This window comes from Pseudochaenichthys georgianus, chromosome 1 (assembly GCF_902827115.2).
Source record: "Pseudochaenichthys georgianus chromosome 1, fPseGeo1.2, whole genome shotgun sequence".
Lineage (NCBI taxonomy): Eukaryota > Metazoa > Chordata > Actinopteri > Perciformes > Channichthyidae > Pseudochaenichthys > Pseudochaenichthys georgianus.
In genome coordinates, this window is record NC_047503.1 from 17,234,321 (window position 1) to 17,519,778 (window position 285,458).

Here is a 285,458-nt window from a genome sequence, read left to right on the forward strand (position 1 = left end):
GTCTCTACTCAGGGCCATCCAATCTCTGTACTCCCAAAGCGAGAGCTGTGTCCGGGTCCTCGGCAGTAAGTCGGACCCATTTCCGGTGAGGGTTGGCCTCCGCCAGGGCTGCGCTTTGTCACCAATCCTGTTTGTAATATACAGGGATCGTATTTCGAGGCGTAGTCATGGGGGGAGGGGGTCTGCAGTTCGGTGGACTAAGGATTGCACCACTGCTTTTTGCAGATGATGTGGTTCTGATGGCTTCATCGGTCTGTGACCTTCAGCACTCACTGGATCGGTTCGCAACCGAGTGTGAAGCGGCTGGGATGAGGATCAGCACCTCCAAATCTGAGGCCATGGTTCTCAGCAGGAAACCGATGGACTGTTCACTCCAAGTAGGGAATGAGTCCTTACCCCAAGTGAAGGAGTTCAAGTATCTCGGGGTCTTATTCTCGAGTGAGGGAACAATGGAGCGTGAGATGGGCCGGAGCAGCGGGAGCGGTACTGCAGTCGCTTTACCGCACCGTTGTGACGAAAAGGGAGCTGAGCCAGAAGGCAAAGCTCTCTGTCTACCGGGCCATTTTCATTCCTACCCTCACCTATGGTCATGAAGGATGGGTCATGACCGAAAGAACAAGATCGCGGATACAAGCGGCCGAGATGGGTTTCCTCCGCCGGGTGGCTGGTGTCTCCCTTAGGGATAAGGTGAGAAGTTCGGTCATCAGGGAGGGACTCGGAGTTGAGCCGCTCCTCCTTTGCCTCGAAAGGAGCCAGTTGAGGTGGTTCGGGCACCTAGTAAGGATGCCACCTGGGCGCCTCCATAGGGAGGTGTTCCAGGCACGTCCAGCTGGGAAGAGACCAAGGGGTAGACCTAGGACCAGGTGGAGGGATTATATCTCTTCGCTGGCCTGGGAGCGCCTTGGGATCCCCCAGTCAGAGCTGGTTGATGTGGGGAAAAGAAAGTTTGGGGCTCTCTGCGGGAACTGCTACCCCCGTGACCCGACCAAGGATAAGCGGGAGAAGATGGATGGATGGATGGTTATCGTTTTCACAAGGTTCAATAGAACCATGTGATCTGTTTATTGACACATTATGATCTTTTCTCTTTTGTCTTTATTGGTGCAAAATTCAGCAGGTAGTCTAACAAAAGATACCCCCAGATCGCCGCAATTCTTGCTTCTCCTTAGTTGCTCCCAGGGTTCATTTATTAAATGTATTGTACACAAAGCCCTACATGAAGGTTGTACCTCTTCATCTTTTTAATGACCTACATCAGATCTGCTGAATCTGTTTCAATTAGGGAATAAGAAGATGTGATGAGATGAATTTGATGAACCGGTACAAGTGGACTGAGATGTGTGTCACAGTCACAGAGGCACTGTCTGTATTGGTTTGAGTTTGTAAGTAAGGGAAGGGTGTTCAAAGGGCCAATTAAATCACAAAATAAATCATAAAGCCTGTGACCTAAGATTTTCATCGTCATAACTACACTGTAGCTATGTACGTATGACTAATAGAAGCCTTGAATTTGAGCCTAACCCTAACCCTTGATATTTAAGCATGCTTTAATGTTCAGAAAGGTTTTTCCGACCAGAACCCAGTCTGCTTATATTGGTCAGCTGGCCGGCTCTGTTGTGATCAGTCAACCGCTTAAAGATGTAGATGTAGAAAACCAGAAATTGGATTGGAAGAGCAGATCAATAATTTTCAGATTCCTCCCTGTACCCATGGAGACCACACCTTTGATCCAACAGTACAGACATCATGATGAACGCAGCCTCTGACCCCCGTTCACAGCTAATTGTAAACAACCAGCATGCAACCATAATTTTACATTTAGTCAAACACACACACACACACACACACACACACTAAACGACGCTGTGTGTTTTTGTTTGTTTGAGAGTGAGAGGAGTGCATTTCCTCCACTTGTCTCACACACACAGACGTACACTCTGTCTCCCTGGTACAGATGAATTACTTCCAACTGTCCCCTGCAGGCTTTGATGTCAAATAAGTGACACTAAGAGAGGCTCATAATGGAGTGTGTGTCACAGTTTTCATTTCATTTCATTTCAAGCCTTTATTTATACAGATAAAATCCCATTGAGATCATTGATCTCTTTTCCAAGGGAGACCTGCTCAAGTAGTTCCACATGAAACATAAAAGCATAAACAGAACAACAAAAGGACATCCTACAGCATCATTTACAAAATTATCCACATAAACAGGTACCAATAGCTTCCGATTGAGTAGCATCCAACCGAGCTTTAAAAACATTTAGTGGCACCAGATTGTTCAGTTTCCATTTAATTTGCAGACTATTCCAATACAGAGGAGCTGCACATCTAAAAGCTGTCTTCCCTAAGACAGTCCTAGCAGTTGGCACATTTAATAAAACCACAGCATTCGATCTCAGGCAGTAGCCACTTACAATTCTCCGTGAGATCAGGGAGCAGATATAAGATGGAAGTTTCCCTAACATGGCTTTGTATATAAAAATGTACCAGTGACTGAGCCTCCGTACAGTTAGTGAAAGCAAACCAGCCCTTGCATACAGGGTACAGTGATGGGTTAATGCTTTACAGTTTGTCACAAATCTCAGTGCACTGTGATACGCAGCATCTAACTTGACCAGGCAATTGGCAGGTGCATTCATATACACCAGATCCCCAGAGTCCAGCACAGGTCAAAGGTCACAGAGCCTTTTCCTGGCCTCAAGCGAGAAACAGGACTTGTTCCTGTAGAAGAACCCTAGCCTAACCCTCAGTTTTTTTAGCAGGTTATTGACATGAAGTTTAAAAGTCAGACAATCATCAAGCCAGATACCAAGGTATTTGTAACAGGCAACAACTTCAAGTGTTGTTCCTTGCGTAGTTACAATATCTAAAACAGGCTCTGGTGTCTTTTTTGCTTTTGAAAAGAGCATTACCTTGGTTTTATCCACATTTAAAAGAAGCTTTAATTCAGAGAGCTGAGTCTGAATAGTGTTAAAAACAGCCTGTAATTTAACAACAGCCTCCTTAATGGTGGGACCTGCACAATACATCACAGTATCATCCGCATAAAAATGTAAAGTAGCTTCATCCACATTATCACCTACGCTGTTAATATATATGGAGAATAAAAGTGGTCCTAAAACAGAACCTTGTGGTACACCATGAGAAATGTTTAACCACTCAGAAGACAGTCCATCAAAATGAACACATTGGGACCTTTCAGAGAGGTAGTTCACAAACCACCCCACTGCATTGCTGGATATGCCTATACTGGCTAGCCTCTGCTTTAAAATGTGATGATCAACGGTGTCAAACGCTTTGGAAAGGTCAATAAACAGAGCTGCACAACTCTGCTTATTATCTAAAATACTAGTAATGTCATTTACCACTTTCATTGTGGCAGTGATGGTGCTGTGTTTCTTTCTGAAGCCTGACTGATGATTAGACAGGATGTCATTTGACCACAACATTCTCCAATTCTCCTTTAAAACTCAACTTTGACCTATATAAACACCCTTGAAAAATGTAAAGTCGCTCTTTTGTTTATTAAACCGACAAAGATATTTCAAGGTTGTAATGAAGGGCTGAGGTCAGCACACGGGACCTCTTGGTGCTGCAGTAGCGCCCCCTAGTGGCAGCTGTAGCAGGTCAAGAGCACAGCTGCCTTGTTGAGAAGAGAGATGAAGATGTGAGCACTGCTTCACAGGATGCTGGAGCCCCTCCAGCTGACATTAGGAGAGGGTCACAGCAGGGCCATAGCCAAGGACCCTTACCAAATCAAACTTTATTTATATCACTTGTGATATAAATCACAAAATAAATCATAAAGCCTGTGACCTAAGATTTTCATCGTCATAATTACACTGTAGCTAAGTACGTATGACTAATAAAAGCCTTGCACTTGAACCTTTTCAAACATTCCTTTACTGGAACAACCTGACATGCTTATTCTTGAACACTGCTACAGTTTATGTAAAAGAACAAGACAAGAGAAATGTCTTAAATACATCCGACCTTTTTTATTTTGAACCATCTCATCACAGAATTCCCATAAATCAATGTGAGAGTAACACTGTCATATCAAAATACCAAAGGCACATGGAAAGAAAAGCCACTTCAGAAATAATAAACTAGAAAGTATTTCATACAAAAATTATAAATATCATGATCATTTAAATTAAAATAGTTTCACCAACCCCTGGAGTGTCACAGACTTGTCTTAAAAATATTTAAGGATATACACATGGTAATAAATACATTAATAATACATTAAATGATATTAAATTGATAAGATACACAGTATAAAAACGTTCACACGGTAATGAGGCAACACAAAATCACCCCAAATAGCTGAGCAAGGAGGCCTCACAGTAGTGATTATTAATTTGTTATTCACTCAGCTGCCAGTTCATTAGCTTCACTAAACCTGTTGATTCTGATTCCCTGAATTTAACCAACATCATGACTGCTTTTAAATCTTCTACAATTATTTTCTTACACATTAAAAGTGCTGTTAGCAATTTTATTGATGAGTAAGCGCAGCATCCTGATTATGGCTGGAGGAGGCAGTTTAGATCAGCTCCTCCATGGTGATGAGAGACATGGTCACCGTCCTCTGTGAGTGGGGCAGCTGCACCCCCACTGGCTGCCTCTGAGCAGGAAAGTGCTGTCACACACTGCTTCTTTGCAGGTGCAGACGCTGTGTAAAAGAAAAACACTGATCAGTCTTCTTAAACTTTAAACACTTTGAAAACAAGTTCTTAACCCTGCATTAAACAGCACTTTAGTAAGTACAGTCAATCCAAAGAGTTTTCTGGGATTTATTTTGTAACATAACACAATTCAGTCTTTAGTCAAACCCTCGCGCCAGAATATTGTGTACTCGTGTAAATGTCCAATTCAGAAGTGCATATTTAATTCAACTAGATAAATGATTAAATCTGTGTATGTGTAGTTTGTAAAATCAAAGTGATTTAGGAATCAGTGATCTAATCTAGTCACATGGTGTGGTACCATGTCATCTTGTTTTTATCACATGAAAACACCGTCTTACCTTTCTCACTGGAGCAAGCATGTCTTCTCTTCTTGATCTTTCGGCCCTACACACAACAAAATAAATAAAAATGAAGTATTTGCAGTGTTTCATAAGCTCTTGTTATTGATAGAAACATGTTGGAGGTGTGTACTTACATAATTGTCCCTATTGGACCAGTGAGGATTCTGCTGGGCGTGGAGCCGTTTCTCCTCTTGTGACTGACTGAAGTACTTTTCCTTGTCCTCCTTAGTCATTGCCTTCCACTGTGGACACATGAAAACACACTGTTAGGACACACTAACACACACACACACACACACACTGACACTTCTTCAGATAGTGTACAGGCACAAACACAAGCATAAAAACATCAGCACACACAAAGCGCTACATTTTTGGTGATGAGACAACAAATGAAAGTCTCTGTAAAAATGTGTGAGTTACAGTTAAAAGACTTTTGACAAGCTGGCGGCCTGTTAAAAATATTTATATTTATCCGACTTAAAAATACGGACCAAACACACTTACCCTCTGGCCCAGGATTTCATTCTCAGCCGCTGTGCCTCGCCTCTCGGGGGCAACCTCCGCCTTCACGAGGTCTCGGTGCTCCTTCATGTACAGCATGAAGGCATTCAGGGGCTTCCGGACGTACGGGCGGTTGGTGTCCTGCTGTTTGTTATGCCATCTCTTTCTACGGGAAAAAAAAGAAAGAAATGTTAGTATAAATATAGAACATATGGATACTGTGTTGTTACATTAAACCCCTTTAAAATACATGTATTATAATAATGTTGATGTAGGCATTTCCTAGATAAATGACTCCTTAAATAAAACAGATAGAGGATTCTGGTTTGATAATGAGTATGGCTCATGTATGGCTACAGATTACAACAGTTTCTCCCTGTACACAAACTCGCTCGGATCTGTCATTAGCCCGCATGGTTTTTCATACCACTGCTACGCTGACGACACCCAATTAATTCTGTCCTTTCCCCGCTCAGAGACCCAGGTCGTCGCACGCATCTCTGCTTGTCTAGCTGACATCTCTCAGTGGATGTCCGCTCATCACCTCAAGCTCAACCTTGACAAGACTGAACTGCGTTTCCTTCATCACCAAGTCTGAAAAGATTGTCCCACTCTTGACCTGACTATCAACATCGGCACCTCTGTTGTTTCCCCGACTCAGACTGCAAGGAATCTGGGTGTGATCCTAGATAACAACCTGTCCTTCACTGCAAACATCGCTGCTCCAACCCGCTGCTGCAGATACACGCTTTACAACATCAGGAGGATACGTCCCCAGCTGACCCAGAAAGCGACGCAGGTTCTGGTCCAGGCTCTCGTCATCTCACGCCTAGACTACTGCAACTCCCTCCTGGCTGGTCTACTTGCATGTGCCATCCGACCTCTGCAGCTCATCCAGAATGCAGCGGCTCGTCTGGTCTTCAACCTTCCTACATTTTCCCACACCACGCCGCTCCTCCGCTCCCTTCATTGGCTTCCGGTAAGAAGAATTCACTTCAAGACACTGGTACTTGCGTACCATGCTGCAAATGGATCTGGCCCTTCCTACATCCAGGACATGGTTAAACTGTACACCCCAGCGCGTGCTCTACGCTCTGCATCAGCCAAACGACTCGCTGCACCCTCGCTGCGAGGGGGACCCAAGTTCCCATCAGCAAAAACACGTGGGTTTGCTATCCTGGCTCCAAAATGGTGGAATGAGCTCCCCATTGACATCAGGACAGCAGAAAGCTTACACACCTTCCGGCGCAGACTGAAAACTCATCTCTTTCGACTCCACTTCGAGCGATAGAATGACTAACAAAGAACTGCTAACAGAGCACTTATATACTAATAAAGGACTGGCTTATCTAAAGCCAGTTGAGTATCACTTGAAATGTTTGGCTCTATGAAACCTGATGTACTTATATGATTCTGTTTTCTTCAAGGTTGTGTCTTCCTGGTCGAATGTACTTAAGTCGCTTTGGATAAAAGCGTCAGCTAAATGCAATGTAATGTTTAAAAAGAGAGTAAACTTACTTTGAGTTGTAGCTCAGTGAAGGAGCAGCAGGGACGGGAAACTGGAAGTAGGGAGGAGGGACCTCTGTATATAGCACCTGGTACAACTCCTGTCCATTACTACACAAATAAAGGAGGATGGACACACACATTAGATAGAAAGAGTGTGTGATGATACAAGCAGACTGTCATTGGCACTGTTGTTAGTATTATTGTGTGTGTTACTTACATCATCCCGACATAGCACAAGTGCTGGCCTTCAGGGAGGTTCACCATCGGCACATCAATGATCTGGGGTCACACACACACGAGAAATATGAGACAAGCTGCAATGGTGTTGTCAGTCCACTGAGTGGAAGGATTTCCCCTTCAAACACTTATATCAGAATAGTTTCATATCCAGTCACTCCACTATGACATATTCATTCTCCTTCATTTTGTAGTTTTACTGATCTAATTAATCTTTGATTCAAATGAAGTTTTAATTGGAAGAAAATGTATTTGTGTTTGTCCTGTCCAGCTGTTACTGTTTCAGCATTTCCTTCTCCTACATCCATGCTACTAAATGTGCTGTGTGCTGAAACCAAACAGTGAATATGTTCAGAGTGTGTTACAGGGTCTTACTTGCTGTGGAGCAGCAGCAGGTTCTCTGACAGCCGTCAGGACCTGAGCATTGTTAGCAGGCCACATATACTGAATGTTCTGTGGAGACAGAGAGGGAGGTTAAGCAGCCATAATACTTTCTCTATTTTAGTCTGTATTGACAAAGCTGCAACTAAAATTAAAGATTTGTATTATCTATTTATCTGCCTGTCTATTAATCTGCCAGTCTGAATAGATCTGACAGTGATACATATTCTAATGGACCTTTCTGACTAATTTGAATTTTTCCAATTTCATTTAAAGCGTGGTAAGCAGGGTCTTACCAGCTGTGGAGGAGCAGGGGCAGGAGGAGGCAGGGGGTTGAGGGCCTCGCCAACACAGGCTTGCAGTGCCTCGAGGAGAGTAGAGAAGAACTCATCTGGACTCATCCCTGCTACTAGTTCCTGTAGCTTGGTCAAATGTTCCATGATGGAGACACTGTCAAAGAAACACGTTATATTATACTAACTCTTTTAGGGTATTAGTGTCTGTTTTCTTCACCACATTTGTGTTACAGTTTGAGTTACTTTGCAGATATGGATTTCTACAACAAAAGCTCTGTAACTATTTATGTTGCAGATTCAAATTCGACACACACAACTTAAACAGTTGAATTTGAAAAGGAAGTGAGTAATATTAACTATAATATGACCAGCTCCAACATTTATATGCTGCTGTCAACTTTATGCACCAGTATCAAATATCATGACTGGGACAACATGCTGCACTGTGAGTACTTCTACTTTGTGTACTTTTGGCAAGTTTTACTGATAAACCTTCTACATTTAAAAGTACTTTTCCGATTTATTTTCAACTTTAACTACTTTCAAATTGATCTACACTGTTGTGTAAACAGCAAACAGGCTTTAGATAAATATTTAGCTAACGCTAGCCGTGTGAATGTAAGCTAATCATCACAGCTAGCATTCACTTTGGGGGTATTTATCTGTTATTAAATGTACAATTACTTCAGTTTATATTACTTAAAATATAGTAGCTTAAATACTTACCTATTAGCTACTGCTTGTACTGTTTTGAGGTTGTGTGTTTTTACTTTGGGTTGTTCGTGCTGTTCTCTGTGAGAGTCTGAAGGGTAATGAAGTGTTTCTGCTCTCAGTCCTGCTTACTTCGGACGTTCTAGATCTCTTCTCTGTTATGTTCGTTCCAACATTCGGTTCTATGTAATGTTCCATGTTCCATGGTAAATGATTCTCGTCGATAACCTGTTCCTATAGATCGCTGGTACAGCGGTGCAATGTAACGAAGTACATTTACTCAAGTACTACTCTCCCCTCAAATACAGTCAGAACAACAGTGTATAAATGCATGCAATATCATTTGTTGACTCTACTTTAGTCACCAGGACTACAATAAATGTGTAAGTATATATCACATATTAGATTAAAGCTCAACAAGCATTTAATAATGATAATAATGTAACATGTTGTAATATTTACAAACGTTAATTGATCATTTAGAATTTAGAACAATTCCTACTGCACATATGATTGCTATTTCATGAAGTATTACATAAAATAAATAGTGCTTTTTCATGCATAAAGTCATAGCCTACATAAAATATTGATAATTAATGAATAATTTGATTTCTCTCTTATGCAGTGGTAGGATGTTGCTTTACTCAAGTTCTGACTTTTACTTAGAGTATTCCCTGTTATGCTAATGTATTCCTCACAGCTTTATTTACATTTCAGATTCAGTTTTAATGCCAATGTGACATTATTTTGATGCAGCTATGTGTGTGCATTTTGACGTAAATGAGTGTAACGTGCTGTTGAACAGAGAGGCTCACACCTGCAGGTGGAGACAGAGACCTATGGACACACAGGATGAGAGCACAGCGCAAAGCACACTGACACTCATGTTTATAGTAAAATAGTCAGATAGATTAAGAAGAAAATACAATGTTTTTTCGGAGGCAGCAGATTAAAATGGGCGATTGGAATCGAAAGTGTAAAAATATATAAAATAAGTGTCACGTGATCCATTAAAATGTGGGGGAAAAGATTACTGACAAAATGAGAAATGTCACAGAGCCTTTCAACACTTCTAACAACATTTCTTAGTATGCTTTATATTGTCTAAGGACACTATGGTCCTCTCTTGGCTTTTGCACTTAATACAAATCTTGGATTAGATGCCCAGTTTTGCAGTTCTCTCTTACATTCTCTATTTCCCAGGCCCTTTCATTACCATTTTACAGCCATTAATCCATCAAATGCCCTCTGATATTCCTTTCTTGCCCCATCACCTGACTGCCCCACCCTTCCACACGCCTGTCGCACCCCCCACTTTAATTGCAATGTAGCTTTCGGTCTGTTACCTATTTGCCTGGCCTACCTCCTAATTTGGACTCCTTCATTAACTCCTATTTTCCTTTTTGCCAGCACCCAACCGGTATTCGTACTTGGCAATAAATCACTGATCTTATCCTGTAAGCCTGCTTAGTTTGCAGTGGGTCCTTTTTTTGTTGCCACTCTCCCTCACCTTTGTGTCACCTTTTTCATAGGGCAATCAAGGTGATTTGGCTCATATATTTCATATTGGAGGCATGTTAACATGCCTCCAATATGAAATATATGCCACAGATTTTTGTGTCCCCTTGTTGTTTTTTAAATGGGTCAATGCCCTACATTTAGTGGATTTTTTTAAGTTTTCATGAGAAGGAATATCGGACTTAGATTTATCAGGTGACTGGAATCTTGAGATGTGGATGAGGCTAGATAGTCCCAAAGAGTTAAGTCATAATAAAATAAACAATCACAAAATTAAAAATAACATTATCATGGTACATTTTCTACTATATTCAAAGTGTTCTTTTTTTAAGTTTTTGTTTCTTTAGGGAAATATTTCCATTTAAATAAGTTACGGGCATATTTTATTTCATAATAATATTTTTATTTTTAGTTTGTACACATGTTTATATATACAGGATTATTATCTTCTAGCAACACTCTGTAAAACTAAGTGGTGATGTAAAGAGGAATAAGTGTGGTGAGAAAACTATATACCAAAACATCTTTTAACACAGTTTTGTTCAGATCCAACATCTCTCTGGTGATGTCGCCTCTACGCTCCCAGCTTCGTAGTTTAATTCAAGTGTCCCCTGACTTCCTCATATGTTGACCTGTGCACTCAGCTATGGCACCTCATTCCACAGGATCTTATATGTGTCTGCATGCCCCGACTCCACGCCCAACCACATGTACACAATCCCTGCGGCACATGTGTGGTGATGGCCCAACCCCGAATAACTTCCACTCTGACCGGCCGGCAGCACCCCTCCTCACAGCTCAGAGAGGGACAGTGAGGAAGGGGAAAGTGTGGGAGTAAGAGTGTGGGACAGAGAGAGAACGAAAGAGGATGAGCGTTGACATCGAAGAGAGTTCATGGTGTCTATTTGACTCGTGTGGCCACGTGGACTCAGTATGTGAATGTTGGACAGAGACGGATACAAACATATCTGGATAGTTGATCGAAGAAGATTCAGTGTCAGGACCGGACCATTTCAGCTGAAGGGTTGGGCTGTACCATGTGGCAGGACTTTACCGACAATTGCTTGATAAACATCGTGGACTTACAGGACCTACAAAAGAGAGATCAACATGGGTGTACTGTACACCGTGTGAGCTCTTACTGAAGATGTCAAAGAGAGATTTCCCTGGTGTTTGTCTTATGTCTGTGAAACGTTGTGATTCATCAACACAGAAATAGAGTATCACCAAGTCTGTAAACACAGCAGAGAAAGTGGATTTTACAGGGGTGGTGACAGAATGAATTATACATGAATGAAACATTTCCTGAACATCTGGATATCTTTTCATGATTTGTTCTCAATTTGATCTCTTGATGTCACAATCACATCTTTTTCACAAGGACGCTTTTATTGCTTTTGTGGGACTGTTTTGGCCTTCTGCGTTAAGTTGAATCTTTGACCTGTTAAATACTTTAAACCCCACATCATCCTCTGCTGTGCTGCTACTGGACATCCAGAATCTCTTTGAAGACCTTCCTTGAAGAACTCACTAGAATATTTACCCATAAATGGAGTCACAGGCTGGTGCATACCTCAACAAGAGCGCCCTCTGCTCACCTCTGGGTGCTGCCCGCCTCTGTCAGTTAGCCATGGGCTGTGCTGTGATTGCCATGGTTACACACAGTGCAGGTTACAGCGGTTCACACGGCGTGTTTTGCATGGCGGCCTGGTGCTTCTGCTTCGCCATGACGATCGTGGTGTTTTTCCTGGACGCCACTCGCCTCTACAGCTGCCTGCCCATATCCTGGGACAACCTCACAGTCACATGTGCTGCCTTCGCGACCCTCATGTAAGTCACATGTTCAGGTATAACTCTGATGTTGAGTAATGTTGGTGATGTTCAGACCTAACTTGCCTCATGGCTCTTCTTCCACATATTTGTGCACAGCCGAAGAGTGATGTGTGCTTAAACACCTCCATTGTTACAAACTGTATGTTGATCCACCAACCCTCAATTCAAATTGAATTTAAGCATCCTTCTGGTAATTGTTTTGGTTTTACAAACTGCAACATTACTACTTACGGGTACTTTACACATTTTGTGACTGGTATCATTTGCCCTAGTTTCTAGCAGCTGCAGGTAGGTCTGACTAACTGAACCAGTACATTACCTGAACAGCTTACAGGTGACCACCATCGTCTAATGCTAATGTACCTCTGCTAAGCGGGAAAATAAAACACATGTTGCTTACAATATCAACTTGTTAAGGTGATACTATGATATCGATGTGTTATCAGCTTCTTTTTGCTGCCCCCCAGTGACCAACAAATCTTTGCTGGACAGATTTAATAAATATCACACTTTAATGTCTGCTAACTGTCTTTGGCAAGTCCTTTTATTTGTTTCAGGTCTATTTCACCACCACTTTAACACCTCAGATTCTATATTTCCTCTGGTTTGAAGACATCATATCTACAGTTATCTTTTCTGTCTCCTTCAGGTTTGTGGACAGCCTCTGTTGTGTACCCGCTCTTCTCGTCCGATCCGAGTGCCCCTACGCCGGATGTGATGTCCGAAATTTCCGCATCGCTGTCACTGTGTGCTCCATCCTGGGTGCTCTGGCCTACGGGGCTGAAGTGGCCTTGTGCCGTGCCAGGCCGGGCCAGGCTGTGGTGGGCTACATGGCCACCGCCTCTGGCCTCCTGAAAGTGGTTCAGGGCTTTGTGGCCTGCATCATCTTTGGAGCTCTGGCCAACGGGAGTGAATATTCCCGTTATGCGGCCACAATCTTCTGCGTGGTCGTCTACGCTTTCTGCTTTGCTCTGACTGCTCTTGTGGTCGTCATGACGGTGTGCGGGCGCACCAAGGCTGTGCGCTGCTTGCCCTTTGACCGCTTCGTGGTGGTGTGCACCCTCCTAGAAGTTCTCCTCTACCTGAGTGCGTCAGTGGTGTGGCCGGTGTTTTGCTTTTGACCCAAATATGGCTCTCCATGGAGACCATCGTCATGCCCTCAGGGGAAGTGTCCGTGGGACAGCAAACTCGTGGTGGCAGTTTTCTCCTTCGTCAACTTTGGACTATATGTGGCGGACCTGGTCTACTCCCAAACAATCCGATACACTGCCTCACGTGTGCGCACTAACCCACGATTGTAGCCTTTTATTTATATTGGCAGGTTTTAAGTTATTCATCGGGTGTACTATTTATGATTGTGTTTGTGCTTTTTTTAATATTTAAAGACACAGATAATATAAAGGGGTGCCGCACATAGTCTAACCTCGAGGCCCTTAGACGGCCCAAAGTGGATGTGAAAGCACTGTGGTATGTGAACAAGGAATTTCACCACCTGCGTCCCCTCTGACACACCCCACTGAGATGGCACCCCGTCTTTCTATCTCACCCTTTCTGCCCTCTCAGCCAGCCTCACCAAGCAGCCAGGGCCCACTGGGTATGATCCTAACAAATCCTCCAGAACCAAGACAATGCTGCTCTTCTTGTGTGGGCACAACCACACTGACACACACAAAATGACATGCTGCTTATATTGCTGCTCAAATAAGACCTACAGGAAAAAGTAAATCCACCTTTGGCATCTTTGGCATGCCTTGCAATTTGCAAACCCCTCACCCAGTGACCTCAGGACTTTACCCATGCCGCCAGAAATAAACATGAGCTGTCTGACTCTGCACTCGTGTTGAAGCAATGAGACAGCATTTATACAATGCTGCTGTCTTTTAAACCTCTCTGTATTTGATTAATGCTCCTTCAGTCTATAATAATAAAAAAGGTAGAGCATCCAGTCTGCTGCTAAGATGTGTGCCACATTTGAAAACAAACAACGTTCAAATTGCACAATTGGAACATGGTCAGTGTGACGAGGAATGTTGCACATTATCATGTCCTTCAACAGCGGGACAAATGTAACAAAACCACGTTTTCATTCAGTTTACTTCCTAGATAGTTATTTTAAAGTGTATTGAGTCACTATGGTGCATACAGAATGTTTACCTCTTCTGCTTAGTTCAGCATGAAACTGTGTCATCACCTTTTTGATTTTAAAATGATCAGGGTCTACTGTTTGCATACAGTGAAAGACAATTCAGTAAGGATTTAGTTTATAACATATCAATCAATCAATCAATGTGTATTTATATAGCCCAATATCACAAATGTTACATTTGTCTCAGTGGTCCTTCACAGTGTGTACAGAATATCAGTATGACAATACGACACCCTCTGTCCTTAGACCCTCACATCGTACAAGGGCTCGCGATCCAGGACAACAGGACCGCAGGATCATCCATGACTCCGGATCCCGGCGTATATAGACAACCAAAAGAAAGAAATCTGGGGAAGCTGGGTTAATCGGAACATGAGAGTACACAGGTATAGACAGAGAGAAGGAAGAAGTAAGATGTCCCCCGACAACTAAGCCTATATCAGCAAAACTAGGGGCTGAATCTAATCAGCCCTAACTATAAGCTTATCAAAAAGGAAGGTCTTAAGCGCACTCTTATAAACACGGATAGGGTGTCATATCTTGTTTGAGTGTGTCCTTTGCTCTAATGGGAGTGCATACCCAACAGATATTATCACGCACTCTTTGACCAGCATTAATGTGCTGGACAGTGGGAATATATACCAGCTTGTCCTTGCACTCATAGGGTTAGAGGAGGAGAAACAGAGGTGCTTTCTGGTTGAAACTTTTCTCTGTCAGCACTTTCATAGTCTTGTATTAAACAGAAGAAGACATCTCCCTGCCGCAACTCAGCCTCACCAGTTCTCCCTTGTTCCTTGTCCTACTCTTGTTCACTTGATTAAGATTTTAGTTTTACTCTCTGCTCTCCCCCTCCTCTCTCACACATCATACCAGTCCCCTCCTCCTCTCTGCTTTGGTCACCTCACTGAATCTCATCTCTCTAATCCAGGATCACTGTATTCCCTGTCACATCTGTGAGTGCTATAGACGTATTATATTAAGTCCTTGGGAAGCCATGGTGCTTGAAGCAAGACTGCGTTAGTGCTCAGCAACAAATCCAACACCAGTTGGCTGCTCTTGAATCTAAATCTGCTTAAACCATAGGAAACGTCATTGTGTGTCTAAGGGATTTCGCTCTATTGCTAATTTTGTTAAATTAATAAGTAAAAACAAGCTAATAGCAGGAGCATTCAGAAGGAGCAGATGGGCAGTGGATTATGGGTTTGTATCACTTTTGATACACACCCCATCACTAAAATCGTGAGTTGGTTTGTCGCCTTTTCATCCTCTGATAAATCCTGCAGAATGACTTTTATGGACAGGCCCTTTGGAGGCAGCAGTCGCTCCAGTAGAATATGGCAGAGCTCGGAGAACGATGCCACTGAAAGTGACGGACAGTGTTGCTGCACAGCAATCTGTAGCTCCATTAAGGCCTGCATACACCCTGCCCCTCTGCAGAGCCATATTTAGCAGCTGTTCCATGTTTGACATTCATTACTTTTCACTCCCTGCGGGCCTCTGCTTTAAACACACACACTCACACACACACACACACACACACACCACACACACACACACACACACACACACACACACACATACAGTGTAGGAACTTTTCTGACGGACATGAGCTTTGACAAGTGTCCATCACAACCGCCCCTTCCTGTTTCTCCAGCCGGGGGGACGTGGGGGGACAGGGGACTTCTGGCTCGCTGACGTGACTAATCCCTGATGGCGCATGTTGCTGATGTCAACCCCCCCTCCTGTGTATAGCTCTCGGCTCTTTATTTGCCAAATATTGTCTGTGGAACTTTGTTGGCTAAATATTTGGTCCCATAACACTTGAGTCCATGCCAGTTTAGCAAAAGGAGTTTAGCAAAGGAGAAAGGATGCTAATTCTGGAGGGGCTCCAAGAATGTAAAATGAAATCTAGCAATGTAACAGTACCACAACTAAAATAAATTATGGTGACAGCCTGTTTAAGAGAAGTGTAACCACTGAAAAAGCTTGTGCTACATCATCCACTATTGTAGCTTAGATTAAATGTGGATCCTCAAACAAATAAATATCTCAAAATCTTTCACGAAATTAAGCAATATTTATGGAATATGCTAAAGTTACTGTATATAATCATTCTCTGTGATCCTGTGATACAATGATATGGAATATGTAATCTTTACATTTATGGGCATCTTCACTGTCTTAGTGTAGTCTTTCTGACTGGTTTATGTTTTGGTTAAAATATGGATGGGAAAAACTAACTGCATTTATGAAACTGTTTAAATATTTGGCATATTTTATTGTTTTACTTCATATTCATTTCCATCAGAAGTTCAGAGACTCCCAGCCTAGCAACATTTCATTATGACTCACCTGGTGAACTGAAGAAAAATATTCCATCATCAAATATACTCACTTGACCTTCTGGCCATGGTCTGATTTATTCAACCTTCTGCTTAACTCAACACGTTTATGAACAAAGAAAACCTGTGCTATCTAATTTTGTGATTTCATTCTCACTTTATGCCAAATATCGGCTGAACTGAGAATATGAAAACAGAAGAAGACACAGCTTCCATTATCGACATACTCTTTTGGGATTTTCACTCTGATGTGTCCGTGAGATTTCGCGATGAGCTGTGGGAAATCCTTTATTAGATTTGTTTTTTTACAAAAAAATGAAAGCTGACTGGAAGCCTTAACTTCGCTGCTGTCATTTATTTTCTATTCATTTTTATTCATTCCTGTCTCTGATTCATTCTTGTCACTCATTCTTTTCTCAGATTGCAGGACGCAAGACATACGCACACTTGGGAGAGATTTTCTGTCGGCGTGTGATATTAAATATGCACATCCTCTCTCACTCGACAGAGCTCCTTCTTTCTCTCTCGTTGGTTTTTATGTCCTCACACACACAATCACAAATCTGCATACACACCTCTGGGCCCTAATCACTGCAAGCAACAAATTGTTGTGAACGCTTCACATAGATCCGCTTGTCACCGTGTGCTGAAAAGAAAACTGTTTTGTGCTCTGTGGTATTTTTAATAAATCTCTTGGGGCGTTTGTCAAAACAAGAACGACCGAATGAGTGTTGTCATGCCTCAGCACACATGCCGAGGCTGAGTGATAGATAGTACAGAGGCAGGCAGTGGTAAATTGACTTTGTGTGTGTGTGTGTGTGTGTGTGTGTGTGTGTGTGTGTGTGTGTGTGGTGTGTGTGTGTGTGTGTGTGGTGTGTGTGTGTGGTGTGTGTGTGTGTGTGGTGTGTGTGTGTGTGTGTGGTGTGTGTGTGTGTGTGTGTGTGTGTGTGTGTGTGGTGTGTGGTGTTGTGTGTGTGTGTGTGTGTGTGTGTGTGTGTGTGTGTGACTGAGAGGCAGAGTTTTAGGGATTCATCACTGAAATGTTCAGCTTGTTTGAGATTAGATTTTGTTGGCAATTATTCAACAAGGCAATTCAACAAGGTGAAGGGGACACTTTGTGGTACTCCCAAACACACTGCTCCATATGTAATTCTAACAAAAGAAGGGAATTTATGTTATTCCTTACATTTTAATTTTATTCTGAGAAAGAAGACACACACAAGGCGAGGCATGGTTTGATTCAAAACCTATTCTTCTGAGACATTTAGAAACATTTAAAAAGGGGAAAAATAAATGTAAACATTGCTGAAAACAGTGACATCATCCCATCTCTGTTTTACTGACTGACCGGTCGCTGATATTTCTACATGTCTTCTTTAAGTGACATTCCAGTACTCCTTGCGAGTTGTGACCATCAAACTGCACTTCATGTGTGAAATCAGAAATGTGTTGTTGGTGTTAGGATATTAACCGGAAGAGAATAAACTGAGGAAATGATATCACTCTGCCAGCTGACTGTAGAGGAAGAGTATCCTAACAGCTGGTACTGGTGGAGGGCCGTGAATTCTGCTTTAAATATAGACGGGGGCATATGCAATCCCTCAGTCTGCATTCCTGTCAAACGACACTGTGAGAAAATGAAATGGAACGAGATCCCTCAGAGGAGACGTACAGCACCTCTTGTGAAGTTTAAATTTAGTCTGGCATGGAATGGTATGGAATGGGAAACAGGGGGAGAAAGACACAGGCAAACAGACAGGAGGGGCAGGCCTATTGAAATGTGCACAGGGGAGATTTAAGCATCAAACTGACAGTTACAGGCCAAGTTCATGTTTTATTTTGAGAATATGCATTGGTGAACCTCCGAGGGATAACTGGATTCGGATGCCGTGGCTCATTAGCGAACTCGCCATCCACTTCAGCTTTATTTCACATTCTGCCAAATCCAAAGGGAGAGGAAGAAGCACTGGTCTCCTGTTAGAATAACAACCTTCATTCAAATGCAGGTCCCTCAAATATCACACAAGCCTCTTCTGTTACCCTGAAGAGAGTCTGTGAGTCATCTTCAAATCTCAGTGCATCTCCATTCAAAATAATTAACCCTCAACATCAGCTGTGGACCTTTATGCACACATACAGTATTTAGGAGAAACTCATAGAAACATTTAAATTGGGTTCAGGCAGAACACTATAAAAACTAAGATATCTTTTGTCAGGCCATTAGAGCTGGTAATGTTTAGTTATTAATGAGTCTGAATATCAATATGTTGATACCTGTATTAGTCCCAAAGTAGAAATGTACATTGTTACATTTCAATACAGAGGCAACTTGGCAAAAATATTAGATAGATAAGAGGGATACAATACAATACAGCTTTATTTATAAAGCACTTAAACATCTCCAAACCAAAGTGCTGTACAGTCAAATAAACAAACAAAACATACAAAAAATCCACACAGGATGCATAAAATATTAGAGATAGAAATTACACAAAATTACAATTTACAAAAGTACCCCATCCAGGTATCCTTACAGGTGCAAAGCCAAAGAGGCTCCCGTGTAAATGTGCAAATATCTACAGTAATAGTTTACAAAAATATAAAGTCTCACATGTAGAAGTAGTGTAATGGTTTGAGTGAGTAATTCAATCAAAAATACAAAACATTCTCTCTGGGGTTGCAGCTTTTGTTGGCTCATATACACTGAAGACAGTTTTCGAATTGCACAACATGACATTTAAATGTTTCTTCTATTAGCTCTGAAAAAATTGGGGTTACATTATTATTTCCATTTGAAGTAGGCTAGTGTTAGTACTGGGGCTTTTTGCCAATACAAATATAACATACTGTGTACACATTTTCCCGGGAGCATCACTGTCCAAAAAACTGATGCAACTGGGCGTTACGGACTACAAACCCCGCCCAAATGCCAGATCTAAGTTATCATTGGCCAGGAGGTCAGCGTGTCTCTGTCTTGATTGGCTAGTCTCGCTGTTCGTTGTTAGCACATTTTGGAACAGGGTAAAAGAGGAAGCCACGTTGACACAGAAAGTTTGTATTTGTTTTGTTTTCTATCGTCGGCACATAACCGTCCCGTCGTTGACTCACACTTGTCAACACAGAGCCGCAGCCGGAACATTAGGTAAAGATAAATATGTCCCTCTTAAATTAATGTGTGTTATTTGTCGTTCATTTCAGCTGTGATAACTAGCTTACCTAGCCGGCATGCTAGCCTGTCGTAAGCTAGCTACGAAGTGCTATCATCCTTCATCTGCATAAACAAAAGAGCTAATGTTATCATCAACGGCTTGTTTACGAATATAAGACTGTTACAGGTTAAATGTATATATTATATTTAAATGCAGAGGGAATCAAATAATCAGAAAGCTGTGATTATGTTGCTATAATATGGTATACTTTGTTCTTGTTTGTTTTATTTGGAGGGTTTGGTTTGGGGTATTTATATCCTGTAAGCATTTTTAAATTATCTTTAAATGGCTGACAAAAAATACATATCAAATACACAGCTGTAAATCCAGTACATGAGCCCTTTATCTCAGTGGCATTCCCATGGGTGCTGCCAGGGTGTCAGTTAGAGGGGTTTCATCATTCCCTGTCTCGACCAGCTCCAGGATTTCCCCTCAGGATTGCATCATCAATAGTTAAGACAAGAATGTCTCTTTTGCTTTCAATGATAAAAAAAACTGGATTCACAATTAGTCAAAAGTAGAGATTTGAAAAATCATATTACCATTTTTGGTGGGGATGGTCAATGTTTATTGAAATGCATAGCAGTCAGCTCAGCTTTCTGTTTTGACAGGTCAAAGGCCCACATCATCTGACAGGATGAGCGTTGGGTTCATTGGAGCGGGCCAGCTGGTTCACGCACTGGTGAAAGGATTCTCAGCTGCAGGTGAGGCCACTTTCCTTAATGTGTAATATTTGCCTGTATTAACTGAATCTTAATTCACTTAGTCAAATCCTACACCCATGTAAACTAATTCTGGCTTGAATAAAGTTACAGTCACAACAACACTATACACCAGGGGTGTCCACACTTTTTTCACAAGGGCCACATACATTACCTTATAAGTTAAGTTATTAGCTAGCAAAATCAATCAAAAGTAGGTCAATTATGCTTGATACTTGAATCTGCTTTAAGAAAAAAATAAACGGCATACATCCCAGCTCTCCAGAGAGTTTCATTTAATTTGTTAGCAGCTCATCCCTTACAACAGGAGCCCCAGATTGATTATCATAATAGGAAATAGGAAGGGTATATTTCAAGTTTGTTATGTATATAAGTTATTGGGCTTTTTTCTTATCAACTTAGATTTACTAGAACATATTTTCAAATGTAGTTGTCTTTATTATTGTAAATTGGGCTTATTAACACATGAACACTACTGTGTAATATATGTTTACAGATATATTTAATAGGTACAATACAAGAAAAGCTCAAGTTTCATTTGTGGGACGTATTTAATTATACTTTTTGAATTTGCTGAGGGCCGATTAAAAATGTCCCACGTACCGCATTTGACCCCCGGCCGTAGTTTGGACACCCCTGCTATACACACATTCTTTGGATTGCCACTTATTTTTAGTTGTATTTTTTCTTCTGTACCATATGAAATGTAAGGGTTTATCTTAAATGTGTTATTTCCCATCTCACTGTACATCCTCAACGCTTACTTCCTCCTGTCTCCATCCTAAGGTGTGATTGCCACTCATAGGATCACTGCCAGCTCCCCAGACTTAGAGCTGCCCACTGTATCGGGGCTAAGGGTGAGAATACATCTCTCCTTAGTTGTATGTGTGTGGGGTGTCTGAAAATGGAATGGAAATATTTGTTCGAGTGTGCTTTTGTGGACATTTTGTTTCCCTCATACTTCTTATAACCCTCTCTGATTACCATCACTGTCTTATTTTTCTTCTTCATCTGCAGAAAATGGGGGTGAATATGACAACTAGCAACAAAGAGGCCGTCAGTAAGAGTGATGTGCTCTTCCTGGCTGTGAAACCCCACATCATCCCCTTCGTTCTCGATGAGATTGGGCCAGACATCGAGGACCGTCATCTCATAGTGTCGTGTGCAGCAGGCGTCACCATCAGCTCCATAGAGAAGGTCAGTCGGCATCTATCACCATCATTCCTGCTCTGTAAAAAATCTGCTGTTTGTGTGTTTTAGAAGTTTCACTAGATGACTTAGTAGTGTGCTCTTTGTTGTATTGTTTTATCATTGTTGTTTATTATTGTGTTATCTTATAATTTGTTTTCCCTCTCTCAATCTCCAATTAGGTTCAATCAAGCTGTTCTGGCATGCTTCCAAACATCTGAAAGAAAGTTGTTTTACTTCCTGACTCTTCCACACACCTATCATTTGTTTCCTTTCGTTTAATTTCACAGAAGCTGCTGCAGTACCGTGCCGCTCCTAAAGTCATGAGGTGTATGACCAACACCCCAGTGGTGGTGAGGGAGGGAGCTACAGTGTATGCCACTGGGACTCATGCAGAGGTAAAAACGAGGGGATTATATCAGTTAAAGATCTTGAATCTCCAGATAAAGATGTTACAATGTGTGTGTACAAAACGCAGCAAACTCTTACTGATATGTGCTGGGTCCAGGCTCAAGGGCGTATGGCACTCTCAACTCTTTCCAGGACATGCCGAGGCCCTGCCTGCCAGTAGCTTTGCCGATATCTGTGTTGATAGGTAATAGATTGAGAGCGGTGAATCAGCTTAGAAACAGGAAGCGCTCAAAAGTTTTGTGCGAGTTTATCTAATTTAGCAGTGATTCCATGTCAGCCACAGCTTGCCACACAATCTGACTGATAGTGTATCTAACAAACTTAAACTAGCTTTATTAAATGTCAGGTCTTTGGCAGGAAAAACATTTTTAATCAATGATTTTATCACTGAGCACAATCTCAATTTTATGTTTTTAACGGAAACTTGGATTGAACAAAATAACAGTGCAGCTGTTCTTATCGAATCAACCCCTCCCAACTTTAGTTTTTATGAGTCAGGAAAGAATGCATAAGAAAGGGGGGAGTTGCTATTCTGTTCAATGATTTCCTTCAATGCAGGAAGACATCTTATGGGATCTTTGCTTCTTTTGAATATGTGGCCCTTCAGCTGAAATGCTCCTCTCGAGCTCTGTTCCTAAATATCTAGAGACCACCCAAATACCGTGCAAGCTTTTTTGATGACTTTACTGAACTGCTGTCTATAGTGTGTATTGACTTTGACCGTCTAGTCATTGTTGGTGATTTTAACATCCATGTTGACAACCCCCAGGACAGAGGGGCTAAAGAACTGTTTTGTGTTCTTGATAACTATGGACTGACTCAGCATGTGACGGAGCCCACGCACAATAAGGGGCACACTCTGGACTTAATTATCTCAAAGGGTCTGAATATCTCTCAGGTTGTGGTGACTGATGTTGCACTCTCTGATCATTCCTGTGTTTTCTTTGAGAGCTCTATTTCTGTTCAAAAACACGTAACCACAAAGCGATATTTAACTGAAAATACTAGGGAAATGTTTACTCAGAATTTTTCTTCCACACATGCCCCTCCTCACAGTAAATGAGCTAGTAGATCATTTTAATTCAAAAAATTCAAAATACTATAAATGCCATTGCTCCAACTAAGGTAAAGGAAGTGACTGGCAAGAAAATATCTCTATGGAGAAAGGCCATGACCGTGAAAACAGAAAAAAGAGTGTCGAAAAGCTGAACGTAGGTGGCGAAAAACAAACCTCCAATTCATTTTGAAATCTATAAAGAGAGATTTGGCTTTTATTATTTGGAATTGAAAATTGCACGACAGTCTTTCTTCTCTGACATCATTGCCAACAACAAAAACAACGCACCTGCCTTGTTTGCTACCGTTGACAGACTAACAAACCCCCCAGTGTCGGTAGCCTCTGAATTTCTATCCTGCAATGATTTTGCCTCCTTCTTCACTGACAAAATTCAGAAAATTAGACAAGCAGTCAGTGCCTCTGCATCAAGTACAGCAAATGTTTTGTCCCTGTGTCCACTTAAAATAAATTCAAACACCATGACACAATTCCATCAGATCAATGATTAAAACCTAGAGGATATTATACAACTTCTGAAAGTTTGTATTTTGTTGGTCGAACGCACTTATTGTAAGTCGCTTTGGATAAAAGCGTCAGCTAAATGCAATGTAATGTAATGAAATCTTCCTCCTGCTGCCTTGATATTATTCCAACAGGATTTTTCAAAAATGTTTTTCATTGCATGGCCTCAGATCTACTTCATATAGTAAACACATCTCTTCACTCAGGGGTTTTTCCACAGGCCCTGAACACTGTAGTCATTAAACCGCTCTTAAAAAAGAATAATCTAGATTCTAGATGCTTCAGTAATGAACAATTACAGGCCCATATCAAACCTCCCATTTCTAGGTAAAATCATTGAAAAAGTTGTTTTTCAACAGTTGAGTAATTTCTTGCATTTAAATAACTGTTTCGATGTGTTCCAGTCAGGCTTTCGTCAATTACATCCATTCAAACACAGACAGTGGCAGAACTTCAGTGTTAGTATTATTAGATCTCAGTGCTGCGTTTGACACTGTTGACCACAACATATTACTAGACCGACTGGAAAACCGGGTGGGACTTTCGGCAACAGTTCTAAATTGGTTTGAATCCTACTTAAAGGACAGAAACAACTTTTGTTTCTATAGGTAAATACACATCTGAGTTGACAAATATGACATGTGGGGTTCCTCAAGGCTCCATCTTGGGGCCTCTTCTCTTTAACATCTACATGCTACCACTGGCTCAGATAATGAAAAACAACAAAATAAGTTACCATAGCTATGCGGATGACACACAAATCTACATAACCATTTCACCAGGAGACTATGCTCCAATTCTAACACTGAGTGAGTGCATTGAACAAATCAATGACTGGATGTGTCAGAACTTTCTCCAATTAAACAAAAATAAAACTGAGGTAATGGTTTTTGGAGCCAAGGCAGAACGTATAAAAGTTAGCGCTGAGCTTCAGTCTGCAATGTTCAAAACAACAGAGTCAGAAATCTAGGTGTAGTCATGGACTCTGTCCTGAGTTTCAACAGTCACATTAAAACAGTTACTACATCAGCTTACTATCACCTAAAGAACATATCTAGGATTAAAAGACTAATGTCACAGGAGGATTTCGAAAAACTTGTCCTTGCTTTTATCTTCAGTAGACTGGACTACTGTAATGGTGTCTTCACAGGTCTCACTAAAAAATCTATTCGAAAGCTTCAGCTGATTCAGAACGCTGCTGCTCGAGTCCTCACTAACACTAAGAAAGTGGATCACATCACTCCTGTTCTGAAGTCTTTACACTGGCTTCCTGTGTGTCAAAGAATAGATTTAAAAAATACTGCTGCTGGTTTATAAAGCTTTGAATGGTTTAGGCCCAAAATACATTTCTGACCTACTGCTAAATTATGAACCATCAAGAACTCTCAGGTCTTCAGGGACTGGTCAGCTATCTGTCCCCAGAGTCAGAACTAAACATGGAAAAGCAGCGTTTAGTTATCATGCAAACTCCCAGAAACCTGCAGGTCCGCCTCAACTCTTACTACTTTTAAATCCAGGCTGAAGACTTTTCTTTTTGCCGCTGCTTTTAATTGATATATTCACATCTTAAACTGCACTGTACATTTTATTATCTTTGCTTTTTAATGCCATTTTCTTAATGTCTTTCATTTTTGTAAAGCACTTTGAATTGCCTTGTGTTGAAATGTGCTATGTAAATAAACTTACCTTGCCTTACAAGATGCACAGAAAGGTAGAACTACACCTACAAAATCATTACCATCATGTTGTCCGCCTTCTTTCAGCTGGAGGATGGCAAGTTACTGGAGCAGCTGATGTCGAGTGTTGGATTCTGCACGGAGGTGGAGGAAGACCTCATTGACGCTGTCACCGGGCTCAGTGGCAGTGGACCAGCCTACGTAAGTAACCTCAGAGCTGTATGTTTGTCACAAAGGGATGTTTCAAATTAATAAAACATATTTATATAACCCAATATCTGTCTCTACAACATACAATATCCTTGGTTTTATGGCCCTTGTAGCTTCAAAGAAAAGTGTATGTGAGGTGTGATGCATACACCTATAATCTTAGTAAAAGAAAATCACTGGGTGAGCTAATATGTAGGAAATAACAACAACAGTCAAAACAATCCTGGGTATTAAATCCTCTGTTGTTTAGTGGTCTCTTTTTTTTTCTACATGTTTTGATGCTTGAGATCTACACAGAGGAAAAGGCAGTGGTCCCAATACATGATTTTTTTTTTTACAAGAAAGGTTTTTTTTAGGAAATAAATATGCTACCCCAGCTGTGATAATTCCTTGTCTGGCCAAATGTGTGTTTTTATTGTTCCTGCTTTATAAAACTGTCACATCTAATGCCTACTAAGCAGGCAAAGGTGTGTAAGTGTTGAGAAAGTAAGGAATGATTGTGTGTGTGGGGTTTATCTCCTGTCTGCATAGAGCTTGTCCTTTTTAAAATCTTGGCTCAAAAGTGTTGAGCACAATTTGTCCAATCCTAGCTGTGAAGACAAAGTAAGATTAGAATGAAATGGTTAAAGGCTTGAAGCTAAATAAGAAACAAAGACTAAATTGTTGATTATTCTGACATTTTTATTTAGTCTGTTCAAAGATGTAAAGGACTTGCTGCTTGAAAGGAAAACAAACCTAAATGTTTGTGTGTGTCAACAGGCGTTCACTGCACTGGATGCTCTTGCAGATGGAGGCGTGAAGATGGGTCTGCCAAGAAGACTGGCTGTCAGACTGGGAGCTCAGGCCCTATTGGTCAGTTGGGTTTAGTTGTCTCTTTAGCTGTGCCTATTCCCATTGTCAAGTCTCCCTGATCTACTGGCCGTCTGCATATTTGGAGGCATAATACATGGAAGGATTCAGTGGCTGCTTTATTTAACACAACAAAAACTTCTAGTGTCTTACAATTGCTGATTTAGTTCACTAACAATGCAGTGAAACTCAACTGAAATTATTAAACCATGTATATGGACTGAAAAATATAGATCACATTTTTTGCAGGTGATTTGTTATTGCTGCTTTTTTCACAATGATTAATTAAAACGATATTGCTTAAACTCTTTAAAGGCAGCCCTATTTTGATCACATTTCTCCATTTGTCAAACTATATGACTTGAAATATTCACCTCACCAGCTGTCATTGTTGTCGTGGCAGCAGCTGCAGACTTTCTTCACCGACTCAGTGTGTTCAGCTTCCTTCTGCATTTTTATGAGCAATGTTCTTTGTGTTGCCTCTTTTTCAGCACAAAGCTTTCAGATGTTATTATTTGTTGTAGTCAGTTAATACTCTTGGTCTGGGTGTCTCCTCTGGTTTGCACGTTTGCCTGCAGGAAACACTCAGCTGTAGTTGCAGTCATGCTCGCCTAGTGTTAGCCAAGAAGCTGCCTGGAAAATCTTTTCACAAAAAAACCCCTTGTCTGTACATCAGATTAGATTTCATTTCTCGGATGAACTTTATTAACAATTGATTCTACATTACAATGCAAATGTGCACCACTCGCAGTATAATGATGACATAAGCACTTCTGTTGCTGAGGCTGCACCATGTATCAGCACCCAATGGCTTTGAAGAAGTAAACAATACAGTGTCCTTCAGATAACTCCTCAACTCCTTCCACTTTATTAAATGATTTGCCGTGTTCCTGTTTCTCCTCAGGGAGCAGCTAAGATGCTGCTGGACTCGGAGCAGCACCCCGGCCAGCTGAAGGACAACGTGTGCTCACCAGGGGGCGCCACCATCCACGCCCTGCACGTCATGGAGAGCGGCGGCTTCCGCAGCCTCCTGATCAACGCTGTGGAGGCGTCATGCATCAGGACGCGGTGAGAAAGTCGCACCTGCACATCCCATATCTACACTATCAGCAAGGTTTCACAGCTATTACAGTTCTCAAGATGCTGCGGATTACTTCTGTTACTTATTAATCTGCTTTGTTATTTTTTTCATTTATTTTTCTATAAAATGTCAGAATTATCCATTGTTGAATCCTAGAGTGAAAGTTATTCTGGTAACCAAAATATTAGAAGCTCGAAAACCAGCTTTGAGAATTGGCTGGATAAATGCTGCATTAATGATGAACTTTCTTGCAACTCAATGATCAATCCAAGACACTTTTGGCACAAAAATGCTTTCTTTTCGTGATCAACTTCAAGGAAATGGTTCGCTGCTACAAAGGATTGATGTAGGGATGATTAAGGGGCCACTTAGATGCGTTATAATTGTGCGCACGCAATGCAAACAATCAACTAAGCAGGTGCAACAATTGCGCTGCATATGAGAGGTTCAGTTTTATTTGTTAAAATATTTGTACTTCAGTCTTTACATTTCTAATAGTGTGCACTTAGGCGCATTTTCTTTTATTTATAATTGAGACTTGTTTGAACTTCAGGATTGCATAGCAACCTAATGGGCTACTATTTTTTAATTGAGTAAGACAAATATTGATTTCAAGAAACGGAAATGCATAGCATATGTGCTGAGAAGGCATAATATGATGTCCACTACAGGATAGACTTTACTCTCTGCATTAAGGGGAAAAACAATATGTGCGTATATCAACACATTGAATATTATTCAAAATCTAATATCATGCATTCGTAAAACGATTCTTTCTGACAAAAAACATTTAAATATTTTGGGCATTCAATTGCCTCTTGACCCTGTTGGTATGGAAAGTAACCCCACTGGGGTTCCTAACTCCAACATTGAGATGATGATGGCATATAACTTAAATGTCTGTCTCCACTGTAACACACACACACACACACACACACACACACACACACACACACACACACACACACACACACACACACACACACACACACACACACACACAGAGACCTCTATCTAAACGCTAGATCATCCCTTCCCCTCACAGGGAGCTGCAGTACCTGGCCGACCAGGAGCAAATCTCCTCAGCAGCCATAAAGAAAACCACCCTGGACAAGGTGCTGCAGCAGCCCGGAGTCACGATCAGCGGAGCGGCTAACGGCAGAACGGGGCTCAACCTGTTCAACAACCGCGGCCCCAACGTCAAGAAGAATAACTGAGAACACAGAGGCAGGCTCACACTCACATCTCACAGGTTTATACACACATTGCCACTCAGGCAGGTGGACTGGTCACACACATCCAAATTACTTTACAAAAATGGCAAAATATTTATACATGCTTGAGTTACATAAAGACTGAAGACCTGTTACACTACAAACAAGCGCAGGGGCATTCTGGGTGTGTTGCAGGGTTGATGTCTACACAGGCACACTCATCCAAATGCACACCGAAGAGCAAAAGTGGATTTACAATCTGCTGTCGGTATGTGTTTAACGGTAATGACCCAGTGGGCCATCATGGGATGCTGCTGCACAGATGGTTGCTGGGATACCATCAAGCTCTTAATGTTTGTCTTTAATGTCCTTTTAAACAGAGATGAAGCCACAATGTCAATCATTCTGTTCCCTTTTTTTTTATACCAACAACAGTATTATGTTGTTAACAAAGACTGAGTATGGATTTTCTCTTTTGCTTGTTTTGATTTTCATATACAAAAACTACAGACTTGACTGATAAAATAACTTCCCTGTTACAACAACCTTTCTAGCACATTAGGAACTTGGTGCCTTGGACCCTGGGACCCATAACATATGTTTCTCTTGCATATAAAGGTCATTCCAAGCTTTAAATCTTCTCTGATGTCCTCATCTTTCTCAAATCCCTTTGTTTCCTGTTTGTTATGGAAATGGTGGGTCTGAACCCCAACGTGAACTGTTATCTTGAACCTCCTGATGTTTTATGATATAAAGCCACTTTTTACATGTTCTCTTGTAAAGGGAAAGTCCTAAAAGAAATGCATCTACACAAAGAATCAAGAGTATAATGAAGATGTATTCATATAGATGTAGTCCATCCTAATTTTGTTTTTCGATCCCCATTATTTGACACCTTATGTATTTTTCTTTGTTTGGCATATCAACCAGAAAGTTGGTGTCGATATTAAAGAAGCAGAATTGAATATTTGTCTTCCAAAGTTAGTTTGTTCTGTATTTATTATCAGTCTGTTTTGACTCTATACTCTGACTCGACTCAGTTGTGTGGCTCCTATTTTCTCATTTGTTTTCCCCATCTTATTGTCTGTTTGTTTTAGTTTGGAGGTTTCCCTCAGCCCAGACTCATCTGTGAGTCATTAAGATCCACCCTGGCCTGCAGATGGCGCCAAATGACCCAATTGTACTTGTCTACAAAGATCAGGTTACCTACTTTACTTAGCTGCTGGTGGAGAACGACTTAAAATGGACCCAGGACCAACATCAAATATAACCACACCACCTCACTTATCGGTAAATGGCATTGGCTGTACTGCGCAGTTACACCCACTCCTCTTCCAAAACTCTCCAACAAGCGTATTGTCTCTCCTCCATGCGTCACTGCCTCCTGAGGCTGTTCCCAATCAGCTTCCTCTACATGCTGTAAAAAACAAAGGGTCAAATGTTGTTGTTTTTTCTTACTGGCCTGTAGATGCATTGTGATTGTGAACACAGTCCAATTTTAGAAGCTTGTGAGCAGGACATTTGACCAGTGAGTGGGATCATGGATTACTCTGCAGTTCTTCTCTTTTATTGGCGTTCACATAATTGCTATTTAACAAGTCCATGGGGGGCTGTTGTTGGTGGAAGAATAATTTTTATAAAAGTATTTAAAATTAAACCATTACAAAAACGTCGTACTTAAAAGGGACCTAATTTGATTTCGGGTGTCGGGGGAGTGTTTTGGAGGAAAAATCCCTAAGTAACACATTGACCCTGGGACCCACAGCATTTGAAAATGTACGTGCTTGAGTTAGAATTTCAACTTGTTTATTTACAGTTTTGTAGTTTCGCCCAGTGGTTCTGAATCTAGGAGTCGGACCGCTCCGAAGGGTCACTATATAAATCGGAGAGGTGTAGATTGAACAGTAGAGTAGACCAGTTTTAATGTAAATGTTTTGCACTTCAAAGGGTTTATTCTAGAAGTTTAAGCAGCTTTAGCAGTTCCACTAAAGAAGAATCCTAACTAAAATGTCACAAGTCAGAAACATTTGGAACCACTGTTTATAATCTTAATCAGAAAAAGATTATTAAAGTGCTTAAGTACAGTCCATGAATAAATGTGACTCTCCACCAATGGATGCTGTGACCTTAGAAACGTAATATCATGAGTTTGAATTGGTGTGACAGTAGAGGACTGAAGTGTAGTTACATGTGGGTATGTTGTGAGATATCAGTTGCTGCAGCCGACTTGGAAGTCTGTGAAGACTCCCGTTCAGATATGTTGGCTCTTTCCTTCACTCCGGGCTGCTACATTTAGGATTAACAGATGCCACTTTGTGTCTGAAGGAGATAGGCCTGTTGGTCTATTCAGGCAGCACACAGGTGCATAATGGCGGAGTTAAAATGATGGAAGAAAAGTGGAGGCTTGTGGAGAGCCTTGTCCTCCATTATAATTGAACAATTTGTAGCTGTTGTAGGATTACGTTTATTTTCCTTTTAACTACACACACCAGTGTCCTTTGATTAAATTGCGCCCCGCATGCGCTTACCGCACTCGGGATGTTTATTTGTGCGTGCAAAGGTTTTTCCTCCGCCACTGAAGTGTCTCGGTAATCCCCCTTTTATTGTGAAAGGTTATTCCCCGCCTGCTCCTGCCTCTGTCCGTTAAGATTAGCCATTCCTGGAGAGACTTCCATTTGCCTCTCATTATTAGACTTCTGTTACCTTCTGTCGGTCCGGCAGCTTTGAACAACTCTCCCCCGCCTTAGGTGAAGAGGATGTGCTCCGTGGCAATCATCCCGACACCGGCAGAGGGTCTAAAATGGCAGTTCAATGGCAGATAATCCTGAGTGGAAAGCGTGGACTGTATGTGTGTGTCTGTATGTGTGTGTGCTCCAACCCACCATGGGGTTTCTATCCACAGGTAGACCAGATGCTACCTGTCATCTCCATTCAGTCAATGTACTCGCTGACCTTTGCAGTAACATGGTTGTTTGGATATCGCATCGAGGCCAGGGGGAGCACAAGATGAGTGAAAAGATGGAAGGAATGTTTTTTCTTTTTTTTTCTCCTCCATCTCCATTAATCCCCTCAAAAACTAAGAGACAGGCTAAGAAAGAGATGTTAGTATGCACTTCGTGTTCAGCATTTCTCTGTTTCAACTTTTTGTGTGTGTGTGTGTGTGTGTGTGTGTGTGTGTGTGTGTGTGTGTGTGTGTGTGTGTGTGTGTGTGTGTGTGTGTGTGTGTGTGTGTGTGTGTGTGTGTGTGTGTGTGTGTGTGTGTGTGTGTGTGTGTGTGTGTGTGTGTGTGTGTGTGTTGTGTGTGTGTGTGTGTGTGTGTGTGTGTGTGTGTGTGTGTGTGTGTGTGTGTGTGTGTGTGTGTGTGTGTGTGTGTGTGTGTGTGACCCAAGCACAGATAAGATTTCCGGGCTGATAAAGTATCAGCCTTGTGCAGCTGTCAGGTGAAACGGTCACAGAAAGAGGAAGCTCTGAACGTTGCCACACGGTGGGTGAATGTGCAGTATGGGCTTCCCCTCATGCCAACATGCAGTGTGGGCGACATCACAGAGGACACACAGTACGGTCCTAATGCTTATCCAGGAGTCAGACATGCACTGTGGAGTGAGTGGGTCAATATTGTACCTCTCATATTCAGATCTTTTACTCAGGTGAATGCATCAATATAAGTAGCTTTACTTGTAATAATATCTTATTGATAACCTATTTTAAAATAATATTGGATTATTATCACTGTCTATTTACATAAAAGAAAGCATTTTATTGTTGCATCTAGTCAGTGATCCACTTTTCACATATTCGTTGGGCATGTCATGTTTTATAAAAATGTATATATATTATTACTTTGATGCTGTTGAGTAAAATTACAATAAGTACAACCATAATTTAGTGCCCAACATACTCAAAAGTACTTCAAAAATGTACATATTACTTTCCACCAATGCCTCTGTGTTTGTGACAGTTTGACACATCAAGAGTCTTTCAGTGGATGAGGCTTCTGTGACGGACTATTGAAAATGCTCATTATGCAGAATGATTGATGCATTCATTTGTAAGCAGGTAAATGTGTGGTTAACTCTCACGGCGTTATTTACTTTAATTGGGTAGCCTAATCCATAATAATACATTTGTCATAATATTTGTAGTTACAATCTGAACCTTGGACTGGGGCTCTTTTCAATTAAAACTGCTAATCCTGGAATCTCCAAATTCCAAGCTCACTCTAATATGATTACATTTGGGCTAAATATAGGCATTTGGGGAGAAAACCCCCCCCCCCCCACCAAATGCGAGTTGTATTTGAAAATGTAGCGTCAGTTTTATCATCCTGGCGGAGATTTACTCTGCAAAGTCAGAGTGGAGATACCAGTCATTGAATATGTAATACAGGCCGTTTTTCATAAACTCAGATGCATTATCCAGAAATAGGCTGCTGATATTGGTTGAGTGCTTTCTTGTCTTGCATTGAAAGTCATTAGTTCCTCAGAAATGGAAATGGATTATTGATAAACTGATTTACATCAGTCCTAATAGTGTTGCTTTTAAATTGCACTGTAAATGAAGTATGATCACTTCTATAGATGTTTTCAGTTTGCTTCTGAACCAAAGAGAGATCAGAAACGTGGGTTTGTTTACATCATGGCCTCAACAGAAATGGTAAACATCCATTGTACATTTTTTGTGAAGGGTAAAATATGTGTTCTCTTTACTTAACTCATAATTTTTGTAACTCCATGTACTTTTTTAAAAAGAAGTATGCAGAGTGATGTGAATCTCCATGCCAGTTAGATGTTGTCTTTAACTAGTGGCCTGTCATCGGCTAAAAAACATGTAAATATGATATATTTCTCAATACTATATTTCTGTGTTGATAATATGCCTCGATGTATTCAGTTGTGGCATTTCATCCGATTTGATAGCTTTTTTTATTTATAAAAATGTCCGGTAAAAATTAGCTGTATCTTTAACTCTTGTTTTATTTGTAACTCAAACAATTGAAAAAGTCTCAACACCTTTTTAATTTAAAAAAGTGACACAATTGGTTTTCTTTTTGATTCCATGACTCTGTACTATTGGAGCCACTTAGTAGGCTACTTCAAATGTTAGCTCTAAGTTTAGAAATATGCACAGAGGTGGGGCTGTCGTGTCACTCTTTCCACACTAACAACAGTCCATCACACAGTAGTAGTGTCTCATGTCTCTTAAATATGCGGGTTGCGTAGATCCTTCATGAATGAAACCATGTGATCCAAACATCATTTGACGTCTGGCGCCTCCGACCTAGACTAAAACAAACGAGGAAGGAGTGGATATATGTAGACCTGCGAGAAGGCGTGAGCGGAAAAAACATTTCTCCAACTGTCTCTCTCCACACCGGGTCGACGAGCCATCGGCGAACCCCAACCCTCGAAGGTGCGGTGGGCGAAAGGCGCCAGTTTGACTTCTGGTGAGTCAGCTTTGTCGAAAATGAAATTCCTTAAAAAGTGCTGAATATAGCGGTGTTGTTTTGCTGAGTGTGCACGGCCGCCCAGCTGCCGTATGGTGTTCGCTGCGCTTGTGTTGCCGCTCGTCCCGGTGTTCGCCGCTGCCGCTTCACTCGGCCGATCTCACAGCAGCTGCTGTTTAAGGGCAGCAGCGGTCTGGTCGTGCTGAATCATCACGACCCAGGCGTCACCCAGACCCGCACATGCTGTTCCGAGACCGGGTCGGGTCGAGTGAACAGCCCCCGCGACACCACCGACCGGCGATATCACAATAACACAGACAAAGGGTGTAAGCCGCGTGCGGCTGTCAAGCTTAAACAGGAGCCATGTGTCGGAATTAGAGCTCCTGCGGGGAGTTTGAGAGCAGCTCGGCTTTTTCTGTGCCGATGGTTAGTCTGGGGATTCCCTTGTTTTGTGTCTACTAAATGCCAAACATATTTAGAAAGGTGAACAAATATAGAGCTAGGGGAAAACATCTTAATGTAGTGTTACAATTTAAGCAGTGTGTGAACCCTCGAAGATTAGCTTGTGCGACTGTCCTCTCTTCGGGGTGCTGAAGCGGCAGCGGCGGACACAAGCTGGAGCCTCCCGCTGCTGTCGCTTCACACGCGGACACGTCTGTTTCTTCTTTGCAGGTAAGATGTAAGATGTGCAGTCATTTTAAATGTAAGTGTGCTAGGTTATAGTTTGTTTTGCGAGCGGTTTTGCGGACTCTCGCGGTTACGTTTTGGTTGACTCTTTGCTTTGCTAAGTTGGCGACAGAAGTGAAATGTGTAAGACAACAATAGACACCCGGCTGCTGCCATCGTATTTATAGCTGTCAGTCGTCCGGAGGTTAGCTACACGGTGTAGCCGCTAGTGAGAGCGCTGCTCCAGAGACTGTTTTGACATTTGCTTTGTGTCAGACGCTGGTCTACACGACAGGCCTGCTGCTCATGTCTCCATTAACATCATATTTTACACGTTTACGTGTCTTGTGCTGTCGGTCTGTCTCCTGGCGTGACCGGTTATACACCGACTGAGCTCGCGACAGAGATGCTGACTCATCACAACGTTGATTTCTCAACGTTTGAGCGAGCTGAGCGGAGGCATGAGGGAGCCATGGCAACATGGCACCGGCGGCAGGCGCGCGGGGCGGACAAAAGGTCTGGCGCGAGGGAAGGAAGCGCTCGGTTTATATTGGGGGGTTGGCTGTGAAATAATAGGCCCGGTCATGGAGGATGTTGACGTGTTAATGGGATAATTACAGCCTGAGTGGGCTGCGGAATATTTGTTTAAAATGTGCTAAATGTGTTGTTTTTCAGTGTGGTTTGGTTATTGAGTGGGTTCAAACACATTTACAGTCAAAGTGGATATAAGGCAAATAGAGATAATTTGCAGATAAACAATCAATCAATGTTTATTTATATAGCCCAATATCACAAATGTTACATTTGTCTCAGTGGACTTTACAGTTTGTACAACACGATGTAAATGCTTTATTAACCAGATTTTACTTTTGATATTTCAAACATTTCTTCAGTCAAACAAAGATACTTTCCGTCCTTGCAGTGAACTCCCTTATATTTTAAAGGAAATTATACAAATCTAAAATTAGTGTTGTGTATATATACACAAAATACATTTGGACAAAAACAAATGCCAGCTTGAAGGCAATCGTGAGTTAATGTTGTACATTGACTGCACATACTGTGGCTAAAAAAGAAAGCACCTCATTGAACTCTAATGCCCTGCAACAGAATATCCTGTGATTGATCTCTTGAAGATGAGCCATTATCTGCTGCCTCGTAGCAACCGATGAGCATTGCAACTCTTAAACACTGAAGAGTAATCGGGAAGCTCTGTGGGCCAAGAAAAACAGAAACTTCACCCCTAATGACTCCATTTCAGCAGCTTTAGTTTGAGTCAGCACTCTGTGGAGTGTATCAAAAGTATGTAGTAAGCAAGTTGGCAAGTACTGTAATAGAGGGTCATAATGATGAAACAGTTGTATCAGTATTGAAGAGAAGAGCAACCCCCCCCCCTTCTCACACACACACACACATTTTTCCCCTTTTCCTTTTTTTCATTTCACACACACACGCACGCACGCACGCACACACACACACACACACACACACACACAAAACCAAGGGGCTAAACTTTTGTTATACTTGGTATCAGTATTTAATCAGTGCTTGAAGTGCATTTCTCTGTCAAGTACTTTCCCCATCCTTCCCTGGTGTTCACGGTAATTGAACGCTGACCAATGCTTATGTGTGCAACTTTGCTGATGGTGGCGGAGCGGCATGGCGCGCAGAGCAAGTGGGGATGAAGGGAGAGGGAGGAAGAATGAGAGATGGGATTTGCGGAGAGATTGAGAACAAGGACCTTTTTGTCTTCAAGGCATTCCCCTGAAAATGCTGAGGCGAAGCAAATGCGCTCTCGCTTAACATGGCGTTTTCACTTGTTACTTACCACAGCTCGTTTCTTTGCCTTGCCATGTGTGTGTGAGAGAGAGAGCAGGAGGTTTAACATTAGTCAAACACACACACACACACACACACACCACTAAACGACGCTGTGTGTTTTTGTTTGTTTGAGAGTGAGAGGAGTGCATTTCCTCCACTTGTCTCACACACACAGACGTACACTCTGTCTCCCTGGTACAGATGAATTACTTCCAACTGTCCCCTGCAGGCTTTGATGTCAAATAAGTGACACTAAGAGAGGCTCATAATGGAGTGTGTGTCACAGTTTTCATTTCATTTCATTTCAAGCCTTTATTTATACAGATAAAATCCCATTGAGATCATTGATCTCTTTTCAAGGGAGACCTGCTCAAGTAGTTCCACATGAAACATAAAAGCATAAACAGAACAACAAAGGACATCCTACAGCATCATTTACAAAATTATCCAATAACCAGGGTACCAATAGCTTTCCGATTGAGTCGCATCCAACCGAGCTTTAAAAACATTTAGTGGCACCAGATTGTTCAGTTTCCATTTAATTTGCAGACTATTCCAAGACAGAGGAGCTGCACATCTAAAAGCTGTCTTCCCTAAGACAGTCCTAGCAGTTGGCCACATTTAATAAAACCACAGCATTCGATCTCAGGCAGTAGCCACTTACAATTCTCCGTGAGATCAGGGAGCAGATATAAGATGGAAGTTTCCCTAACATGGCTTTGTATATAAAAATGTACCAGTGACTGAGCCTCCGTACAGTTGGTGAAAGCAAACCAGCCCTTGCATACAGGGTACAGTGATGGGTTAATGCTTTACAGTTTGTCACAAATCTCAGTGCACTGTGATACGCAGCATCTAACTTGACCAGGCAATTGGCAGGTGCATTCATATACACCAGATCCCCAGAGTCCAGCACAGGTCAAAGGTCACAGAGCCTTTTCCTGGCCTCAAGCGAGAAACAGGACTTGTTCCTGTAGAAGAACCCTAGCCTAACCCTCAGTTTTTTTAGCAGGTTATTGACATGAAGTTTAAAAGTCAGACAATCATCAAGCCAGATACCAAGGTATTTGTAACAGGCAACAACTTCAAGTGTTGTTCCTTGCGTAGTTACAATATCTAAAACAGGCTCTGGTGTCTTTTTGCTTTTGAAAAGAGCATTACCTTGGTTTTATCCACATTTAAAAGAAGCTTTAATTCAGAGAGCTGAGTCTGAATAGTGTTAAAAACAGCCTGTAATTTAAAACAGCCTCCTTAATGGTGGGACCTGCACAATACATCACAGTATCATCCGCATAAAAATGTAAAGTAGCTTCATCCACATTATCACCTACGCTGTTAATATATATGGAGAATAAAAGTGGTCCTAAAACAGAACCTTGTGGTACACCATGAGAAATGTTTAACCACTCAGAAGACAGTCCATCAAAATGAACACATTGGGACCTTTCAGAGAGGTAGTTCACAAACCACCCCACTGCATTGCTGGATATGCCTATACTGGCTAGCCTCTGCTTTAAAATGTGATGATCAACGGTGTCAAACGCTTTGGAAAGGTCAATAAACAGAGCTGCACAACTCTGCTTATTATCTAAAATACTAGTAATGTCATTTACCACTTTCATTGTGGCAGTGATGGTGCTGTTTTCTTTCTGAAGCCTGACTGATGATTAGACAGGATGTCATTTGACCACAACATTCTCCAATTCTCCTTTAAAACTCAACTTTGACCTATATAAACACCCTTGAAAAATGTAAAGTCGCTCTTTTGTTTATTAAACCGACAAAGATATTTCAAGGTTGTAATGAAGGGCTGAGGTCAGCACACGGGACCTCTTGGTGCTGCAGTAGCGCCCCCTAGTGGCAGCTGTAGCAGGTCAAGAGCACAGCTGCCTTGTTGAGAAGAGAGATGAAGATGTGAGCACTGCTTCACAGGATGCTGGAGCCCCTCCAGCTGACATTAGGAGAGGGTCACAGCAGGGCCATAGCCAAGGACCCTTACCAAATCAAACTTTATTTATATCACTTGTGATATAAATCACAAAATAAATCATAAAGCCTGTGACCTAAGATTTTCATCGTCATAATTACACTGTAGCTAAGTACGTATGACTAATAAAAGCCTTGCACTTGAACCTTTTCAAACATTCCTTTACTGGAACAACCTGACATGCTTATTCTTGAACACTGCTACAGTTTATGTAAAAGAACAAGACAAGAGAAATGTCTTAAATACATCCGACCTTTTTTATTTTGAACCATCTCATCACAGAATTCCCATAAATCAATGTGAGAGTAACACTGTCATATCAAAATACCAAAGGCACATGGAAAGAAAAGCCACTTCAGAAATAATAAACTAGAAAGTATTTCATACAAAAATTATAAATATCATGATCATTTAAATTAAAATAGTTTCACCAACCCCTGGAGTGTCACAGACTGTCTTAAAAATATTTAAGGATATACACATGGTAATAAATACATTAATAATACATTAAATGATATTAAATTGATAAGATACACAGTATAAAAACGTTCACACGGTAATGAGGCAACACAAAATCACCCCAAATAGCTGAGCAAGGAGGCCTCACAGTAGTGATTATTAATTTGTTATTCACTCAGCTGCCAGTTCATTAGCTTCACTAAACCTGTTGATTCTGATTCCCTGAATTTAACCAACATCATGACTGCTTTTAAATCTTCTACAATTATTTTCTTACACATTAAAAGTGCTGTTAGCAATTTTATTGATGAGTAAGCGCAGCATCCTGATTATGGCTGGAGGAGGCAGTTTAGATCAGCTCCTCCATGGTGATGAGAGACATGGTCACCGTCCTCTGTGAGTGGGGCAGCTGCACCCCCACTGGCTGCCTCTGAGCAGGAAAGTGCTGTCACACACTGCTTCTTTGCAGGTGCAGACGCTGTGTAAAGAAAAACACTGATCAGTCTTCTTAAACTTTAAACACTTTGAAAACAAGTTCTTAACCCTGCATTAAACAGCACTTTAGTAAGTACAGTCAATCCAAAGAGTTTTCTGGGATTTATTTTGTAACATAACACAATTCAGTCTTTAGTCAAACCCTCGCGCCAGAATATTGTGTACTCGTGTAAATGTCCAATTCAGAAGTGCATATTTAATTCAACTAGATAAATGATTAAATCTGTGTATGTGTAGTTTGTAAAATCAAAGTGATTTAGGAATCAGTGATCTAATCTAGTCACATGGTGTGGTACCATGTCATCTTGTTTTTATCACATGAAAACACCGTCTTACCTTTCTCACTGGAGCAAGCATGTCTTCTCTTCTTGATCTTTCGGCCCTACACACAACAAAATAAATAAAAATGAAGTATTTGCAGTGTTTCATAAGCTCTTGTTATTGATAGAAACATGTTGGAGGTGTGTACTTACATAATTGTCCCTATTGGACCAGTGAGGATTCTGCTGGGCGTGGAGCCGTTTCTCTCTCTTGTGACTGACTGAAGTACTTTTCCTTGTCCTCCTTAGTCATTGCCTTCCACTGTGGACACATGAAAACACACTGTTAGGACACACTAACACACACACACACACACACACTGACACTTCTTCAGATAGTGTACAGGCACAAACACAAGCATAAAAACATCAGCACACACAAAGCGCTACATTTTGGTGATGAGACAACAAATGAAAGTCTCTGTAAAAATGTGTGAGTTACAGTTAAAAGACTTTTGACAAGCTGGCGGCCTGTTAAAAATATTTTATTTATCCGACTTAAAAATACGGACCAAACACACTTACCCTCTGGCCCAGGATTTCATTCTCACAGCCGCTGTGCCTCGCCTCTCGGGGGCAACCTCCGCCTTCACGAGGTCTCGGTGCTCCTTCATGTACAGCATGAAGGCATTCAGGGGCTTCCGGACGTACGGGCGGTTGGTGTCCTGCTGTTTGTTATGCCATCTCTTTCTACGGGAAAAAAAAGAAAGAAATGTTAGTATAAATATAGAACATATGGATACTGTGTTGTTACATTAAACCCCTTTAAAATACATGTATTATAATAATGTTGATGTAGGCATTTCCTAGATAAATGACTCCTTAAATAAAACAGATAGAGGATTCTGGTTTGATAATGAGTATGGCTCATGTATGGCTACAGATTACAACAGTTTCTCCCTGTACACAAACTCGCTCGGATCTGTCATTAGCCCGCATGGTTTTTCATACCACTGCTACGCTGACGACACCCAATTAATTCTGTCCTTTCCCCGCTCAGAGACCCAGGTCGTCGCACGCATCTCTGCTTGTCTAGCTGACATCTCTCAGTGGATGTCCGCTCATCACCTCAAGCTCAACCTTGACAAGACTGAACTGCGTTTCCTTCATCACCAAGTCTGAAAAGATTGTCCCACTCTTGACCTGACTATCAACATCGGCACCTCTGTTGTTTCCCCGACTCAGACTGCAAGGAATCTGGGTGTGATCCTAGATAACAACCTGTCCTTCACTGCAAACATCGCTGCTCCAACCCGCTGCTGCAGATACACGCTTTACAACATCAGGAGGATACGTCCCCAGCTGACCCAGAAAGCGACGCAGGTTCTGGTCCAGGCTCTCGTCATCTCACGCCTAGACTACTGCAACTCCCTCCTGGCTGGTCTACTTGCATGTGCCATCCGACCTCTGCAGCTCATCCAGAATGCAGCGGCTCGTCTGGTCTTCAACCTTCCTACATTTTCCCACACCACGCCGCTCCTCCGCTCCCTTCATTGGCTTCCGGTAAGAAGAATTCACTTCAAGACACTGGTACTTGCGTACCATGCTGCAAATGGATCTGGCCCTTCCTACATCCAGGACATGGTTAAACTGTACACCCCAGCGCGTGCTCTACGCTCTGCATCAGCCAAACGACTCGCTGCACCCTCGCTGCGAGGGGACCCAAGTTCCCATCAGCAAAAACACGTGGGTTTGCTATCCTGGCTCCAAAATGGTGGAATGAGCTCCCCATTGACATCAGGACAGCAGAAAGCTTACACACCTTCCGGCGCAGACTGAAAACTCATCTCTTTCGACTCCACTTCGAGCGATAGAATGACTAACAAAGAACTGCTAACAGAGCACTTATATACTAATAAAGGACTGGCTTATCTAAAGCCAGTTGAGTATCACTTGAAATGTTTGGCTCTATGAAACCTGATGTACTTATATGATTCTGTTTTCTTCAAGGTTGTGTCTTCCTGGTCGAATGTACTTAAGTCGCTTTGGATAAAAGCGTCAGCTAAATGCAATGTAATGTTTAAAAAGAGAGTAAACTTACTTTGAGTTGTAGCTCAGTGAAGGAGCAGCAGGGACGGGAAACTGGAAGTAGGGAGGAGGGACCTCTGTATATAGCACCTGGTACAACTCCTGTCCATTACTACACAAATAAAGGAGGATGGACACACACATTAGATAGAAAGAGTGTGTGATTACAAGCAGACTGTCATTGGCACTGTTGTTAGTATTATTGTGTGTGTTACTTACATCATCCCGACATAGCACAAGTGCTGGCCTTCAGGGAGGTTCACCATCGGCACATCAATGATCTGGGGTCACACACACACGAGAAATATGAGACAAGCTGCAATGGTGTTGTCAGTCCACTGAGTGGAAGGATTTCCCCTTCAAACACTTATATCAGAATAGTTTCATATCCAGTCACTCCACTATGACATATTCATTCTCCTTCATTTTGTAGTTTTACTGATCTAATTAATCTTTGATTCAAATGAAGTTTTAATTGGAAGAAAATGTATTTGTGTTTGTCCTGTCCAGCTGTTACTGTTTCAGCATTTCCTTCTCCTACATCCATGCTACTAAATGTGCTGTGTGCTGAAACCAAACAGTGAATATGTTCAGAGTGTGTTACAGGGTCTTACTTGCTGTGGAGCAGCAGCAGGTTCTCTGACAGCCGTCAGGACCTGAGCATTGTTAGCAGGCCACATATACTGAATGTTCTGTGGAGACAGAGAGGGAGGTTAAGCAGCCATAATACTTTCTCTATTTTAGTCTGTATTGACAAAGCTGCAACTAAAATTAAAGATTTGTATTATCTATTTATCTGCCTGTCTATTAATCTGCCAGTCTGAATAGATCTGACAGTGATACATATTCTAATGGACCTTTCTGACTAATTTGAATTTTTCCAATTTCATTTAAAGCGTGGTAAGCAGGGTCTTACCAGCTGTGGAGGAGCAGGGGCAGGAGGAGGCAGGGGGTTGAGGGCCTCGCCAACACAGGCTTGCAGTGCCTCGAGGAGAGTAGAGAAGAACTCATCTGGACTCATCCCTGCTACTAGTTCCTGTAGCTTGGTCAAATGTTCCATGATGGAGACACTGTCAAAGAAACACGTTATATTATACTAACTCTTTTAGGGTATTAGTGTCTGTTTTCTTCACCACATTTGTGTTACAGTTTGAGTTACTTTGCAGATATGGATTTCTACAACAAAAGCTCTGTAACTATTTATGTTGCAGATTCAAATTCGACACACACAACTTAAACAGTTGAATTTGAAAAGGAAGTGAGTAATATTAACTATAATATGACCAGCTCCAACATTTATATGCTGCTGTCAACTTTATGCACCAGTATCAAATATCATGACTGGGACAACATGCTGCACTGTGAGTACTTCTACTTTGTGTACTTTTGGCAAGTTTTACTGATAAACCTTCTACATTTAAAAGTACTTTTCCGATTTATTTTCAACTTTAACTACTTTCAAATTGATCTACACTGTTGTGTAAACAGCAAACAGGCTTTAGATAAATATTTAGCTAACGCTAGCCGTGTGAATGTAAGCTAATCATCACAGCTAGCATTCACTTTGGGGGTATTTATCTGTTATTAAATGTACAATTACTTCAGTTTATATTACTTAAAATATAGTAGCTTAAATACTTACCTATTAGCTACTGCTTGTACTGTTTTGAGGTTGTGTGTTTTTACTTTGGGTTGTTCGTGCTGTTCTCTGTGAGAGTCTGAAGGGTAATGAAGTGTTTCTGCTCTCAGTCCTGCTTACTTCGGACGTTCTAGATCTCTTCTCTGTTATGTTCGTTCCAACATTCGGTTCTATGTAATGTTCCATGTTCCATGGTAAATGATTCTCGTCGATAACCTGTTCCTATAGATCGCTGGTACAGCGGTGCAATGTAACGAAGTACATTTACTCAAGTACTACTCTCCCCTCAAATACAGTCAGAACAACAGTGTATAAATGCATGCAATATCATTTGTTGACTCTACTTTAGTCACCAGGACTACAATAAATGTGTAAGTATATATCACATATTAGATTAAAGCTCAACAAGCATTTAATAATGATAATATGTAACATGTTGTAATATTTACAAACGTTAATTGATCATTTAGAATTTAGAACAATTCCTACTGCACATATGATTGCTATTTCATGAAGTATTACATAAAATAAATAGTGCTTTTTCATGCATAAAGTCATAGCCTACATAAAATATTGATAATTAATGAATAATTTGATTTCTCTCTTATGCAGTGGTAGGATGTTGCTTTACTCAAGTTCTGACTTTTACTTAGAGTATTCCCTGTTATGCTAATGTATTCCTCACAGCTTTATTTACATTTCAGATTCAGTTTTAATGCCAATGTGACATTATTTTGATGCAGCTATGTGTGTGCATTTTGACGTAAATGAGTGTAACGTGCTGTTGAACAGAGAGGCTCACACCTGCAGGTGGAGACAGAGACCTATGGACACACAGGATGAGAGCACAGCGCAAAGCACACTGACACTCATGTTTATAGTAAAATAGTCAGATAGATTAAGAAGAAAATACAATGTTTTTTCGGAGGCAGCAGATTAAAATGGGCGATTGGAATCGAAAGTGTAAAAAATATATAAAATAAGTGTCACGTGATCCATTAAAATGTGGGGAAAAGATTACTGACAAAATGAGAAATGTCACAGAGCCTTTCAACACTTCTAACAACATTTCTTAGTATGCTTTATATTGTCTAAGGACACTATGGTCCTCTCTTGGCTTTTGCACTTAATACAAATCTTGGATTAGATGCCCAGTTTTGCAGTTCTCTCTTACATTCTCTATTTCCCAGGCCCTTTCATTACCATTTTACAGCCATTAATCCATCAAATGCCCTCTGATATTCCTTTCTTGCCCCATCACCTGACTGCCCCACCCTTCCACACGCCTGTCGCACCCCCCACTTTAATTGCAATGTAGCTTTCGGTCTGTTACCTATTTGCCTGGCCTACCTCCTAATTTGGACTCCTTCATTAACTCCTATTTTCCTTTTTGCCAGCACCCAACCGGTATTCGTACTTGGCAATAAATCACTGATCTTATCCTGTAAGCCTGCTTAGTTTGCAGTGGGTCCTTTTTTTGTTGCCACTCTCCCTCACCTTTGTGTCACCTTTTTCATAGGGCAATCAAGGTGATTTGGCTCATATATTTCATATTGGAGGCATTAACATGCCTCCAATATGAAATATATGCCACAGATTTTTGTGTCCCCTTGTTGTTTTTTAAATGGGTCAATGCCCTACATTTAGTGGATTTTTTTAAGTTTTCATGAGAAGGAATATCGGACTTAGATTTATCAGGTGACTGGAATCTTGAGATGTGGATGAGGCTAGATAGTCCCAAAGAGTTAAGTCATAATAAAATAAACAATCACAAAATTAAAAATAACATTATCATGGTACATTTTCTACTATATTCAAAGTGTTCTTTTTTTAAGTTTTTGTTTCTTTAGGGAAATATTTCCATTTAAATAAGTTACGGGCATATTTTATTTCATAATAATTTTTTATTTTTAGTTTGTACACATGTTTATATACAGGATTATTATCTTCTAGCAACACTCTGTAAAACTAAGTGGTGATGTAAAGAGGAATAAGTGTGGTGAGAAAACTATATACCAAAACATCTTTTAACACAGTTTTGTTCAGATCCAACATCTCTCTGGTGATGTCGCCTCTACGCTCCCAGCTTCGTAGTTTAATTCAAGTGTCCCCTGACTTCCTCATATGTTGACCTGTGCACTCAGCTATGGCACCTCATTCCACAGGATCTTATATGTGTCTGCATGCCCCGACTCCACGCCCAACCACATGTACACAATCCCTGCGGCACATGTGTGGTGATGGCCCAACCCCGAATAACTTCCACTCTGACCGGCCGGCAGCACCCCTCCTCACAGCTCAGAGAGGGACAGTGAGGAAGGGGAAAGTGTGGGAGTAAGAGTGTGGGACAGAGAGAGAACGAAAGAGGATGAGCGTTGACATTCGAAGAGAGTTCATGGTGTCTATTTGACTCGTGTGGCCACGTGGACTCAGTATGTGAATGTTGGACAGAGACGGATACAAACATATCTGGATAGTTGATCGAAGAAGATTCAGTGTCAGGACCGGACCATTTCAGCTGAAGGGTTGGGCTGTACCATGTGGCAGGACTTTACCGACAATTGCTTGATAAACATCGTGGACTTACAGGACCTACAAAAGAGAGATCAACATGGGTGTACTGTACACCGTGTGAGCTCTTACTGAAGATGTCAAAGAGAGATTTCCCTGGTGTTTGTCTTATGTCTGTGAAACGTTGTGATTCATCAACACAGAAATAGAGTATCACCAAGTCTGTAAACACAGCAGAGAAAGTGGATTTTACAGGGGTGGTGACAGAATGAATTATACATGAATGAAACATTTCCTGAACATCTGGATATCTTTTCATGATTTGTTCTCAATTTGATCTCTTGATGTCACAATCACATCTTTTTCACAAGGACGCTTTTTATTGCTTTTGTGGGACTGTTTTGGCCTTCTGAGTTAAGTTGAATCTTTGACCTGTTAAATACTTTAAACCCCACATCATCCTCTGCTGTGCTGCTACTGGACATCCAGAATCTCTTTGAAGACCTTCCTTGAAGAACTCACTAGAATATTTACCCATAAATGGAGTCACAGGCTGGTGCATACCTCAACAAGAGCGCCCTCTGCTCACCTCTGGGTGCTGCCCGCCTCTGTCAGTTAGCCATGGGCTGTGCTGTGATTGCCATGGTTACACACAGTGCAGGTTACAGCGGTTCACACGGCGTGTTTTGCATGGCGGCCTGGTGCTTCTGCTTCGCCATGACGATCGTGGTGTTTTTCCTGGACGCCACTCGCCTCTACAGCTGCCTGCCCATATCCTGGGACAACCTCACAGTCACATGTGCTGCCTTCGCGACCCTCATGTAAGTCACATGTTCAGGTATAACTCTGATGTTGGAGTAATGTTGGTGATGTTCAGACCTAACTTGCCTCATGGCTCTTCTTCCACATATTTTGTGCACAGCCGAAGAGTGATGTGTGCTTAAACACCTCCATTGTTACAAACTGTATGTTGATCCACCAACCCTCAATTCAAATTGAATTTAAGCATCCTTCTGGTAATTGTTTTGGTTTTACAAACTGCAACATTACTACTTACGGTACTTTACACATTTTGTGACTGGTATCATTTGCCCTAGTTTCTAGCAGCTGCAGGTAGGTCTGACTAACTGAACCAGTACATTACCTGAACAGCTTACAGGTGACCACCATCGTCTAATGCTAATGTACCTCTGCTAAGCGGGAAAATAAAACACATGTTGCTTACAATATCAACTTGTTAAGGTGATACTATGATATCGATGTGTTATCAGCTTCTTTTGCTGCCCCCCAGTGACCAACAAATCTTTGCTGGACAGATTTAATAAATATCACACTTTAATGTCTGCTAACTGTCTTTGGCAGTCCTTTTATTTGTTTCATGGTCTATTTCACCAACTTTAACACCTCAGATTCTATATTTCCTCTGGTTTGAAGACATCATATCTACAGTTATCTTTTCTGTCTCCTTCAGGTTTGTGACAGCCTCTGTTGTGTACCCGCTCTTCTTCGTCCGATCCGAGTGCCCCTACGCCGGATGTGATGTCCGAAATTTCCGCATCGCTGTCACTGTGTGCTCCATCCTGGGTGCTCTGGCCTACGGGGCTGAAGTGGCCTTGTGCCGTGCCAGGCCGGGCCAGGCTGTGGTGGGCTACATGGCCACCGCCTCTGGCCTCCTGAAAGTGGTTCAGGGCTTTGTGGCCTGCATCATCTTTGGAGCTCTGGCCAACGGGAGTGAATATTCCCGTTATGCGGCCACAATCTTCTGCGTGGTCGTCTACGCTTTCTGCTTTGCTCTGACTGCTCTTGTGGTCGTCATGACGGTGTGCGGGCGCACCAAGGCTGTGCGCTGCTTGCCCTTTGACCGCTTCGTGGTGGTGTGCACCCTCCTAGAAGTTCTCCTCTACCTGAGTGCGTCAGTGGTGTGGCCGGTGTTTTGCTTTGACCCAAAATATGGCTCTCCATGGAGACCATCGTCATGCCCTCAGGGGAAGTGTCCGTGGGACAGCAAACTCGTGGTGGCAGTTTTCTCCTTCGTCAACTTTGGACTATATGTGGCGGACCTGGTCTACTCCCAAACAATCCGATACACTGCCTCACGTGTGCGCACTAACCCACGATTGTAGCCTTTTTATTTATATTGGCAGGTTTAAGTTATTCATCGGGTGTACTATTTATGATTGTGTTTGTGCTTTTTTTTAATATTTAAAGACACAGATAATATAAAGGGGTGCCGCACATAGTCTAACACTGAGGCCCTTAGACGGCCCAAAGTGGATGTGAAAGCACTGTGGTATGTGAACAAGGAATTTCACCACTGCGTCCCCTCTGACACACCCCACTGAGATGGCACCCCGTCTTTCTATCTCACCCTTTCTGCCCTCTCAGCCAGCCTCACCCAAGCAGCCAGGGCCCACTGGTATATCCTAACAAATCCTCCAGAACCAAGACAATGCTGCTCTTCTTGTGTGGGCACAACACACTGACACACACAAAATGACATGCTGCTTATATTGCTGCTCAAATAAGACCTACAGGAAAAAGTAAATCCACCTTTGGCATCTTTGGCATGCCTGCAATTTGCAAACCCCTCACCAGTGACCTCAGGACTTTACCCATGCCGCCAGAAATAAACATGAGCTGTCTGACTCTGCACTCGTGTTGAAGCAATGAGACAGCATTTATACAATGCTGCTGTCTTTTAAACCTCTCTGTATTTGATCTAATGCTTCCTTCAGTCTATAATAATAAAAAAAGGTAGAGCATCCAGTCTGCTGCTAAGATGTGTGCCACATTTGAAAACAAACAACGTTCAAAATTGCACAATTGGAACATGGTCAGTGTGACCGAGGAATGTTTGCACATTATCATGTCCTTCAACAGCGGGACAAATGTAACAAAACCACGTTTTCATTTCAGTTTACTTCCTAGATAGTTATTTTAAAGTGTATTGAGTCACTACTGGTGCATACAGAATGTTTACCTCTTCTGCTTAGTTCAGCATGAAACTGTGTCATCACCTTTTTGATTTTAAAATGATCAGGGTCTACTGTTTGCATACAGTGAAAGACAATTCATTAAGGATTTAGTTTATAACATATCAATCAATCAATCAATGTTTATTTATATAGCCCAATATCACAAATGTTACATTTGTCTCAGTGGTCTTCACAGTGTGTACAGAATATCAGTATGACAATACGACACCCTCTGTCCTTAGACCCTCACATCGTACAAGGGCTCGCGATCCAGGACACAGGACCGCAGGATCATCCATGACTCCGGATCCCGGCGTATATAGACACCAAAAGAAAGAAATCTGGGGAAGCTGGGTTAATCGGAACATGAGAGTACACAGGTATAGACAGAGAGAAGGAAGAAGTAAGATGTCCCCCGACAAACTAAGCCTATATCAGCAAAACTAGGGGCTGAATCTAATCAGCCCTAACTATAAGCTTTATCAAAAAGGAAGGTCTTAAGCGCACTCTTAAAAACGGATAGGGTGTCATATCTTGTTTGAGTGTGTCCTTTGCTCTAATGGGAGTGCATTACCCAACAGATATTCATCACACGCACTCTTTGACCAGCATTAATGTGCTGGACAGTGGGAATATATACCAGCTTGTCCTTGCACTCATAGGGTTAGAGGAGGAGAAACAGAGGTCTTTCTGGTTGAAACTTTTCTCTGTCAGCACTTTCATAGTCTTGTATTAAACAGAAGAAGACATCTCCCTGCCGCAACTCAGCCTCACCAGTTTCTCCTTGTTCCTTGTCCTACTCTGTTTCACTTGATTAAGATTTTAGTTTTACTCTCTGCTCTCCCCCTCCTCTCTCACACATCATACCAGTCCCCTCCTCCTCTCTGCTTTGGTCACCTCACTGAATCTCATCTCTCTAATCCAGGATCACTGTATTCCCCTGTCACATCTGTGAGTGCTATAGACGTATTATATTAAGTCCTTGGGAAGCCATGGTGCTTGAAGCAAGACTGCGTTAGTGCTCAGCAACAAATCCAACACCAGTTGGCTGCTCTTGAATCTAAATCTGGCTTAAACCATAGGAAACGTCATTGTGTGTCTAAGGGATTTCGCTCTATTGCTAATTTTGTAAATTAATAAGTAAAAACAAGCTAATAGCAGGAGCATTCAGAAGGAGCAGATGGGCAGTGGATTATGGGTTTGTATCACTTTTGATACACACCCCATCACTAAAATCGTGAGTTGGTTTGTCGCCTTTTCATCCTCTGATAAATCCTGCAGAATGACTTTTATGGACAGGCCCTTTGGAGGCAGCAGTCGCTCCAGTAGAATATGGCAGAGCTCGGAGAACGATGCCACTGAAAGTGACGGACAGTGTTGCTGCACAGCAATCTGTAGCTCCATTAAGGCCTGCATACACCCTGCCCCTCTGCAGAGCCATATTTAGCAGCTGTTCCATGTTTGACATTCATTACTTTTCACTCCCTGCGGGCCTCTGCTTTAAACACACACACTCACACACACACACACACACACACACACACACACACACACACACACACACACACACACACATACAGTGTAGGAACTTTTCTGACGGACATGAGCTTTGACAAGTGTCCATCACAACCGCCCCTTCCTGTTTCTCCAGCCGGGGGGACGTGGGGGGACAGGGGACTTCTGGCTCGCTGACGTGACTAATCCCTGATGGCGCATGTTGCTGATGTCAACCCCCCCTCCTGTGTATAGCTCTCGGCTCTTTATTTGCCAAATATTGTCTGTGGAACTTTGTTGGCTAAATATTTGGTCCCATAACACTTGAGTCCATGCCAGTTTAGCAAAAGGAGTTTAGCAAAGGAGAAAGGATGCTAATTCTGGAGGGGCTCCAAGAATGTAAAATGAAATCTAGCAATGTAACAGTACCACAACTAAAATAAATTATGGTGACAGCCTGTTTAAGAGAAGTGTAACCACTGAAAAAGCTTGTGCTACATCATCCACTATTGTAGCTTAGATTAAATGTGGATCCTCAAACAAATAAATATCTCAAAATCTTTCACGAAATTAAGCAATATTTATGGAATATGCTAAAGTTACTGTATATAATCATTCTCTGTGATCCTGTGATACAATGATATGGAATATGTAATCTTTACATTTATGGGCATCTTCACTGTCTTAGTGTAGTCTTTCTGACTGGTTTATGTTTTGGTTAAAATATGGATGGGAAAAACTAACTGCATTTATGAAACTGTTTAAATATTTGGCATATTTTATTGTTTTACTTCATATTCATTTCCATCAGAAGTTCAGAGACTCCCAGCCTAGCAACATTTCATTATGACTCACCTGGTGAACTGAAGAAAAATATTCCATCATCAAATATACTCACTTGACCTTCTGGCCATGGTCTGATTTATTCAACCTTCTGCTTAACTCAACACGTTTATGAACAAAGAAAACCTGTGCTATCTAATTTTGTGATTTCATTCTCACTTTATGCCAAATATCGGCTGAACTGAGAATATGAAAACAGAAGAAGACACAGCTTCCATTATCGACATACTCTTTTGGGATTTTCACTCTGATGTGTCCGTGAGATTTCGCGATGAGCTGTGGGAAATCCTTTATTAGATTTGTTTTTTTACAAAAAAATGAAAGCTGACTGGAAGCCTTAACTTCGCTGCTGTCATTTATTTTCTATTCATTTTTATTCATTCCTGTCTCTGATTCATTCTTGTCACTCATTCTTTTCTCAGATTGCAGGACGCAAGACATACGCACACTTGGGAGAGATTTTCTGTCGGCGTGTGATATTAAATATGCACATCCTCTCTCACTCGACAGAGCTCCTTCTTTCTCTCTCGTTGGTTTTTATGTCCTCACACACACAATCACAAATCTGCATACACACCTCTGGGCCCTAATCACTGCAAGCAACAAATTGTTGTGAACGCTTCACATAGATCCGCTTGTCACCGTGTGCTGAAAAGAAAACTGTTTTGTGCTCTGTGGTATTTTTAATAAATCTCTTGGGGCGTTTGTCAAAACAAGAACGACCGAATGAGTGTTGTCATGCCTCAGCACACATGCCGAGGCTGAGTGATAGATAGTACAGAGGCAGGCAGTGGTAAATTGACTTTGTGTGTGTGTGTGTGTGTGTGTGTGTGTGTGTGTGTGTGTGTGTGTGGTGTGTGTGTGTGTGTGTGTGGTGTGTGTGTGTGGTGTGTGTGTGTGTGTGGTGTGTGTGTGTGTGTGTGGTGTGTGTGTGTGTGTGTGTGTGTGTGTGTGTGTGGTGTGTGGTGTTGTGTGTGTGTGTGTGGTGTGTGTGTGTGTGTGTGTGTGACTGAGAGGCAGAGTTTTAGGGATTCATCACTGAAATGTTCAGCTTGTTTGAGATTAGATTTTGTTGGCAATTATTCAACAAGGCAATTCAACAAGGTGAAGGGGACACTTTGTGGTACTCCCAAAACACACTGCTCCATATGTAATTCTAACAAAAGAAGGGAATTTATGTTATTCCTTACATTTTAATTTTATTCTGAGAAAGAAGACACACACAAGGCGAGGCATGGTTTGATTCAAAACCTATTCTTCTGAGACATTTAGAAACATTTAAAAAGGGGAAAAATAAATGTAAACATTGCTGAAAACAGTGACATCATCCCATCTCTGTTTTACTGACTGACCGGTCGCTGATATTTCTACATGTCTTCTTTAAGTGACATTCCAGTACTCCTTGCGAGTTGTGACCATCAAACTGCACTTCATGTGTGAAATCAGAAATGTGTTGTTGGTGTTAGGATATTAACCGGAAGAGAATAAACTGAGGAAATGATATCACTCTGCCAGCTGACTGTAGAGGAAGAGTATCCTAACAGCTGGTACTGGTGGAGGGCCGTGAATTCTGCTTTAAATATAGACGGGGGCATATGCAATCCCTCAGTCTGCATTCCTGTCAAACGACACTGTGAGAAAATGAAATGGAACGAGATCCCTCAGAGGAGACGTACAGCACCTCTTGTGAAGTTTAAATTTAGTCTGGCATGGAATGGTATGGAATGGGAAACAGGGGGAGAAAGACACAGGCAAACAGACAGGAGGGGCAGGCCTATTGAAATGTGCACAGGGGAGATTTAAGCATCAAACTGACAGTTACAGGCCAAGTTCATGTTTTATTTTGAGAATATGCATTGGTGAACCTCCGAGGGATAACTGGATTCGGATGCCGTGGCTCATTAGCGAACTCGCCATCCACTTCAGCTTTATTTCACATTCTGCCAAATCCAAAGGGAGAGGAAGAAGCACTGGTCTCCTGTTAGAATAACAAACCTTCATTCAAATGCAGGTCCCTCAAATATCACAAGCCTCTTCTGTTACCCTGAAGAGAGTCTGTGAGTCATCTTCAAATCTCAGTGCATCTCCATTCAAAAATAATTAACCCTCAACATCAGCTGTAGGACCTTTATGCACACATACAGTATTTTAGGAGAAACTCATAGAAACATTTAAATTGGGTTCAGGCAGAACACTATAAAAACTAAGATATCTTTTGTCAGGCCATTAGAGCTGTTAATGTTTAGTTATTAATGAGTCTGAATATCAATATGTTGATACCTGTATTAGTCCAAAGTAGAAATGTACATTGTTACATTTCAAATACAGAGGCAACTTGGCAAAAATATTAGATAGATAAGAGGGATACAATACAATACAGCTTTATTTATAAAGCACTTAAACATCTCCAAACCAAAGTGCTGTACAGTCAAATAAACAAACAAAACATACAAAAAATCACACAGGATGCATAAAATATTAGAGATAGAAATTACACAAATTACAATTTACAAAAGTACCCATCCAGGTATCCTTACAGGTGCAAAGCCAAAGAGGCTCCCGTGTAAAATGTGCAAATATCTACAGTAATAGTTTACAAAAATATAAAGTCTCACATGTAGAAGTAGTGTAATGGTTTGAGTGAGTAATTCAATCAAAAATACAAAACATTCTCTCTGGGGTTGCAGCTTTTGTTGGCTCATATACACTGAAGACAGTTTTCGAATTGCACAACATGACATTTAAATGTTTCTCTATTAGCTCTGAAAAAATTGGGGTTTACATTATTATTTCCATTTGAAGTAGGCTAGTGTTAGTACTGGGCTTTTTGCCAATACAAATATAACATACTGTGTACACATTTTCCCGGGAGCATCACTGTCCAAAAAACTGATGCAACTGGGCGTTACGGACTACAAACCCCGCCCAAATGCCAGATCTAAGTTATCATTGGCCAGGAGGTCAGCGTGTCTCTGTCTTGATTGGCTAGTCTCGCTGTTCGTTGTTAGCACATTTTGGAACAGGGTAAAGAGGAAGCCACGTTGACACAGAAAGTTGTATTTGTTTTGTTTTCTATCGTCGGCACATAACCGTCCCGTCGTTGACTCACACTTGTCAACACAGAGCCGCAGCCGGAACATTTAGGTAAAGATAAATATGTCCCTCTTAAATTAATGTGTGTTATTTGTCGTTCATTTCAGCTGTGATAACTAGCTTACCTAGCCGGCATGCTAGCCTGTCGTAAGCTAGCTACGAAGTGCTATCATCCTTCATCTGCATAAACAAAAGAGCTAATGTTATCATCAACGGCTTGTTTACGAATATAAGACTGTTACAGGTTAAATGTATATATTATATTTAAATGCAGAAGGGAATCAAATAATCAGAAAGCTGTGATTATGTTGCTATAATATGGTATACTTTTGTTCTTGTTTGTTTTATTTGGAGGGTTTGGTTTGGGGTATTTATATCCTGTAAGCATTTTTTAAATTATCTTTAAATGGCTGACAAAAAATACATATCAAATACACAGCTGTAAATCAGTACATGAGCCCTTATCTCAGTGGCATTCCCATGGGTGCTGCCAGGGTGTCAGTAGAGGGGTTTCATCATTCCCTGTCTCGACCAGCTCCAGGATTTCCCCTCAGATTGCATCATCACTAGTTAAGACAAGAATGTCTCTTTGCTTTCAATGATAAAAAAAACTGGATTCACAATTAGTCAAAAGTAGAGATTTGAAAATCATATTACCATTTTGGTGGGGATTGGTCAATGTTTATTGAAATGCATAGCAGTCAGCATCAGCTTTCTGTTTTGACAGGTCAAAGGCCCACATCATCTGACAGGATGAGCGTTGGGTTCATTGGAGCGGGCCAGCTGGTTCACGCACTGGTGAAAGGATTCTCAGCTGCAGGTGAGGCCACTTTCCTTAATGTGTAATATTTGCCTGTATTAACTGAATCTTAATTCACTTAGTCAAATCCTACACCCATGTAAACTAATTCTGGCTTGAATAAAGTTACAGTCACAACAACACTATACACCAGGGGTGTCCACACTTTTTTCACAAGGGCCACATACATTACCTTATAAGTTAAGTTATTAGCTAGCAAAATCAATCAAAAGTAGGTCAATTATGCTTGATACTTGAATCTGCTTTAAGAAAAAAATAAACGGCATACATCCCAGCTCTCCAGAGAGTTTCATTTAATTTGTTAGCAGCTCATCCCTTACAACAGGAGCCCCAGATTGATTATCATAATAGGAAATAGGAAGGGTATATTTCAAGTTTGTTATGTATATAAGTTATTGGGCTTTTTTCTTATCAACTTAGATTTACTAGAACATATTTTCAAATGTAGTTGTCTTTATTTATTGTAAATTGGGCTTATTAACACATGAACACTACTGTGTAATATATGTTTACAGATATATTTAATAGGTACAATACAAGAAAAGCTCAAGTTTCATTTGTGGGACGTATTTAATTATACTTTTTGAATTTGCTGAGGGCCGATTAAAAATGTCCCACGTACCGCATTTGACCCCCGGCCGTAGTTTGGACACCCCTGCTATACACACATTCTTTGGATTGCCACTTATTTTTAGTTGTATTTTTCTTCTGTACCATATGAAATGTAAGGGTTTATCTTAAATGTGTTATTTCCCATCTCACTGTACATCCTCAACGCTTACTTCCTCCTGTCTCCATCCTAAGGTGTGATTGCCACTCATAGGATCACTGCCAGCTCCCCAGACTTAGAGCTGCCCACTGTATCGGGGCTAAGGGTGAGAATACATCTCTCCTTAGTTGTATGTGTGTGGGGTGTCTGAAAATGGAAATGGAAATATTTGTTCGAGTGTGCTTTTGTGGACATTTTGTTTCCCCTCATACTTCTTATAACCCTCTCTGATTACCATCACTGTCTTATTTTTCTTCTTCATCTGCAGAAAATGGGGGTGAATATGACAACTAGCAACAAAGAGGCCGTCAGTAAGAGTGATGTGCTCTTCCTGGCTGTGAAACCCCACATCATCCCCTTCGTTCTCGATGAGATTGGGCCAGACATCGAGGACCGTCATCTCATAGTGTCGTGTGCAGCAGGCGTCACCATCAGCTCCATAGAGAAGGTCAGTCGGCATCTATCACCATCATTCCTGCTCTGTAAAAAATCTGCTGTTTGTGTGTTTTAGAAGTTTCACTAGATGACTTAGTAGTGTGCTCTTTGTTGTATTGTTTTATCATTGTTGTTTATTATTGTGTTATCTTATAATTTGTTTTCCCTCTCTCAATCTCCAATTAGGTTCAATCAAGCTGTTCTGGCATGCTTCCAAACATCTGAAAGAAAGTTGTTTTACTTCCTGACTCTTCCACACACCTATCATTTGTTTCCTTTCGTTTAATTTCACAGAAGCTGCTGCAGTACCGTGCCGCTCCTAAAGTCATGAGGTGTATGACCAACACCCCAGTGGTGGTGAGGGAGGGAGCTACAGTGTATGCCACTGGGACTCATGCAGAGGTAAAAACGAGGGATTATATCAGTTAAAGATCTTGAATCTCCAGATAAAGATGTTACAATGTGTGTGTACAAAACGCAGCAAACTCTTACTGATATGTGCTGGGTCCAGGCTCAAGGGCGTATGGCACTCTCAACTCTTTCCAGGACATGCCGAGGCCCTGCCTGCCAGTAGCTTTGCCGATATCTGTGTTGATAGGTAATAGATTGAGAGCGGTGAATCAGCTTAGAAACAGGAAGCGCTCAAAAGTTTGTGCGAGTTTATCTAATTTAGCAGTGATTCCATGTCAGCCACAGCTTGCCACAACAAATCTGACTGATAGTGTATCTAACAAACTTAAACTAGCTTTATTAAATGTCAGGTCTTTGGCAGGAAAAACATTTTTAATCAATGATTTTATCACTGAGCACAATCTCAATTTTATGTTTTTAACGGAAACTTGGATTGAACAAAATAACAGTGCAGCTGTTCTTATCGAATCAACCCCTCCCAACTTTAGTTTTTATGAGTCAGGAAAGAATGCATAAGAAAGGGGGAGTTGCTATTCTGTTCAATGATTTCCTTCAATGCAGGAAGACATCTTATGGGATCTTTGCTTCTTTTGAATATGTGGCCCTTCAGCTGAAATGCTCCTCTCGAGCTCTGTTCCTAAATATCTAGAGACCACCCAAATACCGTGCAAGCTTTTTTGATGACTTTACTGAACTGCTGTCTATAGTGTGTATTGACTTTGACCGTCTAGTCATTGTTGGTGATTTTAACATCCATGTTGACAACCCCCAGGACAGAGGGGCTAAAGAACTGTTTTGTGTTCTTGATAACTATGGACTGACTCAGCATGTGACGGAGCCCACGCACAATAAGGGGCACACTCTGGACTTAATTATCTCAAAGGGTCTGAATATCTCTCAGGTTGTGGTGACTGATGTTGCACTCTCTGATCATTCCTGTGTTTTCTTTGAGAGCTCTATTTCTGTTCAAAAACACGTAACCACAAAGCGATATTTAACTGAAAATACTAGGGAAATGTTTACTCAGAATTTTTCTTCCACACATGCCCCTCCTCACAGTAAATGAGCTAGTAGATCATTTTAATTCAAAAATTCAAAATACTATAAATGCCATTGCTCCAACTAAGGTAAAGGAAGTGACTGGCAAGAAAATATCTCTATGGAGAAAGGCCATGACCGTGAAAACAGAAAAAAGAGTGTCGAAAAGCTGAACGTAGGTGGCGAAAAACAAACCTCCAATTCATTTTGAAATCTATAAAGAGAGATTTGGCTTTTATTATTTGGAATTGAAAATTGCACGACAGTCTTTCTTCTCTGACATCATTGCCAACAACAAAAACAACGCACCTGCCTTGTTTGCTACCGTTGACAGACTAACAAACCCCCCAGTGTCGGTAGCCTCTGAATTTCTATCCTGCAATGATTTGCCTCCTTCTTCACTGACAAAATTCAGAAAATTAGACAAGCAGTCAGTGCCTCTGCATCAAGTACAGCAAATGTTTTGTCCCTGTGTCCACTTAAAATAAATTCAAACACCATGACACAATTCCATCAGATCAATGATTAAAACCTAGAGGATATTATACAACTTCTGAAAGTTTGTATTTTGTTGGTCGAACGCACTTATTGTAAGTCGCTTTGGATAAAAGCGTCAGCTAAATGCAATGTAATGTAATGAAATCTTCCTCCTGCTGCCTTGATATTATTCCAACAGGATTTTTCAAAAATGTTTTTCATTGCATGGCCTCAGATCTACTTCATATAGTAAACACATCTCTTCACTCAGGGGTTTTTCCACAGGCCCTGAACACTGTAGTCATTAAACCGCTCTTAAAAAAGAATAATCTAGATTCTAGATGCTTCAGTAATGAACAATTACAGGCCCATATCAAACCTCCCATTTCTAGGTAAAATCATTGAAAAAGTTGTTTTTCAACAGTTGAGTAATTTCTTGCATTTAAATAACTGTTTCGATGTGTTCCAGTCAGGCTTTCGTCAATTACATCCATTCAAACACAGACAGTGGCAGAACTTCAGTGTTAGTATTATTAGATCTCAGTGCTGCGTTTGACACTGTTGACCACAACATATTACTAGACCGACTGGAAAACCGGGTGGGACTTTCGGCAACAGTTCTAAATTGGTTTGAATCCTACTTAAAGGACAGAAACAACTTTTGTTTCTATAGGTAAATACACATCTGAGTTGACAAATATGACATGTGGGGTTCCTCAAGGCTCCATCTTGGGGCCTCTTCTCTTTAACATCTACATGCTACCACTGGCTCAGATAATGAAAAACAACAAAATAAGTTACCATAGCTATGCGGATGACACACAAATCTACATAACCATTTCACCAGGAGACTATGCTCCAATTCTAACACTGAGTGAGTGCATTGAACAAATCAATGACTGGATGTGTCAGAACTTTCTCCAATTAAACAAAAATAAAACTGAGGTAATGGTTTTTGGAGCCAAGGCAGAACGTATAAAAGTTAGCGCTGAGCTTCAGTCTGCAATGTTCAAAACAACAGAGTCAGAAATCTAGGTGTAGTCATGGACTCTGTCCTGAGTTTCAACAGTCACATTAAAACAGTTACTACATCAGCTTACTATCACCTAAAGAACATATCTAGGATTAAAAGACTAATGTCACAGGAGGATTTCGAAAAACTTGTCCTTGCTTTTATCTTCAGTAGACTGGACTACTGTAATGGTGTCTTCACAGGTCTCACTAAAAAATCTATTCGAAAGCTTCAGCTGATTCAGAACGCTGCTGCTCGAGTCCTCACTAACACTAAGAAAGTGGATCACATCACTCCTGTTCTGAAGTCTTTACACTGGCTTCCTGTGTGTCAAAGAATAGATTTAAAAAATACTGCTGCTGGTTTATAAAGCTTTGAATGGTTTAGGCCCAAAATACATTTCTGACCTACTGCTAAATTATGAACCATCAAGAACTCTCAGGTCTTCAGGGACTGGTCAGCTATCTGTCCCCAGAGTCAGAACTAAACATGGAAAAGCAGCGTTTAGTTATCATGCAAACTCCCAGAAACCTGCAGGTCCGCCTCAACTCTTACTACTTTTAAATCCAGGCTGAAGACTTTTCTTTTTGCCGCTGCTTTTAATTGATATATTCACATCTTAAACTGCACTGTACATTTTATTATCTTTGCTTTTTAATGCCATTTTCTTAATGTCTTTCATTTTTGTAAAGCACTTTGAATTGCCTTGTGTTGAAATGTGCTATGTAAATAAACTTACCTTGCCTTACAAGATGCACAGAAAGGTAGAACTACACCTACAAAATCATTACCATCATGTTGTCCGCCTTCTTTCAGCTGGAGGATGGCAAGTTACTGGAGCAGCTGATGTCGAGTGTTGGATTCTGCACGGAGGTGGAGGAAGACCTCATTGACGCTGTCACCGGGCTCAGTGGCAGTGGACCAGCCTACGTAAGTAACCTCAGAGCTGTATGTTTGTCACAAAGGGATGTTTCAAATTAATAAAACATATTTATATAACCCAATATCTGTCTCTACAACATACAATATCCTTGGTTTTATGGCCCTTGTAGCTTCAAAGAAAAGTGTATGTGAGGTGTGATGCATACACCTATAATCTTAGTAAAAGAAAATCACTGGGTGAGCTAATATGTAGGAAATAACAACAACAGTCAAAACAATCCTGGGTATTAAATCCTCTGTTGTTTAGTGGTCTCTTTTTTTTTCTACATGTTTTGATGCTTGAGATCTACACAGAGGAAAAGGCAGTGGTCCCAATACATGATTTTTTTTTTTACAAGAAAGGTTTTTTTAGGAAATAAATATGCTACCCCAGCTGTGATAATTCCTTGTCTGGCCAAATGTGTGTTTTTATTGTTCCTGCTTTATAAAACTGTCACATCTAATGCCTACTAAGCAGGCAAAGGTGTGTAAGTGTTGAGAAAGTAAGGAATGATTGTGTGTGTGGGGTTTATCTCCTGTCTGCATAGAGCTTGTCCTTTTTAAAATCTTGGCTCAAAAGTGTTGAGCACAATTTGTCCAATCCTAGCTGTGAAGACAAAGTAAGATTAGAATGAAATGGTTAAAGGCTTGAAGCTAAATAAGAAACAAAGACTAAATTGTTGATTATTCTGACATTTTTATTTAGTCTGTTCAAAGATGTAAAGGACTTGCTGCTTGAAAGGAAAACAAACCTAAATGTTTGTGTGTGTCAACAGGCGTTCACTGCACTGGATGCTCTTGCAGATGGAGGCGTGAAGATGGGTCTGCCAAGAAGACTGGCTGTCAGACTGGGAGCTCAGGCCCTATTGGTCAGTTGGGTTTAGTTGTCTCTTTAGCTGTGCCTATTCCCATTGTCAAGTCTCCCTGATCTACTGGCCGTCTGCATATTTGGAGGCATAATACATGGAAGGATTCAGTGGCTGCTTTATTTAACACAACAAAAACTTCTAGTGTCTTACAATTGCTGATTTAGTTCACTAACAATGCAGTGAAACTCAACTGAAATTATTAAACCATGTATATGGACTGAAAAATATAGATCACATTTTTTGCAGGTGATTTGTTATTGCTGCTTTTTTCACAATGATTAATTAAAACGATATTGCTTAAACTCTTTAAAGGCAGCCCTATTTTGATCACATTTCTCCATTTGTCAAACTATATGACTTGAAATATTCACCTCACCAGCTGTCATTGTTGTCGTGGCAGCAGCTGCAGACTTTCTTCACCGACTCAGTGTGTTCAGCTTCCTTCTGCATTTTTATGAGCAATGTTCTTTGTGTTGCCTCTTTTTCAGCACAAAGCTTTCAGATGTTATTATTTGTTGTAGTCAGTTAATACTCTTGGTCTGGGTGTCTCCTCTGGTTTGCACGTTTGCCTGCAGGAAACACTCAGCTGTAGTTGCAGTCATGCTCGCCTAGTGTTAGCCAAGAAGCTGCCTGGAAAATCTTTTCACAAAAAAACCCCTTGTCTGTACATCAGATTAGATTTCATTTCTCGGATGAACTTTATTAACAATTGATTCTACATTACAATGCAAATGTGCACCACTCGCAGTATAATGATGACATAAGCACTTCTGTTGCTGAGGCTGCACCATGTATCAGCACCCAATGGCTTTGAAGAAGTAAACAATACAGTGTCCTTCAGATAACTCCTCAACTCCTTCCACTTTATTAAATGATTTGCCGTGTTCCTGTTTCTCCTCAGGGAGCAGCTAAGATGCTGCTGGACTCGGAGCAGCACCCCGGCCAGCTGAAGGACAACGTGTGCTCACCAGGGGGCGCCACCATCCACGCCCTGCACGTCATGGAGAGCGGCGGCTTCCGCAGCCTCCTGATCAACGCTGTGGAGGCGTCATGCATCAGGACGCGGTGAGAAAGTCGCACCTGCACATCCCATATCATACACTATCAGCAAGGTTTCACAGCTATTACAGTTCTCAAGATGCTGCGGATTACTTCTGTTACTTATTAATCTGCTTTGTTATTTTTTTCATTTATTTTCTATAAAATGTCAGAATTATCCATTGTTGAATCCTAGAGTGAAAGTTATTCTGGTAACCAAAATATTAGAAGCTCGAAAACCAGCTTTGAGATTGGCTGGATAAATGCTGCATTAATGATGAACTTCTTGCAACTCAATGATCAATCCAAGACACTTTTGGCACAAAAATGCTTTCTTTTCGTGATCAACTTCAAGGAAATGGTTCGCTGCTACAAAGGATTGATGTAGGGATGATTAAGGGGCCACTTAGAATGCGTTATAATTGTGCGCACGCAATGCAAACAATCAACTAAGCAGGTGCAACAATTGCGCTGCATATGAGAGGTTCAGTTTATTTGTTAAAATATTTGTACTTCAGTCTTTACATTTCTAATAGTGTGCACTTAGGCGCATTTTCTTTTATTTATAATTGAGACTTGTTTGAACTTCAGGATTGCATAGCAACCTAATGGGCTACTATTTTTTATTGAGTAAGACAAATATTGATTTCAAGAAACGGAAATGCATAGCATATGTGCTGAGAAGGCATAATATGATGTCCACTACAGGATAGACTTTACTCTCTGCATTAAGGGGAAAAACAATATGTGCGTATATCAACACATTGAATATTATTCAAAATCTAATATCATGCATTCGTAAAACGATTCTTTCTGACAAAAAACATTTAAATATTTTGGGCATTCAATTGCCTCTTGACCCTGTTGGTATGGAAAGTAACCCCACTGGGGTTCCTAACTCCAACATTGAGATGATGATGGCATATAACTTAAATGTCTGTCCTCCACTGTAACACACACACACACACACACACCACACACAACACACACACACCACACACCACACACACACACACACACACCACACACACACACACAGAGACCTCTATCTAAACGCTAGATCATCCCTTCCCCTCACAAGGGAGCTGCAGTACCTGGCCGACCAGGAGCAAATCTCCTCAGCAGCCATAAAGAAAACCACCCTGGACAAGGTGCTGCAGCAGCCCGGAGTCACGATCAGCGGAGCGGCTAACGGCAGAACGGGGCTCAACCTGTTCAACAACCGCGGCCCCAACGTCAAGAAGAATAACTGAGAACACAGAGGCAGGCTCACACTCACATCTCACAGGTTTATACACACATTGCCACTCAGGCAGGTGGACTGGTCACACACATCCAAATTACTTTACAAAAATGGCAAAATATTTATACATGCTTGAGTTACATAAAGACTGAAGACCTGTTACACTACAAACAGCGCAGGGGCATTCTGGGTGTGTTGCAGGGTTGATGTCTACACAGGCACACTCATCCAAATGCACACCGAAGAGCAAAAGTGGATTTACAATCTGCTGTCGGTATGTGTTTAACGGTAATGACCCAGTGGGCCATCATGGGATGCTGCTGCACAGATGGTTGCTGGGATACCATCAAGCTCTTAATGTTTGTCTTTAATGTCCTTTTAAACAGAGATGAAGCCACAATGTCAATCATTCTGTTCCCTTTTTTTTATACCAACAACAGTATTATGTTGTTAACAAAGACTGAGTATGGATTTTCTCTTTTGCTTGTTTTGATTTTCATATACAAAACTACAGACTTGACTGATAAAATAACTTCCCTGTTACAACAACCTTTCTAGCACATTAGGAACTTGGTGCCTTGGACCCTGGGACCCATAACATATGTTTCTCTTGCATATAAAGGTCATTCCAAGCTTTAAATCTTCTCTGATGTCCTCATCTTTCTCAAATCCCTTTGTTTCCTGTTTGTTATGGAAATGGTGGGTCTGAACCCCAACGTGAACTGTTATCTTGAACCTCCTGATGTTTTATGATATAAAGCCACTTTTTACATGTTCTCTTGTAAAGGGAAAGTCCTAAAAGAAATGCATCTACACAAAGAATCAAGAGTATAATGAAGATGTATTCATATAGATGTAGTCCATCCTAATTTTGTTTTTCGATCCCCATTATTTGACACCTTATGTATTTTTCTTTGTTTGGCATATCAACCAGAAAGTTGGTGTCGATATTAAAGAAGCAGAATTGAATATTTGTCTTCCAAAGTTAGTTTGTTCTGTATTTATTATCAGTCTGTTTTGACTCTATACTCTGACTCGACTCAGTTGTGTGGCTCCTATTTTCTCATTTGTTTTCCCCATCTTATTGTCTGTTTGTTTTAGTTTGGAGGTTTCCCTCAGCCCAGACTCATCTGTGAGTCATTAAGATCCACCCTGGCCTGCAGATGGCGCCAAATGACCCAATTGTACTTGTCTACAAAGATCAGGTTACCTACTTTACTTAGCTGCTGGTGGAGAACGACTTAAAATGGACCCAGGACCAACATCAAATATAACCACACCACCTCACTTATCGGTAAATGGCATTGGCTGTACTGCGCAGTTACACCCACTCCTCTTCCAAAACTCTCCAACAAGCGTATTGTCTCTCCTCCATGCGTCACTGCCTCCTGAGGCTGTTCCCAATCAGCTTCCTCTACATGCTGTAAAAAACAAAGGGTCAAATGTTGTTGTTTTTTCTTACTGGCCTGTAGATGCATTGTGATTGTGAACACAGTCCAATTTTAGAAGCTTGTGAGCAGGACATTTGACCAGTGAGTGGGATCATGGATTACTCTGCAGTTCTTCTCTTTTATTGGCGTTCACATAATTGCTATTTAACAAGTCCATGGGGGGCTGTTGTTGGTGGAAGAATAATTTTTATAAAAGTATTTAAAATTAAACCATTACAAAAACGTCGTACTTAAAAGGGACCTAATTTGATTTCGGGTGTCGGGGGAGTGTTTTGGAGGAAAAATCCCTAAGTAACACATTGACCCTGGGACCCACAGCATTTGAAAAATGTACGTGCTTGAGTTAGAATTTCAACTTGTTTATTTACAGTTTTGTAGTTTCGCCCAGTGGTTCTGAATCTAGGAGTCGGACCGCTCCGAAGGGTCACTATATAAATCGGAGAGGTGTAGATTGAACAGTAGAGTAGACCAGTTTTAATGTAAATGTTTTGCACTTCAAAGGGTTTATTCTAGAAGTTTAAGCAGCTTTAGCAGTTCCACTAAAGAAGAATCCTAACTAAAATGTCACAAGTCAGAAACATTTGGAACCACTGTTTATAATCTTAATCAGAAAAAGATTATTAAAGTGCTTAAGTACAGTCCATGAATAAATGTGACTCTCCACCAATGGATGCTGTGACCTTAGAAACGTAATATCATGAGTTTGAATTGGTGTGACAGTAGAGGACTGAAGTGTAGTTACATGTGGGTATGTTGTGAGATATCAGTTGCTGCAGCCGACTTGGAAGTCTGTGAAGACTCCCGTTCAGATATGTTGGCTCTTTCCTTCACTCCGGGCTGCTACATTTAGGATTAACAGATGCCACTTTGTGTCTGAAGGAGATAGGCCTGTTGGTCTATTCAGGCAGCACACAGGTGCATAATGGCGGAGTTAAAATGATGGAAGAAAAGTGGAGGCTTGTGGAGAGCCTTGTCCTCCATTATAATTGAACAATTTGTAGCTGTTGTAGGATTACGTTTATTTTCCTTTTAACTACACACACCAGTGTCCTTTGATTAAATTGCGCCCCGCATGCGCTTACCGCACTCGGGATGTTATTTGTGCGTGCAAAGGTTTTTCCTCCGCCACTGAAGTGTCTCGGTAATCCCCCTTTTATTGTGAAAGGTTATTCCCCGCCTGCTCCTGCCTCTGTCCGTTAAGATTAGCCATTCCTGGAGAGACTTCCATTTGCCTCTCATTATTAGACTTCTGTTACCTTCTGTCGGTCCGGCAGCTTTGAACAACTCTCCCCCGCCTTAGGTGAAGAGGATGTGCTCCGTGGCAATCATCCCGACACCGGCAGAGGGTCTAAAATGGCAGTTCAATGGCAGATAATCCTGAGTGGAAAGCGTGGACTGTATGTGTGTGTCTGTATGTGTGTGTGCTCCAACCCACCATGGGGTTTCTATCCACAGGTAGACCAGATGCTACCTGTCATCTCCATTCAGTCAATGTACTCGCTGACCTTTGCAGTAACATGGTTGTTTGGATATCGCATCGAGGCCAGGGGGAGCACAAGATGAGTGAAAAGATGGAAGGAATGTTTTTTCTTTTTTTTCTCCTCCATCTCCATTAATCCCCTCAAAAACTAAGAGACAGGCTAAGAAAGAGATGTTAGTATGCACTTCGTGTTCAGCATTTCTCTGTTTCACCTTTTTGTGTGTGTGTGTGTGTGTGTGTGTGTGTGTGTGTGTGTGTGTGTGTGTGTGTGTGTGTGTGTGTGTGTGTGTGTGTGTGTGTGTGTGTGTGTGTGTGTGTGTGTGTGTGTGTGTGTGTGTGTGTGTGTGTGTGTGTGTGTGTGTGTGTGTGTGTGTGTGTGTGTGTGTGTGTGTGTGTGTGTGTGTGTGTGTGTGTGTGTGTGTGTGTGTGTGTGTGTGTGTGTGACCCAAGCACAGATAAGATTTCCGGGCTGATAAAGTATCAGCCTTGTGCAGCTGTCAGGTGAAACGGTCACAGAAAGAGGAAGCTCTGAACGTTGCCACACGGTGGGTGAATGTGCAGTATGGGCTTCCCCTCATGCCAACATGCAGTGTGGGCGACATCACAGAGGACACACAGTACGGTCCTAATGCTTATCCAGGAGTCAGACATGCACTGTGGAGTGAGTGGGTCAATATTGTACCTCTCATATTCAGATCTTTTACTCAGGTGAATGCATCAATATAAGTAGCTTTACTTGTAATAATATCTTATTGATAACCTATTTTAAAATAATATTGGATTATTATCACTGTCTATTTACATAAAAGAAAGCATTTTATTGTTGCATCTAGTCAGTGATCCACTTTTCACATATTCGTTGGGCATGTCATGTTTTATAAAAATGTATATATATTATTACTTTGATGCTGTTGAGTAAAATTACAATAAGTACAACCATAATTTAGTGCCCAACATACTCAAAAGTACTTCAAAAATGTACATATTACTTTCCACCAATGCCTCTGTGTTTGTGACAGTTTGACACATCAAGAGTCTTTCAGTGGATGAGGCTTCTGTGACGGACTATTGAAAATGCTCATTATGCAGAATGATTGATGCATTCATTTGTAAGCAGGTAAATGTGTGGTTAACTCTCACGGCGTTATTTACTTTAATTGGGTAGCCTAATCCATAATAATACATTTGTCATAATATTTGTAGTTACAATCTGAACCTTGGACTGGGGCTCTTTTCAATTAAAACTGCTAATCCTGGAATCTCCAAATTCCAAGCTCACTCTAATATGATTACATTTGGGCTAAATATAGGCATTTGGGGAGAAAACCCCCCCCCCCCACCAAATGCGAGTTGTATTTGAAAATGTAGCGTCAGTTTTATCATCCTGGCGGAGATTTACTCTGCAAAGTCAGAGTGGAGATACCAGTCATTGAATATGTAATACAGGCCGTTTTTCATAAACTCAGATGCATTATCCAGAAATAGGCTGCTGATATTGGTTGAGTGCTTTCTTGTCTTGCATTGAAAGTCATTAGTTCCTCAGAAATGGAAATGGATTATTGATAAACTGATTTACATCAGTCCTAATAGTGTTGCTTTTAAATTGCACTGTAAATGAAGTATGATCACTTCTATAGATGTTTTCAGTTTGCTTCTGAACCAAAGAGAGATCAGAAACGTGGGTTTGTTTACATCATGGCCTCAACAGAAATGGTAAACATCCATTGTACATTTTTTGTGAAGGTAAAATATGTGTTCTCTTTACTTAACTCATAATTTTTGTAACTCCATGTACTTTTTTAAAAAGAAGTATGCAGAGTGATGTGAATCTCCATGCCAGTTAGATGTTGTCTTTAACTAGTGGCCTGTCATCGGCTAAAAAACATGTAAATATGATATATTTCTCAATACTATATTTCTGTGTTGATAATATGCCTCGATGTATTTCAGTTGTGGCATTTCATCCGATTTGATAGCTTTTTTTATTTATAAAAATGTCCGGTAAAAATTAGCTGTATCTTTAACTCTTGTTTTATTTGTAACTCAAACAATTGAAAAAGTCTCAACACCTTTTTAATTTAAAAAAGTGACACAATTGGTTTTCTTTTTGATTCCATGACTCTGTACTATTGGAGCCACTTAGTAGGCTACTTCAAATGTTAGCTCTAAGTTTAGAAATATGCACAGAGGTGGGGCTGTCGTGTCACTCTTTCCACACTAACAACAGTCCATCACACAGTAGTAGTGTCTCATGTCTCTTTAAATATGCGGGTTGCGTAGATCCTTCATGAATGAAACCATGTGATCCAAACATCATTTGACGTCTGGCGCCTCCGACCTAGACTAAAACAAACGAGGAAGGAGTGGATATATGTAGACCTGCGAGAAGGCGTGAGCGGAAAAAACATTTCTCCAACTGTCTCTCTCCACACCGGGTCGACGAGCCATCGGCGAACCCCAACCCTCGAAGGTGCGGTGGGCGAAAGGCGCCAGTTTGACTTCTGGTGAGTCAGCTTTGTCGAAAATGAAATTCCTTAAAAAGTGCTGAATATAGCGGTGTTGTTTTGCTGAGTGTGCACGGCCGCCCAGCTGCCGTATGGTGTTCGCTGCGCTTGTGTTGCCGCTCGTCCCGGTGTTCGCCGCTGCCGCTTCACTCGGCCGATCTCACAGCAGCTGCTGTTTAAAGGGCAGCAGCGGTCTGGTCGTGCTGAATCATCACGACCCAGGCGTCACCCAGACCCGCACATGCTGTTCCGAGACCGGGTCGGGTCGAGTGAACAGCCCCCGCGACACCACCGACCGGCGATATCACAATAACACAGACAAAGGGTGTAAGCCGCGTGCGGCTGTCAAGCTTAAACAGGAGCCATGTGTCGGAATTAGAGCTCCTGCGGGGAGTTTGAGAGCAGCTCGGCTTTTTCTGTGCCGATGGTTAGTCTGGGGATTCCCTTGTTTTGTGTCTACTAAATGCCAAACATATTTAGAAAGGTGAACAAATATAGAGCTAGGGGAAAACATCTTAATGTAGTGTTACAATTTAAGCAGTGTGTGAACCCTCGAAGATTAGCTTGTGCGACTGTCCTCTCTTCGGGGTGCTGAAGCGGCAGCGGCGGACACAAGCTGGAGCCTCCCGCTGCTGTCGCTTCACACGCGGACACGTCTGTTTCTTCTTTGCAGGTAAGATGTAAGATGTGCAGTCATTTTAAATGTAAGTGTGCTAGGTTATAGTTTGTTTTGCGAGCGGTTTTGCGGACTCTCGCGGTTACGTTTTGGTTGACTCTTTGCTTTGCTAAGTTGGCGACAGAAGTGAAATGTGTAAGACAACAATAGACACCCGGCTGCTGCCATCGTATTTATAGCTGTCAGTCGTCCGGAGGTTAGCTACACGGTGTAGCCGCTAGTGAGAGCGCTGCTCCAGAGACTGTTTTGACATTTGCTTTGTGTCAGACGCTGGTCTACACGACAGGCCTGCTGCTCATGTCTCCATTAACATCATATTTTACACGTTTACGTGTCTTGTGCTGTCGGTCTGTCTCCTGGCGTGACCGGTTATACACCGACTGAGCTCGCGACAGAGATGCTGACTCATCACAACGTTGATTTCTCAACGTTTGAGCGAGCTGAGCGGAGGCATGAGGGAGCCATGGCAACATGGCACCGGCGGCAGGCGCGCGGGCGGACAAAGGTCTGGCGCGAGGGAAGGAAGCGCTCGGTTTATATTGGGGGGTTGGCTGTGAAATAAATAGGCCCGGTCATGGAGGATGTTGACGTGTTAATGGGATAATTACAGCCTGAGTGGGCTGCGGAATATTTGTTTAAAATGTGCTAAATGTGTTGTTTTTCAGTGTGGTTTGGTTATTGAGTGGGTTCAAACACATTTACAGTCAAAGTGGATATAAGGCAAATAGAGATAATTTGCAGATAAACAATCAATCAATGTTTATTTATATAGCCCAATATCACAAATGTTACATTTGTCTCAGTGGACTTTACAGTTTGTACAACACGATGTAAATGCTTTATTAACCAGATTTTACTTTTGATATTTCAAACATTTCTTCAGTCAAACAAAGATACTTTCCGTCCTTGCAGTGAACTCCCTTATATTTTAAAGGAAATTATACAAATCTAAAATTAGTGTTGTGTATATATACACAAAATACATTTGGACAAAAACAAATGCCAGCTTGAAGGCAATCGTGAGTTAATGTTGTACATTGACTGCACATACTGTGGCTAAAAAAAGAAAGCACCTCATTGAACTCTAATGCCCTGCAACAGAATATCCTGTGATTGATCTCTTGAAGATGAGCCATTATCTGCTGCCTCGTAGCAACCGATGAGCATTGCAACTCTTAAACACTGAAGAGTAATCGGGAAGCTCTGTGGGCCAAGAAAAACAGAAACTTCACCCCTAATGACTCCATTTCAGCAGCTTTAGTTTGAGTCAGCACTCTGTGGAGTGTATCAAAAGTATGTAGTAAGCAAGTTGGCAAGTACTGTAATAGAGGGTCATAATGATGAAACAGTTGTATCAGTATTGAAGAGAAGAGCAACCCCCCCCCCTTCTCACACACACACACACATTTTTCCCCTTTTCCTTTTTTTCATTTCACACACACAAACGCACGCACGCACGCACACACACACACACACACACACACACACACAAAACCAAGGGGCTAAACTTTTGTTATACTTGGTATCAGTATTTAATCAGTGCTTGAAGTGCATTTCTCTGTCAAGTACTTTCCCCATCCTTCCCTGGTGTTCACGGTAATTGAACGCTGACCAATGCTTATGTGTGCAACTTTGCTGATGGTGGCGGAGCGGCATGGCGCGCAGAGCAAGTGGGGATGAAGGGAGAGGGAGGAAGAATGAGAGATGGGATTTGCGGAGAGATTGAGAACAAGGACCTTTTTGTCTTCAAGGCATTCCCCTGAAAATGCTGAGGCGAAGCAAATGCGCTCTCGCTTAACAGATGGCGTTTTCACTTGTTACTTACCACAGCTCGTTTCTTTGCCTTGCCATGTGTGTGTGAGAGAGAGAGCAGGAGGTTTAACACACCTATACGACGCTGATGTCTAGTTGCTTAAGGGGCCGTGTGTGCACCAAGGTTAACAACAGTGTGTGTTTGAGAGAGCTGCATTTGCAAGATGTAGAACGAAGATGTATGAGAAGTGATCCTATCAGTTGGCTCTTACAACACTTTGCACTTGATTCCTTTTCATCCTTTTCAACAAAGTCTGACTTGAAGCCTCTCTCTTCAGGAGGAAGTCCTATAAGTAATGAGTGCAACATCTCGGTTTCACCAGTGTGTGTGTGAGTCCTTATAAAGTGTGCAGGGTTCAAGTTGATGTAACACTGTGTAAAACCTCCTCTAGGTGTGTGAGGAAGGAAGGATGGGACAGCAGCGTCTGATCATTGTATCCCACTGAGAGGAAGTGATGCACGTGTGCAGAGAGCTGAAACAGTTAGTTGGTTAATCAATAAGATAAATAATAGGCAGACATTGTAAATCCATTTTTATTTCTTTTAGCAAAACATGCTTGAATGTCATTTATTTAAACGTGAATATGTGCTTACTCTCTTATTATAGTGAACTGAATATGTTTTACGTTTAAATAAGCTCATGTTTTATTTTGTAATGTTTTAGACATTTTATAGGACAATCAATTCTTCCCCTCTTCTTTAAAGCTTATTTGGGCATTCATAGTAAAGCAGTATGCCAAAGACATGGGTTGGAATAATACCTTATTGTCTGTTTTGTTTGATCTTTTGCTCATCATTATTTGAATGAATCTGACGATTTCTTTTGATTACTTGATTAATGGTTTGCCCAAAAAAATGAAAATCATCGAAGGCAGTCACTGAAAAGTCTTGTTTTGTTTAACCACAAATCCCCCTAAAGTCTAAGTATTTGGTTTACAATCATATATAACAAAAAAACAGCAAATATTCTCATTTGAGAAACTGGAAACAGAGATGACTGACCAATATGAATTGATGAATTGTCTCAGCTCTAGTTTTAGAAGGAGTTTAAAAGGAATGAACACTTGCAAACATGCAGTAAAGCACCCTGACCTTAGTGTAAATGTTACCCTTGAGTGAAGCTAATAATGTTAACCTTGTTATGTAGCTGAGCAACGCCTTGTACCTACTGATGCATTCACCAAAACAAGATTTTATTCGATAGCTTGCTTTAAATAAAATTCAAATCTGCAAACTGTGCGTGCGTGCGTGCGTGCGTGTGTGTGATCTACTGGGATCCACTTCAGAAAAAGTCTTGTTATGTTTGCACGTGTCCGAGAGTGGGAGAGAAGCAAAGAGAGAGATAAGTGAACGCGGGAACACAAGACAGAGTGGGTGAGGGAGGGGGAGAGAGGGAGGGAGGCAGAGAGTAAAGGAAGCAGTGAGGCAGATCAATAGTCGAGTGTTTTTTCTCCACAGTAATGATGAAATATGGTGTAAGCAGATCTGGTGCATAATCATTGCTGTGCTCCACTGTTTTTCCTGCTTCTGTGTGAGTGTGTCCTTGTGTTGTTTTGACTGTGTGTGTGTTTACACTCACTCTCACTCCACAAGTGTCTCCACTCCTTATTTACGTTACCGTACTGAGAGCCGAAAAATGAAACCCAGATAAACCCTATTGCCACACACACACACACACACACACACACACACACACACACACACACACACACACACACACACACACACACACACACACACACACACACACACACACACACACACACACACACACACACACACAGACACTTCTTCAGATAGTGTACAGGCACAAACACAAGCATAAAAACATCAGCACACACAAAGCGCTACATTTTTGGTGATGAGACAACAAATGAAAGTCTCTGTAAAAATGTGTGAGTTACAGTTAGAAGACTTTTGACAAGCTGGCGGCCTGTTAAAAATATTTATATTTATCCGACTTAAAAATACGGACCAAACACACTTACCCTCTGGCCCAGGATTTCATTCTCAGCCGCTGTGCCTCGCCTCTCGGGGGCAACCTCCGCCTTCACGAGGTCTCGGTGCTCCTTCATGTACAGCATGAAGGCATTCAGGGGCTTCCGGACGTACGGGCGGTTGGTGTCCTGCTGTTTGTTATGCCATCTCTTTCTACGGGAAAAAAAAGAAAGAAATGTTAGTATAAATATAGAACATATGGGTACTGTGTTGTTACAATAAACCCCTTTAAAATACATGTATTATAATAATGTTTGACACACACACACACACACACACACACACACACACACACACACACACACACACACACACACACACACACACACACACACACACACACGTTAAAGGGATCAGGAAATGGAAACGCGTTTACATTCAGATGAAGTGTCTCAAATGACTGATCCATTCCTCTGTCCTAGAATGAGTTGAAACACTAATATTACAAAGCCGCTTTTCAGAGTCAGGTGCTCGCGGTAGCCCTCTCAGGACCTTCGGGCTTATTTTGGAGCTTTCTGAGCAGGCTCCTGTTAAACACTCATTCCCACACACACACACACACACACACACACACACACACACACACACACACACACACACACACACACACACACACACACACACACACACACACACACACACACACACACACACACACTGAGCAATGATTCTGTTTTGCATGCAGTGTTGAGATATATTGAGAATGAAGTCGTGGAGATGTAACAGGAATACCCCTACTAGTGGTTGTCTACCAGTTGCATCATCTCTATGCGCCAAATTGCCGCATTTTTTTAACTGCAGTGTGACGATCGTAGAATTGTGCTATGATTTCTGAACCTTTTTACATAACACAACACACAGAGTGGATTGAAGCCAAACAGCAAAGAGAGGGAAGAAAGGGGGGTGTGTGTGAACTTTTAACCATTAAACTTAACCTTTAATATTTCTTGTGTTGACACCTGAAAATGTGTTTAGGAGCCTTTTTGATCTGCCTTGCATGACCCTTTGACCTTTGTAGATAAGGCTGACATCTGGGGAATTCAATCAAATGAAATGCCAAACATATTTACTTCACTATCACTGAAAAAACTTGGAAAGGTTCAAATGTAAGACCAATTCATGATCGTCCGATTCTCTGACAAGATAGAGGGGATGTCAAATGTGCTTTGGATGTATTTCTGTATCGACTAACTCTTCAGTTTATTAGCTTATCCTGTTAGCTCTAGAGCTGACAAAGCTGAAAGACGAAACCGGTAGAAGACCTCCTCCTGACTGCCACTGTGTTTTGTTTTGTCGTTTTTGTTGTTTTTTCTTAGTCTGTTGTCTACCTGCCCCAGTCTATCTACCCCCCCCCCCCCCCCCCTCATATTGTAAAGCGTCTTTGGGTACTATAAAAGCGCTATATAAATCCAATTTATTATTATTAAGACGAGTTTGATTTCTGGTGTTCTTCGTACTGGAAACCGTGCAATATATTATCAAGTAAGATTACAAATAGTAATACATTTGGATACTATGCATACCCAAAAAACCTTCACGTTTCTTGGAGAAGATGAGGAAAAAAGTACAACTTTAGATTTGTAGCATTTCTTTTTTTATCCTATGCTTCTTTCTTCATCGTAAGTGAAATGACATGTTCTGCATACTGTGGTTTGACAGTATGGAGCATTAGGCTTTATGTATGATCTTCTCATGTGTGCTACAAGGAGATGTGTCATACTTGGAATGGCAACAGTCGGAGGTGCATGTACCCACATACTACAGTGAGTGTATTTCGGTGAGCATGATGCCTGTCATACCATCTTGAAGTGGAAGCAAACGTGAGACCTTAGAATGGTCCCAAGGAATGTCCCAGTGCAAAAGGCCACGGCTCTCCATGACGCCCCGGGAGCTCCGTACACATGTCCTCTTGTTTGTTCTGCTCTTAAATCGTTGTTTCTGATCATATTTCCTCGTGATGCTCGCTGTGTACTGAAACCTTCCCTTACTCTCGAGTCAGTATTGCTGACTTGTACAACCCCGTACAGCGCCTGGGGGAAGTAACATATGGTTTAACTCGGTGCTGTCTCCCTGTTATCCACACACGGAAAGAGAGAACCAACTTAACCAAGCTTTCCCTACTCTTACAAAAAAAAGCCCTTGTGAAAAAAAGGAGCTAGAGAGCTCAATCGCCTGACAGTGCAGTTTTTTTTGCTTGTGTTGGGAAATGTGTCATCACACTCCTTACACTCCGACTTACTACCTGGAATGGGAAAAACGTGTCGACGCTAGGACTTTTTCTCGCCTTTAATAACACACTTGCACCAACACCGTCTCGCGCGTACGTTACCACCGTGCGCACGCACACACACACACACACACACACACACACACACACACACACACGCACACAATACCCTTTTTGAACTCTCAGAAGGTGTGGAAGTGATCGCTCTTCCCTCTGCATGTATTACAATATGCATATCCTTGTGTGTTCTCCCTTGCTCCCCTCTGTCTGTGTTATCATGCTTATTTCACGCTCTGCATACCTCCTCCCAGTTAATTGCCTCCGGCTCCTTTCTCCACACACCCCGGCTCAAACTGGGGTGCCTTTTATCCCCCCCTCTCTCCATGGCCCTGTATACCTCTGCTGAGAGCCTGCCCCCATATGCACAGGTTGCCATTATCGCTGATCTGATTCCTGATTCTCAATTAGCCTGCACGCAGTGCTCGTGGTTAATTATTCACCCACTCCCCCAACACCCTCGGCCCTCCCTAGATCAATGATCTTTTTGAATACAGAGCCAAGGTGGGCCGGAGCCAGGAGTGTTGTGGTGCACTGAGCTTTTCATTCAGGGTCCCTACACTTGGCTCTCTTTGTGTCTTTCCACCAGGTCCTCTCGCGGCCGCCGTCCTTTGTGCTCCACATTATTGCTCTGAGAGTTGCCTGAGGGAGGGGGCGCCGGTAAGGCTGTTGTTGGGGTTATTCAATAAAGACAGACTTGCCACTGCAAGCGACGTGTGACTACAGTCTATTCTTGATCATTGTCTGTGTGCTCCCTTGTTTATGCTTATGTACACACACACACACACACACACACACACACACACACACACACACACACACACACACACACACACAGCTCCTCACGCTGTTCTGAAGAGAGACGAGTGGTTGCTCTACGTCTTGTGCACTTTTAATCTCTTTGTGAAGCCCCCTTGATCTCTGTGTTCACCTCCTGCCACGCTATTACTCTTGTTTACCTCCTGCCTCTAGGACTTGATTTGTCAAGAGGTGTGTGTGTGTGTGTGTGTGTGTGTGTGTGTGTGTGTGTGTGTGTGTGTGTGTGTGTGTGTGTGTGTGTGTGTGTGTGTGTGTGTGTGTGTGTGTGTGTGTGTGTGTGTGTGTGTGTGTGTGTGTGTGTGTGTGTGTGTGTGTGTGTGTGTGTGTGTGTGTGTGTGTGTGTGTGTGTGTGTGTGTGTGTGTGTGTGCAGTAGTTTCATTGCCCTGGATCAGCCTCAAAACCTTTCTAATTGGAGGTGTTAGTCATGGTCGTTGCTGAGTTCAGGGTTTTTTCACCGACCCCAATCCCCCCCCATCCAATCCTCCCTCCCCTCTCTCTAACTCTCTCTCTCTCTTTCTCTCTCTCCCTACACCCCCCCCCCCCCCCACTTCTGTACCCAACAGCTAAGCTCTTACAAATGTGTTGAGGATGCATTTTCACCCAAACACTTTCCCACCCCCTCTTCTTCCTCCTTCTCTGCCCCCCCCCTCCCCATCATGTTCCTCCTCATTGGCGTTACTCCCTCTATCCCCTCCGCTGTCCCCCCCTCCTCCTTCTCATCCTCCTTATCCTCCTCCTCACTTGCCTCTCTCTTTTCCTTCTCTTCTTTCTCCCTTGTCATTTGCACCCCCCACCCCGTCCTCATACTCAGCATTTTTCTGGGCTGTGGGTGTGATGTCTCCGCTGTAACGCTAATCAGCTCTGGAGGACGTCAGCATTCTTTTCAGTCCTTCGCCCCCTCCTTCCACCAGCACCCCCCCTCCTCCTCCTTTCTTACCTAGTCTTCACCTTGCTATCCCACCAACTCCTCACCTTCTCCCCCCCCCGCTTTCTCCTCCTCTAGCTTTTATATTACTCGTCTCCATCACTTCTTATCTCTTCTTCCATCCCGGGCCCCATGTCCCATCCTTTTTGTGTGTGTGTGTGTGTGTGTGTGTGTGTGTGTGTGTGTGTGTGTGTGTGTTGTCTCTCCACTGTAACTGTAAGCAGCTCTGCTCTCGAGTTGTCAGCGTTCTGTGGGTTGCTCCATAAAAATACAGCCTGCCACAGCAAAAAAGCTGTGTGTTGTAGCAACAGTGGCTGTGGCATTGACCACACCGCAGCGACCACCCCGCAAGCATTATGGGAAGGACACCTCTGGCACTTTGTGTGTGTGTGTGTGTGTGTGTGTGTGTGTGTGTGTGTGTGTGTGTGTGTGTGTGTGTGTGTGTGTGTGTGTGTGTGTGTGTGTGTGTGTGTGTGTGTGTGTGTGTGTGTGTGTGTGTGTGTGTGTGTGTGTGTGTGTGTGTGTGTGTGTGTGTGTGTGTGTGTGTGTGTGTGTGTGTGTGTGTGTGTGTGTGTGTGTGTGTGTGTGTGTGTGTGTGTGTGTGTGTGTGTGTGTGTGTGTGTGTGTGTGTGTGTGTGTGTGTGTGTGTGAGAGCGAGAGAGAGAGAGAGAGTGTACGCCCAAGATGAATGGCAATGCCTTTGCTCAGCAGATGATCCTTAACCTGGATGACTTACACATGGCCTCAGCTCTCTGACAACACACATGCGCGCACACACACACACACACACACACACACACACACACACACACACACACACACACACACACACACACACACACACACACACACACACACACACACGCATACACACAGAAACACACACACAGTTTACTGCTGTTGTGTAGGTCAGGTTTGTTGTCTAACCTTGATGACATATCCCGAACAGATGCCATTTGTCTTAATCTTGTCCAATAGTAAACTTAATACATTAAAAGAAAAGCAACGTAAACAAGGAACTTGACCTTTCCTCTAGAGACCACAAGGACATACATTAATCAATGACGAGAGTAATCATTAGTTGTTGTCATAGCACACAAACCATTCTTTCTTACCTCAGTCAGTAAATCAGTGTACCTGACTTGACTCAATCAAACGTCTCTTTTCATTTCGTTCAACCTGAATTTGTTCTCTGATTTACTTTACAAATGTAGAAGCCACAACAAATGAGTGACGATTATTCAAAGTGACCTTAAAGTCAAATGATTATTAAGGATCTGTATTGGTATTACAATGACCTTTTGTGCACCTGCAGTTATTCCATTTGCTAGTTGCTTTTATCTAAGACATTTTAATTATGTTTTGTCAAGTGTGGAGTAAAACCATTCATCCACAGCAAGCTCAATTCCACACGTATCGAGCCTTCTTTCGCACTTTAAACAGAACCACACATTTGCACTTTGTGTACTTGTAGGCAAGCATTTTACGTGTGAGTTTTATTTTTGCCCCACTGGCATGGCGGCGGGGGATTGTGCGTGTGTGTGTGTGTGTGTGTGTGTTCTTGCTGGCATGCTTTTTGTTTGCATGTAGAATGGGTTATGGGGGTTGGGGCACAGGGGAAATAAACCAGTGCCTGGCAGGGAAACAGCCTTCTCTGTTCCCCCCCACCCTCCCACTCTCTGTTCCTCCCCCACCCCCAGCAGCCACCCTCAGTTTTCGCGTCTTTGATCCATCTATTGTGCGATGATACACCTCCAGCTGTGGAAGGCTGCATCCCAACAAAACGCAACGCTACAGCGCTACACGAGGATGAAAGACATTTGGTTATTGAAGAAGAAGAAGAAGAATCTCCATGAATTGTCTGACCTTTACTTATGAAGGAGTGCTTGAAGTCTGATTCTTTGAATAATGCTTTAGCAAAAGTCCATGTAGGGAAAAGTGTAGCATTTGATTATTATTCGGTTTTTCCCTGACAGATTTCTGACTTGACGTGCTGTGTGCATGATGATTACTTGTATATGTGTATGTTTTTTTTCTGTGATGTACAGCTATTTATAACTGTAGGATCTGTGGCAGCCTCGCACAAACACTAACAGACAGGCAGGCAGACAGGTGCATTGTGGGGGAGGTTCAGTGGCATGTCAGTGCATTGCCTTGTGACAGAAAAGAATAAGAATGAAAGAGCAATAGACACGTTGTTGTCGTATGTCATCACTTCTCTTAATGAGGAGAGTTTTCAATTTTTTTGAAGGACTGAAGAAATATAACACATTTCCAATTCTTACTTTTTTAAAGAGACCCTGATGTGTAAATGATTACAGATTGTCTTTAATCAGCAAATAGCTTCAACTAAAACTCTGATTCAGCAGTATAGGTGTGGAGGTTTGGCTTGAAAGCAGGTGTTTCTGTGCATCAGTCGGCCAATCACATTCAAGCACAGCCTTTATGTGACCACCCTCCTGCCCTGTAGGCTTTCCTCAGCCTGCAGCTATACTTTGGGCAAAACCCTAAGCTTTTTAGAAAAGGACTTGGAAGGTTTTAAATGATGTAAAATCTGAGAGGTAAAGGGGGAATAAAGAAATGTGTGCGGCAGGATAGGAGAGAGAGAGAGAGAGAGAGAGAGGAGGAAAGGGGTGAGAGAGTGAGATCAGGAATCTGCTGATTCATCATGACTCATGATGATCGCTCAGCAGCAGCAACAATAGCCGCCCTTTATCGAACACACACACACACACACACACACACACACACACACACACACACACACACACACACACACACACACACACACACACACACACACACACACACACACACACACACACACACAGGTCTGAGAGATGAGAGCCGGTCAACGTGCCACACAAAGCATCGCATTGAGAGCTTGTGGAGATGCTCATCTGTGGAGCTGTGCGCACTGAGGACTGATCTCATCTGTTCACTTCCAGGCTCCCTCTTTGTTGACGTCTGAGTCACACTGTGTTCTCTACATCCTTTTGTCTCTTGTTTCCCCTTTGGTACCAACGCGTAAACATCAGTTAATCTGGTTTACCTACATTTGTATCAAGTAATTGTAGGTCTATACCTGCTTTACACATTCTCTATTGTCTACACTACAGTCACTATGGTGTGTGTGCGTGCGTGTGCGTGTGTGTGTGTCTGTCTGTGTGTCTCTGTGCGTGTTAGGGCTCTAACTGTTGGTTTTCCCCTGAGATCCTTCCCACCAATGTCACCACTTCCTATTCATTTTTTACGCTCATTCCTACTGGCCTAAATCCAACCAATAAGAGTTCAGCAACACAAAGGTGGTGGGCACTGTTGGTGTAACCACCAGGAACAGGAAGTCAGGGAAATTCTAAGAAAGGTTTGTGTGTCACTTTCACTCTCACAATGTGACAAGCATGCATGAAACGCAACATGCTCTCACAACAGGGCTCCAACAGTACATATCAAACTGGCGTATCTCCACTGGTCCTGGTGGGTATTGACTCACACTTGGTTTAATCTTATTCATCTCAAGGAACCATATGTTTCTTTTTTAATGCTATTACTCTGTTACCTGGCAACACGCAGAACTTGAACTGCTTTTTGGGTGTTTCTATGCTAATGCTTCGTACTCTCTTTTGTCTCCGTAGGTGTGTTCAGAAGAGCAAGGCACTTGTGGCATGACGACGACTAACAAAGGAAATAAAGCCTTGAAGGTAAAAGGGCCGCATATGTTTTACGCTTAATCCTCTATGTTTGAGATGTGGTTCTGTTTCACGACCCTTTTTTCGTCCTGCTTGCTCCAGGTGAAGCGTGAGCCGGGGGAGAATGGCACCACCCTCACGGACGACGAGCTGGTGACCATGTCAGTGCGGGAACTGAACCAGCACCTCAGAGGGCTCACCAAGGATGAGATCGTGCAACTGAAACAACGGCGGCGCACCCTGAAGAACCGGGGCTACGCCGCCAGCTGCCGGGTGAAGAGGGTCACCCAGAAGGAGGAGCTGGAGAAGCAGAAGAGCGTGCTGCAGCAGGAGGTGGACAAACTGGCCAATGAGAACGCTTCCATGCGCGCGGAGCTGGACGCTCTGAGGTCTAAGTACGAGGCGTTGCAGACCTTCGCCAGGACTGTGGCACGGAGCCCCTCTGTGGGGGTCGGTGTGAGGGGGGGAGGAGGAGGCATGGCGTCGTCAGTCATTGGCCCGTTCATACCGGGGAAGATGGCAACAGCCACCAGCGTGATCACAATAGTAAAGTCAAAAACAGATGCACGGTCTTGAGGGAGGGAAAGATAGATGAGGGGGCGTAGTCATTCTTCTTCTCTGCCACCCACCTGTCCTCCACCTGCACTGACGTCAAACAGCTGGGCGCTCTCCATCACATCGCCTCAGCACCATCACCTGTCTCAGATCAGTGCAGCTGGAGGAAAGGGTGGAAGCAGTGGAAGATTGTTGAGACTCTAAAGATGCAAGTCCTTGGTCGGCGCATGATCATTTAGCACAGGACAGATACACAGGGTTCCCACGGTCACTGGAAACCTGGAAAAGTCCAAGAATTTGAGATTAGGTTTACACCAGGCCACGGGGGAAACATTTAAGAATGTCAATGCCCAAAATACTACAAACCAAGATGTAGAACATTTGAATTCGCTACACTAGGCATGTCGTGATAACTACTTTATTTAAAATGTTCTTTAATATTCAAACATTGGAATTGGAAAGTGAACAACACTTAAATATCCTTAATAAATAAAAGAATGATTCAAATAGACTCTCAGGCTGTGTGTTGCACAATGCCGAAGTCCTTTTACGGGCGGGAAAAAACATTGGCTAACATGTGGTTTACATTTGAATCTTAACAAAGTCAAATCTAGGTCAGCAAAACAATCATGTCCTTATATTGTTGGGTAATGTAATATCGTGACAGGCCTATGCCACCCAAACAAAGATATTCAAACACACAACATTTGTATTGGAGCCACAAAGATGGTGCTTATGTATTTCTCAAAAAATCTTGGGACCCTGAGTTCCAACAGAATACGCAAGATTCCCCGTGACCTGCTGATTTCAGTCCCATCATGCTCCACCCTAGCCAAGAACTTTTTAAGAGAAGTACTAGAGAAAATATATATTACACAATGGTGGTAACTGTATTTCTACTGTTTTGTACCGTGTTGTCATTCACATGAGGTCCAAAGTGTATTCTCTGTGCGTCAATTGTTATATCAGGAATTCTGTGAAATTCTGTTGCGCGTGTTTGGTATTGCTATATTTAGTTAGCTGTATTTTTTTCCACGATCTCTTCACTTTCTATGTACAGCTCTCTTTCTCTTACCTATTGTTTCTCTGTCCTTCCATTTCTCAATTCCAACTGGTTTCCATTCTTACACACAGTACTTCCTGGATCCAACAGAAAGAAGGGCGATAAGGCAATTGATATTTACCAAAAAACACAACATACTATAGAGGAAAGGAGATAAGGTTACTGACCTTAACTCAGTTTATAGGAATCTTCAGGGAAATGGTCTTTTGAACACCAGGGCTGAATCAAGATAAAGTTGTCTTCTGTCTCTCAAAAGTATGTTGAAAAAAATTGGAAGGGCAAGTGCCTTTGGTCTCCTGATGATATGCATCAACTCAAAGGCAAGAGGAATTCTGGGAGGACGGTGGAGATTCAATGCAGTTGTTTGTTTATATACCTGTGCTTAATGTGAAACACTGACCAATCAGGAATCAGGTTGTGGCAGCATTTAACTGTGCGTTGTTGTATGAGCTGTGTAGTAGCAAGATTATAAAAATCAATTACACCCATTTATGTGACTCGGCAGTTCATAAACTTAAATATAAATATATATTTCAGCATCTAATACTTACCCCGCATCACCATGGATTCTTGAACAAATCTTTGGGTTTTTTCGGAAACCCCCACCATTAATGGAGAATCAAAAATCGTATAAACATTTGGGTGATTTTAAGTCAATTGGGGCCACATTTTAGAACAGCAAAGCCAATATATCTGTGCTAAAACTTTACTATTCTATACACTTTGGACTTGCTCAAGAGTGAGACTATTAAGTGTTTTAAATCTTAAAATGTTTGGTAAATTCATGTATTTGGAAATTATGGGCACACAACTGGATAAATGAGACTTATATTACACTTTACAAGTTGTGTTAGTTTTTAAACATATTTTTACATATCATGTTGCTGTTTTAAAAACGCAGCCACTATTATTTGGAAATTAAATTGGACTTTCTCCCATTTTTGGATTCTTTTATCACTGTGGGGGTATGCTAATTTTGTTCAAGAGCTCAAGGTAATACAGGACGAGTCATCACTTTGTTGGTGAAGTATTCCTTCAAAAAGAAAAGAACAAGAAGTATTGGCAAAACCGCGCCATTTTCTTTTACAGAACAAGCTTTTTGGAAAGTTGTTATGAGTAAAAACCGGTTTTATGCTAATAATATGGTTTGCGTGTTTATGAATTTGATTGGCTACTGACTCAAACATCTAGGTTATTTCACCTACAGCAACATTCTTGCCTCTAATCAAAGCGGTTAATGTTGCTTTCTCTCGCTTTGAACCACAAAGTCTTCTCACTGACTGCAGTCAGCCAGCAATGCTTATTCTCTGAATTAAAGGTCACACAAATGGGATGTCATGTCACAGTTTTACCATAAAAGTAGTCTTACGTGGTGTTCTATACTCCAAGAATCTGTGTCTATGTACGGTAGAGTCTGGAATTTTATAAAGACAATTATCTTTGCATTGTTTGTAACGACCTGTAAAAAAAAAAAAAAAAAAAAAAAAATAGGTGTAACAAAATCTGTTTGATATACAGTATCTCTCTATTTTGCAATTGTACCAAAAGTGGCTTAACTACTGAATAGCTTTGTTTCTTCTCTTGTGACTAGGCACGTGTGTGTAACCGTGAACTAGCGTGTGGTGTGCTGTGTAGGTATGTGACGAGGTAACTATAACTATTTCATGGATATGACTTTGATCCTTGTTTGATTTCAGGCCAAAGCGGGGGATGACACTGTAGGTCACTTTCTCTAATCAGAAGATCTTTGTCCTCCCTCAGCTCCTGCACCGCAGACGTGTTACACCATGTTTATCTGCTCTTAATCTGCACTCATCATTTGTACATGTAGCACATATTTCTGAACAGGATGTCTGCGGCTTTATTTTGGTCCTTGCAGCGTTAAAAGCTAGTTATTGACCGATGAGATGAGGAAGTGTTATGGTGAACCTCACAGGCTTCATGATATATCGTGTATTCAGGTCATCCGGTAAAGTAATAGCGATGTAAAACTCAACAATGGGCCTGTGCTGCACCACCCCCTGCTCCATCAATAGGTTATTTTTGTAATGTGTGATGAGAAAACATCTTGTTTTGCGGTGTACATTTGACATAGTTCTGTATATATATTGTTCCTGTTTTGTTTTGATCTGTAAGTGTCAGGGAAGTGAAATTTGTTAACGTATTTGGTGTTTTATGAAGTGAAAAAGTATTCTGCTGTTTAATGGTTTGTCTGTCAAAGAGTTAGGTTTACTTCACAAAGTCCAATTGCCTCAACTGGATTTTTTTTCCTTTAAACTAATGGAAACCTGATATAAATAATTTACCGAAATATAGAAGCAATTGACATGATATAACGAGAGACTATACATGCAGCCTTTGTCCTGAACCGGTCCTTTTCCACTGTGAAGAAAACGTGGTTAACCAGCCTACTGCTGTGCAGTTATTAAGATGAGTGTCTGAATCGACGGTAATATCAAATCAAACAGGTGAACAAAGGCATTGGTAGGGAAATGTGTTTAAAACATATTATTTATCTTTCATCTTTACACTGTATGTTAAGCTAACCGTGACATTTGAGGACTACAAATGTCAAAATAAAAATGTCTCAGTCATTTTATTGAAATGTCTTATCACAGGAATATCCTCCATGGTATTCAGCCACAAGCAAGTATAGGTATCACACCCAGCATATTTATGTATGTGCTCTTTATTTGTAATTTATTTTTGAATGTGTCCTGTTTTGTGTACTCGGAATAACATTATTATATTTCCCTGATGGAGTTTTTTTCCTATGTAATTTCACTTTTTATTTGCTTTTTTAAATTGTAATGAATTTGTTCTGGCTCATCCTGTGTTGTGTGTGTGAGGTCATAGTGGTATCCATTAGAGGGGGAAACCACTAAGGGTGTATCGTGTCAAGTTGAAACAGAATGATGAAACGTCCTGATGCCTGTGAAAGCCTACGTAACACCCACTATGATATGAATGCTCCTGTTGTTTTTAAACGATGCATACTGTGTAAGCAAAGATCTGTTCACATGGTGGCTGCTGTTTAATAGACATGAAACATCATCAAGAAAAAGACCTCCTGCTCCCAGGAGGAGTGACACATTGGTAGCTGTTGAGTGGAGTTGTCTCTTTTATAAAAGCAGGTGTGATGTGACATGTTAAATAGCTGTGGTTATCAATCCATTTGTGGTTGTGAATGCCAGCACCAGTTTGTCTCTCTTTTATGTGTTGTGGCTTACATTGCTTTTTTCACCATGTCACTTAACAATCAACTGTGAAAACATTGAAATCATCATATAGGTTTGATCAACTTCCATTTGAGAAGAAGGAGAAATCTAAAAGAACTCAAGAAAAACATGACTTTTGTCTTCCGGACTTTGTTGTATTCCTACAGTCAGGGTGAAATATTTCTCCCGAATGTTCACTCAGCAGAAACGATCTGATGACAAATAGGCCGATTATCAGACAGAGCATCTTGGTGGCTTTTCATAACCGAGTTTATGGGCTTGTTAGGCAACGCTGACCTTATTTCGCTCTGCCTGTACAGGGGTCATACCCTCTGTCTGAAGAGACCTTTCATTACAAATCCAAGCTCCTAAACTTGCTTCCATAAATATTTGACAGAGGCAGAAAGGAGTGGTGGAGACACATCGGATAAAACCCCACTCCATTTATCCCAGCCCTCTTTACAAAGTGTCAGCGAGTTAACTTAGCAGCACTTCTACAAAACCTCAGATTCTTCTAGAAGACGTAAATCATTAACTTCTTATCTCCCTGCCTGGATGAACAGTATGTAGTCAATCAGTTGTTTTCCTGTCTACTGATTCACGCCACAGGACCTTAAAAGCCCTTTCACCCTCCTCCAATGCCGATCGATGAGAGTAAATGAACCAAGGATTCCTTTGATGATTTGTTTGGTGTTGTCATCAATAATAATGTTGGTTTTGTACTTCCTTCTGCTGCTCTCTCTTACTCTCTGCCCTTATCAGTTGCAAAGCCTCTAGCCTACAATACTTACTCAGAGTTTCACATCACATTCACTTATTTCTATGTTTTGCTTGTCATTGTAACAGTCTCTCTATTTTTACTACTTTAATGTTTTTTCCCCCCATTAAACCATGTGATCATTTGGACAGGTTATTCATGGAGATATGTTTGTGTTTCTAAAAGTATATTATGGTCAGTTTAAAGCTATAGAAAAGTAGTGACTGTGTGAATATGGCATAGCCTGTTCAGAAAAAGCACTTGTAATAGGAAATTCTGTGTTTTGTAATATTTCTGTAAGGGGTGTAATAAATTGTTCTACGACAGTACTTTATACGGGAAAATACTTTAAATGTGACAGTCTTTGTAAGTATTTATCTTCAACTAAATTATTGTACTTCTTTTTTTGTTGCAATTTGTAGATATGTGAGGTGATGATGACAAGGTATTGGTAATCATGAAATTAAATGTTTCATCATCGGTCTGGTGCATCTTTTAATTTATTGATGTATATACTGTATGTTTGTTGATAAACAGCTTACTTTATTTTGTATATGACCAATAAACATGTTTTGAAATGGAACAGCTGTTGTGTACCATATATACATTGGAAATTATTCAGCAAGTTAATTAAGGCTAATTAAGGAAAAGGGAAAGACTTTTACATTTTTTAATCAATCACAATTATTTAACATTTTCCTCATTCCAAATAACGACATTTATTACATAAATAATTATAAATGTACCATTGACAGCCAAAAGTAAAATAATACTGGAAATATATAATTTATTTAGATATAATATCCCTGATATGCCCTGATACTTTCACATTTTGATTGCTTTAAATTTTTTATTTATATTACATCTAGCACATAATTTAGAGAAAAATACAATTGACAAATACAGATTCTCAATATAAAACATAAAACCGACACATTTCTGCTGTGTCAACTTAAAATGTGGTTCAAATAATGGTTTAAAATATAAAGAAAATATGGAATCTATAGTCTATACTCAACCTATGATTTGTAATTTTTAAATTCAATTGTTGGGGTGCCAATAGACCACAACTCCACAACTTAACTACAAATGATTTGGTGTTGTATATTTTATATCTCAGTGCTATAAGCCACACATTTGTGTCTGTAGGTGGCGGTACCGAGTTATGTCTGCCCCTTCTTCTCCAACAGGTCCGGATCCTGTGAAAACACGGAGCGATGTGGCTTTTTGGACTTTATCAATACAAACTTAGCTTCAGTATCGTTGAAATCGAATATTTAATTTGTTTAGTTAATATAATAGGAGTCTTTTTTGATTAAAGTTGTGTGTTGTGTTGTAAATTGCTTTATTCGTTGATTAATGTGCTGTATACCTCCCTGTCCACACTGTGAATCCACTCCGTGTTTCCATGGCGCCGCGGCGGTTTCCAACTGTCAGTTTGTTGCTGCGCGAGGAGAGGCGGGGAAAAATGTAAACACACACATCCATCCTCATAGAGAGTTTGTGTTTGGTAACTCTTTAGACTTTGTTTCTCTTTTGTCAAATGTAACACTGTAGTGCTGCTCTTCTGTAGCTTCTCTTCACTCTATTTATAATAGATATTACTGAAATACTACTCTACCGGCATTTTGGTATTGAACGCTAACCAAACAGCAGCTAACTCGTTAGCCAGCTAGCTAACTAGGGTTACAGCTCAGCAGCTACTATAAAGTATTAATGTATTAGCGTAAGTTAACTGTTTCTACCTACCGTTTACTGATGCAATTTGATGGAGGACTACGACCAGTTTGTTCAGCATTGTTCCTCCCATCTGAGGAAGAGTGAGGAGGAAGACAACAAACCTCCACCTGCCTCCTCTCTCATCCGCTTCTATGGACGACCCATCCTTCCTCCCCTGGTACGAGTTTAGCTTTATTTCTGCTAAAATCCACATGATTCGGGGTTATAATCGCAGCTAACATGGCACAGTCGCACTAAAAACACGGTTGAAGACTGTGTGACTGTATGTAGCATACCTTATATTTATTGTTACTAACTCACTGATTTTAAGGAACAATGGTGTAATTCAATATCCTTTACTATTTACTGAAAATCGGGCAGGTTGTTCCAGCTTGTCAGATGTCAGGTTTGCTGCTTTGCCATGTTCTATATAATTGTTAAGTTGGTATATCTTTATCTGGGTTTTCAAATATTGATTGGACAACAAAGCTATGTTCAGTTGTCACCTCATACAAAGCACTGGGAATTTGTGATGGACAGTTTTCATTGTTATTGTTTTATAGACCAAACAAGTTGTATGAGGTGTTGTTTCACATACATGACGCCTCATGTCTGCTTTCTGATGATAACAGCTCTCAGGGGGGCAGAGAGAGGAGATGCAGCGACACAGAGATGCAGCGCAGAAAGCTACTGTCCACAGGAAGATGAAAGATGATTTAAGAATGGCCTACGTGCAAACTATCCTCCACAGTGTTCAGGTAATATAAGTCCTTACTTTTCAGCTATCCTCATCCGCAAACTTCCTATATTTGTGTTTTGTCTAAACATATTATACAATACTTTCCTTTCCATGTTTTACAGCTCAGGAAAACACCAACACTGCAGGAGTTGCTTCAAGAGTCGGAGATAAAACAAAAATCTTCACATTCCGGCAACACCACCGTTGGATCGGGGTTGCAGAGTAATTTATTCATAGGAACAAAGGAAAGCCTTTCACCCTCACTGCTGTCTGGAGAGAAAGACAAGGATGGTGTTTATTTTCCTCCCTTGACATCAACTACATATAGTGCCTATTTTGCCTCTGATGTGACAACTCAGGAAAGTTACCAGAAAGAATGCCTTATTAAACAACACAACAGCCAACCGGTTTCACAGCCAGGCCAACAGTCAGCGTCGTCCGGTTACGTGACCTTTGAGAATCTTGAGAACAGCTCCAATGTCTCTGAAAGGATTGATGACGAGAGAGAGAGCTTTGGCTCATTCGAGGGAGCTTATCGTAATAACATGGGTGGCCTTTTCCTCCAAAACACCTCAAACACAATCACTAAGATGCCAGATATTATCAGCCACCCTCCCATTGATGGAGAGGAATTAGAGAGGAGTGGACTAGAATCAGCAATTTGTAGTCATTTTACATTAATGAAAGACATGAGTTGCACCTCGCTCCAGGAGGATTCAATCATATGTGACCATTTACAAGATGGGACATCTAAAAGCAGTCATCAAGACAGCACAGAGTGTGGGGATAACTTTTCCTTTTCTTCAGTTATTGGACTTGACAATGATCAGAATTTGGACAGAATTGAGGGCACAGTCTCTTCATCAGAAAACAGTGGCATTTCAGACAATCTGGAGTTATCTCAGATATTAGGCACTCATCTCAATCCACCGACAGAGCAAGACATTCAGCACAACGGCATCAAATCCGAACCAGCAGGACACCATGGAGACGAAGCAAATCCAACTGAGGAGCCTTATCGCATGAGCCTCCAGGCATTGCTGAAGAAATCTCAGGAGTACCGGCGGAGCCAGCGAATGCTTAGGAACCAAGCCAAAAACACTAAAATGCAGGAGAGGACCCAAGAACAGACGCAAGCAAGGGAGGAGGAGCAGAGCCTCTCTGATAAGGAGAATGACGAATTTCCTTATAAGGCGACTGTGGCCGATGAGGGAAAGAAAATGAAGGAGAGGAGAGGCACTGTTATCCCGTCTGCGGACACGCCAGCACAGAAATCCTGGGGAAATGATACAGCGTTTGAGAGTGAGTTTTTTGAGGAAAAGCCAAGCTTTAATCTGGAAAGCACACATTTAAAAGGAGATGGACATACTAATGAAATTATAAGTGTTGCGAAGGAAACGGAAATCAAAAACAACAAGCTGAATATTTCACAAGATGTCATAGCAGAGCCTAACCAAATCAGTCCCGCCCCCCAGCAACAGCCCACGTCGACAGAAACCTCGTCCAATCAGGAAGTCAGTTACTTGACAACCTGTCCCAAAGCTTTTTATAATGGGTTGGGGAAATATAACACTATTCCAGCCCCTAATTTCTGTATGAGTCCTGTTAAAAGCAAAAGCATTATCCAAGATGGAGAAGCTCTCAAAGGGGCGGACACCTCAGAGAGGAACGTTTTAGTCGATTCTGGTTTGAATGAAAGCCACAAGGTTCAAGACCTGGGAGCTAAAAACAGTCCCACATTAGTTCCATTCACTGTGAACATCACGGATGAAGGTGGTGTCACAAACGTTTCAGCCAAGAGCTCACAGCACATAGATCAGCTCGAGTACGACCTGTCCAGTCTGAAAGTACTGATCTCAGATCTGGCGTCCACACTGTCAGAAAACTTGGAAAGCCCTGGCCTAACTGACAGCAACACGCAAAACGAGTTCAGTTTTAACAAAATAAAGCATGATGAAGAGGTGGAGCAAGACCAAAGACTCGGAGAACAGCCGCTATCATTAGACAATTTAAATCACGTGATTGAAGATACTGGATCTGAGCCATGCGTCAGTGACACTAATGAGGTTCTGGCAAAAGAAGCTGTTAATGTTGGCGAACTCAGGCTATCCAAAACCTTAGCTACAGAGAGAAGAAAGGACAAAGAAACATGTCAGGAAGCACTTAAAAACAGTCATGGACAGCACGGTGGCAGCAGAAAGCCCACAGCTAAATGCCTCCTCTCTGTAACGCAGCGGATGCGCATCCCCGACGTCTTCAGAAATGTTCCGTCCGCAACGACGTCTTCACGTAACGTCTCCGTGCTTTCGGATTCCAGTAACCTACCGGCGGAGAGAAAGAACGAGGCGACTGCAGAAGGTTACAATTCCCACTCACCCTCTCTCAACCAGTCGTATGACGTAGACGCACCGTCTTGCTTGTGGCTCCACGAATGGTCAGGGTCCGACAAAAATTATCTCTTTCAGGAGAAAAGTCTGGCCCCAGATAGTGGAGGAGAAGGTCAGGGCTTAGGATCCAAGGTCAAACGGAGGCTGCTCATGCAAATGACAGAAGAGACAAGGGAGAGGAGTGCAAAGGCCAGCAGGGGGGCCGACTCTGTGATCAGACCGAACATCAGCAGTCCCCGAGGTGAGACTGGTTGGACTGTTATTGCATGTGTTGGGGTTTAGTTGTATAGGAAAAATAAAACAGTGTTACATACAAGACTCCATAACGAGACATAATAATAAGAACAGCATTAAGGCTACAAATTATATCCATTTCATTTTTAGCCATTTAGCAATTCATCTTTTTTCTTTTTTTTTGGTCTATTAAATGTAAGAAAAAAGGTCCATCCCAGTTTATCGAAGTCCAAGGTGCTTTTTAGTCACTCCAAAACCCAGAGATATTATTTTAAATATGACACTAAATGGAGGAAAGTGGAAAAAAACTTCATATTTCAAAGGCTAAAAACCAAAAAATTACTTGAAACATTATTCGATTATCAAAATAGTTGGCGATAATATTTCCGAATGTATGGCTCAAGCTGTGGAATTTTTTAAGTTAATATTGTTTTAATCCACATTATATAATTCAGGTAAAGTATACAGTACAGCCCTCTTGTATAGGACCTTTTTTTTTTTTTAATATGTCACAAAAACATAGATTAATGAATACAAATGGAATCAGATCGGAACCCAGCATACTCCTGTCACTCAACGTTTGGCTTTGTCAACATTTATTTACACATATTGTGACCCACATTTGACAGATGTGCTGCCTCCAGCTGCAGTGCGGTCATTCGAAGGTCGTGGCCATCAGGAAGCGGAGCAGGAGCAGCTGAAACAGGCCCACGCTGCTCAGGTCCGAGCGCTGCAGCAGGAGCACCGCAGACAGCAGGAAGAACTGATGCAGGTCAGAGATGAACCATTGATAGAATTAGGGGACTGCTGTTCATACATGCTGAGCAATGGGATGTCCATAAATGAATGTGCGACATCATTCATTGTAAAGTTCCCCAACAAAAACACAATTTGCTTCCGTTTGCTAAATGTAAGGTGCTCAGCCGTTAGAGGAATGTAATAACCAAGTTTATAGCGGTGAAGGCTGTGCAGGGAGAGATGACAGGAAATGAAAAATAAAGAGAAGCAACAAAGGTCCCCAGCTGAAGTTGAATTGAAAACGTTGCGTTTTCAGGGATTAAAACGCTGGCGTCATAATCCCTAAACTAAAGGGGAGCCCCATGGTATTAATTGACAACATTCTCAAATATAGAATATTTCAAGCTGTTTTCTTTTCAAATGTCTCTCTACTTGTCCTGCAAGTGTGTCCTCTAGTGAGCCTCAAAGGGAACAGACAGGAAAAAACAACACCTTTATTCTCCAATATAGTAGTTATAGTCATATTGATATTTCCTCCATCCCATTGGCCCGCTTCTTGCACTCCATTGCATCACCTATTGCTGTACAGATACAGCGCTACGTAATTCCCGTAAAGGCAGCCATAATTCACTTGAATGGTTTCCGACTCCACCCAAAGTCACCTATCAAAGGAGAATAGGCTCTGAGAGCATCTAACCAATTCACTAAGCTGTGATATAACATTGACCCTAAATGTTCTTTGGAAACTAGACGCAGCCCTTTGAAAGGCTCTGGCACCGGTCCACATGTGGGCACACACACACACACACACACACACACACACACACACACACACACACACACACACACACACACACACACACACACACACACACACACACACACACGCACGGTCGGCCTACCTGTTAGAGGGTGCTTGTGCAGCAGAGCGGGGTCGTGGGCAGACTACAGACATCTGCTCATTACAAGAGACCTTCAGACTCTCCCCAGTAAAAACACACAGGGATTCTACCATAAATGTTTCATTACATCCCTAAGAGGCAAGCTGGCATAGTCGCCAGTGTGTGCGCACATGCAAGTACTTCAAGGACGCCTGCTGTTCTCTGGCTGCCAGTTCTTGTTTCTTCAGCTTGTGTCTGTATTTGTTCTTGGCCCAGTGTCCTTGCTCTATTAATCACTGTCTCTTGTTTAATGTATGTCTCCTTAACAACAATATAATTAACATAGGCTGTTTAATGAAAAAAATGCATATTCTTTTGCCTCCCCTCTTTCCTTCCGTCATTTGTGATGGGATGAGAGAGCGAGCTGGCTTGACTGGGAGGGAGGAGGGGATCGAGGGAATTGACACAGAAAGGGAAAGGATCATTTGTTTAATTCATGAGCGTCTGTGTGTAAGTGCCAGCTCGTCCCGTCGAGTGCCCCCACTAATGGTCCCTTCCCCTTCTCTTCTTTTCTTTTCCCACTTTCCTCGCTACCCTCTTTGTTTTGTCTCAAACCTCCTTCAACGTCGTTCTCTGGCTTTATTAATTTCCTCCATCTCTCCAGTCTCATCATCCTCTTCATCCTCCTCCTCCCCTGCCCCCTCTCTCATCTCATCCCTCTTGCCTCTGTGCCCCATCTCCCCCCTTCTGTCTCTTTCTCTCCACCCTCAATTAATTTCTTCCTCCTGCCTCATTTGCTTTCCTTTCCAATTCAATATTTCTCAACTTTGCGTGCGTGTCTGCACACACACACTCTTATGACACACACACACTCATGTCTCTGTGTCTGTCTCTCAGGCATTGGCAGAGCGCTACCGTCTCCTCCAGAGCGTGTCCTTCCCTTGCTCCATGTCAAGCTCACGTCCCGGGGACACGGCGACCTTTTCTCTCCTCTCTCAGGTAACACCGCCACATTTGTTGACTGTCAGTGAAGCGAAGCGCTTGCTCCCGCTTATCCTTCTACCCACAATATTTTGTATTCATCACCAGTTAGCCGACTCGCTCAGTGGAACCAAATAGTCCCCCCTCCTTATCACTATCCCCTCTCATCTGTTACCGCTCTCATATGTATTCAAGTTTCACTATAGTTGTTCAACAAACATCTTCAGAATCAACAAGTGAGTGGGACATTATTATTCTGCTTATTATCCAGCTTATTATTCCCTATTACAATCATGAGCTGCGAGTCCACTTACATTGATGCGCTAAACAGATGTCAAGCAAAAGACCTTGAGAATCTGCGCGGGAAATTAATTGGTTGTCATTGATGGAATTAGCATTCTCCTCTCGCCCCCTCTGGTCCTCATTATTCACCCCCCTCATCACTCAGTTCTCTCCTCTTCCTCAGCCCGGCTGCAGCCTGCTGTCGGAGCGCTGCCGCCCCCTGCTGGCAGCCGCTGTGAAAGGTTTCCTAACTCGCAGGATGCTGAGGACGAAGAGGGTGGCGCAGCTGGGGCGCACCGTCAGGGTGAGCAGAGACACGTCTGTCTCATAGAATGAAACTTGTTTAGTTCCCTTTTATACTACTACTACATTATATCTCAGAAGTGAACATTGTACGTTCTACTCTCATACTTTTATCTTACAGCTTTAGTTGCACTTCTAAATGTTGAATGTTTGTGCTAAATAAACTATTTAAAAAGCCTCCTGGATTCGCTGGGAAATGCATCATCACAGCTGTTTTTCTGAAACAATCACAAAATGTTTACCTTTTATTGATACATGGTTATCGAAGGACAGAGAAACATCCCGATGATGATGATGATGATGATGATGATGATGATGATGATGATGATGATGATGATGATGATGGAATAAGATGCATTGCTGTAGATTAAACCAACATTATATAAAGGAGTTGTAATTTGGCACAGCCTTAAAAATGTAGAGCTGTAAAATGAAATATACTCATTACTGCAGCAGTAAATTACTTGTTGAAGAACATCATATATAAAAGTAAAACATTACTGCTCAGTATATTTTGTTATATTTGAATAAGTATATTTTCTGATTCATATTTAAAGAATAATTTGAATATAGAACTGTGACATGAAGTGGGGTATTGATCTAAATACTTATTTTGTGTGTGTGTGTGTGTGTGTTTGTTCATCCAGGACACACACCAGTTCCTGCAGGCCCTCCAGCAGCCGAGCCCGAGCAGCAGACAGGACGTTTTATTGCAGGAGAGAGTCACTCTGCAGGTATCAAAGCTCACACGTGTTGTAAACATCTGTTAACCTTTCCTCCTCTTCTCTGCTACACTGCCAACTGAGCTGTTCTCCCCCCCATTAGCAGTTTACCACAACAGATACCATGATGACACGCATTCATTCAGGCCGCCGTCTGCTCTGTGATTGTTTCCCCCTCCAGCTGCGCGCCGCACGTTACGAGGTCCACGACATATTCTTCAGCCTGTCAGCCGGGGAGAGGATGCAGCTGATTGGCTGGGACAGAGAGCTGGCCAGAGAGAGGGAGCTCAGGCGGCAGGTAACACTTTCTCAATGTGTGAGCTGAACCAATCATGTGTTGGTTAGGGATGGGTATCGTTAAGGTTTTAACGGTACTACTACTTGTATCGATACCGCTTATCGGTCTTTTAACGGTACTCTTATCGGTTCTTTTGGAGAAAAAAATAAGGTAAACTAACTAAACGAATTGTGAACAAAACTAACATTGCTTTTTATTTAAAGGTCCCATGTCATGCTTTTCCGGTTATTGCCCGTCCCCTTGTGTGTTATGAAGGTTTTTATGCATGTAAACGGTCTGCAGAGTCAAAACCCTCAAAGTACACCATGTAGCGAGTAAAACTCTAACACAGAAAATACCTCCCCAAAACGCCTCGTTGGAGATACGTCACTGTCCATTTGATTCTTCCGGGGACATCATGATGTCATGTCGTCCCCGGAACGAAATGGACCAATCCGTGGAGCCGTTACGTTACGTCCGCGGAGCCGTTACGTTAAGCCCCCGCTGATTGGTCCAAATTGACCAATCCACGGACTTCCTCACACACTCAGTGCATGCAGCTCTGCTGATCTCTCCTCCCTGGCTGCAGGCTGATAACAGACAGTTGGGATCGTGTCAAAATTCCCTCTGCAGACCCATTCTCACATCATTTATCAACCTTTTTCTTACTCAATATCAAGCCACACTTATTGTTTTTACTTCGACTGTGACTTTGTGTGTGCTCAGGGTGAGTTTGGCTGTGTATCGCTAAACAAGGAAATCACATCTCCACGGAGTTTAGCGCGATTCACAACGTCCTGACTGGTCCCGACCAATCGGAGCACACTGGGCTCACAGGGAGGGGGGGGCAAGAGCTGCAACGAGCCGTTTAGTGGAGAGAGTGAATACTGCTGAATACACATACTTTACAGAGATGCTGTATGAGAAACCAATGTGAGTTTGGACAATTGCACAGTATAAATCTATTCTAGTAGACCTCAACAATGGAATCATGATCAGTGGAAATGGCCATGACATGGGACCTTTAAATTAAATACATAATATTTCACATCAGAAGAAACAACAATGTTTTAACAAATCGTATTAAATAATCTGATGACAGAACTGTAAACAGAATAGCTGACACTTTAACAAAATAAAGAACTCAGTTACCTCTAATCATTAACCTATGTTTTTATAACTGAGTTAACTCCGTGTGTTGTTGCTAGCATACATAACACCTGACGTGGAAACGTTACGCGTGGATGGGGCTACAGAGCTGCTAGAAAGACAATCGAACCCGGTGCATTCCTCCGTCTGGATGTGGAGCACTTTTGCTAAATGTTTAGACAAATTGCTCGTGTTGCCATCCTTACATGCTAAACTCTCTTGGTAACGAGCATTGTCCACATCGACACGGGTAAAGTTTAACCACAACTCGGAGCACGTTCTCTCTGTCTGTGTGTGTGTGTGTGTGTGTGTGTGTGTGTGTGTGTGTGTGTGTGTGTGTGTGTGTGTGTGTGTGTGTGTGTGTGTGTGTGTGTGTGTGTGTGTGTGTGTGTGTGTGTGTGTGTGTGTGTGTGGTGTGTGTGTGTGTGTGTGTGTGTGTGTGTGTGTGTGTGTGTGTGTGTGTGTGTGTGTGTGTGTGTGTGTGTAAACCGCCCCGCCCCCTCACACACAGACGGGGGGGAGAGATCTCTCGTCTGGATTGGAAAGATCGAAAATACAAAAAAGACGCATTTTGTAGTCTTTTTGCATATTAGAAATGGAGTTGGCGACACTAAGACTGCGATATAATGTTTGTGTAGCAATAATACATATGACATATTTTTGACATGTCTCCAGTACCGATAAAAAGACCGATAACGTTGGAGCTTAACGGTACCACGGTCTTTAATAATTCAGCCCCGGGGCCCGTTTAATACCGGTACCCATCCCTAGTGTTGGTTTCTCAATAAAGATAGCTGAAGCAATCACAAACAATGCCAAAGAAAGACACTAGCGTAGCAGATTGTCAACGTCAAAACCTAAAGAGGAGGCTCTATTATGCTTTTTGGGTTTTCCCGTTCCTGTAGTTTCTTATATAGGTTGGTTGTGCATGTAAATGGTCTGCAAAGGCTAACATCCCCGTGTTCCCTCCAGAGGGAGTTTCTCTGACATTTCTCTGAAAAGGAGCATCATGGCTCTTCAATGCTACAGAGAAATATCAGTATTGAATTACAGCTGCTCTGACCCAGGTCTCACATTTCACAATGTCTTATAATGACAAAAACAATAGAGATGCACCGATTGATCCACTTTTGTTATCATGGATTATTCAAATGAAATGGTATGTTCATAATAAAACAATGACCCCTAAATAACCCTTCTCCAAAACGGCACAAAGTTAGTTTTATTTGTAAAAGAAAAGACGTATTTTACTTGCACATCTACTTACTTGTCATATCTAAACTATTGGTTGCATGACGCTGTCCCATCACCCATCTCTAAATAACAGTGTTGCTTTTTATGTTGTTGAACTAATTTATTAAAGTAGGAAAAGAAGTCTCAAATATTCAATCTACTCTTTTCTATTCACACATTTGAGTATTGTAACATGCCTACTGAGTGGTGTGGAGACTCATCTGTTGTGTGTGTGTGTGTGTGTGTGTGTGTGTGTGTGTGTGTGTGTGTGTGTGTGTGTGTGTGTGTGTGTGTGTGTGTGTGTGTGTGTGTGTGTGTGTGTGTGTGTGTGTGTGTGTGTGTGTGTGTGTGTGTGTGTGTGTGTGTGTGTGTGTGTGTGTGTGTGTGTGTGTGTGTGTGTGTGTGTGTGTGTGTGTGTGTGTGTGTGTGTGTGTGTGTGTGTGTGTGTGTGTGTTGTTTAGAGTGGCCATCCCAGAGGAAGGAGTTCTCTCTCCATTGCAACACAGAAATCACTGGAGAGGAAGAGAGGAATGATGTGAGTTTCTGTTTTCTTTAGATCTCTGTTTATCTCACATTTGTTTGTGTGTGTGTGTGTGTGTGTGTGTGTGTGTACATTTATAAGGACACATGTACAGACAGTTATTTATAATACAGTCACACGGGATAAAGGAACCTTTGTGCATCAGGCAACTCTGAACATTAGTTGCTGCATCTGATTAAAACAAGTCAACCTACTGAAAGCCTTCAACATCTAGACTTTAGTGGATTTGTTTATGCAATACTCAAGTTTCAAAGTTCCCAGTAATGTTGCAGTCAGCTGAAGTAGCACTTCTCAACTTAAACATTTGTAATGAATTGAAGTTTTTGCACTTCAGGCTTTTTTTTAACAAGCAGAGGCATCTCTTTTTCCTGCAGGATCCACAAAAAGGCAGCAGAAAGGCACAAGGGAGTGGTGACGACGAGTGGACACAGTAGTGGGCTCTCTGCTGAGCAGCCGCCGGAGACCAGGCGAGGACAGTTCAGAGCCAACCCTCAGAGGGTCCCCAAAAGCACTCGCTCCTCCAGACCCCGGTGACACCTCTTAATTGGCCCCAGTGTGGACTCCTAATAAGGCCTCTATCGATTACATAAATATTGTAAATCTAACAATTTGAGAGGTGTCAAAGCGATGCCTGTTGCTGACGAATATATTACTGCTTTTTCTTATGTGTGATGTGACATTTCATCCACTTCAAAACCAGGGTATAATACAGTGCTGACAGCCTTCTACTACAAAATAGTCTGACTTCAGTTTGGGTTAAACATCAGCTGCTCTGTCAGTAACACAAACTCTTCATCAGGTCTGCTCCCAGTTCTTCTCTCCAATATAAGTGTACTAAAGCTGCACATGTAAGTGGGACAAGTGTTGAGTTGGCAAAAATTTGTGTGCCTAGTTTACCAAAAACAGACAATCTCCCCATATCAAACCCCTTTGCATCATCCTTTTGTATCCTTAGAGACCTGTTGGACCTGTTTTATATGTTATTTATTTGTAATTGTTTAGTAATAAATGTTTCTTACCACTAAAACATTGCTCTGAAGTTTGTGTTTATTGAAAAGGCTTGCATAAGCACCAATCTAAATAAATGTTCAGTGAGTTTTTCTCCTCTTACTACTTCTTTGGTAACATGGTACTAATGTTTTTTATATATAACATGTCCCCAAATACCAAATATACTGTAGTATAAACTGTCAATGCTGCAAAGTCATACCTCCACTGTATGATTCTATCCCACATTGAATACTGTTTGACAAACTGGTCGTTTGCTTGTGCCACAAACCTTGAACCGATAGAACAGCTGTACAAGAGAGCTATCAAGGGGTTTGACAGAAAGCCTTAGTCATACCACCACTGTACCATCCTTGACACAATTTCTTAAGTCTTGACAATTGTAAGTCTTTTAGAAATATGTGTTTTTTTATAAATGTTTACATGACCCCCCTCCCTTAGGGGAATTCATCCACAGAAAACACACTGGACGCTGCACTAGGTCAGAAACCAGAGGAGACTGAGGTCCACCGTAGACGGACCAATTTTGGACAAAATGTACTTTCCATTAAAGGCAGCTCTTTGTGGAATAGCCTCCCAACTGAGATACGGGATTGTCCCACTCTCGATAGTTATAAAGGTCAACTTAAAGAATGGTTGAGACACAAACGGACCGCTTAATGCACTTTAACACAGGGGTATCTCCTCTTGCACTTTATGTAGCTCTTTTATCTTATCTTGCACTTTATATATCGTAGCTGCTTCATTGTACTGCCATGTGGTAAATGCTTATATGCTGCCCATACTCTTTCTGCATATCATGTATTTATATGTATTTTGCCATGTATATAAATGTCATGTTCATAAATGTCGTATGTGATGGGACTACCGATGGAAATTAGCTCAAAGCTAAAAAAATCCGGCTCATTTATATTTGAAAGCATTATTTTGTTTAAAGTGTTCATCAATATGCTCTGTCCCGGTTCAAATAAACGATTAAATAAAATAAAATAAGAACATTGCTATATCACAGAAATGTAGCACAATCAAGCACTTAGTATCTACAAACTCAACACAAATTAAATATCAAAATGATGCACACGTACTTTATGTAGTGTAAGAAAGACTCACCCCGCCCCCAACAACATAAGTCCTGATTGTGGACTAAATGGGGTGTTTAATTTGATTTACAAAATGTTATGTATTCTGTAAGATTACTGGCCAAATAATACCCTGTACCATATTTTAAGACTTAAAAACACTTAGAACAAATGTGGAATTTTTGCTTTTCAAAAATAGTGCTTGGGCCATAGACTGTAAAGGCTTGGGTTTACCCCCAACACAGCCCCCGGGCAGCAGAGGGCGCTGCTGGCAGTTTGCCCCCTCTAAACGGACAACATCCGGCCAGCTGGTATGTGGTCGCTGTGCGCTGTGTTTTGAATAGACAGCTCAGCTGATTTAAAACGGGATGGAAGAGGAGGCAGACACCGGTGTTCCCTCGCGGGTCGAGAGGAAGGCTTTGCAAAAGGCAAAAATACTTCAAAGAGAAACTGAAAGGAAGATTTTCAGACTGGTAAGAATATTTAGAGCCTTTTCCTGCAGCAGGCTGTACCGAACTAAAGATGGCTAAAGCAGCGTTTATTATCTCTGTGCATGCAGTTGGTGTGAGTCTGACCAGGTTTCTCTGTCTTTCTGTGGCCTGAAGGTGGGAAAAGTCCTGAAGAAACCTGAGAGTGAGCGGTCCGAGGAGGAGGCTGCTGTGTTACTGCTACACAGAGGAACTGTAGAGGAGCTCTGCAAGAGACAAGTCCGCAGAAATGTGCTGAAGAGGAAACAGGAGGAGGTGAGACTGTCAGGCCCAGCAAGTGTTAGCTTTCAAGCTAACTGGCTAGGTGATATGTTACCTGTAGCTAATGGGTTATAATCAGTGAAGGAACCAAGACTGGTTTACCTTGACACAATGGGTTTCCCAGGTCTAGTTCATAAAAAAAGAAAACTGTGGGTCCCCAGGTTTTCCCCACAAAACCAAAATGATTAACGAACCCATTTATTTACACAATGATAAAGGATAACAAAGGGTTCCCTCGAATGAAAATTATATACAGGGCCCACCTTTTCAATGCATATCAATCCTGTTTTAGGACTAATAGGAGTCTTGGGAAGTTGCATCTTGCAAATAAATAATGTCATTTTTGATTCCATATGTATTTGGGTTTGGTATGAGCAAAGACAATAAAGGGCACATGTCTTTATCAAAATATCTGAGCGAGTTTGCGCGAAAGAATGCTTGATTTAACAGATGTTTGTGTTTGTTATCCTAAAATATCTTGTTTTACTGTACTGCAGGTGTTTGATGAGGCTGATGAGCTGAGGAGTAAAGTGAGACGGCTCGCTGCGGCAGTGAAGCAAGCAAAGCACCTGGTGGTATACACTGGAGCCGGCATCAGTACGGTATGCTAATCTCAGCGTCTTTTATTTGACTTTACCCTTTTGAAACTTATCCGGTACTGACAATGTATTTTATTTCAGGCAGCTTCGATCCCAGACTACAGGGGCCCTAATGGAGTGTGGACAATGCTGCAGAAAGGACGGTCAATCAGGTGGGGCAAAAAAGTATTTAGTCAGCCACCAATTGTGCAAGTTCTCCCACTTAAAAAGATGAGAGAGGCCTGTAATTTTCATCCTAGGTATACCTCAACTACGAGAGACAGAATGAGAAAAAAAAATCCAGAAAATCACAGTCTGATTTTTTTTTTAAGAATTTCTTTGCAAATTATGGTGGAAAATAAGTATTTGGTCAATAACAAAAGTTCATCTCAATACTTTGTTATATACCCTTTGTTGGCAATGACAGAGGTCAAATGTTTTCTGTAAGTCTTCACAAGGTTTTCACACACTGTTGCTGGTATTTTGGCCCATTCCTCCATGCAGATCTCCTCTGGAGCAGGTTTTTTCTTTTGAGGTGAATTGGACTGATTTTATTGTTTTTTGTTTCTCTTACAGTTCGTCTGACCTGAGTAAAGCTGAGCCGACCTTCACACACATGTGCGTTAGGATGCTACATAAGGAAAAGCTGGTATGTTAGACTCAGATAAACAACTTATTTCACGAATCATTTTGTTATGCATGCTTGGTATTTACACAGTTTTCTTTAGTTACAGCATGTTGTTTCTCAAAACTGTGACGGGCTTCACTTGCGTAGCGGGCTACCCAGACATGCCCTGTCTGAGCTTCATGGAAACATGTTTATTGAGGTGAGACCCACTCATTGTGAGTATTCCTTTTTTTAGACACACACACACACACACACACACACACACACACACACACACACACACACACACACACACACACACACAGCCTCTTATTATTCTTTCTAATCAGTTCTAAATGCAACATTCACACCGCCTGAAAATATATGGTCCAGATATTTTTGAACAGAATTTGCAGCGCTGCCTCCAAAAGCTAACAAAACTTAAAAAGACCAAGCATTATAAAGTCTAATGGGGCGGTTTTGGAGCAGTGGGCTAGAGTGTTGATCATCAGATCAAGGGGCGTTGAGGAAAACCAGTTTGAAACCTGCCGTTGTGTCCTAATTTGCTCCTGTGGGTATTGTCCACAGTAATAACTGTTTCATGTCTGTAATTGTAAAGCGCTTTGAGTGCCTTGAAAAGCGGTTTAATAAAAATGTAATTTATTATCATTATGAATCAATTTCTGATTCTCTGTTGGACCTAGGTGTGTACATCCTGTAGCCCGGTCAAGGAGTATGTGCGTTTATTTGACGTGACGGAGCGAACATCGCTGCACCGCCACATGACAGGCCGCAGGTGCAGCCACTGTGGAAGTGAACTCAGGGACACCATAGTGCATTTTGGGGAGCGAGGAACCCTGGAGCAGCCTCTCAACTGGAAGGGAGCAGCAGAGGCTGCAGAGACGGCCGATGTTATCCTCTGCTTAGGCACCAGTCTGAAGGTAAGGTTCAATAAACAAGTTTGCATTTGGTGATCTGAAAAGGTTGTTTCGTTGCTATTTCTTAGTCTTGTTTTAATCCGGTTATTATTAACATCATGGAAGTGCATTCACTTGTAGCATCCTTCATTCTGTGGCACCCTGTTTCTTGCTCTTCAAGGTGCTGAAGAAATACGCTTGTCTGTGGTGCATGAACAAACCAGCAAGTAAAAGGCCAAAACTATACATTGTCAACCTCCAGGTACAATATAGTTTTTACATTTCAGGTCATAAGGATGTAAATTAACGTTTGGCTTCTCTGATACTGATTATGTGGCTCTGCTTTTTGACCCAGTGGACACCAAAAGATGATCTGGCTGCACTGAAAATTAATGGCAAGTGTGATGAAGTCATGAGGCTCCTGATGGAGGAACTGCACATCCAGGTGCCAGGGTACGACAGGTAAGGATCTTCAAAGGGTTTGACTAATTTGAAATGCATTATTCAGGCTTTACCATACTTACATTTTTGAATATTTCCACTATACACAGAAATAGAAAGATAAGTCCAACTTTTTAACCCAAACTTGGTTTTTCTCATGTTGTCTCATCAGGGCGAAGGACCCCGTCTTCAGTCTAGCTGTACCTCTGCGGCAGGAAGAGGTGGACAGCCATACTCGTGAGGTCATCGCTCGTCTTGATGTGCAGGAGGACTGCGTACCTGACTCTGGAGAGCAGGCAGAAGAAGCCACAGCTGTTCAGGGCGGCTGGTTCGGTCGAGGCTATGGCAAGGGAAGGAGGAAGAAGAAGAAGAAAAAAGATGCATGATCAAGCAGACTTTAAAGAAGCATACGATGTAGTGAAGTATGCCAAGTGATCAATCCCAAAGAGGGATTACGTTTCATACCCATACTGAGGAGAAGTTGGTCTAGTTCGGTCCTTTTTGCTGAGTTGGTTTCTAGCCACAGGCGATGTGTGTGTGCGTCAAGGGAAACTTAAGATTGAGTATTTGCCATTCGAAAATGGCACTTTGCACCATACATTTATTATTTTATACCAAATACAGAGTAAAAGTAGCTTGAGTTTATGCAACATAATGTAGATTTGGTATTTTGGCCATTTGGAGTGCAATGCAACAAGTGTGACAGTTGTGAGATTTTAATGAAAATATAAAAAAGGTCCAAAGAGAGTTTTGAAACCACTACTGCAGCATTAGGAATTATGTGTACGCGTATTTAACAAACACTTTAATGACAATGTTTTCACATCCTTTGAAGCCAACTGCTGTAGGGCTGAACGATTAATTGATTTTAAATCGAAATTACGATTTTAAATTATGCAATTATCAAATTGCAAAGCCTGCGATTTTTTTTATTTAAAAAAAGAAAAGAAGTTGTTCTTCTTGTGTGTCAGTCATCCACACCAATCAGAAGTGCTGTGCTCCACATGTACCAGTCATTGTTAACCAATCAGAAGTGGCCCATGATAGTGAAATACGTTTCCAAATGGCTTCCAATGGAGCTTTCCTAGATGGTTTGGTGAAACAAAGCATCTGAGTCGGGTTAGTAATGCTCCATCACATGTTTTACAGGGTGAATCTTAAACTGAAGCTTGACTTTAAAGCAACCCAACGGAAGTTTAGTTCTTTCACTCGTAGCTCGGGGTGCTAGAGACGAGAGCACGTTGATGCGACGTTCCTAGCCGGAGATATGGCCGCATTTTACAATAAACTTCCGTTGGGGTCGCTTAAAAACAAATATCGCGAATCGCAATATCTGTCGCAATTCGATTACTTCCCTAAACTGATGGCGAATTATCCTCATAACATGTTTTTTGTGCAGTATCATTCATCAACCTTACTGTAATGTGTTTACCAAGTTGTTTGGTTTGAGCACAAGCTAGACGTAAATCATGAGTAAAGGTACCTTTCAGTGTTTATAAGTGGAAAATGCCAATACAACATCAGTAGCGTTCAAATGGCCAATTATTGATTGCGGTGCTGCAACAGCTTTTACTGAGAAGAGATTTATCAGGTTTTCTACATGTATCACTTGAGTAACATATATTTTTTCTAGTATTTTTCAGATGTTTAAAGTGTGCATTGTTGAATTTACTTTTTGTAATGAGTTTGTTTTCTATTGTTTTAAAGGTATTTTTGTTAACTTAAACTATTTCCTGTTCTAACAGTCACCTCTCATTCTGCTGTCATTCATCCTCAGGTTTGCAGCTACTACTGCACCTGGTTGAAGATGTAGAAATTGCCTATGTTTACATTTTGATGCAGACAAAATGTTAGATTTTTGTTAAATGTATACCTTTGATTACCTGTTAGTTTGTATCATGTCAAGTTTTTGTTTACTTGAGTCATTGTAAACATCCAAATATTTATCTCTATTAATTTGTCTCAGGGAGATCCAGTAGTAATTATGTCATCCTGTACAGTTTAGTGTCAGAGGTTATTAAAGATTGGCCTTAACACAATTGATAATGATTGATTAATTAATATCTACACTTGGTCTTTAGATCTGACTTGGCAGTACTGTAGCTTAACCTTGACCTTTATTATCTTATTTGTGCAAGTTGATGATTTTGCCTGTTTGTTTTTTGTATTAACTTTTGTTTAACTTATTTAATAAAACATTTTCTGTTTATCCCTTAAATGGAAAACACTAACCTAACTCTTATCTAAATCTATTCAGCATAATACACTGTCAAATGAAAATATTATGCCTTTGTGTTAAGGATGACTGACTGTAATGAGTAAGTGGTGGAAGAAGTATGAAACAGATGAAGAAGCAGGACCCCCTCTCTTTATAATACTCTATCACCAATGAAATTATGTGTTCAAGATTCCCCAGCTCGCAACAGAAATGATTTAACCAACACTTTTTTGAGTATTATCAGCAAAATGCACTGGAAAGTCCTCTTGCAGAGCAATTGACTTGAGTCCTTTTTTATTATTAACAGGTCAACATGTCTTAACACAATTGTGTGTTTTGTTTGTAGGGTGTGGATTTGAAAAGATAACCATAACTCGTTTTCCTTTCGGAGCAAATGAAAGCAACACTTGTGGAAAAGTGCAGTGGCTGAGTACTTAGTCACATTCCTCTGCTGGTAGCACTTTGTTTATAGGTTGTAGCTGATCACGTGATAGGAGGGATTATGCAATCCGCACCTCAGCGCGAGTGGCTCCGTCCGACGTGACGTCCCGATGATGTCGTGTTGGAGGCGTTGGCCGGTGTCAATGTGTGCTCAGCCTCCGCAGAAGAAGAACACCGTCCTCTGAAAGAATCCTTCAGAGTAACCGGAGTGAACTACTTTGAAGCTTAACCTTTCTTTAGTTTGTATTCGTACTACCACTACGTTATTTGAAGTTATCAAAATGATAAAGAACGGGCACCACGCCGCGGAGGAGCAGCGGGAGGAGGACTCAGTTTGCCGTACACCGGGTGGCTCTGCGTGCAGCCCGGAGAAAAGGAAGCGCGTCGTCCGGTTATGGTGTGACGGCTGGTGAGTCCCGGTGCCCGCCGCTGACATCCTGTCGGTGCTGCTTTATTTAACCCTGTCCCGCAATTTGTAGTCCTATACGCAGTTATTTTGCAACACAGTGGTGGGTTGGCAGGCTAATGCTAGCTAGCTAACGATACATACATTAGCAGAAGTTTACCTAGTTCATCATTCATACATATCTAACTAATCATAGCAAATGTTACTTTATCTTGTATTTTTTCATTAAAACGTATACTTTGTATCTTTAATAGCAGCACAACCTAAAACTAATAAATCAGGCATCACATGTTTTGCTACATGTTAATATACCAGCTGTTAGCATCTGCTAGCAGTTCCTATGGCACCGTTATGGGCGAGGTCCTCTTAGTCCACTGCCTCATAGTAAGGCTGAGGTTATTCTGAAATGTGTGAAACTAAACCCAGACAAAATGGACACTAAAGGTTATTTAAAGGTTAGAAATGACCTAAAGTTAAAAACCTATGGCGTGTTATGTTGCATACTAGTCTTAAACCCACCACAATGACTTGCTGCTGACCCAGAGAAAATGTATATATAAAGCAGTCATACCCTCTCGTCTCATATTCTGCATGAAATCCTGCTGTTTACACATCCAAGGTTGCCTAAAAAAGAGTCTTGGCAGGGATGAATGTTTGATGCCTTTTGATGCTGGGTAATAACCTAAAAATAGGTCCAGAATGGAGATGACTCAAGGGTGTTTATGTTGTCTTCCGAGTAGGTTGGTTGTGACACTCAAATAATGAGTCGGACATCAATATCTGGTTATTGTCATTGTCATTGTCATTGCTTAAATCAGGAGTGTGCACGCACTTCTAAAATAAAGAGGAGAGCTTCTGCACCTAAAGTAAACAGACCATGAAAGGAACACAGTGCAGGAGTCCACTTATGAATACACCTAGCTGTTATAGTTTAATATAGGTGTAATAGACTTGTGGACCTTAGAGCCCTGCAGTGAGTAAATGATGTATTGTTATTTTAAACTCTCGCTCACCAACCATGATCCTCACGTGATGAAACTGCAGCCAAGGAGACAACGGAATCCAAATGCGCAACACATAAATCCTCTCCTGGACTCACTCCCTGCTCATAGAAGTGGCCTATAACACGGCCTATCTCATGTGGAGGTTATAAATAACTAGCATAGTGAACATGTTGTTCAGTGTGACGCAAAAGTGCCATGTTGTTATGGTAGATAGGGGTTCCCTCTTCCTGGGGGATTCAAAGGGCTTGTGTTTAGGCAATTCATTTTGCAGCAGTTTAGTTTAATTGTCAATAAAACAAATTATATAAACACCCAGCAGAGCGTAATAGTTATTGGTTTCAGGACAACCACAGAAACATACTGTCAAAAGAGCACCTGCTAAATATTAAATGATAAAAATACTTTAACTGCGCCAAGAGGATCAGTCTAATAACAACTGCTTTCACTTACAGTATTGACAAAAAGGTGGGTCAAGAATACATTGTAGGTTATTGTTTTGATAACTATCACCATGTTACAAATATGCAGTATGTGGACATTGTTGTTGGTCTTACTCACTCTAGTTACATTTGACAGATTACTTTTTTTTGGGCAGCTATAAAACACATTCGGCCCATTAATCACAGAGTACACCTGGAAAAGTAGGCTTCACCTTTATTTATTCACTTTGTCTCTCACTAAAACCCTCACTCACAGATGTTGAAAACAGCAAGCCGTGTTCTGCATATACATCCCTCTAAAGTCTATCTACAGCGAGGAGATAGTGTCTAAGATCCTGACTAGGTGAGGTGCGGGAAGTAAGGGGATTATCCTTAAGTGTGTTCAGACTAGCAGCTTGTGCTAATAATATTATAGAGGAGAGGTCTACCCACAGGAGTTTGTTATTGAACTTGGCAGTATTGTGAAATAAGTGTTTTGAAAATATAGGAATGTCAAGCTGCAGGGTGCTCAACTGAACCACATGTTCATCAAAACCTAAAGAAACATTAAAAGAGCTGAGCAACGCTTCCGGTGAGCAAGGCGAGTGAGATGGCTGCTTAATATTTAGCTCTCGATAGCGATTGGAAATCAACCCCCTTAACTCGCCTAGTAATATACAAATCGATGTAATTGTATTGGAATGAGAGGGGGAAAGAGAACTAGAAGTCAAAAGAAAGGTGACAAACTAGAAAGACAGAATTCACCGGAGATGGAAGACGTTCAAAGCTCTGTTAGCTCACAACAGGACTCGGCAGACACCATGCGCTCAGTGCTCCAGGAAATATGCGATTTCAGGGCTGAGCATAAAGTGGACTTAAACAAACGTAAATAAGAAATCAAGGGAGACATGAAATCTGAACTCAAAGATATGAAGCAGGACATTTACCAAAAACTTTCTGCGAACTCTGCGCTAACCCAGGCCCACGAAACTAGGCTGAAAGAAGCGGAGAAACGAATTGATGAGGCGGAGACAGTAAACATGGCTATGTAACAGAGAGCCATGCAGGGGAAACTGGTGGATTTGGAAGGTCGATCCAGGAGAAATAATATGCGCATTTATGGAGTACCTGAAGAGAAGGAAGGTAACTCCATGTCTGACTTTGTGGATCAACTTTTTAAAACTGAACTCGCTTTACCGGACACCAACCTACGGATACAACGCGCTCATAGAGCTGTGGCTCGCAAACCGGAAAGGAATGCACAGCCAAGGTCCATAGTGGTGAACTTTCTGGAGTTTACCACCAAAGAAAGGGTACTGAAAAAGGCCTGGGAAAAGAAGATACTGATGGAAGGGCGACGTCTATCGTTCGATCGCGACTATGCAACGGAGGTCGTCCTGAAGCGCAAGGCGTACGTGGGAATAAAGAGGGTCCTTAAAGAGAAAAATATACTTTTCCAGACACCTCTCGACAGGATACGTATTCACTGGGACTCGGGAACATGCACATACGACAGTGCGCAAGATGCAGCGCAGGAGCTGAGGAGGAGAGGTTTCTCCGTGGAGATACCAGACCGCAACGCTTCAGAGCTGTACCCGGAGATGGAGCGTCCCCACCAGACCAAGACATGGCAACGCGTCGGAGAGAGTAGTGCAGGTGGGGGCGAGACCGCGAGCAGAGTAAGGAAGAGGCTACAGGAATATGAGCGGATCCCTCCCGAGACTAACTGATTCATATTATTTATATATATATATATATATATATATATATATATATATATATTCACTGTACAGTGTTTCCCACAGAATTTGATTCAATTAGTGGGGGCGCCCCCCCCCCCCGGCAAGAAAAGCCAAAGGCCCCTTAACCTATTCGGGTGGTCCACGCATCCACCCCCCCCTCAAATAAGATAAAACATGCGAGTTCATGGCTACTGTAGACAACGTTGTTGTTGCTCTGTGTTGCGTTGTGAATGAGTGAAACACACCGGAGTTGAGGGTCTGTGGGGTTTACTCTCCCAAAAATATAATTTACAATTTAGGCATTTAGCAGACTCCTTATTCCAAAGCGACTTACAATGACCAATTACAGGGACATTCTCCCTGGAGTAACCGAGGGCTAACTGCCTTACTCAAGGGCACACTAGTAGTGGTGTTCCAGGCAGGATTTGAACTCGCAACCTTCCGATCATCAGCCCACCTCACTATCCATTAGAGTTAGACCACCAAAAAAAAAAAGAAGAAAAAAAAAAGGATAATAATATATATATATATTTTTATGAGATCCATTTGTGGTGGACGATATTTAATTGTGGCGGCACACCACAAATAAATCAATGTATGGGAAACACTGCTGTATATATTTGCCACGACTTCATTTGGATTATATAAGTGCTATCGAAGGCCGTTGGACTACTAGGATGCGTGAGATTGCGTGTTTCACCACTAGTGAGGGGCCCTCCAGGAGGAGGCTCTCCCCTCTTCCTGCCAACGGGGACTTAAGCTGGCGAGGAATCACCCTACCTTGGAAGTTTACGTTTTCCTTTTTACGTTCTACGTTCACTACACATAGGCCAGATGTTCAGGTCTGTGTATTTTTCAGTTGTCTGGAGTTTTGTGAATGCAAAGAATTGGGCAATTTAAATACCGTACAATAATATAAAATTGATGTCACTTAATGTAAATAGAATGAATGAAGGAGCAAGGTCCTGGCTAAATTGAAAAAATAAAAGGCCCAAGTACTATTTTTACAAGAAACTCATCTGCCTCAACAGGAACATGAAAAACTAAAACGCTTTGGTTTTAAAAATACATTCTATAGTTCTTACAAACCTAGCCAGAAGAGGGGAGTGGCCATCCTTATTTCAAATGCAGTTCAATTTGAACTCCATAAAGAAGTTAGGGACAAACGTATGTATTAGTGAAAGGAAAACTTGAAAATGCAGTGGTGACATTGGTTAATGTATATGCCCCCCCAGAGAGTAACACATTTATTTTTTTAAATCTGTTTGACCTCATTGCATTAGAGACTGAGGGTATTTTGATATGTGGAGGCAAGGGTGTAACTTTTGGTTTGATAAGTGGGGGGGACACAAAACAGGGGGTCCTCCACAATTAAACATTTTCTCAATTGAATTCCATTTCCTGCCTTTCTACAAATATACTAGGGACTATATGTTAACAAATCCAAGAACAATGTGTAGTGTATATAATGAGTGTGCACACTTATCTAGTATCCTATCCATGTGAACCTGTTTTATTTGTGATGACCTCACATCCTCTAGGGGGGTCCGGGGGCATGCACCCCCGGGCAGATTTGTTTCTTTAAATTGAAGTTGAATGCATCAATCTGGTGCACTTTGAGGGCAACATTAAGAGATGTATGAATACAGTTCTCAACACCCATATGAAACGGAACTGTATATATTTCAATAATCAAAAAACCATTAGAATATGCTCACAACCAATAACACATCATTGATAAACTCCTCTCCTATCTTTATCTTACCTAGTCTGCATTCTTTCTTTTTATTTATGCATATTTGACTAATCACTCCCCATTCAAACTGTTTTTTATTTTTTACTGACCTATAGTACACATTGGAAGGATTTCTTAACTTATTTTATATACAACTAATATTACATGGATGGAAATATTTGTTTAAACTTTACATAGATGACCAAACCGTTTGAGACCCACTGAGATAACTTAGACTAACGTTTACAATCGAATTGCTCAGAGTCCTTTACCTCCCTGAGCTGACGTTATCTCAGCCTCTCAGTCCGACAGGAGAGGACTCTCCCTCTCCTTATTGTTGAAACAGTTTATAATCTCCGTTAGCTCCGAGCTAGCACCAGATGCTAACAACAACCCCCGTCTCTCTCTCTCTCTCTCTCTCTCTCTATCTCTCTCTCTCTTTCTCTCTTTCTCTCTCTTTGCTTGTAACAAAGTAACATATTTACCAACACATGTTCTACGCTAGGGATCGACCGATATGGCTTTTTCAAGGCCGATACCGATACCGATTATTAGTAATCAAGGAGACCGATAACCGATATTTGGAACCGATATACATTTGCAGTAAAATCAGAAAATCTATAGTGTCAAAATGTAGAATAACACAAACTCCAACACAACTCAACACAACTTCTTTGAAATGCATTTAAGCACATATTATGTTTAATGAACTTTTAAACATCTTACAACTGGTTTCCTCTCTGTGCCCTTTTCTTTAGTGCAGTCATCTGCAATGAGTTAGAGAGAGACAAGAAGTGGGGCTGCAGGCTGACATGCTTAACTAACAATAATGCTTAATTTATTATATCTGTCTATCTAGCATAAAATCCCAATAAACTGCTAGCAACTGCAAAACACTAGTGCTAGCTAATGTTTTACAAACTATTACAAGTGAGGCTATTACAGTAGACCTAACGTTAGACTAGTAGCCTCACTTCTAATATTTTGCTAAACATTTGCTAAATACATGTTGATTAGCTAATGAGCTTCACAGATCAACCTGAAAAACTGCGAGGCTCCACTCGCAGCCCCCCCTCCGCACCACAGTTACTCCGCTGCGAGACGCTGCACGCACCCCAACTCTGACTGACTTCCCGCGTCCCTGTGTAACTGGGAAGCTGATAGAATTGGATCAATAGATCGTGCTGTTTTTGCAACTTCAGCATAGGGGATTGGGATGTTTATTGAATTTCGGCTTTCAACTGATTTACCTTCGAAACACATGTATGGCTCTGCCGCTCAGCGATGCTGCTTGCCTCTGTCTGTGTCTGCGTTCTTCGCACATGCCTGTAATCTGAGAAGGTCCCGCCTCTATGGCTGGCTCCCGCCCGGAAAATCTTCAGTGTTGATTGACACTTCAGTAATAGCCTATCAGATAGCGCTATGGGCGGGACATTGCTCGTGTACAGAGAGTGGTGACTGCAGACAGAGAAACTGCCGCATCAGAGCCAAAGTGTTATCGGCAATTTTATTAAAAAAAAGGCCGATACCGATAATCGGTCAAATGAGGAATATCGGCCCCGATAATCGGCCTGGCCGATAATCGGTCGACCCCTACGCGGCCACTACATACTTACATTTAAATGTGTGTTCCCTAACAAAAAATTGTTAGGGAAACAATGCTTATATAAAGAGGTACAGTACAGCGCTGCACCATCAGTGTCTGATTTATTAAAACAACAACCTTGTAACTGAGAAACACTTAAATGCTACATTTCAAATGTTTACAATCCATCACTAAATTCATGGCAAACCAATTTTAACATCATGCAATAACACTAAGACGACATTAGTTGCATTGAACTGATCTTTTTAATAAGTTGTAGTTAGAATGTAGTGAGAAACATGGGCTTGAGCTTCACTGAGGATCTTTGTCATTCTGACAGGGAGGCAAACTGCAGTTATTACACTTCGCGTTTTGAAATATGTGTAACTCTGTTAATATAAAACCCACACTGCTTAAACTTCGTTACTTTTCCTAAAATTTGTATATTTATTTATTTTGGGTCGTGGGGAATGAAGAGAAAAAGATATATGAGCATTTTATGAGCATGGGATTTTGACCCCTCATATAAGCATATGCATAATGCTATACTTTGCGGCCACACGCCGTTGCCAAGCAACGCTTATATGGACCAGCACCAGAGGCGTTCCCATACACACAGGCGTTGGAGCTGTTCTTCATGAAATCCCAGAAGGATGAAGTGCTCTGACAAACAGTGCCATCTTTGCGCAAAATGATTATACAGGAATGAAAAGTCAATAAATAAACATGTTGTTAAAACCTTTTTTTTATTTTTATTTTTTATCTCGCACCCCCCCCCCGCCCGCTGCCACCACCCGCCCAAGTATATTTCAGATCTGTGGGAAACACTGTTATTGTTTACGTCCTTTGATAAGCAGGCAGTCATATCATTAACTAGAACTAGCTAGATCTGATAGATTTTGACATAAACGTGAGTGAAGTATAACCGGACGCGAGAGAGAGATCAGATATCAGATCAGCTACTGGGGGGTATACTGCGAAGCAGGATTTTCGCTTAGCCGGCTAAATTCAGGGAAAACTCCGGCTTTCCGGTCATCCGAAGCTGGTTTTCTTTTTAGCAGGCTAGATCTCCATGGTAATATATGCTAAGCAGCTAACCTGGTCGGGACCAGGTTATGTTGCAGGCTAAGAGCTCAACTCAGTGAAAGCACTGCCTGCTGACCAATCAGAGCTCAGTGTGCGGAGTTTAAAGCGATCAAGTCATATTACAGGAGAAAGGAAATACAGAAAAGCTGCCGTTGCAGGAAAGACGGCCGGCAAAAATCACCGACTGTGTGAACGTGAACATTAATAGAATATCACCTCCATCTTCAGAGCAATCTGACTATTATAACATTAGCGTTAAGAAAGCTTACTTAAATATCGGCCACAACATAAGTAACCGGATCAGAGTACATTAAGTACAGTCCGCGGCATATCACTTCATAATGTATCATATATCTCCTTATCTGAGTCAGCTGAGCCGTATCTGGCCGTGCAACACTCACAGTGTCACATACTGTATGCAGAAGTATTATTTTAAGCAACACATTAAGTTGACGAAACACTCGAGACAAATGTAATTAAAGTCAGATCGTGTCTTAGACGGGGCAGTGATATCATAAACCTGTTAATGTACGCATTCAAACACTTTTTCTTTTTCCAGCTGTATTCACCTTGCAGGTGCAGCTATGTGGCTTTGATCCTGGATAAAGTGTTTAAGTCATGGATGTTTAAAGTTTAACTTCTTAATTTTTGACTAGTATTAACGTTCACTTTTCATTCAGGAAGTATGACGCTGCGCTGTCAGTACGCTTCTCCATGTTTGTGATTGGTCGAATGCTCCAAATACCACCCCTTTCATGTGAACGCGCACCTAACTAGATAGGACACGGCTGGCTTGAGCGATCCACTTGATAACCAGCGTCGTAGTACAGTTTAGCGAGAGCGCGTATGTTTTGGATTAGGCCAACCGGCTAACTCAAACATATCCAGGTTAGGTTGAACCAGCTTCGTAGTATAGGCCCCTGCTGAAGGAGAACACGCAGCTCTGCATGATCACAGCTCCGCCGCTGTGACGGACCGTTGAGCAGAGCAAAATACACTAAGAGTTAGACCTAACACACTTAGCTATTTCATCTACTCTGGAACAAGCTAAACTAGTTATCCATCCATCCATCCATCTTCTCCCGCTTATCCGTGGTCGGGTCGCGGGGGTAGCAGTTCCAGCAGAGAGCCCCAAACTTTCTTTTCCCTGGCGACATCAACCAGCTCTGACTGGGGGATCCCAAGGCGCTCCCAGGCCAGCGAAGAGATATAATCCCTCCACCTGGTCCTAGGTCTACCCCTTGGTCTCTTCCCAGCTGGACGTGCCTGGAACACCTCCCTAGGGAGGCGCCCAGGTGGCATCCTAACTAGGTGCCCGAACCACCTCAACTGGCTTCTTTCGACGCGAAGGAGGAGCGGCTCAACTCCAAGTCCCTCCCTGATGACCGAACTTCTCACCTTATCTCTAAGGGAGACACCAGCCACCCGGCGGAGGAAACCCATCTCGGCCGCTTGTATCCGCGATCTCGTTCTTTCGGTCATGACCCATCCTTCATGACCATAGGTGAGGGTAGGAACGAAAATGGCCCGGTAGACAGAGAGCTTTGCCTTCCGGCTCAGCTCCCTTTTCGTCACAACGGTGCGGTAAAGCGACTGCAATACCGCTCCCGCTGCTCCGATTCTCCGGCCCATCTCACGCTCCATTGATCCCTCACTCGAGAACAAGACCCCGAGATACTTGAACTCCTTCACTTGGGGTAAGGACTCATTCCCTACTTGGAGTGGACAGTCCATCGGTTTCCTGCTGAGAACCATGGCCTCAGATTTGGAGGTGCTGATCCTCATCCCAGCCGCTTCACACTCGGTTGCGAACCGATCCAGTGAGTGCTGAAGGTCACAGACCGATGAAGCCATCAGAACCACATCATCTGCAAAAAGCAGTGGTGCAATCCTTAGTCCACCGAACTGCAGACCCCCCCCCCCACGACTACGCCTCGAAATCCGATCCATGTATATTACAAACAGGATTGGTGACAAAGCGCAGCCCTGGCGGAGGCCAACCCTCACCGGAAATGGGTCCGACTTACTGCCGAGGACCCGGACACAGCTCTCGCTTTGGGAGTACAGAGATTGGATGGCCCTGAGTAGAGACCCCCTCACCCCATACTCCCGCAGCACCTCCCACAGTAACTCCCTGGGAACCCGGTCATACGCCTTCTCCAAGTCTACAAAACACATGTAGACCGGATAAGCGTACTCCCAGGCCCCCTCCAGGATCCTTGCGAGAGTAAAAAGCTGATCCGTCGTTCCACGACCAGGACGGAATCCGCATTGTTCCTCCTCAATCTGAGGTTCGACAATCGGCCTGACCCTCCTTTCGAGTACCTTGGAGTAAACTTTCCCGGGGAGGCTGAGTAGTGTGATGCCTCTGTAATTGGCACACACCCTCTGATCCCCCTTTTTGAAAAGGGGGACCACCACCCCGGTCTGCCACTCCTTCGGTACCGTTTCCGACTTCCACGCAACGTTGATGAGACGTGTCAACCATGACAGTCCCTCAACACCCAGAGCCTTCAGCATTTCCGGGTGGATCTCATCCACCCCCGGGGCTTTGCCACTGTGGAGTTGTTTGACGACCTCAGTGACCTCCCCCCGGGAGATTGGCGTTGATCCCCCGTCATACTCCAGCTCTGCCTCTAACATAGAGGGCGGAGTTGTCGGGTTCAGGAGTTCCTCAAAGTGTTCCTTCCAACGTCCCAACACTCCATCAGTTGAGGTCAACAACGTCCCATCCTTACTGTACACAGCTTGGATGGTTCCCTGCTTCCCCCTCCTGAGGTGTCGGACAGTTTTCCAGAACAACTTTGGTGCCGCCCGAAAGTCCTTCTCCATGTCTTCTCCGAACTTCTCCCACACCCGCTGCTTTGCCTCGGCCACGGATGAGGCTGCTGCCCTTCGGGCCTGTCGGTACCTTGCAACTGCTTCGGGAGTCCCCCGGGATAACAAATCCCTGAAGGCCTCCTTCTTCAGTCGGACGGCTTCCCTGACCACCGGTGTCCACCAGGAGGTTCGAGGGTTACCGCCCCTTGAGGCACCTAAGACCTTGAGACCACAGCTCCCCACCGCGGCTTCGGCAATAGAGGCTTTGAACACCGACCACTCTGGTTCAATGTCCCCAACCTCCACAGGAATGCCCGAAAAGCTCCGCCGGAGGTGTGAGTTGAAGGCCTCCTGAACTTGGGCCTCCTCCAGACGTTCCCAGTTCACCCGAACTACACGTTTGGGCTTACCAGGTCTATCCAGAGGCTTCCCCCGCCACTCGACCCAACTCACCACCAGATGGTGATCAGTTGACAACTCCGCCCCTCTCTTTACCCGAGTGTCCAAAACATACGGCCTCAGGTCCGATGATACGATAACGAAATCGATCATGGACCTTCTGCCTAGGGTGCTCTGGTACCACGTACACTTATGAGCATCCTTATGTTCGAACATGGTGTTTGTTATGGCCAATCCATGACTAGCACAGAAGTCCAGTAACAAACCACCACTCCGGTTCAGATCAGGGGGGCCGTTCCTCCCAATCACGCCCCTCCAAGTGTCTCCATCATTGTCCACATGTGCGTTGAAGTCTCCCAGCAAGACTAAGGAGTCCCCTTCAGGAGCCCCATACAGGACTCTTTCCAGGGTCTCCAAGAAGGCCGAATACTCTGAACTGCTGTTGGGTGCATAAGCACACACAACAGTCAGAGTTTTCCCCCCCATAACCCGCAGGCGTAGGGAGGCGACCCTCTCGTCCACTGGGGTAAACTCCAACAACGAAGCACCTAACCGGGGACTTGTGAGTATTTATTTAAATTGAGAGATTCCTGTCCGTGACTCACAGAATCTGCTGCTGCCCACAGCTGTTTTATAGAAGGAAAACATCCTTCACTTTATGAAATCTCTGTGGCACCAGTGGCCTGTACTACGAAGCAGGATTTGCTATTTACACTATTCATTCATGAAGTATGACGCTGCGCTGTCAGCATGCGTCTCCATGTTTGTGATTGGTCAAATGTTGGTAACCAACACGTGAACGCACTCTCAGCCGGACAGAGAAACCCTGGTTGATTTGTTGAGTTAATAACCAACTTCGTAGGACCGCTTAGCGACATCGCGTTTGTTAGGGTTAGTTAAGCCAGGTAAATCAAACATATCCAGGGTCTGTTGAACTGGCTTCGTCGTACAGGGCACTAGAGGCAATAACGTGTAATTCAGCAGAATCTGAAGAGCAGCACCAGCTGCAAAGAGCGGTGCCTTTTACTGTTTACTTCACTGCGTTGCCCTTCATTAGAACCGCTGGATAGAGATCGAGGCTGCTACGTTTAACCACACACACCTCTACACACATCGAACTACCAGAGTATTCCCCCTCGTTTTATGAAGGATATGTCCTGAAGGATGTGTGTGTGTGTGTGTGTGTGTGTGTGTGTGTGTGTGTGTGTGTGTGTGTGTGTGTGTGTGTGTGTGTGTGTGTGTGTGTGTGTGTGTGTGTGTGTGTGTGTGTGTGTGTGTGTGTGTGTGTGTGTGTGTGTGTGTGTGTGTGTGTGTGTGTGTGTGTGTGTGTGTGTGTGTGTGTGTGTGTGTGTGTGTGTGTGTGTGTGTGTGTGTGTGTGTCGGCATTTGTTTTCAAATTACCACGAACAGTAATTTACACAAATCTGGTTCTCCATAGTTATATGTATATTCCCAAGTGAAAGAAATTCGTTTAATCTTAATCTCGATGTGCTATAGTCCTGCCGGAGTGCACCGGAACGAACGATACTATCATAAACAAATGCCCACACACACACAAAACGAGGCCACGCTTTAGTAACTCGTGCGCACGCTTTAGTAACTCGTGCGCACGCTTTAGTAACTCGTGCGCACGAGTTACTAAAGCGTGCGCACGTTTTATTTATTTTTCTCTCTGTGAACCCTCCAGGGCTCCGTACTTATTCAGCGAGCTGAACGAGACTGACGGGCTGTCGGGAGAGGAAAAGAGAGCACCCCGTTTATTGTTCCCATTTTATTATCCAGAATTATTGTAAACTTTTGAAGAAAGTAGTTAATCTACTATTAGTAGTTTGTTTAAATGCATTAATTACGTTGTTTTTTTCATTAACATAAAATAAATCTCACGTACCCCCTGCAGTACTCCAACGTACCCCTAGGGGTCCGCGTACCCCTATTTGAGAACCACTGCTGTACGGTATATGTGAATATTGAAGGTCTTCAGACAACTAGTATTTAATGTGCTTTATTTTACAACTGATTTGTGTGTATTATGTTTTGTCGTTCTGTTATTATTGTTGTGAAAACACAATAAAAACATAAGTGTAAAAACATCCTAATCATCTAGGAATATGACTCTTATTGGCACACTGTACGAAGCGTCTGCAATCATTGGCTTTCTCACAGATAAACTAGAGAATGTTTTCAGAGCAAAGGCCACACACACACTTTCCTCTACTGTGCAAGTCCAGCATGAATCTAGATTCAAATACAGATAAGATCAAGTTAAAAGACAGAGCCAGAAGAGTAGGCCAGTCAAAGCCCTCATGCAAATGTAAAAGACAATGGTGCTGGAGAAAGCTGTAGCTGGGGGCTGTTCATGGTTAAGGCCACGTCCCTTATTGTTGTGTGTTTATCTGTTTGTTTTGATTCAGTTTGTCCCTCTGTTCTTTGAGCGCAGACAGCGTGTGTTGTTATCTGTGACATTGTATTCTCTTCTGTCTGTCTCCACAGTTATGACATGGTTCACTACGGTCACTCCAACCAGCTGCGGCAGGCCAAAGCCATGGGAGACTACCTCATAGTCGGAGTGCACACAGATGGTACACACATACATACACACATTCTGACATGGATATCTGTTAAAGGGGCCCTATTGTGCTTTTGGGGGTTTTCCTTTCCCTGTAGATTTATATAGGTTCTTGTCCATGTAAATGTTCTGCAAAGGCTAAATTCCCAAAGTTCCCTCAAGAGGGAGTTTCTCTCCCACACAGACCCGTCTCCCCTTTCTGAAATGCCTCCTTTGTTTACGTCTGTAACATAATAACATCACAATGTATCACTTGAGCTTCTATTGGCTAGCACTCCAACACACTGTAAATGATAGGTTAAGGAACATCTCTAAGCTGTTGACTAATCACAACAGAGCCGGCCAGCTAGCCAATCAGAGCAGACTGGGCTCTGGTTTCAGACAGAGGGTGAAAAGAGGTGCTGCAGCACAGGCAGTATGAGAACAATAAAGTGCTTTTTGAACATTAAAGCATGGAGACATGTCCCAGTAGAGACACAGAATACAAAAATAAACCTTAAAAAGGATGATCTGTATAATCCTTTCTGTGATAAACTGTTATTACTGACTAACTTGTATGGTACTGTACAATAAAGTTATTTCTAATCAAATAAAAACAACACAACTCTGTCAGCTGCAAAGACAACCAGAATAAGAATCGTAGAAACATCTCATCTGAGACTTTTGACTTGTTATTACTTTTAAGAGGCTGAATAGTTAGTCGATTGTTAATGTTTACATGTATATGGTCACTTGTGTAATATAGACTGATGCCAGCTACAGATGTTCATATGGCTGCAGTCTTAATGATCTGATTACATTGCAGGAACTAAATTGGTATAAATCAAGATGTGCACTTCAGATACACATTAGACAACAAGTCAAAGCCAGCAAGAATAACAACAGCAGGTAAATGGAAAATACGCAAAAAGATATAAGGAAAATATGAATTAAGATCAACCTGAGGATAAATTCAGTCTTTCACTATGGTGTTATTTTATAATTGCACACATAGGCCCGAAATACACACACAACTGTACCTTTAAACATGCACTAATGAAGATGGGGTTTGACTCCTAGCATCTAGTTGCTTTTAGAGGCCGGTAAAAAGTTGCTGTAGCTCTTTCTTTGGTGATACATTTCGAGAGCTCTGATGCTCATTTTTCAGCATGATGATGCAAGTTATTTTCTTTATTTGCAACGATCACTGCTTTGTTCATCTAAAAGCGAATTTAATTACATGAAATAACACATATTTCTACTAACAAGAAATTACATACATTTAATTGATAATATAATATTTTTGGGGGGAAATTGACTTATTAGTCATTAATAAGACCATTTCATGTCAGATTGGACTGAGTGTAACAGTTGTACCACACGTTTGGAAAGGCCACACAACTTAAAATCACTATTAGCGGTATATAAAAGGACAAAATAGGATTTGGAGGAGTAAGGCTAAATACAATTCAGATACAACTAAACTCAAATCTAATTCATCAAAGTTACATTGCAGCTTTTCAAAAACGCTGTGGGAAACTGTTTTAGCCTTTGTTTAAAATAACTGAGTTGTAGTAGATCTGTTCCAGTACTGTGGTGCATAAACAGTGAACGCTGCAGCTCCTTGTTTAGTTGGTTCCTCTGGGGACTGTAAGCTGACCTGTCCCTGATTATATGAAGAGTCTGGATGCTCCTCGGCACAGCAGCAGATCTGTTATACATTGTAGTTGAGTGTGCTGAATGCAGCACTTAGCGATTAGGACTACAGAGTAGGGCTGCTCATTTGACTAGAATGTTATCAAAGTTGCAACATTCAAATTGCAGGAAGCAGCCTATTTGCTAAAGTGTTAAACACCATTTTGGATGAAGTATTGTGGAGCTGCAGAGTCATCCATCTTCTGCAGACCTAACAAAACATGTATGTTCGGCACAGATCCTCCTAGTAAAGAGAATAACAGAAAATGGTCAATCCTTCTAATATGTTGAATCATCAACGCAAGACAGTGAACGTATTTGCAGTTAGTTATTTTTGTCCATATGTGCAGTCCTAATTGAGAGTCAATACATATGAATTTCATTTATTAAAACTGTATTTCCCCCCATGCCCTCTCACAGCTGAGATTTCAAAGCACAAGGGTCCTCCGGTCTTCACTCAGGAAGAACGCTACAAGATGGTACGGGCCATCAAGTGGGTGGATGAGATCGTAGAAGGAGCGCCCTACGTCACCACGCTGGAGACCCTCGACAAGTACAACTGTGACTCCTGTGTGCACGGAGGTGAGCCGTCTTAGGGCTAATAGTCCCACTCAGTGATGTGATAAAGCTTCTACATGTGATGACTAATATCTATGTTTATGTGTTACAGATGACATAACGCTGACGGTAGACGGTAAGGACACGTATGCAGAGGTGAAGCGTTTAGGCCGCTACCGGGAATGTAGACGCACACAGGGGGTCTCCACCACAGACCTGGTGGGGCGGATGCTTCTCATGACCAAAACCCATCACAGCAACATGGTGAGTAAAGCTGCGTTTGAACGTAACATCAAGGTTATAAGTTCATGTTCATAACCAGTTGTTGTGTTTACATTCTTTGTTTTACTTTTAAATATAGTGTGATTGCGATTTATGCATGTGTTTATTTTGGCGCATGGTTACATTTATAAAGGTCAACTATGGTGGCTGTGAGTGCAAGCTGCGTAGATACTCTATAACAGTGGTTCTCAACTGGTGGGTCGTGGACCCGTTTCGAGTGGGTCGCAGATGTGTGAGTGAAGGCCAGATTTTCTAACGCTGTGCATGCAGTAGGCGTTGGACTGGAAGTACCGGAGACCATAAACGGTTTTGAAAACTTCTGTCACGTAGTGATCATCTTCTCAATAAAATATCTTTGCTGATGTTTTTTCGAGTCTTCTGGCCAATCAGAATCAAGATTGTTGCCGGAAGTCCCCACGGGGAATAACTTTGCGGTAGAACTATTCTTTATACATCCATGGGTACAACTTCAGATACAAATGAACACGTAATGAAATATGACCCCCGGTTTTATGATTGACAGGTCACAGAACAATGGGAGCTATCTACCCTTACCCACAATTTAAAGTAAGTCACACAGACTATCTCCTCTTTACTCTTCTCGCAGCAAGCTGTCAGAACAAAGTGAAAAACAAACAATGGCATAAAATATTATTAATATGTCGGGTAGCAATAGATTTATTTATTTTCTTCTCACTCACAGACGAATACTGAAACATTTCGACGAACAAGCCTTCCTCTACGACCTGGCTGCTATCAAGTGGGACAGAATTAGCTTGATCCCTGACATCGATGCTGCATGGTCCTTCTTTTATGACTCCTTTAGTATGGTAATCAATAAACATGCTCCCATAAAAAAAACCGATGTAGTCCTTGGTTTAACCGAGATTTAGCTGAACTGCTTCACCTCAAGAACTCCACCTGGCGCAGGGCTCGTCACTCAAAATCCCACGACGATTGGCTATCATTCAGGAAAATTAGAAATAAATCTATACAGGCTATCCGCAAAGCCAAGGTTGATTACTTCCATAATCAATTCAACCTCTGTGGATCCAATCCAAGGACATTCTGGAAAACAGTGAAAGAGATGGAGAATAAACCCCCATCCTCTCATCTCCCTAACTCCCTCCTTATTGAGGACACAGTAGTCACCGGTAATGAACGCATAGCAGAGCTCTTTAACCAGCACTTTGTTAAATGTGGGAACCTATTTGGCTCGATAGCGCCTCCTAAGCCCCACCAACACTCCGCCACCCAGCCCCTCTAGCGCAGCCCCACGTCACAGCTTCTGCCTACAGGAAGTTAGTGAGAACGATGTGCTGGAGGTCCTTAGCAAACTTGACCCCAACAAACCTGCAGGTCTTGATGGGCTAGACCCCTTCTTTTTTAAAGTTGCAGCCCCGATTATTGCAGAAGCTATCTCCCACCTTTGTAATCTGTCCATACAGACAGCAGTGCTACCTTCTGCCTGGAAGGCAGCCTCAGTGCAACCTTTGTTTAAAGGGGGGAAACCATGCTGACCCCAACTGCTATCGTCCAATATCCATTCTACCCTGTATAGCGAAAGTGTTCGAAAAGTTAGTTTGCAAACAGCTAACATGGTTTCTGAAGACTTACAACATACTATCTGACATGCAGTCTGGGTTCCGTGCAGGACATGGGTGTGAGACGGCGACTCTCAAAGTCCTAAATGATATCATCAATGCCCTTGACTCCAGACAATACTGTGCTGCCATTTTCATCAATCTTGCCAAAGCCTTCGACACTGTAGATCACCAACTGCTTCTGGGAAAACTTAGATGCATTGGTGTCACTAACCAATCGATAGCCTGGTTTGAAAACTACCTGTCTATGCGCACCCAGTGTGTAAAATCTGAAAATCTGATGACACAGCCCCTATCCATCTCTAAGGGAGTACCACAAGGCTCTATTCTAGCACCCATCTTATTCTCAATATATATAAATGACATGGAGAAATCAGTGGGCAACTCCTCTATCCACCTATATGCTGATGACACGATTCTGTACATTGCTGGCCCTTCCCCGGATACTGTCCTGAAAACTCTTCAGGATAGTTTTCAGAGAATCCAGTCACATCTCTCTGCCCTCGGCCTGGTCCTGAACACCACTAAAACCAAGATCATGTGGTTTGGCCGCAGTGGTGCCTCCCAAACTGGCACTATTGTGACCGCCGATGGCCGGGACCTCGAAATAGTTCAATCTTATTAATACCTTGGAATTTGGATTGACAGTAATCTGTCATTCTCAGAACATCTCTCCAAAATTCAGACCAAGGTCAAAGCTAGACTCAGCTTTCTATACAGGAATCGCTCCTCATTCACTTCATCTGCTAAACTCTCTCTGGTCCAGATGACTGTCCTTCCTCTGTTCGACTACGGTGATACCATCTACCGCTCGGCGTGTAAAGGAGCTCTCGATCATTTAGACGTTCTGTATCACTCCGCCATCCGCTTCACCACCAATGCCCCCTACAGGACACACCACTGTGACCTGTACTCTCCGGCTAACTGGCCCTCTCTTGAGACCAGACGCAACATCCACTGGCTGATGTTTGTTTACAAAACACTTCTAGGCCTCACCCCCTTCTACCTCACACAATTACTGCAACTCCGCACACCCCCAACGCACAACACCCGGTCAGCTACAAGCATCCTGTTAAAGATCCCCAAAGCCCATACATCCTTTGGCCGCTCCGCCTTGCAGTGTGCAGCGGCAGATAGCTGGAATGTCTTTCAAAAAACGTTGAAAATGAAAACCTTTGTCTCCCCCCGCACCTTCAATGTCACTATTATTGACACCCTGGTGCACACATGTAGCTGCTTTGCCTGATGCTGATTTTAATGACTGATTGAACCACAGCAATATTGTTTTAGAGTTTTTATATGTTTAACTGCTATGCCTGTCATCTTTGCTCTATGTGTTTGTGTTGTCTCCTGGGTTCTGAAGTGCCCGGAGTCTGTCTTTTTATTTATTTTTTCTCCCAAACCCCATCCCCTCAGGAAGCCTTTGCCTCCTGTCAGGTCATCATTGTAAATAAGAATTTGTTCTTAATTGATTTTCCTGGATAAATAAAGGTTCTACTACTACTACTACTAGAGTGTACCAGAATGTGTAGTTTATATGTTAGTATTTCTAAGAATCCCCCCAGACCCCCCTGCTGGGGTTGGGTTTTCAGCATGTGTGCCTTTTTTTATTAGTTAGTTCAGCTTTGATTCCATCATCTCATTAAACCTTTTTTAAAAGCATACTTTAGTTCTGTAAAGGGATATAAGGGATATATGCACTGTACTTCACTTTTATTAATATTGTATGCTGCAAAGCGTATATTTTACAGCACGATCTTTTGTTGAATAGAGTGGTTCAAAATGTCGGGTCGCGATCTATTGACAAAGGAAAAAGTGGGTCCCGAGGCCTGACCAGTTGAGAACCACTGCTCTATAAGACCCTTAACACACAACTATAAACCTTCTTAAGTGTGTGTTTGAAGATATGCTCATTACTTATTAACATTTTAGTGTATGAGCTTGTTTGTTGGTTTTGGTGTCACATCTCTTCCTCTTTAATGTTTTCTGCAGGATAACCCAGATTACCAGCAGCACACAGACAACTTTGGGAAAGTGAGTAGCATGGGTTGATTTGAGTCAAACCTCATCATGTAAATCAATCAATCAATCAATGTTTATTTGTATAGCCCAATATCACAAATGTTACATTTGTCTCAGTGGACTTCACAGTTTGTACAGAATATCAGTATGACAATACGACACCCTCTGTCCTTAGACCCTCACATCGTACAAGGAAACACATGTTTTGTACACTGGATATCTGTTAGCAGCTTTTCTAAAAATGAGACACCACCTAGAGTTTGTTTATTTCCCCAGTGAAACACTTATCTTTTGTTTTAGGGTCCTAAAGGCCACAGTCCCTGGACAGGAGTGTCTCAGTTCCTCCAGACATCCCAGAAGATCATCCAGTTTGCCTCAGGAAAGGAGCCTCAGCCCGGAGACACCATCATCTACGTGGCCGGGGCATTCGACCTCTTCCGTATCCTTATTCTGCAGAAATGTCAATAATGGAAGAAATGATATCTATGGTGCATGTTGTCGTTTCCTTGACCACACTTTCCTTGCAGACATTGGTCATGTTGACTTCTTAGAGATGGTCTATAAGCAGGCAGAGAGGCCCTACGTCATCGTGGGTCTGCACTTTGACCAGGTACACACACATATCTCAGAGAAGCGTTCACAAAATAAATCCCACCATGCTGGGACAGTAGTTTACAAACATTCGGATCAAACTAATGAAAGATTGTCTTCCCTCTCTTCAGGAGGTGAATCGGTACAAGGGGAAGAACTATCCAATCATGAACATCCATGAGAGGACGCTGAGTGTCCTGGCCTGTCGGGTGAGTTCACAAACACATACACACATATGCAACGCCCTGTTAATGTTCATCACAGCGGGATGTATTTCCAGCCTGAATACCCACAGTGCATCAGGCCGGACTTGGCTCTGCTCCCTCCATTCCTGCTGGTCAGCTATCAGTCTGGAACAAAGCGTCTCTGTGCCCCCAGCTGCACTCTGTGTGTTTGTGTTCAATTTAAACCAACTTATGAGAACAGAGAACAGTGCACAGAACAAATACGTAACGCAATCCTAACACCGCCACATTGCCGTGCTCTGCCATCAGTTCTACTCAGTGCCAGATGACGCATTCCCAATTGAAGCAGTGAACTGTAAAAGCACCTTTGCCCCTTGAGCTGTGTCGCATCGCATCCACAACACGCTCGTCTGTTTAACTTTGAGGCTGAAATGCCCTGACTGGTGTTAGGCAGTGGAATGAAAGAAAACGTGACTTTGTTGTTTTGAATCTGTCTCTTTCCTCTCTACAGTACGTCTCGGAGGTGGTGATTGGTGCTCCCTATGCAGTGGGCAAAGATCTGCTGGATCACTTTAGGGTAAAATGCCTTTTTTAAAGATTTGTTCTTCCCCAGATTATTTATTTAATCCTCTTTTTTAACCAGGATGGCACCTTTTTATTTAATACATCAAGAGAGTCTTAGCCAGAAGATTGAATATTTTACACAAACGTTAATAAATGTCAGCAATTTCTTCTGGCAACAAAGGTAAAAACAAAATGTGTTCCTAAAGTAAAAACACTGTTTTAATAAGTTATGTTATGTATTAAAAAGGTTAGTGTTCCATTGGGGTGTCATCGAAACGTTAGAAGTCACTATACTGCGTAGTGTGTCTGCACTGTTCAATTTTAAGAAGTAAATATTTCAAATTTCAAAACTAACTGAGATCAAAAAACTAGTTACAGCTCTTAAAGCTTAGACTTTCTTTTTCTTTTTTAAACAGGTTAAAGATTTTCAAAAGTCTTGGACAGTGTGGTGCATACAAATAGATCACTATTTTGCTTTATGCTTTTAAAAGGTTCTCCCTAAGATCATTTTGTGTTGATTATATATTAGAAAAAGCCCAGTACTTAACTGTGTGGCACCCTCTTGTGGACATATTGAATATGAGAAGAAAACCCATCATCTTGAGCGTATTAAGATCTGTCGGATACCCTCTAGGTCAGGGTTCTCACATTTTTCAGGCAAAGGATCCCTTAGCTGAAAGAGAGATGGAGCGGGCAAACCCCCACCCATGTAGAAAACGGAGTTGCGTGTTGAACTGGACCATATGTAGGACAGCCTAAAGTGCCACGTATAAACATACCTTTTTATGGTGCATACAATACTAAGCTATTCAAATACAAATTATAATACAAATATAACTAGCTTGCTGTTATAGATATGTAGCACAAAAGGGATTTAATTTATCATTTTAAACATTTTAATTCTTTAAAGTCTAATAATAAATAAATAAAAACAATATTTGTCAAAATATTATCAAACAATAATTTGGCGGCCCCCCTGCAGTAACTAATTTGCTCATTCTGTTGTTCACACACACTACTTGTACACTGTTCGTACCTAAAGTGCCCCTGACAAGAGTCTACTTGTGAAAATGTGTGACGATAGATAAAAAGGATTCACCAGTTCATGTGTAAAGTTTCCTCTCTCTCCAGTTTCCTTCCTCTGCACATGATATGGGGTTTAACCAGGTGTGTTTGTGTACCTGTGCAGGTGGACCTGGTGTGTCATGGCAAGACGGAGGTGTTTCCTGACAAGGACACGTCAGACCCCTACGCCGTGAGTACGGGCTCCTGTTGTCTCTGATCAAAGTGCAGCACCCCCTGCCACTGTACTGCATTTATATTTTATATGTGTATATCGTTGAGAATATTTCAAGCTCAAAAAATGTCCTGGCTTACAGTCTGATTCACACTGAGGCATGTTTTGCTCATATAAGCATAGGAAAGGAACACCTTACATTCCCTAACAGCAATCCAATTTTCCTAATGTCCAATGTGGCTTTGCCTTTTCAATTGTTTGGTGATGGCAGGCATGTGTCCTCAAAACAGCCCCATGAGGAGCGTTTTCGGATACCGCTATGAGCACTCTTAAGTTAGAATGAATATCAATTTTGAAAAATGAGCGGAGTACCTAATTGGTTAGAATGATGTGTGTTATTACTTCATTCAGGTTTTTATTAAGTGAAAGTATAGGCCTCATTACTCAGGATATGTTTGGGAATATTTGGAGCATGGCCTTTTTTGGTTATATCACTATGTGTGTTGTGCCCTTAGGAGCCTAAGAAGAGGGGGGTCTTCAGGGCAGTCGACAGCGCGAACAATCTCACCACTGATGACATCGTCCAGAGAATAATTGCAAACAGGTCAGTGACTCCTCATTAACTTAACTGGCATCCCCTGATCACCTTTACCTGCATCCGATTTATCGCTGTAGAGATGATTATGAATCTTTTGGATCTTTTTCTTGTGTCGTCAGGCTGCAGTTTGAAGCCAGGAACCAGAAGAAGGAGGCCAAGGAGATGGCAGTGATCGAGGCGATGAACAGGAAAGAGCAGGATCAGAGTGAAGGTGCAGCCCAGCCCGCTCACTAGTGGCACCTCAGACCTGCTTCTGTGTGTGGTTCACTCGTCGCGGTACACTCAGCTTTAAGACTCAACTGACCCAGGCAGCACAGCCACTGGGTGAAGAATCCTGCATTAAATATCTGTTGTGGCAGTGTGTCGTGCACTGAGTTAGCTCCTCTCAACCTTCTTCTATTACTTCTCCAGCCTAATGCGATTAAAATAGATCTGCCTCGACAACAAATCAAAGAATCCAAACCAACCTTCAAAATCTATTTTAACCTCTCGTCCTCCACAGAGATGGTTTTAATGTGTGTCTTCTTCTTCTGTCATGTTTTGTCTTCGTCCATGAATTCACACACTGTGTTCCTGTAAAGGTGTGTAAGTGATATGTTGGGTTTGTAATAAGCCATAACTTAAATGTTTTTAGATTTTAAGCCATGTTTCTTTTAAAGATCGGTCTTAGAAGTGGCATCTTTTACATTGAATGTAGTAAAATAAAATGTATACACTGGGTAAAAAAATATATATTTAGAAGTCACTATGTTTTTGTCCATACTAAAAAAACATTATTTCAATGTTGATTTATTCGTGGAGCAGTCTTTTTAATTTCAATTGTGGATTTAACTACCTGACTTTGCACCCAGCTAGTGTGTGTGTTTTTATGTTTGAGCGATTGAGTGGAGTGAAGATAATGAGTGAGCGTTTGCACTGTAACTGACAGTAATGTCGTGCCTCATTCCTAACGGTATAACTAATTTAAGATCTGTGAATTGCACCAAAAATGTAAACTCTGTCTCTGACCTTCTCAACTCGAAAAAAATGTTCTGCAAATCTATTATGTTTTCTCCTCTTTCTCCTCTTTCACCAGAGAATCCAATAACGTTCACATTTGGACCTAGTCTCACTTTCAAACTGCTTCTGTAGAAGTTTACAGTCTTTTGATTTTCCTGTTATTATGGGGCATATTACTCTGAGGTGAATTGTTAAAGGTGCGAGACAATTTGTGTTTTATAAATATGTTTCTAAATATCAATCACTAAATTGCAACTTGTAAATGTCCCTTTTAATAAATACATTGGAAATATTGTCATGTGTGTTTGACTGCAGTAGGGCTGTGCAGCAGAGATCTTTGTTGGATCAGCACATCGTCACAGATCACTGACTCTGTGAAATGAGGACACAGCCGTTCAAAAGCTGCTAAATCCTCCTGTCCCGTCCCGATCACGCTGCTCTCAGACTTGAACAAAAACTGCAAACCCGTCACCTCATTACAAGCACAAAGGGCCTTTAATCCCCCGGCCTGAGCAGCGCCCCCGAGGAGCTTCGGCAGGAAGGATCCTCCTACCCCTCAGCCGAGAGACATCCAGATCTCACTATCTCATTTGGTCTAAGCTGTTTTTGTATTGAGGCCTATTGTAGTTAATGGAGTAGCAATTACAAGTATTTATTTTACACCAGGAAGACCCAATGGTCATTTAGCTGTCAGGCTTCAGAAAGAAAAACATGTAATTACAAATTATAAATGTATTTTTGTAAGTGCAGTGGCTCTAGAAGACAGGAAGTATTCCCAAAAAAGATACAAAGAATAATAAGGAAATAGTTTCTTACCAAAAATGTGGTTTAATTGTTTTAACTTTTCTCAAATTCATTCACTTTTCTCCACACCTCTAAAATCATAGAAAAAATACACAACACCCCTTTTTTGTTGAATAACCAACAACTCATTTCCACCACAGGTAATTTTTGTTTCACATAACATCTTCTCAGGACTGTGTTTTGTTGCATGTTCAAACAGGTTCATGCTTATCAGTGTGTTTGGTGACATCACACTGTAAATCCCGCCATAAATGCACACCTGTAACCTGAGCAGGTGTAATCGGCCATCATGATTGACAACACGTAGGTCATACTATAGGCTATATGATAATACATTGAGAATATGTTATGTGTGTGAAAGAAAGTCACTTTTAACTACGAACAATGTTATTTGTTGAATGTTTTCAGTTACTTTCCATACTTTTAGTTAGTTAGTTTACTCCTCATGTACAGGTGAAGTTGCCCACTCAGCAGTTGTGTCCCGGCACGTCACTTCCCAGGGAAGTCCGAAAAGTGTTCCATCTGTGCGGCGGTGCGGGAGGAGGAGGCTCTCTGAGCAGAAACTGGGGTCTCTGCCAAGGCGGTAGGGCAGATTTGAAGCGCAGTGACATGACACAGCGGTGTTTTCACGGCTCAGGACTGAAAAACCTCCCACCCAGAACATTCTGACACTGACACGGAACTTGGAGCGATGCTTAAAATCACTTTCGTCCCGACGGTTTGAGCTCCAACTCTAGCTTCGAGTTTTGAGGATGTTTCGGAGATGGCCTGAACTTTTCTTCCTTCCCAGAGTTAACAGTCACCCTGCAGTTTACTCGGAGCATGCAGCCTTTAGAAACACACTCCGGTAGCTCGGTTCTGGACTCCCTGCTTTTGTTTTTCCTCTCAGGCCGGGGGAGGAGATGAGTTTCTCAGGATGGGACTGTGCCTCGGTACCGAAGTCACAGAGGAGCAGAAGAAGGCCAGGATACTCAGTGCCAAGATAGACAGAGAGCTGTACGAGGACGCCAAGCGGGAGATGAATGTGGTTAAAATCCTGCTACTAGGTGAGGCTGCACACCCTGATCATAACTCACCTGAGACATAAGGTGAAGGGCTAAAACCTGCATTTGGAATCCATCACGGGATATGTTTTCAGTGATTGGCATGATTTAAAAAAAAAAAAAAAAAAACAATTTCCATGTTGAAAGTGATACTAAAGTTGAATTATTAATTATGGTTCCTCATGAGCCACTTTTCTATTTAAACCAATATAGATTCCATGTTTAAAACTAGTGACCACATTTGATTACAAAAAGATAAATGATAGTAAATGCAACTTTATTTGGATTTATCTCTATTAAAAAAAGAAAAGTAAACGCAGTTAACCCATTATTTTCAACCTCCTCCAGGGGCAGCAGAAAGCGGTAAAAGCACTTTGGTGAAACAGATGAAGATCATCCACAGTAATGGATTCACCAAGCAAGAGCTCATCAGCTTCAAGGTTGGAAACACACACACACACACACACACACACACACACACACACACACACACACACACACACACACACACACACACACACACACACACACACACACACACACACTTAAATAGATTGGTCCACTCTCTGTGATGTTGTTTTGTTTATCAGATAGCCGTCTATTAGCATACAGTGTGGTTGGTTTCCAGAAGAAGAGCTGGATAAACAATCACATTTGTCTCTTCGCTTTTAAAGGGAAGTAACAATGTCATTATCACATAGCAGAGCGTTGACTTGAGTCAGACTGGATGACAAATCTGATGACTTAAGTCTCAACTTCACAAACACAATTATGACCTGCAACTCAACTCTTACTCTAACACCAATAACTTCAGCTTCACATGGAATCGAGCATTTAGACCTGGTAAGACTTGGTAATTTTGGGACTTGAGGGCAAAACTATGACTTGGTCCCACCTCAGTTAACAAGTTCATGACCTGACTCCAACAGAGGCAGTGAGGAGGGTGTGTTTTATACTGCAGACACAGCAGCGCTTTATTCCAGGTGAAATCAAATCTAAAGATTGAGAAGAACAGGAGATGAGACGATACACGAGGCGATGTTTGCTTCCTGTGTGGGGACGGAGATTCCTCTGGATACCCGGGTCAGATCCAAGTTGGTATGCAGTGGTTTGGCTCACATCTGCTCTTCTTTCTGTGTGTGTGAGAGCAACTGGAAGCCAAATTCCTGCGTTGTAGGCCTACTAGGGGCTGGGGTGGGGTGGGGATAATGGAAACACACACACACACACACACACACACACACATACACATACACACACACACACACACACACACACACAGAAGCTTCACACCATCAGCTTGTTTTTATTGAAGGCTTATCTTTTTCCACATCCCCCTCCTTTAACCTCACACCATGTTTTACTCTCCCTCTCTTCCCTTTCCTATTTACTATTCTGTATCTTTTTCTCTCCGAGCCTCTTACTTTCTGTTATACACAAAATTAGTATTTGATGACAGGAAAAGGCCTTTTTTCTATCGTCAGCAGGCTATAGATACCTGCACTATAATAACAGCCCTGTCACTGGAATACACTGGCAAGGCTAACTTCATAGATATAGATGGAGTTTGAACCTTCCTAGGCTTAATTCACACTACGAGTGTTCATCCAGAACAAAAATGACTTTAACTAAAAAAGAACAAGCTTTTGACAGATTTTTTGGCGTTCGTGTGTGTGATCATTTAGGTCCAAAACACTGTCAAACTAAGTCAAAACCTTGGCAGTATCTCATTGGTCAGGATTACAAGCAAACGCGCACTCATATGAAATATGGAGGTCCCAGTTGTTTGTACAGGCAGCTGGGATGCCTTAGTGCATTCCTAGATATTAACCTGTTAAACCCCGAGCCTGTTTTTCAGGTTTCAGGCTCGAAAATGACATTCCCAGAACAAATGACTATAACTTCACTTCTAAAAGGTTTATATGAATAATTGTTATTATCAAAGCAAGGTTACATCTGTGAGTTGGATGTAGAAGTGTCAGAATCAATATAGACTTTTCTGTGTCAGAGTAAATTCAGATGGAACATAGCAAAAAAATGTAAATTCCTGTCTCCGCCTAAAGAAAACCCATTACTTATAGTGAAGACCAACCTTGGATGATGGGTTAGTAGCCTAAAAGCTTTAGGAATCCAAAGTATAACATATAATAAGTACCCTGTATCAAGATTGAGGCAAAACAAGTGACATTTGACCTTTTTAGAGAGGTTTATGAAAATAAAGTCCAGGCGGGATAAGCTTTGGGCACATTTGGTTCCATCAGTGCCATTTGACCTTTTTCAGGTACCAGACTATAACAATCATTGTATTACATTGAATCATCACTATAGGTATTCATTCCACCCATTTTTTTAAATATTTGTGTGTGTGTGTGTGTGTGTGTGTGTGTGTGTGTGTGTGTGTGTGTGTGTGTGTGTGTGTGTGTGTGTGTGTGTGTGTGTGTGTGTGTGTGTGTGTGTGTGTGTGTGTGTGTGTGTGTGTGTGTGTGTGTGTGTGTGTGTGTGTGTGTGTGTGTGTGTGTGTGTGTGTGTGTGTGTGTGTGTGTGTGTGTGTGTGTGTGTGTGTGTGTGTGTGTGTGTGTGTGTGTGTGTGTGTGTGTGTGTGTGTGTGTGTGTGTAGCTGTGTGTGTAGCTGTGTGTGTATGTAACTGTACCAACGCACTATATAATAAAACTACACTGTAGGTCATTGTGTGTAGGTGTACTTGCACAATAAAAAAAACGGAAACATAGGTAACATTTGACTCCAACTGGGGCAGATTTATTTCAAACATTTTACCAACACACTATAGGCATGTAAAAACAAACATTTTACCAACGTACTATACAATAAAACCACACTGTAGGTTTGTAAAAACAACAAATATTTTACCAACACACTATACAATAAAATCACACTAGGTATATAAAAACAACAAGTATTTATTTTTTAAATAAACACTCGCAAAACGTTATACCTACCTGAACTTTATACCTACCTGAATGTTCCAGTATTTAGGTCGTGCCACTCCCTGAAACAGTTCCTTTTGACAGTGAAGCACAGAGGGACCTGGCACTTCCTGCAGTACACAGGTGTCTTCACCCTGTTGAGTCCAGCATCTAGGCACCTCCTGCAGTTCTTCCTGACCTTGGTGGCATCTTCCCCAAAATACTCGGGCATGCATGTGAGTGGTGGAGGAGGGGGTGGTGGAGGTGCAGGGCCTTCAGAAGGGCCTTCAGCAAACTCCAACAATTCTGCAGCAAGCTGCTCCCTGAAAGTCTTCTGGGTGTGTGGCTTTGTTCTGCTGGGGTCACTCCTCATCTAACAAATGTGGAAAAACAAAGAGATTAGATTAATCCACTGGCTTATACTGAGGATAATATTGGACTATAAATGAATAATATTACACCAAATAAATAAGTAAACACATGTATATTCATTCACTGGCCATTCATTTAGAAAATGTAACTCCAAAAAGACAAGTAACACTATTTAGCATTTTGGCTAATCATTCCTGTAGCTTCTTGGCTAAGCTAGCACTGTGACGCAGTTTCACCAAACTCATAAGTAATATATAAAAACAGAGAGATTACATACCTTTCCCGTGGTGGAAGTTCAACATCCGAGTCACTACTGTCCGGATCCAGGTCTGGCTGGAGGAGATCTTCATCATCCGACGAAGAGTCATCTGGTATGCTGTGGTGCTGTGGTCTTGCTGCGTAATGGAGCCGGAGCGGGCGTAGTTTATACTACGCAGGATCATATCTTTGGAACCCATTGGTCGATTTGGGTGATTGACACCTTTTCTGAACCGTTGGAGCCAATAGAATCGAGAGACAGTTAGTAAGTCCCGCTAAACACTTACGTCAAGTAGAGAGAGGTTTGCGTAAACAGCACGTGAGACAGCATTAGCTCGGGACTGCGAAACTTTATACCTACTCTGCTGCCATGAATGTAATGATAGATTATCAGGAACAATTCTAAAGTGACTAAGAGACATTGGATTAACCTTAAACAGCGTTTTTATTCCCTTGAACAAGAGCTTTGATCACAAAACAGCAACGGTAAGACATAATTATTGTTATGGTTTTGAAAACTGTTGTTTTTTTTTCTTCTCTGTTCTGGCTGCTAGCTCAGTACGTTTGTGTCCTACAGTGATTATACTTATAACAAAATAATCTGTGGAGTATCAGCTTTCAGGTGACATGTAGTTTGTGCAGAACATATTAAGTTTTAAAGATCGTTTTTGCTAGTTAGCACCGGAAGTAGCATCTGCCCGTTTTAACTAAGGGCTAATGCTAACGCTTCTTGTGAGACTTGTGTTTTGTTTCGGTAAAAATGGTTCGTATCGTCAGTTAGCTGAGATTCTTCTCGTTAATCTGGTATAACACATTAATAGGTTTTTAAATATTAAGATGCCCTGAGACACAGTGTCGTGAAAAAAAAAACAGGGCTTAACAGGTTTTAAAGACTCCCTCTCTGCTCTCACTTCTCATAACAGTCACCTTGGCCCCTTTTAAGTAAATGCAGAAAATTATGCCCCGTGTCTTTTTTTTATACAGTTACATATAAAAAAAACGGATTTATAAAGTAAAGAAATCTATGCCATATAGATTTAGAACATCATTGTGTTTCATACACAAATGTATTTTACATGTGCAAGCATGTACACGCGTAACACCATGAGGTTAATACCACTAGTCAAATCTCTTTTGTTGAACATGCTGTCAGTTGGCGTTGCCTTTGTTCTTGCCCTTACTTTAGGAAAAAAGACACTAACCCACAAACCTGACCATCCCAACCTCCCACAGCAAACACACACACACACACACACACACACACACACACACACACACACACACACAACACAGTCTGTTTGTTTCTATCTCGCTATCTTCACCAAGCGTCTGTGTTCACCAGTGCTGCAGTAAACATCTGGATGCACGTTTCCTGCTCCTCGCTTTCCACTCTCTAGTTCCCCTGAAGGCACAGCAGGAAAATCCTCCTCTTTATTTCTCTATCTGGTCTTTTGTGGCCATGCCAGTCAGGTTAGTATTGCATTAGGACCCTGACAGGGCTGCCTGTCTGAGGAGCTGGAGAGGAGAGGGGCTCCTCTTTGTCTCATTCCTCCTTTATTTGCAGCCTGAGGCCACGGTGTTGTATTTACTCTGGATACGCTGAGATTTTCCCTTCATTCTTTTCCAATCGCACGCCTTTGTCAACAACACACACACAAACACACACACACACACACACACACACACACACACACACACACACACACACAGTCTGGGGTTAATGATTAAACATCAGGCCATCCCGAGTTCAGCCGCATTCTTTGTTGGCTTTTTGTTGCAACCACTTCATCACAAGACAACATTGGCTGTTGGTTTGTGAGTGGAGGGAGCCGATCCAAACAGTAAACTGGGCTAAAACAATAGTTCAGTTTATCTGGAGGGATTTAGAGATTACGTTGTGGTAATGGGAGTTGTATTATCCATTTAGTTCCCACCGTCTAAACTGTGGTGGTAATGGTGGTGGGAGTATTACTAGTCAGCAGGAAACAAAAGTTAGGGAGAGGTGAGAGATTTTCTGTCTGTTGGACTTCCTGCAAAACACACACAGGTGAAAAACGGTGTCTTTTTACCCTGTACTTTTCCATAGAGATGACGACTAGATGAAGGGGGATTCAGATTGTGTGTGTGTGTGTGTGTGTGTGTGTGTGTGTGTGTGTGTGTGTGTGTGTGTGTGTGTGTGTGTGTGTGTGTGTGTGTGTGTGTGTGTGTGTGTGTGTGGTGTGTGTGTGTGTGTGTGTGTGTGTGTGTGTGTGTGTGTGTGTGTGTGTGTGTGTGTGTGTGTGTGTGTGTGTGTGTGTGTGTGTGTGTGTGTGTGTGTGTGTGTGTGTGTGTGTGTGTGTGTGTGTGTGTGTGTGTGTGTGTGTGTGTGTGTGTGTGTGTGTGTGGCAATTCTGCAGAAATGTATGTTAGCCGCTACAAGCTGATTTGTAGTTTGTCACTGTAACACAAAGATGGTGTAGCCTTGGCCGTCCCTCCTCCCTCTGCCTCCCTACTTTACTGTCAACACAAAACTAGACTAAGCCTTGAGTCACAGAAGGAGGAACCTGGAAACAATTGATAAGGAGGTCAAAGGTGGAGGAAGGGGCGAAAGATATAGGGAGAGAACAACAGCTATACACCAGAGAGGCTGTATTTATTTAATTTGAACTCCTGTATAATAGCAACCAATTCAACCAATCCAATACATTTCGCCTTTGTGATGATCCAATTTTGCTAAGTTGGTTCAAACTTCATGCAACATTTTGGGGATGTGTTTACTGTATTTTCTTTTGAATTAGTGCTGCAAAAACAATCTTTTAAACTTGAATATGAGAATAGTTGGCAATAAATATGATCATTGAGTAGCTGGGTTTGTGTTGTGATGCCCAGCTCATGTGTTGAATTACAGCAAATGCTGCCTTCTTTTTTGTTGAAACAAAAAAACTTGACAGACAATAATACTTTCTTTATGTAGTATGTATGTAGCCAGCCCTTGATAAATGTATTTTTGAATATAATGCTTGATAAAGCTAATAACACTTAATCGATCAATTGCAAAATGGAGATAAAGCAGATTGAAGGTATTTTTGTCAGTCGAAGCTAACACAATCTGTTTTCGTGAATAAACCTACCCAAGTAACTGAAAACCAAACTGGGACCCTTTTCAAATGGCTGGCTATGCACCTCTTGGCCTAGTGATGGGTGCAAATGTGCAATGTGACCCTGTGGAGGTGAATCAACTGATCATTTACTTTAAATAGGCTGATAACATTCACAGTGGGTGCCATCACCCCTATATCGCCAACTGCCTGCACTTACTGATGTTTTTTGTCATAAATCATAGAAACTGCACCATAAAATTATTCTATTTAATGTTCGTACCACTGTAACAATGCTGCTATTATGATCTAACTAATCTAGAGTTACACGCATTTGTATATCTTAGTGGAATACAGTGATGATGAGGTACAAATACACAGAGCAGCTTATTCCTGATACAAATCAATGCAGCTTTCCCCTTAAGATGAAGCCCCGTCACCTCTCTGAGTTATCTCATCTCACACATCTCACTGGGAGAGCAACACATCTCAAACCGGACACCAAAACACACACACACACACACACACACACCACACACACACACACACACACACACACACACACACACACACACACACACACACACACACACACACACACACACACACACACACACACACACACACACACACACACACACACACACACACACACACACACACACACACACACACACACACACACACACACACACACACACACACACACACACACACACACACACACACACACACACACACACAAACAAAGAAGAGCGACCAGACCGTGACAGAATCCTGACGGAATGTGGAGCTTATCTTTGGCCGGCAGGATTATAACACACACGTCCCAACTCTCTGCTGAAGTTATTCTGCTTCAATCACATAATTTTTTCAACTTTAACTCATCTACGTTCTCAATAACACTTGATAGCTGCTCCATGGGGTGTGATGATACACTCTCACACTCATTCAAACAATGCTGCACATAAACATACATATACTTTATATGTATACACATTACTGCATACTTTAACAATGTTAGATGCAGAAGGAAAAACTAGGGTAATTACATATTTGTGTAAGTATATGTTCTAGGCCAGCCAGCTTACATTTGATTATTAAAATGATACCCACATTGGAATAATGAGTTATTTGGCATTTAAAAGCAATTATTAAAGCTTTAGCTACAAAGTTTTGGGGTTTTTTGGAGCTTTGTTTTTTGGCACCTTTTCCTTTTATTTGACAGAGTAGAGACAGACAGGAAATGGGGATGAAAAGAGGTTTATTACATGTAAAGGACCCATGGCTGGACTGTTACACAGGACATTGCGATAATGTGGGATCTGCAACATGCAACAAAAGGCTGCGGGTCAGACTCGAACTCCTGCCTGCCTCATATTAAACGTGCACATCTGAGAGTTATATCAATCTTCTCATCTAACCTTTATTTTGTGTGGTGGTTCTTTCCCTGTGCGTTGGTAGGGCAGTACAAACAATCAACAGGAAAACACTTGGGGGGAAATGCAATAATAAGACAAACTTAAGTCAGGCTGCAGTAGAGTCAACTAACCCACCACTATTAAAAAGTGTCTGTTTCTGTGAATCAAGGTTAAATAATACAGCAAGCCCCCAATGTATAGTTTGATTAAACAGTGTTTGTGTGTGATATAGCAAATCCAGCATTAGTCAGAATGTTATTTCTTTTCATGAATTTAATGCATGGATGTTTGGCAGCCTGCTGTACTGGATAACCTCCTGACCTCCATGAAGTTCGTCCTCCACGGTATGGGCGTCCTGCGGATCAACCTGGCTAACAGCAGGAACAAGGTAGGCCGCACTCCTGGCCTTTTCTACTTTATTACAAATGTCCTTTTAATCTGCCCTTTTCTCCAAATATATCTATTTTTCTTTCTCATACTGATCCTCTTGTGTTCAAATGTATCTAGAGTTCAATGCTTCTGGTTTTCCTGCACTTCACCAAATTCTCCACTAGAGGGCAGCATCTCAGCACTGCAGGCACAGCTACTGCATCTGGCAACACACACGCACACAAACACACACACATAGATCAGAAAGTTAGATGGATAGTGGTGGGTGGATTAATTGTGAGGTTAGATTTGATTTGAACTTTTCTGTCAGTTTTATAACTCATACAAACTGTCCACCCACTCCGCCATGATGATACTCTAGCCTCATCCCAATACCCCTCCTCGACTCCTCCTTTCCCTCACTCGCGTCCCTTCCTTGCATCTTAGCTCTGCCTCTGTAAGATGCGAGCGAGAGACACGAGGAGTCCTCAGGTATTAATTGGGATGTCCTAGTTCACTCAAACGTCACTCTTAATCGACGTCTGTTAATGATGACATGTGCACAGCTGTATCCCCTCTCATCGGGCTTAACTGAATAACCCTTTAGAACCGGCCCATTTCTGGTTAAATATTTATTTAAATGAATGAATCTTTCTCTTGTTAGTCAAGGAATTCAATGTATGATGGTTGGTTCTGCTTTTGTGTTCCGTTTAGGTGTAAAAGGTAGCCTACATTTAAATACAAATATAATTATAGTAATGTGAAAGCCTTTTAGAAATGAATTGCACATAATAATTCCCACGGAGCTGTGAGCACTTATACATTTATGTGACGCTTTTCCACTCATCTTCCAGTTGTTGGTTTTCCTCTGTTGAAATCGACCAGCTGTGAAGGTGGGGGCGGGGCTTTTATACGCGAGTAGTAGGGGTGTTCACAGAAGTCACGCTTCGGTTCGTACCTCGGTTTGGGGGTCACGGTTCGGTACGGGTTCGGTACAACAAGAAAAAGCAAAAAAAAGTCCCAAATGCATAATTCCAGGTTTGTTGTTATTTATGTTTGAACAGTAGTGCAAGTTTCAGTTTAAAAATAAGGAACTCTGACATTTTGAATCATTAACTGTATTAAACAGTTAAAAACAAACCACAAACAGCACCACACACACTCAGATGGCCATAGTATCTTTAATGGCTGATGTCAAACAAAAAGGTTTCATCAAGCTGTAAAACTAAAAAGAATGTCTTGAAAATATTACATCATAAATAATAAGAAAGTGTTTCAAGAGCGCAAAGTCGTTGAAAAACATATGCCAAAAGCTTCCGTTATTTATTTTGGTCTCTCGGCTCTCATGTCTCTTGGTTTATTAAAAACAGCGGGGATCAGCTGTTGAACTGCTGTTGTCTTTTGCCGGTGTTCCGGATCAACTTGTTTCCCAATCAACTCGTTTCCGTGGGGTGCGTGGCTTTCGACTGAAATACACATTTCGATCGCTTTCTTCTGTCGTTTACATACATCTTTTGGTATATTTGGCTTCTTAGGAACACGTTGATGCACATCCAGTACCGGTGTGTGAGGTTGTGATTACGATGGCGATATCCGGACGCGAACAGCGAGGACTACAACAAGACAAACGAGTTGCTCGAATAAATCATTTAAACCAGCTATTGTTTCCAGACTTATTACGGAATATCGTTGTTAATGTCCAAGTCCATCTGTGTATACCTTCAGACAGCCTCCAAGTGAAGCACACGGTGTTTACTCACAGTTTGAAAGCAGCGTGGAGAAGTCTTCATCTGTGTTAAACTGTGATCCTCCCAGGGAACTGGGACCCGCCCACGTTAAAATGTGACCCGCCCAGGTTAAATTGTGTTACGATTTCTGTGGCTATCTACCAGCGATCATGTTTAATATGAAAGACTACCCACACATGTATCCCTTATCAAAACGGTATTGTGCAGCACTCATCCAGATAAGATGTGACTGTTACCTCGTTTTGCAACGATAGCAGCAGAAATGTCATTGAGGATATTTAGACTTTAAAATGATGCTTGGTCATGAATGTTGGTGTCGGCAAACAATATTACGAATCCTCTATTCAAACATAATATTCAATGTGCATCGACATGAAAATAACAAAAAAGTTCATCCTGGACTCAAACCCGAGTCCCAACAGTAAAAAGCCACTCGAAAGCCACGCACCCCACGGAAACGAGTTGATTGGGAAACAAGTTGATCCGGAACACCGGGCTCCGGTGATTGGCAAATCTGGCTGATGCCTTCTGATATGATTTAGCATGTTTGGCGTGTGTTCCCATTAGCATACCGCACCGCTGTCTAACAACGACGACACACCGGCCTCGTCCGATCCACCACTCGCACACTTCATCGTTATTGTAGTCCACAGGGAACCTGAAATGTTCCCACACAGCTGATTTAAAAGAAGCAGGTGGGTTCTAGCTCCTGTGTGTTATCTGAAATCGCCATACTAACTTTTCTTCTTCTTGTATTTTGTTGTTGTGTTTCTTCTTGTTCTTCATTTGTTGTTTAAGGGCGGCTGGCAAACAGCTTTTAGGCGCAATACCGCCCCCCGGATTATATATAATGTCGTGGATACTGCCCTGAATGACAGACTTTTTTCCCACTCGTTAAAAAAAAGGCGTATTCGTCATGCGACGGCATGTGCCGAACCGTGATGTCCGAACCGTGACGGTACGGGACGAATACGGATACCGTTACACCCTTGGCGAGTAGTGAAAACACTTCCGCAGTCTGCTCGCGTGTATCCTCCCTTTCGTCTCCTCCCGCACCCCTCCTCGACTCCTCCGTGTGCATTTCAGCTATTGGAACGTCCTTCAAAATGGCGTGTCTTGATCGATTTCCGGGTCAAGTCCCGGAGGAGGGGAAGAGAGGAGTCGAGGAGGGGTATTGGGATGAGGCTACAGTGTTTCCTCTATTAAATGTCACCAAAGTGTGTGTGTGTTTGTGCTTTAACATGTATTTGTGTGCTTATCCTTTTATTTGTGCATCTGTACTTATTACCAAGTCTAGAGAACAAGCTTCTTAAACTTTTCTGTCCTCTTTCACGTCCTTTTTTCATCCTGCCTCGCTCCTCCCTGTGGACCCATCCATATCTCCTTCTCTCCTCGCAGGTCCACGCCCACTCTGTCCTGTCGTGTGGGCGGTGTTTTGACGAAGAACAGGTGCTGTTTCCTTTCCTTGACCACGCCCTGTCCTGTCTGCTGGCCGACCAAGGGGTGAGGGCGGCGGCGGCCCGGGGATACGAGTACGAGCTCAATGACTCTGCGCTGTAGTGAGTACTCTGCTCACACTCACGCTGTGCCAAGGACATGCAGGGGTCCAATTAGCAGAACTTAGCAGCTGATGTTCAGCCGTGTGCTCGCTGTCACTGGGAATCAGAGCTCTGGAGAGTGGAAAGGAAAGAGGGAGGGAGAAAAAAACCCAAGTAGAGTGTAATTACTTGTACCTCCACAGGTCCAAAACAAGTCCAAAACAAGAGATTTTGTTTTAGTAACATTATCTCTTTTCCACTACACTATCTTGAATATCACTACATTTATCTAACAGCTTTAACATTGTAAAGGTGTCACTTCCGACTCTGGGTAATTATGACAGCATGTCCTACTATTTTGAGAGTTTGAACAAACCAGACCTTCATCTATTAATGTAGAAAATAATCAGCACATTAAACCATTATGAAAGTAATCATTAGTTCAAAATGAGCTCCAACTACAACAGTTAAGTCAACTCGTGCATCGGTAATAACAATAAAACAAATGATATAATATAACTTGTGTCTACTTTAAATACTTTAACAACACTTTCCTATTTTACTAAAGTAACATTAACATGTTTAAATGCAGGGCTTTTGTAAGAGAGTATTTCGTATGGTGTAGCATGGTCTACTTGACTTATCTAACCGAAGTGATCGTAACGTTACTTTGCAAACCGTCACACCCTCCCACACACACACACACACACACACACACACACACACACACACACACACACACACACACACACACACACACACACACACACACACACACACACAAAAGGACACGGTAACGTTGTTGTGATTCACTTCAATTAATGATAACTACGGAGCTTGCTAACAGCAAGGCACAAGGCTACTTCACTCATTTAGCTAGCTAATGTAAGATACAAATGCTGTCGAGGCCTCACTGCTTGTAAAATAAAGAGCACAAACTGACTACTTACCCGAGCGGCGAGCCCCGCTGTTCTCCGTCATTTTTCTCCCGGGTTGTTGTGATCACATGACTGACAAAGCCGTGCTCTGATAGGCCAGAAGTAGGTTTGATTGCATTAGGGCTCGATTGCTTATCCTGTCTGAGTAGCCCGGATGATGCTGCATCGCAATTTTGGACATTGAATTTTATACACCGAATTTTTTGACGTAGAATTCCGCGTCCTTGGTTTGGGGGTAATTTCGAGGCTGCACATGGGTAGACTTTGCGTCCTTCAAATCCCCACAATGCTTTGCGCACGGACCAATTTCCCCAAATCTGTGGCGGAAAATGTAAGGCGGGGCCTCTCATATGACGCACACCTGCACACTTGCTAGCCTGTTCCACTCTTCGTTTTCCGAATGCTAGGAAGGATTCTTGCCTAGCTTACTTACCTGACTAGTGCTTCAACCCATTGTACGTGATAGGCTAAGGGGCGGGACATCTCTAAGCAGTTGACCAATCACAACAGAGCCGGCCAACTAACCAATCAGAGCAGACTGGGCTCTGGTTTCAGACTGCCAAGTTCTTCAGGGCTTTGGCATGTATATAGTGATTTAGCCATGGATTTAGCCCGAACTTGAGAGGCTGGAGGGCAACAGAGGACGCTTGGACAACTCAGATTTTGTTCTTTTTTGTCTTTATTTTTAATAGACAACTCCAATAATTTTCATCAGGTTGAAAACCTTCAAAGCACAAAGGACAAACAAATGTAAGCTCACATGCAAACACAAATTACAAACATTTTGCATGCCTCATTGCATTTTTCTCAATAATAATAACACCAACTCAGTCACATCGTCACATTCCTGCCTTTTCAGGGTATTTTAATTAAAAGGATAAATTGTGAGGTATTTTACAACAACATCATTAACTTAAATGAATTAATAAGAGTGTTTTTCTCTACTTGGAGACAAGCACCAGAGAAAACCTCAACTGAACACCTGCGCTGTCTAAAATACACATCAATCAAATGGAGCGCAGGCAGACCACGCTGCGTAAAAAGCCGTCGATTGCGCAACAGCACTCACAAAGTAAGGCAAAAGATCAAGTACATAAAACACAATAAACACCAGAGAAACATACCAATGGCGTCTCTGGATCCTCACACACACTGGCCGTTTCTCAATCGTGAGGATGCTTGCTTGGTAGCACATGTCTTCCGAGTCACTTCCTTCAGAAGCTAGGCAAGAATCCTTCCTGGCATTCGGAAAACAAAAAGTGGAACAGGCTAGCAAGTGTGCAGGTGTGCGTCATATGAGAGGCCCCGCCTTACATTTTCCGCCACAGATTTGTGGAAATTGGTCCGTGCGCAAAGCATTGTGGGGATTTTAAGGACGCGAAGTCTACCCATGTGCAGCCTCGAAATTACCCCCAAACCAAGGACGCGGCCTCGGTGGAATTCCAAGTATGCTGGAGATTGGAACAGTCCTTCGGCGGCACTCGATGACGTAGTATCCTTGAAATATTGGCTTGGAAGCCAGTTTCCTCGCGATTGAGAAACAGCCACTGTCGCCAACTTCTCCCTCCGTGGCCGTTTCTCAATCGCGAGGATGCTGGCTTGGTAGTCGCATACTTCCAAGTCACTTCCTTCAGAAACGAAGCAAGTATACTTCCAAGCCACGGCTTCGGAAAACGAAGAAGAATGGAACAGGCTAACAAGTGTGCCACTCTCTCTAACGGTTTCAACATAAACTCTACCGAAAATAAATACCTCACGATGTCTATCTAATTATGAACTTGCTTTACTTTCACAGAACACATTTATGGTGGTAACAAATTTAACAAAGTAACACATTTACCAACACTACACATTTTCTACGCCACTACATACTTACATTTAAATGTGTGCTGCGTCGGTTCAGTCATTCTCCGCAAGGGTTTTTGAAATTGGTCCGTGCGCAAAGCATTGTGGGGATTTTAAAGACGCAAAGTCTACCCATGTGCAGCCTCGAAATTTCCCCCAAACCAAGGACGCGGCCTCGGTGGAATGCCAAGTATGCTGGAGATTGGAACAGTACTTCGGCGGCACTCAATGACGTAGCATCCTTGAAATATTGGCTTGGAAGCCAGTATCCTCGAGATTGAGAAACGGCCCGTGGCTTTGGAAAGAGACCGGCCATCATAATTCCTGCCCCTTTTGTTGCCGTGTTACCGAAAGCGGCATTTATTCTTTTTAATGACAGCTCGCTTCTCATTGATGAAAAGTAGCCTATGCTATTCAAAATAAAAACGAATACCCCCTCTTGGTATTGAACATCTATAATAACAATAATCTAAATGAAAATACATACAAATTATTTGTCCATCCGTTTTCATCAGATATTATTTTTTTCCTTTTTATACTAACTTTCGTCTCGACACAGACAGAGGGTGAAAAGAGGGGCTGCAGCACAGGCAGTATGAGAAAAATAAAGAGCTTTTTGAACATTAAAGCATGGAGACATGTCACAGTAGAGGAACAAAATACAATTATGAACCTAACAATCAGCATAATACAGCCCCTTTAACTCTGCACATTTAAGAAAAGAAGTAAAGAAGTGAAGATGAAGATGAAAATAAGAAACAAGTGTACATCAGGGGGGGGGGGGGGGTGGCGTGTGTGATTCAGAAGTAAGGCAGAGCTGGGACCCACCAGGAGGCCGTCTGTTCTCATCCTCTACCCCAGCGAGAGGCCTCCGCTCTGGGGTTATCTACACCGACAGGCTCCCCTGTTCACACTGAGAACCACCATTCATCATCATCATCATCATCCTCGTCTCTCCTCAGACACACACACACACACACACACACACACACACACACACACACACGGTTGTGAGGACTCTTATCAAGTATAGATGCTGATGATTATATGTGTGTTTGGAAGATAAAGTAAAAAATTGTTTACTTTCTTTACTCATTAGGGTTGTGATTAGGGTTGCACAATACATTGTTTGTTGTCTTTGCATTGATGATTTAAAAAAAAAAACTGTTTATTTTTGGTCACTATAAGTCACTATTGGTCACTGCAATACATTGGGATCTAGTCAAAATGTACCCAAACAATAAATTACCTCTGTCTCTTAAACTCAGAAAGGTCCTCGCAAATACACAATTCCAAAACAGAAACTTGCTCTTCGTACAGCAGGCAGTGTGTTTTTTAAACAGCAGGATGTGAGTAGCTTCCCAAGAAACTGATTCAGGGTGACTAGTCGAGAATGTCACTGTGTGTGTGTGTGTGTGTGTGTGTGTGTGTGTGTGTGTGTGTGTGTGTGTGTGTGTGTGTGTGTGTGTGTGTGTGTGTGTGTGTGTGTGTGTGTGTGTGTGTGTGTGTGTGTGTGTGTGTGTGTGTGTGTGTGTGTGTGTGTGTGTGTGGTGTGTGTGTGGTGTGTGTGTGTGTGTGTGTGTGGTGTGTGTGTGTGTGTGTGTGTGTGTGTGTGTGTGTGTGTGTGTGTGTGTGTGTGTGTGTGTGTGTGTGTGTGTGTGTGTGTGTGTGTGTGTGTGTGTGTGTGTGTGTGTGTGTGTGTGTGTGTGTGTGTGTGTGTGTGTGTGTGTGTGTGTGTGTGTGTGTGTACTTCTCACTGAGGGCACACATGATACAGTTGATTACACTAGCTGTCTTAATAGCTAATCTGTGTTTGAAAGCCTAGCCTCAGTGTGTTTATTATGGTAAACCACAGTGAATATTCATCATGATGAGCCGCTGCACCCCCTGGGGCTCCAGCCTTATCACCGCATGCTCCACCCGCCACATGGCAGCTGATGGCCACACACACAAACAAACACACACACAAAAGGGCGAGTCTACACATCTGCATTCTTGATGTTATTCTCTTTTGATCTCAAGTCTTAACTGCAGGTTATTAAATGCTTCTTCCTCTCTCCCCCTTGTTTCTCATCTGTCTCCCTCTCTCTGCCTCCTCCCCTTCTTTGTCCGGTAGTTTCTTTGAGAACCTGACCCGCATCACGTCTCCAGATTACGTGCCCACAGAGACGGACGTTCTGCGAGTACGACTGAGGACCACAGGCGTGATAGAGACCCAGTTCAAAGTCAACCATCTCATTTTCAGGTAGACACCCATCACTCTTTAATAAGAGGTAATAATGTTGAATAAATGTACCTATAACCGCATAATAAGAGCAGCTGCTGTCAGGTCTGCACTTGACTCCAGAAGCGCCTGTCCTACCAACTTACTTCACCTGTTTAGCCGTGACACTCTTATCTGCGTCTACAGCCATGTGATAGGCGCGAGATGTGAGATGAAGATGGCGCCTTCATTCAATACGTCAATATTGCACCTATCATCTGGCTTTACACTCAACCGCAGACTGCACACACACTCATTCAAAGCTCTTATCAGTGGAGAAGCAGAGGGCAGGAATCTGAGCCCCTGAGACTGATGTGAGGTGACCATATTCATCTCTGATCAATGAGCCGCTGTCACATAATACCAATTTGTTCTAATCCTCCAAAGACTGAACTCATTTCCTGAAAAATGCCGATGGTCATGACATGGCGATGGATATTAATGAACTTGATTTCTCTGCAGCCTGATAGAGCCGACCAGGATCAAAGACAAAGCCCCTATATAAAAACCACTGATGTTGATGAGGCTTATTTTATACCAGTAGATTATTTGTACAGACATATACATAAAAGCACTCAGATTATTTACTGAAGTAAAAATAGCACTACTACTGTGTAAAAATATTCAGTTACAAGTAAAAGTCATGCATTCAAAATTCAAAATAAAAAGTACCATAAGTAAAAGTAGTCATTGTGCAAAATAGCCATTTTGAGCACCAGATATTTTCTAATTATATTATACAAATTAGTTGTGCATTTATGGTTCATTACTTCAATGTTGCACTTGGTAAAGGTGAGGTTTATTGTAATTACTTTATAAAGGATTGGGTAGCTTAACCTATGCATTTAATAGAATGTGTGTTGATTTTGTATTAATAACCTTAAATCGGCAAAGTAACTAGTAAATAAATATGTAAGATAAATGTTGTGGAATAAAAAGTGCAACATTTTCCTAAAAATGATAGTATAGATAAAGTAGCATAATGTTAAAAATATTTAAGTACATTACAAGTACCTCCATTATTTACTTAAGTACAGTACTTGAGTAAATGTACTTAATTACATTACACCACTCTGTAATAGTTGTTACATGGGCTCAAATGTTTTTTCTCTACTGCTTTTACCAAAAATTCACTTTTAATTTAATGAAACCTGTGAAATTAAGTAACTGAAAAAAAGGAGATTTGGGGAAATGCTGTACACAAAAGAATAATCAAAACAAGTTGCTGTTCCGTGTTATATTACATTTTGAGAACATGCGATTGAGGAAGCGATTCAGATATTTGGGCTAATTCCCTTCATTAAATCCCTACATAAAAATCAGTTTTCCTCGGAGGTGTACTTGGACACATTTCCGCTTTGAGATAAAATGCTATCGTCAGCATGCTCACAATGATATTGACGTGCTGATTTTTGCAATGTTCAGCATCATAATTTAAAGTGTTGGCATTTCAACATTTGTTAATTAGCACTAAGAACGTCATTAGTTCTGCAGGTATTTGGTGACCATTTTACACTTAACATTAGTGGTCCGTGGTGACGTGGAAATAATGGGTTGGTTTTTAGAGTGTTGGCTCAAAGCCGCAGCCTGAAGGATTGTGTGTGATTTTCCAAACACTGATTTAATTGGAAGACTAACGGTCCATGGAGGGTTAACAAGGACACATTCAGCACTGCTCACATTTCATCATGTGTGAGTCTATCACTCCTTGAAAAGCAGATTACTTTCTTTCTCGTTCTAAGTAATGTCTTCCTGAGGAGCACCTCTCCTCTGGAACAATAACAACCTGTCCTTCATCCGCGCTACACATGACATATTATATGGAATTATAAGAACAAATCACATTACCTCAGATTTTCATAAGATCTCTGTTTAGCATATAAACTTTGTAGAGCGAGGCGGTTTGTCAGCAGATGTCTTCAGTCTGGGGCATTTGTGTTGCATCTAAATACTTATAGTACGTCTCTAGATGCTGCTGCCTTTGTGGGAGTTTTGCATTTAATGCCATATATTGGATTTCAACCTTGGAAGTATTTTACGTCAAAAAAGTTTAACCAGCATACAAGCACTTTGATGATAACCGTAGCTGTTGTGCTGTGCAGATAAATGTTGCTTCTTCCTCGCAGTCTTGTTGCATGCGTCACTGTTGAGTCACTTGGAGGCTGTTTTGCCTTTTTTTTCAATTAATTTGTTTTCTTGTGAAACATAGTGATGGTGACGTCACCACATGGTGACACTGTCAGTCCTAATGTGTGAGCTTGCCCCCTCACACACCCTTTTATCTGCTGAATTATTAGCAGATAAATAATTAGGTGGAGTTAATCGTCAGACAGCACAATGAGTGTGTTTGTGTGTGTAGGTTCATGCCTGTGACTTGGAGAGATCAAGTTCTTGGTGTTATTGATGAGCTTAGCATAAGTCAATGTAATTATGTCAAACCTGGCAACAAAATGGATATTAAAGGGATTTAGAGGAGTAGATAGATCAGTGGTACTCAACCTCGTCCTAATCAGGAGCCACATTGACGAAAAAATATTTTTGCAAGAGCCACAATCCAAAAACGCTCCTTTCCTCCCTGAAACCATTATGCATTTGAGAATATGGATAATAGTAATATGTTACTAAGGAATGAAAAGCATAATGTACAGTGCAATAACTGTGATTTATTATTTTCACTGCAACCACAAAACACACATTGCTGACTGCCCATAACAACAGATAACAGACAGCATGTTTACTGATCATCACAGGATGCCTCTGTCGCTCTTTCACTCATATTTGTGTGGAATACGTTTTTTTGAGCAGTTCGGTTCTGTTTGAGTCTCGCCAGCTTTTCCGCCCTCAACTCTCCACCTTTCGGAAAGTCGGTACTGAACTTCGGATGTTTTGTGTCGTGATGGCGCTGCAAATTGGACCTTTTTAAATTGTGAAATGACGTTGTCATAAAGCAGGCAGATGCATTTTCCCGAACCGGTGGAGACGAAGAAAAACTTGAGTTCCCAGTCCTCTTTAAATGTTCGATATTCCTCTTCATATTTTCGTTTCCTATATTCCTTTACCATTTTTGCATAGTGCTGTAAGCTAGTTTTCCCAGTGTGACGGAGCAATTATCTCGCGCACCTGCAATCAGAGCGCGAAACCTGAAATAATTTGTGATTGGTTGTTCAGAGGGATGGGGGGGGCGGCTTAATAGACTGATGTGTGTGATGACTGATGTGTGACTTGTGAGTGATAATGAAATGTGGATGAATTCTGCTGACAATGTTTTTGTTTTTCGTTTTTTTTTTTTTTTAAGTGGGACTTAAAAGAGCTAGTCTTAAAGGAGCCGCATGCGGCTCGAGAGCCGCGGGTTGAGTATCGCTGAGATAGATAGTCTTTGTTAGAACGAGCAAGTCTACATTTGTACCATTCAGACATAGACAGAACATATTTTTACAAACTAATAAATTAACACGAGACTTTTGAAATATATAATAACATTTTTCATTCATTAAAAGTTTAGAAAGCAACAGACAGCTGAGTAAATTCAAAGATGGAGATTTTTGCTCCGGTTTATTTTCATTTGTAAATATTGAGGCTGCAATTGTTAACACACGTGAAACTGCCCCCCTTAGCTCAATTACTTTCTTTCTCTTGTCTGTTAGTACCGTTATACAAACAGTCTTTTGTTATTTTTTTATAAATATATTTAAGTTGAGAATACAGACACCACTCTCCAATGTCTTTACAGTAGCATACATTTAAAAAGCCATAGCAGCCAGTTAGCTTAGCTTAACACAAAGACTGGAAACAGGAAGACAATCAACCTGACTATATCCAAATGGTGTAAAATATGATCTGCAAATGTTATAAATATACTACCTTTGCATTATAATAATCTTTGTTACCTTTGGAAAGAACCAGGGCTAACTGTTTCCCCTGTTTTTAATTATTTGATTGAGCTAAGCTAACTGTCTGCGCAGAGACCGGAATAAATTATCATAGGTATAAAGACAAGAAACACTAAGGAAGAATGTGTTTACATCTTTGTTTGTTAATAAAGCTTTAGTGGTGATTTCCTTACAGAGCCAAGCTAGCTGCTTTCCCCTGCTTTCACTCTACTCAGCGCCACTGTATGTGCTAAGCTAAGCTAACTGACCAGTGGCTCTACGTCTCTCCTTCCTTCTTTTCTGTATCACTCCTTCTTGTCATCTCTGTGGTTACATGTGATTGGTGCATGTGTATGTTCAGTATGTACTGTATACGGCATTTCGTGTTATAGTCACGAAATTAATCTATTGATTCGTGTTCACCAACACGATTTCGCCATTTTTTTCATGTCACACAGAACGATTATAAAAGCAATGTAAATAATAACAAATTAGAAGGAAAAACAGATACCAAAAAATACAGATTTCAGTATTCTGACCCAGAACGATTTTAGAAGCAATGTATTTCTATTGGTAGTATGTTTCGTGCCTGCACCAAATAATAACAAATTAGAAGGAAAAAAAGATGACGAAAAATACAGATTTCAGTATTCTGAGGCTCTTTGCCCCATTTCCTTTCCTTGCGGACACGAAATTCCGTGAGACTGGGTTGATATATATATATATACAGTTGAGGCCTAAATTATTAGCCCCCCAGGAGTTATGGAACATTTTACTAAAATTCTTCCCAATGTTTCCAACATTGATAAAACTTGATTCACCAGTGCTATTTAGTAGCTTTTGGTACATTTTGGAAAATAAAATACATTTTTAGGCTTGCTTTATATCAAATATAGTGAAAAATGGGTTGGTCAAAAACATATTAGCCCCCAGGCCATTAATAGTCAATAGTGTACCCTTTCTGAGCCACAACTGACAACAACCTCTTAGAGTAGTTCTTTACTAGGTTGGCACAGGTCTCTTGAGGGATTTTGGCCCATTCTTCCTTTGAAAATTGTTCCAGCTGGTCCAAATTGCGTGGTTTCCAAGCATGGGCATTCACTTTGAGCACCCGCCAGATTCTCAATAGGATTCAGATCTGGGCTCTGTGCGGGCCACTCCAGCACCTTGGTTTTGGTGTCCTTTAGAAACTGTTGGACCAAGTTTGATGTGTGCTTTGGGTCATTGTCTTGTTGGAAGACCCAGCGACGACCTAAGCGAAGACTAAGAGCAGATTCTTTCATATTATCCCTCAAAATGTCAACATAATTTTAATTTGTCATGATGCCTTGCACCCGAACAAGGCTCCCTGTGCCTGAGGCTGCAACACAGCCCCACAGCATGATGTGTTCTTAGGGTTGAAGGCCTCTCTCTTTCTTCGCCAAACATGAGCAACATCCATGTGCCCAAACAGTTCCAGTTTAGTCTCATCAGACCAAAGCACAGACTTACAAAACTCATCTTTACCTTTCAAATGTTCACGGGCAAACCTCAGTCTGGCTCTGATGTGCCACTCTTTGAGTAAAGGGGTTCTTCTGGGACGATGGCCCTGAAGCCCACCACGATGAAGAGCCCTCGCCACTGTGTTCCTTGAAACATCAACTCCAGAAGAGGCCAGGTCAGCAACAATCATCTTGGCAGATGTCCGTGGATTCTTGCAGACATCTCTGACTATTTTCCTCTCCAGAATTCTTGAACTCTTGCGCCTTCGACCACGCCCAGGTTTGTTTCTTACAGAATGTGTCTCTTTGTACTTCGCAATGATGCAACGTACAGCAGTTCTAGACACTGTGAAGCGCTTGGAAATAGCAGTATAGCCTTCCCCCTTATCATGAGCCTCCACTATCTTCTTTCTGAGCTCAAGACTGATTTCCTTTGTCTGTGGCATGGTGAGTAGGAGTAGTAGTATAGTCCCTCTCAATAAGGTATCAGAGTGCCTGTTTCTTGGAGTCCTTTTATGCTGATTGAATGCTCAGGTGTGGTTTGAAAGCTGATTGATTGATTAGGTGTGTTTTTGAAAGCAAAAATTCACATGCGGGCTGATATTTTTGACCAACCCATTTTTCACTATATTTGATATAAAGCGAGCCTAAAAACTTATTTTATTTCCCAAAAAGTACCAAAAGCTACTAAATAGCACTGGAGAATGTTTGATTATATCAAGTTTTATCAATACTGGAAACATTGGGAAGAATTTTCGGTAAATGTTCCATAACTCGTGGGGGGCTAATAATTTAGGCCTCAACTGTATATATATGCAAGCTGTAATGCAATGAATGAGTGGGTCCAAATGATCACCACTTGTCATTCTCTGTGAGGCAGAGGACAACTGTGATCTAAAGCACATACTCTCAGGTGTTCAGAATCCGTTTTGAATGTATATATTGTTCTGAAAATGGAATCAACTGCAATTTTTTACACACAAACGGATATTTCACACTCGGCTTCAAATTACCGACACTCTGGGTTATATGATCTCGTTATTTAAACACTTAATCAACAGTACAAGAGATGTCCCCAAGCCATCCTCTTTCTAGCCTCTGTGTGCAGGCTTGCGTGTCTGTGCATGCAAATGAGAAATGTGTGTGTGCGCATAGAAAAGCACACAGTCTCCCAACTTTAAACCCAGACACAGCCTAGTTTGCATACAGACCTCCTGTTTGACTTTTGACCCCCCAGTTTAATAACGATCTGGGTCTTTTCCTGCATCATTAACATCAACTGCTCTGATAATTACAATTACAACACTGCAGACGAGGTTGAACATTATGGGGCAAGAAGGGCAAGTGGGGATGGAAGAGAAAGGATGATGTAAGGCTAGGGGAAGTGTTTATTTATACAAACTAGATCAAAGTTTGAAATACTTTTGATCTCTAGAGTACAGTTAACTAAATCAGTTCTCATGAAGAGAATAATACTACAGAATGTGCCCCATAAACACAGACCTTCAATCATAATGGGTGACCAAACCAATGTAATGAGTGTAAACACATTTAGTTATTGTAATAATGGTTCCTAAAAAGGTTAGAATAGATGCTGCAATAGCATCATTTCGATCAAGTATGGATAGTATGTCTTCATTAAAGGAAGAGCAGAGAAAGGTAGTGAAATCATTTCTCAAGTAAGACCTTGTTTTCGCTCTTCCCCCGATTGGATGGTTCTGTATAACAACAACCCTTCCGGTGCGTCAGATTTGTTCACGACTTCCATGAAATAGTGTGTACAAAACTAAACCTGACTTTGCATGACATGGGATACACTGAATAAGGCTGAGTGACTGTAATGTTGCATCACGATGTTGGTATCCATGCATTCTGTACAAAGATCTTATCTGAAATTAGATTTTTGTTGTAATATATATTAGTAAGAAAAGTTGAGGATAACAGAGTTGGTTCTCTTTTTGATCAAACCTATTTGTGGGACAGTTTAGTACGTACACTAAGCTCCTGTATCAGACTTACAGATTTACTTAGTATGAATATTAGGACGGTATGCAATTCCAGGTTGTCTCAAGTCCTCAGCCAAATGTGTGACTTTGGCTGAGGAGTACACACCTCTGCCTTTCTGTATCTGAAATATAAAACCAGGTGGCTGGAAGCAGAACTTGACTGCACTTGTGAGAGTGTGTGTGTTATTAGGGTTACATTGTGCACATGTGCTTGTGAGTAGGTTTGTGTAATGAAGCATCAGCTTCTCATGTCCTGGGCCGTGCTTTATTCCCGTGGAACATTTCCTTGGGGAATCTTATCTTGTCTATACTTTGCGGTTTGTTTTTCTCTTAGTGCATCTGTGTTTCCACATGTTCATCTGCAATAACTCGATGGATGCTCAAATGAAAAGTGGGAGATGGCACATCTGGCTCTGAAAATGGCTGAAGGGGATGAACTGATCAGTGTGTCTCTCTCTGTGTGTTATTCCTGTCGTGTTTTCCTCTCTCGCCCCTCTGGAGAACGGTGACCTTTATGCTCTCTGTGCTGCCTTGTTGTGATTGTCTTGGTGAAAAGGTGTGTGTGTGTGTGTGTGTGTGTGTGTGTGTGTGTGTGTGTGTGTGTGTGTGTGTGTGTGTGTGTGTGTGTGTGTGTGTGTGTGTGTGTGTGTGTGTGTGTGTGTGTGTGTGTGTGTGTGTGTGTGTGTGTGTGTGTGTGTGTGTGTGTGTGTGTGTGTGTGTGTGTGTGTGTGTGTGTGTGTGTGTGTGTGTGTGTGTGTGTGTGTGTGTGTGTGTCATATTTTAGGAATATCTGACCTTATCTGAAACCAATACAATCTGTCATTGATTAGAGTTACCCCTCAGAGCTACACTGGACTATAGAATCAGTATGGGCGGTCATGAACACACAGAAAGCACAGATGTTCACTGGAAATTGAATCCTGATAAAGGACATGTCAGTAACAATGACATTTCATGGCTCATACCTCATACTTCCACTCATACAGACACACTCCCATATAACTTAAATATATAAAGCACGTTTTACAACTTAACAAACACATACAATAATAATAACAATCATGCATCCAAAATAAACAAAAAAATATAATTAGAATTTCATACTGCTGGGTGCCCATGTGTGTGTTCACTCTCTGCACCTGGGCCCAGATTCTCCCGGTGGCTCCGTCTTATTGCTCTGCACATGCACAGCTTTTCTGTTACTTGCCTTTGGTTAACTTCTTTCTACATCTTTAATCCATTTATCCAGTTCATAATACATTTTCTTGGCATTTTATGTCCATCGCCCACTTTTGTCATATTCCTCACTGCAGGGTTTGGGACTGTAACCCTGCACACCCACACATATTTTCCGGTAATTATGCAGATAAAACCTGGGGTTGCAAAATTCCGGGGAATATTGTCCTCAGCTAAATGATGCTTATGGTGTCCAGTGTCTTCAATATGTTTAATAGTACTTTTTGTTAACATGTTATCCTTCTCAGCTTTATAAGGCGATAATAAAGTATTTAGTGTCTTTCAAGCAGTCAAAAGCAATTGTAGGTCAAATAGAAACTTAGATTAGGATTAAGTGTGTAGATAAGATCAATATCAAGGTCAAGTAAGAAGATGGGCAAGGTTGTTGAATGTGCCATGACCCCCCCCCCCCCTTCCCTGGCTTCATTTTTTATTCTACAATGTCCATAAATCGCAATGAACGTTTCAGATATTTTCTATTTAATTTTCTACACTTTTCTCTCTTTCTCTGCATTTTGATTTCAATGTATTCAGCTCAGTTCCTTTCTTTGTCTATATGTGTTAGAGCCAGTATTTTGATTTGATAAGAAAGGCCACCTAATTGTGACGTCTGTAGTCAACGCACTATAAAGGACTACAATTCCCACGGTGATGGGCAACCTGTTGAGAGACGCCGTCGAGGAACAGTTTTTAACCGTACTCGTAACCGTACATACAAACCGTACAAGTACCCTTTAAGTTGTGAAGTTATAAGCATTATCAAAAAAGAAAGAATACCTAAATTGTGTGGTTTTATTTGAGTTTTGCCCATTTCTTTTGAATATTTTAAAGGCCTATTTTTCTTTGTTGCATGTGCAAAAGTTTGTTATTTTATTTTGAGCAAACACATCGCAACATCTTCTAAACCATCGGAGGCCAAGCAACACTTCAAACTGTGAGTATTTTAAGGAAAGAAACGAGTTGGAACTGTCTGTTTAAGGCGTCTAGTGGCTTGGTGGAAAAACAAGGAAGGAAGCCACGACATTGTTAAAAACTGTTCCTCGGCGGCGTCTCTCAACAGGTTGCCCATCACTGTGGCGTTAGCACAGGCGCCGTGGGAATTGTAGTCCTTTATAGTGCGTTGACTACAGACGTCACAATTAGGTGGCCTTTCTTATCAAATCAAAATACTGGCTCTAACAATATGTATTCTTTCTGTGGGCACCTATCAAACTCTGTTGTTCTGTTTAGGATGTACGACGTTGGAGGCCAGAGAACTGAGCGGAGGAAGTGGATTGGTTGTTTTGAGGACGTCAGGACGGTGCTGTTTGTGGTGTCGCTCAGCGGTTACGACATGACCCTGGTGGAAGACCCTTCTGTGGTACACGCTGTCCCTCTGTCACACATATTCATACTCTCCATGCAAAGCATAGACCACTTGTCGAGTCTCAGCTAATTATTTAACTACATAGAAAGAGTTTTTAAATGAACAGACGTCTGACAGTGTGTTTGTCTTCTCTCTGCAGAATCGTCTTCAGGAGAGCTTGAAACTCTTCTCCTCCATCTGCAACAACGTTTTCTTCCGCAGCACATCCATGGTGAGAAAGTCATCTCCATATTTCCTCCTCCTCAGGAGAAAAGATGCAGCAAAACAAATGTTGTGTAAAAGAGCCTATCCAAAAAGAATTCTAGAGAGAGTTACCTACTGGTAACAGAGACGTCCGTTTCTGATGTCTCGCCTTCCTGATCATTTGCCGTTCTGTACCGAAGCTGTAGGAGCGTGTTTATTACCATCCTGCACTGCAGAGCAGACCTCTTAAAAGAAAGCATAAATGTTAATCATTTAATGACGACGTCTGGCAACTTTTGGTGGTAGTTGTTTTGTTGGAGAGTTTGCAAAGCTGCCATGAAGCTCTGCATTTTGTTTTCCAGGGCAGACAGAGGCACATAGGGAACCAATCTAAAGGCACATGGTGTCATTGTTATACAGCGCATTGTGCAGCTCCTTCATAATGATAAGTTTAGGCAAAACATTTGTCTATTGCCACTTTAAAAGTCAGAAGACAAAGAGGGTCCGGCTGAAGAGGGTGGGAACAACAGCTCCGTTTGACAGTTCAGTTGTTGGATTGAAATCATGGGTGAGTGGAGCAGACACTAGCAAACTCTCCCATTTGTTCTCTATGGCGCCCGGAGACAAGCATACCAATAATGTGTTTGATAAATGCAGTTTCCACACACACACACACACACACACATACACACACACACACACACACACACACACACACACACACACACACACACACGCACACAGGGCCTAGCCCTTTTTCCCTGATTCCCCTGTCACTCGTAATTAAAGAGCAAGTTGTAATTACTGAGCTTTATCCAGGCGACATTTTCCCCTCTGATTTTCCGTTTTTGTTTCCGGTAAATTATCACATTAAAACAAGCGTGAAACGAGCTCAATGTATTCCACTTAACTCGCCTTTAAAGCCCACTTCAAATACAAGTCACTTCATGTTGATGTGAGTGTCACCTGTTATTAGCTCTGCAGCATTTTCAGCAACTTGTCCAGAAGCCGGTCACTGAACACCATTTCTCTGCATAAAAGCAGTCTCTGATGACAAAGGCAATTTCAGTGACGACATGTTGAGTTGGTGAGGATGAGGAAATTACATTTGGTGCTTTGTCAAAGAAACAGAAAATCACTAAGACCTCAATAAGAAATAATCTCTTTTAGTCATTTTTTTTTTAACCACAAAGATATTTTTGTATTCTTCATTAGAGCCAAATGGGCAATGAAAGGTCTGTGTGACGTGTTTATGTGCGGGTTGTGTGTGGGCCGCACGTTAGCATGGCCAACAGGCTCATTAAACAAGAGTGTTTAATGTTACCTTTTTAACGTGGGAGGGAAACTTGTAACCTCCACCTCAATTAACTATTCACTGCGGCTGGTCAGTGGTAATTAAACACCCAGGGAATGCTCTGGATCCTGTTCGCTGTACACCTGCCCCTTCCCTCGTCGTCATTATTATCCCTTTTTTGTGTGCTGGTGTTTGTGATCAAACGGGCCGGAAAGACAACACTTGGCTGGAGTTTTAATTGGCTTTGCAGCGAAATCAAGTTGAGGCAGTAAAAAACAAACGGCAGAAAGACAGAGATTTATTAGAGTAGTAGCTACTACACGAGTGATTGATTTCACACCGGTGAGTGGAGGGAGGTCATTGATCCGCCATCATCATGGGGGGGGGGGGGGGGGGGGTGATGATAACACAGCCATTGATTTTCACAGTTTAGCAACATTTCTGCAAAGAGTGAGTATAAACTGATCGATTGGTTTTATTGTTCAGTTCGTTATTGCAGTGCCAAAGATGTGAGTCACTTTTCATTCGGTCATTTACATTTTCTTAACACATCCGCATTGATTATTATTTTTCCACTGGAGACGAAGCATCTGATTGTTTTTGCTTATTGTGTTTTTAATTGCAGATTTTATTCATGAACAAGATAGACCTCTTTCAAGACAAGATCTTACACTCCGGGCGACATCTGCGGCTCTACCTGCCACAGTTTAAAGGTAGGACTGACGCTGGGCCGTTTTGAGTGGATAAGACACCATACATAAAGCTGCAGTGGTGAACGATGAGTCGGACATTAATAGAGCGGCAACGAGCAATCAACTCATCTATTCGTGAAATGACAGAAACATTTGAAAGCAGCTTTTTTTTATTGTACATTTTATATTCAGACTCGGAAACATTTCGATTTTTTTCTTTTCTCTGCTTTTTATCAAACTGAATGTATTTGGGTTTTGGGCTAATAGAAACATTAAATGCAATCATCTTGCCTTTGAGTAACCGGGACGCACATTTTCAAGAATGAACAATGAATCTATTAATAAAAAATAAAAAAGATTAGCAGTACAAAGTGTAGAACATGAACACAACACTGACCACGTTTATCAGCTGCGCTTTTACAATTAAATGTAAAATCCAATACAAAAGCACAGCCATAACATATACCTTTTTAAATAGATACTAATGTTCAATTTTGATGCATGATCAGTTATGTATTAATCAAACTGTTTATTAGTGACGTTTAATTTTGCCTAATGTTTCTATAATGTTTTGTCCACGTCAACAGTCTTATATAATACACACCAGTGCAACAAATCGTCACTAATAAGACCTCAGTAATAAACACGTAGTTTGACCTTAAACTGAACATTATAGTTTCCCTAACTGTGGAACTTGAATCAGATTGAGCGTATTGGCTTGCATTAACTTGTATGTGTAGCCAATATCTAATGAAGTTGCCAGTGTGTCTTATTTTAGATGTTTCAGTATTTCACTCCCCAGGTCTCAGTAGGCTCAACAGGTGTCCTCTGCTCTCATGCAAATGTCAATGTAAATGTGAAAACTCTTGGGTTAGGCAAAGAGCAGGCGTCCATCTCCCACTCAGATACGATTAGTCTGAAACAGAAGCTCTCAACTTTTGTCGTTTGAAGTTCCCAGTCTCGCTCAGACGACTCCTGTTCACTCAACACTTCATGTTCAAAATGTGTTCAGTTGTATAATGTTAGAACAGGATGTGATCAAATACAGAAAAGTGGACAATCCTAACATTGTCTCATTACAAAATGTTCAGGTTCAGTTTTCCCTTTTCTTCAGTACTTTGGAGGGAACAGAGATGAGGGAACAACTACATTATACAAATAAAATGTTACACCAGAGAAAAACACGCTTGCCTCTAAGAGCTTCTGTCGGTTAGCATTCTTGTGTTTTTAAATGCCATTTCATAATATGTTTCTTAATGCTCTTAATGTCTTTCATTTTTGTAAAGCACTTTGAATCGCCTTGTGTTGAAAGTTGCTGTATAACTTCCATCACTTGGAAAGGCAGAGTATGGGTTTTTAAACCATTGATCTCTTATATATTTGTATTTCTCTGCTTGCTTGGTAACAGTGGAGAAAAGTGCATCTACTCAAACTGCCTGTAGTTGGTCACTTTTCAGACGTCCAGGGTTTGTTAGCAGTTCCAACAAAAAGGGATTTATTCCATAAACTTTTCACATTGTTTTATTTAGATGTATTCAACCTATCTATTATTTTACAAATAAAGAAAAAGACTAAACTAAATCATTTCACGAGCTCTCAAACTTATTCTGTGACCCTTTGGAGTGGCAAGACCCCTAGGTTGGGAATCCTATCAATAAACTACTTCATGAGAAGATAAAGTGAAGATTCATTAGCCTATCAACATGCAGCAAAATGTTACCTTTACCTGGTTGCATCACTTTTAACAATCTAATGTCATATATAATAATGAACCAGTCACACGTGCTACTTTACTGCGGAGCAAGTAGTTTAAATCTAATGCTTCTTCACTTTTTACAGAAGGATCTGAAATTTGTTTCCACCACCGCTTAGTTTTAATGACCTCCCATTACTTTGTGTTTGGGTGTGACAGTTGCTGTGAGGCGCACCGTCCCTGATGCAGCTGGCAGTTAATGGATTATTGTGACAAAAGATACACTGCACGGATCAGCCTCACAAGAATTCATCATCTGATTTGTGTGTTTATGTTCCTCCTAAAAACAAATGTGTAAATCCTGAAGACTATTCTATCAAGTTATCTGAGCTATTTCACAATCTGTCAACGCTCCTCAGATGGGATTCACAGGTCTTTGGAGAAAAACACTCTTTCAGTTGTTTTAAAAAAAAAAAAGGAGCCAGATGTTTTATTGTAATAGTCTCCCCCCCCCTCCCCCTCCCCCCTCTGCTCCAGGTGCCGACTGTGATGTGGATTCTGCCGCCCGATTCATCGCCGCCACCTTCGTCTCTCTCAACGCTACCCCCAGCAAACTCATCTACCACCACTTCACCACGGCAACCGACACCTCCAACATCGAGGTGGTCTTCCAGGTGGTCATGGACATGATCATCAAAGAGAACCTGGAGGCCGTGTCGCTCCTCTAGCTGCCAGTCGCTCAGAGACAGTCTCCTTATGGAGGTCTTATTTTAAAAGTCTGCTCCAAGCGCCTGTTTTCTCTCTCGAGCTACATCCTGGAAGCTTGTTGCATTTAATCCTATGGGATGCTCCACGTAGCCTACAACAGCTTCTAAAGGAGAAACACTTGTGTTTAGTTACGGGCATTTCTGAATCTGTACTGTACTTAAACCTGACTATGAATCGTGAAGTTACTTTTTAGATGACTTGATATACACACATGCCATTTATTTGCCCATCACATCCTGTTGTGTGTGTGGGTGGGACACAGAGGAGGCGAGGATTAACTGTTTGTCCGTTACTTCCTCTGCGCGGCGGTCACTCGTGCATACCGCAGGGTGTTTTCCGCTCATCCATCACGGTGTCTGTGCACATCCTGTGCGTCACACCCTCCTAATGAGGCGCTGATCACAGGGAAAGCACTCCGGTTCATGTTTACTGGTCCTGAGTTGAAATTATCACTTCTTTTATTGTCATCTCTGCTTATACCTGTTCCCCTGACTCTTACCAGTCAGCCAAGAGGCTGGTTTGTGATGTTTGACATGGGAAAAGTGCACGTATAAAGAGACATCCCTGAACTGTCTCCCAACAGTTTAATTTCCTTTCTGTTTGCCTTTCTTACATGCGCTCATAAAACCTGACTTGTAAACCAGGATGATGCTTCATCTATGTGATTTGTGTGGCATTAACTCCGCTGGGGTCTGACTGGAAGCTCCCCTGAGCGACAGACTATCACAAGAGCTCCTGCAATAAACAAGATATGGTAATGACTGATACCCTCTGATATGCACACTGAAGATGAAACACAGCCCTAAGTGCCTCATAATGAAGAGTTTTCATCTGTTGTGTAACTTAAAGGTGACATGTCATGCTTTTCCGGTTATTGCCCGTCCCCTTGTGTGTTATGAAGGTTTTTATGCATGTAAACGGTCTGCAGAGTCAAAACCCTCAAAGTACACCATGTAGCGAGTAAAACTCTAAAACAGAAAATACCTCCCCAAAACGCCTCGTTGGAGATACGTCACTGTCCATTTGATTCTTCGGGTACATCATGATGTCATGTCGTCCCCGGAACGAAATGGACCAATCCGTGGAGCCGTTACGTTACGTCCGCGGAGCCGTTACGTTAAGCCCCCGCTGATTGGTCTAAATGGACCAATCCACGGACTTCCTCACACACTCAGTGCATGCAGCTCTGCTGATTTCTCCTCCCTGGCTGCAGGCTGATAACAGACAGTTGGGATCGAGGCGAAATTCCCTCTGCAGACCCATTCTCACATCATTTATCAACCTTTTTCTTACTCAATATCAAGCCACACTTATTGTTTTTACTTCGACTGTGACTTTGTGTGCTCAGGGTGAGTTTGGCTGTGTATCGCTAAACAAGGAAATCACACCTCCACGGAGCTTAGCGTGATTCACAACGTCCTGACTGGTCCCGACCAATCGGAGCACACTGGGCTCACGGAGGGGGGGGGCAAGAGCTGCAACGAGCCGTTTAGTGGAGAGAGTGAATACTGCTGAATACACATACTTTACAGAGATGCTGTATGAGAAACCAATGTGAGTTTGGACAATTGCACAGTATAAATCTATTCTAGTAGACCTCAACAATGGAATCATGATCAGTGGAAATGGCCATGACATGGGACCTTTAAATGCTTAATATGTATGAAATGTTTTATTTTTCCCACTTTCAAAATATCTTTTGGTATTTCTACTCTTTGAATCTCAAACGCCATGTGATAATCAGACTTATGTATGGTCTGTACTGAGTATTGCACTGTTACTGCGATTCGAATTAAATGTGATATGCTGACGACCTTATTTTCACTTATATTTCCATTCTTTGTTGGAGTCGACCACATAAATTTATCAAATAAATGTTATTTCCCCCCCAATAGTTGGATTTCTAAAGACAATTTTAAGCAATACAACAGGTTACCAGTGTTTGTTCATTTTAATAGATAAAATAAATAAAATTACTTTCCAGGAAATCTGCTCTGCAGTTAACGTTCTGGACATTTAATACATTTTGGCAAGGGAGGGTACATGTCAGGGGTTTAAACAGTAAAGATGGGAAGTCAACTGGAAAGAAGATCAACTAACATCTCTTTTTCTACACAAAGCAAAAGGTATTTTCAAACAAGAGAACATTCAGAGTCCGCGGCGGTCCATCGTTGACAGTGATCAGGTTTTCCTCTGCGCTATCCCCACCTCACACACTCCTCCAGCCCCTCTTTGCTTTCCTTCATCTTTCGTTACAAGAGAGGCGCTCCCGGGGCTCGGCGCGTGGTCCGGTCCGCGCGGGACTCACGCGGACAGGCAGTCCAGGGAGTCCAGGGTGAGGAAGACGTCCGCCTTACACTGGAAGGTGCCCGTCCCGTCCGGCAGCAGCTCGCAGCTCTTCAGGTTTGGAGAGATGTCTTTGACGCAGATGGCCTGCGGGGAGGGGAAATAATAATGAGAGGATTTAAAGTTAACAGCTGGCTAAATAAGATGTCACATTTATGTTTGTACTTCTGAAACTAATCTTAGGCTTGTATTTGAATTACTTTTTCGGGGGACTATTCCGTTGTGTAGTCTATGGTTTGCCATAATAAACACATCTCTTATTAGACAAATCCTTTATTTTAATTCTCGTTATATATTTTGTGCCTTTATTCGAGTGTTTTCCTGAGGTCGGCGAATGATTTGAGATCCGAAAACATGTTCCTTGGTTAATTTGTAAATGTCATCTTTTAGTGCGCTTTTACGCACCAACTTTGATCATTTAAGATGAGTTTTTAGTTTGTTTCGTCGTCTTTATAAAAGCAAGGGTAATACAAGCTGTTGTGAAATCTTCAAATAAGTGTTGCTCTGTTGAAAATATTCCTAAACTTCCAAGCAAACTTTAAATATGTGGTGCTGATGGAAAGCAATTGTTATGTCCCTTTCTCACGGAATAAAGTGAGCAGTCTGAACTCACCATGCTTTTGAGGATGGAGATCTGCCTGTTGGTCTCTGGGGTCACGTTGTTTCCCGCCGTCTCCCCGCTGTCCACCAGCGTATCCTCGGACTCGGACCTGCGGACGTAAGGCGACCTCCTGATACCGGACAGCAGACCGGAGGCGCGCCCCACCGAGTAGTAGCTGGGCCCGGTGGACTGCTTGTACCAGGCTTCGGCTGGATGGCAGGAGATGAGCAGAGACACTCCGACGCAAACCACGGCAAACCTGACTGACCTCTCCATGTCTGGAACTGTTTTACGCAAAGGGAAAACGGCGCGTTTCTCGTCTGTTTGTCAGAGGCCGACTTTATGTTTTGCTGCTTATTTGGAAACTTTCTGCTGCTTATATAGGCAGACAAGGCGACGTTATCGTGACCCAAGACGTTCGTCAAATCAAATTTGAGGTGGGCGTTTTTGGATCTGTCATTGTGCGTGAGAAGGGAAAAAAAGACAAATCCGGATTGATCAGTGTGTGTGTGTGTGTGTGTGTGTGTGTGTGTGTGTGTGTGTGTGTGTGTGTGTGTGTGTGTGTGTGTGTGTGTGTGTGTGTGTGTGTGTGTGTGTGTGTGTGTGTGTGTGTGTGTGTGTGTGTGTGTGTGTGTGTGTGTGTGTGTGTGTGTGTGTGTGTGTGTGGTCTAGCATTACTATACTTGTGGGGACCTAAATCTGTTTACATAGTCACGTGTGGGGACTCGCCTCCCTTATGGGGACAAAATGGAGGTCCCCATGAGGGGAATCATTAATTTTAGGGTGAAGACTTGATTAGGGTTAGGAAATCCTAAGGTTAAGGGTTAGGCATGTGTTGGTTATGGTTAGGATAAGTCTCCAGGAAATGCATGTAAGTCAATGTAATGACGTGTGTGTGTGTGTGTGTGTGTGTGTGTGTGTGTGTGTGTGTGTGTGTGTGTGTGTGTGTGTGTGTGTGTGTGTGTGTGGGGGGCTGAAGATGTATACGGGAAGTCAGCCCTTCTCTGACGTCCCGTATACGTCTTTCATAATGACGTCTGTGGTGAAAACTGAAATATTTCCTGATTTACGTTAAGGAAGGGGAACTTTTTATGTCTGAACAAATTGACAAACTACTTGTTAGCTTTCAAATATACTGAATGTGAAATGGATCAAAGCAAACCATGACTTTAGTTTGATTTCAGCAGTGAAAGATCAGTTGATAAAAAAAATTCGATTCAATTTGCCTGTAAAATCCCACAAAGTGCTCACAGGTGGTTTAACTGCATCAGTGCCTTCTTGACCGCTGCATGTGATAAAACACCACCAAGCAGAATCAGTGGCTTCAAAAGGCCTCAAATGGACAAATGTATATACTCTTAAAAAACAATCAATGAATACAAGTGAATAATCGACTAATCCAAATTGTATTCCTGTTCCAAACGCTTTTTACACGGATGGTTTGAGACTCAGACTTCAAAGTGAAGCTCGGAGGAATCAATACAAACCCTTTTCCCCATTGATTTGCCAACCTCACTGGTCATCATGATTTCCACTGCCTCTATCAGCAGATCAGTAGCACAACAGTGATGGAGACGTAAACTAAGATGCATCTACTTTTGTCCAATTTAATAATAACCAAAACAGGTAAAACTATTGCTTTATATGAAACCAGGTTATGAGGGGGTCTGGATGATGGGAACATTACTTTAAATGTATAGAGACAGATAAGAAATGATATATGTAATGTAATAAGAAGGACCTGTATGATTAATGTATCTGCTTACATTAAGATCCTATACAAATAATGTCAAGCAATAAGGCAATTCATGTTTATTTTTATTTTATTAACCATTAAAAGCAGCATAGAAAAATAATACTAGAGATTTATTAAGACAAATGTGTTCATCTAGGCGGACATCATGTCAATCCACATGAGTTAAAGCACCATCAGAGTCCATCAGAGTCCGTTGTAAAGAGGTCTGCACTGTGGCTCTAGCTTGTCCTCCAGGACGTAGTCTGGCCCGCAGACCCAGGGGTCGCCGGTCTGCCACTGCCACTTCTGCAGACCCTGCCTCAGGTTCTCCAGCACGCCGCTGTAAGCTGGTTCTGAGGCTAGGTTCTTAGTTTCCAGGGGGTCTGTGCTGTGGGGGGGAGGAAGATTCAAACTTTAGGAACAGGAAGAATAAGATACAAGACACCATGGTCCTCGTATTCATTATAATTAGTATCAGATTTCCTGTTTATTTCTTGGAAATCTAGAAAATAATTAAGAAACTAATGGACAGTAAAATACATATGTGTTGTTTTGGATGACGGTTTAATGTCTGCAAGAAATACAATTATTGTGGAAAAATACAAAAGGATATCTTATCTATTTTTAAGAACCAATAGTTAACTGCAACTTTTGTAAAAAAACAAACACTTTAAGCCAAAAACATAACCAGCACGTGAAACCCATTAACATACAGAAGCCATGACCTCTAACAGCCCAGAGTTAACGCTTAAAACATGAATTATAAAGAAGTCTTCTGACTGTGACTTTGATGAATGATGGTGGTTGAAATCAGATTAAATTCAAGAGGAATGGATTTCCTAATTCAATCAAATGTTTTAAACACAGTATATTCAATCAGCCCTAATACTCTATTATGTTTTCTGTTAGTTTTCCAGGTCAAAGAAAGATCTGACTCATCCGAGCCCAGCAGAGAACATGTCTGTGCTCTCTTGTTGCATTAGTTCACATCGAGCAAAGGAAGGATTATTTGAATGTTTAATTAATATGATGTCATTTCTTTGTCATTTTGTCTCTAAAATATCCATAAAGAGTGAACATTTATCCAGCTGACTTGTTGGAACAAGCAACTGTATAAAGACGAGAGATATTTGATGACGGGGGAGATAAAAACAGAGAGAAGCAAATCCTCATATTTGGGATGCTGGAACCAGAAGATATCTTTAAATGGTGTCTTACACAAATGATCATCACATTTCTGAATGTGAATAAATGTTCTGTGTGTCACCTGTCAAGTTGAAAGGTACTCATTTTATTAACTTTAATCTAAATTGTATAGCCTGTACTTTAGACCTTTTACATTTTTCTAATGTATGTATGGATCATTGTTATTTGCTATGATTACTTAGGCTATAAATGTACCTGCATTTTTGTTTATAGCTGCGTACAAATGTAGCCACGTAGATTGTACTGCAAAATACAAATAGTAATAGGTAATTAAATCATCTACATAGGTTTTTTTTACAAGCTGATGCCACATTAGATTGCATCTCACCCTGTTGCTGAGTTCTATATCATTATCTGTAGATCCCTTTACAGACTGAATGCAGCTGTGTTGGCTCCCTTCAAACTGCTAGAGCTGCGTCCAAGGGGTGAACTACCATGAAGGGGGAGGGGCAAGGATTGGCAGGTCACGCTCGACTGAGCAACCCGTCTCATTATGTTTAAATAAAACATTGATAGGGAAACAATTTGTGTACAGTGCAAGAGAAGCGTAACTGTTCCCTCTTCTTTGAGCATATTTTCTATCTCATGTTAACAATTTCTTACATTTCCCTTATAACTAAATAGCCTTCACTTTGAACGGTGGCCCGTGTAGCTCATTTACACCAGAACCATATAGGTTAAGTCTTGTGATTGCTCATTTACCTAATGTGTGGTATTTATTCAGTGGATAATCATAGTGACCATGTCCCCCCCCCCCCACCCACCTGGAGTGGAACAGCTCCCAGCGCTCTCTGTAGTAATACTGCTGCAGGCTCTTGAACCAATGGGTGGGCTCGCTCAGCCGGGTGCGGTTCAGCAGGTCCTGGAAGGTGGGGGACACATAGAAGTCCTGGTCGATGGGGAAGGGCATGCGGTAGTGCATGTTGTGAAGAAGGTGGTACGCCCCCTGGTGGACGGAGCGCATTGGGTAGTACATGGTAACCTGAAACAAAGAACACAAGTCAGGGCCTCCACTTCTTCCATGTGTACACCGTCTGACATCCTTACGCACCTCGTGCAGGGACTGGCTGCCGTAGACCGTGTTCCAGCTGCTGGGCTCCGTGACCAGCGCAGGAAGTAAGGAGCGACCCGTGAGGTGCACCGGGGTGGAGCGGTCCCCGGGGAGTCTGTAGGATGGGTAGGGGACCGAGAGCCAGTCGAGAATGGTGGGGGTGATGTCTGCCACATTAAAAAGAAGAAGAGAAACAGTGAGTGTTTACATCATATTCACATACATGTCACTGTAAAAATGAAAATGAACTACAAATTAGCAGGTTTTAAATGTTTTCTTGAGTAAGTGAAGGATCAAGCCTTTGATTGAGGACATTGTCCCACTTAATTAAAACTAAAATATTTAAAAAGGAATGATTAATCAACAAAAGGACTGATTAAGAATGACTCCCTCCGAATAACCTTGAACTCTTAAAGAGAGCTTTGTTATTCTCTCTCTTCAAGGTGATGCGGGCGAGTATTCGATGAAAACAATTGTGCACTGTGTGGGTGAAGAACTCTTTTACGAACCCATGGTCAACAGTGTTGTTTTTATAACAGCTGGAGATGCATTGTTTTCATAGCCTTGGGCACTATATGACACCCAAACTCAATATTCCCCTCATTATTCACTTTCTGCCTCAACTGCTTGATGTTCATCACGCCATACTTTAATATTTAGTTAATATGTAGTGGTATTATCTTCTGCAGACATTTATATTGTAACCATTACTATTGTGATTATTTTATTTTCATTAAATCATTGCCTTCTAAGGGAATCATTTTCCGTTTATTTTTTTATCTGGGATCGGCTGCTGATGCCTCGGTGATGAGTCTCCCTCTTGTGGCTGATTCAGCACATCGGATCAGCACATTTACTTCTTGTTCATTTGAGAAGACCAAGGGCTCTCTAGACCAATCTGAAAGCACGATAAAGGGTCTTTGAGCATGTTTCTCTCAGTGATTGTCATGTTCAATTATTTTTTTCATGTATTGTACTTATTAAAGTATAATCGTAAATCTGAGACGATTAAAGAAAGAAAAACGCTTTTTTTTCCTTGTATTTTTCACCAAAAATCCCTTTACTTTTTTAGCTTGTAATCATTTTCTATGTGGTTTAACTGCTCACTAAGCGTTAAGACTTATAAGACTTATAATCTATATTTTTAAAACCCTCCTCCACTTCTCTCTGCCATCCACGCCTCACCCAGCAGGCTGACGTAGGCCTGGCTGGTGCCCCCCCAGCGCCCCCTGTGCTCTGGAGAGGACAGCAGCATGGGCTCTGCAGTGCCGGAGCGGTACAGGTTGGTCCTGCCGTTGGGGAAGGGGATGCCGTTATCTGAGCTGTAGATGACCAGAGTGTCGTTCTCATAACCGGCGTCTCTGAGCTCCTGGAGAACTAAACCGATTCCTGCGGAGGAAAAACCACAGCGTTATATCTTTTGGTGTTTCACAAGAATAACGTGTTTTTCTGCGCTGCAGGTGTTACAGACCTTGGTCCAGCCTGCTGACCGTGGTGTACTGCGCTGCCAGGTCGGAGCGCGCCACAGGTGTGTCCGGCACAAAGGGAGGGACCTAGGTGAGAACAGATACACCTGTAAGCAGCTCTGCATTCCATTCAACATCTGAAAACATTTGGAACATTTGCAATAATCAATAAGTAAAAGTCTGAGAGTTCCTGACTTTGTTTGATTAGGCAAGACACTACAAGTAAAAACAGCCTTTTTCAGATATATTTTACTTACCTCAAATCTTCAATTTATAAAATGGTGTATCTAAACAACAACTTAGCATAACCTAAAGCCTCATTTGCTAATTTTAGGCATAAGATTCCACGAAACCTGTAATACAAATAATAAGATCCATGCTGATATATTTAGGTCTAATGTGTCCCCCTATCCTCGTGTTGTGTCTTCCTTTAATATCAGTATAACAGCAGCAGTAAAAGTGTGACTGCGAACTGGAAATAAAATGTTATCATCTTCAGCGAACACAAAAAAAATGCTTTTAAATTTGCAGTTATATTTTTAAAACAGGTGTCGATTCATATTTCAAAAGGTGATGTTATACCACTTAATATAATGTGTTTTAGCTAATAACATACAATCTGTACGGCACTGACCTTGACTTGCTCTGGTGTGTAATATTCCGGTGTCCAGTCAGGAATTCTTCCCATCCCCATTTCCCCATTCCCAAACTTCTCACAGAAAGCTCCGTACTGCGGCTGAGAGTGTCCACATCGGTGGGTGTCATGAAAGGCAACATACAGGAAAAACGGCCTCTCTTCATCTTTTAAACTGTCAGAATCATCCTCTCTCATTTGGCGTCTTTCAAAGGCTTCCTCTTTATGGGTCCGGAAAAACTTTCGCACCAGGAGCTTGATGCGGGTGATGTTCCTCCCCACCTGGAGGACAGAGTTGTTCTCCTCGGTGTAGGCAAAATCAAAAGGGTAAACTGATCCAGGGCCGACATGCTTCTTTCCAATTATCCCTGTTGGAGGGAGACGGTAAAAAAGGAAGTGTAGAATAAATAGTGATAAGAGCCAAAAGTTAGCAAGAGTAGTCTTTGTGTTTCTCACCTGTGTGTACGTTGGCCTGGCCGAGGAGCAGCGGCAGACTTTGAACTCCATCAAATGAGTTGAAGTGGTGAACACCCTGGTGAAGCCCGTACATGCCGTTCTGGTGCTGAAAACACACCAAACAGACATAAATACACTTGCACAAATTAGGTATCTCTCTCTCTCTCTCTGTGTCTGTGTCTGTGTCTCTCTGTGTGTGTGTGTCTGTGTCTGTGTGTCTGTGTCTGTGTCTCTGTGTGTGTGTGTGTGTGTGTGTGTGTGTGTGTGTGTGTGTGTGTGTGTGTGTGTGTGTGTGTGTGTGTGTGTGTGTGTGTGTGTGTGTGTGTGTGTGTGTGTGTGTGTGTGTGTGTGTGTGTGTGTGTGTGTGTGTGTGTGTGTGTGTGTGTGTGTGTGTGTGTGTGTGTGTGTGTGTGTGTGTGTGTGTGTGTGTGTGTGTGTGTGTGTGTGTGTGTGTGTGTGTGTGTGTGTGTGTGTGTTACCTGTGGCAGGCCGGTGAGGATGGTGGAGCGGCTGGGGGAGCAGCTGCTGACGGAGGTGAAGGCGTTGCTGAACACCAGGCTGCGCTGGGCCAGAGAGCGCAGGTGGGGGGTGTGGACCACAGAGTTGTTATACACCTCTGTCTCAAAGCCGGCATCATCAGCTGGAAGAGGGGGGGGAAGCACATTCCTTAGCTCTTAAGCTCCCATGGCCATACAATAGTTACAAGTGTTCATCCCAATTTCTCAAACTCCAAGGTGAGTTCCTCAAATGTCTTGTTTGGCAGTCCAAGCCCAGAGATAATCACTTGACTTGTTATAAAACAGAGAAAGGCAGGACATCTGTGTATTCGATAGGCAGAAAACAGCATTTTCTGACATTGTATGAGTGAAAATGACTTTGCTTCATCGGGTAATTATCAAGTAGTCTATAGAGTGTTTTTTTTTTTAAGGTCTAGTCCTGATCCGGGCTTTGAGCTCTATGGCATGTTTGGTTTAAAGAAAGACAGGAGTGTCAACATACTTTTGACCACATAGTGCATTTCATTATTCAAAGAGGTCCGTTAATGTGTCCACCCCATCTATATCCTCAAGACTAGATAGCAGAACTAACCTGGGTAATGCAATTTGAATGATTGTAGGACTGATGTGTCGACCCCTGGTAGACCCCCACATAATACAGACTGTGGAATCTTGTGCAATATTACATTACATTACATTGCATTTAGCTGACGCTTTTATCCAAAGCGACTTACAATAAGTACATTCGACCAGGAAGACACAACCTTTATGGACAATATGGACACTATTTTTTCAATACTGTGCAATAATCACCTTTATCTGAAAAACCTACATTGTGATAAATGTCCCAACATTGTTGTATAATATCTCAACACCTAATGTGTACTTATGTCACTAAGTTCTAAAGTTGCTGCTCCTCATTTTTAGCCATGGATGTGAACTTATATGTCTTTGTTTGTATTCTATTATTACTAATGTGTGCATGTATTCTCTATATTTAATAAATTAGCTTGTTCTTTATTATTGTATGCCTTTTTGTACCTGCTATGACACTTTTTGCTGTAACACTGTCCATTTCCCTGCTGTGGGACTAATAAAGGAATTCTGATTGGTCTTACTTAATAAACTGGGGACCGCGTATACTGTAACTGCACATTTTATTATTGCAGCCCAAAGGCATTTAAGTATGTAAACCTGCCACGACTTATCACTCGATGTAAATGTAAAAACTCACCAATTATTAGAAGCACATTTCTCCTCTTTGACTCCCCGATGCTACATGATGCCAAGAAGAGAAGATACTGAAGAAGCATGATGATGTTTAGCTTTCCTTAATGTTTCCCATTAAAACTCGCTTTCTACATCTCAAACTGTCTGCTGGTTTGGCTAGGAAACATGTAAAGTGCGTCTAAACAATTATATTCAATACATGTGCTACATCATAGATTTGTTTCCCCGTCTTCCTTAAACAATTTAAGCCCCGCCTACTAAGGATCACATGACAGAGGTCACGTGCAAACAGAAAACAGGAACCGGACTGGCTCGCGCTCCGTCTGCAAAATGATATACATTTTAGGAAGTGGTTTCAGCAAAAAGGAACAAAAACGCGTTGTCAGCGAAAGTCCTGAAAATCACAGCTAAACCATGGGGAAATAAAGAAGAAGACACCACTTTAAGTAAGAGTTTCTATTTCCTGTTGTCTTGTTTTTCTATTGTATTTATTTGTTGCTGTTCTATTCTATTCTATTATTATACTTTGATCTATTATGTTACTTATATTACTCTGTACTGTAATGTATAGTGTTTTCTATCTTCGTTTTTTAATCTATTCTATTTTCTTCTCTGTTTGTTTTTCTCTATTTTCTTCTCTTCTATTTTATCTTTATTTATAACTTTCCCTTTCTTCCACTAACACAGATTTTTTAATTTAAATCAGTCGTGTTTTTCTACTTTTTCAATGCAACCGCTTATGGTTGATCTATTATAGTATAATTGGTAACAGATGCAATATAGGACACGATGGTAATACATAAAACACCACACTGTCAGATAAAGCTTACAGTAGGGTTAGGAATATTTGTAGGAATATAGCTTATGGAAAGGTTTGCTGTCATAACACAAAAAGAAACCGTGTCGAGAGCCAACCTGTCATATGACTATCATATGATTATGAAACCTCAAAGCTTGTTCAGTCAAAGCGTCAGAGAAATAAATATGTCCTCAGGTAACTTTTCAAGTTATATCACTGAAGAATTTGTTCGTGTTTTTTTCTCCATTGCACACAGATGGCATCCACTTTCTTTGATGCTCTGTGTGTTTATCCAGAAGAACACCGAGCAACATCTTTGTTGGTTTTGGGTGTGTTGGGTAAATGTTGCTCAAGTAAAAGTACACTAGTAATAAGCATCAACATATAGTTGAAATACCAAAAGTAAAAGTAGTCATTCTGCAGATTTGTCCATTTCAGAATAGAATATATGATGTGTTTTGATTATAATGATTGATCATTAAAGTGTTATCAGAGCTGGGTGCAGCTAGTTCGAATGACTTTGTATACTGCAGGGTAGCTTGTGAATTTACTCCAGGTTTATCTGAAGTCTTTTCTTTTTACAGTTGTTTGTGTTTCACATTATTTATCCAAATCTGCAAAGTAACTAAAGGTAATAAATAAATGTAGTAGAGTAAAATACACAATTTATCTCTGAATTGTAGTGGAGTAGCAGTACAAAGTAGCAACACGTGTAAATACTCAAGGAACTCAAAATGTTACTTTAGTACAGTACTTGAGTAAATGTACTTGGTTAGTTCACTCCACTGCATTTAAAACAGAGACGGAAACTTTACCTTGTGTACATTATTTTGTTCTGCACGCTTTCGAATTTGCAAACCTTTTCCTCTGTCCACTTGCTGCTGTCTGTTCATCCTTTGTGTTGTCCTCCTCCTCTCCAGGTTCCCCCTCCCCTCTTCTGACTCCTAAGTGATGGAGCGTCCTCTGCTGGGCCGAGGGTCCGCCCTGTGCTGCTCCTACAGCTCTCTGAAGGCCTGGCTGCCCCTCCTCTCCTGGGCGCCCCGGTACCGGCTGAAGTGGCTGCAGATGGACCTGCTGGCCGGCCTCACTGTGGGGCTGACCACCGTCCCTCAGGCGCTGGCCTACGCTGAAGTAGCCGGCCTTCCTGTGCAGGTGAATCCTAGCTGTGCTGTTTGTGAAGATTCATCCTTTAGATTCAACTCTCTCCAGATCTTAAGCCGGGCTGTTTTTAATCATAAAGTGGTTCAAATGGTCTTGTTCTGGTTTTCTTTAATTGGATCCATATAAACTTCCTTAAATGGGTTGCTTGTTTTCTTGGTGATTTGAGCAATCCCTCTTCTGGACTGCAAGAGTGGAAATCATGGTGTATTTTATTTATCAATATCAATGTTTAAAATCATTTATTTATTTAATCATCATCAAGCCTAAACAATAAGTTGAATGAGAGAATATTAACCAGCATTATATGGGAGTCAATCAATTGTCACCTTTGGAAAGCAAACATTTCATGTGTCAAGATGTCAACATGGATTCTTGGAAATAACATGTTTTTTTCTGACATTTTATCGATTAAATCATTTATGAATTTATTGAGAAACAACTAGATTATAGGTACATTATACTACAAATATGTATTCTCTATTATTGGAAAATTACTGAATCTATGCAAATACTGTTCACTTCAAAAGTTTAAATGTTTCCATTTTTGGTCAATGGGATTTTTAAACCGTTATTCAACCAGGAAAGTCTCACTGAGATTAAAAATGTCTTTTGCAACAGAGTCCTGACCAAGATAGGCAGCTGTACAGTTACCCAACACAAATTAAAAAACAATAACATAGAACATTATCATAAAAAGCATCTAGAGACAGAGCTGTCTTCTTCTCGGGCTGCTTTTTAAGTTTCCACATCCCATAAATCGCATTATTAACCATGATTGGCTGTTAAAGTATTTGTGGTCAGAATATCCTGCCTGTACGTTCACAGCTTAAACTCAGATTCGGGGTGAGCATCGAGAGACTCTACCCCTCAGCAGCCGAATGTGGAAAAGAAGGGTTACAGTGTCAAACTCTGGTGAAGCAACAAGAGTAGAAACCAGATCTAAAAGCATTTCCCCCCACAGTACGGACTCTACTCTGCCTTCATGGGGGGGTTCGTCTACACCCTCCTGGGGACCTCTAAGGACGTGACACTGGGTCCCACAGCCATCATGTCCCTCCTGTGTTTCTCTGTGGTGGGGGGGCAGCCTCACCGCGCCGTGCTGCTCAGCCTCCTCTGTGGACTCATCCAGGCTGGAATGGCTTTACTGAGATTAGGTGATTAGTAGTGGTCATGAGAAAACCTTATGAAACCAGTTTTTGGAAAAGTTTATTTATCACACTCGAGAGACTTCTTTAACCTAAATAAAATGGGAGTTTTTATCCACAATGAGACAAATTGTTTTCATCTGATAGCAGTGCTAATTTAGCATTAGATCTTTCAGTCTGTGAAATGAATGAGCTCTGTATCAAAATCTGATATTAGATCAATACAATAAGAAAAAAAGTGTTTAGAAGAGAGAAAGAAAAATGAGACTGCAGAGACTGCGAGGAAACAGGAGATATGTTTGTGAGTGCAGCGAAGCCGTTTCCTACCACCACATCTATGACTTCCTCTGCCTAACCACACACATTTCCTCGGAAATATGTAGATAAATCATACTTTATTTTATATATTTCTGGTTCTAAGTCAGTGTCATGCTTGTCTTATTAAGGTTTCCTGCTGGACTTCATCTCATACCCTGTAATAAAAGGCTTCACTTGTGCTGCTGCGGTAACCATTGGCTTTGGCCAAGTCAAGGTGAGAGTTGAATACATCCAGACCCACAAACTAACAGGAAAAACTACACATCATCAAATCAACCATGTACCAGCTACTCTACTTGTTAACAGGCCTGTCTCAATATCCTTTTAACGCTGTCTAGCTAAAGATACATATAACCGCTGCTTTTACATCTTTAAAGAGGCCCTATTTTGCTTTGTGGGGTTTTCCCTTTCCTATAGTGTGTTATATAGGTTTGTGCGCATGTAAATGGTCTGCAAAGGCTAAAATCTCAAAGTTCCCAGAGGGAGTTTCTCCTTAAAAAGAGAAGAAACATTAGTCGTTTAAAAGTCTTTAAAAGACTAATGTCACAGCAGGATTTGTAAAAAACGTGTCCATGCTTTTATCTTCAGTAGACTCGACTACTGCAATGGTGTCTTCACAGGTCTCACTAAAATCTATTAGAAAGCTGCAGCTAATTCAGAACGCCGCTGCTCGAGTCCTCACTAACACTAAGAAAGTGGATCACATCACTCCTGTTCTGAAGTCTTTACACTGGCTTCCTGTGTGTCAAAGAATAGATTTCAAAATACTGCTGCTGGTTTATAAAGCACTGAATGGTTTAGGCCCAAAATACATTTCTGACCTCCTGCTAAATTATGAACCATCCAGATCTCTCAGGTCAGCTTTCTGTCCCCAGAGTCAGAACTAAACATGGTAAAGCAGCGTTCATTATTATGCCATAATGGGGCCCCTTTAAAGAGATACGATTTACCCTCAGTGTAAACAAATGTTATTATAAATCTAATTCTAAAAACCAAGGAGAGAAAACTGCTTTCTCATTGTTAATGCTTTCGGTTGATAGCAGTCCCATTGTTTCTGTTTTCCAGAACATTCTAGGACTCGATGGCATTCCCCACGACTTTGTCTTGGAGGTCTACTACACCTTCTACAAGATCCCAGAAGCCAGGATAGGTGACGTGGTGCTAGGTCTGCTGAGCCTCTCTGTGCTGGTCATGTTGGTGTTCATGAAGAAGGGTCTGGGCTCTGACGACGCTCCCAGCTGCTCCACAACGATCGCCCGGAGACTAGTGTGGACCGCTGCGACCAGTCAGTACTGTGTGGTTGTGACTTTGTGTGTCTGTGTGTGAGTGTGTCCAACCAGTCAGTACTGTGTGGTTGTGACTTTGTGTGTCTGTGTGTGAGTGTGTCCATCCAGTCAGTACTGTGTGGTTGTGACTTTGTGTGTCTGTGTGTGAGTGTGTCCATCCAGTCAGTACTGTGTGGTTGTGACTTTGTGTGTCTGTGTGTGTGTGAGTGTGTCCATCCAGTCAGTACTGTGTGGTTGTGACTTTGTGTGTCTGTGTGTGAGTGTGTCCATCCAGTCAGTACTGTGTGGTTGTGACTTTGTGTGTCTGTGTGTGAGTGTGTCCATCCAGTCAGTACTGTGTGGTTGTGACTTTGTGTGTCTGTGTGTGAGTGTGTCCATCCTTTTCAAGATAGCAAAAACATTTAAAGTCTTTAATGTCTTTAATGTCTTTAAATGGCATGCTTTGTCAGCCAAAACCCAAATGAATTAACTGTGTTTTGATTTAAAAATAAAAGATTCATATTTGAGAGGCTAAAAATAGCCTTTTCTGACATCACTTTAATAAATAAAGTAATTGCTGCTGGTCTAATCTAAATGTGTTATAATTGTATTATATAAAGTTATAACAGCTTTGCAGGGTGCACATATCTTTATCTTTGTGATTGATTGATTGATTGATTGATTGATTGATTGATTGATTGATTGATTGATTGATTGATTGATTGATTCTACATTGTGCCTGCTTTATGTATACTTTTCTAAACTTTTACTCTATTTATTCGTGTGTTCTCTGTCCTGGTCAGTGCGTAACGTTTTGGTGGTGGTAGCAGCATCCTGTGTAGCCTTTTCCTGGAACGCTTTCGGCCATCCCGTGTTTACGGTCACAGGGGAAACTTCTAAGGGTCTCCCACCGTTCAAGCCCCCGCCCACCTCAGACACCACAGCCAACGGCACCGTCGTCACCTTTGGAGAGATTGTAGAGGTAAGGAGCAGAGAGGAGGCCCGATTCAGGGTGAGGGCAGGGAATGATTTTACTAAACGATTGAACTTCACAAGAAGATCAGCTGACTAGCCAGTCCTCTGTGTGTGTTGTGTGCAGGACTTTGGTGGGGGGCTGGCAGTGATCCCCTTCATGGGTCTGTTGGAGAGCATTGCTATTGCTAAAGCATTTGGTACGTTTTGTAAGCCATGCTAGCTGCGTAACGATGGCAATGTTGCCGTCAGTTGGTCAGTCCATCATTTTGATCCAGATACAAATATATCAACAATTGGATTGGATTCCAATTAGATTTGGTTAAGAAATGTATAATCCTCAGAGGATGATCCTAATGACTTGTTCACTTCTTCCGGCACCTCAATTAAGTTAATATTTGTGGTTTGATTTCAAAGTTTTGGATGGATTGCCATGAAATGTGTTGTTATGGCCCGCTTCAGAAATAATTGAAATAACCAAAACCAAGATATTTGCAGAACTAATAACATCCTATTGAACCTAGCTGTGCTATGTTCTAATTACCAACCAACTTGGTAAACATCATCATCATCAAGTGTAGCATTGTCATCAGGATCATGATGATTTTTACCTGAAGCTCTGCAGCTTGACACTTCTCAAAGAATGAGTGTCTCTTCAGATCGTTGACAGATTTGAACTTCCTGTTTCTCCTCAGCCAGTCTGAACGACTACAGAATTGATACCAACCAGGAGCTGCTGGCTATTGGTGTGACGAACATCATGGGCTCCTTTGTGTCCGCGTACCCCGTCACGGGAAGCTTCGGGAGGTGTGTGTGTCTAGTTTGTCAGTGTGTGTGTCTGGGTTGTGTGTACGAGAGCTCAGGTGTCTAATATGAACAGCTTTATGTTTTCTACTCACATCCAGAACAGCAGTGAACTCTCAGACTGGTATTTGCACTCCAGCTGGAGGGATCGTCACCAGTGAGTCTGATACCTTTAATCTTCTCTGTATCTCTTCCGCCCTCTAGTGGTGGTCTGTGTTATCATCTATTATCCACACTTCCCTTGTTTCCTTTTATCCCCTTACCCTCTCTTTTCTCTATAGTGATGTCTAAGGGTCGACATGGAGGTCAATGCTATTCAACATTTTCTTTAATCCACAATTAAAAATACAAACACAATCATAAGACAGAATGAAGATATGTGAAATAAGCTATTTGAAGCTTTACATAGCCCCAGACACTAAAAAGCTTAATAAAAAAGATATCTTACCAACACATCTAGAATGTGAGGGACTTTGTGTATTATTAAGAAACATTTATAAGCTAATAAAGCAACTAACATTAACAGATAAACCATTCAAACTAAATATTTGTCTAAAATAGGTAAGAGATAATAAATAATTTAGCATCCAACATACTCCAACTCAAACAAACGTAATAATAACAGTCCATATAAAGTTAAATCACGAAAGACACATCACCCTGACTTTGTGATCAACGTTTGTTAATAAACAATTCATTTAAAAGTTAATAACGAAATGATATTACAGAGTATGCTGTTGAGACATCACATTTGTATATTTTAGCTATGTTTCATGTATTCATGTGACTTTCCATTATGTCTCTCTTTTTTGTATTTTGGCGTATTTGTTAAGGTTTCATTTCTGCTCAGTCTGTGAAGTTCGATCAGTATGGAAATAAAGATTTCTCCTTCTCCTTCTGTGTGTGACTTCAGGTGTGATAGTGTTGCTCTCCCTGGCGTTCCTCATGCCCGCCTTCTACTACATCCCCAAAGCTGCTCTCGCTGCTGTTATCATCTGTGCGGTCGCTCCCATGGTGGATTATCAAGTCGTGGCTAAGATGTGGAGGATACGCAGTAGGTGTCTTCTCTGTTTTATTACTTAAGTATGTCTCAGACATGTTTGTCTTTGAATCATGAGTTGTGTTCTCATGCTCGTGTGTCTCCCTCAGAGCTGGACCTGGTGCCTTTCGTTGTGACGTTCCTGATGAGTTTCTGGGAGGTGCAGTACGGCATCGTGGGAGGTGTAGCTGTATCAGGAGTCCTGCTGCTGTACCACACGGCCAGACCACAGATAAAGGTACAATGTTGTGTCAATTGAGTGTGTGTGAATGATTGTGCTACTTAAAGTCCTTCAAGCAACAGTGGCCTGGTTTCCTGTAAAGGTACTATAGTCCTCCGCTTGAGTAAGAGGAGTTGCTATCACCAAAACTTGTTTTCTGTTTTTTTTCGTAACGGCCAAAACCATACCACAGTTTCTGAATAAAACTCATATAATGATATATATTGTATCAGAACATACATTATATTTTGATGATGTTTTCTTGATATCCCCAATCTTTAGTTGATGGTGACATGGAGATATTTGCAAATGCCATTAAACAGTGAATCTTTATTGTCTATGCTCAAGATCAAAGATCAGATTTAGGTGCCTTGAGCAAGATTGCATTTTTTCTCACCAAATAACACAACAAAATCCTGGTATCTCAAAAGTAACCGATACATTTTGTCTCCCGTATTGTGGAGGTGTCTGATCCCGGCATGCTGGTGATGGAGTTGGGCAGTGGGCTCAGCTTTCCTGCCACAGAGTATCTCAGCCACCTCATACACACTCAGGCTCTGCAGGGTAAGGGTTGTTTCGTCTGTCTTTGATTAGATGACAAAAACATTTGTGAAGTTCTTTGATTGACCATCTCTTTTATTTAAGTTTTTCCTTTCCTTTACTCTCCTGTTATTTTCCCCCTATCGTCTCCCCCCCAGCGTCTCCCCCGCGGTCAATGGTCCTGGATTGCCATCATGTCAGCGTTATAGACTACACAGTGGTCAGCGAGCTCAGGGACCTGCTGCGGCAGTTCAAACTACGAGAAGTTCAGCTGGTCTTTTCCAGATTGCAGGTACGACCTTCAGCTCTCACTGCTTCACAGATAAGTGTCTGTTATAGGAGAACTTTACCACCAAAATTACAGATTTATATGAAATACATTGTGTAAATATGAATTCTGGTAATATGGTGTTTCTCTTACATGCATGCGTATATGGTAAACACACTTTTTTAAAGATAAATGGGGTTGTGTTGAACAACAGCCGATATTGTTGATGCTAAAATTTGTTTTTATAGTAATGTTTACTGTTGTAGTAGCTCTGCAGTTGTAGTAGCTCAGCAGTTGTCAGACACGATCCCCATTAGGCGCGTTCACACCGGAGTACTTTTCCCCGTACTTTTCCTGTTTAGTTCCGTTAGTACCCCTTATGTCGCGTTCACACCAAAAAGAGTACAAGTGCCGGGAACTTTTACCCCCATCTTTAGTGCCTGCTAGAGAGGTGGTACCAAAAAAGTACACATTTCTATTGGCTGGGCGAATTGCAAACCACGCCCCGTAAAGCTCTGAAAAGTTTTTTAAGCCGCCATTGTATTTGCTGCCATGGCTGTCAGCCTGTCACTACCCGATCTGCAGCTCTGCCCGATCTGCAGTGCGCATGTGCGAGATAGTCCGCCATATTGGACAACTCTGGACGGCAACCCAAGTAGGACAACATTGACACAGTGGCTTTTGGCAAAGCTCAAAAGGAAAACTCGAGAGGGATGAGTTATTGTTATTACAACGTGACTTCACTATTATTTAACAACTCTTTTCATTGGGTTCTTTTATTTGGGGTTAAGTACATTGTCAGAATAAGTGAGAAATTGATTTAACTTCTGTTAGACAGCTATATGCCATACATTTTTGCACACATTCACAGTAAATATGTATTCAGTATGATAGCTTGGCACTAAGTAGCCTACGGCAAAGTACTTTGTGTGAAAGCGGCTATTGACTTAAATTCCTCAAGACTTTTCTATTTCATTTTTATTTTCCGTTCACCTTGGAGGAAAGCAAGAAAAACATTTTCCTTAAAGGTGGGGTAGGTAAGTTTGAGAAACCGGCTCGAGATACACTTTTTGTTATATTCCATGGAATGCTCTTAACATCCCGATAGCAATGAATAGGCTTGTTTGAGACAAGCGAGACCTGCGCAGACCTGCGCAATTTCGATCAACGTCTTGCTAGTGCGTTGCATGATGGTTAGTCATTTTGTTCGACTTGCTCTGGAGGCTCGCCTACATGAGACGTTGAAATCTCGCGGGACAAAGACGCCCGCAGCCTTGAGAGTGAGGCGCGGCGAGGCGGCGCAGTTCCTCTCCACGAGCTGCGGAAGCGAAATGCTTGATGGGAAACAACTCACTGGTATCTCGAGCTGAGCGCTCATTGGTGGTTTTTACCTCGTGCTGGTGATGAAACTCTCCAATTGGCTCGGCAAAAATGTGTTGTTGTTTTGTGTCAGTTTTATGTCGCCCCCTCCATTAAAAATGTTCATAATTGTTCCACAATGTTTATCATCATGAAATTAATATCTATATATGTTATACTATACTTGCACTGCTTACCGTTTTCATACTTTATATATCTTCTTAGCATATTCATACACACTGTTCATACTGCTCACAGGCTGCTGTGTATATCTAGTCTAGTGTATTCATACCGCTCACTGTTTATTCATCATTCAATTCATTCTATATTTTATTCTGTAGATTGTGAACATTACTTTTCTCTTTACTGCTCGGAGCTGTCCGACTTCAGGCGAGCTTTTTGAGACCTCGTCTTTCGAGGCGAGCTGCAACGCGTCTCAAACAAGCCTAATATCTTAAGTGCTTTGAAAAAAAATCCATAAAAAAAATGTCATCTGTGGAAGCCGTAGTACTGTAAAAAGCACGACCAATCATCTGAGCCGGCCCGGCTAAAATAACTGGATGGCCTACCTGCCTGTCAGCCTTCCATCTGTGCACAAATGTATCTCGTGCCCTCATTGGTCATGTGCGCGTTCGTGTGTGTTGGAGGAGGGGCTCTGTAAGGAAGGGGCATATTTTTTTCGGCTGTGTATTTTCAAATTCTAGCGCACTCGAGCTGGTTTCTCCAAAATTACCTACCCCACCTTTAAGAATTCAATTTAAAGAAGAAGGGAGGGGGAGGTGTGCATGAGAGACCATTTACATGCACAAAAACCTATATAACACACTACTGGAAAGGGAACCCCCCAAAGAGCATAATAGGGCCCCTTTAAGGTCTTCTTTCAACAAGAATGTATATTAGGGTTTTGGAACTAAATGCCTTATTGTTTTACGACAAAAGTACGTTTTCAAAACAGCATAAAAATACAAAATATATATTTTTTTATATATCTATGTCTCTGTCTTCCTCTGCTCTTTAGCCCTCGGTCCTGGAGGTTCTCCTTGCAGCTGACCTGCAGGACTTCAGGCACACAGACAGTGTGGAGGCGGCGATACAGATGGAGACAGAGAGCCTCCTCGATGAATGACAAAAAAAAAATTCTAATCAGAGACTGGGGAGGACGGAAGAAACGTAGCGACACTGATCAGTGACGTTTCTGATGTGGGATTAACAGGTTTTTATGAAGTTTGAAAGGTGATGACCTACCTCCAACAATTGATAACCTGGCTGCTGGTTGTACAGCCTGACTTTGGAAATCAATATGGGATTTGGAGATTACAGCACTACAAAATTGCACATCAACATTGGACCAAAAGTCTAATTGTGTTTTTATAGTATTTTATATGAGGGACCATTTTAGAGTAAGGGGGGTAATGAGAGAAGTATTATTACTTAAGTATATATTTACTAACGGCGATCTCCCGCCGTTATGTTTTAGGATTAAAAGGTGGCAGGGGGGCTTCCAGAGACCAAAATCGGAATTTACACTAAGAATAGGGAAGATTGGTGTGTGAATAATGAACAGCAGAGAGCGAAGCTAACACTTAATCTATCTGTCATCATGTGTATTTTATTTATCATCTTTCTAAATGTAAGTTGATTGGTTTCTGTTATTATTATTTCGGGAATTCAATATTGCCAAGTCAGTTTCAAAATGGTTTTAATTGACTCATCACAATGACACTGATTGAATTACATTTCAACCTAAATTATCAAATCTATACAAGGAATTTTACATTTACATTTACAGATGTGTGCATGTGAGTTTGTGTAGTGAAGTCAGCTGATTGGTCCCAGTATAATTTCCCCAAACTGTTATCAACGTGGAGGTGATATACTGATTTTGGCGAAGTCCATAGGGACTAGGCTTGGCAACTGGAAGGTCACCAGTTCAAGTCCCGGCAAGACCAAATGCTACCGAGGTGTCCCTGAGCAAGGCACCGTTCCCCACACTGCTCCCCGGGCGCCGTTCAAAATGGCAACACACTGCTCCTAACACTAGGATGGGTCAAATGCAGAGAAACAATTTCCCCACAGCAGGCCAGGCTCCAGGATGAAATGACTGACTTTGTTAAAAAAATCAGAGGGGGCGACTTTTTTTCACAACTGTCACGGCTCTTGGCCATAACAAAAACGTGAAACGGACGCGATGTAAGGAAATATATTTATTATTACCATTAAACTAAACAGAGCTACCACAATGGGATGTGTTAATCAGTAAGATCAGTAGTGTATGTGTGGGTGTGTGAACATGGTGTGGTCGTGCAAAGTGTTGAATGCCAAACTAAGGTGAAGGGAAACAAAATCATAAGTCAGGTAGCTGCTCTCCAAAACAAATCCTCCAACAGAGAGAGCAAGCAAGTCTCTGGCTCGGGCCTTTCACTCCTCATGACCGTACCCACAGCCAAGTGCCCTCAATCAGTGCTGAACGTTAAAGGGACATACACACACACATCAGTTATCAGTTGCACATTTACAATTACAGAAGCCGGTTTGTGTGAAGGCTTTGTCAGCATTACCACTACACCCTATGTTAAACTTTCTACATGGAAAGCAAAATGCAGCATCAGCCACAACTGAATATTCCAGCCACTTTCTTCCATTAAACCAATTCTTGGTAATGGTGTGTTTTTGGACATTAATTATTCGGACAGGGTAGGACTGCAGGATAACCTGGGCTGGCCCCTCTCTGTCCCAAGATCGTCAGGCGCAGTGGCATTAAAAGGTGGAGCTGGAGGTGGCTGTTGACCCATTCTACTGCTTATTGTGGAACAAGATGCTCTGGCCGCCGCCGGGACATCTTCTCTGGCAGGTGGAGTTAACTCGCTCTGAAATAAATCCCTCTCTGGAAGATCGGCCTCCACAATATCTTTGCTGCTGCCAGAACTACCAGCCTTCTTGTTGGACAACCACTTTCGGATATCCATCCTGACCTAAACGTGTCTTCTCTTTCTTCCTTTCCTTCTCACTGCTCTACAATCTCTTTGCTTCTTTATTCCGGATTGACCCCTCTCATTCTGTTCTTTTCCTCTGATCTTTAATAACAGATAGTACATTATTAGATGGCTGCACTTTGGTTAACAGACTAACTTTGATTTCCTCAATTCATAAATTGACAGGCTCTGTAATTATACCATAACCTTTTCTCCCCTATCCCTTAACTCGTCTTCCTATACAGATTGACTTACTTAATTACTATCTACTCTAGTCATGTCAGGATTAAAGAAAAATGAATCATTAATCATCATTAAATGGTTCATTTTTTATTATCAGAATTGAATGTTCAAACCAAAGCCTACAACCTGGCATTTCATAATAAAGTGACTAATATATAAACCAAATGTAATATTGGATAAAATACTACACCAAATGGACAGACACAGATTAAAAGCAAAGCCCCATGGTTTGTCTCTAGAGTCTAACTGCCATGAGAAAAATCGGTACCACTTTACAATAAGACTACCCTTATAAAGGGTTTACGAATAGTTTGTAATTCATTTATTAATTAAGTTGTGAAAACTTTATAAATCATTAATAAGCTTTTATAAGATTTGAGATAAACAGGGCAACTGTGACCGGTTGCTTGCCAAATAGTGAGCCCACATTTATCTGTACTGCTAAGCCTTATTAGAAATGTTAGTAACTCATTAATAATGGGAATGTGTTTTACACTTTACAATAAGGCTCCCTTTTGGCAGTTATAAATGTTAGTAACTCATAAATAAATGGCCATAAAGAGATGTCAAGAAACATCAAGATGGAAGGGGTCTAAGGACAGAGGGTGTCGTATTGTCATACTGATATTCTGTACAAACTGTGAAGTCCACTGAGACAAATGTAACATGTGTGATATTGGGCTATATAAATACACATTGATTGATTGCTTGATTGATTGAAGGGGGGGGGAATAAACTCACTGAACAACAGATACCAAGGATGCTGGCTGATGAAGAAGACGAAGTAAGCTAGCCAATATAAGGCTGTCATCTTGCCAAATAGTGAGCCTGTGTTGACGTATGAAAACTATGTTAGAACTGATTTATAAATGGTTCTTAATGATTAATAAAGTGTTTACAACTTAATTAATAACCTAATTATTTATGAATTCTTTATAAGGGTAGTCTTATTGTAAAGTGGTACCGAAAAATCGAATCAATGTTCCACAATCCGTCACTATATGTCACTCATTGTACCAATACGGTTTATATCATACAACATATTATTATTATTATTATTATTATTATTATTATTATAGTAAAAATTGAATCTAAACTAATGTAATATTCAATCCCACACTTGACGATTGAGAACATAAATTCGTAACTTACCTCGTTTAAAGCTTTGTTGTTGTACTATGTCAATATTTATAATATATTTCGCGGGCAGGTAGCCTACATTGAATTACAAGTAGAAGAAGAAGAAGTAGAGGTAAAAGAAAAAGTAGTAGAAGAAGAAATACGCTAACGCTACAAACAGGCACAACTCTGTTACTCTGTTTTTACCATAGACTTGTTTTTACCATAGACTGTATATATAAAGGTTTTTACTGACATAATGTAACATTTTATTTCACCTTGCTTTATGTTTTTTTAATGCACATTCAAAAACGGGAGCATTTTCCGGAGTTTCAACCGGGTACCGGCCACCGAAGACTTTGCCCGGAAAACGGAGACGTTTTGGTCTGTGGACTATGTTTACAGCTAAGCACACACGCTAACTACAAGCTCACTTGGGGTTGAGGCTTTTTTACACGTTGCTTGACTGCCTGCCCACATATCTGATCCAAACATAGTAACGTATATTGGGCAAAATATTTATTTAAAGTTCTTTAATAATTGTGACATTTATCGTATTTCGTAGTCAGGCTTCAGAAAGCAACACAGCACTATCACTGCCACAATGAAAGTGGTGAATGATGTGGCGAGTATTTTAGATAATAAGCAGAGTTGTGCAGCTCTATTTATTGACCTTTCAAAAGCGTTTGACACCGTCGATCATCACATTTTAAAGCAGAGGCTAGCCAGTATAGGCATGTCCAGCCATGCAGTGGGGTGGTTTGTAAACTACCTCTCTGAAATGTCCCAATGTGTTCACTTTGATGGGCTGTCTTCTGAGTGGTTAAACATTGCAAATGGTGTTCCTCAAGGTTCTGTGTTAGGTCCACTTTTATTCTCCATCTACATCAACAGTTTAGGTGAAAATGTGGATGAAGCTACTTTACATTTTTATGCGGACGATACCGTGATGTACTGTGCAGGTCCCTCCATTAAGGAGGCTGGTGTTAAATTACAGGCTGTGTTTAACATTATTCAGACTTAGCTCTCTGAACTAAAGCTTCTTTTAAATGTTGAGAAAACCAAGGTAATGCTCTTTTCTAAAGCTAAAAAGACACCTGAGCCTGTTTTAGATATTGTAACTACGCAAGGAATAAAACTTGTGGTTACCTGTTACAAATACCTTGGCTTGATGATTGTCTCACTTTTAAACTTCATGTCAATAACCTGCTTAAAAAGCTGAGGGTTAGGCTAGGTTTCTTCTACAGGAACAAGTCCTGTTTCTCGCTTGAGGCCAGGAAAAGGCTAGTCACTGTGACCTTTTTACTTGTGCTGGACTATGGTGATTTGATGTATATGAATGCACCTGCCAATTGCCTGGTCAAGTTAGATGCTGCGTATCACAGTGCACTAAGATTTGTGACAAACTGTAAAGCATTAACCCATCACTGTACCCTGTATGCAAGGGCTGGTTTGCTTTCACTAACTGTACGGAGGCTCAGTCACTGGTACATTTTTATATACAAAGCCATGTTAGGGAAACTTCCATCTTATATCTGCTCCCTGATCTCACGGAAAATTGTAAGTGGCTACTGCCTGAGATCGAATGCTGTGGTTTTATTAAATGTGCCAACTGCTAGGACTGTCTTAGGGAAGACAGCTTTTAGATGCGCAGCTCCTCTGTCTTGAAATAGTCTGCAAATTAAATGGAAACTGAACAATCTGGTGCCACTAAATGTTTTTAAAGCTCGGTTGGATGCTACTCAATCGGAAGCTATTGGTACCTGTTTATGTGGATAATTATGTAAATGATGCTGTATGATGTCCTTTTGTTGTTCTATTTATGTTTTTATGTTTCATGTGGAACTACTTGAGCAGGTCTCCCTTGAAAAAGAGATCAATGATCTCAATGGGATTTATCTGTATAAATAAAGGTTTGAAATGAAATGAAATGGATGAATGATGATCAAAGTGAGGGGGCAAAGAATACAACTAAGGGGGCAATGCCCCCTTTTGCCCCCTCGTGGCGCCGGGTCTGCCCCACAGGGATTAATAAAGTATATCAAAATCAAAATTCTTTCTTTTATTTATCTCGTGATATGTATACTATTTTTATCTATTGTGTCATGAGGTGGATATTTTTTATTATATTTGTGTTTGTTTTGCAATGTCAGGAAGATCTGTTAACACTTAGATGATCCCATGACTTTATTTAGTCAATTTCTTTGCATTCCTCACCAAAATGGTGTAAAATTGTTATGTGTTCAGATGGTAAATCAATCAATCAATCATCCGAGCAAACGGACCACTATTGCGGTAAGCATGTTGTAACTTCCGGTTGTAGTTGTCATCTCCGGGTATCCCGTGTGCCTGTTCTGTTGCTGATAGCTTATTATCTTAACTTAATCGATCGTTTTAAAACTCTTGATTACGGCAACTGCCTGACGTTGTAATTAGTGATGGGAATTCCGGCTCTTCTTGGTGAGCCGGATCATTTGGCTCGGCTCACCAAGAAGAGCCGGCTCTTTCGGCTCCCAAACGGCTCTTCAGTTTACCACATATTATACCTTTTAATTAAATCAAATGTAGCCCTGTTTTGACTAATTATATGTGTACATATATATCACTTAAATTATTCAATACAACCTTTGTACTGAAGTATTCAAAAGTAAAAATTACATGTTTAATATAAATGATTTGCTGTGGCCAATTGTTTTCATTGCATTTACAGACCCGTGTAACTCTCTGATACCACCCAATGAATGCATTGACTTGCTTGTAGAACCACGCTACACAAAACTACGGAGCCCCCTAGGGGACATGGAGAAGAAAAAAAAAATTATTTAAAAAAAAAAAAAAATGTTTTGCGAGATCTCGCAAAACCCCGTTGCAGTTTGTAGACGGTCCCTAAGCACTCCTCTCCTTCCTCCAGCTGCAGATTGTGACCAATTCTTGATGTTTAGCTCGGATGACGGCGCGTATCGAACTGTTCTGATAAAAACGACTCTGTAGCTCGTTGTCTACCTTGCTATGATTGTAAAGTCATGTTGTTTGTATTTTTACAACGTTATGTTTATGAGTTATTGATCCGCGAAATTCGAATCTGTCAATAACTCAGCTCAGAGGAACGTGCATGTCCCCTCGCTCTGAGTGTTTTCTTGAGGTGTCTTCACTTATGTGAAACCCTTTTATATATACAGTCCATGTGTGAAACCCGTGCCTATTGCCAAGCACTGATGTTATATCTTTATATTTAAGGCCAATTAGCTCAAAGTAAAATCGATGAACCACTCCATTGTTGTGGTTTCTGTGTTGCCGTAGCAGCCGAACTGACCAGGAAGTACTAAATGAAAAGTATTGCGAGATCTCGCAAAGGGGTTTTGCGATATCTCGCAAAACATTTTTATTTTTTTTTTCAATTTTGTTTTGTTTTTGTTCTCCATGTCCCTAGGGGGCTCCGTACAAAACAGATAGCAACACCTATAAAAACTATTTTAAAAAAAGGGGCTACTGTATCGACCTATATAAAGTATATAAATATAGGGTTTTTTTCAAAATACCAAACAGATCCTGCATTTTAGCCATGCCTCATTTCGCTCCATTTGCTCTTTCCAGCGCTGTTTTTGCAGGGGGCTGATTCTGTGAGCTGCAGCTGACCACGCCCCCCTGCAGGAGAGGGGAGCGTGCTCTGAGATCAGCTGCTGGGCTGTCAGAAGAGGGGGAGAAAAATAGATCTCCGTCCTCCGTGTTTTATCCTTATAGAAGTAAGAAGAGAAGTAATGGGGCAGAAACCCTCCTTTTTAAGCAGCGGTCCAGACATAGACATCAAACGGCGACACATATTCAGTGTGCAGTTCCTTTGGCATTAGGGCAGGGATATCTAGATACTCTCCAAGGTTTGACATCATGAATTGTGCTACTTTTAAAGCAAGCAACAACGTTTTCAAATCTGTAATCAAAAAGCTCCTCAAAACACTATCGAAGCAGTTCCTGCCGTTGTTACGTTAGTTCAAACAGTAACAACGGACTACTTTTCTTAGCGGATGCATGTCAATTTAAATCAATACATACAACTATTTTTTAAATCAATAAAATCATTTTCTAAATCCTTAAAAGCATTTCAATTAATATTGGGAGTCATATCGTTACTTTGTTGAGAATGTGGCCGTGTAATAAGCGGGATAATGTGCACATTGCATAATGTGCCTTCAAGCCGATCTAGATCCCTCCGCAAAAAAAACTAAAAACGGCTCGTTCGCGGGTGAGAGCCAAGAGCCGCGTTCACACTGCGGTACATTTCCCACAAAGGTCCCTGCTAGAAAGCAGGGACTTTCGAGCGGCTCTTTTTTGAGAAAAGAGCTATATTCCTGATTGGCTGGGCGAATTGCAAACCACGCCCCGTAAAACTCCCAAAAAGTTTTGTGAAGCCGCCATTTTATTATCCTCGCATTAGCATTATTAGCATTAGCCCAGCGCAGAAACGCAGAAAGACTAACTTATGGCAACACAAAATAAAACATGGGAGCGGTGGAGATGAGGAGGTGTCGGTGTTCTGGCGATTTACTCGGAAGGCTTCAGTAGAAGCTGCTGGGACTCCCAGCAGCTTCTACTGAAGCCAGTCCCCAACTCCGGGGACTTCCGGCCGGGGACTTTGGGCGGCAGTATACGCCGTGAAGTGGGTTGCGGCCTGCCAGTAAACCCAAAGCAGAAGAAGAAGAAGAAGAAGAAGAAGAAGAAGAAGAAGAAGAAGAAGAAGAAGAAGAAGAAGAAGTGACGTCAGCGGCTTCATTTGCCTAATCCACCCCCAGGGACTTTTTCTGGTGTGAACGCGATCTGTACTTAGTTCATGCGAACTAAAGAGTTCGCATGAACTAAGTTCGCATGAACCTTTGTGGGAAAAGTACCGCAGTGTGAACGCGGCTAATGTGACACAACACCGGCTCCCGTCGTTCACTTAAAACTTCGAGCCGGCTCGTTCGCGACCGACACATCACTAGTTGTAATCACACGTTACTACAGCTTAAGCACTCACAACTCTCCTTCTCTTAGCGACTGTAACTCCACAGTTGCCTACACTCTTTTCGGGTTTACTAACGGTAGCTACTTTAGCTTAAAAGCTAGCCATGGCTCTTTCCCCACCCTCGGGTGTTATTTCCTGCTCTAACTGTCTCATGTTTGGTTACTTCCCTACCTCCTTTACTGGTACCGATACATGTGTCATAGGAATCATAGCCATAGAAGCCCGGCTCCGCATCTTAGAAAGTAACTCAGCTACAGTAAAGCCCATGTTAGCCAGTGCGGACCGGCAAAAGGTAGCTCCTCTTAGCCGTCCCCCGGCAACTCCCGAGCAGCAGGGAGACTGGGTGACTGTTCAGAAGGGGCATAACGCGAAACCCGCAGGTCCCCACCAACCCGTTCACGTATCTAACAGATATTCCCCACTCAGCGAGACACCCGCTGGGAAGCCAACTCTGGTTATTGGTAGCTCTATTATGAGACACGTGAATTTAGAGACCGAAGCCTCCACAGTCACATACATTCCGGTGGCCAGAGCGGGCGACGTTGAGGCGCATCTTAAACTGCTGGCTAAAAATAAACGTAAATACAGTAGGATTGTTATTCACGTCGGTGGTAATGATGTTCGTTTACGCCAATCAGAATGCACCAAACTTAATGTGGAGTCGGTGTGTAGTTATGCTAAAACAATGTCGGACACCGTAATCTTTTCTGGTCCCCTCCCCAATCTGATCAATGATGACATGTATAGCCGCATGTCATCATTTCAGCGCTGGTTGTCTTGGTGGTCCCAGCAAACAATGTGGGCTTCGTAAATAATTGGACAGCCTTCTGGGGAAAACCTGGTCTGATTAAGAGAGACGGCATTCATCCTACTTTGGAAGGTGCAGATCTCATTTCAGCAAACATTTCAGGGCTTTGTGGACTTAATCCATGACAAACTGGAGTTGAGACCAGGAGGCGGAGTCACAGTCTTCTCTGCGCTCTCTCCTAGGCAGTCATCCATAGGAATCCCGAACCCAATAAAATACCCAATATTAACGGTGTGTGTGTCTGCCCAAGGACAATTTAAGGTAAAACCTAATAGAGGTCTCATACATAATAATAACCTAATAAAAGTAAATGTAACAACTACTACAGTGCAACAAAACAGGAAGATTAAATGTGGTCTCTTAAATATAAGATCTCTAGCATCTAAAGCAATATTGGTAAATGATTTAATATCAGATTATAATATTGATATATGCTGTCTCACTGAAACTTGGTTGAGACATGAAGAATATGTCAGCATAAATGAGGCCACTCCACCCAGCCATATCAACACTCATATTGCTCGAGGCACGGGCCGAGGAGGTGGAGTTGCAGCAATCTTTGACTCAAGTTTACTTATCAATACTAAACCAAAATTAAATTGTACCTCCTTTGAAAGCCTCGTTTTTAGTCTTAGGCATCCAACCTGGAAAACTTTGCAGCCAATCTTATTTGTTACAGTGTATCGTGCACCAGGTCCTTATTCAGAATTCTTATCAGAATTCTCTGGGTTTTTATCAACTTTGGTTCTTAAAACAGATAAAGTAATTATCGTAGGTGACTTTAATATTCATGTTGACGATGATAAAAATAGCCTTACTGTTGCATTTAACTCTATATTAGATTCTGTTGGTTTCTGTCAGAGTGTAAATAAACCAACCCACTGCTATAATCACACTCTCGACCTTGTTCTGATTTATGGTATTGAAATTGAGCAACTATTAGTCAAACCGCCAATTCAAAACTGAATTGTCAGATATATTCATTTCTAAAAGAAAACCTCTGATAGTGTAACACACTACGTATCCGGGAGAAATACACTTCAAGCTTGCATCAGTTTGCTACAAATACATTACAAAAATAAAAGCATTATAAAACACTGACAAATCGGTCCTGCTTTATCCGACCATTTCTTAGTAACTTTTGAAGTACTATTACGAGACTACAAAGCGTTAATCAAAAGCTCTTGCAGCAGAAAGCTATCTGTTAGTGCTATAGCCAAATTTAAGGAAGAGATTCCACCAATACTTAACTCAATAGCATGTCTGCATGTAAGGGAGGAAACTTATACAAAATGTACACCACCCCAAATTGATCATGTTGTTGATAGTGCTATAGATGCGCTGCGAATAAAATTAGACTCTGTTGCTCCTTTGAAAAAGAAGAAAATAAAACATCATAGATTAGCTCCATGGCATAATGCCGAAACCCGCAAAATAAAGCAAAAGTCGAGACAACTTGAAAGGATATGGCGTTCCACTAAACTTGAAGAATCTCGTTTAATTTGGCATATTACTCTCAATGAATATAAGAAAGCACTTCGTAAAGCGAGAGCAGCCTACTACTCTTCATTAATAGATGAGAATAAGAATGATGCAAGATTTCTTTTCAGCACTGTTGCCAGGCTGACAGAGAGCCACAGCTCGATTGAGCCTTCTATTCCCATAGCACTCAGTAGTAATGATTGTATGTGATTTTTTAACGATAAAATTGTTACTCTTAGAAACAAAATGAATGACCTCTTGCCTTTGACCAGTGTAGTGTTATCAACAGCTCCCGGAAACGTAAGTTCTAATATTACACTAGATAGTAAACTAAAATGCTTTTCAGCCATTAACCTTGAACAATTAAATTCAATAATTCTCTTTTCTAAACCATCAACGTGCATGTTAGACCCAATTCCAACTAAGCTGTTGAAGGAAGTTTTTCCATTAATTAGCACTTCTTTATTAAATATTATGAATATGTCTTTATTATCAGGCTATGTTCCACAATCATTCAAAGTAGCAGTGATAAAACCGCTTCTTAAAAAGCACAACCTCGATCCAGAGGTTTTAGCCAACAATAGACCTATTTCTAATCTTCCGTTCCTCTCAAAAATTCTTGAGAAAGCGGTCGCAAAACAGCTGTGTGATTACTTAAAAAACAATGATTTATTTGAAGATTTTCAGTCTGGCTTTAGAACACATCATAGCACAGAGACAGCTCTGGTTAAAGTCACAAATGACCTTCTAATAGCCTCAGACAAGGGACTTGTCTCTATTCTTGTTTTGCTCGATCTCAGTGCTGCATTTGATACTATCGACCATGATATCCTATTGCAAAGACTAGAGCACTTAGTTGGCATACAGGGAACTGCTTTAGGCTGGTTTCGGTCCTATCTATCTGAACGCTCTCAGTTTGTACGTGTTAACGATGAATCTTCCACACAAACCAAAGTTAGCCATGGAGTGCCACAGGGCTCAGTGCTCGGACCTATTTTGTTCACATTATATATGCTTCCGTTAGGCAATATTATAAGGAATCATTCTGTAAACTTTCATTGTTATGCGGATGATACTCAACTATATTTATCAATCAAGCCTGATGAAATTTATCATCTAAATAAAATTCAAGACTGCCTTAAGGACTAAAAAACATGGATGACCTTAAACTTTTTGATGTTAAACACGGCCAAAACTGAAGTTATTGTACTTGGCCCGAAGAATCTACGAAACAAATTATCTAAAGATATACTAACTATGGATGGCATTAATTTGGCCTCCAGTGAGACTGTAAGGAATCTTGGTGTTATATTTAATCAGGATTTATCCTTTAACGCTTTTACTTCCATCTACGTAACATTGCAAAAATCAGGCATATCTTGCCTCAAAACGATGCAGAGAAACTAGTCCATGCATTTGTTACTTCAAGGCTGGATTATTGTAACTCCTTATTATCAGGGTGTACCAAGAAGTCAGTCAAGTCGCTTCAGCTGATTCAAAATTCTGCAGCTCGTGTACTAACCAGAGTTAGGAAAAGGGACCACATTACTCCTGTTCTGGCTGCCTTACACTGGCTCCCTATAGAACACAGGATAGAATTTTAAATTCTTCTTCTCGCCTACAAAGCCCTTAATGGGCAGGCGCCATCTTACCTTAAAGAACTCATTATACCCTACTGTCCTACTAGGGCATTGCGTTCCAAGAATGCAGGGTTGTTGGTTGTTCCTAGAGTCTATAAAAGTACAATGGGAGCCAGAGCCTTTTCTTATCAAGCTCCACATTTGTGGAATCAGCTTCCAGTTTGTGTTCGGGCGGCAGACACCCTATCCGTTTTTAAGAGTGCGCTTAAGACCTTCCTTTTTGATAAAGCTTATAGTTAGAGCTGATTAGATTCAGCCCCTAGTTTTGCTGATATAGGCTTAGTTTGTCGGGGGACATCTTACTTCTTCCTTCTCTCTGTCTATACCTGTGTACCCTCATGTTCCGATTAACCCAGCTTCCCCAAATTTCTTTCTTTTTGGTGTCTATATACGCCGGGATCCGGAGTCATGGATGATCCTGCGGTCCTGTGTCCTGGATCGCGAGCCCTGGATCTTGAGTCGTGGCTGTGGTCCTGGATCATAGGTCCTGGATGGATATCCTCGTGGATTCATCTTCCTATTATACACACATGCATTTCCAAACATTTGGACTACCTATGTTGCAAATGTATTATCTTTTCAATTTACACACGGCATCTATTGCACGTCTGTCCGTCCTGGGAGAGGGATCCCTCCTCTGTTGCTCTCCCTGAGATTTCTCCCATTTTTCCCTTTAAACTGTGGGTTTTCTCCAGAAGTTTTTCCTTGTACGATGTGAGGGTCTAAGGACAGAGGGTGTCATATTGTCATAATGATATTCTGTACACATTGTGAAGACCACTGAGACAAATGTAACATTTGTGATATTGGGCTATATAAATAAACATTTATTGAGATGGTAAATCAAGTCTGAATCACAAAATCAAATCCACAAAATCCAAATAAAAGAAATTTGCTGAGATTTTGAGTCAGAAGTTACATACTTATATCAAATGATGTCGGAGCTAAGCTAGTAAAGGAATGTTAGAATACAATTTTCCTTTGTCATTCATGGAGCCCAGAAGGTTTTTTAATTAAAAAGTCAAACATAACTTTTTATGAAAAAGGAAAATGCAGTCACATGTTCTGTTCTTCACTGTTGCTTTGAAGTGTTGGACTTATTATCAGTGAAGGTGTTTGAGCTAATGTACTCAATCCATCCTGAGAAGTACACAAACCGTATGAGCTTTTTATAGCAGTTTTATGACTGCGTTATTGAAAGTTGTATTTGAGTAAGGCTTGGTTTTTTGCATGGTGCCTGACTCGTCAAAGAAGTGTTTAGATTGCTAGATAAGATGATAAGATGTTCAGCACACTGCAGAATGGTACTTTATGTGCTGTACAATATTATCAGCGCTCTTAGTCAACTATTTATCTAAAAAGGAAGAACGTTTAGAAATATGATGAACAAAATGTACAGGACGAGCCACACTGATTTCATTTAATAGGAAGTGACACAGGAATATGATAAAAAGACACATCAAATCACTATTGTGCAGTTTCCTTCATGCTCGTTCCTGCTGTGCAAGATCTCTCATTTGAAGGAATCTTGCTTGATTAAAAAAAAAACGTTTCAAAGCTAGATAATACATAATGCAGAAACATTAGATGGGGTCCAACATCGGACTAACGGTTGCTTATTAGACGATCTGTCATGGATGGATTGGTGAAGTCCTTCACCCATGTCACTCAAAGAGACCTGTACTAACCAGGAAGAGACTCAAATGACCACAGAGATGAAAGAGGCTGACAAGAAGATAAAAAAAAGGCCAAAACAACTACAAAGAATTTCAAAATAGCTGCAAAGACACACAAAGAGACTCTAAATTATTTCAAAAAGCAGCAAAACAACCACAAAGAGAAGCTTAACAACTGTCTTAACAGCCCTCCACTTTAAAATATAATTCACTGTAGGTTGCCATATTTTGTCGTTTATTCATCGTCCTACAGTTTTTTGTATTTCTATTTTTTAGCTTTTAAGGTTCTTAGTACATTTTAATTTAAATTTGTAAATACATGTCTTTATTCTTTTTGTAATGCTAAATCGTTTCCTAAAAATACTTCTTTGTATTATATTTATATTTTTGACCTACTATTGCAACCTTTTTTCTTAGATAGTTTATGTTTGCATCACCAGACACCAAAGCAAATTCATGGTGTAAACGTACCTGGCAATAAACTTGATTCTGATTCAGTGTATGTGTCTTGTTCCTACAGTTTGTTGTAGAGCTGGTGGGGCCTTTTGCACGTCGGTGCCCAGGGGTCCATCATCTCATAATTTGCCTATGTGAGCAGAGCCAGTTTCATTCATGTACATCTGCCTCAGTTCTTCTTCTTTGGACAAAATAATCTTATTCATGGTCCATTTACCATTTCTAGAAATGGATGCCAGTGTCATTTTTTAGATCAAAATGAGTAAAAGCGTTAGTTAAAGAGCTCCACAGGAAAAAACGTGATGTTCTTTTTCCTATTACTGTAAGTCCCTGCTGTTGACAAAAGGTTGTTATAGATTGGCCACTCAGGTCTGTAATGTACAAACTTATGAAGACCTGTCTTTATGTTTGAACATCGTCTTGAGATTGCTTATCGTACCATCAAATCTATCGACTCAGGACTTTGTTGGTGTGTCAGTTCTGTTTGAATTGCATCTTAATGTTGTGTTCTTTTGAGCAATAAATAACTCTTTAGCTGTCACTCGAATAAAGGACCCATTTATGTAATTCAACAGTGATTGCTTCATCTGGTTCTTTGAATGCTCCAGGAGCCCTATAAATGCTCACACTTTGAGAATACACCTACAACTTCTTCACCAACTCCTGAATTCCCACACAGTCTCTCTAAGGTGAGTATTAACGCTGACGGATTGGTACTTTTTAATGCATATCAGCATCATTTCAAATGTGGTTGTAATGTATTAATAAAGGTCTCTCTTTTTTGTCTTTTTCAGCAGGTTTGCGTCGTGGTTTTGATCCATAATGGGGTTGCCAGCGGGGTTGATTTTGATCCTAATTCTGCAGATTCTTTCAGGAAGCACTTCAGGTAAACCATCTGATATCTTTTATCTCTGTAATCTCATGTTTGCTGTGTGATTGTACTCCCGAAAAATGAAGAAAACTCAAATATAAAAACAAATTGTGGTTATATTGTTAACATCAGATATCTACATTAAATATAAAAAATGACAATCACCCACTTCTGATGTAATTCTAAAGGTATCACTAAAAGATTAGACTTTTTGTGTTATCATAGAACACCTCGACACCGATTACTCTTAATCTGCATACGGAAATGCATTGCAATTGCATGTAATAGCTTCATCATGCATTCATCAAACCATCCTTTTGATAGGGACAATTGCCTCCGGCTGTGACTCTTGCCATGATGAAGCCAACTGCCTGAAGACATGGGAAAGAGGCGACTCCTTCACCAGCCAGGCGTACTCTTGTGTGTGTAAAGATGGCTTTGTAGGCGATGGGCTCACCTGCCTCGATGCAAAGCTCTGCAGCGACTCCTCTTGCTGTAGCCAAGGTTATCAGTGGTCACCGGACATGGGCTGTGTGGACACTGACGAGTGCTCCCTCTCAGAGTCACCCTGCACCCCACGCCAGGTCTGCCAAAACACCCCGGGGTCCTTTGCATGCCTGGAGCCCTCCACCCAAACTGTCCTGTTCCACTCTGGATGCTCTGATTGTCCTAGGGGCATGGACTGCATCAATGGTTATGGCTCTCGCTGTGCTGACCCCTGTGATCAGTACACCAAACTGAATGATGAGTGGCGTTCAACTAATAACACAGTGTTTAACCGCCCACACTGTGACCGAAATATGAGATGGAGAGGCTGGTATCGCATGTATCTGGGCAGAGAAAGTGCTCAGCTTCCAGAGAGATGTTTAGATAGCCACAGGTGTGGAACTGATGCTCCCATGTGGATGACAAAAGCTCATCCCACAGAGTCAAATGAGATTGTAAATCGCGAGGTGTGTGCTGCCTTCAAAGGCGACTGCTGCAGTTATGACACAGACATCCAGGTCAAGCTCTGCCCTGGAAACTTCTACGTCTACAAACTCGTGAGGCCATCCACATGCTACCTTGCTTACTGTGCAGGTAGTGGTCCATTTCAAACGTCTTTCAGTGTTTGGGTACACACAGGAAATAGGACAATCCAGTCTGTTTTTTTCTGTGGGCTGGTCAGAAAACATGAGATTCATAATGCCAGATTTGGAACCCATCCCTATGTTGCATGCAGGATAATTAGAGTATACTTCCCCCCATCTGAGTATGTCTATGTCTTGAAAACTACCTTTGTAAGGGTGCAGCATATGTTTCTTGCCAACCAATCAGAGCAGACTGGACTTTTTCACAAAGGGCGTTTAAAGAGACAGGCGCCAAAACTGAGCATTGCAGAAAGAGGGTGAACACAGCTACAGTATATTCAGATAGACAGTATGAGAACAAATAATGGAACATTTAAACATAGAAGCATGTTAGCATCTTTTAGTAGAAACCCTGAAACCCAATATGAACCTTAAAATTAACATAATATGTCTAATTTAAGTGTTTTAAACGTATCAAGAAGACATTATTTTCCTATTGGTTTTAAATATGATGTCTAAACCAATTCATTTAAATTCTTTTTTTGAAACAGAGGTGAAGGGACCAGCCCCTGAAGTTGTAACAACCACACCTGAGCTCATAACTGAGCCCCTCACCTATGCACCTGATACAACACCTGAGACCTTCAACTCCACTGAGGCACCCAATCAGCCTTCTCAGCTGATGTGTGGCCGTGAGACGCTTCAAGTTGGGCTGGATGTGGACAGCCTTACATCCTCTGGTTTGAACCCTCTCTCTGGAAACCTGGCAACGCTCAACTGCTCCCGGTTCACAGTGCGTGATAATGTAGTGTGGTACGAAGTGGAGACCAGAGCCGGTGTCTGTGGAAACATTTTGAAGGTAAAGAATTGCTGTTAATGTGTTTTGCTGTAAACCTGATCCAGTCATGCTGCTGCTAATAGCACATCCTCTCAAGCCAACTGAAGCATAGAACTGCAAAAACGTGATTATCCTTTGTCTTTCAGACCAACAGCACACATGCCATCTACTCCAATAGTTTGTTCATCTACCCGAAGAGCAACTCCTCCTTCGTCCATCCTCTGAGTGTGCCCTTCACCTGCGTGTTTCCCCTGGACACACACAGCAGCATGGACGTGGCTGTCAGGCCATTCCTGGAGTAAGTAGCCTTTAACCCTCCTGTCATGTTTGGGTCAAATCTGACTGATTTACTTTATTTTCTTCAATCATAATATAATCATAATCATTGTGTTTTACATTTGATTGCCTCAAGGCCTTATAATATCCTCCACACTTCCCATTTGAACAAATCAAATGGCTGTATACCACCAATTTTGAGTGGTTTAGTCAACTTTCTAACACCTATGTTCCCTGTCAAAAATAAATGAATGGGTAACCGTAGATGATGTTCCTCTGTCAGATAGTATACACACCCACAAATAGACAAATTGTACATTTTGGAATACATTTTCAGTGTTTTTCTTTGACTCGGAACACCAAAGTAAGGGGGGAGAAACGAACATGCAGGAGGGTTAAATGACTTTGACCAGAATAGTGAAGCTCTTGTATCCATTATGGTATTATAGCATTCTTGATACACGTAAAAAGGATGGATCTGAAGAGTCTTTACACAATGGTGAAAATAGTTGTGTGAGATGACAAAAAGACAAACATGTTTTTCTCCACAGGCTGAAAGGTGCTATTACAGGCTCTGGTTCCGGAGCAAAGGCCTTCATGTCTCTGTTCCACGACTCCAGCTTCTCAGAGAAGTATCCTGCAGGCCTGGTCACCCTGCCGGTTGGCTCCCCGTTGTACGTGGGCATCTCGGTGGAGGAGACAGATCCAAGCTTTGCTGTTGTTCTGGAGGACTGCTACGCCACGCACTTATCAAACCCTCACAACCCCGAGCAGTACCCTCTCATCCACAGCAAGTTAGTACTCCTTTACAGCAGGGCTGCAAGTTAAAGTACATTCACTCAATTACTTGAGTACACAATTTAGGTACTTGGACTTTACCTGAGTACTACTTTATACTTCTACTGCATTACACTTTGGAAGCTATTACGATTAGTTGCCTAACATATTCAGATACAAGAGAATACAAAATATAAAACAACTAATAAATAAACATTGACATACAATTATGGGTTCCAGCAGCCATATGCAAATGAATTCAAACTAGCTCCATATTAACCAGATGTGACAGACACATAAATGCATCAATTATAATCAGGTAATTTAATATATAGTTTTTTTTAAGGGATATTCAGCATTTTGACCACTTTTACTTTTGGTACGTTTGGGGCCAATGCTTTTGTATTTAAAGAAATTAAGATTCTGAATGCTAGACTTGTAACAGAGTATGTATAATGTACTTTTGCTTAGTTAAGATCTGAGTACTTCTTTCACTACTGCTCTTAGTCCTGTTCCATGTGGTCTAATAGAAATGTCAGGAAGTTGAATGTCGTGATGGTGCTGTCTCCCAGGTGTCCTGCTGACCGTAGACAGGTGTCCGTGGTGGAGAGCGGCGTTTCTCTCCGGGCTCGTTTCTCTTCCCTGTTCTTCCTGCTGCAGCATGAGTACAGAGACCTGTACCTTCACTGCAGCCTCAGCCTGTGTGATCGGAGAACCAGCTCCTGTGTTCCAGTAAGTCACTAATTTCACTTCATCAATAATTCATCACAAATGCCCCTTGTTCTGGTTTTAATCGTATTTTCTTCAACTTCTCCCACCACCCATAGCCCTGCACACATAGGAACTATCGCTCTGTTTCCAACTCTGAGCATCTGGAAACCGTCACCGTTGGACCAATCCTTTGTGAGTATGACTTACAACTTAGTGTCATGGCTTGTGTTCAAACACAAAGAAATGTATGGCATTAATAACCATGTTTCTTCTTTCTTTCTCTCTTATATATCTTCAGGGGAAAAGGCAACCGAGTGAGCTGATAACATACTGTGACCTTGTTTTGTTTCAAGATGTTTTTACAAGATTAGTAGAACTGGTGTCCCATGTATAATGAATGTTAACATACTTTGTATCGATCATTGATTATATCTCCTTTGTAATGATTTTGTCATCGGTTTTTGATATGGGTGATTAAAAGGGCTGCGTGATCTTTCATCATGTTATGAGTCATTTCATATCTGGATAATGATATACATGATATGGCATGTTTCTGCTTATTAAAAAAAAAAAGTGTCAATATGAAACAATGAATACTCCTGTGTGAAATAAGTATTTGAAAAATGAAAAGCATTTTCATAAATAGGAACTGAAGCTCCACATAACAACTTAAAGTTAAATTGTGTGTCAATGTGTGTCAATGTTAGCTCTACAATTGACACACGTGGCACATTGCTCTGTATAAATGATGATTTGTAAATGTTAAATAGTTTTGAGGGCTGTAAAGACTGGATAAAGCCCTAACCCTTTTTACCATGTGAGAATGGAACTCACTAAACGTAACAGCAACAGTTTTCTCTAATTGTTATAGTTTGCCAGGTCAGGAGGATCTGTAATCACTTTGATGATCCCCAGACTTTCCTTTGAAAGCATTATTGGGTTGAAATAACAATTCATGGGCCAGGACTCTCTTGAAAAAGAGATTTTTAATCTCAATGAGACCTATCCTGGTTAAATAAAGGTAAAATATAAATAAATAAATAAATTCATCCACTACTCATGTTTATTATAGTAACAGTCACATCAACCAGAGACCAAGTCGGACACAGATATGAGTAATTATCTTCAGTGAGTGAAGTTACATACTTATGTCATGTGATTAATACAGAGCAACGCTAGTAAAGGAAGGTAAAAATAAATTATGTTTTTCCGTATTATGTACCTCAAATGGATATCATTTAAAGAGGACATATAATGCTACATGTCAGGTTCATTTTTGTATTTTGTGTCTCTACTGTGACATGTTTACATTCTTTAATGCTCAAAAAGCTCTTTATTTTTCTCAAACTGCCTGTGCTGCAGCACCTCTTTTCACCCTATGTCTGAAACCAGAGCCCAGTCTGCTGTGATTGGTTAGCTGGCCGACTCTGTTGGGATTGGTCAATCTCGGATGTCCTCACCTAGCCTATCACGTATAATGTGTTGGAGCGCTAGCCAATAGAAGTGCTACAGTGTGATGTTACTGTGTTTATAAGTTAGCAAAGGGGTCCAATGGAGGTGTTTCAGGCAGGGGGGGGGAGAAACTCCCTCTGGAGGGAATGTTGGGATTCTAGCCTTTGCATTGTGCATTGACATGCACACAAACCTATATAACACACTATCTTGTTCAAAAGGGTTGGCCCTTATAGATTAATTGTGCAGTTTCTAATGACATGTAAACACGGTATGTCTGTACTTATTCCTTTGACTTTTATGTGACAAAAAAAACTTGTTCCATTTACAATTTCAGTCAAACTGAGTAAGAACATGAATGATAAATAAGGTGAGGTTTAAACCTCTGAAAAAAGCAAATAAGTCAGGATCAGAATCAGAATTACTCTTAGACATTTACGTTATAACATCAAAGTATAGATACAGGCGTTATTCAGTTAATTAACAGATTTATATTAATACTAAAAAAGTGTGGTGATTGAATCTATTTTTCTACATAATGTATTTCTTTATTTTGGCACTTTAAGAATATTTTGAGGCTTTATTAATGTTTAAAATGAAGAACCATTCAATTAAGATAATTGTATTCTGTTACTGATACTTTTACTTTTAAAAAGGTTCTGATTACTTCTTCCACAAGTGCCCAAATCAATCAATCAATGTTTATTTATATAGCCCAATATCACAAATGTTACATTTGTCTCAGTGGTCTTCACAGTGTGTACAGAATATCAGTATGACAATACGACACCCTCTGTCCTTAGACCCTCAAAGTGTATGGTATTGACTAACCTAGTGAACTAGCCTTCACTTGCTTGCTTCTCTGGTTATTTGAGTTATTTAACACTACAGTGCAATCGCGTGAAATGAATCCCACCACAAAATGTTTCCTCATTTAATGTTTTGAGAGAAATAGTATCAAACTTCCAGGGAAATGAGGTGGTGATTTAACACTGTGTTGTGGTTGTTTACCCTGCAGCTGAAGGTCACAGTATACACAGCTATGCTTTCTAGGAAACTCATGCTGTATGCAGGGGGCGGTAACATCACTTATAAATGACAGGCCAAACCTCCAATAGAATGTCTCGCTGGCCCACAGGGGGCGGGGCAGAGGCTGAGCGATGTTTCCCAGTCGGGTTTAGAGCAGTTGGGGCTAATTTCCGCTCGGTGGTGGCCGTCTAGATAAAGTAGCCCTCAACTTTTCTCCGCCAACAACCGTCGTCATGTCCAACAACAACGCCAGCAACAACTTAATCATCGCACAGCGGACCGTGAAGCAGCTCCGGTTAGAGGCCAGCATCCGGAGGATCAAGGTACGAACCCCCTCAACACTGACACCCAAACACGGAAGACTGGGCGAGAGACTGCTGAATGGCGGAGACAAACGGTTGCAGAAATGACACAAGTGGACTCTTACATCATGTCTTCAACAAAGTGCTCTTTAAAGTTACTCATAAACTCCTGTGTAGTTAACTAAACGTTAATGAAGCCACAGTTAAGGGAGCAGTTTGTTCCGCGTTATAGAGGCTGTCAGTCTGTGGAAGCGCGTCACCACTTTAAAGTGTCGACACGTTTATCAAAGTTAAACCTCTTAATGTGTGCTATCTGAAGGAAACACTGTTATAACTCTGTTAAAGTGTCGTTTAATAGACACATCCATCCGTTTATTGTGAAGTTGCTTACAAATGATATGCAAAACAGTGGCAGTTATGTGGTGTAGGTTTGACAGCAGGTCAGCTGGAGCATTACAACTGTACATGTTTATGTTTCCTCATGTCTGGCTCTGCAGGTGTCCCAGGCCGCTGCTGAGCTGAGGAACTTCTGTCTGCAGAATGCCTCCAGAGACCCCCTCCTGGTCGGGGTCCCCTCCAGTGATAATCCCTTCAGACCCCCTAAATCCTGCTCTCTGTTCTGAGGTAGGCCTGCTTTTCCCTACACTGAGGCTTCAGCTGGGGAGTTAAACTGTGCAAATAAGTACACTAGGGATGAAATTCATTACACCTTCACAGTTTACACTGACATTAATCTGCTGAATTCAGGCAGGCGCTGTAAAGCCCCAAGTGCCACCAAGACTTGTAGAAAAGGTCTTGTGTATGTTTTTTATTAGATTATGGAGTAAAGCATTCAAAATAAAAACAATATACAATTATATAAAATAGAGAAAAAGCAGAAAATCCAAACAAGCTGGACCAAGCAAATTGTTTCGCTTGAAAGATTTCACAATGAAAAAAGATAAACAATTACGAAAACAGTTAATCTAATAATTGATTAATTGAGTTATTATTTCAGTTCCAATTCTGAACCTTATTTATTTAATTGGGCTCTACTGTACTTTATTTATTGACGTGGATGCTTGTGACTATCAATATTCAAACATACAGAAGAAAAAAATAATTGTTAAATAAAGCATAAATCAATTGAATAAATAAAAGAAATACAAAATACAATGATATAAAAATGAAGGCAAACAGAAAATCTGGACCTTGTTGAAGCTGGACCATGCAATAATCTAATAATTGATTAATTTAGTTATTATTTCAGTACGGATTCTGTCCCTATTTATTTCATTGTGCTCTAATGTACTTCATTTATTGACATGGATGCTTACTTATAAAGCCAATTTCATTTCCCCTTTACAGTTTCTAATCTAAATCAAATTATATAAGGCGGAAACTATTCATTATTCAGTAAGGTTATCAACTTCTTTGATACTCATTTGTTTGCTTAAAGGTCCCATGTCATGCTTTTCTGGTTATTACCCGTCCCCTTGTGTGTTATGAAGCTTTTTCTGCATATAAACGGTCTGCAGAGTCACAAACCCTCAAAGTACACCCTGTAGCGAGTAAAACTCTAACACAGAAAATACCTGTCTATGTCCCAGAACGCCTCGTTGGGGATTTCTCTTTTTCCATTGTTTCTTGGTAGTGACGTATTTGGGTATAGTGACGTAACGGCTCCGAAGATTGGTCACAATGGACCAATCTGCTTACCGTTATGTCCGCGGAGCCGTTACGTTTGGACCAATCCGTGGACTTCCTCACACACACACACACACACACACACACACACACACACACACACACACTCGGCAGGACGTTGCGAGGCTCGCTGCTGCGAGGAGCGGGACAGCGTGAACTCAGCCTGGGCACACACACAAACTCCCAGCCAGGCTGCGGGTGTGTCTGTGTTTCAGGCTGGGTTTCGCTGTGTCTCGCTGTCTCGCAGACGGCCACTGGGCTCATAGGGAGGGGGGGGCAGGAGCTCCAACAAGCCGTTTAGGACAGAGAGTGAATACACATACTATACAGAGATGCTGTATGAGAAACCAATGTGAGTTTGGAACATTGAACAATGTAAATCTATTCTAGTAGACCTCAACAATGGAATTATGATCAGTAGAAATGGCCATGACATGGGACCTTTTTTAAGTTGTTTTTCAAGCAAAAAAAGTGCCGTACATCTGATGGTTCTTGCTAGTGATTAGTCTAATCACACATTGCTACTGTCCACAACTCGGGGAACTTTTTTGTTCTTATACAACAGATGATGGTGACATGCATTTAAGTTAATCCTGGCTTAAAGTAACAGCCATATTTGCTGTTTTACGACTTTTTTATATTAGAATATTTCTTTCACCATGTTCCCTGAATCTTATACAAACAACCCCATTCAGATTAACATTATTACCATACAAGCTTGATTCATTTCTAGTATTTACTCCTTTGTTTTCCCTAATGTGAAAAATGCCTATGAATGTATTGACTTCTTATTAGTTTAATTGTTCCCAATTATGTGTCTACTGCAGAAGGAAAGGTGGAGGATTCCTGAATTTACCCGGCGAAGGCTCTCTTCATTTCTACTCGATGTCACTGTAGGTCGACCAGCAGCTCCTCTTGGGATGATGCAACATGGGACTGATGGGTTCGGGGGAGGGAACTGCTCCAGTTGTTTGCCAAATGTAATAGTATCATAACTCCTATCAATTTCATTTTAAACGGGGCCAAATTCTAAATGTTATCTAAAAAAAAAATGTATCGACACTAACTTGACTAATGATTAAGCCGTTCTTGGTTTACCTAGTACTAAACATGTCTTTGTAATTTTCCTGACCAAATGGTGCCCGTCTCCTGTCAGTGAAATTCCACCCATGTCATTGGCTACTGAAAGTGCAAATTCCTCTTTTGTTTTGTATGGCAGGTCAAACATTAATTTAAACCAGGTGCTGTTCAAGAATCAGAACATGTTCTGTTATATATTTATATACACTATATTTTATTGTGTGCCAACAGATAAAGTGGTAGCTATTGAGCTAAATTGATTGGTGTCTTCAACTAAGGTACAGCAACATGGTACTCTTTATCATATCACTGCAGGGCATTTGTCCTTTCATCGCTAGTCTGTATATATTTAACATTTTAACTTTTAGGGTTTCTATTGTTAGCCTCTATGTTTCTGCCTCTAATTTAAAAACACATGCCTTACAATGTTTGGATAGGGAAACCTGGAGCATATTTCATGTAAATCACTTTTAATATATAAATGGCCAAACAGCCAATGTTAATATATCTGCTCAAGACTTACAAAGTGTTTGTATTGAATGAATCATGCTTCAGTGACTTGTTGCATTCATCGTTTTCCACACTGGAATCTTATTCCAATTAACCAAAACTTTTAACACCGTTAATCTTTTATAACTTTGCTGCTGTCGGCAACCTGTTCAAAATTAAACTTTTCGGACACTGACCAATTGTTGTATGTGATTTTTGAATATAAAGAAACATCTCTTTTTAATATGGATGGCTTATTTCTAAAACTGCAAAATTGAGTAATTTGTGATTTTCCCACTAAACGACAAAGCTTTTCACCCTCTGTCTGAAACCAGAGCCCAGTCTGCTCTGATTGGTTAGCTGGCCGGCTCTGTGATTGCTCAAGTGATTAAAGATGCCCAGCCTATCATGTGTTACATAGAGATGTCAATATTACAGAAATAAACAGAGGAGTCCAATGGAGGCGTTTCAGGCAGGGGGGGGGGGAGAAAGTCCCTCTGAAAGGAACTTTGGTATTCTAGCCTCTGCAGAGCATGTACATGCACAGAAACTTAAATAATGCACTACAGGAAAACCGAACCCCCAAAAAGCATAATGGGATCCCTTTCATAGAGTTGTGCACTCTGCTTAACCCTGTCATCTAAAAAGCATCATGCTCAAACTGAAACAAAGATTCTACCCCCCTAAAGGAAGACATACATAGCCCACAACATGACTCCAGCAATACTGGGGCTTCTTTTTCCAATCACACTAAGAACTTTAAGCTGCGTAGTGTGATTGGTCATCACCATTCAAAATTAGGAGATCTATGGATACATCTCTCAACACATATGAAACAGAACTGTAAGCAGATTTCTTTTTCTTTATGGATATTTTACAAATCACTCTCCTTTCAAACTGTATTCTTGTTTATTAATAACAACTTTTTTTTACTGTCATATAGTATATTTTATACCCGTTTACTTTATTCTCTTATTTTTTTATAACTATAATGATCAACCTGATCTCACCAGAATGCGTGACTCCACCACGACTCCTTAACACCGCATTGCGTGGTGGACTCACGAACTTTGTTACATTTACGTGTCTGCACCACGCAAACAACCCCATTAGGCGCATTCACACTGCGGTACTTTTCCCACAAAGGTTCATGCGAACTTAGTTCATGATCGCGTTCACACCAAAAAGAGCCGGTACTAAAATTAGTTCATGCGAACCTTTTTACCCCCGACTTTCGAGTGGCTCTTTTGTAAGAAAAGAGCTATATTTCTGATTGGCTGGGCGGATTGCAAACCACGCCCCGTAAAACTCCCAAAAAGTTTTGTGAAGCCGCCATTTTATTATCCTCGCATTAGCATTAATAGCATTAGCATTAGCCCAGCGCAGAAACGCCGAGAGACTAACTTATGACAACACAAAATAAAACATGGGAGCGGTGGAGATGAGGAGGTGTCGGCGTTCTGGCGATTTACTCGGAAGGCTTCAGTAGAAGCTGCTGGGAGTCCCTTTGTGGGAAAAGTACCGCAGTGTGAATGCGCCTATTAAGTGAATGAGGCTCCTTTGTCGTGGTGCACACACGCATTTCTGTCTTTTATTTTATTTGTATTCATAATAATTTTTATTTTTCGTCAGAATGTATTATGGTGCATTAGTTACGAATTTTTGTTCTCAAAAAACAGTGCATTGTGTGTAATACAACTGTGATTTTTATTAAATTAGTTAGTTTTTAAGGAAGGCCAGAGCTTCAGCTGTGCCAAATAGATTGTTCCCTTTTAGTTAACGTTTTTTAAAAGAACATTATATAGAGAGGCGAAGTCCCTCCCTTTCCGGGAGCCTCCATGGGACCCCGGAAGCGTAAAATTATACATTGAAGTCAATGGAGAGAGAAAGGTTATCTTTTGATCCCGTTTGAATTGTGCCACGAATGACACATATGATGTTTGTCAATTTAAAAGAATATTTTGAAAGTCAAAAAAATTTAAATGTGTCGTAAAACTGTGAAGTTACACATTTTTTTGTGTGAAACCGCTGAGTGAACTACAGGTCTCTGGTCTCGCACAATACGCGTCACCATCACAAAGACGGCCGTCACGTTAGCAAATTTCACCTGTTTCTTTCAGAATGAGAATAAAAGTATAAAACGAGGTGAACATCACTACAAGTCTGGACACGTTGAGAGCTGTACATACACGAAAGGGGAGTTAGTCGGTTCTGTAAGAGCAGCGGGGACCGGCTTTACAAGATGTTGGTGAGTAATATGAGTGCAATGTGTAACGTTAATGTCAGCTAGCTAACATTAGCTAACAAGGTACACTAACGTGTTTTGTTTCAGGAACTAGTTTTCTCCTTAAGAACTTCGTGGTCTCTGTGTATGCTGTGGATAACATTAGTGTTCACAAGAACAAGGTACACTCGCGTGTTTTGTTTTAGTTGCTCTTCAGATTGAAGCGGCCAGTTTTATATCGACTATACTGTATGTGTGATCTCCTTTTACATCTCGTTGTGTCATTTGAGTTTATTTGCTGTGTGTAGATTCAAGGGTTTTGGTTATCTTGTCAATTTGTTTGGTTATCTAGGCACAGCTGTGTGTGACTCCCTCTGGTACACTGGTATGTGTTTTCCTAATGTAGAGAGCATTGATTAATTAATAAACTACACTGAATCTAGATCCTGACCAAATCCTTTTTTATTGTTGATCAAATGTTTTTCAAAAATGTATTCATACACATTTAGAAAAATACAATGTACAATCACAACCAGTACAACACACATTGCAAAAAATACAGAAAAAACAAACAATAACAACAATCAGACAAGAGGACAAAACTATGGAAAAATAACCCCTCCCACCCCCAGATCCAGACCATCCTTGTATTATTGCTCATTCAATCTATTATAGCATGCTAACAAACATGGTACTTACTTTATTTGTACAGATCTGCATGGGAGACGATGGCGCGATGCAGAGCGCTGTCTGTGATTGTGCACGGGGGATGTTCAGATGCAGCCACGCTGCAGCATTGGCAATATGTGCCATGTGGCAGATCAGCTCCACAGATGTTGAGTGCCAGTGGAGGAAGCCTGGCACTTCCAAAGTAGTCCAGCCGGTGTCTCAACTTTACCAACAGTGAGAGGAGACATACAACCCACTGGCCAGAGACATCGTCATTCAGGATGTAGACTGGTTCAGGTCTGCACTGAGGGGCGCACAGTGTGGCATGGCATGGCTTTTGTCACCTGAGCCAGAGCCGCGGCCTCAACATCAGGCCATTGTCACCGTGCCGGAGCTGGTGAAGGGGCATGGGGGTCGGGGGCTTGAGGCAATTCTTGCCTCAATGCGACTGAGCAGAGACCAGCAAGCTGCCATCCAGACAGCCACCGGAGGACAGCGGACAAATCCTCTGGCAGTTACACAGGCGGGGCAGGTTGACAGCCAGCAAGTTTGGTGCTGTGCTGCGGTCGGGACTTTCATCCACTCCATGCACGTCCCTCATGAAGAGGGTGCTCGGGGGGTACAACTTGGACGGAGTCATGGCTGTCAACTGGGGGGTTGTAAACGAGGCCGAAGGGGTGAAGGCTTTTGTGCAGGCCTATCAGGAGACAGTGTTCGAGTCTGGTCTCTTTGTGAGTGAGTCGGTGTTTTGGGAGCATCCCCCGATGGACTTGTGCAGCCATCTGCCCTGCTGGAGGTGAAGTGTCCACCATCATTATATAGGATATATATATATATATTTGTATACATATCTGTAAATTGTATAATTTTATTTGATTTAAAAGTCTTTTTGATCTCTGTCTATAAACACAAACTGAGTAAGATTGACAATAAAGTTGACTTTGAAAAAAAAAAATATTCTTTATGAAAATAGTTGACTGTTGGAGAAATGAATCCAAATGAAACGTTGGACTGAACTACAACTACGCCTTTAAATCTCTACGGACTGTTTTTCAGTGGGATGGCAAGTTCCTATCTTTAAACATTTATTAGTTTTTTCTCAGAACAGATTTGATTTTCTGAAGTTAATTTAACTTAACCATGTAAGGTCATTATTAAAAAGGTACAATCAATTTGTTTAGGGTTGAATAAAATAATGATAAACATTTCATTTGGATAATTTACTGACAGAATAAGAAACTCAATGATGCTCTACTCACCTGTTCCTTTTTATAAAGTGAAACAGTTGAAACGATAGATTTTAGTAAACTTAAAAACAACCTTCTCCAAAAGCTATCAAGGAATATACCGAATACTTGTTTTAGAACTTTATTACATATTTTTATATAAATAGTTTGAGTGATCCATAATTGACAGAAGCTTGTGTTTACACTGACCTGTTACTCATATATTAATGTCTTTGTAACTTCAGTAAACCACTACCTCACTCATTTCTTTCATTCATTACGGTTCAGTAAACTAAGTGATATATGAACCAGTTTAATAATTATAATAACGTAGGATTGCAACTCTTTGAAACTGTAGGTGGCTCTTAAAAGAGCCGTTGTGTTTGGGTGTGCTGGTCTCAGGTCAGTCTAAGCCCTCTCTCCACGGATGCAGCGGGCCAGCTGGATGTCCTTAGGCATGATAGTGACCCTCTTTGCTTGGTTCATCTTACTGGGGGGGCAGCTACATGGATGTCGGTGCAGTCCACAATCATTGTGCAGTTGAAGGCAGAATGAATTTATTATTGACTCCGAATGAAGCACAACTTCATGTCATACAATACATTGACTTTATTTGAAATTGTGTAAAAACATATGAGCATTGATTAGCAAGCAGGACCCTCAGGAACAGAGCACGGTGATGGATGGAGCTGGGAAGAGAGAAGAATAAAGAAAACAGATCAACTTTATTATCGGATATTAAAAATTCAATTTCAAAACAAGTTGCCGCTCCTACAGTTTTCTAGTGTGTAAAGATGATTTCACTTGACCTATGCACAATATCACACTCAATACATGTGTGTCTCTGGGGGGTGCATTGTGCCTTTGATGTATATAAATAATATACCATAACCAAATACTATTACGTACAGTGGAAATCAGGTTGCCAGAGCAGGTCAGTCTAGTGTGCATGTTCCTCAGGGTCTCAGCAGTTACAGGTGAGGTAAAGAAAATAAAAGAGAAAAAGGTCAGTAACAACACTTTAAAGTAACAACACTTTGAATAATTATCTCTTTTAATACTGTTCTATCAGTAATCACTCAACTACTGTCTTTCCAACAAACAGATTGACTCACTATCATCACAATGAAACACGTCCAGAAGAATGGACCACAGATGGAAATTAGCTATTAGCTATAATCTGGCATATTGCATCTCTTCTCTTTGCTGAGATTAATGTTTGTGTATGCATGGTCCTTCTATAAATAAATAAATGTCATGCAAAGCTGCCTGCCTGCCTTCCTTCCTTCGACTCTCCCTGAACTGCCTGATCTTTTAATGTTCAATGTTAACCATTTGAGCAGATAGCATTAAGTAGAAAAGATCGCAGATGCTAATGTGCCGTTGTTACCGTTTAACTGGTTACACCGGGGAAGTCGTTACGTTATGTTAACGGTAGGAATGGGGCGTGTACTTTGAGGAGCCATTGTCGAATAGCCAGGAAATACACATTTCGATCGCTTCTTTTGTTATTTACATTTATCTTTTGGTATATTTGGCTCCATAGGAACACTTTGATGCACATTCAGTATCAGTGTGTGAGGTTGTGGTTGCGATGCCGATATCCGGACGCGTACAGCGAGGACTACAAAATGACAATGAGGTGACTGGGGATGTCTGTTCAAAACATTGCAAACGTGAATAAATCATTTCAAATATGTATTTGTTTCCGACTGTCATTTGTACATCGTTGTTAATGTGATGTTTAGTAGCTTTGATAGCTGTCCATACCTCCAGACAGCCTAAAGTAAGACACAAGTTAGGCTTGTTTGAGACAAGCAAGACCTGCGCAGACCTGCGCAGTTGCGATCAACGTCTTGCTAGTGCGTTGCATGATGGTTAGTCATTTTGTCCGACTTGCTCTGGAGGTTCGCCCACATGAGACTTTGAAATCTCGCGGGACAAAGACGCCCGCAGCCTTGAGAGCGAGGCGAGGCGAGTTGGCGCAGTTGCTCTCCACGAGCTGCGGAAGCGAAATGCTTGATGGGAAACGGCTCGCTGGTATCTCGAGCTGAGCGCTCATTGGTGGTTTTTACCACGTGCTGCTGATGAAACTCTCCCATTGGCTGGCAAAAGTTTGTTGTTGTTTTGTGTCAGTTTTACGTCGCCACATCCATTCCCATTTTTCATCATTGTTCCACAATGTTTATCATCATGAAATTAATATCAATATATTTTATACTATACTGCTTACCGTTTTCATACTTTATATATCTTAGCATATTCATACACACTGTTCATACTGCTCACAGGCTGATATCTAGTGTATTCATACTAGGGGTCGACCGATTATCGGCCAGGCCGATTATCGGGGCCGATATTCCTCATTTGACCGATTATCGGTATCGGCCTTTTTTTTATAAAATTGCCGATAACACTTTGGCTCTGATGCGGCCGTTTCTCTGTCTGCAGTCACCACTCTCTGTACACGAGCAATGTCCCGCCCATAGCGCTATCTGATAGGCTATTACTGAAGTGTCAATCAACACTGAAGATTTTCCGGGCGGGAGCCAGCCATAGAGGCGGGACCTTCTCAGATTACAGGCAGGTGCGAAGAACGCAGACACATAAGAGGCTTCTCAATACTCAAATTTCCCCTCCTCGACTCCTCGACTCCTCGGTCCTCCGGTAGTGACCCGGAAATGAATTTCAGCGCGCCATTTTGAAGGACGTCTCATTTCTCTAAATGCACACCGAGGACCGAGGATCGAGCGTCGAGGAGGCTCTCTGGAGGAGCTATAACCGAGGATACACTGATGGTTCCTCCACGGCTCCTCCGCGGATGCATTTCCGGGAACGGTGGAGGCGTGACACACGGCCGGACTTATCTCAGCCAATGACAGCTCTGCATGCATCCCCTGGATATTATTTTAGAAACTGCTCTCATCGCAACGCGATGTTTACAGTGAGAACAGCTGTGAGGTCCTGCAGAAAGCAGAGCAGTGTGTAAAATAAATATCACTCAGTATAACAGACCTACTCTCTTTATTTGCTTTAGTTTAGTAGATATATACAAACAAAGAGTCGATATTTTTCTAAGAACATTTAGTGCTTCACATACTAAAATACACAACGGCTGTAGCCTGATTATGCTTTAGGAGCTTAGGTGTGTATGGTACAGTGTGTGTGTGTGTGTGTGTGTGTGTGTGTGTGTGTGTGTGTGTGTGTGTGTGTGTGTGTGTGTGTGTGTGTGTGTGTGTGTGTGTGTGTGTGTGTGTGTGTGTGTGTGTGTGTGTGTGTGTGTGTGTGTGTGTGTGTGTGTGTGTGTGTGTGTGTGTGTGTGGTACAGTGTGTAGGTATGTCCTGTACAGTGTGTAGGTGTGTGTGTGGTACAGTGTGTGCGCAGATGCGGCGGACAGACAGGTCTCAGTTGGTTTGGTGTCCTCTGCTTACTTTTAATACTTGCAAATACAACTTTTGGCCCGTAATTTCAATTCCCCATTTCAGCGACCAGAGAGAGAGGGGGGGGGGGGGGGGATATATCCAGTCTCTGATTGTGTTACGTTATTATGAGAGTGCTCTCATACTTTAAATTGCATATATTTATATAAATATATTTGTGTGTGTGTGTCCGCATCTGTAGCCTGTTATTGTCTCATTATACCGCACTCTCAATGAATTCAAGGTAAATATGTGGGGGAACAATGTTCAGCTGATCTAACAGAGATTATAAAATATGACAAAACACTCGACAGCTGATGCAGCTGTTGCCACGTAATAATGAACGGACGTCGCTTTAATATGACCGCTCAGAGGAGAGGAGTTCTCATTTCTTTAAACGTCTGCTGCTTCCCCTCCTCTTTCCCCGGTTCCCCTCCTCGGTCCTCCGCTCGCATCTCCTGTGGGCGGGACTAAGTCTCGAGGAGGGGAGTCGAGGAGGGGAGTCGAGGAGGGGAAATTTGAGTATTGAGAAGCCTCTATACAGAGGCAAGCAGCAGCGCTGAGCGGCAGAGCCATACATGTGTTTCGAAGGTAAATCAGTTGAAAGCCGAAATTCAATAAACATCCCAATCCCCTATGCTGAAGTTGCAAAAACAGCACGATCTATTGATCCAATTCTATCAGCTTCCCAGTTACACAGGGACGCGGGAAGTCAGTCAGAGTTGGGGTGCGTGCAGCGTCTCGCAGCGGAGTAACTGTGGTGCGGAGGGGGGGCTGCGAGTGGAGCCTCGCAGTTTTTCAGGTTTATCTGTGAAGTATGTGTATATGTATTTAGAAAATGTTTAGCAAAATATTAGAAGTGAGGCTACTAGTCTAACGTTAGGTCTACTGTAATAGCCTCACTTGTAATAGTTTGCAAAACATTAGCTAGCACTAGTGTTTTGCAGTTGCTAGCAGTTTATTGGGATTTTATGTTAGATAGACAGATATAATAAATTAAGCATTATTGTTAGTTAAGCATGTCAGCCTGCAGCCCCACTTCTTGTCTCTCTCTAACTCATTGCAGATGACTGCACTAAAGAAAAGGGCACAGAGAGGAAACCAGTTGTAAGATGTTTAAAAGTTCATTAAACATAATATGTGCTTAAATGCATTTCAAAGAAGTTGTGTTGAGTTGTGTTGGAGTTTGTGTTATTCTACATTTTGACACTATAGATTTTCTGATTTTACTGCAAATGTATATCGGTTCCAAATATCGGTTATCGGTCTCCTTGATTACTAATAATCGGTATCGGTATCGGCCTTGAAAAAGCCATATCGGTCGATCCCTAATTCATACCCCACTGTTTATTCATCATTCAATTCATTCTATATGTTATTCTGTAGATTGTGTACATTACTTTCCACTTCACTGCTTGTTGCACCTGGTTAGAAGCTAAACTGCATTTCGTTGTCTCAGTACCTGTAATATGTGCAATAACAATAAAGTTTATCTTTAAGTTAAACCAAATCATTAAAATAAAATCTATTGTAATGTAATGATTTGGTTTAACCTTATTTATTGAATACATCATTTAAAATGGCAAGATTAAATCAAATTACATTCTCCATACAAAACATGTGGGATTTCTATTGCATCCACTTCATCTGCAACGAAAAACGCCAACGCAATTTCCGCCATTGCAAACCCAGCCAGTCAAGCCGACTCCGAGTCCGAGCTGTCCGACTTAAGACGAGCTTTTTGACACCTCCCCCGGCTGCGATCGGCTACTCTCGTCTACTTTCGAGGCGAGCCGCAATGTGTCTCAAACAAGCCTAGTGTTTACTCACAGCCCGAATGCAGCATCGACATCCGTGGCCAGCTGTGATCCTCTCGATTAACTTGTGACAGGACTTCTGTAGCTATTCTCCAGCGAGCAAGGTTTTTATTAAATACCTCCATCCCTCTCATCACAACAAGACTCTACACTGTGTAGAAAAAAAACAACATAAATGAAAATAACCTTGCTGGATAGTTTAGAATGAAACAAACAAACTATCTTCCATGGCTGATACTGATGTCACAGTGACGGCTAAACCACAGACTAGTCTAGCGGGGGGGCACAAGTTGAATCCATATAATGAAATTGTTATTTTATATATGTATATACATATATATATATATATATACATGCTATATATATATATACATGCTATATATATTTATATTTATTTATATCCTACATTGTCTAGGCTATATAAACTGGCGGAAGTGTCACAACTTTCTTGGTTTGTGATTATAGAGAGAGAGAGATAGCGACAGAGAGATAGAGAGCGAGACAGATAGCGAGATAGCGACAGAGAGATAGATAGCGAGACAGATAGAGATAGATAAAACTCAAATAAATGTTTTTCTTTTATGGAAAATGAGCAATATACCAGATATATTCATACAAGATAATAAAGGATAATTGTCAACAGTTTTCTTTTTTCCAAGCCATCAGCATAAATATCGTGGATCATAAAATCCATCAGTTGTTTAACAACTCCTGAATCCATCCTCTCTTGGTTAGCCCTACAGCTATTCTCTCCCACACACACACACACGCACACGCACAAGCACACACACACACACAACTCACTTACGCACAGCCGATCTTTCTCTATGTCTATCTCTACAGTATCTCGATCTATGTCTCTATCGCTCTCGGCCGAGGCTATATACAGGACGGTCCTGTACACAACGCCAAATGGCTATATACAGGACCGTCCTGTACACAGCTCTCTGAAATGGCTATATACAGGACGGTCCTGCACAGAAGCCCTGAAATGGCTATATACAGGACCGTCCTGTATATAAGATCTCTGAAATGGCTATATACAGGACGGTCCTGTGGATAAGATATCTGAAATGGCTATATACAGGACCGTCCTGCAGCTAACGTCAAATGACTATATACAGACCGAGCTATTATAGCATGCTTAAGCAAGTTTCGCGGGTGGTAATGTAGGGATAGGATTCACAGATAAATATTCTCAACATTATTTTCAATGAGTTTCCCCTCAATATAAAATGGTGGCAATTAAATCTCTTTCCATGCCAATTGCTTAGCTTTTTATGCTGATTTCAGTCTTTTTTTTGGCTTATCTTTTTATGTTGTTGACCGTCCTGTATATAGTCATTTCAGAGAGCTGTGTACAGGACGGTCCTGTATATAGCCATTTGGCGTTGTGTACAGGACCGTCCTGTATATAGCCATTTCAGAGACCTTATATACAGGACCGTCCTGTATAGCCACTCCCATCTCGGCCTCTCTCTATAATCACAAACCAAGAAAGTTGTGACACTTCCGCCGGTTTATATAGCCTAGACAATGTAGGATAGAAATAAATATAAATATATATAAAATAACAATTTCATTATATGGATTCAACTTGTGCCCCCCCGCTAGACTAGTCTGTGGTTTAGCCGTCACTGTGACATCAGTATCAACCATGGAAGATAGTTTGTTTGTTTCATTCTAAGCTATCCAGCAAGGTTATTTTCATTTATGTTGTTTTTTTTCTGCACAGTGTAGAGTCGTGTTGTGATGAGAGGGATGGAGGTATTTAATAAAAACCTTGCTCGCTGGAGAATAGCTACAGAAGTCCTGTCACAAGTTAATCGGAGAGGATCACAGCTGGCCACGGATGTCGATGCTGCATTCGGGCTGTGAGTAAACAACTTGTGTCTTACTTTAGGCTGTCTGGAGGTATGGACAGCTATCAAAGCTACTAAACATCACATTAACAACGATGTACAAATGACAGTCGGAGACAAATACATATTTGAAATGATTTATTCACGTTTGCAATGTTTTGAACAGACATCCCCAGTCACCTCATTGTCATTTTGTAGTCCTCGCTCTACGCGTCCGGATATCGGCATCGCAACCACAACCTCACACACTTATACTGAATGTGCATCAAAGTGTTCCTATGGAGCCAAATATACCAAAAGATAAATGTAAACAACAAAAGAAGCGATCGAAATGTGTATTTCCTGGCTATTCGACAATGGCTCCTCAAAGTACACGCCCCATTCCTACTATAGGATCCGCCCCTATACGATCAGCCCCTATACGATCAGCCCCTATACGATCCGCCCCTATACGATCCGCCTCCTTGCTGCGGTCTGCAGCCAGACTCTATTGCAGCAAGGAGGCGGATCCTATAGGGGCGGATCCTATAGGGGCGTTTCCTATAGTGAACGACGGGAGCCGGCTCTCGCCTGTGAACGAGCCGTTTTTTGTTTTGTTTTTGCGGAGGGATCTAGATCGGCATGAAGGCACATTATGCAATGTGCAATGTGGACATTATCCCGCTTATTACACATGGCCACATTCTCAACAAAGTAACGACATGACTCCCAATAATAATTGAAATGCTTTTATGGATTTAGTAAAAGATTTTATTGATTTAAAAAATAGTTTTATGTATTGATTTAAATTGACATGCATCCGCTAAGAAAAGTAGTCCGTTGTTACTGTTTGAACTAACGTAACAACGGCAGGAACTGCTTCTATAGTGTTTTTGAGGAGCTTTTTGATTACAGATTTGAAAACATCGTTGCTTGCTTTAAAAGTAGCACAATTCATTATGTCAAACCTTGAAAGATATCCCTGCCCTAATGCCAAAAGTAACTGGCAACTGAATATGTGTCGCCGTAGCTATGATGTCTATGTCTGGACCGCTGCGTAAAAAGGAGGGTTTCTGCCCCATTACTTCTCTTCTTACTACTATAAGAATAAAACACGGAGGACGGATATCTCTTTTTGTCCCCCTCTTCTCCCCGCTGCAGCCTAGCAGCTGATCTCAAAGCACGCTCCCCTCTCCTGCAGGGAGAAAAACTATATTTATATACTTTATATAGGTTGATACAGTAGCCCCTTTTTTAAAATAGTTTTTATAGGTGTTGCCATCTGTTTTGTGTAGCGTGGTTCTACAAGCAAGTCAATGCATTCATTGGGTGGTATCAGAGAGTTACACGGGTCTGTAAATGCAATGAAAACAATTGGCCACAGCAAATAATTTATATTAAACATGTAATTTTTACTTTTGAATACTTCAGTACAAAGGATGTATTGAATAATTTAAGTGATACATGTGTACACATATACATCATTCATTAGTCAAAACAGGGCTACCTTTGATTTAATTAAAGGTATAATATGTGGTAAACTGAAGAGCCCTTTGGGAGCCGAAAGAGCCGGCTCTTCTTGGTGAGCCAAATGATCCGGCTCACCAAGAAGAGCCGGAATTCCCATCACTAGAACGAATGACTTCTTCTGCGAGGATTTATAAAAGCAGCTGGAATCCCTTAAGTTGCTATTGGATAAAAAAAGTTAGGAAACGCCCCTATACGATCCGCCCCTATACGATCCGCCTCCTTGCTGCGGTCTGCAGCCAGACCCATCTCCCTTGCTGCGGTCTGCAGCCAGACTCTATTGGCCCCTGAAGGGAAGCTAGAGGTGGCTGGCTTCCCCTGGCATGGCCCTGACCAATCACAGGTTGGCAGGGGCATCACGTGGGACTCATCTGATTGGTTAATCCCTCAATTTTTTTTCACCAAGGGAAACTAGATTCTGCTGGCCTCCTCTCGCAACAGTGAATGCAATCTACTGTTTCACTATGACATCTAGAGGGGCGCTGTTTCACTCTTTGTAAAATACTCAATGAGAATGGGGGAGAGACGGAGAGACGGTCCGGCAGGAACACACAGGAAAGGAGAATTACAGAAACAAAACAAAGTGTTTTTATTTATTTATTTAAATTATAACTACAATCCGAAAAAACAGGCCTCGCTCGGCCTCGCTCGGTTTGGTTAGGCCTTATTAGGCCCGGCTCACTTTAATGCGCTTCCATTACAGTTTAGGAACTGGGGTAGTTACTATAGTAACGCAGTGTAGGCGGAGCCGTGACGTCATCTTCAATGAGAGCCCCAGAAAAACAACACAGCCGTTAGCTCTTAGCACTCAGAGCTCACAGCTCTTCATATCTGTTCAGAAACTAGACAAAACAATTACAAACCACAGACTGCCTGTGTCATGGCGAATACAGTCGCTGGTTTATTTATGTCTGTATAGGCCGTTGTTGTGAGTGTGGACGGTCGGAGCATATATAACGTCAGCTTAGCCAAGCTCCATTTAGAAAACACGCATTTTAAAAGGGTTTTTCGCTTGCCGTCTGTCTGCAGACTTGTCAAAGCATTAATTCATGGTTTTTACTAACCGGTATCAGTATGTTGTTACTTCGGCATCATTTTGAAACGTGTATTATAATTAAATCACGGTCAAATATGTTCATCTTCTTGTTGTAGTTGTAGCCCCCTTGCCTTGCCAGCGATTCTCTCTCTAGTTTAGCATACTCAGCCCGACTCAGCCTGGTTGTTCCTGGCCCTAGAACCACGATTTTATGGGGCCAGAAAAACTGTGAATTAGGACCCGCTAGCCGGAGTAGGCCAATTGGAAACGCAACCAAAAACGGGCCCCGCACGGCTCGGCACGCTTAAAGCGAGCTACCCGCTGCAGTGGAAACGCGCCATAAATGTACTTGGTCAAATAAAGACTCTGGGGACATCTGGCCACAGTGTCATAAATGCACAGGATAATAGCTGACAAGCAGCACCATTAGCACAGACGATTAACAGCATGTTCTGTACTTCTAGGTTGTTATTTTGTATAGAGAAAGGGTCGTGGAAGACTTCTCAGATGATTTATTGATATATGTATGGAAAACAACAACAAATCCAGGTAATACATGTAGTGTGTAGCAGAACACAATATCATTCTCTAATTACTTGACAGGTGACATGACATGCTGACCATGTTCTGACTTAAATCAGTTTGAGTGGCAACATCTTTTTTTAAAGGCTGAGTGTGTCTCTTATCAAGGTTTCTCTTCTAATCATGGATATTTCTTTAAATGGGGCCTACAACACCTACAGCTCCTTATTTAAAAAGTAAACAATACTTTCAAACCATGTACACAAGTTTATGTTGGGGCAAAAGCAGCTGACTGAATCATGTTAATCCTGAAGCTTCCTTCTGGCTAATGGAGGTAATCAGCAGAAGTGACATCACCTGGAAATAAAACCGGCAGTGTCTGTCTGAGGAGGGTTTACCTTTCTGCTCAGGTAAGGCACATGACACATCATTGGTTTCCATAGTAAAAAGGTCAAATGTTTTAATCCTGTGCAGCACACCACTTACAATTATATTTGATTAACATGTGCTCTGTCTTGATGCTCTTTTGTGAATTGGCATGAAGATGGCTTCCAGGTTTGGCCAGAAGAGAGTTGGAAGATACTCAGGTAAAACTATCACACATGCTGGAAACACATTAAATCCACACAACCACTTACAGCTCTCTGTCCCCTTCCCCCTTGCTTGTCTTTTGTACCACAGGCTCCTTTCTGCTCAGGGACCCCAGCCCTCAGAAGGAGCTCTCTCCCAGTGACTCCTGGTGGGCGGACAGGGAGGAGCACAGAGAGCACGGAGACTCGGTGGGTAAATAATGAAGTGAATTAAATATAGGATATCATTTTTGTCTTTACTCAATTCTCAAATCAGCAATTATTCATTCAAAACTATATAACTATTGTCCCATTTGTGGAACAGTGTGTGGCAATAATAGTTCATAGTAAAGGCCTGCACACAAGAATAAAATAAAGAAACACTCCTTAGAAAATGTTATTTTCTCTTTCTTTATACAGTATTTCAACAGGGCATCTCAAAAGCTTGCTGGGTTTGTTATGACGAGTGAAATCATCCTTGGATGAAAAGATGATTGGATTGCTTGCTCTTTTTTGGCACATACTTTTGACTATGTAAACAAATGACACCATTTGTTGTCCTTTGGGAAATATCAGATAGAGAGAATACATGAATTATGACACGTGTTGTTAGATGGAAATATTCAGTTTTATTGCATGTTTTAAATACTTTCCACAAAATATGCACTTGTTTTATTCTGCGGGGAAATCTACCTTGAAGGAGCAACTAAAGGAGATGTCTGAGCATGTTGCCAGACTGCAGGACACACTGAGATATGAACGGGCCAAGGTATGTAGTATGTGTGACAGATATGTGACTACCTGAATACATTTCAAACATCCCTCCCTTCACAAAATAATGTCTAACTTGTCGCCAGTGCACTCGTCTGCAGCTGCGGGGTAACCAGCAGGAGGGTGAGTTGAAGCGCAGAGAGCAGCACACCAACCGACTGAAGGAGCGAATGTCTCAGCTCACTGAACGACACCGAGAGAAGGGACCCTGTGAGGCTCAATCTGTCCTGTATCGGCTAAATCCACACAATATTCATCCATGTTTTCTTAAACCACAAAACATTTCCCATATTGCCTTGTTCTCTATAGCCATAGAGGTGTTGAACATTCCCCCTGGAGGTCGAGGCAAAAGAGAACCGCCAATCAAATCATTAAGGTCCACTGCAAAGTAAGATATCACTCTCTGATTTATAGATGTAGCCCTTCAAATGTGTTCTCCACCTCCTTTCTAACCCTTTCTCTCTCTCTCTCCCACTCCCTCTCTACATCTTGTAGGCGAGAAGAGGCCACACTACATCTGATGTTGGAGCGCAGAGAAGCCGAGCTCAGGGAGGCCATGAAGCTGCGCCACAGCCTCACAACTTTACTTCATGGGCTCAGAGTCGACATGGAGCATGTGAGAGAAAGACGAAAGCCTTTAACTGAGACAGTAACTAACATTAGTCCTTCTGCCAAAAATAAATCTGCCAAACTATAAGTGGATCTGAAAAGGATGATTTATTTTGTATAGTTACTTTGCTGTCGTGCAACTCTCAATCGAATCGAATGGTCTTCCTCCGCAGATGCTTTATATGTTAAATATATACAGAAAAGTGATGAAAGGACAAATGCCCTGCAGTGATATGATAAAGAGTACCATGTTGCTGTACCTTAGTTGAAGGAGAAAATAGTTTGTTTTGGGAGTTCAAAGCAGAGTTTGCTGAATACAAGGTTCAGTCAATCACTCAAAGTGTATTTATATAGCCCAATATCACCAAGTTTACATTTGTCTCGGGACAGTTTGTACAGAATATGAATACGAAACCTTCTGTCCTAAGACCCTCACATCGGACAAGGAAAAACTTCCAAAGAAACCCCACAGTCAATGGGGAGAGCAACAGGCGACGGATCCTCCTACCAGGACGGCCAGACGTGCTATAGATGTTGTGTGTGAATTAAAAAAAGATAATACATTTACAACATAGGTAGTAGATCATCAAAGGTAGTCGATCATCAAAAGCCCCAGAACAGCTTCTAAAACGATCTTGTGTTGACATTCTTTTGTTGATCTTGGAAGTGATTATGCTGGAAAGTAAGATCCATATTCAACATAAAACCAGTCTAACCTTGTTTTTAAAGAGCCTGTCTGACGTGCTGGATGTTCAGGATGATTCCCAGACTGAAGACAAAAGGCTAGACGAGGCTGAGGGAGCGCTGGGGGACCATGTAACAGGAGGAGTGGTTCGGAGTTGGAGGCAGGTGCAGAGCAGACTGGCTGAATTCTCTTCTGAAGGTAAACTGCCGGATTTAGCAATCTTTTAAAGTTGTGACTTCCAAAATGAAAAAAAGTATTATTAAGCTGTCTATTTTGGGGTTATTTCTGTGTATTAGTTGACATATTTTAACTTATTCACGTGTAGTGTCTATCACTTAATTGTGTTTAGGCCACACTAGTGTTGGTACCGACCATAAGAAGCTCTTGGCTCGACTAGATTGTGAACTAAAGGAGAGTCAACAGCTTGTAAGAATTCAACAGCAGCTGCTACAGGTGTGGTTCAAATACGTTTTCATATGACCTTTTGCTAGTGTCAGACTTTGTAATGCTACCTTTTTGTCTGCAGGACAGCTTTGCTTCCCCTGTCGTCTCTGAACTGGCTGATTCCTACTTTTTGGAAGAGTGGGAGCGTCTTCAGATGCGCTGGGCAGAGCTCGATAATCAGAGGTGGACTTTTGACAGGGAGAGGAAGTCCTTCACTGAAGCTGCCATCCGACTAAGCCATGAGGTAGGAGGAGAATTAGCAAATGTGCCTCCACAGGCTTTATAATCTGTACAGTACACAACACCCTCTGTCCTTACATACTTTATGCGGACGGGGGAAACTACCCCGACGGAAGTGGAAACAGGATGGATCTCTCTCTCTGTCTAAATGTGCATTTTCAGTAGTAGTTTCAAACCAGTTGATTTCTTACACTAAGACAAAGACAAAATGTTCTGTTAAAATGTTTCTCTAATGCTAACTTTTAGTGAATTTAGAATAAATATGAATGTGTAATCTGGATGTTCTAATTGTTTTTTCATTATATCCCCAACATTTTTGCTAGTAGTGTCTTCCGGTAGCCGACAGTGCAAAAGCATTGCAACGGCCCAAAACACTCAATTAGGACAAACGCTCTGCAGAAAGCTAGCTAACGAAGCTAACCAATTCTTCAAATATACTGATAAAACACGTACAATAATGAAACCGACTACCTCTGCAAATAGTGACAGTTGGCCAACTTGTGTATGGTCCCAGCTGTGTGCAGCGGGTGTTTTTGTTAATGTTTTGCTGCATTTATTCAGCGTTTTTAGTAAATGCTGCGAGTTTCATCAAGTTGGTAAACTGGTTCTTGTGTTTTGGCACGTTTGTGTTTTCATATTTGCATCGTTTTTTTTTAACTGCACATCGTTTCTGCTGATGGAAGTGTTTGGGCCGTTGTAGCTCCTTTGCACCTGTCGTCCACCGTAGTGTTTCGCCTTTTTTAAAAGCTGTTTTTTTCACTGTTTGTTTGTCCAGCGCTGTGATTTTGAGCAACACAAGGCCTCTCTCCTGAAGCAGAAATATCTGTGTGAGCCACCTCGCTCTGGTAAAGGAGCTCCAACCAACAGTAGGGCAGAGGGCAGTGCTCTCAGTGAGTATACAGTTCAATTAAACTAAGTGATGTGTAATCATTTATGTGCTGTGGTGAAATAATAAAATTAAAAAAACCCTGATGTGTAGTGGCTCCAGATTTCTGTAGCTTGGGGCCCACTGGCATATCTGGCTGTCTTCCCATTACTCCATCTCCGACCAAGTTGGGGACAGCCGCTCTTTATGGAGTCACGGTACACACCCCCAGCACTCCTGAGCTCTACTCCGCCCTCAATCTGTCCTACAACTGCAGGTTAGCCAAGTCCTGCATTGATAGCAATGGCATGAAGAGAGACAAAATAAAATTGCAGAATAAACATAAAAAAACATTTTCAGTCATTTTCCCCCTTTTTTTTGTTCTTCTTTTCCTGTCTTCTCCCTCAGAACCAGCGATGATGACCACCAGTCGGAGACATGGGACGGCCGGGCAGACAGGATGGTGCACACACTCCAGATTCCTCCTACAGACTGGTCACTTGAATCTACTTTTGATGATAGGTGGTAATATATATACATATTGTACCTTATTTCCAACTTTTAAAAAATAAATAAATAAAGGCTGATTATAATGTTATCCTGTGTTATTTTCTTCCACGGTGTAGTTTTAAAACAAATCAACTTTTTGGTTAATCTTCCCTGGCGTTTTCTTAAAGTGGTTAATTATGGCATTTTTGACTATGTTGGGCATTTCACATCGTTGTCGTACTATTCAGAGACACTTTTGGCTTGCATGTAAAAAAATGTTTACAGTATAATGTATAACATTTGTATTTGTCTCTCATGTGGATAAGTCAATGTAGACAGGTAGCCACTTGAAATATTTTACCAGCACCTCAAGGTCAATCACCATTACTGATTACCAGTGGCGGTTCTACGGGGTGGCAGTTGCCACCTCAGAAAAAGGCCTTGCCACCCCAGCTGCCACCCCATTTGGCAGCTTTGTTTTGAAAGAAAAGTTGTGGCTCATCGGACATTTATGAGAGAAAATATCTAATGTCCGAGTGCCAGTGAATGCAGCACAAGAAGCGAGCCTTGTAACCCCTCCCCCGGCCCTGGCGCGAGCGTGGAAATGGCTTAGCCCCACCATGAAAAATGATGTTAAAGTAAGCAAAATAAAGTCCGCCAACTCGCGCGGAGTAAATTGCACAGACAGCAGTTAGTAAGATTGATTTCAGTAGCCACTTGCCTGGAAATACCGAAGAATAGAAACGGTTTTGAAAACTTTTGTCACGTAGTGATCGTCTTCTCAATAGAACATCTTTGATAATGTCTTCTGGCCAATCAGAATCAAGATAACGGCGTGGTGTTGTTGCAGGAAGTCCCGACGAATAATTTTGCTGTAGTACATCTCTATATACATCGATACAACATTACGTGTTGATAGAAATCAACACGTAATGAAATAAGACCCCACGGTTTGATGATTGATAGGTGTGTGGGCTGTCAATCAATCAATCAATCAATCAATGTTTATTTATATAGCCCAATATCACAAATGTTACATTTGTCTCAGTGGTCTTCACAGTGTGTACAGAATATCAGTATGACAATACGACACCCTCTGTCCTTAGACCCTCACATCGTACAAGGAAAAACTTCCAAAGAAAACCCAGTTTAAAGGGAAAAATGGGAGAAACCTCAGGGAGAGCAACAGAGGAGGGATCCCTCTCCCAGGACGGACAGACGTGCAATAGATGCCGTGTGTAAATTGAAAAGATAATAAGAAGCTGTCTTTCATTTTGACACACAGAACAATGGGGGCTATCCACAATGTAAAGTAATTCACACAGCCTCTTCTCTCTGTGAGGAGCAGCAGGTTCAGCTCAGAACAAAAAACTAAAATGGCAGTCATTTTTTTAAATATGTCGTGTAGTAATAGATTTATTTATTTTTCTTCTCAAGAGAGTACCAGAATGTGTATTTTATGTTAGTATTTCAAAAAATCTCCTGGGGGAGAATCCCCCCAGACCTTCCTGCAGGGGTTGGGTTTTCAGCATGTCATCTCTTTCACCTGTGGAGATATTGCAGGATTGGCTCCAGATCGCCCTTTTTATTTACTACAAGACAAATGTGCCTTTTTATTTCATACAGTTGGATTGAGACAGGGAAATAATCTAAACCTCACGCGTGGCGTTTCACTGTCAAGGGGAGCGTGTCTGTAATTACATTGCAAATACTGACTTGAGCCCCACCACTGTATGGGTTAGCCCTACCATAGATTACCCAACACAAATGCTCTGGAACCGCCACTGTTTGCGGTCTACAATGACAGAGAAGAGCCTGTCCAGTTTGGCTGTACTCAACATTGAATCAAAACGCACCATAGCTTTAAATCTTAATAAGTTTGTGAGGCGTTTTGCTGATCAAGATGGTAATCGCCACAATCAGCTGTAATAGGCATGCCAACTTGATGCTCTGCTCACGGATGAGTCGATGAGCATAAAACTGTTAAGATGATGACCTTACGTGTGTAAATATATTTTTCTTCTTTGTGGGGGTCTGCCCCCAAAAAACAGTTTGAAGTCCTGAGAAAGTCAAATAAGACGGTGTGTACAACTTCACTGCCCAGCCAACAGAAAGTAACCACTTTGATTTAACTAGGCCAGTAGGTAAGGGCTTTCCACTGGATAATAACTGCAGCGATGTTGATGTTTTAGCTGAATACATGTTTTTTAACCCTAACTGATGCAGTTAGTCACTTCTTTAATGTTTGTGCTTTCTGATGTAAAGTCAAGGTTGTAACTGTTTGCAATGAAGTTGTGGGGCGCTGAACTGTTCTTTTGATTATTTTGATTTATGATAGTAATTACTTGTCTTTCAAATTTGAAGGAGGGTGAGCAAGCATCTTGAGGAACATTCATCATTAACTCCTCCAAAAAATATAGTTTATTTAATAATAACACTGAATATGTGAATCATGTGATTGACAGCTGATAATAGTATGATAATAATATGATTGTTAATATTATCATATTCATGCAGACAAACATCGATGAGACAGTTAATTAATGTACTTATTGCAGAGCAGTCTGCATAGATTTGGTACCCCTGCTGGTCTAAGAGTGAAACAACATTCAGTTATTGTTCAGTTAAAATTCATTAAATTATGTCTGGCACCTTATATATTTATATGTAAGGCTTTACTGATGTGCCACAATAATGTCACCTAATGTTATTGAGTTAAAATATCAATATTGTGGCTTTCCAAGTTAACATTGTTGATATGACTGCGATTAAATCAGCATATACATCTGCGCTTCAAAATCCGGCAGCTCTAGCACCTACACTGCCGGATATGGAAGCCCCTCTTTAGTTTTTCAACTGCTGGGCCCAGAGTGAAATGCTTTGGTGAGCATAAACTAGAGGGGAACATGCAACACCAGTGTGATTGTGGTGAAGTTGTGACTGTCCTGGACAAAGTTGTAGGGGGGGTGCCATATCTGGCAGGAGAAATACCTGCTCTGCTGAACATGTTATAGAGAACAGTGCAGATCTGAAATAAGGAACATTAATAGTGTGATATAGGCACAGATATAAGATCAATAATACACTTTATTTTAGGGCACCTTTCAAAGCATTCAACCTTAAAATACAATAAAAAATAAAATATGAGTGGCATTACAATACAAACATGTGTTGAGTAGGAAACCACAGAGGAAAATTACATTCAAAAGAGCAATTAAAGCGAGTGAAGCCAGTTTGAACACATTATCTTTTAGGCTTGCTTGAAAATAACACAGTGTGACATAATGTTATATCATTACTGTCATATAATTGTTTACTATTCGTGGTTATCAGACACTTAAACAACAGAGAAGGTTTTAAGAAATAGGACTATACTGACAAATGACATATTATCCTGTCATTGTCTGTTCTGTAGGAAGGAGGAACATAGCAGAGTGGGACTGCACTCAAAAACGGAAGTTTGTTCCAATACGAAGATTGTGACTATCTGAAAAGTGTCCTTAAAACGAGCCTCCTCGCAATTGTATGCACATTATTTATTCAGCCGTTTGCTGTTTAATCTGATGGGAAATATATCATTCAAAAGAGAGAGAAAAGCTTATTAAACAGGCGATGGCGTTACATTTGCGCGTCCCCGCGAACAGGGCTTCAATCTACGGCACAACACCGGCACACTGATGAGCTCCACTGATTGGCTCCTGGGACGAGTGGGGGTGTATATCTCTGATAAACACGTGTATCCAATTTCAAATTAGTTCAAAATCTTGTTCGGAGCAGGTTTGGAGCCGTGCGTCAGCTGCTGTCAATCAATGTTTATTTATATAGCTGTCCTTTACCTCGTTATTTCAAAGTCAACAACTCGATCGTCCCTCTGTGAGCGCTGTGCCACACAAGACCCGAAGTGTCCTCCGAAAAAAAGCTAGAATGAACGACTTGTCTTGGGGACTTTTTAATCACTTGGAGTCTGACAGCGACAGTTTCCAGTACTGGAATGGCAACATAGAACTGCTGGAAACGGTCAGAGAGATGATCAAGCACAAGGCAGCTGGGTCCTCCTTGCCGGCCCCCGAATCTCCGCACCCGGAGTCTGATGGCCTGTTTGGGGCCATCATACCGGTGCGCATTAACGCAGGTAGCCAACGTGGCGCCATTGGGACAGACTTCTCGCTGTTTGGCTCTGCGTCTCTTCCACCACCTGATGGGTCGGGGTACTCCACAGACTCGTATCGTGCTATTGGGGCGGTCTTCTCGCCGTTTGGCTCTGCGTCTCGTCCACCACTTGATGATGGGTTGGATTACTCCACAGACCGCTATCGTGCTGGTTCTCCAGACGCTATGGATCCAAGGGTAGTTCAAAGACCGATGGGCTCCCGGGGACCAAAAGACCGAAAGAAATCCCCTCATTTGAAAACGCAGACTTCACCATTGTCACCTGTGTTGCCTGCGCGCATGTCTTGCAGTTTCTGCCGGAACAACGGCGAGTCCGAGTTGGTGTGCACATCCCACTGGCTGAAGAACCAGGTCGGAGATGTTCTGTGTCCCTACCTGCAGCAGTACGTGTGTACCCTGTGCGGAGCCACGGGGGCCAAAGCCCACACCAAGCGCTTCTGCCCGATAGTGGACAGAGCGTACGACTCCGTGTACAAGAAGTGCAGACGCTGAACTAACAGGTAGCAATAAGATTTAGAAGGCTGAATGTTCTTTTCTGTTTTCTGTTATCTTTTAATGTTCTTCTGCCTTCTATAATGCTGATTAGAGTTTTTCCCCCCCAGCTGTTCTATTTGTCAGTCGAGCCTTCTCTAAAAGCGTCTGTTTGGTGTGTTGGTTTTGTGAAGTATTTCAAGAACGTCCACAATATATTAAGCTAAAATACATAATGCAATATAAAATGTATGTTTATTTTTAAAACGTGGCTAATCATGTTCAGCTTCATATCTCCTGTTCTTGGATTGAAGCTATAGATATAGCAACATCATGTTTCCATGTCAAGATCTTAAAGAAATTAGTGACTTGTTCTGAGGTCTTTTTAACATTATGAGTGACTTGTTCTGAGGTGTACAGTAAGTACCTGTTCCCTTGCTGTGTTTTATTTTTATTTTGAATGATGTACCTGTGGCTCTTCAGCTCAGTGTTAAAAATGGTGTGAATATTAATGTATGCCAGAAAATATAAATATGTAAATGAAAATCTCTGTGTATTCTTTGTCAACATTTAGCTATGAGTGTATGTCCAATAGCAGATGATACTTAAAGACTAACTTAACAACGCTTTATTTTTGGGAAGAACTAAGACTTTAAATGTAACAATCCAGCTGTCAGTGATACAAAAACACAGTAAACGGTGATACATTTTAACATTTGTACACTCAAACACCTTCATTACTCACAAACCATGGGTCAACAATGAACATCTTAGTGGAAGGGACTTCCTCCTCAACGTGTGGAGCTTCTTGAAGTTTTACTGCTACGCCGCAGGTTCTCCAGATCTCTGTGAGTGGCCATGACCTTACGACTAGAAAGCAACCAGAGGTCAATTATTGATTAATGGCGTCAATAACTTAAGTATTATTTACACATTTGGTAATTGACAACAAGTATTGACAACATTCAGGCAGGTTGAAGATGTTCCTGTAAGTACGGATGACTAACAGGAAAAGAGGGTAAAAGATTAACTACAACTTATTGCTTTTTGCCCCTTGGATCATCAAAAAGTCAGTCGCCCTGAATTGACTTATATTTATTTTTGTTTCAAATGTGTGTCTTTACATTTTATTTTGGCTACCACTAAACCATAGTGTATTAGTTTGATTTAGATTTGTACCCTCATGCCATCTTCAAAGCCTGAGGTGATGGTGCCAAGCTGTCTATGGCTGAAACCTGATGACACCATCCAGCCAATAGGAGCACAGAGAGGGGAAAAAAACTGACCAATTAATTAAGAGTCAAAAGTTCAACGGGGAAGAGAGCTGAGCAGGAGATGAATGCAAAGGGAGGTAAGAGCCAGTGGTGTAACATGTACTCAACTTAAGTACTGTACTTAAGTACAATTTTGAGTTACTTTACTTGAGTATTTCCATTTATGCTACTTTGTACTTCTTGACTACAATTCAGAGGTAAATTGTTTACTTTTACTCCACTACATTTATGTCATAGGCCTACCTTTAGTTACTTTACAGATTTGGATTAATGATGTGAAATATAATCAACACCTAAATCAGACTTTAGTTCCACCTGGAGTAAATTCACAAGTTACCCTGGCCTGCAGTATACAAAGTCATTCAAACTAGCTGCACCTTTACCAGCTTTAAAAACACATCAATAACTATATCCGAACATATCGTATATATAGTATTCTGAAATGGACCAATTTGCATATTGAGCATTTGTTATGCTAATACCTTTTAATGTTTACTTGAGTAATATTTTGATTGCAGTACTTTTACTTGTAACAGAGTATTGCTGCACTCTGGTAGTTCTAATTTTACCCATTATCTGAGTACAATACAAAAGGGCCCCTAAAGGAGAAAGATTATGAATATATACGGGATTGAACAGAAAATGAAGGCTTTCCTTACTTTAGAGAGGAGAGTTCTCTGATGAGCCCACAGATCAGCTCTGTAGCATCTTCATGGTCTGGAGAACCAAGATCTTCCTCCTCCATCACATCCACCTCACTGGATGGAGAAAAGTGTACAATGTATACAACTAAAAGTGAATCTGAACTGTCAGTTAATTACAGGCTTTCTATATATCCATCTATAAGCATGTTCAAATATTAAACATTTGTTTTCATTTTACAAAAGAACAAACGTGTAGACATGACATAGGAAATGATTACAGTAATCAGATTTTGTCCACATGTCATTATCTTCTGTCTTTATTTATATTATTTCAGGTGTCAAAGTAGCTCCTATATCCTTTCAAAAGGTTTAACTCTAACAACCTGTCAATTTGTACGTTCTTTTTTCACAATAGAAGCAAAAGCCCACTGAGTTTCCCAAACCTCTACTGAGCTAAACCCTGAGCTTGTTCGCTCTTTTTTCTCGACCGTCCCTTTCTTTACACCACTGTCAGGTTACTTGTAGGACTTAACGTTTCCCTTCTTCCTTACCTCAGACTGATAGTGTTCAGCTGCGAGTCAGTAACGTAATCCAGGTACCCAGATCCAAACGGGTCGGTGGTGTCCCAGGTCTGAAGGGGCTCAGTCGATCCAGCACTGTGTTCCTTATCACCATCACACTGTGTGCAAAATAAATGTATCATTTCTGTAAAGCAAAAAATAACCTTCAGTGTTTATCAATTCATTTATACTTGTGTGTTTTTAGTAAAAATAGATTGGGTGTCAGAAAATTGGAAAGCCTGCTTTTGCTTAGAATATTTAAAGCTATTTTCCATTTCCCCCAAACACTTAAACACAAAGGTAATATATTTAGAATGATGTATAAAGAGAAGAAAACAATCTTCTCTTTTAAGAAGCTGGAATCGGCGAGTATTTGTTTTTTTCTCTAAAACAAAATATAATGTAATGAATAAAATGACAACTGAATTGTGTTTAAATTCCAATGATCTGTTGTTTGATTAATTCTTTAATAGTTTCAGCAGCAACTCATTATAATTAATTGTGTTGCTATTGCATTATTCATAGAAGCTGCACAATCATGTGTCGCAATGTTAGGACAAACACTATTTGCTTAACTCACAATGACAAATATTTTTATTTACGTGTAATTTACCGTTGTTCCGTCACTCACGCTGTCTTTCCTCTCTGAGCCACTGGGCGGCGCTGCAGCCTCGCAGAGCTTCACAGTGTTTGATCCTCCTGACTGGGGGTCTGTGGGTGAAGCACCTGCCTCAGCTCCGTCCCCAGCACCACCAGTCAGCTCCTCCTTCTTCTCACTTGTCCTGGTGTCACTATTCACCTGCAGAACGGCAGCCTCCATCGCATCCCTTTTCTCAGTCTCCTCATTTTGAGTTGGATTAGAGTAGAAAGTGATGGCAGGACTTTGGTCTTCTGCTGCTGCTGACCCATCTTCCCCGTCTTCTATGGGTTCCTGAGGGTTTTCAGCAGGAATCTCAGCAGCGCTGCCCTCAGGTTCCTGCTGATCCGGATTCTCCAAAAGCTCTTCCTTTTCCTCCTCTGTCGGCGGCGGGTCTGACTTTGTGTCAGCAGTTTGCCCTGCACCAGGCGCTATGACACCTTCAACCTCACAGCTCTCTCCCATTGGATCACATGCAGAACTGGTCCCATCTGAGGTAGTGACAGTAATGAGGACCTCTGTTTCCTCCCTGTGTGTTAAATCAAATCAATTGTATTACTGATGTGTGATCAAGTATATTTGTCTGCGTTTTATTCAGTGATTGAAACTTTAAAAAAAAAATATATACTGAAGCATATATATATATTCCCTAAATGTGTCCACAATAGATTACAGATGTTAATCTAGTATTAGACAGAAGGGGTACACTTTGCTATTGTTTTCACTATTGATTAATCTGCTGATTACGTCTTTGATTTATCGTTTGGTCTATAAAATGACTGTGACAAATATACATCTCAGTTTCGTAAGTCCAAGGTGATGTCTTTCATGTTTTGTTTTGTCCATCCAAAAACCAAAGTATTTATTTTAATTTGATGTAAAACTGAGAAAAGCAAGAAATCTCAAAATGTTCTGCAGTTATGCATTAAATCCTTACTTTATTGACTTCCACCAATGGTCGTTGTCATGAGAATGTGAAAGTAAAACAAAAACAAAAAATGTAAGATATTCAACATGTTGTTTGTATTCCTCACTACATGTTTCTGACCTGTCTTGCCCTCCACAGTGACTGGACTCAAGTTGTATATCTGGCTCTTCCTGTTCTGTGACACTGCCTGCTGGGATGGATGATGAGGATGATAAGGGGGAAGAAGGTATCATCTCTTCCTGAGCCACAAGGTCAGCTGTGTTATTACAAATCGTTATCTTCTCGACTCTCTCCTGTCTTTTATTCTCATTTTTTTGTGTGTGCAAAAAATGACTTCGCTCCCTCTCCGTCAGACCACACATACCCATCCGTCGCTTCTTTTTGGCTGGCAACCCCGCTGCCGCCTCCTTAGTGAGTTCCTTGACATCAGCCATGTTCACATTGCTTGGACAGCTTCTTGCTTGGATGGATTCTTGTTTTTTCTCTGAATCACATTGAGAATTCTCCTTTGCACCCATTTGCTCATCCAAAGCAGATTTATCACCCTCTTCAGAGATTGCCAAGAAGACCTGGAGTTGATCGGTGCATGTTTGTGATCTGTTACATTCCTCTGCAGTCATTTCCCCCTGGTTGTTTTGAATATTGTTGCCTTCATTACCGGCATTTCTTTTAAATTCCTCCGGCTGAGAAACATTGTTGTGATTGGCGACTGCTGTCTCTTCTTGATCTTCAAAAGCTTCAACCTCCACACGTGTTGCTTCTGAATGTTTTTCATATGTGTCAGGGTCTTGTTTGGTGAGAAAGGAGAGTCCTTCTGCCTCATGCTGTCGAGTTGAAATTATAGTAGATTCCTGCACAGGGGTCGGGTGGGACTGAAGCAGTTTGGTATCTACTGCTGAGGTACTTCCTTCAGTGTCCTGAAAATCAAAACAGACTTCACGTGAATACATTGGCTTGATAAAATGTAAATGTAAGTTCTGTTTGAATCACCTTAATTACCTGCTGATGGCGAGAAGCCTGGACAGTTTCTGAGATTTCCTCACTCAGACATTCCCTCTTCCTCGACCTCAGGGACCGAGGCTGCAGTAGAGCTGAGTTAAGTGCACACATGAGGACCAACTCAATTAAAAATAATCACTTTACCTGATTAATATTTAAACTTGGCATTTCATGGTAAAAGGAAGCAATTATAAATCAAGGAGAACTTATTGTTGAGTCTCAAAATAACGGTATTTCAAACATTTCAAATATATAAAAATGATATATATTTTAACAGAATCATGTCACTATGTATTTTTTATTTAACCTTTAAAAAACAAAACTGTGATGTGTTATGATAAAAAAAATATATATTTGGATGACAGACCTTAATGTTGACACTTAATGTTAAAGTGGTAATCACTTAGATTGCTTCTGTAAACAGTATCACATTATAATATTATCTGCTTTACCACTCCCGTTGATCTTTGCTTTTCCTTTGGCCATCTCCTTTTCCTTGAGAATAAAAATAAAGAGAACAAATAAAGACACAACATATATAAGAAATATCTTTAACATAATACAAATAATTTCCCATTGTTACGGATTAGTTTATAGTAAGCTAACAATAGTTAATGTAGTAAAGGCAGCTAGCTAACAACTGAGTGAATAAAGACATTTGGAGATATTACTTTTGTAACGTTATTAAGTGTATTTGCTGCGGTTCAAAAATCAATGTAGGATTATTTAAGTTAATAACTATTAGGTTACAGTGACAAAATGTCGTGTTATATACCTTTTCCCACAGTCACACAACAATAGTCTAAAGTTTGAGGTGTACGCAGAATTTCAGAGCATCTTTGGGTGTAACGTCACGGCGGGGTTTTACGTCAGTAATGGGTGTGTTTTGTCCAGCCGTAAAGCTCGATGTGCGTTTCCATGGGAGACGCAATGTAGGAAGTAAATTCCAGAGCTCACCATTCTTGTTTTGACAGCTCGAGCCTAACGTAAAAGTACACCTGCCTGCTTTTATATGCTCTCTTGTCTTTTCTCCTGTCGTTTCTGAGCAGTTTTCGATTTAAATAACCGACCCGACTGGCTGTAAACATTCACACCACGGTCCGTGAAACTGCCAAGGTAAACAGTGTGCCTGGACATTCATTCGCTAAAAAGAAATTGTATGTTGTGCTGGCTGTGAGCTAACTCGAGCAGAGAAGCTAACTTGATACAGGACAGTGGGAACAGTTTGAATTATTACACTAAGTGGCTGCTTTTAAAGTCAGTGCCCACTCTGCAGACCTGCACTAGCAGTGTCATTTGTTGACATGTTCATCACTTTCTCCTTGTTTCCATGATCTGAACTAAAGTAACCCCTCTTTAACTTTTAGGTAGTAACATTCCAATGAGTCGCAGTCGAAACCCCCCTCCCCGGGGTCAAGGGGCAGCACGAGCCAAACAGGTAAAGCCAGTCATGTCTGATAGTGAGATGTGTGCATTATATCTACTGCTATCATGTCAACAACAGGTAAGAGTCAGCAGCTCTGTCCATTTCTTTATGCCTGTCTGTCTTGCTGTTCCTCAGATGGGGCTGCTCCTCGACCTGTCCCCGGGCGGAGGGATGGATGATGACGGAAATGATGCAGATCTGGAGGCAGAACTGCTGAACCTGGTGGGAGGAGGTGGAGGGAGAATGCAAGGGAAGAAAGGTGATGGCAAAGGTGAGTAAGAATCTTACACTGATGTCATTTGTTAAAATGTTCCATTGTGAAGTACAGTTGTCTCTGATACCTGTACTAGTACTTTGTATATGATTAAGTGCTGATTGTGATGTATTTGTGTACGTACAGCTCCTGTTCCCATGGCAGATATCGAGCGAATGGCAGCTCAGTGTATGAAAGACCTGGATGATGATGACATGGATGGTGAAGATTTGGATGATGATGATGAAGACCTGCTGGTAACAAAGCTACATCAACAATTTGTGGATTCATTTAAATAATTTTCTTTTTAATAGATAAACAAGGACCGTCAATCAAAAATGAAAATCATTGGCTACTCCCAGTTTCTCCTATGTGCTAAATGTGCTGCTTTTCTTTGTCATGTGCTGTATGATAATACACATACGATGTAATGGTAGTTCACAGACTAAATGATGACTAGTAAATACTGAAACAATTATCTGATTATAAAAATGTACTGTTACTTGCATTCCTAATCCTTTTCACTTCACGTTACCTATAATATACTGGTGAAGCTTGGATGTTGATTTGCTTTAAATATCTGGATTTGTAAACAGTATGCACTCCTGTGTTTCCGTACATAGGCAGAACTGAATGAGGTTTTACAGGATGATGAGGATCACACTCCTGCTCCGACCCCTCCTGCTGCCACACCGACCGCTCCCAAAGCAGGCGTCACACCCCTTCCTGCTGCTCCCAGCGGTGCAACTGGGTTGGAGTCTCGTCTATTGGAGCGCATTGATATGTATAAGACAGCCATTTCGAATGGCAAGGCTGCAGGGGAGACTAGCAAAGTTCGAAGATATGACCGAGGTTTGAAGGTGAAAGAATAATATCAATCTAAAACAGAATTTTTGAAGCAAATATATTCATTTTAATGTGAAAAAACATGTGTATGCCTTTTTTTTCTTTTTCAACCCTAGACATTGCAGTCCATGTTGACATCTTTCAAGAAAGGAAAGCCTGTCAATGAGGAGGAGATCCCGCCTCCAGTTGCTCTCGGCGGAAAGACCAACATCCCAGCAGAGTCTGAATCCATCAAAGAACGAGAGCTGCCGGAGCCCGCCCTGATACCCTCTCCTCCCACCAATCAGAAACCTCTGAGGGAGGCGCCTCCTGCAGCTCCTAAGGCGAAACCTCTGTATCTGACTGTGCCACAAAAGCCTAATTCTGCCATCACCCCGGGAACACCAGCCATCTCTCCCCTCACCCCCTGCCAGCCCAACGCACAGCACTCAGGTAAACACACATGACCACATTCAGAGTCACCTGTGGACGACTCTCCTCTTCACAACTCACTGGTACTGTGAACGGAATTTATAAGAGCAAACATGTGGCGATATAATAATAATAATAATCAAAATAAACTTTATTGGTAAAGCACTTTTAAAAACACAATTACAAAGTGCTTTACACAACGAGATCTAATTATGTACACGGTCAAGATTTTAAGAACGAAAACATCAAATTATAAATAAATCCAAATAAAAGGTGTATCATGAAAACAGGCAAAAGGGTGAAAAGAAGGATAAACCTAAATAAACATTCTATTTACTGTGAGGCCTTTTTTGCTAACCTGTGTTATTCCACTAAAAAAACATTACATTTATTGAATCACTTTTAAACCGGAAGTTTGTTTATCAGCATAAAATGATTGAATTATTTTTGATCAATGGGTTTGCTTACATTTCCTCATTAACTGTTGACTGACATTTCTTTAGCTTTGCTTACCATCAATTGGGATTTATTTACTATATATTTATCAATTATCTTTCACAAAAATCATTGTCCATAACAACGACTACTTTCATAATCCCATATTTCTAATTTCTTGCTGCTGAAGTTGCTCCCCGCTAAATGTCCTGTAATCCTCCTGAGCTTTTAAACTAACCTTTGTTTTGTACTATTTGTTGTCATCTCTGTTATTCTGTCTCACACACACACACACACACACACACACACACACACACACACACACACACACACACACACACACACACACACACACACACACACACATGTATGCTTTGCCTCCATTCAGAGCTGAAGCAGGCAGTGCTGTCACGACAGAGGGAGTATAAGATTGCTGCCATACACGCCAAACAGGGCGGAGACATAGACCTGGCCAAACAGCACTACCATGTTGCCAGGGTAACACAACCAATGTCAACGTTATAGCATGAGTACATCTATTTGATTGTGTGTAGAAAAAGTCTAAAAAGTTGATCTCTCTTTTTGCAGAAGATGGACGTGCTGGTGGAGGCTCTGGACCGAGGTGAACCAGTTGACCTGAGCTCTCTACCGCCCCCCCCTGGTCAGTGTTGCCACTCTCATGGAGTCCTTTATGACTGCACTGTTCACTATCTTCTCTAGGTTTGGTTTATCTCGCTCAAACTGGTTTAGTGCCTATTTGCCTTTAATGTTCATCAGACCTCACTGCATGACCTCAAACTTTTACTTTACTCTCTACTGATGAGACAAATATGTTCTCTTGTCTTTTTTCTTTATTTAAGTCCATAAGTGATTGTATACAATGCTTTTAACAACTAGTTTTTATCCATTAATCCAGTTTGATTTCTCCTACATCTTTTGGACATCCATACATAATGGTACAGAAGCTGAGATTGCTCAATCTTATACATTGATACTGTATACATATTTGGACATTGACACGTTTTTCATCATTTTGGCTCTGGACACCACCACAATGGACTTGCAATTATACAATCAATATGTGCTTTAAGTGCAGACTTTCAGATTTAATTCGAGGGTATTTTCCATGAATGGTGTAGGAATTATAACCATAGATTACATCACATACGTGGTTTCCCCTTTTTAAGGGTTAGGGTTCAAGGGATCACAATTGTGTCAAAGTCTAAACCCGACTGTATATATGAATACAAATGTAAGATTCCATCTCAAAACAACTTGATGCAGTTTACAGTTTTGTTCTCAATAACAACAACTGATTCCTACATACTATTCATTTAGTTAATGAATAGCACTGACTAACTATTGATACACCCTTTGGTAAACACAGAACTGGGAATACTGCTTTCCAGAACTTTGCACCGTTTTCAATAATTTTTTAATATCGGACCTTTTTTTGTCTGTTATTTTATTTTTCATATTCTACCCCCTTGTAGACGGGAATAGTTTTGATAATAATAATAACCTCCATCCCTCCACTCACCTGTAGAAGACGTAGTGGCAGCCCAAAGTGCACCTCCTCCTCCTCAATCTTCCTCTAAACCCGCTGCCCCCGCTGCACCCACCCAGGTGGCCACTGCCGGTAAGACTCCAATAGCCCTAATCCTTCAGATGATAAAAATGATCTCTGTTGAATTAAAATAATAAAGTGTGTGTGTGTGTGTGTGTGTGTGTGTGTGTGTGTGTGTGTGTGTGTGTGTGTGTGTGTGTGTGTGTGTGTGTGTGTGTGTGTGTGTGTGTGTGTGTGTGTGTGTGTGTGTGTGTGTGTGTGTGTGTGTGTGTGTGTGTGTGTGTGTGTGTGTGTGTGTGTGTGTGTGTGTGTGTGTGTGTGTGTGTGTGTGTGTGTGTGTGTGTGTGTGTGTGTGTGTGTGTGTGTGTGTGTGTGTGTGTGTGTGTGTGTGTGTGTGTGTGTGTGTGTGTGTGTGTGTGTGTGTGTGTTGCAAAGATCTCCCTGCTCCCAGCAGTCTGGGGGAAGCTCTGCAGCAGAGGATGGACATTTACAAGTCAGCAGCAGAGGGAGCCAAGAGCAAAGGAGACGATCGCAAGGCTCGCATGCACCAGCGCATCGTCAAGGTACACACAAGTCCTTTCATATATTGTTATTTTATTCCTCTTAAAAATATTTAATATTTACAGCTTCATCTGAATCCAATACAGCATTAGATATTGATATATACTACTCAAAGATACAGCTAATTATGAGGCACGTTGAATTCCTGGCTCTGTGCTTGTTTTTTCTCATTTCCCTGAATAGCTGGTGTGTGACTCACTTTATTTGACTGGAAATACACTCGTCGCTTTGCCCGTAATGACTGCTGTTGCTTATTTCAGCTACCAGAATAACCTGCCATATAGGCTGTCTTGTTCTCTGATGATTGACTGATAAATTGTGACTTTGAATTCAATTGGACTAGGCTGAGGCAAGGTTAATTGATGAAACAAGAACATGAAAGAAAGAACTAAAATGTGTTGTGTGTAATGCTTTTGTTGGAGCAGAAGCACATTTTGTGAGTTATGCTTTTGTCAGTAATGTATGAATACATATAGTATATTTATATATATTTATTTCAGGTAGCAATGCAACATTTGCACTGTTTTCTTTCAAAGTTGTCCATTTATGACCAATACAACAATATTTAGTTTGGAAACAATCAACTCTACTCGGCAGCTTTATATATATTAAAACAAGCAAATGTATAAACAAAAATATTAGAGCTGTAACATTTATTTTGATATACGATTAATTGTTAAAGACAGAAAATGCTGTTTTCAGCCTCTCCACTACGGAGATATCCTCCTTTTCTCTGACAAATATCATAGTAAGGGAACACGTTTGGGTCCAGACTAGGGATGGGAACGATTAATCGAATATTCGAAATTATTCAGGTATCGATTATGAGAATATGAGTTATGAATATTTCTATTGTTATTTTTTTCTTTGTTTTGGAGGGGCGCCTAAGTTGATTACATATGATCAAATGGAATAATTCAATGTACACGACAGTGCCATAGCTAAGTCTATTAGGTCTAAAGGTGTGTTTTGCTCCGCTCACCGGTCCCTCACAGCGGGCAGAGCTGCAGGTGCTTTTCTCTCTCTCTCTCTCGCGCGCGTTTATGTCCAAATCCATCAGATCGAGCTAGTTCTAGCCAATGATATGGCTGCTGCCCCTCCCTACACGCAGATCACCCAGACTCAAACCTCATCTTATGCCCAAATGCCAGCTGAGAGGGTCTTCTCTACAGCTGGCCTGATTGTGAATCGCCTCCGCACCCGCCTCTCCCCTGAGTAGACATGCTCATATTCTTAAACAAGAATGAGTATTGAACAGCTGCATTCTGTGCATAGCCTTGTTATAGGTTGTTGATCTCTGTTGTAATAGGGTTACGTTACCCTGACCCGTTATGTCGTTCGTGTTTGATCCCTCTTTCATTTCAAAACCATGTTTTAAGCCTGAAAGCTGTAGGCCTATAGCTGTCAACTGTTCAAACTGGGATCACCAGTTCAATACATTTGACAACTTCGACTTGGTTTCTATACTTATTTGAACATGTATTTATTTATTTACTAACTCATTTATTTATTTATTTGTTGTCAACATTTTTCCCACATTTCTTTTTTTTTTTAGGATATGTACATTTCGGTTGATCGGTTAACCGTTGTCGAATATTCAAATATACATTTGCTTTCAAATTCCCATCCCTAGTTCAGACTGACATGTAAAGACAACACCTTGGACTTGGAGGGATGGAAATGTTACACTCTTTTCTGACATTTATTAACACAATTAAAAATCAATCTATGAAATCGGTAGCTTCATTGATAATGTGAACAATCTGTTCATTAGCAGCCCTAAAAAATAATCATGCCTCATAAAGTATAAAGTACAAAAGAAGTACCATACATGGATATCACCTTTACAGTTAATGCTCTTATTGCATTAGCAGTAGTTTTGAGTTATTGCTAGGTATTGCTCATTTATTTTCTAGTTAAAAGTGTTAATGTTAATACTTATTTTTAAATCCAAAAGAAAACATTGCAGATCTTCAAAAAGGAGGAACATGGATAATAACAAACAAGGAATGCATCGACAACCCTTTTCCCATTTACTATACCAGCACATGTTAAAAAGTGATCCGACGCTTAATTATTCAAAAATGATCTATCCTCTCCTCTCTTCTTCTTAACAGCAATACCAGGACGCCATCAAAGCTCACAAAGCTGGACGTCCTGTCAGCTTGTCGGATCTTCCTGTGCCACCAGGTAACTTTCTCCAGGTGTGTTTCAGCATGTGACTCTATGTGCATTACAGTTACAGTAAGTCATGTGTGTGTTGCTGTTCTAGGCTGTCCGCCACTTCAGGGCTCAGAGGGGAGTCATCAGAACTTCATGGGTGTCCTGGAAACGGCTATGAGGATAGCTAATGAGGACGCTGAAGATGAAGAAGAGGATGGACCAAGAGAGGGTGCCAAGGTAAATATAATAAAATAAATAAATGCTCAACCAAATGGTCAAGTTGTTATTGTGCAGCCAACAAACCTGGTTGGTTTCCTTTTAACCAAAGCATGTAATGTTTTATTGTTTGCCGTGCCAGCTTCTGTGCCAGGATATTGAACTGTTATCCGTTTCCCTGCTGCACCTCCTGCCTCATATATCAAATGAATACTTGTCACAGTAAAGTGGAAAAGGTTGTTTATTGTTGTATTGTTTAATATTGTTGTTATTTTATTGAATTGAATTTATTTAAAAATAGTATACCACTTATTAGTTTAAGATTGATTTGGTCTTTTTTAATAGTATTGTTAATGTATGCCTGTATAGATGTATACTTTTCAAACTATTATTCTTATTTATTTTAATTTGTATTGTTATCTTGTTTTTTTTCTTCATGTACATTTTTTTATTTCGATTTAAGGCACATATACTGCCTGTACATAAATGTTAAGAGTTTCTACTTTTAGAAGAGTACATGTATGGACTAACCAATTCAATAGTTACAAATTAAGAAAGAATTTATATATGTAGGTTAATAAACAGTAAGGCGCTAAATTTAGTGAAGACTTATCTGTTGAAATTGATGAATCATTTTCAGCACAAAAGAATGCTGTACTTTAACATCTGTATGTTTGATTGCATTTCTCTGATGACCATCGTGTTTTCTTTCCCGCAGCTTGTAGTGCGTCCACCTGCACAGAATGCAAAGTCTCCGGCCCCTCAGACCCCTGGAGGCTCCTCGGCTCTAAAACTGGTAACTAAAGGTGAGTGTGTGTGTGAGTGTGTGTGTGTGATACCCGGATGCCTGCCTGCGCGTACAAAATGTGCCACACAAAGTGTTTGAGTGGTACACGAGGCAGAGTTTCACTTTTTTTCCTCTTAATCATCCCTGCAGCCCAGCAGCAACTGGATTTCCTGTTGCTACGGCGACAGGCTTTTATGCGTGCAGCTCTGCGCTCCAAACAGATGAAGGTAACTTTTTTTTCCCTTCCTTTTCTTTTCTTTGCTTCAGATAGATTCCCAGCCCTGTTTGCATTTGATGTAGATGTCTTTATCACAGCAGCATGTTGTTGTTTTTGTGGAGCTGTGAACATCTGTTGTGTTGTGTTTGATTGACACATTGCTGTCATGTGACTGTTTGTAGGACATGACGGGAGCAGCGCAGCACCTCCGACATGCCAAGGGACTGGACCCCATGATCACTGCTGCCAAATCAGGCCTGCCCGTCGATATCACCAAGGTCATACATATATTCTCACCTGCAAATGAATCCTACTGTATATGAGAGGCAACAGAGCAAAGTGTCGTCAGGGGAGAAAAAGTGTGAGGAGTGTGAACACAAAAGAGCCAGAAATAGCAGACAGGAGGTAGGAAGCACGGGGTGAAATCATAACACCTTTGTTCTCACCTTCTGTGTGTTTGTGTCTGCACCTGTGCGACTTTATCTGCATATTTTCAGTGACATTCCAGTATTCATATTGCGTATACTTCTCCCGTATGACTTTCTTTCATTTTGACTTTTATTGGAAACCTGTGCCATATTTTTCTCTCGGTGTAATATCATCAAGAATATTAAGCTTGTGCCTCTGTTAGTTTGTCTTCCTCTCTGTCTGCAGAATATCGCACATGCTTAGATCTTACTTGGACAGATTTGTTTTATTTCGCGCCACATTAACAGTTGTCCCTTTCTTTCTGACAGATTCCCAGTGCTCCAGTCAGCGAGGACGACTACTCTCTGGCTCGCTCCCGCACCTCCCCTCTCTCCCCCCGCTCCAGTGAGCAGTACCAGGGCCTCATGGAACTTTTAAAGAAGCAGCATGAGGTCAGGGCATGTCTCTCTCCTTTCTACCTTTATAAATATTTTACGCAACAATCCACCTAAATCTTGCTTTTACTGAAGATGTTTGCATCACTTTTCTAGTTGTGCAGCTTTTAAAATCACCATTGTTCTTTATTATAATGTCGTATTGTTTGCTCTTGTTTTCACACCCCCACCTTCTTTTGTGCCGTTATCTGGATCTACAGAAATGTCTGGGATACTCTCAGCAGCTCATACTGCTGGGCAATGTGGCCGAAGCTCTGAAGTAAGGCTCATTCCTTAGTTGTATATTTGTATAAGAATGTTTTAATACACATTATCCGCAGCCATGATGCGATTTAAAACCTATTATTTTCTGGAGCTTAAGTAATGCTTGTTTCCATTCACATTGTTATTAATGGTTCAAATTGTAATTAAATATTTTAGTAACATGCCACATGTAATAATCATTCATCCCGCCTTCCTGCCCACCACCCCATAAACCCCTTGACACACACACACACACACACACACACACACACACACACACACACACACACACACACACACACACACACACACACACACACACACACACACACACACACACACACACACACACACACACACACACACACACACACACACACACACACACACACACACACACACACGACCAGCCCAACAGGTCCAATAACCAACCTCTTCATAAAATGTACCTTTTTTACACTGGGAGGGTTACATAGAGGGAACAGACCATAGCCCCTGCATGTCCACCCAGCTGTGACAATATAAACACTGAAAGCTACAATCTGAACTTCTCCCCAACCCCAAATCTTCTTCAAATCTCATGGTTTCCCTGTGTCAGATTACACATGATTCTTTCATTTGGTACACCAGATGATCATTTATTGGTCCATCTAGCAATACCTGCATCTGGCTGTAATGCAATTCGTCTTTTCAACGTAGCTTCCAGATGCACTACATTTGATCACGAAGTATCTTTTTAAAATGATACATCAAATGAAGAATGACTTAATAGTTTACTACATATGTCCCAAACTGGTCCATTTGCTTATCCTGAATACAAATCAAGAAGCCCAAATACTTCATATTTGATTATATTAAAAGCATAAAAACAAGTAACTTCTCACATTTGAGAAGCAAATATGTAATCTTTACATGAAAACTGATTTATGAGATTATTATATATTTCAGTTCTCTTCTACTGATGGACTTATTCACTAAGCACCTCATCACAGTCGTGGTGTGTGCTGTCACTGTAGCAACACCGACGGTGCTGTTTAACTTTCATGTCACGCTGCATATTTTTCACGTTTTCCTTGCAGATATTTTTCACAGATTTTCACATACATTTAACCACCAAACAACATGCATTGCTGGAAAATGATCATTGCTTCTCTTACTTCAGATATGCAAAGGAACAGAACATTTCTCCTAAACCGCAGGAACACACGTGTTGGTTTGTTTGTTTCAATATGTGTCTGTGACCTGTGACATTCAAGCATCAGGCCACCTGTGAGACTTCATATGAACATGTCTCTGTCTCTCGGCAGGTTTGAGAAGCTGGTTGAGGAGTGTATGAAGAACATTGAGATATTGAAGAACGCCCACGCCAAGGGCCAGCCAGTCCCCAAGTGCCGCACCGAGGAGAGGACCTTGAACACTGTCAAGTGAGTCAGCAACAATCTCAAAGATAATGAATTGTAATTGATAATCACATTCTAAACATAAGTATTTTCTTTGAATGGCATGTGCTGAACAAGAACATAAAGAGATTAAATCAACTTTTGGCCAGTCAACAAGGCCAGTCTGTCAGCCAGTCCCCCATTTTGGTCCAGATGGAAATATCTGATCAACTATCGGATAGATTTTCATCAAGCTGAGTCATGACCACTTTGGTGATCCCCTGACTTGTCTTGTAAGTCCACATTGAGGTTGATATTTTTGGATTTCAGGGACATTTATATTAGAGGTGGGTCAAGGAAAAGTCCAAGTCAAGGAAAAAGGAAGGTAGAAGTAACAGAGTGTAGGAATACTCTGTTACAAGTACAAGTCCTGCAATCAACATGTTAATCAAGTACAAAAGTATTGGAATCAAAATATACTTAAAGTACAAAAGTAAAAGTAGTCATTCTGCAGAATGGTCCATTTCAGAATAATATTTATGATGTGTTTTATAATGATTGATCATTAAAGTGTTCTCAAAGCTGGTAAAGGTGCAGCTAGTTTGAATGACTTTGTAGACTGCAGGGTAGCTGGTGAATTTACTCCAGATGGAACTAAAGTCTGATTTAACACTTGATTATATTTCACATCAATTATCCAGATCTGCAAAGTAACTAAAGTACAAGTATCTCAAAGTTGTACATAAGTACAGTACTTGAGTAAATGTACTTAGTTACTTTGCATCTCTGGCTATTATTGCCCTCCGATTGAGTACACACATTCATGTCAACCACATAATTATTTTCAATCACTTTGTCATTAAGGTGATTTTTCCTTTTAGCAAGATCATCAAATCAAAACAGTTGTTTGTACATTACTTAACCAAAAATCATTTTCTGTTTTGACTCTGGTGTTACTCTTGTAAAAACGTTTTAAAACACTTTTTGAACTGCATTTGCGTCGAAAGGAGCCAGTTGAGGTGGTTCGGGCGCCTAGTAAGGATGCCACCTGGGCGCCTCCCTAGGGAGGTGTTCCAGGCAGGTCCAGCTGGGAAGAGACCAAGGGGTAGACCTAGGACCAGGTGGAGGGATTATATCTCTTCGCTGGCCTGGGGGCGCCTTTGGATCCCCCAGTCAGAGCTGGTTGATGTTGCCAGGGAAAGGAAAGTTTGGGGCTCTCTGCTGGAACTGCTACCGCCGCGACCCGACCACGGATAAGCGGGAGAAGATGGATGTCATGTTTGTGTGGTTAAACGCAGAAACCATAATTTCCTTAACTTGCTTGTAATGATCAGCAAAATAAAACAGTCAGTAGATCAGTGGGTCATCTTTATTCCTATTTATTACATTGTAAATATATATTTTTTTAGTAGCTTTAAAACTGAACTAATGTTTAATTTGGAACTCTCTTCTTTTTTTTCTCTGACTGGAGAGGTAAATGAGTGAAATTAAATTACTGTGACTCACTCTGGCTCTGCTCCAGTATCACACGGCGCTAACAGCTAGCAGCCTCTGGCAGTGACTCATTCAACAGTCAGGATGCTTTGGCGTTCAGTGCTGCTGACTGCCTGTTTTCTGTCCCGCGTGGTGCTGTTAATGAATGATCATCACTCTGTTATTTAGGATCCACTCCAGCCTGACACTCAATGACCTGGTACTATACATCAACAAAGGCATCAACCTCCCCGCTCCCTCAGGTACTGCAGGCAGACCCACCTCTAAATGAACCCGGCAGTAATGTATCAAATGTATGATCCCTTACTCCTCCTCTCTGCCTTCAGGTGTCTCAGCCAGCGATCTGGATGCCAGTGTGAAGTTTGAGTTTCCTTTTCCAAGTGCCGTAAGAATCTTTCCCACTCACTGATTGAAGTATGGGCAGTTCCCTCTGTATCCAGATGTGTTTAATGTATTCATTTGTTTGATATGTGTGTAGGAGGAGGCTCAGAGGGACAAAACGGGCACAGTAAAAAGCACCAGCAGCCCGGAGTTTAAAGAGACTTTCAAACTCAACATCAACCGCACTCACCGAGGCTTCAAGCGAGTCGTCCAGTCCAAAGGAATCAAGTTTGAAATCGTCCACAAGGGGTAAATAAAAACCACTCATCACAAGCATCACTATTTGCCATAATAATGTATGCTGTAAATGTCATGTTGTTCTTTGGTCAGTTGTGTTTTTACCCTGTCTTCACAGGGGCCTGTTTAAGACGGACAAAGTTATAGGCACTGCTCATCTGAAGTTAGAGACTCTAGAAAACCACTGTGACCTTAGAGAGATTATAGAGGTAAGTGCTGATTTCCAGCTAACGCAAATGCACATGTACTCCCCAGATGTATCTGAACAGTGCGTATATGTGTTGCTGTAGGTGATGGATGGACGTAAAGCTACAGGTGGCAAGTTGGAGGTGAGGGTGAAGATCAGGGAGCCTTTATCAGGAGTGGATCTGCAGCCGGTGACGGAGAAGTGGCTGGTTCTCGATCCTGTGTCCTCCCTGTCTCCTCCAGAGAGACAGAAGGAGCGGGTGAGTTTGAGTTTCCCACTGACCTGCATGGGTGTGCACTGTGAAACTGAAGCAGGGCATTTCACTGTCTTTGAGTTAAACATGTTGGATAATCATATGGGTGAGATTTTTGTAATGATTCAAAGTCAGCATCCGGCCATATTGTTATATTTTGTAACCAGGAAACAGAAGAGGCTTAAAAAATACGCAGGATTTTACTTCTCTCTTAATATTTTTACAAATCTTTACACAACTACGACCGGGCTGCAGAGGTGTATGCCCTGTATCCATTACTGTTATCTGTTTAATTGGTCATCTTAATGTAACAATGTTTAACTGTATGGAGAAGTAAAGGAGACTGTCACCTTAAATCAATACCCGAAACAAAGTCATTTATCCTATCCTGTTTTCTACATAGTTTTCTTTCTTTTGGCATTTCCCTTGGGCTATCCTAAATCTAGGGTTTTGTTTCTTGTTCTTTTCGTTTAACAGCAAACGAAGAATTGGTGCTACCAGCTGTTTATCTCAATGTCACATCTCGTAATATTAGCATAGTAGAAGTAAACACTTCTTATTATCTAGAAATTCAGTTCAAATGTGTGCTTCATTGGATTAAAAAAAGAAACGTATGCTGCAGCCTTCAAAGTGCGGCAGCTTTAAACCTCGGGATATGAGCTGCTGCCCTTTGATTTATTTTCTGTAAACATGTAGCAAGGCCTGTACATGCAGGAATAACTCAAGCTAACACCATTGCCACAGAAATAAATTGATAGTGAAGCCTCAGTGTTTTTGTGTGTGTTTGTTTGAATCAGGCTCCATCTCCTCGCTCTAAACCCAGACATGAAGCGAGCAGCAGGAGCAGTCAGCCCAACAACTCTCCGCCGCAGTACAAACTCCACAGCTTCAGCATCCTCAGCTACGACCGGGAGCGGCTGGAGAGAAAGGTGTGTGTGTGTGTGTGTGTGTGCGTGCGTGCGTGCGTGTGTCCAAGTTGCAAAAGTCATGCTCATCATTACGCTTGTCCCTCAGATTGGAGAGTACCGGAAGGCGCAACGAGATCCCCCAGCTGACCTCGTCCATCAACACAAGGAGCTCACACACAGACTGCAGTGGCAGAAAGCCCAGCTGGAGCGAGGCTCTTCTTCTCTACTCACAGGTAACACACACAGACACACAGAATACATATGTGTTTGTCATTTACTAACATCTTTAAGTATACGTCTTAACTTCTCAAACACCCACATTACCCTTCTTCACCATGTGCAGACTATGAAAATGTGCTGCGACGCTCAGTCCAAGGATATGCTGAGTCTGTGAAGAAATACTCCAGCCAAGGCAACAGGGTGAGTACACCTGTGTGTGTGTGTGTGTGTGTGTGTGTGTGTGTGTGTGTGTGTGTGTGTGTGTGTGTGTGTGTGTGTGTGTGTGTGTGTGTGTGTGTGTGTGTGTGTGTGTGTGTGTGTGTGTGTGTGTGTGTGTGTGTGTGTGTGTGTGTGTGTGTGTGTGTGTGTGTGTGTGTGTGTGTGTGTGTGTGTGTGTGTGTGTGTGTGTGTGTGTGTGTGTGTGTGTGTGTGTGTGTGTGTGTGTGTGTGTGTGTGTGTGTGTTTTTTTTTTTAGGTGTGTACACATGGTGGATCTGTTTGCGTGATTTAATTGTTCATTCTCTTATATAGGACGCTGCCAAGGACGCACTTGGCCGGCTGAAGATGGTCGAGAATGAGGTAAGAGTTGCTCTAAACTAGAGGTGTGGATTGGACATTTACATGAACTAGGAGTCTGATTAGACTTGATTTGACAAAACCAAAAAAAAACTTGCAACTCCACTTGGATTCAGACTTCAAAATACCTCCAAACCCAAAGATCATTTAGAGTGCTTTTTAGTATGCCTCGAAGCATTTCATTTCCTTTCTGTTACTGAATCGACCAACCTTGACGCTATTCACTCCCAGCAAGTCGATACTTAATTTCCCAGATCCACATTTGAACCATCAGATAGCTTCAAGTCATGACGCAGAAGGGAGCTGTTGAGTTACCTTACAAGCGGAACAAAATGATACCTACGATAACTTCGTTCCAGTACCAAAACGATGTGGTTGTACTCAACGAATTGCAGTATTCAAAACCAGCCGATCAAAATTGGTGAAAACATGATGACATGTTTTGGACTCTACGTTTAGTAGTTGGGACTTACCTCAAGGCTTGGGTGCAAAGGTCTGAGATTAACATGTGAATTGCTAAACAATGACTTCCTCTAGATACTGTCTATATAAAGAAATGTTTTATCATCATGAATGTGCACGATGTACACTGTAATTCCCTCCTTTCTCTCTGCTCCAGCTGGAATCCCTGAAAAGGAAACGCACGGGATGAGAGGAGAGTGAGGGAGTGGAGGCTTGGCTGGAGTACTGTTATTTCATCCCTCTCATTCACACTCGTATACAAACACTACAGCGAGTACTACTTTAGCATGATTCTATGCTGCTCATGTCCTTGACAACCGCTTGAACCAACCGCAAAAACTAATCGTATAACTTGTGTCCCTTGTGGTTAGACGCCTGCAACGGAAATTAAAAACTAATCTGTACCTACAAAGGGACACAGAAATTACAGCAAGCATTAAAACGTGTTAACAGTTAAGGGAAAGGAGGATTATTTGCACTTAAATACTAAAGAAAGCTGCTTGTAAAGCACGGCTTTACAGACATTACCTGTGCCCTGTTAATTGTTTCTTTTTTAAATCTCATTTTTCTGTAAATTGTCAATGAAGAGATTTGTCATAGGATTTTTAGATTTGGCAGCAGCCCCAGAGAGTATGTTGGTGTCCGCAGATGACCAAAAGATATGTGTGTATGTGTGTGTGCTCTAACGTGTGTTTAACCAACAAACTGAGGTGTTCTTAACCCCTTTTCCCATATTCTATGTGTGTAATGAGCTTAATCTAATCTGTCTGCTCCAGTGTTCCCAGATTACAGTAATCTGCTCCGTTTGGAGTGGTGTGATATGGGAATAAAAAAACGGGGCTTCGGGGCGCCGCAGCCTACATCCCATAATGAGGGTTTAGTGTTTGTGTCACCAAGGAGACGAATAGATCAGACGTAGAGTCGCCTTTAGGGCTAGGGAGAGGGGGGTGTTAGCAACGTACCATGAATGTGGTGAAAGCTGCAAAAGCTTCTTCTTCTTCTGCTTTTTTATCAGCCGTTTCTTCTTCACTGTCTTCACACAAATTCCTTGGCATTTATTCAAAGATTATTTAGAGTCGCAAGTAATGGCCCGCTCCACTTGAATTTTATTCAAACTGTTAAACAATATTAAGCCCATTATGCCACCTATTAGAGAATAATTAACAGCTGCTGCGTCAGTGTGTTGCTATTTTCCACCATTTTCTTTTTTGGCATATGCAGTTTACTAAAAGATTTGTCCCACTGAGCTCTAAAGTGGCAGCACAGTGGATGGTGGATAGTCTGCAAACAGGAATCCAATCCAATAAGTGTCTGTGAGGCTGGGTTATTGCTCATTTCTATTTCTGTTGCCTCAAAGACATCCCTGTCACAGGCATCCTTGTCATTCCTTTCCACTTTACCCTAATTGGTACCGTGAAGTCACGATTCAGACGAACCCTGTAAAACTTAATGAGATGTGTGATAATTGCAGACACCTGGAAATTAATAATGTTGCCACAACAACACCAGATGTAAAAAATGTCTCTGCCATGAATTCCCTGGACAGATGTTTCCTCCGTGTGTTTGACAACTTGCTAACTGTTGATCCACGCTGAGCGCATGCAGCCAGGATGTAGCAGACTATTTAAATGAGCCTTACTGTATGTTTTTATTTGACTCTTCATAGTGGATATCTGTGAACTCCACTAATAGTTCTTCGGTCAAGTGACACCGCAGGAATCATGTGTTTACTGTAATCCACCCACTGCCTCACCCCATTAGCAAATAATCCTGGTCAAAATTGACCTGATAGGCCTCCATAGTCTCTGTTAAAAAAAAACATCCCCCACGTTTTATTTTAATCCATCAGGAGAGGATGTCTTCTGAAGCTTTGTAAATGCTTCGTTATGCTTTTGATCAGAGTTTATTAGACGGACGGGGCAGTGGGAGGACAGTTGACTGCCGAAAGTCACATGATGGCATTCAGTTTAATATGAACGTGGCTCTTAAAGCACGATAGCAGTGTGGGTGCAACTTTTATCAAAATACTTTATGCAGCACAGTTTCAGAGTTGATATATTTTCCCAAGAGTCAGGCATGTGTTTCCATTTACTTCAGTGCAGTACGAAAATCAGTTAATGGAAATGAATGGCTTTCTGAAACTGAATAATTAAATTGCCAAACAAGTGAGAGTTGTTCAACAATGTTCTAAAACCCAAGGAAAAACAGATATTACATTTACTTTCACATAAGACAAAAAAACGACATATATTATCAGCATATAGGTTTTTTTTACTTGAAGTATGACTTAACAAATATTGGAATAATTAACCATCAAAACTGTTTTAGACAGCAAAAAGTATTTAACACTTCTTAAACACAGCAACATGTTTTTTTCTCCTATAATGAGCTGTGATGTAATTATCCGTGGCTTGTAGTAAATGGGCTAACAACCAGCAGTTTGGTCATGCAACAGAACTTTTCTTTGGCAATCAACATAATCAAGTAAAGTAAATGTGACCCGTATCTCTGATATAAATCCCAGTTTGTAACTCTTTGCATGTTTTAACGCCTTAACAGAAACTGCAGCTGAGCAGCAGCCCTTTCTTTCACTCTAAAACCTTTAACCCCATGTCACCTCAAACACACACACACACACACACACACACACACACACACACACACACACACACACCTGCCACATCACCCCACCCCACTCCAGTAACCTCATGGTCTCTGAGGCTGGGCCTGTTGTCAGGGCAACATGCACATCAGCATTCAGTGTGGTAGTTGGATGTTCAGGACCCTTGCAGAGGGACATTATTCTTAAAGTTTGTCCTGCTGGTGACTCACACTCATACCACACACACTCCTTATTTGTTGTGTTGGTTTGTTTGCTTTCTTCTCTGTTTGATCCTACTCTGTAATGCGGATGCACTCCCGTTAAAAAAAAGAAGAAAGTTTGGTGTCATTTTCTGTTAATATTTCTGTCCTGATTTGCTGCAGTAAATGTAATTATCTGAGCTTGGGAAAAATATATTCTTGAACTTATTACCTTTTTTTTATCTGTTAAATCATGTAAGGGCAATCAATATAAATGTAATATTTGTATACAGTAAATATACAGCATATGTATGTATCTGTCTCTATTTTTACTTGTAAGTCTAGATAGAAGATGTGTGCAGATTAAACGGGGGAATGTATGAAAGCCTGATTATTAAAGTTGTATTATCTTCTGAATGAGGTTGGTGTTAACATGAATACAATGGTGATACAGCACTGGGTGTGTGTTTTACTTGACTGAAACATTCTGATCAGGTTTTTCCCGTTTAGCCTGATATCTGATTAACAATTTACCTTAAACCGTGTTCCCCTTTTAACAGCTTTGGTTTGTTCCTCTTGTTACTTACTGACCTATTTTCATTGTAACAGAATGTCTTATAAACATGATTTAGACTGATGATGACATGTTTTAGAAGTCGGCAACAGAAAAGTAAGCTTGTGTTGGGTATACAATAGGTTTCATGTGAATGTCTAATTAGTGTCTGCAGAACATGTATAGGCTACAGTATACTCAACCCAAATACCAAAAAAGTACACTTCGATTTGAAGCTGCAGCGTTTAGTCGGCTAATTGATCGGTCAATCGGTTGAAAAATAATCACCACTATTTTGACAATCAATTAATAAAAACAAATAAATGTTTGGTACAACAAAAGCATAACATGCCGTTTCAGCCTCTGTTGTGTGTTTCACCGTTTTATATCATATTTAACTAAAACATGTTGATGGTGTTTGAGTAACGGGGCTGGAAATGCTTCAAACAGTTAATTATTGAATCTAGAAAACAATCGGCCTGTTAATCAACAATGAACATAATTATGAATTGCAATTATTAGACACTGTATGTCGCAAGTCCCTAGTATGAAGCTCCAGGAGAAACGCTCACAGAGATGATGAAATAGTAACTTGTTTTTTGTGATATTGCTTTATGGTAATTCTTTTTTTTAAATAGGCCAGCCTAGTTTGTGGCACACACTTCTTCACAGTGGGTTTCAACACATGTATTCAAAATAACAAATATTGGTTGGTTTTGTAATCATGAATACTATAAAACAATAAAAATGTAAGACAAAAATAGAATTTATTTTTCAGACAATGCTTGCCGTTGTTGCTGGGGAAGCTTGGGGCTTTGGTGTTATGCTAATAACGTGTTTGAATGTGAGATTTCCCCTGACAAAGGGGGAAAGATGAGAGGGGGGATGGTGCGCAGGAGGAACAGAAGAAGAGGGGAGTCTTTGGACAACCCGCGAGACTTTGGTGGGCGTGGACACCGAGGCTCGGGCTTCCTGCTCGGTTGAACACGTGGTTCCGTGTCAGCCTCCCTGCTTGTCTGTCAGTGTGTGAAGGTTTTCTTCTCTCACTCCTCTCCCCTCCCGTGCCACACTGCAGACCTCCTTCTCTCGTGACTCTGTCCCACCCGCACCTCCTCCTGCTCCTCCGCGTGCGGCTACACTTAGCTTCTCCTCTTTGCTACGGCTCGCGTGGACTACCGACATCCAGGCCGCGGTCCCTTCAACGTGTATCCTCTCAATAGAGTGTGAAAGTGTGTGTGTGCGACAGAGATTGTGTGTGCGTGTGCGCGCAACCCGCAGCCGGTCTCTCCGTGTTCTTTCTCCCCGCCATCCCTCCTCGTTGTTCGGTCATGACGCTGGAATCGATCCGCTACCGGGCCGGGTCTCTGCAGATCCTGAACCAGCTGCTGCTAGCCACACCAGAACTACTTAACGAGGAGATCCAACTCGGTGCAGACGCTTACGAGGCCATCAAGTCCATGAAGGTACGGAGCCCCTTCCTTCCTTTCTTTCTTCCTCTCTCTCTCCTCCTCCCTTGCTCCCCCACTTCCCATCCGACCTGCTTGTCCGCTTGCAAAATGCATTTACTCCGTCGTGCATGTATTTTTCTCGGGTCTCTTTTTGTGCTCACACCCGCTGTACGCATATGTTCCCCATATGTCGGCCTGTATTTTTGTTTTTGGATGCACCTGCAGCACCCACCATATGCACTGCACCCCCCCACCCCCCCCCCCCCCCCCATACGCACCACCCCCACTCATACAAAACCATCCTTTATGTTTAGTTTTTACATTATCATGTGCAAGCGCGACACCAGTAAGCATCTGCACACAGCCACCCACCCATGCAATATGCCCCCTCTCCTCCTCCCCCCTCCCTACTCCTCTTTCTTTGGGAAAAGATTATTGATGAATTATTAATGACCTTTGCCAGGGTTTTTGTTCGCGTTTGGGTCTTACGCTGCACTCAGTGACACATCCAGCTCCTTTATCGCTCTGAACCTGAAGCCCTGACACAGAGAGGTGATCAGAGAGTTATAGGTTCTGTAACAGCAGGGGAGGTTTTCAGATGCTCCACTTATTAGGGCTGAGCAGATATTCACTCTTTTGTCTACCCGGCTTACACACGCACATAGTAGCAGACAGACGTAATATCGTGTGTCAGAGTGAAGGAATGTCCCATAACCAGCGGGTGATGTCATGATGGTAGACAGAGAAATGACTCCAGATGATATCATTTTATATAAAGCTGCTGTGCCAACTTGCAGCTCTGTGATCACCCTCTTACAACTGTGGAAAGAGATTCATTATCCTCAGGAAAACTGGGGGACAGAATGTAGGAGTTGGCATAGAAACCAAAGATGAGGTCCACCATGTGGATGCTGATTGTTCCTCTTCTTCCTCCTCCTCCTCCTCCTCCAGGTGCGGGGCGCCCCGGCCATCGCCATCGTCGGCTGCCTCAGCCTTGCTGTGGAGTTGCGAGCGGGCCGCCGGGGGCGATGACCCCGTGACCTTCATCAGGGAGTCTCTGTGCCACCTGACCTCGGCTCGGCCCACCGCCGTCAACATGGGCCGCGCCGCCCGAGAGCTGATGGAGTTCGCTGAGAACGAGAGCATGGAGAAGAACTCCGAGCAGCTCAGAGAAAGGTGGGAGATTATAAACTGCTCGTATTCAATGTTTTGGTTTGGGGTCATTTCCTTGATTGAAACATTGATACAAAGAAAGGCGCCTTTCTAAAGCGGTTTTGATTAAAGTGATGGGGACATTATTCACAGTCCTTTGTGTATGTAAAAACACATTTTGAAGCTTTGCAGTTTGGGCATCTTTAAAAGTTGTGTTTTTAACACATACATATTATTATTCTAGTACATAGGGAAAACGCTTTGGTTGTTATGTCATATTTGTCCTGGGTTGCACTGGATGCTGAGTTGGTGCCCTTGCAATAGGGCAGTTATTGGAAGGGGAGGAGAATGGTGGCTGAAATTCTGGCGAGGGTACCTTTTTGTTGGGACTACAAGCACAGATGCTAGAGACCGACGCTGTTGTTTTACACCTAACGTCTCATTTTCAGGTTGCCGGAATGTTATCTTTAATCATCATAGGTGGTTGTTTGCCTCGGTTAATGACAGAAACCCTTTTATGGCAATATTTGTGTCTCAATAAATGGTCAAAAACTGACTAGTCGGTTTATATAGGCCCCATTTAGAAATGAATACATTTTCTCAGCCACTGTACTTCTGCCTTGTTTCCCTTAATGTCAATACATGACCAAGATCCTGAAAGTGTGTTAGACTTTTGATTTGCTTGCCTGTGTGTATAGCACCATAATGTAGCTATAAACAATATTGTTTTAAAGATACCCATTGGAGATTTTGATAGTTAGTTGTGCTGTATAGACATGTTTTTAAATATGAGTCTCTATTTAGTTTGTTCCCAATCGCGAGGGTCCACATGCACATGAGTGATGCGATACACAATCCTCTCACTGGTTTAACATGAATCTACCATTGATCTACTGTTGGCTGTTTGGCAGGGAAGGAGAAGACAGTTAGCAGGTAAACATGGATGTTAACAATGCTGGCTCCAAACAAAGAACAACATGTTCTGCATTTTGAAATATATTTGTTTTGCCTTAAGGATAGTGACCGTTAGTGAATGTAAACGGAAACTCCATAGGACACCTTATGGGTGACTGTCAGTGACCAATGTAAAGGGAAACGTATGAACTACTGAGAATTTAAATCATCAAAACCTGTGCTTTTGCTAAAGAAAGGTGTGGAGCTGATGTAGCACTTCCTTGTTTAACACCAGCTGCAGGTGTATCTTATAAAAAGTTGTGAAAGTTATCGAAACACACAATGTGAAAATTAGGAAGCCTGTGTATATTATATATGTCATTACAGATAGCTTGTCAGCGTGAGAGAGAAGCCCTGAGTAGTGTTACTTTTAACAGTATTCATTTGTTCCACATGACCGTAGTTTGCAGGAAAGAAGCAGAACATTATGTGAGGAGCTGAAAGAGATGTTAGTGTTGATAGAATTAAAAGTATCAAGGTGCATAATGGCTGTCATGTTGGGACAAAACATCGACTTAATAGTGGAGATTACCCGTATTGGTATTTTACTAAATATTATATAACCAGTTCGCATCTATTACAGCTTCTTTGTAAATGTCATTATAGAAGCCAGTGTTTCTGATATCAGTTACAGTCACGTGCCGCAGCGGCGCCATGCCCCAGCATCCCTCATGCCCTCATAATGGATATAACTATGATTCAAATGAATTCCAATACGTTATTTTTTTTATTTGGTGATAGGAAAGTGGGAATCTGATTGGCAGATGCCCTGAAGTTGAGGGGTCCGGATTTGTAATCAAAAATAAAAAGATAAGGGCTGGGCATTATATTGATATTCAATGAGCCTAGATATCTTCTTAGATTTTTGATATTACAGTATTATAATAAGACGCAATTGTTGTATGTAAAGGTTTTAAAGGATGCATTACAGTAAATTGATGTAAACCGAATTGTTCTATTATTTGTCTTTACCCAAACATTATATTCACACTTCTCATGATAACTTGTTGTGTACATATCTTATTAAAGCATCAGAAGTAAACCCTACACGTTTGTCGCTATACCGATATTGTGTTATTATGTAAAACATATTGTGATGTCTTTGTTAACGCTATTCTTGACCATGAGGAAATTGTGATAGAGCGACAGTAGCAGGAGCGAAGGGGGGGGGATAAGGTGCAAAAACTTTTAGAACAAATATTATGGTTTAGAGCAGGGCTGATTTGTATGTGGCCCGCAAGAGCTTGCAAATGAATATAATACATTTATTATACGATTACATGCCGCTTTACAGAAGCACGTTGTCCATACACTACATGTCCCACAATGCATCTCAGTTTGTGAAATGAAGAGACTTGCAATTGTTTGCCCTAGACTTCTGCATTCAGACGTAGTTAATTATGAAGTTATTACCCTATCCAATAATAATCTATGGCAAAGGCAATAATAATACATTATTTTATATATGTATATTTATATAGTCTTAAAGTTACAACCGGCCCTTTTGAGTGAAACCATAATACTAATGTGGCCCGCGATGAAATTGAGTTTGACACCCCTGGTTTAGAGAAATGGATAAAGATGCAGAGAAGTCGGGCAGAGGCATGCAGCGATATTGTAGCTGCAGACTTGATGGACGGGCTGGGTCCACAGTACCAGATGGAGCCTCTCATCATTTCACATCTCTTGTGCCCGCCTCCCACAGTGTAATCTCCTGGATCGAAGACATGCTGGAGCGTGATGTCAACGACAACAAGAAGATCGGTAACTATGGCGCCCAGCACATCCTGTCCGGCGTTCCGAGGGACTCCGTGACCATCCTCACACACTGCAACACCGGCTCGCTCGCCACCGCTGGATACGGGACCGCACTCGGTGAGACTGGAGCCCGGGGATGTGCAATGAGAAAAGAGGGTGAAATATTTAGGGCACTGTCATGGTAATAATGTGTGTATTTGTGTCTAGGCGTGGTGAGAAGCCTCCACACGCTGGGCAGGCTGAAGCGTGTGTACTGCACGGAGACGAGGCCGTACAACCAGGGCTCCAGACTGACGGCGTACGAGGCGGTCGCAGAAGGAATCCCTGCTACCCTTATCACAGACAGCATGGCGGCCCTGACCATGAGAGAAATGAACATCACAGGTGTGTGTTTGCGTCCATTTTTCCTTTTTATTCAAAGGCTCCCCTGAAGCTCTGACGCGTCTCACACTTTGAAAACCACTGCTCTAGATGAAAGGAAAGGAGGTTTCAAACTTACTTTATAACCTCCTTTAGCTTAGGAAACACTGGATCTTCCTTTACAAAAGAAAAGGAGAAAATGCTGCCCCACAATGCCTTGCGGCCGCAGCATTTGAGGCGAGGGAATATTCGGCCGTTCACGGAAACAACCGATTATGACCGATAAATTATATCATGAAAGTTACTGTGCTTATTAAGCATTTTAAAACGTATGTGGTAAGTTCCCAAAGTGCTTTGTTCTGAACGTTCATCAGTATTATAATCAAAAAGAGAAATATGAACATTAGTTTTTACTGAAATGATCAAATAAAGTCAACATTTCACAGTCTTCACTGAGCTGTGTGGGGTTTGTTCAACTTTTAAAAGATGTTTGAATGGTGATATACACAGTGATAGATGTTAAGGACTAACGTTTATAATAAATACATTTGTATTGATTTAAGATCTTTAGTTCATACAATCATACGTATTGGGATCATTTGTATTAATGTGGACCGGAGGGTGACGAGCATAAGTTTCACTTTCCTTTTTTATTTCAATAACAACCTCATTCATGAAGAAATAATACCATAAATAGAATGTTACCTCTCATTTATCATATATGAAGAATTCATTTTCTCAAATTGATTAAAGCCAATCTTAAAATGATTTAACAAACGCCTGTTTGCGACTCCTCAGTGCACACAAAAACATAACTTGGAGAAGTAAATAACTACGGAAATGTTATTGATCACCCCTCGATTATGTTCTCTTGTTAAGAAATGTTTTCTCATAAATGATGCGGTAAGCAGAAGGATATAATTTCTTTAAACTGACGCCCTTTTGCTTTTCTATAGGTTGTATAGATACGAGCATGGTTTTATATACTATCATGTTTAATCATGTTTTATGCCGTTCGCCAATAGCCTACTTGATAAGTCGCTCGTAAAACACAGGAGGTATGGAAACTAAGAACACCGTATGTGGTAAATTGAACAGCTAATATAACACAACACATTAGTTGCATTTCATTTAACTGGTGGATTATGGATATATAGTTGCTGATCGACAGCTGGAACACAAACCACCAAATACAAAAGAATAATTCAGATCCAGTCGTCATGACTCCACTCCGAAGGGATTCCCCGATCATTTCTTAGTTTCTCATCAAGGGGTGTCTCCTGTCCCCGGTACAAACACACTGCCTGAGGAAGGCTATGTGTATTTGTTTGTCATGAACCTTTTTCGGACCACTTATTTATTTATTTTGGTGACGATCGACCTCCATGCTGCTACTCTGGTTTCAAACGGATCCATCCATATGATTTATCTCGACCTCACCAAAATAACCAAAATCTGACACGGTGTGAGATGTCTTTTTTGCTGTTCGGTCGTCATTTCCTGCGATCTTCTTCATGCAGTCAGTCAGAATGAATGAATGGGCGTTTCTTAGACTATTTATAGGCAACTATGGGCGTTACGTGAAGCCCCAAAGCTGCGCCGCTTTTCGAGTGTGATTCGTGATTTATAAGGAAACCGGCGTAGGAGTGCCGCACGCAGTCTTTTATGAATCGGAAAGGTGTCGGTGCGTATTTATTTTGTTTTGTTCCACCTAAGCAACCTTCCCACGCAAGGCTTTATAAATGAGGCCCCAAAGCACAGTCCTGATTTTCAAGACCCGCCCCGCACCCGCGACGTGCAATACCGAACCCGCCCCGCTACCCGCACATATTGCCAATTAGTTCCGCAACCCGACCCGTCGGCACAAGATCCGCAACCCAACCCGAACCCACATAGCCTATATATGAGCAGTGAAAACGTGCAATTATTAACACACGCAGTTGCATATTTGTCTCAAAAAGCGTGGGATGTTGGTTATTTTCTCCATCTAGGAACCAAAAGCCTCCCAGACGTTGGATTTCGCTCTTGAGGAAGTGTTATTGAAAATGCTGTATTCTCCGCTAGAGCAGTGGTTCCCAACCTTTTATCCCAAGAGCCCCCCCCAAATGACTCTGTTGGAAGTTGCCCGTGCGCAACAGCGGTAATTAAAGTTTAAAAGTCTCAAAAATGCACAGGATGAATGTGAAGTATTTTGTTGAATGAGGATGAAAGCGTAATTAAGGAGCACTATTGGAGTGACTTTGATGGTTATTGGATTAATTCATTTGGATTCCCGCTGTATGAAGAAATGAAAGGACGGCGCAAGTGGAAACAATTCACAAAGGGATTAAACTGTTTAAAACACATGCTCAAAGTAAGCCGGATTTTGCCGATGTGTTTATGTGGATTCAAAAGTCGTAAATAATCTACAAAATGGAGGAGACCGATCTGATCGGAGCAACTGTGACAAATAATCCAACTGAAACCGGCATGGACAATGACTATGTTTTAAAAATGCGCTTATCCTTCCAGACAAGCCTGGTTTGGACACTTTATGGGCAAAAGAAACATTTATATTAAAGAAAGAATTATACATTTCTGTCTTTTTATGCCTTTAATACTAACTTGAATTTTTATTAAAATTAATTAGTCAATTCTTTTTTATATATTATTGTAATGTAGAGACAAGGCTAAAAAATGATATTTGGCCTCAAATCGTCTGAGGCCTGGCCAATGTGGCGCGCTCAGCAGCAGATGCGCTGCAGAGGTTATGATTATGCGCGGTCCCTCGGGGGAGAGGTCTGAGGATTTAAACATTAAACTAAATTATTATTATTTTAATATATTTATTATGCAATACCCGCGACCCGACCCGCATCATCTTTGTTTTACCCAGAACCGAACCCGGAAAAAAGCGTTTGAAAAAATACCACCCGCGAATCACCTTTTTTGCGGGTCACCCATCGGGTGCCCGTCCCGATGCAGGACTCTGATCCAGAGCACGGTGCAGAGTCTCTAGATGAGTTTACAGTAGTCCGTCGTTCTTATTATACATCCATGTTGTAGTCTGCTGTATAGAAAACTGTAGTTTCCCCACAGCAGACGCATATTCATGACGTCCGCTGGCGCATCATAAACACGTCGGATAGTGAAAGTGCATTCGGATTCTCAAAGCACCGCAGTCTCTTCTCCTAAATCCTTTTGAATTCTCCTATCCACTATTCCTTAACCCCGTGACGTTTTACTCAGAGGTCAAGGAATAGACGATAGGGGCTGATTTTTGGACTTCGACTGCAGCCAAATGTTCCTCTTTCTAGTGCTAACCATCTCCCCATTTTGTTCCTCCTCTCAGCTGTGGTGGTGGGTGCAGACAGGGTGGTCGCCAACGGTGACACGGCCAACAAGGTGGGCACGTACCAGCTGGCCATCTCCGCAAAGCACCATGGGATTCCTTTCTATGTGGCCGCACCCAGCACGTCATGTGACCTGAGCCTGGAGAGTGGCAGGGACATCATCATCGAAGTCCGCCCCCCAGAGGAGCTCACCAGTATAAACGGAATACCCATCGCTGCCCCCGGTAAGACGTGTGGGGTCTTTGGGGTTTTTAAAAGAGGGGAAGAAATCACAATGTGATTTTATTATTTAGAACTAACAGGAAGGGTTATAAACAGTAGGTTGAGTTGAATGAGAGCCATGGGAAAATATTCAGGCCTGGGGACACTGTTCTAATGTCCGCCCTCAGCCTTAAGGACCAAACTCGTGCAGACTTTAACTTAATTGAGTAAAAAAAAAAGGAGGGGGGGGGGGGGCATGTGTGTGACCACTTAAGTGTTAGGCTAAAGGAATTTGCTGCTATCTGCTTGTACGTTTCTTTTGAGGGCTCTTTCAAAGTTTTTGAGCCCAGATTCAAACACAGTTGCATTTCATGGCCAGTGCCTCGACCTCTAGACAATCATTGAATCATCAGCATTTTCTTTACATTTCGATGTTATAAATTGGGGTCAAGTCCCCCTAAGTCTGCACAAAATGTGCTCAGGGGTTTTAAAAATGTCCTTAATTATGAAGGTGTCACAATGGGACAGTCCTGAGCTCTTGCAGACTTGTGCATCAAAGTCTATGAGTCAATGAGAGTGAACATTGTAAGTGTGTTTTAGTTGAATTCGTTAGCGCTGAATTGAGTCATTTGATCTCTAGTTACGTTGCCAGAGCGGAGAAGTGCTCGGTGACATCACAGTAATTAAAACACTCATATAATGAGCACACTGGCCCCCGGAGAGGATTGCCCGTACAATCAATCAATCAATCAAAATGTTTATTTCTATATCCCAATATCACAAATGTTACATTTGTCTCAGTGGTCTTCACAGTGTGTACATAATATCAGTATGACAATATGACACCCTCTGTCCTTAGACCCTCACATCGTACAAGGAAAAACTTCCAGAGAAAACCCAGTTTAAAGGGAACATGGGAGAAACCTCAGGGAGAGCAACAGAGGAGGGATCCCTCTCCCAGGACGGACAGACGTGCAATAGATGCCGTGTGTAAATTGAAAAGATAATACATTTTACAGCATAGGTAGTCCAAATGTTTGGAAATGCATGTGTCTATAATAAGAAGAGGAAACCACGAGGATGTCAACAATCCTGTGGGAGCCATCGGGGAAGTAGTATGATGAAGGTCAGGCAGGACCACAGTGACAGGTTCAGCCACGACTCAGGATCCAGGGCTCAGGATGCAGGACTCAGGATCCAGGACCACAGCAACATGCACAGCCACGACTCAGGATGCAGGATCCAGGACTCAGGACCGCAGCAACAGGATCAGCCATGACTCAGGATCCCGGCGTAGATAGACACCAAAAAGAAAGAAATGTGGGGAAGCTGGGTTAATCGGAACATGAGAGTACACAGTTACAGACAGAGAGAAGGAAGAAGTAAGATGTCCCCCGACAAACTAAGCCTATATCAGCAAAACTAGGGGCTGAATCTAATCAGCCCTAACTATAAGCTTTATCAAAAAGGAAGGTCTTAAGCGCACTCTGAAAAACGGATAGGGTGTCTTCCGCCCGAACACAAACTGGAAGCTGATTCCACAAAAGTGGAGCTTAATAAGAAAAGGCTCTGGCTCCTAAAAGGCTCTGGCTCCTATAGCTGTATGCATTTTTAAATAAATGCATACAGCTCTTTATTTAGATATTTAAACCATTACTTTGTATTTAAAGCAACAGCAATGAACTGATGGTGTTAACAGGTAGCCACAGTCTGATTTCATAGTTTGAATTTTCAAAAAAAAAGCGACTGAGACACACAGTTGCAATTGTTCCCTTATTTATTCATTACCTGAAACCGGCACTGCAGGTTATTTAAAGTAAATCCCAACACCCTCCTGCTGCTGTAAATAATGACTGGAGCACCGAATGTGGATTCATCTGGGGCGGATAATGGTTCCTGACAATTGTTTTCAGCAGCATTTACATCAAAAGCTATAATGCCCAGCTGTTTTGGGGAATTGCTGACAGTTTTTATAAATAGACTTTATATATTAGTGATTGTTTGTTTCTGGCTGCCAAGGAACAAACGATCGTCCCAGTTATTTCCATGTGGGAAATAATAAAGTGGGAAAATAAGTCACAATACAAAGATTCTGTCAGCTGAGGAAAAAGCTTAAAAAATACAAAATTAACTGAAAAACGATTCAAATTATCTATAAACCATTTACATAATTAGCTAAAAGTCATGTTTGAACAGGTACAGGTGTAGTTGTAAGCTTAAAGGAGAACTACATCTACTATAAAGAATGCCTACGTTGTTCTATCATAATATGATCAACTAAAAACAACCATCTCTAGAGTTTACAGAGTATGGTTGAAAAAAGGGAAAAATATCCAGTGAGCTGGGCAGAAGATGCCTTGTTGAGGTCAGAGGAGAATCACCAGACTGGTTAAAGAGGACAGAAAGGCAACAGTAACTGAAATAACCTCTAGTTACATCCAAGGTATGCAAAAGTGGTGGTGTAATGCTGGGGGGTATTTTATTGGCATACTTTAGGCCCCTTAGTACCAATTGATCATCGTTTAAACGCCACAGCCTACTTGAGTAATGTTGCTGACTTGAGACTGAGAAAAGTACAAAAGTGCAAATCTAATTTTGTTAAAGTAAATCCACCCTCCCATTCATTTGGTGTTTCTCAATCTCGAGTAAAGCTGCTCCAGAGCCACTATTTCAAGCATACTACGTCATCGAGTGCTGCCGAAGTACTGTTCCAATGTCCAGCATACTTGGAATTCTACAGAGCCCGGCGCACTTCGTTTGGATACATTTCGAGGCTGCACATGTGTAGACTGCGCGGTCTTAAAATCCCCACAATGCTTTGCGCACGGACCAATTTCTCCAAATCTGTGGCGGAAAATGTAAGGCGGGGGCTATCATATGAGGCACACCTGCTAGCCTGTTCCACTCTTTGTTTTCCGAATGCCAGGAAGTATTCTTGCCTCGCTTCTGAAGCAAGACGCTCAGAAGACATGTGCTACCAAGCAAGTGTATTTGACATTGAGAAACACCCATTGTCTATAGAGCAGCTCCAGACTTTATATCTGATGACATCACTTATTTGGTTTCTGACTTTCCCAGGCCATGAATACACATCAAGGATTTTTATATATGTTGATGGTGTTTCCCCCTAGTTGTAAGGTTAATACAAAATTGTGGATTGGCAAAATTAAATAGTGTAAAAACATCGTAAATGTAAATAGTTGAAATAAATGGCAGTGTTGGGTTCGTCTGTCGTATGGGTCCCACTATGAAAGAAACCCACTGAAGTGTCGCCAAACTTGAACCATATTAACGATTAACCGTATTTCTCATTCCTACCTGTTTCCTGCAGGTATCGAGGTGTGGAACCCGGCGTTCGACGTGACCCCTCACCAGCTCATCACGGGAGGCATCATCACAGAGCTGGGGGTCTTCCTCCCCTCTGAGCTGCAGGCGGCCCTCACCGGCCGCCTCACCGCCCTCTAGAGCCGCTCAGCGCCACCTGCTGGTCTGTGTGCACCACTGCACCTTAACGTTCACACACTCAAAGACACTCATTTCATCACAGAACACACACAGTCATAGTTGTGGACTCATTTTCTGTTGGTCACTGCACAGTCACTGGTACATGTCGGTGGTGCACACACAAGAAGACAGTGTTCTTCAGTCTCACACACACACACACACACACACACACACACACACAGACACACACACACACACATCGCAAGGAGTCAAGCAGACACATGTGCAGTCTCCCCTTTTCTTTTACGTCCCTTTACGTTTTTTTCTGTGGTCTTTCCATTTCACCCTTGTCTTCCATCCCATCTTTCATTCTCTCCTGCCACCTACTTCTTTTTCTAAAAGGCTTCTGCAACAATGAAAAATGCTCAGCTGGACTCAATCCTGAATATTGTATTTGGCAAAAAAAAGACAAATGTTCAGGGCTTCTTTAATTGCAAAAAAAATGTTGATCTTTAAGTAGTGTTTTTTTCTCAGCCATGTTTATTTAAATGCTGCTACCCACTTTGTAAATATACATAATCTTGACTTTAGTGTGTGTACATATGTAGAAAGCTAACCCCTGTTACTAAAAGGTACTGCTATTTTAACCAAATGTGTGGTTATTTGAATTTAAATTTGACATTCAAAATGTTATATTAACATTTACTTTATTTGGTTTCACTTAGAAACCTTTTGTAGAAGAATAAATAAACGTATGGCTCATAAATCTCACAGCCAGAGTTTTAGTGAACGTATTTCACTCGTTTTTTTTACTCCCTGCGGCAACATTTGGAAACTCTTGATTGGTCCTCGTAAGTCAGCTGAAGCCTATGAAGATACATGGCTGTGTTTATACCTCACTCCTTGTTTGTATCTTGCTATTCCCAGTAGGGATGGGAACGATTAATCGAATATTCGAAATGATTCAGGTATTCGAATAATTATTCAGGTATTCGAATATGAGTTATTAATTTTTTATTTATTTTTTTGGGATAGATGTCTAAGTTGATTACATATTATCAAATTGAATAATTCAATGAATAAGACAGTGCCATAGCTAAATGTGTCAGGTCTAAAGGTGCGTTTATGTCCAAATCCATCAGATCTAGCTAGTTCTAGCCAATGATATGGCTGCTGCCCCTCCCTACACGCAGATCACGCAGACTCAAACCTCATCTTAGGCCCAAATGTGGCGCAAATGAGCTCCGCAGCCGTTGTGAGGTTCCAGCGCTAACAGTTCATGAGCGTGCTCCCCCGCCCCGTCAACACTCGCGACACATGAGTGGCCAGCCTAAACAACAATAAGCGCTGCTTGGCAACCGTGTGTGGCAGCAAATTGCATAGACATTTTGACAGGAGAGATTTAGTTTTGCCGGTCTTCAACATATTTTACCAGTCATAGTCCGGTAATTATTTACACTCCAAGAAGAGTCCTACACAACAGACATGGCGTCAAAAGGAGTAATGTGTAGAAATATTTCTACTAGGTTAGTGAGTGCGGTGTAGAGTGCAAACTATGCCAAATTAAACTTATATACATGCTATACCTGGCTTGCTATACCCGCAACCTCTGTTCCAGCTGAGAGGGTCTTCTCTACAGCTGGGCTGATTGTGAATCGCCTCCACACATGAAAGCTGTAGGCCTATTGCTGTCAAACTGTGATCACCAGTTCAATACATTTGACAAATTCGACTTGGTTTCTATACTTATTTGAACATGTATTTATTTATTTCCAAAAGTTCTTGAAAACATTTTTTGAATTTTTTTCTTTTTTTTACCCAATTATTTTTTGTATAGGATATGTACATTTCGGTTAACCATTTTTTGGGGGGTCGAATATTCAAATATACATTTGCTTTCAAATTCCCATCCCTAATTCCCAGTTGTAATGTATCATACCACACTTGTATTCTCATAATGCAATTATATATATATATATATATATGTAACCATACTTATTTCAGCACCATACACATATTCACCATACTGCACAGGACACTCTGTACGAATGAAAAATCTACACAAAAAAAGGGAAATTGTGTCATCTTTGCCATAACAGCTTTTGCTGAGATCTCAGATGTGTTATGCTGATGTGTTTCTGCTATACAGGTATCACCATTAAAGGAATAGTTCACCCTAAAGCAAAAGCTGGGTCAGCCAACTTAATTGATGTTTGTGCCACTACAAAATACATATGTAGCTTCAGGCTTATCTCAAAATATCTTTAAACAATAGGTGATCGTTTCTCCCAGGTGGCCAAAAATATCAATTAAACCCATCACCTATAGTCTTGACATAATTGTGCAGATATCTTAAAAGCATTTAGAGAAACATGATGTATACTCAGAAGTTGAAAAGGGAAATCTGAGGCTAAATAGTTTGGCTTTAAAATCAAAACTTTATTTTGAGGTGAACTATTTCTTAAAGATTATTCTCACTGAGTGTCTAGCCTCAGTGAGCTGTGTGACACAAGGCGTGTTGGCATCAACAATCAGAATGTAATGTTCAACTCAGATGAATTTTCTTTCGTCATTCAGGACAGACAGTATTTCAGACACTTGGCCATGTTGTGGCTTTGTGCTGTTCCAAATGTGTTTCAACTGTTTGGATTATCCCTCCTCAGACTGACTTCCACCCGACTATTCCATGAGATCAGGGCCATGGGCGACCGAGTAGTTAGACAGGACCCCTGAAGATGGAAACAAAATAAGTTTGAAGGGCAGAAATGTTTGAATTCAACTTTAATTTGCAGACTAAACAACGGGGGAAATTGTTTATCCAGCACTGAAAATAGTCAATTAAAAAATAATCATTATTTTGATAAAATACTCACTTCCGTTATTTTTAAAGAAGACTACCAAACAGAAGTTTTGTTTTTGTTTTATATTCATCATTCATTTGTAACCCTACCTTTTTATAATGCACCAATATTGACCATAGTAACTTTGCAGAAGCCAGTTTTAAATCCTGACTGTAACCTACTATTAACACATACTATTAACCAGTAAACTGGTATTGATTATGAAGCTCCATAGAAATGTCCCAGATAACTTGATCTGTTCGGGACACACCCGCTCGCTGCACTGAATGTCACAGGGCCAGTTTTCGGGGGGGCCCACACTGCTCACTGCCTTACAGGTGCAGCACCATTATAGCTCACTGACAGAGCTGGAATCATGACCGGAGTGACAGCAGTCCTTCCTTCACTCTGCTTTCTGACCTCCCACGCTTCCCTTGTGGATTTTTGTATTTCACTTCATTAATTTAAACATAACATTTATAACCTTTCACACTCTGCAGGACAACCGAGTCACCCAGAGAAAACCCACAAAAAAAAGCTTAATGTCAAGAATAATCACTGCAGAATCCATAGTATCATTGCTGTAATATAAGCTCACTTCTTCCTTTATCTTCCTACTCTTCGTTTGTCCTCCTTTCACCCATTAAACCTCAACTCACAAAGATGTTGTTAGGTCACACATGAGTGTAAAAGTCACTTTTCTTTCCTTTTTGTTTTGTACAGTTCAAGACATCACGTGTTTGGGGGCAACTTTAGACAATGTTCCAGACATATGTAGCACATTTGTAGCGGTCAGACCCGCTAGGTATTATTTTGTTTTTTTAATCTTTGAGAGATTTTTGTTTGTCTGTACATCACGATTATAACTGTTATGCTGTGATTTGTTTATTTGTTTCATGACATTGTGATTCCTAGTGAGTAGGCCATTAGTACACCACACTGGGGAGGCCTCCTCAACCATACACACTACCTCTCCGCCTGCCCACACGGATTCAAACACTGAATGCATGAACACATGCACTCAGTGTGCCTGGCTGCAGCACAGCTGATTGACAGATTTAAGAGGAAAAACAAATCTGGACTAAACTATCCATGTTTGTACCGTGAACCCAAAGTGACAAATAATTTGTGGCGGTGCTTTTTGTTTGCCAAAGTCGCCTGTATTCAGGCCAGTGTGTTAAGTTGGGTTTCCACTGAAATGTTTCTGTATCACGCCATGCTTTTTACACCATGCTTTTGAAGCAGCAGCAATATGGTACTGTGTTGTAAAAAATATGTTCCAACAACCTCCCAACAAGCGCCTAATAATCAGGTGCCAAAATTCAGCGCTGCTAGCCATGTATTTTCCACATGATTTCACTAAACAAAGCAGGTGTTTGTGTATTATTCTCAATGATTAGTATGGCCTGCAGTCACCATGGAAGGAGTGTTGTTCAGATGGCCTCTTTAAGTGCAAGTATGTTATTGTTGTTATTGATAATCACTTGATCTGGTTTTATTTTGTAACATGTGGAAATGGAAAACTGGATTTTTTTTTTTTAATATATATGTATATGAATATAATGCTGTAAAGTGCAGTCATTAATTAAGAGATTTCTCTTTCACATCAATACAGAAAAAGAATAAATCCACAGTGAAATTAATTGAGTTGCTTTTGTCCGTCTCTGTTTAATATACGCTTGTCACTGGGAGTCCTCCAGGGGGCGGAAAAGGCACCAAACAGGAAGTAAACCACTCCTGACAACGTTGAAGAAGAACAGTTTATTGTGTACCTCCGGTTAGCAAAATGGCTCAAGGTTCGAAGAAATGTAAAGTTCAGCGGCCAGGAATCTCTAAAAAACCCCATCCAACCAAGCCGAAAGGACAGAGGAAAGGAGGTATGTATTTAAAGTATTACTTGTAATCTAACGAGTTGCTCGGAAAATATTATATGTTAGTCAAAAAGCATTAACGCGTGACATGCGTGGAAACAGCTGAACACGCGTGTTGGGATATTTACAATATCAAGCAGATATGAAGACATTGATTAATATTAGATGTTCTCCTTTCTCCAAAATATTATATTCATCATAAAACTAAGAGACTAGCTAAATAAAACCATGTGAAGGCTTATGCTCTGTGTCGCAGACCTTAATGAGTTGAATAACGTAGCTTAGCTCTACTTTAATTTGAACCTTAGCCAAATATACTAGAACCGACGTGTTGCAGGAAAACTACTGAATACATGTTCTTAGCCTGTGTTGCTCTGTTAACTTGATATATTATAGTGGATTTAGTGAGCAAATTAATATTAATCAGCCACTGTTTAGTAGCTGTAATGCTTACATGTAACCTTTCTTTAGGAATTCAAACAAGGAAATACATTGAGGTATTCCACTAGTTTACTTTTCATATACACTCTATGGTTAATATACAGTCAGTTGGATGTTTTAGTTCAGGTATATACCTAGCTAAACGGCTATTACCATAAGTAGTAAATCCTACTTTCATGAAGGTAACGATGTGCAGTCTTTGGTGCAACTATTAAATGGTATTGTTTTATACAAAAAATGCTTCTTTGAATCTGTTTGTTAGTGAAGACTAACTCTTTTTTTTGTTTAAACTGAGTAAAACACCATAAATTGAAACATCAAACACAACAAACTATAAAAACAGAAGCCTACAAAATGAATGACCAATTGCATTTCAGGGCCATCTCGTGTTAGACAGTTGCATTTTTAAAGTGTGTCTTTATTATTGAATTTGAAGAACTGATGGCAACAGCTTTTGGGAATATGCCAGTGATGTTATTGCTTTCTTTGTTAAGGGAGGCTCATTGCACCAAAGAAGGCTCACGTGATTGAGGAACAGAAGCTGAAGAAGGTGAGGACATTTCTAACGGAACGTTTCTCACATCTCTTACATCCTGAATTGATTACATAAAAGAGCTTGACTGATTCCTTGTATAATATGACCACCTCTGCTGCTTCCTAAAGGCTTTAGAGATTGCCATCAGGAACAAGATTGAGGTGGAAGTGACCCATAGGGCAAGCACATGCCTGCACAAGCCACTGAGTGTGGTGAAAGGGGCTGAACGGCCTGAAGGCAAAGGCATCCCAGGACTTCCCCGTCCAGATACCAGCTCCAAATAGGACCGGATACAAAACCCTGAGGCTGACCGTGCTAAACTTAAGGACTTAGTCACGGGGTCATTTAACTACATTGATCCCATGACTCAGATTTAAGATGCACGCCAACTGTCTTGCTGTTTTTCATTCCTAAATATTTGTAGCTGACTTCAGTCATACAGAAATAGACTGAGCCCCTCTTGTACAGATGTTAATTCTTGCTTTTCAGTTTACAAAGAAATGTATACATAGAAATTCTGAATGTGATCTGCAGGACTAGGCTCTGAGAATTGCATAAACCTCACTAGGGGGCACCACAGAACTTTCTTTACTCGTGGGATTTGTGATGGGTTGAAATGCTGCAAGAAAATATGATTTGATGATGTTTGTGCTCTACCACCCGGCAACTGTTTTGTAACATTCTTTGTATGATTGTACAGCCAAAAATGAATAATAAGAGTAAAACCACCAGTCACCGATATGAATCCTTTGAAGTATGTTCGCCACACTTTTTCTCAGGGAAGTGCTATTGCATGGAACGTGTTGACAATCACAGGTAGCTTTCCCACACAAGCCCACCTGTTTCAGTGAGCTCAAAGCTGTTAACTGAACTGGTGACATGTGGAGCCATGTGCTTCCACAGGCAGCCTATTTAAGTGTTTACACTGTAGGATTAAGTAACACTATTTTGCATGGCCACCTGCACCTGGCACTTCCCACAATGCAACTAGAATGTCATCAGTTAGGTCAGGTGTTGTGTGTAGCAGCTAATGTAACTTTACCACAGTTGAAATGGGAAGAGTTCCCCTTTGAGGTACACTACGCATTTGGGGTCTTAAATTAAAAGCCATGAACCAGAGCATTGTACTGTATGTCACAATCAGGGACGTGCACAGTCATTGGGAGCGGCTATTGCTCTAAACTAGAAAAAGGGCCTCCCCCCACCCCGCCGAAAACGTAAGAACTTTTTATGAAAAATGAAAACCAGGGACATTTTTTGTTTTGTGGTCCATACCTCATTAACATATCTAATGTTAGTAACTATTAAAGACAAAATGCGGACAATTCTGTTTTACTGTAGTTTGACCGTTATAACGGCTGTGCCTTACATAAACTCACTAATTGATTAAACCAGTTCAATATGCATTATTCTTATTATCATTCTTTATGAGCGCAGTAACGGTAAGGTATCAAATTACTTATTTATTTAGTATTCCATAACTTAATAACAGAGATGGTCAAACTAAAGTAGAGACATGGCAGAAATCCTACAATGAAGCGGGGCAGTGAAGTGTTCTCCGTAGGCCTATGTGAGAGAAGGCGATCAAGAAAAGAGAGAGAGGGTGAGGGAGTTTGCGGAGCAGATGAGAAGACACAGAAAGACAGAACAGAAGCACAATAACAAGTATATTTAGGTGTTTTTTTTGTAAATAACCGACGGTGTCAAGAGGAAGTAAAGTCCCCTGGTTTGTCCCCTATACTCTAACTGCTATGAGAGAACTCAAAATCAATTTAAGCATATTTAAAAACGGGGACAGATTGACCCGGGATTTGCCACCAAAGCCAGGCAGGCATTTGGTATGATCACCATAGCCATATGAGGCTGGACCGGACTCGGAGGACTTTCCTTTGCTTTTCAGCTGTCGGATTGTAAACAAAGTCACGTGACTGGGGGCAGATGAATCTACAATACTAATTGTGAGCTTATCATGTTTCTTCGGCCACAACAGGAAAAAAAGACAATCGCTCTCTCCAGAGGGGCAGGCCAGCCAAAAAGTTCAAAAGGGCCGTTGCCCGGGCAACATTAGCCCGTACCTGTGCACGTCCTTGGTCACAATGTTGATTCACCATTGTACCCTTGTTTGGCTTTGGGTTGTCTTGAATAAACAGCAACACCTAAGGAATGGGCTTGAGGTTTCTCAAGTGCTGTATCAACAGATCAGCACTGTGACAGCTAACCAGCCAGTGATAAGACTGAACGCTGTTTGAAAGGTTTCCATGTCAACACTCGCTCTCAAGCAACCCGTTCCAGAACACAATTGGTAAGCTTCTTGAGGAAATAGAGCTTTTATACAATATGTATAAAAACACACTAATGTGCATTAAGTACCACAACGTGAGCTGTCTTTTATGAGGTTTTTTATTTTATTTGAATCCATTATGGATGTCGCTTCTAACTCATGCAGCTCGCTATATATGCTTTTAGTTAAGGTTTCTATGCTTTACAACTACCACTCAGAAACATACCAATGACAGAATGCATTATGCATTTGGTGCACAAGGACAGCACTACCATACGAAAAACAATCACATAACAAGGTAGTTGTGAAAAGGGTTAGTAAAACCCAATTAAGCAGCACAGATTCACCAGCACTTATTTCTAAAGCAGATCTGTAGTAAGTACAGTGCAAGTCTAGTAAGCTTTAATGGCGTGATTGGAGCGCAGGAACCTGGGGAAGGAGTCTTTGGCCATCAGATTGTAGATTCTCTGCTGTGCCTCATCGAATGTGTCGGCACACGGAGAGTCCGTCACTCCAAGCAGAGCCTCCCGAGTCTCAGCGTCCAAGTTTACCTGAGGGGAAAACAGATTATGAGAAGAAGCTCTTTAATGATATCTTTATCCTGACTGCACGCATCACTCTCCTCTCCACAAACCTCCTGTGGGGCGTCAGGGTTGATAAACTGGTTGTAGATGCTGCTGGACTTTATCTTCTGCACGTTAGAAGGAGAAACTCTGTACTCCTGACAAGCCAGCCAGAACTCCAGGTTCTCCTCACTGAACTCTGAGCGCAGGAACCCATGAAACGCCTGCAGAGCGCCTGGTTGAGAGGGAGAAGAACAAACCAGAGTCAACAATGTGTCAAATGAAGAAGAGTTAACATTAGAATATGGAAAAGCATGATGCCAGAAAAACTCAGGCCACATAAAGACCAACATTTCATACAAAGACATGTTCATGCTTGCTTGACACTGTTAGAGCTCTATATTCCACTCAACACTTCTAACAGCTTTTTTTATGAAGTATTAAAACATCAACAGCAGCCAAATTGCAAGTGACATTTATTGGAAATACAATGTGTAGAATAAAGAAGAGTCATACGGTCACAGAACTAGCCAACTGACATCAGTTATAGTGTCTAACTGTTTGCTAACATTAGTCACCACAGCTACTGGTCATCAAATACACTTTGTCTTATGTATGAAATACGTCTGTGGTTAACAACAAAATAAGAAATTATCCCACTTTGTTCTATGACATAAGATATCAGTAAATATCCCACTTGTGAATTTTGAAACATCAAGCTAACTGTCTTTAGCTTAATGTTGATAAAGTTTTGTCAACATAAAAACATTAGCTTTTCACTTCAGTGTTCATCAGGGAAGATTATCTTTTTGAACAGAATATGTAAGTATCATAAGGATTTTTTTGTCACAAACTATATTCTCTGCTATAATCTAAAATGCATAGATGTTGGCTTTGCTTTTGGTCAGTGGTACCATTGTATTGCTAACATCCATGTTGTTCTACAAAAAAATATAATTCCTGCAACGCTCGATTTGAGAAAAGAAGAATTTGTTCATAGTAAATCCTAGTTTTGGTCAGTTAAAACTATATCAGAAACATCAAGTATTGTTGTTTTTATAATCTTTATCTTTAAATGCTAATATTGAGTCACTGTTAAACCATTAAATAGCCGCTTCTTGTAGAGTACAACCTGATGTCCCAGAGGGTTAGTGTTGTTTGAACAGAGTTGTGTACAGGCAGACTTAAGCCTAATGTAAGATATAAGTACTACCTGCTGTGCAAGCTGCATTGGAGAGAATTTGAAAATAAAAAAAGACAAGAATTGGGTCTTTTTCACATTTTGACTTTCCCTAGTCGAAAAAGCACAGGTGTTACTCTAGTTACCTCGACAGTGAGCCAGCATGAACAACACCAGGACCTGAGACGGAAGCAGCTCATTCACACTTTGTTAATTTTATCACTAGCACTAGTGCTTTTCCATTTGTCAAATGTCTTCATAGAGACGTATTGCATGTGTTGTTGAAACATTAAACTGACTTTATGGTGGGGGGGAAAAAAAGACATTCTTACTTCTGTTTTTCAGCAGAGTCTCCAGGTCATGGGGAACTCTTCCATCCTGACCCCTGATAAGAAAAATGGAAACGGTAAAAATTCAGCTTCACAGTGATATCTGGTAGATTTACTTCTACTACTCAATTCCAAAAAAAAAAGATTCCAGAAGGTTTACTTTAGCTTGTGGTGCGTCTCAGTCAGATGGCTTAACTTCACCCGCAAGTCTTTTGCCCTGAAAACAGAAACATTATCATTAATTGTAAAAAATCTGCCATCAGGGCATCAGTGATTTGCATAGAAAACAAATGATCCAGCTGCATACTCACCTCTCCAGGCATGAGGAGGGCAGGGAGGAAAGTCCCTTACACATTGAGGTGCGTTTGAGAAAACGTAGAAAGGTAAAATAAAGACAATTTCTTCTGAGTTTTTCAGTCACTCAGCCTCCCGAGCTTCAGAGTGCTTCTCTTATATAGCCTATACCTGTTTGTTATCTGATCTGTCCGATCCTCTAATAACAGCAGCTGTAGGACAGGAGTTGAATGAGAGAGGTGGTGTACGTGCTTAGAGTCCACATAGGCCTGTCAACAGGAGACAGCACATAGAATAGGATAATTAAAGCAGGGTGACTTTCAGTACATGTTTGTGTGGTCAGGCATCACTTACTTTCTTTAGAGTCCGACCGGCAGGTGGACTGTTCACATCACTCATCTCTGGAGAGGTACTGCAGCATGGACAGGTGAGTGTTAAATGTTGACGGATGAGGCTGGACAAAACAAGACAGAACGCCTAAAACACCATTAAAGCCCCTGTGCAATACAAATAGTACCTCCTTTTTCTCATTTGTTATGACTTGTACTTTGTGTTTTGGAAACTGCATATGGAGCTCTCAATCAATGTGGATCTCCCTGCAAATGATGTTGTGTCATGAAACTGTCCCATTAAAGGTGGGGTAGGTAATTCACTTCAGAAACATTTTTTTGTTATATTCCATGGAATGCTCTTAACATCCCGATAGCAATAAATACATTAAATGCTTTGACAATAAATACATAAAGAAAAGTTCATCTTTGGAAGCCGTGGCGCTGTAATTTCACTGTGTGACATTAAAAAGAGGGTTCACAATATCCTCTATTTCCATCATAACATATTTTACTTACAGCCCCCCTCCACTCGGATATGTATTTTACTTGAAGGTTCTTCACTTTGACCTTCACTGTGCAGAATGATGTACTCTGTTTGCACTTTCAAATCCAACCCGATATCACGGCAAGACGTGAACATGTGACGATTTACCATGCTGGGAGACGTGAAGATGTCACGATTTCGTCCCTTCAAACGTGACAGTTACACGGTATTGTTAACCCATGTTAACCAGAGCCATATAATAGATTAGTGGTTATAGTGGTTAAAGCACGTTATTTTATTATTTTATTATTAGATATTAATAGGATCCCTATAAAGTATATTCATTACTTGTTATTCTCTACTAATAGTTCATTAAAGACTGTGTTGTCACAACAGACTGTATATAATGACTAGTTTCCACACCCCTTTTAAGATTTTCTAAGCTAAGGTTTATTGACATATTATACACAACTACGGTGTAGTTATGCAATGAATGAAAAACTTGGGTCGCAGGTTCCTCAGTGCATTACAAGACATCTATCAATATTGTGTGTATACCTCCACCATTAAACTGTCCTTCTGCACATTTCTTATACTATCTACATATATGTTATAAGAGTATAATACAGTATAATATCAGTTTAATAATAAACAAATAAGTGCTTAAACATAGTTAACATTGCAGGAAAGCGATTATATTAAGTACTTTGTCAGGCTTAATATGTATCTATAGATACAAATGTCACTGTGTGTGCTGTGTGCTCTGCATGTGTGACCATTAAAGAGGGTTTCATCCCTCCATATTCTTCTTCTATACCCCCAAAGCTTTTTTCTTATTCAAAAGAAGACCTTAACCTAAAGTACTCTTTAATGTTTGAATTAAGCCTTATTAGTTTGTCTGTTTTGCACATCCTCCTATTAATATCTAATAATAAATAATAAAATTCAATAACGTGCTTTACCCACCAGGTGTCCCTTTCTATCAGCTCTGCACCGTTATGGTGTAAATACAGCCTATCTACCAATTGGATCAAATATAAAAGTCAGCCGAATTAGTGTTGATACTGCAAGGAGACGTATTGTGTGAAAAGAAATGTAAGATGTTGTTTAATTGCTTATATATTTATGGTCCACGTCACGTTTTCAGTTTTGGCGGCAGTTCTTCCTGCTTGTCTAGAAGTCTTCTCAGCATGGCTCTATACATAGAGAACTACGGCAGATATGTAATACTTAATGCAGCCGAACCATGTATTACAATGCTGTTATGTGATGACTTTCAAAGAGAAAAGCAAGCACACTCGGAATAAAGTTTTATTTTGTTTTTAAAAAACGTTTTCAGATTTCACATCACATAAACCCCAAATCCCAGCATGCATTGCGGCTAAACCATCCAATCATCGAGCTGAGGATCTTGCCCACGTCAGTTTCCGGTTTCATTTATCACCGATGTATTTTGTTATACACACATTCCTTCACATTTACATTTTAATTTGCATTAAAGTATTTCATGAGGCCTTCCAACATGTTTTTAAATATAACTACGGTTGTAGTTGAAGAGTTTGTAAATTAACATGAACCGAAGCTGTTGCCTGGCAACTCAATCGCACAACGTCACGTCCGTTAATTCCACATCCACACCAGATCTACACGCATGGATTAACATCGATTTACTACATTAATGTAGCCTTTGTTTCTGCTAAAAGAGGTGTCGACCAGCTGGGGTAACAAGAAAATTGGCGTAATCGAGTGTGACTATTAAAAAATAAATCATTATTATATTAATATTGACACTAGGCTTGTTTGAGACAAGCAAGACCTGCGCAGACCTGCGCAGTTGCGATCAACGTCTTGCTAGTGCGTTGCATGATGGTTAGTCATTTTGTCCGACTTGCTCTGGAGGCTCGCCCACATGAGACTTTGAAATCTCGCGGGACAAAGACGCCCGCAGCCTTGAGAGCGAGGCGAGGCGAGTTGGCGCATTTGCTCTCCACGAGCTGCGGAAGCGAAATGCTTGATGGGAAACGGCTCGCTGGTATCTCGAGCTGAGCGCTCATTGGTGATTTTTACCACGTGCTGCTGATGAAACTCTCCAATTGGCTGGCAAAAGTTTGTTGTTGTTTTGTGTCAGTTTTACGTCGCCACATCCATTCCCATTTTTCATCATTGTTCCACAATGTTTATCATCATGAAATTAATATCTATATATTTGATACTATACTGCTTACCGTTTTCATACTATATCTTAGCATATTCATACACACTGTTCATACTGCTCACAGGCTGATATCGTATTCATACCCCACTGTTTATTCA

The 285,458-nt window shown here is 41.5% G+C and overlaps 21 protein-coding genes and 1 pseudogene across 29 annotated transcripts; 17 read left to right on the top strand and 5 right to left on the bottom strand.

Moving 5' to 3' along the window:
• Positions 1 to 4,083: 4,083 nt before the first annotated feature.
• On the bottom strand, positions 4,084 to 8,792 carry LOC117454742 (transcription factor 7-like 1). The gene is made up of 9 exons (XM_034093892.2): positions 8,692 to 8,792; positions 7,966 to 8,119; positions 7,664 to 7,741; positions 7,269 to 7,330; positions 7,061 to 7,159; positions 5,546 to 5,708; positions 5,173 to 5,280; positions 5,036 to 5,081; positions 4,084 to 4,681 (listed from the first exon to the last, which is right to left on the bottom strand). The coding sequence occupies exons 2-9, from the start codon at positions 8,107 to 8,109 to the stop codon at positions 4,533 to 4,535; spliced, it is 849 nt and encodes a 282-aa protein (XP_033949783.1). The 5' UTR covers positions 8,110 to 8,119; positions 8,692 to 8,792; the 3' UTR covers positions 4,084 to 4,532.
• A 2,868-nt stretch (positions 8,793 to 11,660) lies between these two features.
• On the top strand, positions 11,661 to 13,328 carry LOC117455142 (myeloid-associated differentiation marker-like protein 2; annotated as a pseudogene).
• Positions 13,329 to 20,339: 7,011 nt separating this feature from the next.
• On the top strand, positions 20,340 to 29,619 carry LOC117458890 (pyrroline-5-carboxylate reductase 1, mitochondrial-like). The gene is made up of 8 exons (XM_034099647.1): positions 20,340 to 20,428; positions 21,233 to 21,303; positions 21,464 to 21,643; positions 21,925 to 22,032; positions 25,388 to 25,501; positions 26,270 to 26,362; positions 27,264 to 27,427; positions 28,486 to 29,619. Exons 1-8 carry the CDS (start codon positions 20,362 to 20,364, stop codon positions 28,655 to 28,657), a joined length of 969 nt encoding a protein of 322 aa, XP_033955538.1. The 5' UTR covers positions 20,340 to 20,361; the 3' UTR covers positions 28,658 to 29,619.
• Positions 29,620 to 42,954: 13,335 nt separating this feature from the next.
• Positions 42,955 to 48,989, top strand: LOC117459079 (myeloid-associated differentiation marker-like protein 2). Of its 2 annotated transcripts, XM_034099963.1 has the most exons (3): positions 42,955 to 43,234; positions 45,678 to 46,844; positions 47,495 to 48,989. In XM_034099963.1, exons 2-3 carry the CDS (start codon positions 46,564 to 46,566, stop codon positions 48,144 to 48,146), a joined length of 933 nt encoding a protein of 310 aa, XP_033955854.1. In that variant the 5' UTR covers positions 42,955 to 43,234; positions 45,678 to 46,563; the 3' UTR covers positions 48,147 to 48,989. The 2 variants fall into 2 exon arrangements, with proteins under 2 accessions (XP_033955854.1, XP_033955870.1); XM_034099979.1 differs by lacking the exon at positions 42,955 to 43,234 and having other exon boundaries at positions 45,555 to 46,844.
• Positions 48,990 to 54,326: 5,337 nt separating this feature from the next.
• On the top strand, positions 54,327 to 64,430 carry LOC117458999 (pyrroline-5-carboxylate reductase 1, mitochondrial-like). Its single transcript, XM_034099850.2, has 9 exons — positions 54,327 to 54,479; positions 55,156 to 55,248; positions 56,053 to 56,123; positions 56,286 to 56,465; positions 56,747 to 56,854; positions 60,207 to 60,320; positions 61,088 to 61,180; positions 62,082 to 62,245; positions 63,300 to 64,430. Exons 2-9 carry the CDS (start codon positions 55,182 to 55,184, stop codon positions 63,469 to 63,471), a joined length of 969 nt encoding a protein of 322 aa, XP_033955741.1. The 5' UTR covers positions 54,327 to 54,479; positions 55,156 to 55,181; the 3' UTR covers positions 63,472 to 64,430.
• Positions 64,431 to 68,472: 4,042 nt separating this feature from the next.
• LOC117459280 (transcription factor MafG-like) lies at positions 68,473 to 87,027 on the top strand. Of its 3 annotated transcripts, none has more exons than XM_034100189.2 (3): positions 68,473 to 68,896; positions 81,047 to 81,112; positions 81,203 to 87,027. In XM_034100189.2, the coding sequence occupies exons 2-3, from the start codon at positions 81,077 to 81,079 to the stop codon at positions 81,674 to 81,676; spliced, it is 510 nt and encodes a 169-aa protein (XP_033956080.1). In that variant the 5' UTR covers positions 68,473 to 68,896; positions 81,047 to 81,076; the 3' UTR covers positions 81,677 to 87,027. The 3 variants fall into 3 exon arrangements, with proteins under 3 accessions (XP_033956080.1, XP_033956147.1, XP_033955943.1); XM_034100256.2 differs by lacking the exon at positions 68,473 to 68,896 and adding an exon at positions 68,906 to 69,569; XM_034100052.2 differs by lacking the exon at positions 68,473 to 68,896 and adding an exon at positions 80,788 to 80,888.
• Positions 87,028 to 88,156: 1,129 nt separating this feature from the next.
• Positions 88,157 to 100,034, top strand: cp110 (centriolar coiled-coil protein 110). Of its 2 annotated transcripts, XM_034100374.2 has the most exons (10): positions 88,157 to 88,590; positions 89,045 to 89,170; positions 89,274 to 91,779; positions 92,402 to 92,544; positions 94,289 to 94,390; positions 94,839 to 94,958; positions 95,605 to 95,691; positions 95,861 to 95,977; positions 98,800 to 98,873; positions 99,254 to 100,034. In XM_034100374.2, exons 1-10 carry the CDS (start codon positions 88,462 to 88,464, stop codon positions 99,411 to 99,413), a joined length of 3,564 nt encoding a protein of 1,187 aa, XP_033956265.1. In that variant the 5' UTR covers positions 88,157 to 88,461; the 3' UTR covers positions 99,414 to 100,034. The 2 variants fall into 2 exon arrangements, with proteins under 2 accessions (XP_033956265.1, XP_071060474.1); XM_071204373.1 differs by lacking the exons at positions 94,289 to 94,390; positions 94,839 to 94,958; positions 95,605 to 95,691; ... (1 more) ...; positions 98,800 to 98,873; positions 99,254 to 100,034 and adding an exon at positions 94,056 to 94,274.
• A 1,176-nt stretch (positions 100,035 to 101,210) lies between these two features.
• sirt7 (sirtuin 7) lies at positions 101,211 to 106,697 on the top strand. The gene is made up of 10 exons (XM_034100512.2): positions 101,211 to 101,439; positions 101,572 to 101,709; positions 102,213 to 102,317; positions 102,396 to 102,466; positions 102,870 to 102,942; positions 103,022 to 103,120; positions 103,605 to 103,841; positions 103,999 to 104,079; positions 104,173 to 104,279; positions 104,431 to 106,697. The coding sequence occupies exons 1-10, from the start codon at positions 101,335 to 101,337 to the stop codon at positions 104,642 to 104,644; spliced, it is 1,230 nt and encodes a 409-aa protein (XP_033956403.1). The 5' UTR covers positions 101,211 to 101,334; the 3' UTR covers positions 104,645 to 106,697.
• Positions 106,698 to 107,020: 323 nt separating this feature from the next.
• On the top strand, positions 107,021 to 131,287 carry pcyt2 (phosphate cytidylyltransferase 2, ethanolamine). The gene is made up of 12 exons (XM_034100652.2): positions 107,021 to 107,326; positions 120,604 to 120,692; positions 122,774 to 122,935; positions 123,024 to 123,175; positions 126,790 to 126,831; positions 127,120 to 127,258; positions 127,347 to 127,429; positions 127,542 to 127,619; positions 128,107 to 128,172; positions 129,349 to 129,414; positions 129,912 to 130,000; positions 130,114 to 131,287. Exons 1-12 carry the CDS (start codon positions 107,199 to 107,201, stop codon positions 130,226 to 130,228), a joined length of 1,209 nt encoding a protein of 402 aa, XP_033956543.1. The 5' UTR covers positions 107,021 to 107,198; the 3' UTR covers positions 130,229 to 131,287.
• A 982-nt stretch (positions 131,288 to 132,269) lies between these two features.
• gnav1 (guanine nucleotide binding protein (G protein) alpha v1) lies at positions 132,270 to 166,030 on the top strand. Its single transcript, XM_034100778.2, has 9 exons — positions 132,270 to 132,843; positions 133,189 to 133,280; positions 141,189 to 141,281; positions 144,409 to 144,569; positions 149,448 to 149,576; positions 159,417 to 159,546; positions 159,692 to 159,763; positions 161,655 to 161,742; positions 163,952 to 166,030. Exons 1-9 carry the CDS (start codon positions 132,714 to 132,716, stop codon positions 164,140 to 164,142), a joined length of 1,086 nt encoding a protein of 361 aa, XP_033956669.1. The 5' UTR covers positions 132,270 to 132,713; the 3' UTR covers positions 164,143 to 166,030.
• A 94-nt stretch (positions 166,031 to 166,124) lies between these two features.
• On the bottom strand, positions 166,125 to 167,465 carry npb (neuropeptide B). Its single transcript, XM_034101132.2, has 2 exons — positions 167,142 to 167,465; positions 166,125 to 166,615 (listed from the first exon to the last, which is right to left on the bottom strand). Exons 1-2 carry the CDS (start codon positions 167,403 to 167,405, stop codon positions 166,487 to 166,489), a joined length of 393 nt encoding a protein of 130 aa, XP_033957023.1. The 5' UTR covers positions 167,406 to 167,465; the 3' UTR covers positions 166,125 to 166,486.
• Positions 167,466 to 168,934: 1,469 nt separating this feature from the next.
• Positions 168,935 to 175,639, bottom strand: sgsh (N-sulfoglucosamine sulfohydrolase (sulfamidase)). Its single transcript, XM_034101019.2, has 9 exons — positions 175,409 to 175,639; positions 174,157 to 174,317; positions 173,678 to 173,783; positions 173,222 to 173,589; positions 172,593 to 172,674; positions 172,307 to 172,510; positions 171,122 to 171,288; positions 170,835 to 171,052; positions 168,935 to 169,252 (listed from the first exon to the last, which is right to left on the bottom strand). The coding sequence occupies exons 1-9, from the start codon at positions 175,485 to 175,487 to the stop codon at positions 169,069 to 169,071; spliced, it is 1,569 nt and encodes a 522-aa protein (XP_033956910.1). The 5' UTR covers positions 175,488 to 175,639; the 3' UTR covers positions 168,935 to 169,068.
• Positions 175,640 to 175,707: 68 nt separating this feature from the next.
• slc26a11 (solute carrier family 26 member 11) lies at positions 175,708 to 191,681 on the top strand. The gene is made up of 14 exons (XM_034100896.2): positions 175,708 to 175,850; positions 177,124 to 177,355; positions 178,326 to 178,518; positions 178,956 to 179,041; positions 179,893 to 180,112; positions 180,896 to 181,074; positions 181,192 to 181,264; positions 181,760 to 181,871; positions 181,970 to 182,025; positions 182,782 to 182,922; positions 183,018 to 183,145; positions 183,592 to 183,691; positions 183,826 to 183,959; positions 186,313 to 191,681. The coding sequence occupies exons 2-14, from the start codon at positions 177,155 to 177,157 to the stop codon at positions 186,418 to 186,420; spliced, it is 1,731 nt and encodes a 576-aa protein (XP_033956787.1). The 5' UTR covers positions 175,708 to 175,850; positions 177,124 to 177,154; the 3' UTR covers positions 186,421 to 191,681.
• Positions 191,682 to 202,237: 10,556 nt separating this feature from the next.
• On the top strand, positions 202,238 to 205,697 carry LOC117452373 (uromodulin-like). The gene is made up of 7 exons (XM_034090968.1): positions 202,238 to 202,640; positions 203,182 to 203,489; positions 203,615 to 203,766; positions 204,296 to 204,538; positions 205,094 to 205,253; positions 205,349 to 205,424; positions 205,531 to 205,697. Exons 1-7 carry the CDS (start codon positions 202,238 to 202,240, stop codon positions 205,548 to 205,550), a joined length of 1,362 nt encoding a protein of 453 aa, XP_033946859.1. The 3' UTR covers positions 205,551 to 205,697.
• Positions 205,698 to 207,823: 2,126 nt separating this feature from the next.
• Positions 207,824 to 211,466, top strand: LOC117460000 (guanine nucleotide-binding protein G(I)/G(S)/G(O) subunit gamma-10). Its single transcript, XM_034101236.1, has 3 exons — positions 207,824 to 208,036; positions 208,513 to 208,639; positions 210,529 to 211,466. Exons 1-2 carry the CDS (start codon positions 207,947 to 207,949, stop codon positions 208,636 to 208,638), a joined length of 216 nt encoding a protein of 71 aa, XP_033957127.1. The 5' UTR covers positions 207,824 to 207,946; the 3' UTR covers position 208,639; positions 210,529 to 211,466.
• Positions 211,467 to 225,895: 14,429 nt separating this feature from the next.
• Positions 225,896 to 230,312, top strand: LOC117455118 (afadin- and alpha-actinin-binding protein). Of its 3 annotated transcripts, XM_034094500.1 has the most exons (13): positions 225,896 to 225,962; positions 226,097 to 226,139; positions 226,234 to 226,331; positions 226,822 to 226,890; positions 226,979 to 227,102; positions 227,202 to 227,280; positions 227,388 to 227,508; positions 228,231 to 228,384; positions 228,536 to 228,639; positions 228,713 to 228,874; positions 229,646 to 229,760; positions 229,850 to 230,012; positions 230,144 to 230,312. In XM_034094500.1, the coding sequence occupies exons 2-13, from the start codon at positions 226,097 to 226,099 to the stop codon at positions 230,262 to 230,264; spliced, it is 1,353 nt and encodes a 450-aa protein (XP_033950391.1). In that variant the 5' UTR covers positions 225,896 to 225,962; the 3' UTR covers positions 230,265 to 230,312. The 3 variants fall into 3 exon arrangements, with proteins under 3 accessions (XP_033950391.1, XP_033950384.1, XP_033950398.1); XM_034094493.1 differs by lacking the exon at positions 225,896 to 225,962 and having other exon boundaries at positions 226,004 to 226,139; XM_034094507.1 differs by lacking the exon at positions 225,896 to 225,962 and having other exon boundaries at positions 226,004 to 226,139; positions 229,859 to 230,012.
• Positions 230,313 to 233,993: 3,681 nt separating this feature from the next.
• nanos3 (nanos homolog 3) lies at positions 233,994 to 235,393 on the top strand. The gene has a single exon (XM_034093861.2). It carries the CDS (start codon positions 234,149 to 234,151, stop codon positions 234,884 to 234,886), a length of 738 nt encoding a protein of 245 aa, XP_033949752.1. The 5' UTR covers positions 233,994 to 234,148; the 3' UTR covers positions 234,887 to 235,393.
• Positions 235,394 to 235,547: 154 nt separating this feature from the next.
• LOC117454708 (break repair meiotic recombinase recruitment factor 1-like) lies at positions 235,548 to 239,150 on the bottom strand. Of its 2 annotated transcripts, none has more exons than XM_034093851.1 (5): positions 239,029 to 239,150; positions 237,975 to 238,509; positions 237,335 to 237,462; positions 236,799 to 236,897; positions 235,548 to 235,735 (listed from the first exon to the last, which is right to left on the bottom strand). In XM_034093851.1, exons 1-5 carry the CDS (start codon positions 239,139 to 239,141, stop codon positions 235,657 to 235,659), a joined length of 954 nt encoding a protein of 317 aa, XP_033949742.1. In that variant the 5' UTR covers positions 239,142 to 239,150; the 3' UTR covers positions 235,548 to 235,656. The 2 variants fall into 2 exon arrangements, with proteins under 2 accessions (XP_033949742.1, XP_033949733.1); XM_034093842.1 differs by having other exon boundaries at positions 237,957 to 238,509.
• Positions 239,151 to 240,814: 1,664 nt separating this feature from the next.
• On the top strand, positions 240,815 to 259,693 carry cc2d1a (coiled-coil and C2 domain containing 1A). 2 transcript variants are annotated; one of them, XM_034101423.1, is made up of 29 exons: positions 240,821 to 240,839; positions 240,957 to 241,023; positions 241,275 to 241,345; positions 241,469 to 241,604; positions 241,734 to 241,843; positions 242,210 to 242,446; positions 242,549 to 242,864; positions 243,667 to 243,776; positions 243,867 to 243,939; positions 244,825 to 244,917; positions 245,281 to 245,408; positions 247,524 to 247,596; positions 247,679 to 247,806; positions 248,504 to 248,591; positions 248,723 to 248,799; positions 248,972 to 249,067; positions 249,527 to 249,649; positions 249,853 to 249,911; positions 251,203 to 251,319; positions 252,937 to 253,010; positions 253,095 to 253,153; positions 253,247 to 253,398; positions 253,505 to 253,595; positions 253,677 to 253,832; positions 254,624 to 254,755; positions 254,841 to 254,967; positions 255,078 to 255,154; positions 255,485 to 255,532; positions 256,149 to 259,693. In XM_034101423.1, the coding sequence occupies exons 3-29, from the start codon at positions 241,289 to 241,291 to the stop codon at positions 256,179 to 256,181; spliced, it is 2,970 nt and encodes a 989-aa protein (XP_033957314.1). In that variant the 5' UTR covers positions 240,821 to 240,839; positions 240,957 to 241,023; positions 241,275 to 241,288; the 3' UTR covers positions 256,182 to 259,693. The 2 variants fall into 2 exon arrangements, with proteins under 2 accessions (XP_033957240.1, XP_033957314.1); XM_034101349.1 differs by having other exon boundaries at positions 240,815 to 241,023.
• Positions 259,694 to 260,220: 527 nt separating this feature from the next.
• Positions 260,221 to 276,478, top strand: mri1 (methylthioribose-1-phosphate isomerase 1). Its single transcript, XM_034092463.2, is given in 7 exon segments — positions 260,221 to 260,809; positions 261,746 to 261,811; positions 261,813 to 261,970; positions 264,606 to 264,775; positions 264,866 to 265,042; positions 268,350 to 268,574; positions 271,883 to 276,478. Coding segments are annotated over 7 exon segments (1,065 nt in total). The 5' UTR covers positions 260,221 to 260,674; the 3' UTR covers positions 272,017 to 276,478.
• An 88-nt stretch (positions 276,479 to 276,566) lies between these two features.
• Positions 276,567 to 278,421, top strand: c1h19orf53 (chromosome 1 C19orf53 homolog). The gene is made up of 3 exons (XM_034092324.2): positions 276,567 to 276,712; positions 277,642 to 277,697; positions 277,811 to 278,421. The coding sequence occupies exons 1-3, from the start codon at positions 276,622 to 276,624 to the stop codon at positions 277,964 to 277,966; spliced, it is 303 nt and encodes a 100-aa protein (XP_033948215.1). The 5' UTR covers positions 276,567 to 276,621; the 3' UTR covers positions 277,967 to 278,421.
• Positions 278,422 to 280,103: 1,682 nt separating this feature from the next.
• On the bottom strand, positions 280,104 to 282,896 carry LOC117454343 (regulator of G-protein signaling 5). Its single transcript, XM_034093557.1, has 5 exons — positions 282,347 to 282,896; positions 282,196 to 282,252; positions 282,039 to 282,091; positions 280,598 to 280,761; positions 280,104 to 280,514 (listed from the first exon to the last, which is right to left on the bottom strand). Exons 1-5 carry the CDS (start codon positions 282,388 to 282,390, stop codon positions 280,356 to 280,358), a joined length of 477 nt encoding a protein of 158 aa, XP_033949448.1. The 5' UTR covers positions 282,391 to 282,896; the 3' UTR covers positions 280,104 to 280,355.
• Positions 282,897 to 285,458: the final 2,562 nt, after the last annotated feature.

Coding starts and splice junctions, on each gene's coding strand:
- LOC117454742 (XM_034093892.2), bottom strand. CDS start 8,109: ATGGAACATTTGACCAAGCTACAGGAACTAGTAGCAGGGATGAGTCCA. Junction 7,331..7,663: donor CTGCTGCTGCTCCACAGCAA/GTAAGACCCTGT, acceptor GTGTGACCCCAG/ATCATTGATGTGCCGATGGT. Junction 7,160..7,268: donor TTGTGCTATGTCGGGATGAT/GTAAGTAACACA, acceptor TTATTTGTGTAG/TAATGGACAGGAGTTGTACC.
- LOC117454708 (XM_034093842.1), bottom strand. CDS start 239,141: ATGATACCTTCTTCCCCCTTATCATCCTCATCATCCATCCCAGCAGGC. Junction 238,510..239,028: donor CACTGTGGAGGGCAAGACAG/GTCAGAAACATG, acceptor TTTAACACACAG/GGAGGAAACAGAGGTCCTCA. Junction 235,736..236,798: donor AGAGAACTCTCCTCTCTAAA/GTAAGGAAAGCC, acceptor GTTGCTTTCTAG/TCGTAAGGTCATGGCCACTC.
- LOC117460000 (XM_034101236.1), top strand. CDS start 207,947: ATGTCCAACAACAACGCCAGCAACAACTTAATCATCGCACAGCGGACC. Junction 208,037..208,512: donor CCAGCATCCGGAGGATCAAG/GTACGAACCCCC, acceptor CTGGCTCTGCAG/GTGTCCCAGGCCGCTGCTGA.
- LOC117452373 (XM_034090968.1), top strand. CDS start 202,238: ATGGACTGCATCAATGGTTATGGCTCTCGCTGTGCTGACCCCTGTGAT. Junction 204,539..205,093: donor TACCCTCTCATCCACAGCAA/GTTAGTACTCCT, acceptor GCTGTCTCCCAG/GTGTCCTGCTGACCGTAGAC. Junction 205,425..205,530: donor CACCGTTGGACCAATCCTTT/GTGAGTATGACT, acceptor ATATATCTTCAG/GGGAAAAGGCAACCGAGTGA.
- nanos3 (XM_034093861.2), top strand. CDS start 234,149: ATGAACGACTTGTCTTGGGGACTTTTTAATCACTTGGAGTCTGACAGC.
- c1h19orf53 (XM_034092324.2), top strand. CDS start 276,622: ATGGCTCAAGGTTCGAAGAAATGTAAAGTTCAGCGGCCAGGAATCTCT. Junction 276,713..277,641: donor GAAAGGACAGAGGAAAGGAG/GTATGTATTTAA, acceptor TTCTTTGTTAAG/GGAGGCTCATTGCACCAAAG. Junction 277,698..277,810: donor AGGAACAGAAGCTGAAGAAG/GTGAGGACATTT, acceptor TGCTTCCTAAAG/GCTTTAGAGATTGCCATCAG.
- LOC117455118 (XM_034094493.1), top strand. CDS start 226,091: ATGAAGATGGCTTCCAGGTTTGGCCAGAAGAGAGTTGGAAGATACTCA. Junction 226,332..226,821: donor ACAGAGAGCACGGAGACTCG/GTGGGTAAATAA, acceptor TCTACCTTGAAG/GAGCAACTAAAGGAGATGTC. Junction 226,891..226,978: donor TGAGATATGAACGGGCCAAG/GTATGTAGTATG, acceptor ACTTGTCGCCAG/TGCACTCGTCTGCAGCTGCG.
- LOC117459280 (XM_034100052.2), top strand. CDS start 80,817: ATGAAACGCAACATGCTCTCACAACAGGGCTCCAACAGTACATATCAA. Junction 80,889..81,046: donor GCGTATCTCCACTGGTCCTG/GTGGGTATTGAC, acceptor TTGTCTCCGTAG/GTGTGTTCAGAAGAGCAAGG. Junction 81,113..81,202: donor AAGGAAATAAAGCCTTGAAG/GTAAAAGGGCCG, acceptor TGCTTGCTCCAG/GTGAAGCGTGAGCCGGGGGA.
- LOC117459079 (XM_034099963.1), top strand. CDS start 46,564: ATGGAGTCACAGGCTGGTGCATACCTCAACAAGAGCGCCCTCTGCTCA. Junction 46,845..47,494: donor GCTGCCTTCGCGACCCTCAT/GTAAGTCACATG, acceptor TGTCTCCTTCAG/GTTTGTGACAGCCTCTGTTG.
- npb (XM_034101132.2), bottom strand. CDS start 167,405: ATGGAGAGGTCAGTCAGGTTTGCCGTGGTTTGCGTCGGAGTGTCTCTG. Junction 166,616..167,141: donor TCTCCATCCTCAAAAGCATG/GTGAGTTCAGAC, acceptor CCCTCCCCGCAG/GCCATCTGCGTCAAAGACAT.
- cc2d1a (XM_034101349.1), top strand. CDS start 241,289: ATGAGTCGCAGTCGAAACCCCCCTCCCCGGGGTCAAGGGGCAGCACGA. Junction 242,447..242,548: donor GATATGACCGAGGTTTGAAG/GTGAAAGAATAA, acceptor TTTCAACCCTAG/ACATTGCAGTCCATGTTGAC. Junction 253,833..254,623: donor CAGAGAGACAGAAGGAGCGG/GTGAGTTTGAGT, acceptor TGTTTGAATCAG/GCTCCATCTCCTCGCTCTAA.
- slc26a11 (XM_034100896.2), top strand. CDS start 177,155: ATGGAGCGTCCTCTGCTGGGCCGAGGGTCCGCCCTGTGCTGCTCCTAC. Junction 177,356..178,325: donor TAGCCGGCCTTCCTGTGCAG/GTGAATCCTAGC, acceptor TTCCCCCCACAG/TACGGACTCTACTCTGCCTT. Junction 182,923..183,017: donor TAAGATGTGGAGGATACGCA/GTAGGTGTCTTC, acceptor TGTCTCCCTCAG/AGCTGGACCTGGTGCCTTTC.
- pcyt2 (XM_034100652.2), top strand. CDS start 107,199: ATGATAAAGAACGGGCACCACGCCGCGGAGGAGCAGCGGGAGGAGGAC. Junction 127,259..127,346: donor CGGGGCATTCGACCTCTTCC/GTATCCTTATTC, acceptor CTTTCCTTGCAG/ACATTGGTCATGTTGACTTC. Junction 128,173..129,348: donor ATCTGCTGGATCACTTTAGG/GTAAAATGCCTT, acceptor GTACCTGTGCAG/GTGGACCTGGTGTGTCATGG.
- LOC117454343 (XM_034093557.1), bottom strand. CDS start 282,390: ATGTGTAAGGGACTTTCCTCCCTGCCCTCCTCATGCCTGGAGAG. Junction 282,253..282,346: donor CCCTCCTCATGCCTGGAGAG/GTGAGTATGCAG, acceptor TTCTGTTTTCAG/GGCAAAAGACTTGCGGGTGA. Junction 282,092..282,195: donor GAGACGCACCACAAGCTAAA/GTAAACCTTCTG, acceptor TTTTCTTATCAG/GGGTCAGGATGGAAGAGTTC.
- gnav1 (XM_034100778.2), top strand. CDS start 132,714: ATGGGACTGTGCCTCGGTACCGAAGTCACAGAGGAGCAGAAGAAGGCC. Junction 141,282..144,408: donor TGGCTAACAGCAGGAACAAG/GTAGGCCGCACT, acceptor CTCTCCTCGCAG/GTCCACGCCCACTCTGTCCT. Junction 159,547..159,691: donor TGGTGGAAGACCCTTCTGTG/GTACACGCTGTC, acceptor TTCTCTCTGCAG/AATCGTCTTCAGGAGAGCTT.
- sgsh (XM_034101019.2), bottom strand. CDS start 175,487: ATGCTTCTTCAGTATCTTCTCTTCTTGGCATCATGTAGCATCGGGGAG. Junction 173,784..174,156: donor TCCTCACCGGCCTGCCACAG/GTAACACACACA, acceptor GTGTGTTTTCAG/CACCAGAACGGCATGTACGG. Junction 171,289..172,306: donor GGCCTACGTCAGCCTGCTGG/GTGAGGCGTGGA, acceptor TTAATGTGGCAG/ACATCACCCCCACCATTCTC.
- LOC117458999 (XM_034099850.2), top strand. CDS start 55,182: ATGAGCGTTGGGTTCATTGGAGCGGGCCAGCTGGTTCACGCACTGGTG. Junction 56,466..56,746: donor CCATCAGCTCCATAGAGAAG/GTCAGTCGGCAT, acceptor TTAATTTCACAG/AAGCTGCTGCAGTACCGTGC. Junction 60,321..61,087: donor GTGGCAGTGGACCAGCCTAC/GTAAGTAACCTC, acceptor GTGTGTCAACAG/GCGTTCACTGCACTGGATGC.
- cp110 (XM_034100374.2), top strand. CDS start 88,462: ATGGAGGACTACGACCAGTTTGTTCAGCATTGTTCCTCCCATCTGAGG. Junction 89,171..89,273: donor CTATCCTCCACAGTGTTCAG/GTAATATAAGTC, acceptor CATGTTTTACAG/CTCAGGAAAACACCAACACT. Junction 95,978..98,799: donor AGAGGGAGCTCAGGCGGCAG/GTAACACTTTCT, acceptor TGTGTTGTTTAG/AGTGGCCATCCCAGAGGAAG.
- LOC117458890 (XM_034099647.1), top strand. CDS start 20,362: ATGAGCGTTGGGTTCATTGGAGCGGGCCAGCTGGTTCACGCACTGGTG. Junction 21,304..21,463: donor CCACTGTATCGGGGCTAAGG/GTGAGAATACAT, acceptor CTTCATCTGCAG/AAAATGGGGGTGAATATGAC. Junction 21,644..21,924: donor CCATCAGCTCCATAGAGAAG/GTCAGTCGGCAT, acceptor TTAATTTCACAG/AAGCTGCTGCAGTACCGTGC.
- sirt7 (XM_034100512.2), top strand. CDS start 101,335: ATGGAAGAGGAGGCAGACACCGGTGTTCCCTCGCGGGTCGAGAGGAAG. Junction 102,943..103,021: donor TGCTACATAAGGAAAAGCTG/GTATGTTAGACT, acceptor AGTTTTCTTTAG/TTACAGCATGTTGTTTCTCA. Junction 103,121..103,604: donor ATGGAAACATGTTTATTGAG/GTGAGACCCACT, acceptor TGTTGGACCTAG/GTGTGTACATCCTGTAGCCC.